The sequence below is a fragment of the Perca fluviatilis genome, chromosome 19, assembly GCF_010015445.1.
Source record: "Perca fluviatilis chromosome 19, GENO_Pfluv_1.0, whole genome shotgun sequence".
Taxonomy (NCBI): Eukaryota; Metazoa; Chordata; class Actinopteri; order Perciformes; family Percidae; genus Perca; species Perca fluviatilis.
Window position 1 is genome coordinate 22,977,054 of NC_053130.1, and position 269,183 is coordinate 23,246,236.

Consider the following 269,183-nt stretch of genomic DNA (forward strand, 5'->3'; position numbering starts at 1 on the left):
TGATCAATTTAGTAGATGGGGTTTGATTATTCAATTAAAATCTGTTCCAGAAAGTTTACATGTTTGTCATTATTGTGGACATTGCTGAGTCAGACAACTCATTAGATATACCACTCCCCACTTATAGGCAAAACTTCATGGACCAAAAGCCTTTAAACAAACTAAGGCCACATTTAATGACCCATATGTACCCCAATGAGATATCGAATTGCTCAAAACCAAATACATACAACAAAATACAATTTTCAATCATTATGTCCATCAAATTATTTAATAAAAAGAAAGAAAGTGGGAACAATGCAACATTGCGGATACTCAGAAGAAGTACACCTGAATCAGAGACTTAGATTGTCTGTATTTACAGCAGAAGTAGTTGCTATTAGAAGTATTAGAAGTTAAACTATTAGAATAACTATTAGAGGTAGAAGTAGTTGATATAGCTTAAATATACAGGGTTAGATAATAACATATAGTTATTAGTTATTAGTTAGCAGTGGTGGCCTAAAGGTTAGAGACGCATGCTTGTGACCGGGAGGTTGTCGGTTCAATCCCCAGAGTGACAGGATAAAATCTGGGTGGGGAAAGTGAAAGAGCAGCGCTTGTCCCTCCCCTCATTACCCCCCCCTTGAGCAAGGCCCTTAACCTCCAACTGCTCCAGTGAAGCTGCTCAGTGGCCATAGTGTATATATCTATGCTCAGTGGCCAGCAGATCAGACTGTGGTTGTACTGGGCAGCTTCCAGGTATGAATGTGTGCAACTGTGTGAATGTGATCAGGGTGTTCCTGCAATAGAGAGGCTTCCTCTCAGTGAACCTTCCCTGAATAAATAAAGGTTAAAAAAATATTATATATATATATCATGTCATGCATTACTTAATCTGTTTTTGGGTTAACATTCTGTATATTCATTATTATGGCTTTATGTATGTATATGTGTGTTATGTTATGTTTTAAATTAATAAAAAATAAAATAACATATAATTTGTTTGTTTTTTAATTAATCTAAGAATGTAACCTGAAGTGTATGAAGCCTGTGTTACACCCTCCGGTACAGGAGGTGGCGATATGCACCTTAACACGTTGGTTTGCGACCCGCCATGAATCAGAGAAGAAGAAGTAGAACAAGAAGTACAAATAGAGTATAGCGGAAGCTAGCTGTAGAGATGTTTGTGTATTGATCTAATATGTCACATATACGGCAAAAAGATTGTTCAATAAACCAAAGACTTCGGATTGACCCAGTTATAAATGCGATTTGAAAGCTCCATTTGACCGTGTCCTCTTTCAAAAGTGGCTAACTCTGAGTTACAACTGAGAACAAGGAGACAGAGTAACGTGGAATTAGAGTCGGCCAAAAATAATGGCAAGTAAAAGCAAAGACAGCGGTGAAGTTATTAAAAACTACCATAAACAGGCGTTCGAGTATGTATCGAAGGCGTTACGGATCGACGAAGATGATACAGGTTTGTTTCTTGTGTTTATGAGTTATTAGCTTAGCTATGTGTTGTGGTGGCGTGAGGCAGCTTGTAATAAACACCCCCTCCTCCCTGTGGTGACAGGAGATAAAGAGGAGGCTGTGCAGTGGTACAAGAAGGGTATTTCTGTGCTCGAAAGGGGTATTGAAGTAGAGATCACGGGGCAAGGTAAATATGTAAACAAACATCCGGATGTACACAGTGTGCAGTGTTGACATGCTTTAGCCTTATACCCTGTGCTTTGTTAGCAGGAGAGCAATATGACAGATCAAAGAGACTTCAAGATAAAATGGTCACCAATCTCACCATGGCAAAAGATCGGCTCGCTCTGTTAGGTAAGTGTGTCATCGGTTGTTTGCAATAACCGAAATAATATTGGCATCTGAGCTGAAGAAGGATGCTGAAGATGAATACTGTTCTTGTTTCACAGAGGCAGCAATGGCAAATAAAAGGAGGAGTGATCCCCAGAAGACCTCAAATCATGCTCTTACACAACCAAAGCCTGTGCCTAAAAGCCAGCCTGCAGTGCGAGGTGTGTCCACTAACATCAGGACCTCCACTGTTAGAACCCCACCCAGACCCAGTGATCAAAAGGTGATTCTTAAATTACATTTTGTTGTCTGGTTGAATGTTATTTCAAGATGTCTGATTCTGATGAACCGTGTACTGATTTGTGGATATTTTTGCTCCTGCTAAGTTGACGCCACGGGTCGCAAAAACTCAAAATGGAAAACCTGCAGCTGTGAAACTGCTCCCAAAGAGAGATATGAAAAACTTCAAGAATGTGGACAGCAAATTGGCCAATTTGATTATGAATGAAATTGTTGACAGGTATTTTGAAGCAATGCTATCATATTACAACACCTGTACATGTTGCTGTCTATGGAATGAAAATGCAAAAAAAACAACAACGTTTGCTGGAGTTAAAGTAGCATTCTGTGTTCTTTGCAGTGGAGCGTCTGTATTCTTTAAAGACATTGCGGGACAGGACCTGGCCAAGCAAGCACTCCAAGAGATTGTCATCCTCCCTGCCTTAAGACCAGAGGTGATCACTTATGAACATTTTCTCTGTGCTGCTTACTATATTTCTACTTTTTCTGATTTACATGTAACACTTGTAAATCTTCACATATTTTGTCATTTAGCTCTTTACTGGCCTGAGAACTCCAGCACGTGGTTTACTTTTATTTGGCCCACCTGGAAATGGGAAAACCATGCTGGTAAGTTAAGTGTTCTTTCCAACACAGCAGACACATTCATTCGGATCAAACTGTGCTTTTATGATTTGCATGTACCTGTTGATAGTCTTGCTTCAGTATTATCAATTGAGACTCCACTGCTTCCTCTTGCAAGGCCAAAGCAGTCGCAGCGGAATCAAAAGCCACATTCTTTAACATCAGCGCTGCCAGTTTGACCTCTAAATATGTAAGAAAACACTTTTAGTGCTCTTTTTTTGGTCTGGAGTAGGTCTCTACACTACACTGAATTTAGTTAAGGTTTTAACCTTTCCTGTCATCACCATTGCAGGTGGGAGAGGGCGAGAAGCTTGTGCGAGCACTGTTTGCAGTTGCCAGAGAATTGCAGCCCTCTGTGATCTTTATCGGTTTGTATTACTCTTAATTATAGACTAAATGTGCCCCGAACAGTAATTTTGTACCCTAAATTGCAGCTCATAAACCTCTTATTTAGTTTTTTTTTAATGTATTTCATTCAGATGAAGTTGACAGCTTGCTCTGTGAAAGAAGGGAGGGAGAACACGAGGCCTCTCGTCGATTAAAAACCGAGTTCCTCATTGAGTTTGATGGGGTAAGGGCAGCCTCTGAAATTTGATCATGAACTGGCTTCGGAGTGCTTATCTCACAGTTATCTCAGAGAGCACCGGTGTTATTTTCACAACAGTGCTTCGTGGTTTCAGGTGCAGTCAGGAGGGGATGACAGGGTGCTCGTAATGGGAGCGACCAACAGGCCTCAGGAGCTTGATGAAGCTGTACTAAGGTACGTGATGCAACTCAACATGCTGCACAATTATTATGCATTTCTTTTGTTACAAGCTCACAACAATTTTCTCCTTGTGTTAATCTTCCAGGCGTTTTGCAAAAAGGATTTATGTGGCATTGCCGGATGGGGAGGTATTTACATTGGAACCATTATAACAGTTCATTACTATGATCAGTGTCTTTGTCAGCTGTGAAATGTGAATGGTGCAGCAGTTGTTAAGTTCACTGAGTTATAGGATGTAACTCTCGTCCCTTCAGACAAGAGTTACGCTGCTGAAAAACCTTTTGGGAAAGCATGGCAATCCACTGAGCAAAAATGAGCTTTCCCTTCTCGCAAAGTGAGTTTCACATTTACATGCCATACTGCTTTTTCTGTGATTATTTCTGCGTGTATATGAATTAATTCCTGGATATGTAACTTGATAGAAAGAGTGAAGGATATTCAGGAAGTGATCTCACGTCATTAGCCAAAGATGCTGCGCTCGGGCCTATCAGAGGTAAGATGTCTTCCTCATGTTAGCATATTGTTCTTGTATATTTCAGCCTCCATGACCAGCTTACTCTGCTTCTTTTTCTTGTGAAAATACTCTCTTGCACAGAGTTGGGACCAGATCAAGTCCGAAGTATGGCTGCTAGTGAGGTAATGTTAAAGTATCACAATACTACCTACTTGACGTAGGTACTGGCATTACAACTGGAGTTGGTCCCTGGGCACCGGACTATGGCTGCCCATTGCTCCTCGTTAGTTAGTATGGGTTAAATGCTGAGGATACATTTCTCATGTGTTTTAATATTTACTTGACAAATAAAGGATATATATTATATACTTAAAGGTGCTCTAAGCGATGTTGGGTGACGGCACTTCTTGTTGACGTTCAAAGTATTTTCAAACAAAACCGAGGCTAGCTCGCCCCTCCCTCCTCCTCATCCCGTCCCCTCTCCCTTCCTTCCGTGCTAACTTCCCCCCCCCCCCAAAATCCTTCTTGTCGGTTATTGGCTGGAACGCTGGAAGACAGTTTGTTATGTTTAGTGGTGCAGGTTGGCACAGTTTGTTTTTGTTGCCGTTTGTGGAGCCTGGGCTGTCTACAGAGACTGCGTTTTTTACATTGTGTTCAGGGGACAGGCAGCTCACGGATAGTGAGGAGATGTTTGCTATATGTGACAAAAAATGTTGTAGCCTAAAGAACGCGTGACATCGCTTAGAGCACCTTTAAGTATCATTATGTAACAGTATTTATTTATCTTTATAGTAATGCTCTTTTGTCTGTATTCACAGGTGCGTAACATCAAGATGAAAGACTTTGAGGATTCCCTGAAGCGCATTAAGCCCAGTGTTAGCCCAGCAACTCTTCATATGTATACCAAATGGAACAAAGATTTTGGGGACACAACAGCTATTTGAATTTTGAACTTTTCACTTGTTAAAAAAACAAAAACAAAAAAACTGTTAATTCCTCTGTTTTCATCTACTGGTACAAGACGTCATTAACATAAATGAACTTAAAAGCCTGGAACAAACCCTTTGTAGGGTGGTAAAGCTATAATGTATAAATATTATGAAATTAGAAAACATTTCCTGTTATATGGGAAGGCTTTGCTAGTAAGAGTTTCTTTACTGTGTTTTTACACTCCTTAAACACTGTCTTGCTATTTGAAATTACATTATTTATTCTTAAGAATGTCCTGTAAAATTACTATTGATCTTTCTCTTACCTCGAGGGCAGCAAGTTTCTGTAAATCCTGACAACCTCACTGATTTTGATCATTTTACACATCCATTATTTTCCTGATGCATTGACATGTTTATGGTATTGATCACCAAATGCTCTCTGTACTTGTACATATGCAAGAGTGATAATAATTGGGAGAATATCTGCCAAATTGGGTGAATTTGTATTGCATTTGTTTGTTTTTTCATTTGCACTTATAGTTTGTAGATACAAATACTTTTATTGTAGTTGAAAGTAGGAGACCTAATGAATTGTTGTGATGGCCAAGAAGAGTTATGATTTAATTGAGCAGAACTGTACTGGCATCCTACTTTCTTCATGCATCAATAAATACATTTATTGAAGTTTCTCCAGCTTTATTTTTTGCTTTTCTTTTAAATCTAACTGCTGTATCATACACAGACGAGTGACAAAGAGCAAACATGTCACTCCCTTTTAAATAAAAGAACATAACATGTTTTCAACACATCCTCTCATCTGTAGGTAGATGGTGCTGCTGTTCTGTTGTTGCACAACTCCTTGTGGCTCAAACTGCATCCAGAATCAGCCAATATTGTTTTGCCTGCAACCACATATGTGTGGAATGCAGTAAATTGTTAATAATGAAAATAAAGGCCATGTTCGGCTGTGTTGACTGTCAGGTTGAGTGATACGTCGGATTGAGTTTGCTGTTTTGGGTATGTTGGATAGTTACACTTGTAAGAGCCTCAGCCTGTTCATGTACCTGCAGGTAAGTGCTTCAGAAAAAAGGTCACGGTGTTTATAAGTGAAGTTACATTGTGCAGCTCTGAGGTGAACAATACCCCATAACAAGCCACCACGTAATAACAAGGCTGCAGACTCGGTTGGATGAGACACCAGCTGTCGGGGAATGGAAATGGCTTAGTAAATGCCTGTGGTCAAACATAGAGCTTTATTTCAGTGCACACCAAACTCTTCCAATGTAAAAGCTTAACTTCAATCCCACCTCTCTCCCAAAGGCCCTTCCTATGGTCAGCTGGTGGTGTCGCCTGTGGTTTATGTGGCCCGTGGCAGCTGCATCATCTCTTCCTGCAGATGTTTGCAAATGCAAATATTTTCTGTAATTAATAAAGGTTTTTCTCTCAGTTTTATTTCCACACCGCTTGACATTAACCATGAGAAGAAATTCAAAAAAATAATGCAAACCACTCGCCCCCAGAGCTGCAACCACACCTAGGACGACTCTCTTTTCCTCAGGGGAGAGTTGTTAGATGGAGTGTGTTTTTTAACCTGTCATGACTAAAGAACTTCTTTCATGATGCCAGACAGGAATGGAGAGTGTTAGGGATCAGGGTTTAGTCATCACCTTTTCGTTTGCCCTTCCCTGAGAGCATCCTGCACAGTAAACAAATGGTCTTTATGACAGACTAGTTGCAAGACCATTTAGTCCTGTTATTTTCACACTTTCCATTTACATGTCGGAATATAAAATAGATGCCTGCAGGTGGTAAAGTGAGCTAATCACCTAATTTTAGCATTCTTACAAGTAATTACTAAAATAACCTGTAATTACAGTAGAGAGCAATTATCATAGTACACGTTGGGTTTTACATTTTCAAGCTGACAGGACAGAGCATTATTGAGGTGGTTTAAGCCTCGGAGATGATTGACAGCTTCCCTTTTTTTGTTGCGTGTCAGAGGCCTGTGCCTCCACAGTGGCTCATTGATGCTTCGACCACTACACCCACTCAAGGGAAAACAGAATAGGTGATCATTTGATACCTCCAGTGAAATAGCCCACCCTGTAGAGAGTAGAATAATAGTCAACACAGTGAGGACCTCTGACTGACTGAGCAAACAGTGTGAGTGTTTCTTCAAGTGGCCCATTATGAAAACAGTATGTGGATGGGAGGGTTTTGTTATAGTTAAGGCACGTGTCTCACTTCAAGGCTGCTGAGATTATTTTTGAGTTTGTGGCGGTATTAAATATAAACCTGACATACATTTTTTTCTGCCTTAGAGTAGAACATTAGATGCTAAAAGACTGACTGTATGCAGCACTGTGTTGGAAAGTGGCTGTGAGCTATTTTAAAGAAAAGCCTGATTGTAAATTATTGAGCTGGTAGAAAGGGATTTCCTCCAAAATTTGGGATATGGCCCTTCTATCACCCTTAGTTTCAATATGTAGTTCAGGTCTTAGGCCTACACAGTGGAAAGCCTTCAGAGCTGTGTGTGTCCACTCTGCTACACCCAATACCAAGTTCACTTACCATGGAAGGGTTATCTTTCTCTGTCAGGGGAGGCTACAAGCCAAGTCTAATCTTGTATCCAATGGCAACATCTGTCTTTTATGAGCACATTTGTTTTTCTTGCTCGTTGTTTATTTATGGTGGGTGTATCGCTGGGTGTTTGAGAGAGGAAAAATGTAGTGTTGGTATATATATTTATATATGTACGTACAGTATATGTGAACATGGGCTTATTTATACCTGGTCAGCTTTAGCTCGGCACAATAAGGAAATCTGTGTTATCTAGAAAATGTGAAGTTTACACTTAAAAAATGTTTAAAGGAATATTTCAACTTTAAAGAAGAAGAAGAAGAAGAAGAAGAAGAAGAAGAATTGGTTTTAACCAGGTGATTTGACTGAGCTACATGCTACATCATTTTAAATCTAGATGATGGTCGATGACATAACACCCTGGAGCATTGGGAATAGCTTCAATAAGATAATATAAATAACAAGTGTGTCATTCACTCTCAGTTCCAGACATGAAACTAAAATGAGAGCTACCCAGAGATGTTTTTTTTTGCTGCCTGATTTGTATTTGTGGAAAGAGTTTACAATCACCGTCTGTCTGTTCAATTTTCACTGTTGCAGAGTGATAGGTCTGTGGTAAGGTCAGTAATAGCTGGTCTTACAACCTCACCTTCTAATTTGAGACGCCAGCACCTTTTTACAAGGTGTAGAAGGAAAACAGCTTGTGGAAAAGCAACATTAAAAAGAAAGTGTTTTAGCATGTAAAGTATAAAGATAATTGATCAGTAGAGGGAGGGGATTATTTTAAGCCACTGGTGATTTTAAATAAGTGTTTTGGAAAAACAAAGAAAAACTCTTGGAGCGAATTCATCAATGTCTGCATACCTTGGAGTGAACCCATGTAAGCTTATGTATTATCTCTCACACTGCAGCCTGCAGCCACAAAGCTGTGAAAGACTGAGGTGGACAGAGGAGAGCCAACACTGTCATGCCTGCACATGACCTGCAAAGCTATTAATCTCAGTCACCAGATCAAGAGCCAAACCCTTGCTTTTCATTTCATAGAAACTATGCAGATGAATGAGATTTGAGTAAGTGCAACTTGTCAACACAAAACTCCAAAAGGTCTGTTGTCAGACTCACATCCGGATGGCCCTTTAGACAAAAAGGTTGTGTTTAATGGACAAGAATAGTGATGTCCTTAGCATGGACATATATTCTCCCCAGATGATGCTCAGGAAACACATTGGCCTTGGACAGAGGTGGACATGTTGAGACGTAGGTTTGACACAGGGATGGGTGGGGAGACGATGTTGAGGGAGACGATGGTGAGCTGCAGGCTGCCCCGCGGTGCATTCCTTCAGCTCGTGTGCAGCCAAAACACTTGATGAAAAGTGAAAGTGCAGTGAGGGCTGAGCATTTTCACAAGAATAATGCTCTGTCTGTCTGTCATACCGCTTTTCCCGCTCCCCTTGTCCTCCTTTTTTTCCATATCTTTGTTGCCCTTCCCTCGGGTCATTCATGTGAGGACAGGAGGGATGATTCGGCTCCACCTCTGACCCCGGTCAGGTTCACTGTGCAGCAATTAGACAACCAGCCCATTCTCATCTCACACTACTTGGTTAGTATGAACCCTGCCCTTAGAGTTTTAGAGATTAAAAACAACTAATATTTAAAAAAGGTGATCTTATGATGACGACCATATTATATATCATGTTATATTTAAGGTTAATATATAGTTACGTGGCAAATAATCAACAGTGATGGTGAACTTAAGCTGCACTTTTGGTGAACTCACACATGACATTGTTAAGAGTCCTTAATCAGGTCAGGTCAATCATAGCCTTGTCCAAATTTCACTCCCTATTTTCTATTAGTCCACCACATTTATGGTCCCTCATTTTGAGTGTGTAAATGTATCCACTAAATAATGCCCTCAAAAGCCCCACAATGCACTGAAAAGTAGTAGAAAGTAGTAGTTTCTGCTTAGACCCTTACGATGCAATGTGCTGCACCTTTAATGTGCGAAAATATCCATTGACTCTACAGCTAATGATGCATAATGATGATAAGTAGCCTACTGCTCAATAGGGTAAACTGTTTAGTGCCCACTATGTAGGGAGTAATACATTAGTGAACAAGGGGGTGATTATGGTGCCACAGCCATAAACTACACCTACTCTACAGTCATGCTAGCAGCTCTGTCAGGCTGTACTTTAGCACAGTGGTGCCTTAAGCTAAATGCTAACATAAGCATGCTAACATGCTCACAATGGCAATGCCAACACGCTTAGCATGCATGCTTAGCAGGTATAATATTTACCATCTTCACCATCTTAGTTTAGCTTGTCAGCATGCTAACATTTGCTAATTAGCACAAAACACACAAGTATAGCTGAGGCTGATGTGAATGATGTTATTTTTGACTATTGGAAAAAAGGGGACTGAGTATACAAAGATACTATAATAAATAGCTGTGTATGCCGTAAGGGGTCCATAGAGAATGCCTATGTACAGGGTCCAGAATTTTTAGCAAAGATGAAAGCAATTAAATGTAGGCCTTTTGAATATGATTTGCTCTGGCAGGTATTGAGAGAGTTAAGCAAAACACACATTCCTGAATTGGCATTAGCAATAGAACAGGACTGAAGCAATTTGCAGAGTAACAGATTTGCAGTTCCGAACATGTTGGCATTTATACTGTAAGCCTCCTTCAGTGATCTAAAATAAAACATAGAAAGCAAGGTTATTTATAAATATGAAATGTGACGTGTAATACGACTTCAGTCCACGTCAACAAAACCAAAGAGCAAAAGAAATGTCTCTTTAGAAGCTCAAACTTTTCACATTGTACATTCCCTCATCATGCGCGTCATGTAATCACCGGTAGATGATCATGTTTGCCTTTTCATCATGATTCATTCAACATACTGTATTTTTAAGCATTTGATCACACATTAGTGTCCATTTGTGCTGGACATCAAAATCTATCAAAGACGTCCTGGTGAAAGAGCCCACGGAGAGGTTCAGTTTCATCAGGATGATTCTGATTAAAGCAGACTGTCTTGGCCACACGCCCAGGAACAGGCCTGAAGCTCTTTCATCTCTCTGTGTCCGACAGCATCACACAGCGTCTCACAGCACAGCAGGCATTTTGTGGTATTGTGTCACTTTGGCCCTGTTCACACCTGGCATTAACATGCGTCTTGGGTGATCTGACCATCACAAGTGGACAGCTCTAGGTACAAGACGCATTGAGCATGCATTGAGATCTGACCGCTCAGACCACAATCGGAGGTGATCTGGGTCGCATATGGCCCCACATTCTTTTAGCAGTGTGTACGCAAATGTGTCCTGGGCCACATTAAAGGACCGCCGACTCAACTGACGTCCCCTAAGCATGAGTACGTACTCATTCACATGCCACCAAATGCGTCATATTAAAGTGTGACAACTGGCCAAACAACAAGCAAAATGGATTCTGGTGGATGGAGTACACACATAACCTTATGTCTACTTCCATTTGGGCCGAAGAGTCAGTATGACGAGTCAACGATAAGTGGAAGATTTTTATCGCAACCGGGACATTGAAATCTGCCCCTGAATACACCAAGGAATAGACCCAGTCTGTATTGTTCTGATTTCTTCTTTTTCTTCTTTTAATTTCCAGCAGACTAGGCACTGGAAGTGCTTTGCTGCCTCCCGCCGGTTAAAAACAACAATGCCTTTGGTCTTGGTCGGAAATAATGTATGTGTTTATTTGCATATAGAGCAGGGAGGTGAGGTCCAATCACAAGTCGTCACTCATGTGCAAGTGTGAGCAGTGTGGGGTAACGTGATTTGAATAAGAATATTTCCCATTTTCATGCAAACATATTTATATTTGTTTTGTGGAATGAACTCTTCAGTTTGTATTACCAGGAATAGCTGACATGATAGAAAATATCACTGCACGATCAGGCTCTGTGCTTGAGCCGGCTGTGGGCGGCTGTGGCTCAGTGGTAGAGCGGTTGCCTGCCAATCGGAAGGTTGCTGGTTCGATCCCTGGCCCTGCAGTCCCATGTCGAAGTGTCCTTGGGCAAGACACTGAACCCTGAGTTTCCCCCGATGCTGCGCATCGGAGTGTAAATGTGTGTGAATGATTATCTGATGAGCACCTTGTACGGCAGCCTCGGCCACAGTGTATGAATGTGAATGGTGAATGGTTCTTGTACTATGTAAAAGCGCTTTGAGTAGTCGTCAAGACAAAAAAAAAAGTGCTTTATAAAAAAAACAGTCCAGCTGTAAAACAGAGGCCTCCTTATCCACAGCATCTGACCATGATGTGTATGCTGGGGGATGGGGTCCCTCTGAGATGTTGTTTTGAAAATCTATCACATCATCTTTCGCAGTGATTCAGGATTTAACTTTGGGGCACAGTAAACATAGACTGAGTTAAAAAGCAAACTCAACTCTACACATACAGTATAGTATGTCATTGAGGATAAATATATAAGGGCTGAATCACAGATAAAGCTGGATCTGGAAACTACTTTTTAACTGATGCTATTTTGACTACCTCATGTGGTACTGGAAGAAAACATCAGCTAGTAAGTGACTGCAGTGGTTATCAGGTGTCTAAGTTGGGGGTTTTGATATATCATAGGGTAGCGCAGCACCAAGGGTTATAAAGTTTAATGTGCACTATTGCAGCAACCTGTGTAAATTACTGTATAATTAAAGTAAAGTGTGAATTAACCTCTGCAATGTGCCCAGTGGCACTACTGATAACTGGCATCATATTGCATAGTCACTCAAGCCTGGCAGTCATAGAGCTTGTTACCACAGTGAGAGGTGTATTTAAAAATCTTGAAAGAGCATTAATAAGCATTAAGGAAGAGCACTTGTGTCACACATGGCAGTTTTCTGTGATTATGAGGATATTCAGAGCATTGAACAACAATTTGACTATGGGTCACTCGTAGTGGTGAACCTACAGAGAATCATCCCCTGAATCTGCAGCTCCACTCTGAGCTTTATAATGAGTTTTAGCTCATTGTTTAGCTGTCCGGTCCGTAACTTACTGTTTTGGTTCACTCTAACTGCTCTCATAGTGTTGGGCTGCAGCAGGCAGTTTTTTTATAGAGAAAAAGCACTAAAAACACACTGTACACTACCTGCTCAGCATCAAAGGGCACACAGACCCAGTTAGCAACTAGCTGGTGAACATATGGCGCTTTTCCATTACATGGTACCTGCTCGACTCGCCTCGACTCTACTCGCCTTTTTTGGTTTTCCATTACGAAAAAAAGTACCTGGTACCTGCTAACAGATACTTTTTTTAGTACCACCTCAGTCGAGGTTCCAAGCGAGCTGAGGCGAGCCGAAACGGTGACGTGAAAACCTGCAGGCTGCTGACTGGTCGGAAAGAATCGTCACTGATCACTGCATTGCTAGCGAGAGACAGCATTTTTAAATAGTTTAGCCAGCGGTGGTTTTTTGCTGCCGGAGGCTCCACGCAGAGCTTTCTCCGTAGCATACAAGTGGCCTGATGTTTATACTTGTGCGCTGGTGTGTGCATTTGTGATGTGTGTGTGTGGGGAGCTGGTGAGCAGGGAGAAGTGAGAGAGTGACAGCGATTATCTCCGCAGCGAGTAGCGACTCTAGAGTCATATATATGTGAGAGAAACAAAGTGTCTGCCCTGTTCTTTCTGACCACGGTGGGAAATCTGGAGCAGTAAACGTTAACTATCTCTTTGATATCATGTTGTTTACGGAGACGGAGAACCAGGAAATGAGTCGGGGAAAAGCCAACGCTACTAAGCCACGCCCACGGCAGTCGCTATGACGACCAGCCACGCTGAGGCGGTACTAAAATCTGCAATGGAAAACGGACACACAGCGCATCGAGGCAAGTAGAGTCGAGTAGAGTCGAGGCGAGTCGAGCAGGTACCATGTAATGGAAAAACGCCATTAGTTAGCAATAATTAGCCTGTGCTTATGTTATCTCCTTACATATACCTACGCTCTCCGTCTCTGTAAGATTGGGAATGATTGAGATTTCTCTTGGCACAGCTACCAGAAGACTTACAACTTTCAGACACGTTGCTCACGTCACATTTACGTTGTCTCTCTCAGTTGGAGGCTGCGCAGTAAAGCAAGAGATCACCGGAAAAGTGCTTCTAATAGCCTTCACTGGTCTCCGTCCAGAGCAACGGGGTCTATTGGTCCATTATATATATGTCAATGGGAAAAGCCATTAAAGCAACGCTACTAAGCCACGCCCACGGCAGTCGCTATGACGACCAGCCACGCTGAGGCGGTACTAAAATCTGCAATGGAAAACGGACGCACAGCGAGTAGAGTAGAGTAGCGTCGAGGCGAGTCGAGCAGGTACCATGTAATGGAAAAGCGCCAATAGTGAAACATCTAGCAGCTAAAGAGCCAGATATTTCTCTAGGAGTTGGTAGAGACCAAAAACAGAGCTGAAAAAGGGTGAATATTGGACTTCCATTAACCAGGTGGCTAGAAACACGACGAAATGATAACGTTTCTAAGTGACTGCTTGATGTGTGAATAAGCAACCGTTTACTTACAAGTTTGCCATATCAACTTAAACTTTTTGTTTTACTTTTATGAACATATTGTTGACATTGCATATAATATTTTGTTTTCACAAATTTCTGATCTAAATGTGAGGAAAGTGAGCTAAGTAATTAAAATATATCAGCTATAAAATTGTATCTGATTTTTACATTTACAGTTACTAACTGTGATAAGATTAATAACTAGGCTGATGTAATACCAGGAGGCATTATTTATGGGACATATGCCACTGGAATCCTGAAAGGATGAGGTAATTGATTCTATCCTTCCTCCTTCTCCTTTCATCACTCAGATTTATGACGGCTCAGATTTTTATGTGGTGTTACTTTCCCGATTAATGAGACAGGTAAATCTGGACTGGGATTCAAACCAGATTGTGGGAACTGGTTAGACAGATTTTAATTGAGACAAGGGAGATTAGTCAGAGTATTTGATCTGTTGGCTCATCAGTTCTATCAGCATCAGACACTGTTAACATACAATACCATGTGGCTGGTATTTTGAGTGGAAGCCCAGATCTTGCCAGGTGTTCTACAGCTGGGCGTTGAATGAAGTGAGTCACTATACAAACCATCTGGTATGTTGTCCAGGTGGTCATGGAAGCACTTCCTTTCAAGTAAGACCAGGCTCCGGAAGATTTTCCTTCACATATGGAAATGAACTATGAAAAAGGCTGAAAAGACGAACTTGTTTCCCTACATTCACCATGTGCATGTGCATCTATCCATCTTTGTACCACATGCATGCACATTTATTACCTGTTCCCTGTGCACCTCACCTGTACATATTTATCATGTATATGTACATCATGTGTATATGCTGTGTATGATAGATCATTTTGAATTTAGGCTTACCTTTGGTTGTGATTGTTTTTGCATTGTTGTCACTGCTTTGTATTTTTCTAGTGTCTATTGCTGTCACTGTAATGACCTATTTTCTCCACAGGGATCAGTGGACCTTTGTGTGATCAATAAACAGAAATCAAAATGTATTCTGTTTTCCATGACGACATATGTTCTCATTTGCTTCAAGACATGTAAGTCGGGTAGACTTAACATTTTAAAAGAATAGTTTTTATACTTGCTGAGAGTTAGATGAAGCCAATCTTCTCATCTAACTCTTGAGAGTGAATGAGCATATTTCCCAAAATATTAAACTATTCCCTAAATTACATTTAGTTATGTGTTTGAATAATAACTGTCTATTCAAAGCCTGCTGGCAAAACTCCAGTCCTCTGTGACCCTAATTGTGAATAAGCACAATGTGTAAATGAACAGACTTTCTAAAAGCATGAATAGGGTGATTCAGTTGGTTTGGTGCATTCACATTTCTATAATGTTCTTTTGATAACCAGAGGCTTTAAAGGGGCCTTGAAGGGGCCACATTCACCCAGCAGTCAGCAGGTCAGTTTGAAAATGGTTGTGTTCCTTCTTAATTAGGCTCAAACAGGCATGTGTCACGGGTCATCTGAGTGTCATCTTTAGAGATAACAAGTTTTTGCTGAGGGAGAGGATAATGGTGCAACCCACTCACCTCCTATCACACCGAGGTCAACTCAGCGACCCTGATGGGGCGTCTGAACTGCTGAGAACGTCCAAGCTGTTAACAGGGTCACGCTTTTTTAAGGAGATTTGAAATGCTTGTGTGATGTGACTTTGATCTTGACTGACAGTTTCAAGACTGCCATTGACAGAGGCGCTCATGTGTTGCAACGCATCAGGCTGGGGGACAGGTGGGCTCCATAGAGATCTGCAGTGTAATAGCTCAGTGTGTCAGGCTCCTGCATCTGCAGCTCCTCAGTGCAGCTATAGGTCACTAGTCTCGCATTGCCAGACCTATACCTTCAAAGAGCTGGGTAGGAGATCTGGCTAGTCCACACAGCATTCTGGGATGGGAGAAAAACATGCTCTGGTTTATTGGCATTTCTTTAAACCAATTACAATCGCCTTAGCACCGGACGCAATAACAGTGCATCTGCAAAATAGCCTCGTTGTTTTGGTGGAACATGGACAGATAGTCTAGCTAGCTGTCTGGATTTACCATGCAGAGATCTGAGAAGCAGTTAACCATAGTCCTCATAAATCGACCGAAGTTTAGAATGCCAACACAAATAATGCAGAAGGTAATGGACATCTGGCTGAAAATGAGGCAGCGGATCTTCGGGCGGCACCGGATCAATCCCCTAAATGAATCAGACCATAATTGCGGCTCGTTCGGAATACGATCTCTTATTTTACAAAAATAGTTAACCGAAACATGTTTCTGAAAACATTTTAACTGAGAAATAGCCCATGCAGTTGCTGAATCTGTCTTTATTTCAAATCGACAAAGGTCAGTTTATAAGATTTTCCTTAGCTTTTTAGAGTCGTTGAGCTGAGCCGCTCCTCATTTGCATAAAATTGGCTGGATTAAACTTTATGCAAATAAAACTCGACGCCCCGCTTCTCCAAAGTCCCCACGACGCTACCAGAATGCATGACAATGGACACACACACCATGAGAAGGTCAGAGGAGAGTCCAGTGTCTGAGCACAAACCTTTTACTCACACCAAGGAAGCTGATACAAAGAGCTCTCTCCAGGGTGCAAAGCAGTCTGTCTGTCTGTCTGTCTGTCTGTCTGTCTGTCTGTCTGTCTGTCTGTCTGTCTGTCTGTCTGTCAGACATCAAAACAGTTGGCCAGGCAGAAAGGGTGTCAATTAAAGATCCTTCTTTCTATCTATGAAGGTATGAGTGTGTGCTTTAGTTTTCCTTTGGAAAAGACCTTCTGTATCAAATTGTTTCCATATCCTAACAGGAAGTAGAGTTTCGTCTGCGGATTTACATTTCCGCATTCATATTTTGGCAAAATATCCCTTCGTGTCAAAACTGATGTGCAGACCCCTTCGGGAATGGCGTGTATTCAGCCCTCAATAAGACCTACTTACATAACTTACCTGCTTAAACAAACAGACTCTGGAGGAGAAATTGCAAAGTGGATGCAGTGCCCAAATAAATGTTTGCATGTGGTTTGGAGCCAAAGATCTTGAGCCACAAAACCAATCCACATCGCTCATTGGGCTCGACACAGAGCCTGTGTTCACTAATTTGCTTTTAAATGCATACTAAACCATTAATCTATTCTTTTCCTATTGGGTTTATTATGGGGTATTATGCAAAAAGCATGTGAGATAACATGCAGCCACTTTCTCCTGAATTTAATAGTTGCAGATAAAACCAATAATACAAAGTGTTCTTTTCCTGTGTTAAAGTTGTAGACAGCAAAACAAAAGCTTTTGCAACACCATGCACTTGTTTTCAAGTAATTATATTTTAAGCAGTAACCTCTGCTGCTGCAGGCTTGCCTTGTCAGGGCAGAGACCTGTTTTGGTGCAGGGGGTAAAAGGAAACACAGTCCAGTCTTTGTACTTGTGGTAAAGTCACTGCATGAACTGTGCGCTTCACTGAGGGATTTCACAAACTTTTGACTTACGAGTAGCATTTCAAGAATCTCAGAGCTGTACCATGAATCTCCGGAGTGGGTTTATCACACTGTCCAGATCTTACCTTACATATAAAGTCTGACTTAATAATTCAAAGGAATGTAGACTTTCCTGTGGACTTTATATGCGCAACATCATGCATGTGTTGTAATAATGTATCATCAAGCTTATACATTAACATGACGGGTTGTAAAATAACAACAATTGGGCCCACTTCTGAGAACCAATGTTACTCCGAAGAGATTCAAACCCTTTGAGAAGAAGGTGTGAACATGCTGTGGGCAGGCAGAAGTGGTTTATAGGATTTTGTTACTGGACCTATGCCATCTCCACCTGTGAGCCAGCTGGATGTTGCTTTAAATTAGTCATCCTGTTTCTGAAAATAAGGTACTTTTTATTCATTTTTGTATTTTTATTTTTACATCAAAACTCATCTAGAGCAGATTTGAGATCCTTATGTTAAGAAGTAACAAGTCCACAAGCCTCTATAGAGGCAACAAAAAAAGGCCAGATTTGGACAGACTTTCTCTTGACAACTGGAGGCCATGTTGGCCAAAACTGTGAACTAAAAGGAAGTAAAAAGTAAAAATCCATCTCCAACCGACGTGAGAGGACGCTGGCGCTGGTTATTCGCCGCTTCTCCGTCTGCTATTCATCTGCTATTCGTCTGCTATTCTCTTGTGTTTGTGTTCGCTGTACCCCCTACCTCTGGACAGCCTCTGTACCTCTGGACAGTCTCTCTGCTGGTTCCCGAAGCCGCCTGGGGCTCCTTGACCGGACTCTTGCCTCGTCGGTTAGCCGCTAGCTAGCTGCCCCCGTTCACCAAACGCGTGGCGGCAAATCCTAGCTGCTTCGGCGGCTAACCCGATTGCTGACCTCCTCCTCATAGGCAACCTCCACCAGATGCGAGCCGCGACCAAGACTAGACATTCCTCTCCTTCGGTCATGCTGTGGATCATTTTGGCAATCACCTCATTCATCCATCTCCACCTCCACCTCTGTGCTCCTAGCCCGACGGCTAACCACTATCACGGAGCTCTCCGTCCCTCCGCCGGCATCATGATCAAATATTCAACTCTGCAACTGGTCCATCGTCCAACTACTCCATTCCATCCTGCATCCCAGTCTTATCAAACAGCTTGACTGTCTACGCCCGCGTTACATCCACAGAAGCTTCGCCCGCCAAGTTTGTTTTCTTCCACCACGGACAATCCATTCCATCCATCTGGTCACCTGCACGCTCTGTTGCACCTGTCCCACGTCATCTGAATGCTTTACCCACTGGTTCACATAGGGCTGAACGCATCATCAGGCTACACAGAAAACCGGGACCGGACTACAGTGCTTTCCCCACTTCACATACACTCAATCATACTCTCCAATCATTTGCTAATCGGCTCACTGTCCCCCCTCAACTGCAATAACCCCACACCCCAACGACCACACGCACTGCTAACCGGGACAACCTCAGATCTCTCCAGCCTGCCCCCATCCCACCACCCTCTCACCATGCCAACTTTGCCCTCCTCAACACCCGGGACACAACAATAAAGCCCCTGTCCTCCATGAACTAATCCGCGACAACACCCTTGACTTCCTTCTGCTCAACGAAACCTGGCAACAACCCAACGACTTCTTCTCCCTCAACCAAGCATCCCCTGCGGCTACAACTACATCTGCAAACCCCCGCCCTCCCACCGTGGAGGTGGCCTCCTATTTTCAATCAGAACTTCCGGATCACAGAACTCACCCTCCCCTCAGTATCATCGTTTGAATATCTCGCTTCAAAACTCTTTCCTCCATGACAGTCATCCTCATTTTACGCGCCACCTAAACCAAATCCCTCCTTCCTCTCTGATTTTACTGAACTCCTCACACTAGCCTCATCTCTCTCCACGTCTGCTGCTACTCGGTGACTTAAACATCCACATGGACTCCCCCACATGCAAGCTCTCATCAGAATTCAAAATTTTACTGGATAACTTCTCTCTCACCCAACATGTCACATTCCCCACCCATGAAAAGGTCACATCCTCGACCTGGTCTGCTCCACCAACCAACCAGTGCTCGACCTCCATCCATGCCTCTTTCCCCTCTCTGATCACAAACTGATACGGTTCACCATCCCTTCTCCAACCCGCCACCGCCTCCTCAGAGAAATCACCTTCCGCAACCTCAAATCTATCAATCCCCACACATCTCTGACCTGCTCTCCACCACTCTCCACCTGGACTCAACCCTCACCTCACCCGATGACCTCACAGACCACCTCAACTCCACCTTGTCTACCTCCCTCAACACCCTGGCCCCCTCAAAACAAAACTCGTCCACTTTTAACACCTCTTCACCCTGGTACACACCTGCACTCCGAAAAATGAAACAAACTGGCCGCCAACTTGAACGTCTGACAAAGAAATCATCCCTCACAGTCCATCATGAAGCCTATAAATCCCATCTCATCGCCTACAAAGATGCCCTCATTGCCGCCAAATCTGCCTACCTCTCCACCATCCTCACCGACCCCTGCCAAAACCCCAGAACCTCTCTTCTCCACATTGAACAACCTCATACAGCCTCGGACCAACAGCCTCCTTACCTCTACTCCGGATCTCTGCAACTCATTCCTCCACTTTTTCACTGACAAAATCAATCTCATTTACAAATCCCTATCCCCTGTATCTGACCTTCCAGGATCTACTCCAGCACCTACCTTGGACCCTCCTCTCTCCATCCCTCCAGACCTCCCGACCCCTCCCTCCACACTTCCTCCTCTCCCAGTTTAACCCAGTCACTCCTCCTGAAATCTCCAAACTCATCAGCTCTTCCAAACCCACTACCTGCTCCCTTGACCCCTCCCTACTCCACTTCTGAAGTCCTGCCTCCCGGTCCTATGCCCCTACCTCACTAACCTCTTCAACTCCTCACTGTCCCTTGGAACTGTCCCTCTGCTTTCAAAACTGCCGCTGTCACCCCAAATCCTTAAAAACCTGGTCTGGATCCCTCCTCTCTCAACAACTACCGCCCAATATCCAACCTCCCCTTTCTGTCTAAAACCCTGGAACGCATAGCGCCTCACAACTACAAACCCATCTTCTTGCCAATAACCTATTCGAACCTCTCCAATCTGGTTTTCCCCCCTACACAGCACAGAAACCGCTCTCCTCAAAGTCCTCAACGACCTCCTCACCTTTGCTGACACCGGTTCCCTCAACATCCTCATCCTCCTCGACCTGAGTGCAGCCTTCGATACGTGAGCCATAACATCCTGCTCACCAGACTCAAAGACCTCGGTATCGACGGTACTGCACTCAGCTGGCTCCACTCCTACCTTTCCAACAGATCCCATTTCATCTCTCTCCACAACCACACCTCTGCCACAGCCACAGTCACTCAAGGTGTTCCCCAAGGCTCCTACTTGGCCCCTCCTCTTCATCATCTACATCCTCCCTCTTGGTCAGATACTCCGCCACTTCAACCTGGACTTCCACTGCTATGCTGGACGACACCCAGATCTACCTCAGCACCAAATCCCCCCACAATCCTCCCCTCTCCCACATCAACTCCTGTCTGTCAGCTATTAAAACCTGGATGCAACACAACTTCCCCAAACTCAACAGCGACAAAACAGAATTCCTTCTGATCGGCTCCAAATCCACACTCAGCAAAACCAATAACCCCACTCTCACCATCGACGGCACCATTGTCTCCCCATCTCCCCAGGCCCGCAACCCCGTGCGTATCTTTGATTCCACCCTCTCCCTTGAGCCTCACATCCGTCAAGTCATTAAAACCTCCTTCTTTCACCTCCGCAACATCGCCAAAATCAGACCCTCTCTCACACCCCCCCGCTGCTGAAAGACTCATTCACGCCTTCATCTCCTCCCCGACTGGACTACTGCAACTCACTTCTCGGCATCAGCTCTACCAACATCAACCGACTCCAACTGGTCCAGAACTCAGCCGCCCCCCTCATTACCTGCTCCAAATCCTGGCACCACATCACTCCAGTCCTAAAACAACTCCACTGGCTTCCCATTTCCCACCGGATCACCTACAAAATCCTGGTCCTCACCTATAAAGCCCTCCACCATCTGGCCCCTCATACCTCACTGACCTCCTCTCCCCTTACCAACCCTCCACGGTCCCTCAGATCCACCTCAGCCGGCTCCCTCTCCATCCAAAAGTCCAACCTCCGCTTGTTTTGGGGACAGAGCCTTCTCCAGAGCAGCTCCCAGGCTCTGGAACTCCCTCCCTCCCAAGAGATCCGCACCTCTGAGTCCCTCACCATCTTCCAGTCCCGCCTCAAGACCCATCTCTTCACCTCAGCCTACCCATAGTCCACCTGCCCCCTCCCTTTTTCATCTGTATCTTGTTTTGTTCTACTTGTTTTGTTTGCTCGTTTTGTTTTGTTATGTTTTTATAATCTACCCTGCCCTGTAAAGCGACTTTGAGTCCATGAAAAGCGCTATATAAATTCAATTTATTATTATTATTATTATTAAGTATAGAAATGTTTTACTGCTGTAAAGGACATACTTTACCAATATCATGCACAGATTGACCCAAAAAATGACAGGCAAGCCATTTACTTCCATACTGTGTGGAGCCTTCATACAAGCAGTCCCTGTGTGTCTCGTTCAGTGACAGGGAGAGAGCAAGTGTGTGGACCTTTTTAAGCAGATCCTGTATTGGTCTCTTGACCTGGTGTAGCCTGTGTCCTCTGTGAAGAGAGGCTTTGTTGCCCTCAGACAGCTCGTAGCCTTTAACACACACCTTCATAATAGTATCTGTGTCTGTGATTTTCCATTTGGAAACGTATGAGCTTTTAACCTCACATCCCAGGCTTCGCTCCACACACAGAGGGAAAGAGAGAGAGTAATCATTATAAGCCTAATGATACAGTGGCCCTCTGTGGCTGCACTGTAATCACCAAGCTTCATACACACACACACACACACACACACACACACACACACACACACACACACACACACACACACACACGCCACATCAGTTAAGCAAATCTTGATGTCTTCCCGTAACATGCTAACACCTGAGCATTGTACAGTGTACAGTACGTGTCACTGCTTTGTGCTTAGCTTTGCAAACCTGAAATGTAAAATGTTTAAAGATGGATGTTCGCCAAAAAACAGAGCATACATGTCTGGACTACTATGGACTGATTGCTAGATCCTGCCTTAACACACTTGTCTTATGTTTGCTGTTGAAGGTCACAGATTTCTTGCTGCTGAGTGCAGGTTCCTCTTTGGCCTTTGACCTGTTAGCTTAGCAACAGTGTAATCTCAGTAGCAGCTGTCTTCAATACTGACAGCACGAGAAGCACTGCACGCTTGCTGCCAGACTAATCTAATCTCCTCACTTTCCCTGTAAGAGGATGGCATTCTAAACAACTGTAGGTGTGAAGATCGTTCTTCAATTACGTTAACATACTTTACTTGCAGTAAAGTCTAGCACCTCAACATCTGGCACTGTGAGTAGTGCCATGAGGTTTATGCACGATGCCTCCCACAACCATTATCACATTATCCACTTTAACCAGAAGACTCATACCACAGAGGCATCAGAAACCCCCCCTCTCTCAGGGCTGCATACACAGGGATCACTGCAGAGCTGAAGCTTGTGTCGTGTGGCGTCTCTGGGTGCTCTGGGTGATGGTGGGGGTGAGCGATGACTGGATTCAGTGTTTGCTGCTGGACGGGTGACAGTTGGGGTCAGAGGTTCACTTTCCCCTCAGCTCCATCACTCTCTCTGGACTGGCTTTCAGAGGCTCAAAGAAAAGGTTTGATGAGGCTGACTCGGAAGCATCAAGGCATCTGGCAGCAGCAGCAGCAGCAGCAGCGGCTGCCCTTCCCTCCACATCCTGAGGGCCAGCAGAGCTGCTCTGTGGCGGCCAGAGGAGGCAAACAAGGTCCACACTGTGATCTTAACACAGACCGAGGGGAGCGGTTCAGGTTACCCACTTCGGTAGGTGTGTTGCCACAGAGAAGCTCACTGTGAAGAGGAGAAGACTGGAGGAGGGGATATGTGGTGCAATTGTAAGTTTACACACAACAAAAGGTTTTTAATCAATAAAACCTGACCAGCATTTGTTAGTGAAATCCACAAACTCTCTTCTAATAGATTCTTGTTTCTGACTGTAATACTGTAAATCATATGGATGGCTTTCAGATGCTCTCACACTGACATCAGAGCACAGTGAATATGTCAGCACGCACAGTTCACACTGACTTCATTATACTTCAAATGATACTTCTGTCCTCAGTTTACATTTAGATGAATGTGCTCTATATTTTAGCTAAATGCAGTCACACTGGCATGTCTAAAGTTATCACCTGCATGACTCTTTTCTAAATGGAAGTGATTAGTGAAAACTAGAACATGTCTCTGGAGAGGAGGTGCCGGCTTGTAATCACTGGTGCAAGACTCTTTCGCAAAGTATAAAGGGATTTTTTTGAATGGTTAGGATGACGTAAATTGTTGCCAGACTGAACAGCTTGTTCACCAACGCTGTTACACACTGCCTCCAGACAATATAAAGTGACAAGATGTTTCCCCAGGCTGGTCTGTAGGGCCTTTGAACATACAATTTATGAATATTTCTTAAATTAAATTGTTAAGAATATTTGTGAGATTTGGAATAGACATTTTGGGATACACACTTTTAGGATTTCTTGCAAAGTTAGCTGAGAAGATCGATATGTGTACTGTAACTATGAAGCTGTTTCCAGTCTTTGTGCTAAGCTAAGCTAACTGGCTGCTGGCTTTAGCTTCATATTAACATATCTATTAAAGTATTTTTTTAGAAGCCCTAATATTTCAAAACTTAACAATAATTATAATAAGCTCAGATAAAACAAATTTGGACATTTCATAAACTTCTCATTGGGCACTTAGAAGTAAAAGATTTAGTTCGAAAGACAATGTTTTTTGTTTATTTAACATCCTGAGAATGTTACAAATGGATTTGGCGGAAAGTTGGACATACTGTATAACTTTAATCCTTATTCTGTATTGATGTCTTGACGTAAAAGTTCAACATCCAACTTCCGAGTTGACTATTCAACACAATTGCATTCACATAAAATATTCTTGGAAAACAGCAGCATGAAAATAAACGATTAACAAATATCAGCATTTGCAAAGGGGGCAGTTTGTAATTTATTAAAAAAGTTCAGCAATGGTAGATTTGGACTCTGCTGAGGACCTTAAGGAGTCTTTGTGTGAGATGATTCTCTAAGGACTTTAATTAATTTAAGCTAAATGAAGTCCCACCAGAGATAATTTCCATTAGTGGTCCATAGCTGACTAGTCATTTCCCGGTTGGCTTGGATTTCCACCCAAAATCTTTATCTGCTTAGTTTCTAAGGAATAGATAGGATTACAGGTGCAATCATTTGGACAGTGAGTGGTGAGGTATTAGTGACTGCATCTAAGCTGGATTTAAAACGACTGACTGGTCATTCCTTCGGGTGAAACACAGTTGAAAGCAAGGGAGAGCAGAGCTACTGTACAGGACAGCAAGGATTCATGCCTTGGCATCAAAACTCAGGCCATGGAAATAGCATTGAAGGGTTTTCCTGTGAAGGTCGTAAATATTCCATGGAGGAATAATAACCTCAGTACTCTGCATACAGACCCCCCTCTGTCCGAACAAGGAGAGACCATCATTGGAGTCTATCTGATAGTGTTGGGTAAGTCAACCATTATACTGGAATATAATATAGCTTGAAATGTAAGGTTGCAGTGTTTGATGTCCATGCAAAAAATATTAATCATTGTACATTATACTACTGAAACGTACCCTAGATTAATGTATATGAAAGGGCATATATATACTACTGACAAAATGCTTAAAATATTTTCTTTTAGTTTCAAACTTGTTTTGACTTCCATAACTATGCAGCACTAACTGTAGCACAAAACCCTCTCAAAATAGTTTTGTCCTTTAAATCCATTAGGACGAACACTAGCAAGAAAGACATTACACATTATTAAGGAGTCAATGACTGTTGTTCCTCATAGTTCCAAAGGCCAGTGCACCACTGACAGACAGTTTGGTCCAGTTGGTCCACGTCAACTAATGCAGCCGAGAGATTTGTGTAAGACAAGGGATTCTCTTGGATTTTCGCCGCTGCAGTTTAACCCCAGAGAAGTTCCGCTATTCCGGTCTCTATTCTATAGGTTTATTATTACATTTTATTTAGTAGTTTAGCAGCTAACACAATGATAGATGTCAGGAACTAGGAACGATGCAATACAACATAATATAACACTCTACTCTACTTAACTCTACTCTACTATGCCCCACTCTATTGCCTCTACTTTACTGTATCATTCACTCTATTATATTCTAATCTACCCTGTACTCTATGGCAGTATCCTATACTAAACAACATTATACTACACTGCAATCTACACCACTATAGCATACAACACTACTATACTACATATACTACACTATACTATACAACTCTATACGACACTGTAATATACTATACTGTACTATACTATACTATACAGAATGAATAAATGCATGAAATTTGATTGTGTCATGCATACTGTATAACTATGTTGTGCTGGTCCTGGTACCCTGCCAATGCCTCCATGAATTGACAGAATGGGAGCAAATCTATGAACCTGCAGCAAACATGCTTTTCGCTTCTTCTGCTCCACTATCCTAAACTTTAAAAAGACATGGTTACAATTCCAGGTGCTACAATCTACTGTATTACTATTACTATTTTGCATTATACTATACTATGCTATAATATATGATAACACTTTTCTAAGCTATTGTACTAAACTTCAGATAAATCAGATTAGTGATCTTATATATACTATACAAATATATTACTATACTATACAATTCTCTACTCTGTTGTATTTTACTATACTATACAATACTCAACCAATACTCAATACCAAATCTGCTACTATACTGTACTCTACACTCTATAATTTGTTCTACTCTTCTCTACTCTATTTTATTTTACTATACTATAAAATGATGTGATCCACATTTGTATACTGTACTTTGCAATACAATACAATTATCTACATAAATCTACTACTCAACTTTACTATACTACACTATACTTTACTAATACTATACTATACCTTGTTCTACTCTACTATACTCTACTAAACCATACCATATTATACTACACTATACCTTACTATACTATACAATACTATACCATACTAGAGATACCATTCCATACTATACTCTACTATACCATACCATACTACACTATACTATACTATGTTCTACTCTACTATACCATACTATACTATACCTTACTATACTATACAATACCATACCATACTAAACTAAACTAAACTATACTATACCATGTTCTACTCTACCATACTCTACTCTACTACACCACACCATACTATACTACACTATACTATGTTCTACTCTACTATACTCTACTCTACTATACCATACCATACTATACTATACTATACCTTACTATACTATACAATACCATACCATACGATACTAAACTACACTATACTATACCATTTTCTACTCTACATACTCTACTATACCATTCCATACTATATTATACCATACCATACTATATTATACTATACTATACCAGACCTTATTATACTATACAATACCATACCATACCATACTATACTAGAGTATACCATTCCATACTATACTCTACTATACTATTCTATACTATACCATACCACACCATACCATACCATACTAAAACATACCGAACCATACCATACCATACCATACCATACTATACATACTATACTATACTTTACCACACCATACCATACCATTCCATACTAAAACATACCAAACCATACCATACCATACCATACCATACCATACTAAAACCTACCAAACCATACCATACCATACCATACCATACCATACCATACCATACTATACTATACTATACATACTATACTATACTTTACCATAACATACCATACTATACTATACTTTACCCTACTAAACTATACTATACTATACCAAACAGTATGTGGGTGACTAAATATTCCCTAAATATGCTGTGTGTTTGTCTCTTTGTAGGATGGCTGTCCTGGTTTGGAAACAGTTTAGTGATGTTTGTCCTGTACAAACAACGGGCCTCGCTTCAGTCAACTGATTTCCTCACTTTAAATCTTGCCATCTCTGATGCCAGCATCTCCATATTCGGCTACTCCAGAGGGATCCTAGAAATATTCAATATCTTCAAGGATGATGGGTATTTGATCACTTCCATCTGGACATGCCAGGTAAAAGCCACACCAAGAAAATGCTTGATTTAAAAGAGTTAAATTTAAAAGAGTCACTTATTACGTTATTATGTAATACTGTAATATTCTATATGTATTTTCCACCAAATCTTACTGTATATTGTGGTGCATTTTGCAGCATTAACAATTAGTCAAATCCCTGGAACGTTGGTTTGAAATGGTCTAAAAGTGATGACTGTGCAGAGTTGCAAGAAACTTCTGCTCTCTTGGGCCAATCCCAATTAATGAAGCACATTAAAGGAATCTGTGTGTGTGTGTGTGTGTGTGTGTGTGTGTGTGTGTGTGTGTGTGTGTGTGTGTGTATGTGTGTGTGTGTGTGTGTGTGTGTGTGTATGTGTGTGTGTGTGTGTGTGTGTGTGTGTGTGTGTGTGTGTGTGTGTGTGTGTGTGTGTGTGTGTGTGTGTGTGCGTGCGTGCGTGTGCAAGGGATTATGCTAGTAGCCATGTGGGCTGGAGGTTAAATCTGTAATAAGATTACCACTGTGGAGGCCTTTAAATGGAGGAAACTCTTCAACCAGCGTGGCACCTGTCAACAACCAAACGGGAAGCAAAAAAGCGACATGATTGCATGATTTAATCATATGTTCTTATGTTGCTGAATTTTGAAATGTAATCTGTATTAAATAAACAGATGAGATGTGTGTTATTTCTAAGACTTTATGTTTTCCTTCTCCCACAGCCTCATCTTGAAATGAAATGGTTGTCATACTTTAGCTTGGAATTCATCCAGGGTATTTCTTGCTCAAGGCAAGCTGTGGTGGAAACCGTGATATCCGCAAGTGAACGAAAACAAGCTGGTGTAACTAGAACATTTTCAGTCTCAGAACTGTAAACCCCAAAATCTGAGTGAGAAAGATATTTTAAATTGCAGACTGCTGCTCTTAAGCTTCAGTACAGCCACTGAGATGATCGCTCAAGCGTCCAATCTCAGGTTTTCAGTTGAAGAAGAAATATTGGGATAGCAGCAGTACGCCCCTCTCATTTCACCTTCCCCTGGGAGAGGTGGGCCTAATATAGGGATTTTCAGAAGTAAATGAGGGGCAAGTAAGAGGTGACAGATATAGAGGAGGGAAGGAACAGGAAGGTGAAGGAGACAGGCATGTGAGAAGCATTAGCAGATTACTGCATGGAGCATGATGGGACATGACCAGTTGCAAGCTCAGCCAGATCCCTGTGTTTTAAACCCTATGGGACAGGACATATGATAGAGTCTGGGACCCTTTGATGTTGCAAAGGGGAATACAGGGAAAGGATTGACAAAGCAGTGTACAAGGTGTATAAAAAGTACTCTGATTTTAAGTCATTACTTTTATGATACTTGTTGTGTGATCCAAATTTCACATATTTTCTCTTGAACCCAGATAGAGTCAGAGGTAAAACACTGAACTGTGAGATGATCTGGGATGATTAAATCACATCATTTCAAGAAGCCATCGTCCTAATGTCCTTGTCCTAAATTCTTACAAAAAAAAAATAAAGAGAAAATGTCCTGAATGAAAATCATTCTGGTCCCGACGTTCAGTCCAGTAATCTGTCGAATGCGAGGGTGTAAAAACGTGATGACTGACAGTAATGGGATTAGTACTAAGGAAGATCAGAGCCCTTAACTGATCTGTGTCACCTGGACATGGCACAGTAGGGAGCTGGGTTTTGCACAGTTGGAGCCAGACTGAAACACAGTCGCATAATACCTTTTAAGGAGAGCTGTGATTAAAAGATCATCTTCCCAAACAATGGACGTAATGCTAAAAAAGCTACATGGTTTAATGCATTGAACTTTTTCTCCACCAGATTTTTGTGGACATCAAGAAAAATGTAATAACAGCTATAATATAAAATAAAATAAAAATGTCCCAATGCTGATCGTGCAAGTTAAAAAGCTTGCAGTTCATATCAGAGGAAATGCTCTGGGTCTGAAGCATATTGCCCAAAAGGCAGGAAGTGAGATAAAGTCCAAAGCAAAACAAACTCAGCAGACAAAGGTCTGGAACCATTAGGCTGGCAATGGATCAATGCCAGAGGCTTCAATCTCCACTCAAAGACATTATAAAGATGTGAGGTCATGATTCACCAACCACTCTCTCTCTCTTTTCTTCCAGGTAGATGGCTTCCTCACCTTGCTCTTTGGCCTTGCAAGCATCAACACCTTGACTGTCATCAGCATCACCAGATACATCAAGGGATGCCACCCAAACAAAGGTCAGATCAAACCTCCCTGAAATTCAAATTAGAGGACATAAAGAAAGCTTCAGACCAGCGTCTCTGCCCGCCTCACATTCCAGCAGTTCTTATCTGACAGTGGAGTGTGTTTTTCAGTGCTAAAGAAACCTTATTACCGACTTTAGCAGTGGAAATTACTACCACTTCTCTCCAGCAATTTCATTTACATTTTGCCAACATGTCATTAAGTTAACTTGAGGTGATCTATTTTCGGGTGCAACTGATGCCGAAGAATGTCTTAATTATATGGAAATTAGGTTGAGCAACTGTTGTCAGCATGGCATACAAGCTTTTACTGTTTGTGGCTGTAAAACACAAGCTATAGAAACTGTGTGTGGTTTTCTTTTTACATTGGTGGTTGTGCTATGAACATTGGTGAGATATCAAATTTATTATGTGCCAGAGTACAGCTGCATCTACTGCAGCGGCAACACATATTGATGTAAATCATACAATCATACAAATGCAAGAGGATTTTTATGTCCAAATAAAAAGAATTTAGGCCAGGTAAACTTGAGTAGGTATCCATGCAACAACATAAAGTAATTCAGCCTAACAAAGCTAAGTAACCCATAGCAACAAAGGCGCTGTATGTTACCAATCCTTTTTCATAAACTGTACTGCTTTTCTCGGGTTTATTGACACAAGATACATGAGCGTTGCTCAGAAGTTGATTTTCTTTCTCCCCCTGAATACAAAACAATGTGTACTTTGTCAACAGAGGTTCTTTTCAGTCGCAGATGTTTGCAAAGGCCGTTCTTATAAGAAAAGGCATCATTGTTCAATAAATGTCACAATCTTGACATTCATAACAAGTCAAGAATGCTGCATCTTTAAGTGCCTCTCACTTTTTCTGTCGTGCGTTCGCCAAGGTCATAACATTTAACCTTTTCAAACTACTACCACTACTAATACTAAAAACTATCACACAATCTGTTCCATAACTTGGGAATATTATGTTGCAATCCTTCTGTGTGTTTCTGCAGCTTACTGTATCAGCATTAACACCATTGCTGTATCGCTCATCTGCATTTGGACCGGAGCGATGTTTTGGTCTGTTGCTCCACTGCTGGGCTGGGGCAGCTACACAGGTCTGTTCTCACACACTGATCTAACAAAAGAAAGGCGTATACGACTTTTACATTCAAAGCCTTGATCTGACCTCTGTGTCTTCTGTTCCTTAGATCGAGGTTATGGCACCTGTGAGGTGGACTGGTCCAAAGCCAATTACTCCACCATCCACAAGTCCTACATCATCTCCATCCTCATCTTCTGCTTTTTCATCCCTGTGATGATCATGCTCTTCGCCTACGTCTCCATTATCAACACAGTGAAAAGCACTAACGGCATGTCAGCTGATGGTTTCATCACCACCCGTCAAAAGAGGGTGGAGAGAGACGTCACAAGGGTAGGGAAAAAAAAATTCAAGTTTATTTCTGAGGTTTTTATTAGAGAGACTTGATTGGAAAAGTAAAATGAGACTCTTTAAAGCTCTGCTTAAAAGTGTCCTGTCTGCAATAAATCTCCTCTAACTATACTCACGTCCTGACAATTGTTCCCTCATGTTTCTCTCTAGATTTCCATTCTAATCTGCACTGCTTTCATCATGGCCTGGTCCCCATATGCAGTGGTGTCAATGTGGTCAGCCTGGGGCTTCCATGTGCCAAGCACAACCAGCATCATGACCGGTCTCTTTGCCAAGTCTGCCAGCTTCTACAACCCGCTCATCTACTTTGGCATGAGCTCCAAGTTTCGCAAGGACGTCTCTGTGCTGCTGCCGTGCACACGAGAGCGCAGGGACGTGGTGCGTCTGCAATACTTTCAAAACATCAAACCCAAAGCTGGGGGCACGCCCCCACCTGGATCAATTCCTGTCCAGAAGCTGGAGGCAAAATATGCAGCATCCAATGCTGAAAGCGACTCAGGGGTCAACAGCCCATCTCAGACTCCTCCATTTAACCCACAGGGGGTCTTCCACATTGACCTGCCCTCACACATTGAAACATCACAGTACTGGTGTGACAGGCTCTGAAGACATTTGACTTGATTACAAGGGGAGATTAAGAGTATTTTTATATTTTTTGGTCTTACCCGTGTTAATAAATAATGTATGTGTAACGAATGTTAATAAATTATTTCGCACTTGTTGAAATAAGAGTTTTAATTTCCAGGTCTCACAATGACCATTTTTTTATTAGGGCCTCAGCACCGACAGCGGCGAAAAGGCCGATTTGATCTGATCCACTTCAAATTTGGTCTGTGCCATCTTAAGACCTTAGAGATGAAAAGTTAGTAAAAGAAAAAAATTTCGTCATAGGGCATGGTCGTGGCAGGGCGGCCATTTAGTGCGTTTCGCCAACGAAACAGGAAGTGGGTGTAACGCAAGTGTATATTGCCCAATCAGCTCAAAACCTTTCAGGATTCATAAGAGTCCAACCCTGACGACATCTACAGGCCAATATTGACTCAAAGTAATAGCGCCCCCTAGTGGCAACAGGAAGTAGACCTAAAAGTCAAGGTACTATACTTTAACGAACTCCTCCTAGAGATTTCATCAGATCCACTTCAAATTTGGTGTTTGAGACCTCAACGATGAAAAGTTATTAAAATCAAGACTTTTTGTCAAACAGTGTAGGCGTGGCGGCCATTTTGATTGTTTAGTGATGAACAAGAAAGTTGTTGTAACTCGATTTCACATTTTCCAATCTGGACGAAATTTGTCGTGATTGACAAGAGTCCAGGCCTGAGGACATCTATAGGCCAAAGTTGACTTTTGGTCATAGCGCCCCTGCTGGCAACAGGAAATCAGCCTTAAATGACAAACATCATCCGATTGACATGAAACTTAGAATGTGTGGTCTACATGTGATACTGAGCCGCCCCCTATACTCTAGCCATGCCCATGTACTCAGGCCACGCCCCCTTTCATAACTTGTGAACAGTTTAAAGTAGGCTATTGTGTGAGATATCATTGAACTCAGCAAAGAGTTCCTTTTTAATTGGTGACGGTTTGCCCCTCCCCATATGATTAAGCCACGCCGCCTTTAATAACTAATGACCAGTTTCTTGTACACTATTGTGTGAGGTATTATTGCTATTATTTTCATTGGTCATGGTTTAGCCCGCCCCCTAATCTTATGCCACGCCCCCTTTCACAGCTAATGAACCGTATGACGTAGAGTCTTATGTGAGGTATCGTTGAACTCAGCAGTGAGTTCCCTTTCCATTGGTGACGATTTGCAGTGTCTGAGTGTCGCGCAAATGCACGGTCGCAAGGAGCGGCGTCCGCCAGTAACCCCGTAATTCTGCCTTTGAGGGGACCCATGCCATTAGAGCTACCATACATCCATCATCCCCTGATAAATGCCGGACTAAACTTAACTAAGTACAACCTATAGAAATATGTCATTTTTTACATCTCCATTCACTAAAGCATCATGTCAGGTGATGCAGCATGGCTCTATTTTTAGCAGAAAACTGTAAAACTCCTCCACTGTTCCATGGGTGTGGTGATTTAGGACAACCTTTTTTCAGCTGAAAAGCTTTCAAACTTGGCACTGTTGAAAGAGAAATTATCAACCATGAAACAAAACCTTTCTAGCAACATCAATGGGCAATTATCTACTTGAGCCATGAAGGTTTAATGTTTAATAAAAAGTTCCCAAGGTGGATTCTGCGTTTGTGCAAATACCATAATAACATGCACAATGAGCTCTTTAACAGCAGCCCTTAAGACCTTTAAATCAAAATGGCAATCAGCTTCAGCTTAACCATCCATATAGTGCATAATAACAGCAGCATGTGTGCCAATCTGCATAAACTAACAGGCTCTCCCTGTTAGAGTAGTTGAGGTTGACATATGAATGTGTGTTACGGGGTGGGGGGGTTGTTGTTGAAGTGCACATGTACTGTAGACCACAGCAGCAGACAAAAGCCACAAACCCCAAAGTGACAGTGGATGTGACTTAAAGTGTCTGTTTCTCAAACAGGTGTTGATTGGTTTATTTAGTGGAGGAGGGGTGATTACTCTGGCGAGAGTTGACACACTGCTCTTAGTTGATTTATTTCTCAGTCAGATGATGGGGTGAGTGAGTTGCAGAACACATAGCTGGGGTTTCCTCCCTTACATAACAGAAAATATGCAGCTTAAAGTGCCAATATAAAGCATAACCATTCCCTGGGCATGCTAAAACTATGAATATACTATATGTGTTGGCTGCTTCTGTCCTAAAAAAAAAAACCATGTCAAACAAACAAAAGGATGCTTGCACGCACTGCAATGCTAGTGCCAGTTCTGCATCCTCCCATGATGGCCCCGGGTTACTGATCTACTCCTGCCTGGGTGAAGAGAGCTGGGTGGTTGAAGTGGGACGGGCAAAGAGGGGAAACTCTGGCCCCGTCCCGTCCTCCACTTTTAATGAGCGCTCCGATCATACAGGAGTAAAAGTCCAGGTGGAACAGTTCAGCGCCTGCACACACGCCCGCTGGTCCAAAATTATTTTTCAATGAAAGAGTAAGGATTCGGGGGGGGGGAAGACTGCGCAAGGAATTACTTTTGTTTTAACTCCTGTAGAACTATTTTACCTTCTCAGGTAAGTTTACCTTCACTGCTCTACGGAGATGAGGATTTTGAACAGAGAGCTACAATTCAGCATATGAAGTTTACTGCTGCGTGGCGTGAATACATTTTTAAATGGTGCGTAATTGCGCGTAATTGATTGCGTCCAAGCGAAAAACCTTCGATAATCAGCTCTGTAAGGAGTTTTTAACCAACACTACACGAGATTTTAGAGTTTTTGTTTTTTATTAACTAATGTCTTTTGCAATATATGACTCATGATTCATTTCAGCCGAGCTTGTGAGGTTTGACAGGCGGCCCAAATAAGCATAAATCTGCGTAAGTTCAGTGTTTACTTTGTAAATGTTTGTTAGTCTTTCGCTCTTTTTTTAAGTAAACACCCCCTTGCTTTTTCCTAAAGTGAGGTTTTTATCTGAATAAATTCAGACATTTCATGAACATTCATACTGTAGCCTACAAACTCTCAATACTGATTATAAAACCGATCTGTGGGAAATGATACGTCTTTATTTATATTTCTATCCAGCTAGCCCAAGCCTTTATTTTGAAATGACTCATTTTGCCACTGAAATAATAAGCAAACCCGAGAAGTGAATTTTTCAGCTTTTATTTTTATGTCTTGCACATTATGTTTGACATTTCTCTGTGTATTATTTCTGACATTTCTGTATGGTTTGAATGAGCCTGATTAGCCACAGGTGGTCTCTATATATTATGTCCAGCAGCAGACGACAGGCTCTGGCTTGCACTTAAGATGGTGCCAAGAATGAAAGTAATTCACCCTGTTATGTGCTTGATAAACAAATACTGTCCCAGCAACAGACCAAAAGGCTACAGAAATGACCTTGTAGAGACATGTTGGCTTTCCTGTGTGTCTGATCTCTTCTATGGTTGTTTAGTTGGCTTGTTGCTACAGCACTTGGCACAGCTTCCATGCTTACAGTACTTTTTTGACACCTGTGAATGCTGGGTTTTAACAGTCTCTGGCACTGGGTGTCTGTAAATACTATCTTACTGTAGGCATGCCATCACTTAGGAACACTGTGAAAAGTTCTAGTCAGGTCACAGCACTCAAAAAAAACCTCAGTCCCCATTTGGTGCTTACACTTGTTGCATTTACACTGGCCACCCCAGCCAAGGAATGCGGGTGCTGCTGAAATGGAGGAAGATTAAAAAACATGAAGCTGCATAGCCCTAAAGACCTTCATAACTGATGGAAAAGCTGGAGATAATGACATTTTCAGTGCATTATCATCAGTGCTTATCAACAACTAAGCACCAGTCACAGGTGTGTGGTCTGCCCATGCTTTGAGAACACATTATGTGCTGGTATTTGGAATAGGCACAGGTAGCTACTGTGCATCCTGTTTGCATTATAGCCACTGATAGCCTATCTGGGACACTCCTGCAAGGTGTGATTTTCATCCTGCATTATTATTTGCCTGCAGGAGCTGAAACAGTAGACCAACAGTCTTTGCACAAATCTGCTGGGCCTTGTAATCCCAGTTAAGGTTATTTTGTGCATGTAATCCACATTGTAGTAAGAATGTTATCCGAATTGAATTGCGCTTTAATTCCTCAAACTATGTGACTGCCTGAGCTGCTGGGTTTGAAAGTAACTGAGCCCCCTGCTGCACAGAACCTTTCGTCTTTCATCTTCAGTGGCTTTTTTTGCAAAGTTTGTCATAGTTATTACTGTAACAGTTTGTTTGATTTGTGTCCCCACCCATTTGAAATGAGATGCCGAATATGCGCAACGTGGGGAAAAATAAAGCATTCTGGCAATGCAGAGGCCAGGTAAAGCAGTGCATGCCTTATCTAAAGTTTAGCACAGGTGTATGTAGGATATAAAACACCTACAGTATGCAACCTACCCTGATTGTGATGTATGGTGGTGGAATCTGAATGCCCTCACATACAGTGGCCGTCTCCAAAGCTATCTGAGCATGTGAAAAGTTATCCCAGATCTCGGTCTATGTTTGATTATTTTATCGTGTGTGTGTGTGTGTGTGTGTGTGTGTGTGTGTGTGTGTGTGTGTGTGTGTGTGTGTGTGTGTGCGCGCGCGCGCGCAAGTCTCCCCAGGATTATTATCTAGTGTACAGGAAACTCCCTACAGTGTTTGTCAAAGGATATCATTTGCCCCACGTTTCACTGCTCGGAGAAGGAGGCATTTAGAGGCTCACACTGAGAACACAAATTAAGAGGTCTGAAATTATTGTCATTTTTTTTGCACATTTCATTTTGTCCAACAATGATGTCATGCCTCTTTTAGAGGACTCCCTGAACAAAGGCTTCTTTTGGAGTGTTTGTGCGCTAGAAGTAGCTCAATGTCGGAGAAGTTGGGGTTCACGGTTCAGATTTCCTCGCAGGTGTATTACAGATCAGTTTTGTAATTTTCATTATCCAGTGAAGTGCGCTGACTCACCTCACATATGCTGCAGGTCTGTCTCCTGTACTGTAGATGTACATATCTGTCCAAGCTTGTTCCCAGCCTCCGCTTTCTTCCCCCGCAAGGACAAATTGTAGTCCTGACTGTGCAGCAGTGAGCCATCTGCCTGTCAAAGCACAACACTGTGGAAAAATCATGTCAGTGCTCATGAATGTCAGATAAAAATGTAGAGCTGCATTAGGGAAAGTCCTGTTACTGCCAACTGCAGTTATATTCATTTTACCTTAACATGATGTGTTATGTTTGCAGTGTGTATTGACTCAAAAATGCCATCATTAGATGAGAAATCATGCACTTCAGTACACAACAAGCACCTTATGCACACGTTATGTAGAAGCTGCAATAGAGACCTATGCATGGAAATGTCTGATTGAGGTAACCTTTCATTACACTGCACACTCATGTTTAGGAGCCTGACAGGACTGTGATGCAATCTGATAAAGATCCATCACAGGATGCTATTGTTTAGGAGACATTTGTTGATTCATTCTTAAATTTTAAAGGGATGGTTCAATATTTTGTTGAATGCACCTATTCACGTACTTAGATGCTGTGTCCAAATGTTATAAAATCCAATGGTTGATACAGTTTAGATTTTTTTTTAAATCAGGACACAAACCAAAGTGTAAAAACAACACATTGTGATTTTATTGGGGGTTATTTGCCAGACTATTTCATACAGTGGCATTTCTTGGTTAGGCACAGTGAATTCCTGGGGTCCTGCTGTCACCTTAACATTGCCAAGTAACTTGCAAAGATTGCAGTAAGTTACTGCGCCCGTCCAAGTGATAACCTCCCTTAAAACCACAGCTTGCGGTTTTACACTTCTGTTTTTGTATAAATTAAAACAAACTAAATATAACGTTAATTTGTGAGCTTTAGAGGAGCTGGTAAGCAGATTTCGAGCCAGGCTAGATGTTTTCCAGTCTTTCTAAGCTAGGCTAACCGGTTGCTAGCTCTGGCTTCATAATTAGCGTACAGACAGTGTTTGAAAAAAAAATAGATTTTTGGAAATTGTGAAATGTTTCTGTCACTGCCAATTCTGTGCTTTATGAGTGATTGACTAACTTAATTTGATCAATAAAATATAGGTATTGTATGTATACCTCTGCACTCCAGTTACAATTATCAAGGATAAAAACCAAGCAACAGCCTCTGGTGCTGTCAAATGAAGCCATTGCGGAGTGCCAAAAACTTCAGTTCATTGAGTTGCCACTCCAAAAGGGAGTCAATTCCCATAGACCCCCATGTTAAAATGCTTAACTTAGCTTATATATATATATATATATATATAAATGAGTGACAAGCTTTGAGTGACAAGTGTTCTGCCATCACAGGAGGCGAGCGTAGGCTGTAACCTCAGCTCCATCCACACTCCACCCATTTGCCCATTTTTGGATTAGCCGATGTCATTCACTGCCAAGATGGTGACTACATCCATATTTTATACAGTCTATGATAAAACCCCAATAAAGCCTATGATTTATAACTTACAGTTATTCACACTAACTGGAGCAGTTGGAAGTTAAAGGCCTTGCTCAAAGGCACCTCACTAGTTGTTTTAAGGTAGAGACTCTCCTCACATAAATGTATCCTCCTGGGATCCAATTGGAGATCTTCTAGTCACAGATCGAATAAGACAGGTGTATTTTTACATTGTATTTTCAATAGTACTACTTCATATTGCTAACATGCACAGTCTGAACTGCATCTGACCATGCCTCAGAGGTCGCTGTATCACATGTTCCAACTTGATCAGATTGAACCTGCTGGTGTGTAGTGGCAGTGACAGACGAGATGCCGCCCTGGAGGGAGGTACAGCAGTCCCCTTTTAACAGGGAGGCCTCAGTCATCACCTCCCGGCTAAGGAGCTCCATCCCATCGCCTCGACAGGGAATGGGGTAGCTCTCATATTTAGCTCATTTTCCAGCTAGTGTAAGACTTTCTCTGGCTGTCTGTCTTAGTTCAGACGTTGCTGTTGTAGGGCTACACTATCATTACTACAACAGACCTGCAGTGTCTGGAATGAGGTCTTGGCGACCCACTGCTGTTCTTGTTATCACAGGCTTCCACTTTAATGTATGTCTTCACATGGGTAAATCTTTTGAATCAGAATTACAGGACATAATTAAATGTTTTGTGTACTGTAAACAGACTGTATTTCAAACTGGGATCCAGCTTGTTGTGGTTGTCGGTGTCAAACAAAGAAGCCATCTGATTGAACACATTCCCCCATTCCTTACACATTAAATTGTGTCTGTGTACTCTTTAATTGAGTCTGACTCCACAGATAGAGGGAGGGCTCTTACATACTGTTTTGTCTCAGCCCAGATGTTTGCTGTGGAGCTTCTGATTGGCAAATACTTCCAGCCTTGTGTGAACCAAATAATTGGAACAAGACACATTGAGCTATGCCAAAATACAATCGGTATTTGATCTGACTGATCTTAGAAGTAGGCCAGACAATGTGAGTTACGATGAATGTTTAATTGTCCGCATTTGGCCTTATGGACGCTGGATGAGTCATTCAGCTCTGTGTATAGTTACAGTGCACAGTCTGTCTGCTATTTATCCAAAAATCTCTGGAAAGTGTATCTCAGTGGCACAAGTTTACTCTGTCTTGTTTCTAACTGACACTCAAAAAAGTGTCCAAAATTACTTTCAGTGAGTAAGCAGTCAGGAAGCAGGAAATGAGTTTCAGAGGATACATTCTGCTGCTTCTCTTCTCTCTAAGGTTGGGAGGTTAGACAAGGACATCTGGCTGACCCACTGAAGCAGCACACCACCCATCATGAGCAGAGCATCACTCACTGCCATCTGCCTCGGTGAGCAACCCGTCTGTCTCTCTGCAGGAGTACGCTGGTTTTAAATATATCATCCTCCACAACAGTGTTTCATATTTCCAAAATACTCCTTCAGACTCAGTTTTCTGTACATTCATCAAACAGCAGCATCCTCTGTATAGGTCTTGTGTGTACAGTAAACACACCGATGATTATGTTACTTTGTCTGCTATTATGTGAAACTCCCTCTGTCTCACACACAGTGCTCCTCCTCTCCTGTGCTTGCTGGGCCAGGCCTGACAGATCAAAGAACAAGAAACCAAAGCTAGGTAGACATCATCAACAAGCAAGCCTGTAATCTCTGTTATCCCCAGTGTTATTGTCTCCACTGCAGTCTCTTTTAATTCACTTATTCAAAAAGTCACTTCAAAATGTAAAAACTTCCAATCTTTATTTATAGGCTGGAAACATTACAAGGCTGGAAACAGTTAGCATTGATTTGATACATGCTGAAGTGTAGTCATTGGAATTTGGGCTATAACTAAAAATTGTTGTCATTATCGATTATCGAGTTTTTTTGTTACGATTATTTTCTTGATCAATCAATACATCATTTGGTCCATAAAATGCAAGTAAATGTGAAAAATGCCCACCATGATTTCCAAAGTAATTTCATCAAATTGCTTGTTTTATCCGACCAACTCTCCAAAACTTAGTTATTCAGTAAACTATCCCATAATAAAAAGAAAATCGGAACTTATGCAAATAGTTATTTGCAAAATAACTGAAAGAATCATTTGTTTATCAAAATGGTTGCAGATATTATTTATGTAAACTGACTCATTGATTGACTAATTGTTTAAGCTCTAATTGCACTGCTGTCGAAACAATGGTAATACGTAACTTCAACATCTAAAAAATACATCTTGACCTGTGTAATATTCTGTCTTCAACCATCTTGCTCTACTTCTTCTTCTTCTTCCCTCCACAGTTGTTCCAGCCATAGAGTGTGATATCAGAGCAGGAAAGATCAATCTCCCAGAGTTCATAGTCAAATGTCCCGCACATTGTAAGGAGACAAAGCAGCAAGTCTATGGGACAGGCGTGTTCGCCTCCATATCCAGCATCTGCAACGCAGCCATACACAGGTTAACAGTAGTTGTGATGAATGTGAGACGTTGGCAGTCAAAATAGTCTTTTTATCAGTAATATATCTGATAATACATTCTGTATCCACAGTGGCGTCATCCCCAACACAGGAGGGAAGGTGATAGTGAGGAAGATGGCCGGGCAGAACTTCTACAAAGGCAGTAATGCCAATGGAGTGCGCTCTCTGTCTCTACCTAAGTGGAGGGAGTCGTTCGTTGTCTCAGGTATTAATGATGAAATTAACAATGTTAAACACAGTTCTTTAGAGTTAGACCTCCAACCAGATGGTTTTATTTTGTTTCAGTGGGGAAGCCCAAGAAAGGAGTGATCTACCCATCTACTCTGGACTACGTCCCCTCAAGACCAACCTACGTGAAAACTAGTGAGAGGAGGGTTATTTTTTACACAAGCATCATGCATCTTTTACGTGAATATGAATTTTGGTGCATTAAAATCAGTTTGTCATTGAGTGGATTGACAGATCCCTGGTGTTTCACAATGATAGGACATCTAATTAGGACCCAGTAAGCACTGATTTGGTGATTTGTAATTCAAAAAACTCTCTAGACATGTTGGTTCAAACTGAGAGAAATTTGGTTAAAACATGAAAGGTTTTTAGATGTCTAGACAACATATAATCATTATTTCCACAGCATTTTCATTCACTATATTTTATCTTATAGTTAAGACATTTTCACATTAAAATCTAGCTATTGAAAAGCTGTTGAAACAAAGGTTAATTGAAACGTGGACATCTAAAAACTTTTACTTTCCAAGCAATTTTTGCCCATTTTTTACCCAGACATCTTGACGTCTTTTGGTTTACAAATCACCAGATAAGTGTGTTCTGGGGACAAAGTTACTACAGAGACATCCCCCCCCCACTTGAGTCTGGCATGTTGAACTTCGCTCAGGTTGAATGAGGAGTCAGAGTACTGTAGTCCGGTGAAGAATGTCAAGAATGCTTAAAACACAGCAGTTACTGTAGACGCTCTTCCTCCCCATCTATCTGTCTTATACAAGACCGCCTTAATTTATCATCTCCTTTCAGGTCAAAAGGAGGCCACCACAGCGCTGCCTACGACAACAACACCTGAACCCACCACAACTACAACACCTGAACCCACCACCACCACACTGGCTACCACAACAACCACCACCACTACACCTCCACCACCACCGACTACTACCAAGCCTCGTGCTGCTGTGCATAAAGTCAGGGATGCAGGTGATTTAAACAACCACCCACATCATTTCTGCATCTAAACGTACAAAATGTACAAAAAGCTAATTCTTTCCTCTAAATCAATGGATCCACGTATGTTATGTGCAGGATTGCGTATTTACTTGGATGCAGGATGCTGTTAACGATCCAGTAATACCAATCCACACAGAAGATCCACTGCAGCAAGTGTGTCGCCTAGCGGACGTCTTACTAACATTAGCAGCTTGTAACTAGAAATGCGTGTTTGCCAGAACGAGCTTTCATTTGTGTGAAACTGAGTGATGAAGACGAGTGATTGCAGCTGGTAATTTCAAGGCGCAACTGCAATTATGACAAATTACAGCTGGTCTGTGACGAAGTTAGCACGATGCTGCTCAGCAGCTTGACTGACTTTACCGTACACTTGATCACCAGACCTTTCATCACTCTTATTAAATGAAAACATTATCAGACGGTAATCACTGTGAGTCATCTGCACTATTTTTGGATAGAAATGCAGCAACAGTGCGTAGACAATGCAGCAATATCTTAAGGTATGTGTGTAAATGAGATGGGCTCTCTGCCAGACAACCTCCCACCCGTCTCTTTCTCCTTCATTTTCTGTAACATTATCTCTCTCCTCTCCATACTGGCACCCCATTTGTCTTTCTTTTATCTAGGCAGCAGTCACCCATACCTTGCCTCTGTGGCAGGCGCAAGTTCAAGTAAGTGAAGCAAAGCAAAGGAAAGAGTTTTTTTTTTTTTTTTTTGGTGGCATGAGAGGGTGTTGCTTTAGACTGGGATGTATGCAGGAATACGTGTTTACATCAAGCATGTGGTGTTGGCATTACATCAGTCCTCTGGGAATAGTGTACATCAGGATTAATCAAGTATTCTGTATTAAAGGTATCGGTTGTCCTGCTTTGAAAGCAAGTTTGTCATTATGAATGGCACAACTTGTGTATTTAATAATGGAAATCCTTTCAGTTCACTTGTTTTAAGCCAAAAACTTATAACAGTAAGGCCATGCCCTGGGTTATTGGTTCATACTAAATCCAAAACGTTGTTGTATTTGCTACATTTGCATCTAATTTACATGAAAAAAACATTTTGTCTAAATTTGCCCACACTGTTATTCTCAACACTGGGATAGGACAGTCACAGAATGGTCAAGGAAAGAGTCCCAGCCAAGGTATGTCTATACTCTCACTGATTCTGCAGCTCTTGAAAAGTCCTTTACACCACATATAACAATTTAACTAAACCATGGCATTTCTTCAAAGTACTCAGAGGAAGTGCCTATCCGAATAGATTCCCACAACGTGCCAGTGCAGGTAAACCAAGCTTTAATCTTGTGTCATTTTTGTTTTCTACCTTAACCAGAGATTGCCTCAACATTTGATCTTTGCTCTATCGTTCTTTTGTACTGATATACGTGAACTCTGCATGACCGTATGTGCACAGCTGCTTCAAAAGACTTGGACTAGTTTTCTAACACACGGCCAGACCAGATTGTTCTGGAGAAGCCCAACTTCTGTTCTGTTGTCTTTCAAGGTCAATTTGTAACCCAATGTTTTGTTCCAGATAAAAAAGAGGAGTGTTATTTTCATGTTGTCTCGTTATACGTTTGTCTTTCAATCTTGGTCCCAGGCATGCGCAGACCAGAGGCAGGGGCAACCATCAGGAGACAGCCATCCTCTCCAGTTGGTCCAGGTAAGCCTCATCACTAACACACACACACACACACACACACACACACACACACACACACACACACACACATATATATATATATATATATATATATATATATATATATATATATATATATATATATATATATATTCAGAGTAACAAATAGGTAGACATGGTGGGACTGACAGGGAATGTGGGCCAGGGGCAGCACAGGGGACAGATGTCTTTGTTGGAACAAGAATCCAGGAGACATAGACCTCTGTAAGTCTGACCCTCGTATCCACACCCATAAGCCCTGTGATCTTCACCCCAGGGTCACCACTAACCCCCTCCATCAAGCAGCTCAGCTAACATTCCTTTCACGATAGTCACTGTTCTCTGTCATCAGGCACATCCTCTTATTCATGTTTTCATTTTCCGAGATGAAAAGAGGCAAATAAGGCCGAGTTAAGGCATGTAAATACGCCCAGCATATATCCCTTTGTTTTTGATATCATGCTGCGGAGAAAATGCCTTCAAGTTCACTCAAAGCAAAACAGCTGGGCTGCATTTGTGGATGGAGCCCCCGATCTGAAGCTCACTTCTGTCCCCCTTGTCCCTCCTTTTCCTCTCTTATTTCTATCTGCCTGTTTCTCATTGCAACAAACAGCTTTTAACAGGGTTCAGCCGGCTCCGCCCGAGCGGACTCCAACCATGAGCCAGTCAAACCCCGGTAAGTATCTCCAGACCCTGAAACTGCACTAGCAGACGCAATCACTGACGTAGAGAAGTCGTCAGGTTGGATCAAACAGGGGAACAACTAGGGCCATTAAACCCTGGTTGAAATGTTTTATAAAGCAGCACTAATGTTTACCCTCTGTGGGATACTGTGGTTCAATGCGTGGCCAGTCCTCGACGAGCAGGAATACAATTACATACTTTCACTCAACCCAACGTGAAAAAATGAGCAGTGAGTATGTTGATACGCCTCAGAGATGGGCGACAATGTGATATCATGGTCCTGAATTTCATCTTGTGCCGTATCTCCACTATTCTGAGACAGCAGCAAACTCTCAACTCTCTCTTCTAGATAAGACCACGATGAGAAACACGCTCTGTCAGTACTGTAATAACATCTTATGACAGATCCCATCTGGTCTGGCCTCTTCCCCTCCCTTGTAAATGCTTGCAGAGAGGGAGACAGAGATGAAAGCAGCAGCACCAAGTGGCCCGGTGCCGCTCCCAGAGAGACGTATGACCCGATCCACAGCGCTGCAGGATCTGGGTCCACTCTCCAGCCTGTCAAGAATAGAAAGCTCTCACCATTTAAACCAGGATAGGTTTGGGTTGCTGGAGAATGTGCTTTTGTTTTTGCTTCTGTGGAATGCAAAACCATAGATCCCTAAAATTAGACAGAGTTTTATCCATTTAAATGATGGTTGATTGTATGATATGTCTAAAATGCAGTCTCAGCTGAGCTGTTTTAAGCTAGTGCATCATTTATCTGACTAACGTGTTTCTGCTGAGAGTTTGTAAAGTTTCTGATCAGTGCAGAGAACAGTTATTCAGATGAGTAGCTTGTGGATAATAGAGTGATACTTTATTGAACCCTTAGGGAAATTCTTTAGGCTTGAGGTCAGAGGTCAGAGGTGAGGATCAGCTACACAGCAGCGCCCCTGGAGCCGCCACGGATTCAGTGTCTTTCTCAAGGACACTACAGCAAGGTGGATGCTTGCCGACTTTGGAGTTTATGAGTTGAAGGGTTTTCTCCCCGGACGCTTTGCCACCCTGCTGCCCCAAACAGATGTTGGAAAATTATTGCTCAGCTTTCTGGAAATGTTACGATGCAGTTTAGCCTTGCATTTGCAATGAGATATGCCCACTTGACAACCACAAAGGTTCATGAAAAACCTGTAAAACATGTTACAATTCTGTTCGTTGGTGTTGAAATGCAATCAAATTTGCTTTATGACTTTCAGAGAAATTGCATACATTACCAACGCCCCTGCAAACTTATTGTAGACTGAGCTACAACCCAAGGTGAGGATCAGTATCCCCAATCCTGCTCTGACCTTCTGGCCGCAGTGACCACTGAAGTGGCTATGATCAGGAGAGTTAAACTCAATCCTTTTAAAGCACCTGTTTCATCAGAAAAAATAACAACACTGTCTGCTGTGTAGTGCTGGGCCTTTGACCAGCAGCAGATTAGGCTAATCTCTGCGTCCTACTATCTACACTGTCCCTAGTTTGACACCAACTTTAGAATAATACTCCCACGCTTCACTGGGCCGCTGGCTGGGCTCTCCCAGCCCGTCCCGGTCAACAAAGGCCCTACGCACTAGCTGCCACTGGATGGGAACCAGGCTGTGTGTTTGTGTAAGCTACCCATCTACCTCAGGGAGGGGTTAACTGAAGTGTGTTGTCATGGTTTAGTCAGTGAAGACAAATACAATGCACTGTTATGGTTTTGCTCAGCTATTTGGGCTTATAGTGGTCAATCACATTTCAATTTACCTCGAGCCATACAAGAGTCTGGCCAATTAAACTTGTCTGATGTTTTTGCCACGTTACAAGTCAAAAACTTTGAGTCTTTGCGAACAAATTGTGATCCAAGAGCAGCAGGTAGAAAACAGAAAAAATGAGAAACACATTTTCTCAGAGAGTTGGGCTTCCTCTGTGTCTCTATACTGAAAAAGTTAGGCTGAAATTCACTAAAACAACCCCTACAGTTGCTTAGTCCCTGTCTGTCTGTCTGTCTCTCTGTCTGTCTGACTACTGTATTAGTGTCTAGACTCGAGGCTGAACATCTTGTGCATACCCCACTAATAACGTGGCAGGTTTAGTGGTGGTCACAAGTATGCTCCCCCTTGATGCTTAACCCAGCTTTCTAATCTTCCCCTGCACAGCTTTTCCCAGAAGGGATTGGGCACCTCCCTCCTTTCCTCGTCCTGATTGGTTCCCTGGAGCTCGACGACCAGCAGGTACCAAATACAAAATAGATCATCCTCCTTCAACAATTCATAAGCTTTTTCTAATACAAATGTAAATATTTTGTATATTGCTCAAACTGACTAAGGTAAGACTGGTATGGGTGCAATTATTAAGATAAATCTAAGCTTTTGATTTATTAATCCAATGCCTAATTAAATAGCCTAATGAATATATTAGAATTAGAATTCTCACTTGTAGTCAGAAACAATTTTGTAAGTTTGTCTCATCTCGCAGCCTAATCTATGGTGATCAATGCAATTGAACCGTAGAGGAGCTACTTTGAAAGTCAGTTTTGCAATGAAGCATGTCATGTTGCAAATAAATGACTGAATAAGACAAGTTATGGTCCCAAACACACGTTGCATCATACCATTAGAATAAGGTGTCTTTGATTGTATTAACCTCTACTTTAATGTCTGTCAAAACAAGATAAGATAAAAGAGTCTACAGCTGTACTTTAACCCAGTGGTGCTTCCAGCTAAATGCTAACGACAGCACGCTAACATTTCTTTTACAACGTGGATGTATTAAGAGCAATTCCTCTTCCTGTAATACATTCATCTCTACATTCATGCAGGTAGAATGTTTACCATGTTCATCATCTTTTTCAGTTTCCTATGCTAACATTTGCTAATTAGCACTGAATACAAAGTGCAGCAGAGGCTGATGGGTGTGTCATTAAGCACCCTTAATGTAACCCTTGTAGTTGCTGATGCCTCCACCTTCTCTGCTGTACATTCAGACGTTAGTTATGCAGCTCCAGACTCAGGATACACATGGAGTGAGACGGACACACCTGAGATTACGGGTAAGTCAGTCAGGCAGCACAACATGACAGTTTGGTGTGCACTGCCCCCCTTCATAGCGACCGGTTACTACACCTTGTATCCACTGATGTTGCATGTGCAAACATGGCATGCTTATGTGTGACTGATACAGTGAGGTATCTGCTGAACATGTATGTTTTTAATTGGCTCCATCTGTAAGTACATGCAAATTGTCTCTCAGGACAAGGGCGTAGGTTTTGTTTCAGCATTGGGGGGCGGGGGGGGCACATTATGTCTGGGGGTCCTACCCCATGAAATGTTGTGCGTCACAAACTATTTCCTCCATTCTGGCGGATTTTTGTGCCTTTTTCTGCATCAAAACTTTCTGCATATTCAAAACCTCATCACATGTTTCTGGATATTTTTTTAGGAATCATGTACATTTCAACAACAAATCTGTTAGAGAACGAGACCCCCCCCCAAAACAAATAAAAGATAATCTACGCCTATGTCTCAGGACATCGTCTTTACATGCCATCTGCCTGCCATATGAGAGAAAGTGTGGAAGAGAAGAGCATAGGGCAGGTTTATAGTGTTTGCATGTGAGAGAGAGAGACACTGTGAGTGATAATTCTGCACAAAGCTGTTGTTTTCACTGGTATGGGATTGGTTGGGGGAAATATGTGACCAATCACAACCATGGAAATGTGTGCTTTTCCCTCTGAAATTCATTGTGGGAATACTAACAGGTTTCACAACATCCTCCTCTAGCACGGGATCCTAGGCCTGATATCTCAGAGTATGAGCGCTGGTTTTATAACTTTGGACCGTACCGTAAGTGTTTTTCTATTCTATTTACTGGGAACTAACAGGCCTTGGGGTTCAGGTCTTATATTGTAATGTGTATGGGTTGTGATTCTGCAGATGTAAAACCTGTTTTCTGCACACAGAAAAACACACCCTCACACACAAGATGACTAAGGTTTTTAATTTCTTTTCTAATTTTCATGGCATTGTATGGCATTCCATCATTACCTCCGGAAAAATAAAGTGATATTTCCCAAAATGCTGAACTACATGTAGCACATTTGATTTGTTTTTTTTGTCACAGTCTTAACACTAGAAAATACAAACCACTTACAATATGGCCCATTGACAAGACACAAAAGAGCATGCAAAAAACCTTTACCTCCAGATTATAGGCCATGGTTCCATCTGTTTGATGGCACGGCCGAGCCTGGTTTGGAAAACTGAGTGGCCAAGCCATTTCCAGAGTGCACCACAACAATACCACCACACATCCGACCAAATGACATGGAGCGGCTGGGAGCAAGCTTTAACACCATGGTGCGTTTACATTTGTTTCATGTGTGTCACAGTCTGTCGTCACTGAAAATGTCTTTACTTTTAGTGCCTCGCTCCACTGACTCAGATGGCAACCGTAAAGTGCCATTGGATACAACCCATACTAGAGGTAAGCAGTCGTTACCATGGCTACAAACAGATTGGGCACATCATATAGCATCTATAAAGCAATCCAACTTTTTCATCGTCATTTGCTCTGCTATTCAGTAAGTTGTGAGCTTTCCCTAACTGCTGCTGCTTTCTTATTATGAGTAGAGCTTACAAAAAAAGATATTAACCTTTTGAGTGTTGTTAGTGCTTTTTGTGGTAGAAATGTGCTAATGCTGAGCTTGTATGATATCATCTATGCAGTGGAGCCAGTGGATGCCTGGAAGCCAGATGCAAACCTTTATGAATCAGGTGAGATTGCTTGAACTACTGCACTACTACTTTTCTGCCTCCCTAAAAGAGTCCCTTTACCAGTAAGTCATCAGTTCGGACTGTACAAACAAAACCAAGGCTATCCAAGGAAAAGCATCTGGTTTTGTACTCAGCCTGTAATTGAAGGGATTTGGAGTCAAAGTCAAATGGCATGGTTGCTTGAGGATAAAATCTGTTCCTGTTTGGCATCATTTTTGCCACAACAAATACTGGCTAGGATCATGATCTCTGGAAAGTGGACAGCTGCAAATGTGCCATGTTTAATGGATATTTTTACCAAACAAACTTTCAGGTTGATAGACCTTTTGTCTTGCTTTGTAGTGAGAGAGTAGGACATTTAGGAATACATAATTCCAACACATGATTAAATTGCCTTACAGGTTGATAAGGTTATGACTGTCAATTATAATTTTCTTTGCACCATCCTTTTTAAATGCCACGTGATTTTAATGATTATTAAAGGACACAATACGCCCAGTGAAATGCATGAAAAGTCTTAATTATCGTATAAAGCCTTAAAAAGCAGATTTCAGCAGAATTCAAAACTTTGCTTGTTGCTGTTTGTGTCTTGATTTTCAGGCTTCAACGTGAGGGAGCAGGAACCTGTACCCAGAGCACCTGAGCCTGTGTCACAGGGAGACCCAAGTATGTCCCTCATCCCCCTTTAAAGCCACTTATGTTTGATTATTGCATCTCCTAAATTATAAATTATTGCCTACAATTTTGACAATCCTGGTAAAAACTGGGCCAGAGCATTCATTTCAGTGTCCCTGTGTCAAAACCTGTGGCGTGAATTAAAGGTACTGATAACATTTTGTCATGAACAAACAGTCATGTTTACATTCAGTGTTTCTCACCAAAACACATTGTATGTATCTCTGATGCTTAAAGTGTTTTTTTTCCCCCTCATAATACATTTTCACACATTTTTTGAAATTTGCTACCAGTGGTCAAAAACTCCACAGGGTGGGTGCTTGGGTAGCTCACCTGGTAGAGCGCGCACCCATACGCAGTGGCAGCGGGTTCGGTTCTGACCTGCGGCCCTTTGCTGCACGTCATTCCCCATCTTGTCTTTCATGTCTTCAGCTGTCCTATCCAATAAAGGCCTAAAATGCCACAAAAAAATCTTTTAAAATGCCCTTTAAGTCTGTCACATTGACTTTTCTGCTACTAATGCTGCAGGGCGTCAAAGTCGAACATTTTCAATTTGCTGTAACCCTGTGGTGTGTCCTGTTTTTGCAGATTGTAAGGTGGACCTGGCCTTCCTGATGGATGGGAGCTGGAGCATTGGGAAGAGGCGCTTTAAGATCCAGAAAGACTTCCTGTCTGAGGTGGCTCAGACCATCAACGTGGGTGTGGCTGGACCCATGATGGGTCTCATCCAATACGGGTAACCTCACAATTCCTGTTGTGTCACTCACTATGTACCATTTTTAGATAAGAAAACATAATGTGATCGCTTGTTGTTTTGTCTGAAGGGATGACCCTGTGACAGAGATCAGTCTGAAGTCTTACTCCAGCTCCAGAGAGGTGAAGTCAGCCATAGAAAAGATTGCCCAGAAGGGAGGCCTCTCCAATGTAGGTGAGTGACCTGCTGTGAGCTGCCAGCTACTGTAAATGCCTACACACACAAGTGTGAAAGTGAAAGGGATGCAATTATCGCATGGTTTACTAGCCAGGCACATTTTCACATGCAAGGATAGAATTAAATCTAAATCTGCTGCGAGACACTGTTAGCTAAATTATAGTCCTGCTTCTGAAAGCCGTATTTTTCCCTCTGCTCTGACCAAAAAACGTTTGGTTTTACCAGCCCATGGGGGTCAGCTTTCAGAGGGCAAGTACTGTTTTTCTGCTTTGGTTGGTGCGTCAGCATCATGCATCCCACTGCCACATGTGTCTTTATGACTTGCTAAATTTTGCATTCACGTACAAATAGTGTTGTTTGTGTTCGCCCAGAAGTGCTCTCTAATCATACAACAGCATGAGTGGTTGTAAAAGCCTCTATAGTCCCCAACAGAGGCTCTCCTCTTCAGCCATCGTTCAGACCATCAATAAGACTATGGCAGGGATATGGGATATCACTATTTTTGTGATGATATACAGTTAAAGCAATGCTCAGAGACATGTATATTTGCACACAGGCGTTTTTTTTTTTTAGAAGGTTGCTTCCGCACATACTGGTTAGGAAATAAATACATCTCCCAAAAAAATCTCAGTCCACTGAATGTACATAATGAGCACTTTCAAAGTATATATATTTTTTCAATTGTCCTTTTTTTTCATTTCACACTCTACGGTCTATGTGTATTTTGATTTATTTGTACTTTGTGAACAACAGACTGGTTCTTCTCTCGAATGCATTCCTGCCTTTCAACCACAGACTTGTATAGAAAGTGGATGTAGCATCATTTTAACCGTCTCCCTGCTGCCCCCTGGTGCACTAATAGGAAAGGCCCTCTCCTACATCAACAAGCACTACTTCAGTGATGTCAATGGAAACCGAGGCGGTGCTCCTAACGTGGCCGTGGTTCTGGTGGACGGCTGGCCCACAGACAAGGTGGAGGAGGCGTCTCGGCTCGCTCGGGAGTCTGGCATCAACATATTCTTCGTCACCATCGAGGGCGCTGATGACAACGAGAAACAAAACCTGGTTGAGACCAACTTTGTTGACAAGGTGGGGGTATTGTCACAGAGGTGTGTCAGTTTGAAGTGGGTCCTTCATTAGGGGTGTTGAAATGAATCAATGCATCGATGCGAACCTGGACGATTCTGCATCGATGCAGTGACAGACCATAATCGATTACTGCCTGAGGATTTTACCCGTTCATTTTCCGGTCGCTGCTTTTTTTTGTTTTTGTCTTGCTGAGTTCAGACTCCGTTGCATTCAGGAAATGTCTTTTTTTAAGATCAGATACTAAAAAGGGTAGTTCATACATATCTGACTGCTTGAATTTGCTGTTGAAAACCATGTGTAGCAATATGTAATAAATTTGAGGAGGTGGCGCACCGCGATGCATCGTGATATCGAATCGATTCAAATCGTTGACAGGATAATCGCAATTGAATCGAATCGTGACACCAGTGAAGATTCACACCCCTATCCTTCATCCCACAGGCTGTGTGTCGGACAAACGGCTTCTTCTCCCTGCCCGTGGCCAGCTGGTTTGCTCTGAGGAAGGCCGTGCAGCCCCTGGTGAAGAGAGTGTGTGACACAGACCGCCTGGTGTGCAGCAAAACCTGCCTCAATGCCAACGACATCGCCTTCGTCATCGACGGCTCCAGCAGCGTCGGAACTGGCAACTTCCGCACGGTGCTGCAGTTTGTGGCCAACATCACGCGGGAGTTTGAGATTTCTGACACCGACACACGGGTCGGAGCTGTGCAGTACACCTACGAGCAGAGGCTGGAGTTTGGCTTCGGCCAGTACAACAACAAGGCCGAGCTGTTGAACGCCATCAAACGCATCAACTACTGGAGCGGCGGGACCAGCACTGGTGCTGCCATCACCTACGCCGCAGAGCAGCTTTTCAGCAAATCCAAACCCAACAAACGCAAGATCATGATTGTCATTACAGACGGGCGCTCCTACGATGATGTCAGGGCGCCTGCACTGGCCGTCCATCGCCAAGGTTAGAGATCAAGATTTTAAAGATAATTTTTTGGGGGGCATTTTAGGCCTTTATTTGACAGGACAGCTGAAGACAAGAAAGGGGAGAGAGAAGGGGAATGACATGCAGCAAAGGGCCGCAGGTCGGAGTCGAACCTGCAGCCTGCCGCGTCGAGGAGTAAACCTCTATATATGGGCGCCAACTGAGCTATCTAGGCACCCAACATTTGAGACATTTTAGGCAGATACGGTCAAGTCAAGCAGTGATTATCTCCTAAACATTTTCAAAACTCATTGAATAAAATAAAGAAATGCATAATCCCCTAATCTAAAACTAGATTTTTTTAAAAATTCTTTTTGGAGGAAAAAAGGCCAGAATCAACAATATAATTGTACAAAAAGTAGTTTCCTCCTGTGTGTGTCAGTCCACAGTGAGGTGCCATGCAGTTTGTGTTTGATGTGACAAACACATGTGAGGTCTCTGTGTGTAATCTGCCGTCCCTTCCTGTGATCTAGGTGTGATCGCCTACTCCATCGGCATTGCCTGGGCCGCCCAGGATGAGCTGGAGTACATCGCCACGGACCCAGACAAGGAGCACTCCTTCTTCGTTGATGAGTTCGACAATCTCTACAAATTTGTACCCAAGATCATCCACAACATCTGCCAGGAGTTCAACTCCCAGCCCAGAAACTGAAGACAGGACGGGTGGAGGGGAGGTGTAGAGAGGGACATCTTGATCTTGGGCTGTTTTTAACAGAACGCTGATGGTAAATTTACTCACTCTGTTGCCCAGATGGCCGCGCTGGATTGGCTGCAGCGCCCCATATTTGAACAGGGAGGGGTTTTGAATTTAGGTGAGGATTGTGGGTTTGGAAAAAAACGAAATCTTAAAGTGAATCAGCATTCGGTCCCAAATATGCAGATGGTGCTAACGGTAAAGGGTGTGCATTCAGATCATTCATCTCATGTATACTGTACTGTGGTGCCAGTTGTTCTCTGTTGGTGCCATAAAGAGAACAGAGTATTCCTAATCCTTTAATTATCGTACTAATAAGTCACCCTTTATAAAGTGTTTATAAGTTGTAACAAAGGGTTTTATTAATGCTAATACATAATTTCCTAATCAGTTAGATTCAATAAATCACAACAACATCTGGGTTGTGAAATATCGCCCTACAGTAGATCCTTCTCTGGCAATAAAGCTCATTTAGCTTTTCAGTTCATCTTGCAAACCTCTCCAATGTGCAGTTTTACCTCTGTCCTTCTGGAAAAGATCATCCGGACCAAAATTCATTCATTATCAACTTTTCAGAGTTTACTAACTGCACATTTGATGGATTGAATTTTTAACTACAATCTTGTAAAAGCACACGACATGCTGGAGGAGCAAAAGGGATTTATGGCAACCCTAAAGTTAAAGTACAACTCACAGCACCTTTACAAAGGGTTCCTTATTAGGAAGTGGTGCCAAACATAAAGCTAACTTACTGCGATATGGTGCTTGCAGAGAAATGTAGATTTAAAGCATGCCTAGCACTTCCTCTTATGGCTTAACATACTTCATTAACTTAATAATATGGTGCTTTTTATACAATTCTCTGTAAAGAGGATATACCTTCTTAGAATTGGTGCATTTTAATCTTCCTCATAGGAGATTTTTGATAGTAGGGACATTGTTAAAGTTCCTCTCAAAGACTATGGTGCTGATATTGCTGTTGGTATGAGTTGTAGTTGAACTGAGGCTTATGTGAAAGGCAAATCAACAACACGGAACAAAGAAGTGGACTTGTGTGTGAAAAGTGAGGAAAGAGGAGCTTGTATATCTTTGTACAGAGTGATGGCAGATCATAAATGTGCTTCCACGCAATTCATCTCTTCACTCGTTTTCTAACAGCGTGGTTGCTTCTGACATTGCAGGCATTTCTCAGTTTTGTTGAAAGAGTATTTATGATGTTCTTCCTGTTATATCCTGTTTGTACATATGCATATTAAAAGCCTTTCGCTAATAATGTTCATAATTGATCAATTTGTTTGCAATTTATAATAAAAGACAAGAAAATGAAGACAACTTAAAAGTGGCTGTTTTCTCCTGAATCTTTGTTGATCCAATTTGTGTCAAAAGCGCACCCCCTCTCGGAGTCTTAACTCAATCAAATCTGAACATGAAGACATTATACTGTACGCATATTTTTAGATTCAGTGACTTACACTTTTCATGGACATATTATCTCTCATGTCCATTAGCAAATGATTGTCCATAAATCCACTTAGAAATCAGAGGAAAAAAGTCACTCCTTATAACTCTAGAACTTGCCTGAGAATCATGTTTTTGTCAAATGACCAACATCAGCGACCAGTTAACATTTTACAGCAGTTTTTATTTTTAACATACTTTCATATACAAACCAGTGACTGAGAAAATGGCTCATTTGAAGCTGTACTCTACATGTACAACATCTTGATTGATTTGTGTGTTTTTTTTTTTTATTTATAGTTTTGTCCTCACAGTTTACAGGAAACTGGAATTTGCAGGAGATTTCTCTTCCCTCAGTGGTGGATGGTGAACTCATTATTTCCAAGTAGTCCCACAGTACTGCACTCAATTCCTGCTAAACACTGGACTACTGTACATATCTGGACATGATACATCACATTGTAGTCAAGCATGTCTGCACAATTGGGGAAAACTACATACAGTACAAGCCATTCAATTCACACAAGAGCAAACTGGCCAAAATCAATTAGTTACTCCTAAAATGGACATCTAGAAGTTTGAATTGTAATTATATAACCAAGATGGTTTACTTTGGACACATATGCTTGTAATCTTACTTCTGAAGTGTACAGTTACTTGAATCTAACAAACAGGCATTATATTTAATGGTCTGCATCACTCCACCAGTTTTGCCTTGAAATGCACAAAATTGATTCCCCAACCACACTTATCAAAAAGGAGCACTCAAACTCACGCTGCACAGTAAATTTTAAGACTGAATATATATATTTTGTTTATTATAGCATTTTTAATTTTACATCCAATGTTAAAAATCGACAACATTGTGACAGCCAGCTCCATTTCTCCGCCATCCCCTCCCTCCCAGTTTCCCATAACAAGCTTGTTAAAATAACATTTTTAAGACCTTTTTAAAGCAAAGGCACATTTTTCAATACGTGTTTTTAAAAAGGAAAATAAAGGCAGGCCAGCAAGTAGAGTCAGTCTGGGAAGCAGAGAAGAAGAAGTGAGAGGCTTCCTAGGACAGCTCCAGCGAGCCTTCAGTACTCCACATTTCTGGAACACAACACAAAACCTGACTTAGAGTAAAGGGCCCAGACCTGGTTTGTCTGAGAGGGAAGGTCGAGGGCCAGAGGAATTTGGGATGAGCGTAAAGTCACAGGGGCAGAAGACCTCATTTCTCCACTCCACACTCTTTAACACTTGTCCTGAGCCTCCTAGCGACGGAGGTTAAGTATAAGTCTGTCTGAGAGGGGTGTGCTGTGGCGGGGTACACCCAGGCCTGCCTGGATGGTAGATGGGGGACGAGAGATCAGTTCTCCTCCCGACTGTCCTCCCTGCCGACCCTCTTTATGGAGAGTCCTGGCCTGTTGGAGGCTAGCGGCTACATAGTCTACCAGTCCGACAGGAAACCAGTGGGCTGAGAGAGGTGGGACTGGACCTATGCCTGAAGGTCCTCCTCCTCTTGTGTCTCTATTGGTCCCTGATCATGGGAGGCTGAGTCAGAGAGCCGGGCTGCAGGGAGAGACGCAGCTCCGTGTCATACGAACACTTTGGCGAGAGCATCTGCCCCGGCGCTGGCAATGTAGCACTTAGATGGATGAAACGCCACATCGTGGATCGACTCCTCAAACTTCTTTCTGTGAGCCGTGAACTCCTGAATGCAGGTTTTACTGTCAAGGTTCCACAGACGGATTGAGCAGTCATGACCTACAGAGGACATAACAGGTTATATGTTTAGCAGTAGGGGAACAGCAATTCAAAAATGATTGGGATATCCAAAGGAAGTGCAATAAGCAACTCTGAACATTAACCAGTTTCTCCCAAAACTAAGAAGATAAGACTTGCATTTGTGGCACATATGTGGTGTGTGGGAAAAGCTTATTTACCTAAAAAAAAATGAATGTCATAGAATGGCTTTACTTCAACATGTGTATATATAAATAAAAAAAAATGGTAGTTTGTAGTAACAGTGTTCAGGAGAATAATGCACAAGTGAATCTAAAAGTGGCTTTGGAACATTAAGTTGAGGACATCAGCCTTCATTTTGGCTATGGATGAGTGTAGTTATTGCTTACAGATCAGACTGTACCAGTGCATGTCATAAAATGACTATAATTATCAGTGACTTTGTCCTTACACAGCAATTGTTGAGCAGAGACTTTTACATATCCACCTACACATTACACTCAGTCACTGCTGGGTTGGGTGTGAGGCAGCCAATCTATTAATGAACTAATGTACGAAGGGAAAACAGTTATGTTAGCTAAAGCAAAAGGTGACACTGCTTAAGAGGTACTTACTGCCTGACATGAGATAAAGTCCATTAGGGTCTACAGCTAAGCTTGTGACAGCATCCAGGTGAGCCACCATGGAGTGAATCAGCTTCCCGCTGTTGTTGTCGAAGAACTTAATGTGTCTGTCCTCCTGCGCAGTGATGGTGATGGGAAGAGTCGGGTGGCTGAGGACCTTATTGATCTGACAGGAAGTGCCTGGTTAAAAACAGACAAGCGCATCAGACACCACGCAGGAGCAGGAGTGATCAACATTCCATCTGGGTGAAATCTTTAGCAACTAAAAATCTGATCTGTGGAGATATTGTGCTGTATGTGTGGATGTTAGGCATGTTAACTTTAGCTTAACGCCAACTTAAATGTAACTTTTTTTAAAGCAGTGTGGTAAGACCTCGAGTCAGTCTGTACATGATGCAGACATGAGTACTTGCTGGTAAACAACTTAGTAACACTAGAAAAATATACGTAACATTGTTATTATATGCACAGTTAAGTCTAATGACTATCAGTGACATAACTGGCAGTGAACTTGAAATTTGTAAATCAAACCAAATAAAGTAATGAACAGAAAACATCATACCTGCAAACTCAATATAAAAACCTCTTCGGATCTACACGATTCACGTGGATGACATTTTCCCATTCAAAATGGCGATTTCTGCCGAAAAGTGACTAGTTTGCAGGTATGAAACAATGTGTGCTAATGATTTCCTTTCCTACAGCTGCCACTAGATGTTCCTTAAGTCTATATTTTTGGACTCTACATCAACATTATGATTGAATTCAACAAGTGTTAGTTATACAGTTATTTAGTGCGTTTTATTATTCTTAACTAAACAGGGGGAAGCAGCGTTCAGTTATTATGCTCCACATATCTGGAACAAACTCCCAGAAAACTGCAGGTCCGCTTCAACTCTCAGTTCTTTTAAATCAAGGCTGAAGACCTATCTTTTTGATCTTGCCTTTCTTTAAATAACCTATTTTATCTGCTTTTAAAAGTTTAACTGTTTTAATGTTTTACCTAACAGTACCTTAAATTCTTATACTGCACTGTAAATTTTATTCTTGACTTTGAATGTTTTTAAATTGTTTTTAATTGTTTTCTGAATGCTCTTTCATGTTTTATGTAAAGCACTTTGAATTGCCCTGTTGCTGAAATGTGCTATATAAATAAAGCTGCCTTGCCTTGCCTTATCATTCTTGAAATCAATGGAGAATTTTACTGATCGGAGGTCTAAATGCCGTAACTGGCAAACCTACCCGGCTCCAAATTGGACTCAAGATTGAGGACCAGCTGGCGGGTCTCCATGTTGAAGAGGCCAATCTCCCCGTTTGTGAAGGATGTGACCAGGTGGGCTGGTTCACTGCACACCAAGTCTACTGAGGAGGGAATTCCTAGCTCTTGTACACAGAAAAACAGGTACATTTATGTTATTCAATTAAAGCAAAGATTGAGAAAGAAAGAAAAAAAGTCAGGATACAAGCATTAAGGCCTACGTTTGTCTTCGTTGAATACTGCGAGGGCGGGGGAGGTGGTGTTGGCGTCCCACAGTCTCACTGTCCCGTCTGCTGAGCAGGAGAGGAGGCGCTGGTGTGCGCTGCTGTACACCAAACCCCAAACTGAGTCGGTGTGTCCACACAACGCTCCACGCAGCATCAATGGGTCTGTCACAGAAAGCACAACAAACCATCAAAGTCAGTCGCTGTGATCTAATTGGAGAATTCTCTGATTCAGACAAAACTGGTGGCGCTGTTACCGTAGGAGTCATAGGGGTCAATGTTGGGATTGGGGGTGTTCCAGCACTGTATAGTCCCGTCAACACCTCCGCTGAAACACTGCTCCCCTGTACTGCTCATCACCACACTCAGTACAGCCCCCCTGTGGTTTAAATAATAATGAATTAGCTAAACATCTTGTCTAACGCTAAAACGGAAACATGTTTTTTTTAATTTATGTGCAGTGTTTTTACCTGTGGGCCCTGAAGGTGTAGATTGGTTCCACATCTAGAGAATTTGCACTAATGCTCGAAAAACATTTTCATCATTAATAAAAAAAAAAAAAAAAAAAAATAAAAAAAAAAAAAAAATTATACCCAAAAAAAAAAAAATTTAAAAATAAAACCCCACCCCTAAAAAAAAAAAAAAAACATCCACACATTGACTGTGTGTGGGCTGCAGAGTTGTGACTTGACATAACGAGTCTTGTGTCAGTTCTTTGTCACATGGGGACAGTTTCATGCAGCCGAATCATGTGACAGTTCAACATCAAAGACGAGCTATGCTACTTATGGGACTGTAATCAACAACAATAATGTTCACTCTGCTGCTACAGGTACACAGAGACTGAACCAAACACACTGCTGTCTGAGTATTCGTGTCTTTAACAGAGCTGATGAGGAAGGAATGGACAACTAATCAATACAACAGTAAATTTAAAGCTGTTAATTTTCCTCCTTTTAGCTGAGAGAAATGAAACCACCAGTAGGAATTGATGAGAAATTGGTCTGGATTGTGCTGGAATAGTGTTTGCAGGTATTTAACTTGCGTGAATACATTCTTACTTTTTGGCAGGAGCGGTCTTTTGCAGGTTCCACATCTTGAGCGTGTGGTCCTCTGAAGCTGTGACCAGGACGGGCTCCACAGGGTGAAAGGCCAGAGCTCGAATCCCATCAAAATGGCTCCGCAGAGTGAATTTGGGGTTCCATGTTTTTCTCATGGCATCCTTATTGTTGCCAATCTGAGGAGGAGACATCTAATCAGAAACTCAACATCCAAATATCAGTATTGTTACCTATAATCAGTAGTCTTAAAATGAGCTGCAGCTCCTTTAGTACTTAGAGAGTTTTGTATTTATTTGCACAAATAACAAACCAGTAAAACACAATACATTCATGGATCGAAAATGGAGAAAAGTGAGATTAAATAACACAAAAGGTAGTGTAATATGTTTCTGTAACATTAGGGTGCATTGAGATACTGTAAATAACTTGTTTGGTGATTTAAAAAAAGCCTGCTTATCACACTAAAATCTGCCTTAAGTTTTTATAGCCATGTGACTTTGACATTACTATTGTAAATGTGATCTCAAAAATAACTTCCAATATTACACTTTCAAAGCAGCTTCCCTGACACTGCCTGTAAAAATAGCTGTTTGACACACATTTTCAGCATATGTGATGTGACTTGGTTTAGAGGAGGAAGGTGGGATGGCTGCTTTTTAAAAAGGCTCCAATGATAACATGATCCGAAATAGTTTCCCCCAGAGAAATGGTCCCATCGCTCTTAAAATCCATTCTGCCTCCTTCTACTCACATCGTATGCCAGACTGTCAGCCTCGTTTGCCACGGTGAGTCCAGCGAGCTCCCCCAGGCCCAGCTCGCTCTCCATGGCCTCGTCTGTGCCCATAATGAACGGCTTTCCTGAGCTGGGCGGGAAGGTCATCGCCTCAACTGGGGAAAGAACAAATAAATAAATAAATATACAACCACTGACTATATGTTTTTATATGCTACCTTTTGTTGAATTATTTTAGGGAACTCAACATGCCAAGCCCCTTGAGGGTTTTCTGGGTTTCCTTTGTTTTTGTCATGTCTTTTTTACTTTGAGATGAACAGAATTTAAGCCAGTCTAACATTGTTGCCCAGGGACTACAGGTGGAAAATAGCACTTGGTGCTAAAGCCTAAAAATCTCTCCCTGCTCTTATACAAGGTTAATGTTTAATTGTACACTGTCTATGTTTAAATAAAGAAAATTACACTTAATCGCTACAATCTACTGCTGTTTTTGCTCATGCACCTTCGTCTGGTCGGTTCCCTTCATGCTCGTTGAACCTGACCGCGCTGGGCCGGGATTGGGGGGTGGATGGTGGAGGCTGCATGTGGGACAAGTCCTCTGCATCTCTCAAGTTAGCCAGCATGTCCTGCAGCTTGGACCGGTTTGGCCCTGTTTAACAAGTCAGGTGAACAGTGTTACTGAACTGACACACAGTGATGGAGAGCTGAGAGAAAAAAATAAATAAATAAAAAAAGAGGCAGAAAATACCAAACAATACAATATTTTATTTAACAGCTTTGAGTACAAGCTGAAAAAGAGAACGCAGAATGAATATAGAGGAAAGGCAGCACTGAAAGAGAAGAACATAAATTAATAAATTAAAGTATGTAAAAGAAGAGAAAATGGGAAGGGAAGTCAGCACCAGAGTCCTTGTTAGATGAATTGAAGAGGTACAAAAAGGGTTGAGATACTGTAGATTTATCTCCAAGTGTGGGCTATGTGGAGAAAGTAATATAACAAAAGATGGATTTTGTGATGTCTCAGCCCAGGCAGAATCATTTAGTGAACCAAGTATGGGTGTTTATTTTATGATCACAAGCATTTTAACACATGTGGGGCCTTGGAATCTAACCCTGGTGCAAATACCAACTGTACAATTGCCCAACAAATGATGATCTTCTCCACATACCCACAAAAGTGATAAAAATACAGACACCGTATGAAGATCAAAAATAGATTTCTGTTTAAACCAGAGCCAAGTGTATAAAATGTGGTGTTGCAATCAAATAAAAAAAAGAAAGTGATATGAACTGAGTTGTTGAACTCATGATTCAATAACAGTTGAAAAAAAAGAAAAAAAAAATCAAAAACAGCAGCAGCAGCAGCAGCAATGCAGAGCTTGGGCCTTGCAAATGTGAAATCTAAGAGCTCTCTGCCACTGAATGAGGCTGCATCTGAAGTGGGCTGTTACTCTGAGAGCAGTAGTTTTCAGCTCAAAGAGGCACTTCACGGAGTCACTGAAAAAAGCTGAAAAACAGCAGCAAAATGACTGTAGTATCAACATGGCTGACAGATGATGATGTTGAAGATGGTGGTAATTATGTTATGACTGGCGCTAGCCCAGACGGGACAGAGATGGATGTGTCATCACATCAATGATATTTGACAGTGTGGACAAGATGATGACGTGAATGTGATTTAAAATGTTTAAACGGGACAGAAATACATGCATCAAGCATTACAGTTTTCTTTGGGGTAGGAAAATAAAAGTGGCAGATTTTGTATGTACAGTACACATTCAAAAGAAGACAGAAGAGACATTCAGTATGAAATGATAGACAAATGGACAGAGCAATGTCAGGTAGAAGGCATAATAACGAGCAGCTGAAAAAGGAGATGAGAAAAAAAACAGCCAAGATGTTTTGTTTCTGAATTGAGGTGTTTTGGCTGAACTCAAGAAAGTCAGGCTTTAAAGAGAGAGGAGCAGGAGGGAGGCAGCAACGCCTGACAGGACTTACTCTTCACCCCCTTTTTCCCCTTGCGCTCCTTTCTGTACTGCTCCTTGAGTTTGGTTATCAGGCCCGGGTCCACGTCCCAGGCCTCAGAAATGGGACCTTGCTCGTCCTTCTCTACACAGGGGGAACAAAACCACGCCGAGAGAGTGTTGAGTAAACTGCTCTGGTCGAGGCCCGAGTGGCCTGGCAGGGTGGACAAGTTGCAGAGACCTCTCTCAGATTCTCCTGGAGGTTCTTAAGCCTCCAGAAGAGTAGTAAGCCTTTGAGACCTGAGATGAGCATCTTTTCTAGTACTAATACCACCTCAATAATCTACTATCTTGTCTAATCTTTTTAGGATTTCTCTTCTATTGAAAGACGTGTGTGATGGGAGGAAAGTTAATGCCATGTGGGGAATTCTTTCATTTGAACATTTCTGAGTCATGACAAATATAATCATAAATTCCTCACTGTGTAATCTTTGTGATAATTAGGGTTGGGTACCAAAACCTGGTGCCAATACGGCACTGGTGACTAAATGACTGGTATCTACCGGACCGAATTGCAACGCGGATTTCGGTGCCTCATTTCGGTGCCACTTAAATGCCTTCAGCGCTGCTCTTTGATGCTCTGAAACAGATGTTAGAGGCAAAAGGAGCATCGCTGCACAGGACACTAGTTAACACTACACCTGACAGCAGGTAACGTTAGCCTACAGTTAGCTAGCAGCTGGATTAAACATGGTTAAAATGCTGACAGCTAAACGGTGTAAAGGGTTTCTGTATTTCACTGGAGAGGATTCCAACAGCGGGACGTTATGCAGCGTGCAGCTGAACAGACGTTGTGCGTTCACTTGAAACTAGTAAGCCTTGTGGTGCATTCAAAGTTATTGTAAAATACCCTATTACCCTATTTTTTTTAAGTAGCGGTTCAGGCACTGCCACCGTTTTAAAAGTATTGTTTTTAGCACCGGTATCGGAAAAAACCCAAACGATACCCAACCCTAGTTATAATCAAAATGTTGTATAGACATGACTCAAATACTGAAATCCTCGTTCAAATACAAAGAAACACCTCAGCATGACATTAAGCCCATTTTTTATTAAGGACCGGGGAGACTCAAAGGGAATCAGGTTGATTTGACGACACACAGGAGTGGAAGAGACATTGTGGTCACAGGCTGGCTATGGGAACACACAGTGGAAGAGATCACAAACTATGGGTTAAACACAATAACATCCAAATATCATGATTTATGACCACAGCGTGATATATGAATGACGAGTACTCCATGAACAATAACCAAACTATGACAAAAAGTCAAATTCAGAGAAGCAGGCACATTATAAGATTACAGCATTAAATAATTATTAGTGATATTTCCAGTGCTTCTGAAACAAGTGTATTCAATTTGTAGCAAGCCCATCATTGTGCAAGAGAAAATAAATAAAAATGTTGATATTACAGACACTAGAACAGTTTCTGTGGTGTCGAGATAGTGACTGATCCATGACTTACCCCAGTCTGTGCCGTCCCCGTTGCCTCTGGACTCCGGCGAGGTGTCCATCTCGTCAGGGCTGGACAGGAAGTCAAAGCCCTTCAGTGCCTCTTCTGTGTCAGGATCCTCACTGGTGTCCATACTGGCCGGTGTCGTTGACGACGGGGGCTTCTTCCTCAGGATCTGGGGAAAATATTGAGGGCCGTTATTATATTAAACCACAGTGACAACTTCTACTTAACTTTGTGTGATTGCAGAAGATGATGGCAGACTGTTTTCGTACCGTCCTGGATTCCACATTAGTCCTGTCCCTCCCGTCGCTATCCTCTTCATCATCTTCATCGCTGAAATCAGCTGCTGCATTCTCAATGAACTTGAAGGCCTCCAGTACAGCGCTAGTGTCAGAGAGCTCAGCTTTCCTGTCGAGGAAGAAAGATGCACATCAGAATATTATGCAACAGTATCAATAAAAAGTAGTAGTATCTGTACCGATTCACTCTTAAGTGCAACCCATATGCAGCAAACTGGTGTGCGTTGCCATTTAAGGCCATTTTGGGCTGTCCCAGACAAAAGTTCAATCGAGACAAAAAATGTGGGCGTCAATCAAAAATGGACTTTCAGAAAAGAGCACTGATGGTTGATTAAGAGCTTCAGTAACCAAAGACTTAATATTCTCCTCCGAGATTTTTTGATTCATAGAAGTGCAAGAGCTACAACCAAAGCTTGTTTTTTTAGAGCGGCGCAGATTGCCCTAGTTGATGACACGTCTCAGCTTGCACCAGTCTTTTTTGATTGTACCGCAATGATTCACTAGACATTTAATCGGATATGCCTAAAAAAAAAATATATATATATAACGTTTTTTTATTTAGACCTGTGCCACACAGCGTTAAATGCAATGAACTTGTAATATTGTCACTCAGTCTATAGATAGCTTTACAGTTGAGGAGAATACTTACCCTCTGGTGCCCATGCCCTTTGCTGATGTGTCCGTCCCATTGACCAAAGGCTCAGTACTGGTTCGTTCCCCTGTCCTCCCGCCTCCATCCCCGGCTAGTCCTAGCAGCGCTCGGACCCGCTGGGACTTTACATCTAAGATGGTGTCTGTGTAGCCCACCTCCTGCAGGTACCTGGAACGAGTTTAATTAACTTAAACCTGGTTGCAAATGGTCGAACCCAATTTAAAAGTATTGTTTATTGCGAAAGGAATACAAACATATGTATGTGTAGTGTTATATGGAGGAAGTTTGGATGAGAAGATGCTGAAAGAGACATTCATAATGCTGCAAAGGCCAATTAAATGAACTCTTATTTACACTACAGTTCATTTACTACAAACACTTCAACATGATCAGATATGAGGAAGAGTTGAGTACTTTTTGTTACTGTCAAAAGTGCCATGTCCTCTGGCAGTTGTCTAGTCGATGGTATCAGCTCTGCTGAGGCAAGATGAGCTACTCATCAAATATTACACCTAACCAGTAGATATGCAGGAGAAGCTCTAGCAATTTGAGCGAGCGACTGACTGAAAGGGAGGGGTGTTTTAGCACATTATTAATCTGTCCCTTGACACAGAGTCAAGAATAAATTGGCTGCCAGATGATGTGTGACGCTACCCGATGGTGTCTGGGATAAAGGCTGAAGTCTGGTTTAATTTACACAGACTGACTGTAGAGTGGGATGACATGATAACCAAACTTCCCTGAGCCTGAAGGCTACACCAGAGAAAAGAAAACACCGAGCAGGTAATGACTGCTGCTGCCCATGCGAGGGAGCTCTTCCCCACAAATGTTTTGGGCCATGGCGCTTAAGGCACAGTATTATTAGTTTTCTGGGTTATAGAATGTCACAGAAGGATTAAAGCATGTGCACTTACTGTCTGAGGAGCTGACGGCCCTGTTTCCAGGACAGCTGATTGTTGAGCGATCCAGAAGACTCGTTCTCGTTGGCCTCATCTGCAAGAGAAGAGGAAGACACAAATCAGGGCTCCACAAACAGCACAGCCTCTGACATTATTTCCACTCTGTAAACACGACCAGAACATTCCTGCATCACAGCATCCTGGCAACTACACACATTCGGTGCTTAGTTGCTTTCAGCAAGTCCACAGTGGATTAGAGTTAAATGAAAAAGGGTATTGCTTCTCTTTAAATTGTGCGAGTGAAAAGAAAATAACCAAACATTCTTTCAGCCGTGGCCGAGAGTGTAATTAGTATTTACGCTCTCCAACCCATTCACCTTTTTGTTCATGGTTGAATTTGGACCAAGTTATCATTAGTCAACATGTGTAACTTTAATAGCTAGCCTCTATTCAAATATTTACATCCCAGTAGGTAATTATTCATCTATGAAAAGTGTGTACACAACAGCACTAGCAGTTAAAACAGAAAGAGATTTAAAACTCATTAGCAATGGCTTGTTCTCGATGCTACAACAACACAAACATTTGATATTTAATGATGCATTCTGACACCTTCAAAATGGCTGGCTCCAACTACGTCCCATGACATACTGGAAAGAGCACTGAAGTGTGTCTGTGCCTGCAGCATCCAGAACAACACCCACTCTTTATGACTGTCTACGGCTCTGACAAAACAAGAGACGATGGGATTCAAAGCTCACTTTGATATTCAACGTCAGCACTCCGCTCGCGAGTCAGATGGGAATTTTACATGGGACAGAGAGACGTGTTAATAAGGTAGGTGTGTGTGTGTGTGTGTGTGTGTGTGTGTGTGTGTGTGTGTGTGTGTGTGTGTGTGTGTGTGTGTGTGTGTGTGTGTGTGTGTGTGTGTGTGTGAGAGGTTGATTTGGCAGGGCAAGATGAGAGTGCCTCAAAAAGTGGGTCATACCTAATTCAGGCGGGTGAGGAGCGGGCAGGTGCACTGCCATATGAACACCTCCCACTCCTTGTCTCCCCCTCTTCCACCTACAGTAACACCTCTCCCCTTCACCCCCCCCTCCCCATTCATCAACACTTCAAGGGCTCGGGTGCTTTGAACAGCCCTCATGAATAGAGATGAGGAGAGAGGAGAGGAAATGTCGCAATCTAACTTAATGATGGCAGAGGACTTGAACATGAGAGGTCATTTAAAGAACAATAATAATATAACAGTAGTGCACTGATTCCAGAGTGATACTGAGGTAAAACTAGGTACTTTACTGTAAAGGGTGAACACTTAAAAGTGCAAAAAACATTTTAGATGTTTAAGATTTGAAGGGATAAAGAAGTTTGAGCTTTATGTAGGCTGTGTGCATTTTTCTCACTTGCGTCTGGTGGTATTAAACCAGGCAGGGTTTTGCATTTCTATTTTTGAGTTTTTAAGATATCTGTTGAAAAGCATTGTGCTCGCTCAACTGACAAAACAATCTCACCACGATGTCCAATATGTAGCTCTCCTGGAGCCTTTTAAATAGTTTGTTGTCATTGAATGGTAGATGTTCAAATTTCCAATATTTCTAAGCTCTTAAGGATTTCTCATTTGTGATGATGATACCTTTTTTTTGCACTGGGAGCTTTTATTGTTCTTATCATTCAGATATCGAGTAAATAGTCAAAAAAGGGCTTTCAGCATTTCCTACAGAGCAAGATAATGTCCTTAAATTAGCAAAAAATCCAAAGAGATTCAGTTTACTGACTATGAGAAAAAGAGGGCAGTGAATTCTCTTTTCTGCAGCAAATAGAAAAGCTGAAAATAGATCATGTTTTCTGTTGATTGACATTCATTATTCAACTAATTGTTTTAGCTCTATTTACATAAATAAAAAAAATAAAAAAATATTATCTTTCTCCAGAAATGATGTCAATTTATTTTAGGATAATCCACAGAACATACTTTTTTGCAGCTTTAATAACTATTGACAGCTCTGTGGATTATGTAGAATAACAGGGACACTGTTTCTGGAAAAGATTGCTGTTGAAGTTTTTTAAATGCTAATTTTCAATGTTCGGAGCAACACATATTTGGCTGGAGATAGAAATATCCAAGGAGGAAATACCCAAACCTGGGCAAATAAAACCAGAACTAGTTGCATGGCTGCGTGACTAGATACCCCTAAAAGGCAAATGAAAAAAAGTTAATTGGGTGAACCAACACAGAATTTATGTCTTTGTCACATATTAAAGTGAAGAATGATATTTCAAAATGTTTCTGTCTTACATGTACCAACAACATTCAAGATTATTTTTATTGTCATTCCAAAAAACACTTCAGGAAGTGCAGTGTAGAATGAAATTACGTTGCATAGGACCACCATAAAAACAGACATTAAAAAACCCATCAGCAGATAGAAGAATGCAATTGTAAATAAATATGGTGTAGTAAAAATATGATCTATAAATAAGATAGCTTTCAATCTATAATATTTTTAAAGCAACTTGATCACATATGTTGTACATTGCCTCTTTAAGCATCTTAATATTGGTTCAGTACATCCGTAACAACAATGGCACTCTGCATTCAGGAAAGGACACCAAAAGAAAAGCTATTGAGGTAAACAACATTCTACATGAATGCGGCCTTTGCATGCGTAGCAGTCCTGTCACTTGAGGTATGTGACTTCAACAATCACAGTGATTTAGTATGAAGAGTGGAGATGGCTGTTTGAGCCACCATAGACTTACCAGAGTCGTAGCTCGGAGGCTTCATGTCACCTTGATTTAAATCTGTCCCATATTTAAACTTGTGGTACTTTGCTCTGGAAAAAAAGAAAAAGTGGAGGCAGACAAATAAGCAAACAGGTCTGATCAAAAAGGTCTGAGAAGAAGCTATTTAAAAAATGTATTATGCATGGCATCTGCATAAGCTTTGAAAGTCATCCCAACACCAACTAGCTCTACTTTTCACAAACACGTTCACTTGTTGGACAGTTTCACATTTTTACAAGATAGCATTATGTATCATGATACAGGGCTTCAAGTTGACATATTCAAATTGCCATTTCTGTCAGAATTTTTTTTTAAGACATTACATTTACTACCATAGGAAAAAAAAAAATTATATATCTCACATTGCATTTTGGGCTTTTTTCCACAAAAAAACAGTTAATTTTCTATTAATTAAATTACTAATTGTTTCAACCGTCTTTGCAATTGTAAGCAAAATCACATATGATAATCAACAGTTATCAGACTCTTCACACATGTAAAACAAAAACTTAACTCACTACATACTAATAATACAAAATACACATATAATCACAATATGATTCCATGGAAAAGTGATTCACAAAAACAAGAAAAATCACCGGCATTTAGAAACAGATATAAAATGGCATACAACATATAGAAAAAAACAACACCTGGTGTTCAACAGTTTCGGGCCTTTGCAATACTGAGATTTCCTCCAATTATGGCATACATCCACATCAGTGGGAAAGAGTCAATAAAAGGAGAGCTCCCTGTGATCCAGAGGAAGCAACCCCCATGATCAAATTAATTTTAAATTGGGTACATCCCACTTTCAGAAAGCCATTTCTGATATAGCTTTCAGATACCCTCGGAGACATGACTTGTTGCTTAGCAACCAGGGAAAGTGGTAGTAATTCTGGGTTAAGCGTTGCTCCTGAGGCAGAGTCTGCGATGATCTCACCAGAGAAAAGTAGATAAATATACACTACAAATAGCCAGAGGACAATTCCATACTTCACAAATCAAATGATGTTCCTCAGAGCACAGATTGGTAAAATGGAACTAACCTCTGAGCTGACTGGAGGAACAAAGTTGGACAAAGATGTCAGTCTGTAACCTGTGATGAATGTTGATGACACACAGTTTGGGTAATAATTTTACCGTTTGCCTTCTGCTTCTGCTCTGAATGAATGTGGTTAATCTAATAAAATTACATATAAAACCTGTCTAATTGTCTGACTGCTCGTGTTTCTTAACCTGTTTGACTTTTTTCTCAGCAATTACCTTGGCGATTTTGTGTTATCATCGATGGCAATGATGGCCAAAACTACAAAATTATGAGCCAGCTTGTAAAAAACTGGAATTATCCTTTAAATTGACTGAGTTGACCCTGGGCTTTATTGCTGGAAACACTGGACTAAATGCTTTACACACACGATTTTGTACAAGTCTACTTCTTCAGTCTGTTTGAATGACATACTCAATGGTTAAAGTCACATTAATAGAGACGTGTAACGTGTTGAAATCACCAATAGAGCATCGCAATCAGAATTTCAGGTTACATACATCAGTTCAGGAGAAAGGAAATCACAAAGACGTTTCTTTATTACTTAATGCTGCGTAATGACATGCGAATAAGAACAATGTAATTCTTCTGGTTTACTGGAGAAAGAAAGCTGCGACGGCAACCTTGTCTTGGGTGGTGAAAGAATTCCTCTCTCCTCCTTTCCTGTCTTGTCCTCCTACTAAAGACGCTGCAGAGTCATCAGCATCTGACAGCAAATAAAGCCTTCATGCCAACACATGCTCACGTCCAGAGACATCACACCAGCTGGACTCGGGAATCTCTCTGACACTCTCGCGCCAACACTGCCTCTGCTGACAACAGCTGAGACATCAGACTGGTACGCTTTTACACATTATCAAAAAATGTGCAGAGAGCTGCACTCTGGAGTGTACTAGCTCTGTGCAGGTACAGCAGATGTTGACCAGTGAAAATCTAACAATGCCATGTTCTCCTTTCCCATATTTCTCAGAAGCAGGAATTTATTCTTAGGACCATGCAAAACATGGAAACACGGCAGTTGTTGCCGACCAGCTGAGATGTTTGTGTGTATTGTGGGTGGGCTGAGGCAGCAGTGGGTGGTAAGGAACTCACCTCTCTTGCTTCAGTGCATACTCCAGCATTTTGATCCTCCTCACAAGGTCTTTCTTCAAGTTCTCCTGGCCTTTCCTCTCCCCCTGCAGGAAGGCGATTTGGGCCTGAAAACGCATAAATAGGATTGTCAGGTCACATTTTAAAGTAGTAAAAGTTGTTTTTATAAATAGAATGAATAATTCCAATGTTTTGGCATCTCAGATATGAGCTAGCTAGAAACAAAGACTCAACTTCAAAGACAACCTTCATGAGGCAGCATCTGAGAACAACTACTTCTGTCAAGACAGAAATAGGAAGATGTCAAATCAATATGCGTGGCATGATGGGGGAAAAAAAGCCAATCTGTACTATTCTATTTTAATCTAACCTACTCACTCTCCCACACACCAACCATCCCCCCTCCCTTCTCTAAAATCCCTTCCCTCTGCACATCACTGTCTCTTTTCAGTAACGGGCAGCAGCTGTTGACACACTCAGTCTGAGTCAGCATTACATTACATTGAATAGCTGGGTACCAAACAAACATGCATGTCTGTGTGCACACACTTGTAATGAGAGTAGTAGAGGTGAACAGAGCATAACACACATTGGGCAAACCTGTATCCATCTGACAGCAGAACCAAACATTTGTACCATTGTAATCATCACAATATATTCAGCCTTTCAAATGGGAAAAAAGATAAAGATAAAATCTCACTGCGATAGTCTAAAGGGTATCTAAGCTAAGCTAGGTAGCTTTAGGCAGGACTGCTTTATTTGGTGTTACTATTAGGGGTTGGAATCATTGGCAATCTCACAATTCAATTTGATTCAGAATCAATTTCAGATTAAAAACAATTCTTGAATCAATAAAAAGGCATTATTATTTAGGCTTTTATTACAGTGCACTGTGTACCAAACCATTTGATCGTTAAATTACAGGAGTCTTTCTCAGTTGTTGAAAATCATCAGCAAGACAACAACCACTCTGTAGTTAGGAGAAAATAACAGAATCATTTGAGTGCAATGTTTATTTTGGATTAACACAAAATGGAAAACAATGCCTGAAACAAAGAGCGGCAGCACAATGGTAGATCTATTGCAAACAAGGATGGAAAAGGTAGCCTTCAACTGTCTAACTTCAATAAGAAAATACAAGTCTTCCCTTGGGAATGATTACAATTCTAAAACCACACATTTAACCTCGTATCGGAATGAATATTAACTTGATTTTGTTGTTACTCTGAACCAGAGGATGGTGTGAGCTTGAGTGGGTTGGATCACAGTTTCACACGGATAGCAAGTAGCGCTGCTGCTGCCTGCAATAATGAGTCATGAGAGCACTTCAATCTGCCTCGTATTAATAACAGTGTTTCTTACCATCCACAGTTCCCCATAGAGGAACTCATAGAAAACCTGCCTGTTACAGTGCACTGAGGATTTAGGGTACTGGTTCTCAGTTTGACGGTGTAAAGCACCATGTTTAGTTGGCACCAGTCACATGCTAGCAGTCTGCATAGATGTCAACAATTGATGCTCTTGAAAGGTGTGTCAGCACAGCACATACATCACTCTACAGATTACTTCTACACAGTCTCCAATTTCTTAATCAATCACTCTTTTTTATGTTCATCTACCCTCAGCTGGATCTATACATGCATTCAGGATTGTTAACAATGTTTAGAATGCATCCGACTTTTGGCATCCTTAAAACAGAAAGCCAAAACTAGAAAGGAAGGTGGCTCTGTATGAAGTTACAACTCCATGAAAATGCCTCTGGTGCATTTATAAGCTCAGTTACAGAAACATGGAGCAGAAATAGAAAAAATACTAGTAAAGTCTGAGTAGTCATAGAAGAGTGAGTAAGCCATTCATTTTTAACTAATAAAAAATATTGATTTGTAGGCGGATTAAAAACAAAGGTTTTTGGATATTCCTCGCCACTGTTGCAACAGCCACTGCTAATGCTTGCTCTTGGGGGAATTACTGGAATTGTTGGGGCTTTGTAAATTATAGAGTGTGGTCTAGACCTACTCTATCTGTAAAGTGTCTCAAGATAACTCTTGTTATGATTTGATACTATAAATAAAATTGAATTGAATTGACAGGAGTAAAAAAAGATGAACTTGCTTATATTCAATAAAGCAGTGCTGTTTTTGGAGGATGGAAGAGGAGGCACATAAAAGGGGCAAAAATAAGGCATACAGAATGGAAACTTTTCAGTTTGGATTGGGCCAGACTGTATGGATCCCAAAATAACTAACTCTGGCCAAAGTGGCTCCGATCCAAATATCAGTGTGGACCACTGCCTCGGGGCATTAACACTGCATCACATGCAACTGGGCTGCAAAAGCTACAAATCTTCATTAGGCTAATTGCAGAGCTTTTTTTCCATTAAAAGGTCTCTTGATGTCCAGCTGAACACAGTGAGTCTGTACGGCTCAAATGCTGAGCAGAAAGGCAAAGAACAATAAAATACCAACAGAAAAGTGCCATCATTATTTCGAAACACCTCACTTGTTTCACCAATGACCACACATTAAAGTCCTCAAGAATGTCAGATGACAAAGTGTAAGAACAGCTTAATAGGTTGTTAATTTGGACGCACTTAAAAATTGTAGCCGGTGATTCTAATCCAATAGACTTTTTGTCAAATTCAGCTGTCCGTTGTTTGTGTGCTGAAAAAAAGACAAATCTGGAGTTCAAACTAGGGCTGCACGATATGACCTAAAATCAAAATCACGATTAATTGCACATTTTACCTCGATAACGATAAATGAACGAAAATTTAATTTTTTTTGTGATTTGTTTTTTTTGTTTGTACTGTAAATAGGCTCAAATATTGACAGTGATATAGATTTTGCTTAATTTTGTGATTTTAAAATAATTGAAGGAAACACACAAAGCGGGAACTATTATAGAATAATTATAGATAACTATTATTAAATAAAAATTATCGACATTATCGCCATGGGAAAAATACATTGATAACAGCTTCAGAATTTCGATGTCGATACATTTTTGATTAATCTTCCAGCCCTAGTTTAAACACAGCCCTGGCTCTGTAAATGGGAAACAAAGTTTCTCGGACCGAGCCATACAACACTATTCCTTTCATGCTCGTGCAAAGTACAAGGGATAGGCCGTGGATGTATAAACAGAAAGGCAGTGAGAGGGACGGTAAATCTGGCACATGCTAATGTTCTGAAGGAGCATTGATGGGAGGGGTGTATTTGTTTGGGTGTTGAGTTCAAATATCAACAATCTTTCTCCTGAATTTCAGACTCCACCTTTAATAAATAACCTCACAAGTCAAAAATGGAGATTGCACATTGACTCATGTTTCACCGTGGATAAACTGTACATCTGCGTTGATTGATATAGCGAATGACCATTCACTTCCTCATCCACAAGAAGCGCTGGCCCAGGGACTCCTGGCGTCCTGCGGTGCCAGAGATAGAGAAGAGTGCAGCTCTGTGAATCTCTGGCTCGCCATCTCTCCTCCATCAAACATTAACCTTGGGAGAAATGCAATGAGTCAACTAGGGCCATAAAGAGACACAGGAAGCATTTAATTCCCGGCCTCACAGTGCCTGCATTATTGGGCTGCTAGATAAGGGCTCCTTAGTCTGTCTGAGTAAGAGACATGAAGAACTGAGCATCCACCTAGAGCGCAGGCCTTTTCAGAGACAGGAAAAGGAGGCAGAAGAGATAGGCTAATAGCTAGGGGGAAAAATAAACACCACCCACTGCCTAAATTCTGTTAAACTAAGCCACGAAAGTTGGTCACAATACCTTCTCCTTTGGCATAAAGTCAATCCTAGTTTGGATGTAAATTTTCTACTCTTTATTAATTAATTAATTAATTAATTAAATCAGTAAAACAAGGAAAAATGGACTGACAGCAGCTTCCAGTCCTACTTGAGACACATTTGAAGACAGCACATATACGCATAAAACTGCAAAAACAAAGTTAACATGTAGATCATTTAATCTCACATTGTTTGCAGTGGATTACACAGACAGTAACAAGAGGAAAACAATTCCACCCAATTTTTCATCTTCTTTTCAACTTCATTTGCAGTCAATGAATGTATGATGACTCCATTTATAAATAGAAAAGACCATGAAGTCTGAGATTTGTGAATTCCAGACATGTTTTCTTCCATACTTGTTCAGTAAGTCAATGCCAAAGACATTCATTCCACAATGAGGCCATTTAATCTAGACAGAGTGAACACTGTGAAAAATCCAGTACATCTCAAGCAGCGGCAAGACTGAGCTCACTCCATTTGTAAAAGAAATGCAGTGGATACTCATACAACCTCAGGGCTGACACACAAACAAAATGGTCACACATGCTAGCCCCGTGGCCGCTGTGAGAGCTGAAGAAGGGAGAGGGACTGGAGTAAATCCCATATTTACAATGCAAACAATCTTTCTTTCAGTGAACACCGGAGTTACGCTCACAGTTACCGCAAACCAATGAGCACCATGATGGCCGACCTGATGGCTAGCCAAGTGCATTCCACACATGCCATTACACTAGTAGCAAGATAAAAAAAACTGAAGCAAGACAGAGGTGCTGGGGACTTGTTATAGGTCTGACAGTGTTGACTGAAACAAAAAAAGAGCTGCCTGCATGTACGATCAACGGCCAAAACAATCCCACTTTTGGCTTGTAGGTACAACAGCTATAAACCTAAACCCTGCAATCAAATACAAAAAAATATTTCACAACTAATGTTACACAACCTATTGCAGGAATAGTCCCATTACAGACTTCTGTAAATTTTAAAACCTTTAAAAAGGTATTTTTTTTAGAGGAACATGAATGCAATGCTTTAATAGACCTGCAGATACCCTGGATATAGATAGTTTTTTAGCAAATCCAGCAAATAAATACCTGACAAGTCAAAGTTCATGATGTGCATGAACTTTGATGATCACAATGGTCTAAATAAATAAAATAAATATGAGGTAGGGCAATTTAGGGTAATATTTCTGATGACAGATATATCTATATTGTCTGACCGTATACATGATCATTCTACCCACCCTCATTTGCAATGACCTGATGTCTGACTATAATGATGGTTTCTAAAATGAAGGTCAAGATCAGGTGGATTATCCTTTTACATTCCTAAAGCAGCTTCAGTAACTACTAACTACAGTTTCACTTCCAGCTGTCTCTTCACCTCCTTCTCTGCTCAAGATGGAGAGAGTCATTTCAGTCTCTGCACTTAAACTGGTCGTCTTCCCAAAACCCCATTCTGTCTCGGAGACCACCTGTAAAAAGGCTACATACTGACTGTATGTACGTATTACACAACCATCTGACTGACTGTTGGGTGTGGGAATCAAACAAACTGCTTAGCTTAATCCACTGCTCCAGTTTACTCCTCGTGTGCCACAGAAGCAGTGAGTTACATTGTAAAATACCGAGGACCTGTAGTTGTGGCTGGAGCTCACCCACCCCTTCACAATGCAGACACTGCACATCGATCCAACCTGCTCATGGCCCCGGCACAGATTCAGGATTGCTCTGAGGGTCAGGGTGAGACAGTGAGCTGCTCAAACTGGGATTTAATACATATTTCTGCTCAGTTATCTTGACTGAGCCAAACTGCGCCTTTCACCTCTTATATAATTAAACAAAAGAGAATCCTTACATTGCCAGAGATTGCTCACCGTCAAAAGTTCATCTTCTCTCTTTTACTAAACCTTCACAGAGACACAGATTTGAGGTTTTAATCTCATCACGAGTTTCCACTTGAGCTTCATTTTACACTTTGCTGTCACACAGCTTGCGTCAAGTTGACACTGCAGTGCTACTTTACACAGGCTGCAAACAAAGACAGTATGTTAGGCTTCTTGAGGACAAGGGTGTCGCATCCCAAGTTGCTGCATTAATATTACATAAAGGTGCTTGGCGCACATTTACATGCTCACATGCTGTGTGCAGGCAAAGAGCTATGTTTTTCCAACATCAGCATTTTCTCTGACAAATAGGTTGTGTGACTGTAAGGTGTGGTCCTGACACAACCACGTTGAAAACAACATTTACAACAGCTTTCGCAATCTAGAGTAAAGATGCACTGCCGAGCGAAGATTTAAAATGGGGTAAAAATTATTCAACAAAGAAGACATACTTTATTGATCCCCCAAGGGGAAAGTACTCTGGTGTCTTGTCACTAACCAGCATCAGAAACCTTGAGCATTTATATAGTTTATCAAGAGAGAGAACATATACTGATGTGGGCAAGTATCTCAGACAGAAGTAGAAAAGTGCTCTGCTAAAGTGAGAGAAATAGGACATGCGCAGACAAAGACAACTTTTTCCCCAATAAAAGCCGGCCAAAGTTGAACTTGAGACATTGTGCTTTATGATTGGCACCTTAACCCCAATTTTAAGGAAGTTTGCATAATTGTGATGAAAAAAAAAAAGGTGCAGAATAAAATTATTTAACTTGTTAACACGTGTTACAGGTTAACATATATCCAGGTCAATGTAAAAAAAAAAAATCCAGTAATTTGTGCAAAGAACAAAGTTGCACGATATACTTAAAATCTACATAGAGCCGTAGATGTACAGTATATACTGTATAGTATACATAGCCAAGCAGGAAAACACTGTTGTGCCATCAAAATGTGTGAAAACAACAATATCATCATCACCACATCACATTCAGACAACAGCAATTTAGTCTGGTGGTGAGTACACCAATTTACAACTCTGACAGACTGGCGACCTCAGAGTGACTGTAAAACTGGGGGACCAGGCAGCTGTCCCACACACCCACATAGACAGATGAAGGCTGTTAAGTGTGAATAGAGCAAGGAGAGGCAAATTAACAGGCAGCTCTACAGCACAGAGAAAGGCTCTACCAGTGTGAGTACAACAGGGACAGAAGAGCATAGCTCAGAGGACCAGGCTTTAGTTAATAAACAAGGGTCCCTTCAGGCTCTCTCTGGGAAAAACACAAACGCTTTTAAATCACTCTCTATTATCTATGCAGTGAATATTTCACATACACTGCAATGACTCTTTGTGGTGCTTCTGGTGAATATTACTGCGGTCTGTCTTAAACCCTATGGCTGAGGATGGAGATGTTTCTTTGTGGTCTACAGCCTGGTTACGTGAGAAAGAGGTGAGCAGTGGTGTAGCATTAGCTTCTATGTGAACTGCTATACTCTGGATGAGGAAACATGTACTTTTTTTGTACTTTCCTACTCCGAGACGCACACTGGGAGGGCAAACAAAAATAACTGCAGCTTGGGGGTTGAGGTAGAGTCGACTGAGGAATGACGGTGACACCCATTTCTGAATTTCTCAATGCCACGGTACGTGCATGTGTATGTTTGTGCATTCTTATTGCCACACCATTGAGCTAAATATGCCTCAGGCTTTGTCATTAGCAAAAGTAAACATGAGATCACAGTAATAAGTCATCTAACAGAGGCAGGCTAATTCTAGGCTGCTCCACAGTTAGCTGCAGTCATCTCCGTCATGAAGATAAGTAACTGAATAACATTATCCACAAAACAATCTTGCTCAAGTTAAAAGCCTTTTCTTTAGAAATACAAGAGACACTTCTATCCAGAGAAAATAAGCGGGTCCAAGTTTCAGTCTGCACCCGCAAAGAGCCACCTTACACCCTGAGTCACCTTCAACCTTTTCCTGGTGTCAAATTATGGCTGCTAACAGATACTTCTGGCAAAGAGATACCCTATGGAGCAGGGATTTCCCCATAACTGGAGGGCTGATGAAGCACACTGGAGCATTGCCTGGCCTGAACAGGGCGTAACTCGACTCAACTCAGTCATCCGGCATGGGAAAGATCTGCGCTAATCAGTGTGACAGCGTGATATCAATTAAATCTATATCTATATATATCTATATCTATATCTATATATATATATATATACACACCACAAGTAGGGCTGTGTTATATAAAAAATATAATCACGATTATTTCAGTCAATATTGAAATCACAATAATTTAACACGATTACACGTTAACTTCTGGAAAGATGTAATTATTGAACTTAAACAGTGGAAAAAGTTAAATAAATCAATAGTAAAAACAAAAAAAACACAACTGTGAAATTTGCCTCAATACTTCGTCCTATTTAAACTTGATTTTTTCATTCAGAAAAGAGAAAATAAGAGTTTACTTGCAAAACGTAATGAGCTACATAATTGTTTTTCTCGATTATTCTGTTTTTGTGATCATTGGGAGCCAAAATCATAATCACGATTAAATTTCGATTAATTGCACAGCCCTAAACACAAGACTATTTTTCTGACAGATATACGTTACAATATGGCACAATCACTTGTAATACAATCACAGTATAGTTAAATACAACAAACCTGCTTTTACTGGAACAGTATGTAGCAAATTGTATATCTTTGCAGACATGTAAAGCAAAAATGCATTTAGTGCTTTCATTACAATTAGCTTGAAATCATTTGGACAACAGAATATTGTAAAACAACAACATTAACACAATGCAATTTCAATGATAATTGCTACATGATTATAACTATCACCCTGCCCATCTAAACAATGCTTTAAAGTCAGTGCCAGCATGCTGTGTATAGTGCGGTTTAAATAAAAAATAAACCTACACAAATGGGGATACGTTAGGTTGGGTAAGGTTACTAAATGCTCAAACGATTAGGCAAATAACTGTTCAGGCAGGAAATCAATCAACAACCATTTCGACAACGAATTGTGGATCGACAAAATTAATCAACGACTGTAAAAAAAATTAAGTTATCATTTAAGCTTTTTTTCCAAGCAAAACTGATGGACATTCTCTGGTTTCAGCTTCTAAAATGTAAATATTTGCTGGTTTTCTCCATTTTATTTTATTGTAGACTGTTGGTCAGACAATACCAGACATTTCAAGATGTCACATTGGAAATTGTGATGGTCTGATGGACATTTTTTGACCATTTTATAGATTAAACAGTCAGACAAAACAAGCAATGTGAAGATGTGTAAAGGCCATTTTTTCACTTTTTTTTGACAATTTAAAGAATTAATTGATTAACTGATAATGAATTAGGCTACTTATTAGTTGCATCCCTTGTCACTTTGATTACCAAGATAACATACTAAAAACTGACTAAAGCTGTAACCTATCACTAGCTAAGCAAATCAGCTTGATTGAGCCAATCAATTGATTATCAATGAACACTCAACTAGAGTCTAATCATGAATGACAGCAGCCTATGCATTACACAGACACGGCTCAGCAGCAGGACAAGTCGGGCATGTACAGTATGGTTTCTGTGCTGCTCCGGTAGAAAGGAGTGGCTCTGAGCATGACCTAACAGGCTGGCTGGACGACATTCCTCCAAGCCCTCGGGTTCGCCTTCCTCCCAAACAGCGACATAAGACACAGTTTCAACAGTCTTTCATTCAATGTCTATACAGCCAACAAGGAAAAGAAAAACCTGGGAGAGGAGTATTCCCTGGGCTGGGATGATTTCTTTATGTACAGTCTTAATGGTCTCTTATCTGAACTCTTGTATGTAACCTAAAACATGCAAGATAGTAGGGCTGGGAAAATATGTATATGCGATTTTCTTTTCCTTCTTTAACAAAAACAAAAGTTGAATAATAAACTTCTAGAGACAATGTATCATGAGTAGGGCTGTAACGATATGCGACATGAAACCAAAATCGCAACACTCAGATCCACGAACCTGTGTCGCGGTGTGAGAAGGCAGAATCGCGACACACCCCTTCCAACTCCCAGAGTTATCCATCCTGTCCAGATCCAATGCTACCACATCTTTAAATTACTATTAGTAACTATAAGATTAGAGGTTTGTATGGAATCGTGGGACAAAAATCGTGATACGATCCGAATCGTGGGTTTGGTGTATCGTTACAGCTCTAATCCTGAGACGTTTTCTAAAAAGAATGCACATCGCATGAAAGTCAGTCAGACATTTATTTAATTTGTAAAGTAGTAACGGTATTTTCTGCATTTTCTGCTTTCGCTCAGTTTAGCCGGAAACGGATTTGGTGTAGACGCCATCGGCGGTAGCGTATAAACTGAAAAATAATTAGGTGAATCATTGGTTAAAAAAAATTATTAAAAAAATACTGATTCTTGGGAAAATAATTGATTTTAATAATTGTCGCAACAAAAAAAAAATCACGTAACATACGATTTTCGTTTTTTCCCCACCCTTACAAGAAGCACGTCAGTTTTGATTCTAAAACATAAGTGTGTGGACATGATGAGCAGCATGTTCAGAAGGATGAAGTGGACCAAAAAGAACATACGGCTCAGTAGATGCTGCAGGGTACCTTCCATTAAGGCTCTAGTATGCCCATCAGAACTTTTCATTATTCATACATGTCTATTTAGGTTCATCTAAATGACTTTCTATTTTTTTCCCTCACTGTGGTCCCTTAACTGAAGGTTAATCCACCAATATCTTCTATGGGTAAAAGTACTGTATATGTTTGCAATATGTACACATCCCTCAAGGACAAAACAAGGTAACATCCTATGTAGATTTTCAAAGCGTTTCTATACTTGATTTGTCATTAATGCTCCAGATGGGTGAGACCACCATTATGGTCGCAGCTGACAAAATAGAGAATTCATCCTTTCAAACATCTATTCAGATAGGTAATGTGCTACAGTGATTAGAGTACAATTGTAAGTAAGCCAGTCATTTTAATGGGTACTGTATAACGCAGGTTAAAATCATGTTCAAAACCTTAACTAGCCTCATATTTGGGGTTAGGTGCAACAAAAACAAGAACTCAAATTGAGCGCGCACTGTTTTGCCGCCACAAACAAACCACCAAATAAGCCATTTAGGAACCTCACTGTGCTATGCTGCAGTTGCTGCTGCTTCGCTGATAAGCTTGCTTAATGCCAGCAGACAGGAAGCTTAATACACGGGCCAGATGAGTCAAAACCCTACTACACTGAACAGGGTATACGTCACCAATCTAAAAACAATGCAGTGTCTCCCTCTCGTCTCTTTGTTAGATGAGGTCAGTCTGTCAATGGATCTGCCTGCTGCCAGACTCAAAAAAGTCAGTGTGGCTCATGTCTGTGATCCAACAATTATAGCCCCACAACTAGGTCAAAATTATGGAAACAAATAGCATTTTCTTCCAAACAGTAGACTCAAGTAAAACAGTAATAAGCTGGAACAATTCCTACTCAAATGCTGAATAAGAATGGTCTGGCACAAACACGTGTCCAAAGTCATTTATATACTTAAAGTATGAAAAGTCGATCATGTAGGATGATGATGATAGTTTCTAGGGTCAGTTAAAGAAAATATTATAAACATTACTCCTGTCAGCCAATTCACCTGCAAGATGACTGGTATAGCACTTTGTGCTCCAAACAGTGCAATCAAACATGGAAAAAGAAGACATTAGAAGTCTAGTTGGTATGGAAAACAACAAAACGAAGATTTAAGAGTAAACCTGGGTATTTGCAAGACATTAACTTCTAGTTCAAGCACACTACAAATCAAGTGTCCGGGTTTGTGTCAAGTTTCCCTTTGGAAATGTCTGGTTCACAACAGGAAAACCTACTGCCTTCTTATATCTTATGAATAGCTGAATATTTGAGTTGTTTGGCCATAAAGTAAGGGTCAAATATACTATTAAAGAGTGGACCAATTAAAAGCACTGTGGCATTTTTTTATTTTGTCTCCAGTAGTGGCAGTATCCTGGCAACTAGCTCATAATAAGATTCATAAACAAGACATAGCCTACTGATTCCACAGTATCTTACGTGTTACGTGTAAGCTGTCTGCACTGACAGCTGCTCTCAAGATATCAAAGCAATTAAGAAGAAGTGTAGCTACTACCTTTCCTACACGTCTTTTTTGTGGGTTTAGAGGTAAAATGCAATACAAATCAAGGCGGGGTGCTAACGTTATACGTTTAGCTAGCTGTAAGTAGGCAGGTAGCCGTTGTGTGTTTCTACACAACGTTTTAGCACTACTTTGCTAATAAATGTAGCTTCCAGTAGGTTGTTTAATTACACTTATTTTTTACTATAACGCCTGTTCTGCAACTCCTAAAGGCAACAAGCAAGTTCAGTGATTTCAGACACAGTAAAGAGGTCGCAAACAGTCGTCGTGCAGTCGGGTCAGGGGGCGCTGCAGCTCCTTTAGCTTCTGAGCTAAAGCTAACAAGCTAGCCTAGTAACCAGAACAATCAAACACAGAAACTCAACGCAAGTTACTAGAAAGGAGCAGCGCAATGCCCAGGTAGTGCCACGAATAATACATCCGTGTATACATAAAATGTAGTGGTTTTCACCTGTAATTCAGCCCGCTCCACCTCCCATTGTGCTCGCTCTACTTCGAAACGGGCCCATTCGTGCTGCAGGAAGTGCAAGATCCCCGGGATACTATACTGCGCCCTAGCCGCCTCTCCAGCGTCGCCATCAGGCAGCGGTCCTTTCCCACCGCCGGGTAAAACAGAGTTGTTATTGTTGTTGAAGAACACGCCGGGCCCCGCCTGTTCGTCCATGGCCGGGCTCGGTGAGAAGCTCTGTCCGTTGTCTCGCTGATTCGTAGTGCTAGATATCAACGGAAGAGCACAAATCTATCGACTGCACTCGGTTTCCTCGGCTCGGGGCTCGAGGGAATGAACTCACTTTCTGACAGCTAGCTGTCATTGAATGACGTCAGTAACAACGGCCACGCCCACAACATGTTGGCTGGGGGCGCTCGATTCTCTTACCCAGGCTCCCCGAAGGAACACTCTCGCTTGTTTATTTTCATGGTTTATTTTTTCCAAAGGTTAACATCTCATAATTCTGTTACAGATCCTGCTTCAGTATTTATTTCAAAACTGTGTAACCAAATACAGACATCAGCACAATGAGGTCTAAGCAACTTTATTTACATTTCGAAGAAATAAGGGTGGAATGTAACAGGATCATTTCAACAACAAATGCTGATGCTCACCCATTCATGTAGCTATTATACATAGACAGACAGATATGGAGCAAAAATCAAGTTATAAGCAATACAACAGTCTGCATGATATGCAGCACATTATATTATGTAGTATGCCCCCTGTATGCCCCCCATTTATCAGCAGACCAATTAACTGTCTCTGTAATAATTACAATTTCTGCTCAAAAACAATTTGAAAGTGTGATGCATTTGACATTTAAAAGGGCTGTAATAAAATCTCTTTCTGGACTTAAAATTATGATCAAAAGTAATTGCTTAGGTAGGTTTAAAAACATGTAGCAGGAATGTTTAGAACATAAAGAGAAAAACCCATCTTCAAACAAAGACACAAAAGATTTTAAAAACATCTATTGGTAACAATCAGCAGGCTCTAAGGTCATATACTAAACCAGCTCCATTAAACAAACATGCATGATTGGAATCAACAGGGGGGTGGGGGGGTGAGCTGCCATGCTCATGGTGATGCAAAGTATGGCACAGTAAACTTTTGGATAGTGAGGGCTGATGACCACACAAAAAGAACAATATCAAGAAAAAACTATATTAAACAAAATGTAAATGGTGTCCCTTTATAAATGTGCATCGGGTCCAGAAATGATACATTCACAGAATCAAAACTGCCTACAGATTTTAAAGTGAGCTTTTTTTAAAGTGAACATTCAAATGCCTTTTAATGATATTTACATAATTTCCTTCTTCACTTCAATAAGAGTTCTCACCCATCAAAAACAAATATGAATGTATATGTAGAATAAATAAATACACTTAAGAAACTGTAGGTGATACAGACATGACAGGTGGTACTTTTCTTCTTCTTCTTCTGTGGTACTTGATGACAGACAACAAAACTAAACTAAAAAGACAACATTTATTTAGGCTGTGAGAGTGTACAGGTTATTTTGGAGAGTTCAGAAGAAGCTCGTCTTGAGTTTGATGGTTGGTGCAGCTTGCACAGTCGGCTGAGCTTGCCTGGCTGCAGCTTTGGCTCTGTTGCTGGCCTGGTTGGCCAGTATAGCAGATTCCAAACGGATTTTGAGCTCAGGTGCTGCACCAATCACTATCTTGAAGGCAGCTGGATAGAGGGGGCCAATCCGCATTAAGTTCTGAAGGGCAAAATCATGCAGGCCTTTGGAGACTTGGGGCGCAGAGGAGATGGCATTTTCATCCAAAAGGTAGGAGACGAGAGTTGGTACAAGAAGAGCCAGCAACTGCACCCCTATTAAACACATACAAACAAGACATTAAAAAAAAGATAATCACTAAAAGAAAAAGTAATTAGTTCAACAGAAAAAGGCAGGGAGAGTTCAACTGCAATGAACACAAATGGAAGTGAGGCCACACATTTCAACTCAATACTCCTGGACCAGATATATGAGGCACCACTCAAGTGAGTGGTGAGACAGTGGTTACCAAAAGGTCCTAGTGGAATAATTCACCACACTGTGAAATGTATTAAAAAAAAAAGACCGTAACAACAAAGCAACCCAGATAAAGTATAGTATCTCTAAAATATCTGCGGAATTATACATATCAAGTTCAATGAGTGCGATGAAAATGCAATGTATATTTGTGTTTCCTGACATTTCTGAGGGCCAAGAGATTTATAGATTAATCAAGAAAACAATCTGCAGATCAATTTGTAATTAAAAAATAATCTGTAGTTGGGGCCCTAAATATGTTATGCATAGCTCTAGCTGTATCTTAAATAGAAACAGTTTGAACCCCAAACATGGAATAAACTACAATACACAACAGCTTAACACAAATGTGAAATCAATCAACTTTTTTTAATTGGATTTTATTTAAGTATGCTGTGCATTTTGCTTCACTAGGGAAATAAAAACAAGAGCAAGCAGGAATAAGATAATCGGAGACACAAAATACAAAATGTATTATTTGAATAAATGATATATAATATAGTGTAATGTTAAAATCAATAGTAAATATGACAGTAAACCAGTGCAGGGATTCTAAATTTAGCATTTAATGCTCTATTGCTCTGAACGTTGACAGCCCACATCCAAAGGCACTGAGCTAAATACTTAAGAGACCTACTTTAATGGAGCTAAACACTTTAATGGAACAAATACGGTACTTTAGTGGTCCATTAGGCGGAGGCATACTTACGGTTCTGCTCTTCACCCATGCCGACCAGATTCTCTAGGACCCTGATGCCCTCCTGCACAGCCTGCAGCTCGGCAGCGGTCCCAGGCCGACTGCGCTCCACTGCTTTCAGCTTCTCCACCATGAGTGGAGCCAGAGCGTGGATGTACGGCGTAGACAGGGCACGGCTCGAGTGCTGAAACACTGACAACAGCAGCTGGTAACACCGTGCCTGAACCTGTGGCAAAAAGAACGAAATCCCTCACTTAACTTGGCCACACACAGCTGGAATACACCTTTTGATCGGGCATTCAAAATGTGTCTAGGTTGAGATTCTCATACTTCAGCTGGGTTTGTATATACACAGGTGCTTACCCAGGGATCACTAGAGTTGAGGGCATTTCGGAAACGGTCCATGCAGCCCTTCTGCAGGACGGTTACTCCTACAAGTTCATTGCTGGCAGACAGCAGGAAGAGTGTAATTGCTGTTAACATACTGACCTCATCCATGTCAGGTCTGGACTCATCTACAGGAAAAACACAAACAAGCATACAGTACATATTGTCTATGAGTAATGATGTCATACTTTTTTTCTTGCCTCCTCCACAGAAAGGTCAGCGTCAGCGGTTACAGTTAAACAAGTGTGTATTTGCTTACCTGGTTGTGAGTGCTCAAGTACTGACGCCAGGCTGCTCCTCACAAGGCCAGTCCACTGTGTCTGCATGCTCTCCACCCGGGCCAGTGGGGAGGTGATTATGGTCTTGATGCCCTGCAGCGCAGCTGACACAGTCACAGGCACCGAGTTGTCAGCAGTCTTAACTGCAGTTTCCCTCAGCACCCCCGTGATTAGGAAGAGCACAGTGGGTAGGATGGTCATGCTTCCTGTAGAGGCGGGGAAAAAAACAGTGAGATTTCATAGTGAACACCACATTGTTATGCTAATAATATCCATACTTACTAGTAATCTCACACAAATGCATATAGCAGTTTCTAATAACATATGATCATTGAAAGGCACAAAGAAAGTACAGCAGCAACAGCGTTGTCAGTGTGAGTTTAATTTATCATTAGTATACACAAACCTGAACAACTCTGGCCAAGCTTATAATTCTAAATAAAACTTCTAAGTTGGAACAAAGACTTGCTATCAAAATGTGTCTTTTTCATATTTTGCATGGTTTGTGTGTTGTTGTTGCACTGTGCTCCAGGCCTCACCAGCAGGAGAGCAGAGCGAGGGCAGTTCTGCCAGGATGGAGACTGTGTTTGCCACCAGGCGGGCACTTTCTTCAGGTAGTCGCTGAGGCCTGTGTGGCACATGGCTGGGTGACTCCTTCACACGTGCATTGAGCTGTGGTAAGTGGCGGACCAGGACGAACACGAGCAGTTCCATGGCTGCAAACACCAGAGACTTGCCCGGGACAAGCTCCCCTGTGTCTCCTCCTTCCCCTACGCTGGGCTGAGAGTCTTTCTCGCCTTCTTCCTCTTTGCCTGAGCAAAATAACATAGTGACCTAGATCACTCAAACAGCCGCATGACTGAAACAACTTTACTATGAATATAAAACATACAACATATTAACACTCTTTTGATCAGTCATCTTTCAGATGAAGCAAATAAGAATGCTGAGTTTTGTGTTTTCAGAATATACTCTTAACAGTTTTTAGGTGTAATGTAGAATGTGTTAGCTCCTGACCCTTGTTGGCCTTTTGTCGCTGCAGATGGTTCTGTGCAGCCCTGATGGTCTCCTGTACGACAGCAGTGACCTGGAGCTGTACAGCAGGAGGATCCCGGGTCAACAGCAGCCTGTGGAGCACGTTCAGGAGCTCCACTGCCAACAGCTACAACAGAAATAACATTTACAGTAATGCCTCTGTGGAAAAACTGGGAATGTGAACATTGATATTCATAATGCCCGACACATCATACTCCTCTGTTCTGGCTCATTGCCAACAGGCAAGCAGTTGTTTTGTCAGAGTAGTAAATGGTTTTATACAGTTTCTCAGAATTAAGTTTCAATCCCAATAAAAACATCTTTAGATAATGTTCATACTGTATGTTAACAGAAATTCATATTCATTATTTTCTATACAAAAGAACAGAAAATCATCAATGTATAAAATAGGCTAAAAGTGAGATTTATCTAACCCTTTCCACACACACCAACAAAGTATGTGGTTCTACTGTAGTCTGACAGGAGATTGTAAGGGCTGTGTGGCAGCAGCAGCAGAGACAAATGCTGTGTCCCAATTTATGGTCTGGATCCTCTGAAGTCCACACTCTGAGGCCAAATACGTCATAGGGCCAACTAAGACCTGTCCCGTTTTAAATGCTCCACCAAATGCAACCGAGAAATACAGACTGCTTTTTTTTTTTATTTGTAGGACACAATCTCTGTATCCTTTGAAGCCCTCAGTATCCTATTAACCACTATGTGGCAGTCAGTTGTTTAATGGAGCAACGGAGCGAGCATTGTCACCCTTGTAAAGTCAGTAAACATCACACACAGACTCTGCGGTATTCACCAGATATTTGCACCAAGGTGGTGATCAGTCACTGCTAAATATATCACTTCAACTAGACCAATGAAATAACTGCTGCAAGGTGTAAATAAAAGGGCCCATGCTTACATCATGTCATGCTTAAATCATCATCAGCTGTTTCCTATTTGTTACTTTAATAAAGAACATCTGCAATCAACAAAGCCAATCACAGAAACTCGCGCTCGGTCATTTCAATTTGTAATTTTGGTTTATGCAGTGCTTGAATTTCTGTTAAGATATGACAGTAATGCTGTTGTTTAATTGCAAGTTAAAAGAGTTAAAAAAAAAACAGCTTCTTAAATACAAATAAGAAAGTTTCTTAAAATGCAGATACAAATTGCAGCACAGAGTTTTTATATTTATATATAGTAGATTTGGTTTTAAACATCATACTGAATGTGTCATTCAGATTACATTTTTAAACAAAATTAAAATTCTAGGAAAGTTACACACGTAATTTCTGCACTCCGACTTGTGTCTTTACCTGGTCCTCTGCAATATGGATCTTAAAACATGGAGATTCCAGCAGAGTGAATAGGGCGAGCAGGCATGACATCACATGTTCAATGGGCTCCTCGGGCCGGGGGAAGCAGAGAAACTCTATACTGACACCTGAGAGACAGAACACAGAAATGCACTTAGGGTGTGTTCATGCTATTCTCTTTTTCTATCCACCACCATCCCTTCCACTGTCGGCAGATGGGAGGTGGACCCATGGCTGTAGCTAAACAAAAAGCGGTTATGAATAAGTTTTAGAAGAATACCTGTAGAAGGGGGTATTGAGTCTTTACGACAACCACCTCAATAAGAGCCAAACCGTTTGAAACAAAAAACACAGTAACATGAATACTACATAAAACAAATGATGTGTGTCTCTTTACCCAACATTAGATGCATCCTGTCTTTGACCGACTCCTCAAAGGTTTTTGTGGTGGAGGAGGCTGCTTGAGGGATGGCAGGAGCCAGCTCCTCTTCACCAGCTCCGAACCCAGTGCTGCTCAGCCACAGCGCCACAGCATGCAGGACGGGGGCCCACGAACTGCGATAGTGGAGCCTTGCTGTGTCTATAGTCTCTGGAGTATAAAACGCTCCACCTAAACACAGACAATAATGGGAAAGACCATTATGTTTTGACCATATTACTTTGAAATGTAATGTGAACTGTTTACAATAATTACAGTAGACACATAAACATATATGCTCCTTACTTGTATATTTATGTTTACTTTAAATATTCATTACATTTCTTCCATTGCTATTCAAATGACAAATTCTAATTTAAAGGTCCCATGGCATGAAAATTTCACTTTATGAGGTTTTTTAACATTAATATGAGTTCCCCCAGCCTGCCTATGGTCCCCCAGTGGCTAGAAATGGTGATAGGTGTAAACCGAGCCCTGGGTATCCTGCTCTGCCTTTGAGAAAATGAAAGCTCAGATGAGCCGTTTTGGAATCTGCTTGTTATGAGGTCATAACAAGCGAGGTTACCTCCCCTTTCTCTGCTTTGCCCGCCCAGAGAATTTGGCCAACCCATGAGAGAGAGACATCATGGCTTTCAAACAAGAAAAGTGGCAGTTGGTCAAGGCCACACCCCCACCATCCACCTTGCCACTCCCACTCTCCTCCTCAATAGCTTCAGACACAGAAATGGCACATACTAAGGAAAGCTCATTGTAGGACTGGCTCTAGTGGCTGTAGTTCTGCACCAAAGCTGAATTTCGGGAAAGAGACTTCAGATACAGTATTAGGGGACCACTAAGGTATATATAAAAGCATCCAAAGAGCACCATGTCATGGGAACTTTAAGAACAAGTGCCCCAAGACAGCTCCAACAATGTGCTGGAACATCTTATTCAACCAAAAAGGGCTATTTGACAGTACGATAGTAAACTGTTTTTATCAAAAAACTGTGCAAATCACATTGAAGGTTTTTTTGGTTGCTGTCAGGAGAATAAAACCACAAATTTGGGACCAAAACTAGAGCAAAGAACTTATAGTCCATGTACTACTAGAAAGACTGCATTCGGTAGGCAAGAATCTGTCTTGTACCGTCAGGGGGCAGCTGACTGGAAAACTCGGCAGGCAGAGTGAGCAGAGCGTAGTCTCGCAGCATGGCCAGCCACAGGCGGCTCAGTGAGGGCAGCTCCGGCTGCACTAGAGTGATGAGGCTGTCGGGTGGAAGCACGTTGGCGCCCAGATCCTCATCCTCCTCATCCTCGTCTGCAGTTCGGACTGGTTTGGAAGGCTTAGACTGGGCCTCTTTCTTGATCTTCATCGCTACCACATATACCTGAGAAAGAAAGCCAGTGCGTATAGTCAGCTTTATTTTGCGTACATCATTTGCAGTATAACAAATATGAGACAGTGGTCTGTTCAGGCTCTTCAGTCTCACCTCAGCCCACGCCTTTAGCACGGCCAGTTTCTCCATCGTGGTGGCACTCTCACTGTACAGCTGACTGGATGAGCCTTTCCCAGCCTGCACCTTGTCCAGCGACGACACAAGCAGGGTGTGGACCCGCCGCAGGTCATTGAGGTCACTGACTACGCCACTACCAATCCACGTACTACACACCTGTAGTCACAGGGAGGGGTCAAGGTAATAAATAGTGAAACAAATTGACCATTTACAGAACTCAAGGCCTTTTAACTGCTACTTCTCTTACAACTAATGAGAAAAATGAAAAGCCGCCTACATTACATAACAGAGTGTTCAAGGTTGATTAGCCATTATACATGCCAGTAAAGGGGATGGGGGTGTCAAAGAACAGTTATTTATAAATAGGGCTGTACAAGTGGAGTAGAGACTTATATAAGATGATATACTTCTGAGGAGAACTGCTATTAAAGTGTCAGTCGGCCCAAGGGCAGGAGAAGGAGAGATACAAATGAGTCATGTTGCAAATGTACTCGGCGAGCCACCTTGTTACCTGTGTAACTATAGTCACATTCATCCGTAGGTCATGTTATGTGAGCCTGAATTTCCACAGGTATGTATTAAATGCTCTTTTAATTATGTATATGTTTTACCACGTAGAGGATACAAGGTATCATGGATATTTCCTTTGTGTTCTATGTTCTTCAACGTTACTAATTCTATTTAGAAAAGAGAAACCCTGAGATCAGAGAACAGAGATAGTCTCAGTAGGCACAAACCCTAAGCCAGTGAAACAGAGGGGAATGTCAAAGAGAGAACGCTTTCTTCCGATAATACTGCTGACAGGCCTGTTGGTTATTTTCCACGGTCACTCATTCTTCACGTAAGTAAAATAAGTCAAGCATTAAGGCAGAAAACTTAAGACACTGCTGGGTTCTAAGGGGATGATGAGTCACTATGCAGAGGAGTAGAATTGCTTCAAAGGCCTCTAGCATCATCAAAATATATTAATATACTGTATATAGGGGCTGTTGATTAGAATGAATGTTACAGTACAAACAGACTGGTTAGGTGCTTCTCTTCATTTCGGCGGTGCACACCTCAAACAGGGCTATGAAGTGCAATGGTGTATAACAATTTCAGCTGCTAAAATGTTTCTTCCAAATTTTCGTCAACAAAGCAGGGTGTCTTACCTGGCATGCCTTAGCTGTGATGTCAGATGGTGTATCAGGTGAAAATGCAGGTCTGAGGGCAGCTCCGACCTAAATGCAAACATGATTGGTGAATGTTCACTTCTTTGACTTTGTTTAACATTTGCTTTGTTACTATTAATGTGGGACTTTTGCAGCATAATGCAATCTGACTTACATTGGCCTGGTATTGCTCCAGGATAACATGTCCTGGGAACTCAGGTTCTGGTACGGATGCAAACTTTTTAATGATGTCCTCTAGGGCCTGCAGGCCGGCCATCCTCAGCTGGTGACTGTGGTCCGTGGCAGCCATGAAGGCCATGCGGATGAGGTCAGACAAATGGAGCACCAACTGATCTCCTTGATGAACAGAGATGGAAAGAAAAACAAGGATTGTGTGAGGAATAGAAATGCATTCACAATCATTGCAAGGAATGTGGCCTTAGTGAGCAGCCACATTAATCAATCAAAAATAGAATTTAAAGATTTCTGGTCATTTCAACATTTGCTAGTCATTGCTGTTGTTCACATTGTTTTTTTGTGCGCTTTTGTAATCCTTTGATATAGGATAGCACGTCAGCAAGAAGGTACAATGGTTTGCCTCCTTCAAGGTCTCTGTGTTTGCTTTTTTAACATTTTCCTTTCCTGAGAATTAATTGAAGATTAAATACAGAAGGACACAACAAACCAGTTTTTAGGGTTTCAGTTAGAGGTGCACGATTCAGAAAATGTCACGATTCGATTTGATATCGATTTTCAGGCTCAAGATTCGATTCAAAATCGATTTTCGATTCAAAAACGATTCTCGATTCAAAAAACAATTCACAGTATGTAAATGTAGTTACTTTTCCCATTGATTGCAGTAGACATACAATTTAAAAAAAAATTTAATCTGTAGAGCTTGAATCGTGAATCGATTTTTTTGCACACCCCTAGTTTCAGTGCATGCTTGCAGTGAGTCGAAAAAGAAACCAGATATTGACCTTGAAGCTGAGATTTAATTGAGTTTCAGCTGAGCACCTTTGAAGGGATTGGTTGGACACACCAACACACAAACCAACCATCCACTTAATCCCAGTCACTAAATTTGGCTTAGCTGCTTCCAGAGATGCAAAATCACCACACTGTGCCATTAATGTCTGGTCTGCAGAATGCTGCCTTATTTCGGAGGAGCTTATATAAGTACCGGCTCCTCTATCGGTCACAGTGGGAGAAACAAAATCCCTCCCACTTGAGCTTACTCATCTCTTGCTTTGTTCCATCTTTACATAAAAGCACATGAATGAGCTTTATTTAGCAGCTGACACTTGAACTGCTTGAAGGTCGCAAACAGATATTCAAATCAAATACCAAACCAAACAGCAGTCTGTACTAAACAAACAGTTGTTGTTTGACTATTGGATAGTAGAAAATCAGTTCCTAACGCTCTGAGTGTCTATGACAAAGCGCTATATAAATGTAATGAATTATTATTATTATTATTATTATTATTATTATTATTATGTAGGCAAGGTATATGACTTTAGAAAATTTATTTGAAGCACAGACACAGATCACAGGTGGAATAAATCAATCCCAAATCCTTGAAGTGAACCCTGAGCTACTCTATTCTGGTAGCATGCTGATGAATGGTACCTTTGGGGTTTTTGGCTTGTGCAGAGCGGGCAGCTGCTAGGTCAAAGTGTGCTTTGTCATTCTCACACAGCAGGATGATGCGGCACAAGCAGTCCGCGGCAAATACCCGCGTCACCCAGCGCGGCGCCACAGAGGGCTTGGACTTGTCATCATCGCCCAGGCCTGTGAACATGGTGTCATCGTCCATCTCGTCTTTTTTCTCAGAGTCTTCCTCATCCTTTTCCACCTCGAATACGACGACTGCTGCTACATCTGAAAGAGGAGATGGACACATTCATGATACAAGGATTTAAAAGAAAAGATTTTGTCACAAAACATTTAAACTGACATTGGACTGTAGAATAAACTTGACTGCTGTGTGATACTTATTTTGTCTTCTGTGTCAGCATTAATTTCCTTGGAGACAAAAAATTGTTATGAGTCATATTTTGTTGTTTTGAAGGTTTACCTGTAGTTGCTGCCAGGACATCCTTGCAGAGTTTCAGCCAATGGGAAAGCTTTTCCACAGCAAGAGATGACAGCATGTGGCCCAGTGTATCATGGATATCAGAACACAGCTTCCGGTCTGTCTCCCGATCCAGCATGCCAAACAGAACGCCCTCCAGACCGGTCTCCGTGATGTTTAGATCTAAACCAGGCACAAAGTCAACACAGTCCCAATGTCTCACTGAGGTATATCAACTAAACAGAATCCTCTTGTCAGGTTCACAATTTGTACTCACTGATTGTATTGTTGTCTCCTGCTCTCTTCGCCAGGCTCATTGCATACTCACAGACCTCTGCAGCCTCTCTCTGAGCGAGCTGTCTCAGGCAGGCCACGGCAGCTCGGCGCAGCAGCAGGTGAGAGCTGCATAGGTGCACCTGCATGGATCCCATAGTGCAGTAGGAAATTATGATTAAGATTAAGAAACTATAACTACTATAGTATGAAACTCATTAGGTCTCATTATGTCTTACACATAGACAGGGCACCAGGCTGGACAGGTTGACATGACGTGGCGCAAACATGTGCAGCTGCTGCAAACATGAGATGGCAGCTGCCTGCACAAGGGAATCAGAGTGGTCCTGCATTATGGCACAACCAACCAGGCAGGACGAGCGGATAGTGGAGATAGTGGCTCCATTTCCTAGCAAACCCAATGACACAGATTAGGAAGAGAGACAAAGAGGAACAGCATTTTTAGCAGTTAGAGTAGCTACTTCAGTGGCCTGTAGTGTGATTACACTGCCACCTGTTGGTCTACATGGCTTTTAAAGAAATGTGAGTCAAATGAGAGAGTCACAGTCATACAAGCAGGTTTGTGATTTTATTTCTGCCACAGTTACCCTGCAATTCTGGTCCCACAGTGGTGATGAGAGCTCCCAGGCAGCGGCCCAAACACTGGTGCACCTCTGTGTGAGACGGTGGCACAGTGAGGAGCAGGGTGAGTACCAGGGACAGCGTAGGCTCCACGTAGCCTCTGTACATGGGACCACTGGAATCCACAATCAAAGCCAGAGAGTGCAGAGCCCATGTCTGATACAAAATAAATGGAGAATATCTGAATAAGTTATGTGCAACGCAGAAATTCTGATGTTTTTGAATTAAAACTCTTTTAAATTAAATACAATAGAAAAAAAAACATGTCGTTCATACAAGTGAAGCAAACTATATTTCAGTTTAGATGGAAAAAAAACATATCTCTCCTATTCTCCATCAACTGTGATTGAATTTAAATATCCATTCACTGTACCTGGACCTCATGAGAGGACCCATCCTGTGCCAGAGCTAATAAGATGCTGACACTGGTCTTTAAGTGTTGGCCTGAGCCAATTCCTCCAACATATCGATGCAGACAGCCGAGAGCCAGGGAATGGCCCGTCCTCGATACTACATCACGAGCCGACTTCAGTCTGGAAATAGAGGAGGAGGAGAGATATGGATACATGATTAAAGCCAAGGATAGAGAGGTAAGACTGATTCAGATCAAGATAGATTATGAGGACAATCAAAAACTGAAACTTGTATCTTGCTGAAACAATAAAATGTAGGCCAATTGCTTTTTTATGTGTAACTGATTCTATATGGTGTGCTGACCAAGTCTGTCTTGATTTGAACAGGAGAAATAAAAGAATATAGAAAACAAAATCCACCGATAATGTATGAAATGCGTACTTATCAAAGCTGGTCTGTGCCATTCTGGCAATGAAGGTAGCCTCTCCCACCACCTGAGCCATCCTGCCCAGGGCCTCTCCAGCAGCACAGCGGAGGATGGGGTTGGGATTGTCCAACGCTCCCATCACCAGAGCCAGGGCCGACTTACGCACCTCCTCAGGACCCAAAGTACTCTTGTTCTCAGCCAAACCCTTTATTCAGGAAGAGAAAATTGTTTTTCTCATTACATGAAACATTATATTCCTATCTTATGAGGATATGAGGCAAGTCTTCTCACCTTGAGGGCACTGAGCACTGCAGTAAAGATGTTCAGTTGGACGGCCTGCTGTCGAACTCCCTTAGCCTGCTTTATGCACTCTGCAAAGTGATCCAGCATCTGCAGCCTGAATCATATACAAAGATGGGTAAACAAGCATGCCACAAAGAGCTTTAAAACAGGTCAACAGTGAAAAAAAAATTATAAATATATATATAGAGATATATAGATAGATAGATATAATAAAAAAAGAAAAAGATAAGATGCAAAATGTTAACATGTTGCAAATATGTCTGTATGTCTGCAGCAATAACTAAACTTCTCACCTGTGTTTGAAGGAGACATGGGGAAAAACCACACCGAACAGAGCCACCGAAGCGTCGATGACAGACACACCCAATGGGAGAGGTCCTGGGATGGCCTCGCCTACTGGAACACGCAGGTAGATTGAGGAGGGATCGTGTTCCAGAGCTCCACTACCAGACGCACTGTTGGGCTGCAGCTGTGTAGCAACGATCACACAGTAGTATCAACAGTGACCAAGACATCAGATAATAATGGATTATCTTTAGTACAGATAGTGACAGTTACATTTATTCTTAGAATATGTACTAGTATTATACTTTGGATTCATCATGCCATTGATGATTTTACTCACTTGATCCTCTATGCACTTGTGGTCAGTCTCCTGTAGCCAGGAACCCATGAGAACACTGTCGTCATAGTGACAGAGAGAGCGCAGCAAGGAGGTGGTAGTGTTGGCCGAGTTGTCAGTCAAAGTGAACTCTGCAACCAGCTCCCTCAGGAGGGCGTTGAAGCTGCCTACATGAGAAGAATGTTTAAAAAAAAAAAACACCTTCCATAAATGTTCTTAGGTTCTAAAGAAGTGACTATGTTACCTTCATAGGTCTTGGGAGGCAATAGAGCCAGGATGTCGTACAACCGGAGCCTCACCATCGCTGCACTTGCTTTCAGGTGAGCACCATGGACCTTAATGATGGCAGGGACTCTGATAAAACATTACAATCATTAGATATTTAATCTGAACACAATGAAAAAATCCAGGAAATAGTTATCCAAGAAAAATCCCAACAACAACAAAGACAAAATACCTCTTTGTCTTTAAGTCGTCAACAAACAATCATACTTGAAAGCATCACACTCACTGAGACATCATGGTCATGGCACATTCAATGGGAGTCATCAGTCTACGGATCACATCTTCTGTAAGCAGCTCAGGACAGTGGGCCACAAAGCTACGCATGGCTTCAGAAGAAAATAACAGGCGTGTGGGTCAGAATTGTGTCTGCTAACATTACAGAGGATGTGCAGGTATACAGGTCGGTAGGTTTCTTTACCACACAGTGCTCCAGCTCGGCCCTCCAGGGTGACCTGCCAAGTGAAGGAGTCTCCTCTGGCCTTTTCTGCCTCAAGCTCCTTCTGGGAGCGAGGAAACACGTTTCTCCAGAGCAGAAGCATCTTGGGAAGGTGATAGCGCACTAGGGAGGGACCTGGGCACAAACACAATGTGGTGGCAATGTTATAAGCGAGAGGGAGAGGGAGACAGAATTGCTGACAAATCAAAAACAAGAGATAAGAGAGAGATGCTTGGCAGGCTCACCGAGAGTCATGAGGGCTCCCAGCAGCAGCCATCCAGCTTGTGTGCGCTGCAGGGACAGTCGACTATTCTGAGCAGCGGTCCTCAGGAGGTCTTCAGCTATACTCACCACCAACTACAAGTACACAGACAATCTTTAAATCTATACAGGGCAAGCAAAGAGGCTGATACAGAAGTTTGATCAGGGCTTAAATAAGTAGAAAGACCCAAATGACAGTTATGCAAGAGAAGGAACCCATAAGATTACTGTACATTCTGAGGCTACACACCTTGCCCTTGGAGTGGGGGATACCCAGTGGACATTGGTGTACGCCTCCCAGCAGAGCAGCCATCGCAAAGCTGTAGCCGCTCACCGCCTCCGGTGAACTCTTCAGGTTGTTGATTCTCTCCGCACAGCGGTCCAGCAGTGGGGTCAACTGATAGGGCAGCGCCACGGCAACACAGCGCAAGCACCATGCAGCAGCTAAACGAGCTGCCATGCTTGGGTGCAGCAGCACTGAGGTCACAGTTTCAAGGAGTCCTGGAGAAGAGGGCATGGTATTTTTGAGTTGTGACTGAATCCAGTTTAAATAAAAAAAATGTTATCTGACTGTAGATTTCAACATATGAAAATGTTTCAAAAATATGAAACAATTGCATATACAGTGGGAACTTATGTATTTTAGTCAGTAAAAATAGTCAATAATTTAGATGAACATAGCTGTTAGCAGCTAATATTCTGTTTAATGGATAGTGAAAATGTTAAAACACAAAATTTGAGAAGATGCCGGCCAATGTCATACATTTTCACGCCAGGTGGGAGTATTTTTTTATCCATATAATCACAGTTTATAGAAACTTAAGAGCACTGAAACAAATGTCCGACTGAATATTTTGTGTGTCTCACCTATAGAAGGCTCCTGGATAAGTGGTGAAGCTGTGGCACTCAAGCTCTGAACAAGGCTGCCCAGCTCTTTTAGGGCACACACCATGACATGCTGACTGGCAGAGACATCCGCTGCCCCTGCCTTGTTCTCTCCACTGATGTCATTCACAACTGCCTCTGGAAAAACATGCGTCAGAGAAAGAGAAATGAACAAGAAGGGTTTGTCAGTATAAAATGCAAAAATTGTTCTAAGTTGAACAAGATCACAAATCTTTAAAAATATGATAATAATACTAACACAGTACAATGCATTAAACAATGGTTATAGTTGTATTAAAGGATAAAGGATGTGGCAAGAGAATAACAGTAAAACTAAATCTGAATTCAAGTAAATCGCTGATAAGCCATCTGATGGTCATTTACGAAGATCTTAAACCCTCAGAGCTCTAAATGGGCAGCAGTCAAGACAGATCTTCTTAAAGGTGCCCTGCCACACAAAACCGTTTTACTTGTATTTTTTGAAATATGTTAGGTCCATATGTGTTTGTGTTATGTCGTGAATGTGAAAATGAACTGCTATCTCCTCTGTCAGCTCTAGCCACTGAAAAATAAGCAGAGAAATCAGGCCAATTACAAAAGCTGGTCAGTCTGACGTGGTGTTACCTGAGCTCATTACTATTCATGAGCTCGCCCAGTTGGGCTGGGTAAAGGATGCTGATAGTCAGGCTCTCATTGGCTAGCTGTTAGCCAATCAGAGTCAAGCAGCTTAGCTCGTTGAATATGAATGAGAACTGGCACAAATCGAGCTCAGTCTTCCTGCAGGCATTCTATACCAAGCTAGAATGGCTTAAATCAAGGTAACCAAGGCATTTCTTCCACAAAAATTGTTACAGAGTCCATGGTAGAACTTCAGACATTACCACAAAGTAATGAAATATGTGTGGCAGGGCACCTTTAAACTGTCAGTCATGTTGTTCCAAACAAACCAACATGAGGAGGCCTCACTACCATCAGGTCTCCAGGAAACATTTTTAAAGTTACTTCTAGCATAGATATTTCCCCAAAGTCTCATTTCAACAAGTCTCACAGATCCAGCTGGTTGGAAAATATAGTAAAGTATAGTGAAGAGACCAGGACCTTGTCTCAAGAGAAACCGACATTCAACATCTTTTTCAAATTCTGTTTTAGCATCAATGTGGACAAGAGCATGTATGTTTGACATAGTGTAAAGGTAGCAAAGCACATCAGAGTAAGAATCATCCTTTTTTATGAGATAAAGGTGATTATAAAAATGATTGATGTGTTATTTTACAGGGGAAGAAATGAAATTTGGAGGAACTGAAACCAATTAAACTAAATGATGACAAACTTGCAAATGTCATGTCTTGTTGCTGTGGGGGGAAATGGCTTGTTCCAACTATGTGTCTGTGAATTTTAGTGGCACATGCAGTTTTTCTGCTGGTGTAAGCCAGATGTCAACAGTCAGAAAGAGTTTGTCATGCTCCGTAGGGATTATAATACGATAACAGAATGGCAAACAGCCATGGAGGCTATGCAATAATGCAAGTATGAGTAACTCAAATGCTGAGCTGGCAATGGATAATGTTACTGACTGATGATGCTGCTTGTGGTTAAAAAGAAAGGAAAAAAAGAGAGTGCTCTGAAAGAAGCAAAGGCAGAAAGCAAGAAGGAAAGCAGAAATAGGGAAAGCCATCTCCGCACGCAACAAAAGACAGAAAAGAAAAGCCATCTCTGTATACAACACAAGCCCAAACCATGCAAGAATTGTAGAAACTGAATGAAGGGTGAATTCAAAGTAATAATAATGGATGAGTACTTACTCTGTAATGCTCTGAACCGTGATATTTCCCCCCCATCCTCCTTACCCACAGCCCTCATTTGCTTGCTGATGGCTTGGCAGATTTCTTTGCCGGCTGCAATTTGTGCTTTCTCTCCAAGTAAGCCCCCCAGGGTGGCACGTAGCATGAAAGAGACACAGCGGCGTGAGTACACAGCCTCAACATGTGTTTGCGTGGCTCGTGGGTGAGACACTAGGTCCAGAACGTGGGACAGGAACGTCGCAAAGTTGCGCTCCAGCCACTGACCACCAAGTGTAGTCACAAACACAACATAGGCCTGAGGAAAATGGGGGAAAAAAATCCCATGTGAAGTGGTTGACTCAGATAACGCAGGCTCAGATTCTCATGTTTGACAATTCACCTCACCTGTGTTACGCCCACTCGCACCTCCCTGCTGACAGAGCCTCCCCCCTTCAACATTTCCCCTCCGCTCTTCAGGAAGCCAGATCCTCCACGCAGAAAGCCTGTGGCCATTAGCTCCAGCACCTCCTCCAGAGTGGCTCGCTTTACGTTCTGACGCATCACTGAGGAAAAATGTATTGAGATCATGAAGAACAAAAGTGGGGAGCCTAGTCTACTTAACAGGAAAGTAGCCAAACATAAACCACAAAAATCAACTCTTTAACCTACCAGCTGCTTGTTTGGGCATCAGGGCGGTGGCCATGACTGTCCCAAGCAGTTTGGCCACTGCTACCCGAACACCATAGTTAGATCCTTCCAAGGCTTTGAAACACAAAGTGGCCACGTTCTCCAGTTCTGTGGTCCACATGAATACTGCCTCATTCTGCAGCTCCAACAGGCACTGATCAGGCAAGAAAAATAAAGATGGAGTCCAGGAAACATCTGATTTATTATAGACATATGGATGATGCATGCAAACAATCCAGATGCTAAATTTATACTTATCTTTGCAATGTACTGGCCACACAATTTGCTCAATATGCAGTACAACTGTCATGTTTTACTTCACAACAGTGAGGAGATTTGCGTAACACATTTGAGATTGGGCAACATAAATGACATAGCAAAAATGTGTGTAATTTGGTTTACAGCTCCATTAGACAACAAGACCAACCTTTGCTACCGCACAGCGTACAGCCATGGACCTGTCTGTGAGTAGAGAGCGGGCATTCTTGTAGATATCTCTGTGACATGAAGCTGCAGCTCCTCCAAGTCCACAGAGCACCTTCTGCAGGCTGAGAAGGATCTCTCCTCTGCCTTGAGACTACATCAACAAGGGAAAGGTGAAAACAGAAGGATAAAAATAAACGTCACATCGGTTTCTGAATAATTCATCTTTTTAGTTATCCACTTCTGTTTCTATATTCTAATATACAATTTGACCTAATACATACAGTACTTGCCATAAGAAAATGGAAAACGCGTACTCTTAAAAGTCATACCTCTGCACTCTTTACCGCCTTCAAAAGATTATTAATGGTGTCTGGAAAAGAGCTGCCCAGCATCCTGCCCATCTTGTCATAAAAAGCTCCAACACATGCCACTGCAGCACTGCAAGAAAAGTTACTGTATGCATTAAAATGAAAGCGCACATTATAGTTCACTTGAAATTATTTGATAAACAATGCAATGCAATAATCAGATGATAACTCAGTATCATTTTGATGAACATATAAAATGAATTATCTGTTGAAATTGAACTGCCATAACTGTGGATTTTATGTTCGCACATGCATAACGGAAACCTACTCTTGAGAACATTGAGACTGGCTTTTATTGTACTGATAATTGATGTTAACAACATAATACCCTGTGCCATGAGTTAGATTTAACCTCAGATCTCAAAACACATTATTATCAATACTAAAACACAGCAGGAGTAGAACAGTGGCACACGCAGGTATGAAAGAATTATGGATAAAACCCTGCAGGACAACACTGATGTAGCTTTAACCACTGTTAGATTCCATTACCAGCAAGAAACACAGCATAATATCTACTCATCTACACTTAAGCCCCCCTTTTAAGTATGAAATGTCATTCTGCAGATTAACATTTGGCTTCACAGCTAATACCCTTGAGGGTGGGCCTACAGCATATGCATGCAACAGGGAAACCAGTGCTGGATGGATTAAATCTTAATGCAAATGTGTATAATATCAAGTAGAATATGTAAAAACACAATGACTGTATTAAAAAAATAGCCAATGGAAATACACAGAGCAGCAATTATATCTTACAGTTTTGTTGGCAAGTACGCAGGTGTGTCATCCTTGCTTTTGATGATCTCATTGCATTTATCCAGAGTCTGGAAAACAGTGAAGGTGTCGCCGATGCTGTAGAGCGTAGCAAGGTTTTTGGCCAGCAGTTTTCTTGTCGGTGGTCCAGGGGCACTGCTGATCAGTCCTGTCAGCTGTTCCACCAGCTTCTTTTGCTTCTCCTTCACATCCACCTGTCATTCAAACCCAAAACAAAATCACAGTGAAACACATTAAAAATTAAACTCACTCAGAAAAAACAATGCCATAAACTGAATAGTCACCTTATTTGCTGCCACAAGCACTTTATCCAAGAAGCGGAGCCATTCGAAGATGAAGACAGGCCTCTTTGCTTCAGTGATCTGGGCCAAGGCATCTTCATTGAGCAGTAGACTGTGAGCCAGCTCCATGGCGAAGACCTTGTAACACAGTCCTGTACACCTTCGCCACTGCAATGTTTATGCAAGGGACTAAGTAATTACAAAGTTATAAAAAGCTGTCACTACTTTAGACGTTTTTGCTTATTTGTCGTATTGTGTAGCAAACTAAACTGTCAAAGCTGGGTAGCGTTAACACTTTGCTGTACTGGATTGACAGCTGCCTGACTCCAGCTGTTGATAGGCGAGCTGGTTAGCAACACAAGCTAAATAGTTCCTACGAGGAAAAAGCTAAACTCCGGCTACACACTCTCACCCAAACTGAGCGTTAGCTATCTATCATAATCCATTACAACATCCAGCTGTTCAAAAACTGCTCAATAACAACACATGTATGAAATATGTGCTATATTTAGCAAATTGTTCCCTCTACCTGTTTTCGATAACCAAGGATGAATGACGACGAGTATCAGCGGTGTCGCATTAAAAAGTACCCGATGTGAAACCAAGGAAATAATGTGCAGAATATACTGCTGTGTCCTAATTTTTTTTTTTTTTAAGTTTTATCTATGTGTATTATTTTTCTCTAGTTGTCTCTGTGCATTTAATATAAATACCTTCTTCTAAAATATTTGTCAAAACCGCCGGAACTGTATAATTGTTGCGTACCTTGTAGCTACTCGGAATGTATCTTTGAACGAACCAAACATCGGGTGAAGCCATTACAAATGCACAACCGGATTATTAATTCAGCGCTGTAGCTGTTCTTTTCTACATTATTTCTCTTTTGCGCGGCCATAATGTCTGATGAGGAAGAGGACTATATGTCTGATGCATTTCTCAGTAAAATGTAAGCATGTTGTGTGTCCGCAGTTTATATTAATACATAAAATAAGGGTGTCGAGATTGTTAACTTAGCTAACGTTAACTGTTACATTACATGCACTGTTACATGTGTATCGTATTGCCCTGTGGTGTCAGTCCTATAAAATTAATGTTAATTCTGGGATTTTCAAAGTAGTGGGAGTTTACAGTCATGTTGGCATAATGGCTACCAGTGTTGTGTTATCCCAATAACTGTTTCTGTGTTCTTCTGTGTGTCAGACAAGATGTGAAGCCAGGTGTCAGCATGGTGAGGCGAGTAAAAGAAGCCTTGAAGAAGGAGACACAGCAAAAGGAGACGAACATCAAAAACCGTCAAAAGACCTTTAAGGAGCAGGAGAAGGAAAGCAGAGAGGCAGCTTTACAAAACTCCATTTGCAATGCGAACAAGGGATTTGCACTTCTGCAGAAAATGGGTTACAAAGCTGGCCAAGGCCTCGGGAAGGCGGGCAAGTTTCTTCTTTACTGAGTTATCTTATTTAAATCTGTTTTCCATTTGTTGCTTGTGTAATACTGTTAATCTATGTTATCTCCTTTACAGGTGCAGGAAGGGTTGATCCAATTCCTCTTAATATTAAAACCGGTAGGTGATACATTTTTATATTAATATATAGTGTATTTGGAAACAACATGTGCAATCCAACTGATGGCTTACATGTATTATTCTTGTTATGCTAAATCAGACAGAGGTGGCATTGGAATGGAAGAGGTGAAAAAAAGAAAAGCAGAGGAGGAACTTGAACATTATCGTCAGAAAGTACGAGCCAGACAACAGAATGAGACCAAGTCTCTGGAAGATTTTAGGTGAAGTTTGCAGCTGTCTATGAGATGCACCATGTCTCCAAACATGGCCACCCTCCTATAATACACATGTGTCATAGACTGTGTGTAATGATGTACTTTTTCATTTCAGGTCAAGAGTAAGGACAGAGAGAGAGGAGCGAAAGATTGAAGGAGATCTCAGAAGGAGTCAGCGAGCCTGTGAGCAGCTTGACAGTCAGAAGGTTGGAAGAATTATGGCTGTAGCACAGGCTCATCAGTACATCACAGAGCAAATGCTGTTTTTGCAGATCTCTACTCAGTCTTTCTGCACTGAGAATAAATACAAACGTGCCAAGAAAATTGCCATGCCTTAATCCAGAGAAAGAATTCTGTATATTCTGACAATTCACTCTACATCATTATAAAAACAACACTTGGAGTTTTCATTGTGAATTATTTGGCTGAATTGTCTTTTCAGGGCATCACTGTGCCTAGGGAAGACTGGTACTGGCCTAAAGCAGAGACAGATGACGATGAAGACGGTCTTAAGGAGGAGGAGGAGGAGGAGGAGGAGGAGGAGGGGACGACAAGGAGGAGGAGGAAGAGGAGATTGTGGAATTAACCGTTAGTATTTAGTTTACCTTGTTTATTCAGTGATATAATGTGTAATCCTAATATATGATCCCAAATCCATTTTGTTGTCACATAAATGTATGGTAATATGTCATCATTTTGGTGCATAGACTTTTTGATGGTAATGAAAATAGGATGCACTGGCACATTCTGCCGTTGTATTGTACACAGTTATAAAATTGGCAAATGACAATTTTATTTATATAACACCTTTCATTACACAGAAACCCAAAGTGCTTAAATAACAGCATAAACATTACAAGCATAAACAGAAGAAATAATACAGCAAAAACAACAACACAACAAGAATATAAACACACACACATATACACACACACACACACACACACACACACACACACACACACACACACACACACACACACACACACACACACACACACACTGTGCAAATGCCCACTGCCTGAGAAAATAAGAAGGTTTTGAATTAACTTTTGAATGTGGACACAGTTGTGATGGATCTCAGCTTGTTCCAGAGAGCAGGACCACAGTAATTTAAGGCCCCCTAATCGGACCTGGATCTAACTCTGGGTATAACCATAGACCATAGATAGTCTATAGGTATAACTAGAAGACCTCTGCATTATGACCAAAGAGGTCTGATGGGGGTGTGATCAGTGATCATACGGTACGATAAATGCATCTAGTTGAATTCTATGCTGTGACATCCAAAGTAAAATGAAAGTGTATGTGATATGTGCCTCTCTGTTACAGTCGTTTGACAAACTGCAAATTTTGACATCCTATTTGAGAGGAATCCATTTTTACTGCATATGGTGTGGGACAACATATAATGGTAAGAGTGATGACCACATGGCTGTAATTTTATTGTTTGTTTTTTATTGCCTTTGCTGATATACTGTATATATTTTTACAGATGAAGAGGACTTGTGCTCCAACTGTCCCGGGGATACAGCAGCAGACCATGAATGAACTTAATAAAAATATGTGCAGTAGTTCCCAGTGGAAAAAGCAGTTACAAATGTTTGACCCTGGAAGCATTATATTTGATATGCAGTTGAGGCAATTAGGTGATCAGAAGTGGAGTTTTTTTTATTTATCATCCCCATTTTAATCTGTTTTCCATCTCTGGAAGGACATCACTGTTTATAGAAACTAACCCTGTTTGAGGGTGGTGGTCTTGAAATTTTCTTTACATTTAGAAATCCTGTAGGAAATTGACAATACCTTCTTAATGTTTATATTTTTGAAAAGATGCACTTTGCAAGATGCTGATTTTATTTTTTTTTTAGAAATGTTTTAAGAGCAATTGCATACCTGTGTTTTCATTAAAATGTTTTAAGAATCTTACCTTGTGATCTTGTTTTAAGTTAGCTACTAATACAATCAATTACTTTGCTTGATGAAAGATGAAGATGAAGATGTACTCCTAACACTCTTTTCTAATCCTGATATTGCCATAATAGCGTATGTGCTCAATTGTGAGTTTATATGTGTCTTTGCTTCAATATCCTGTCTGGTGTCCCCGTTGGATTTCGATACCATTTTTCCCACCACGATATTGGATAGTCTGTATAAGCGTACCAGTAAATACACTATGGTTTCCTTTTTGCTTGTTTGAAAGGTCCAAGTTACCTCAGACTGTGAGTTTGTTTCTGAAGCGCTGAAACATGAGAAAAAGGTTTTGTATAATACATATAATAAATGGACGTCTACTACTTGACATTTATTTATATATATATATATATATATATAGATATATAGATAATGTCGACCATTATCTACATATGTGTCTAAAACTTTGGAAAAGCTATAGCAGATAATAAATAACACTCAAAAAGCTTAAAGAAAAAACTTGCCATCTAAGATCTGAAAAGGCTTTTAGTTAGTTTGATGATTTTTCAACGTTTTTGGCGCTTCTTTGCAGCATTTCACATTCATTCAGCTAAGGTGCTGACAAAAACGGATCGGGTGCTGCATCTAAGACCTAAGACCCTGATATATGCTAGACAGTAAGCTTCCTCAACGATTTTTTATTTTTTTTAATTGGCATTAACAACTCCAACTCCCATGAGTATTAGCTGTAGGCGCGGTGGTAAAGCTTCTTGGGAACTGTAGTTGTCGATTGCTAACAAAATAAACGCTGTCCTGTTTTATACAGTCTATGGTTTTGTCCCCCCAAAAAAACTTTCATTGAAGCTAAAACATTTCAAGAAGACCAAAACAAAAATCAAGCAGACGTAAGTTAACAATAACGTAACGTAACGTAAAATAATTAACAGTAGCATACTTAACATTAACGGCTGCTAGCCCAAAGAAACTCAGCACTTTAGTTCTCTTAATACATCCATGCTTTCACTATACTAACTTCCCCCCTGTTAAAACGTATCCACGGTGATAGCTTCCACTTGGTTCATAACCTTCATAACCAATTTTGATATTTCTGACATCATTTGAAGGAGCCATGTTGTGTGACGTTGCCGGAGAAAACGAAACTTACTGTGGGTAAGGCTGAATTCAAACAGCCCAGACGTACGAAGGACAAGACGTGGAAGTAGAGATGAGATGAAAAAGAAAAATATATAGTATTCTTGCACTTTGTGCTCGTAATTTAACTGACATTCCGACTAGTCATTTATAATGAACGTAGCTAAACTGAACGAGTATGCACAGAGACAACGCTTGGAGCTGAAATATGAGGACGTTGGATCCGTTGGCCCTGATCACATTAAAACGTGAGTTGCATACATTCTCTGGTGGGCTTTACGACCTGCATGCATGTCCTGTAGGCTATGTATGATTTAAAAAGATCTGGGACTTCAATGGGACATACTCATACTCTTATTGAATGGAAGGATAGTATTTTCCCATGGCGTTGGTTAGGGTGTATTCTATGTTGCTTTTAGGCCAATCATTGTCCCAGCTGTTGTCACTTTTTCCTTACCACATTTAAACCACGCAGGCAATAGATGTAACATAAGTTAACAGTGTATACCTTGAGTTCAGATATTATGAATTGTTTACTACATTATATTGTAAAAAACAAACGTGGAAAATAGCTGTAAGAAAATGTTGATGAATGGCATGGTATGAGTGTAAGGCTAGATGCAAATATGTTGAACCTTAATAGTCTTTAAGTGTTGTTTCTACTGTTACTGTGGCATTGAGTTAGATATTGAAAAATAATTATTCTGGATTCGATAATCAACTCATGTATCATACTGACACAAGTAGTAAAAAATAAATGTATTATAATACATTTATTTGAGGTAATTAGCTCTAGTGCTTGCGTAGCAATTAATACATACACATTTCACAGTATTTTTCACATGTAATAAAATTAATGACTTTACATTAGTCCCATTAGTCCCACACAGTTTTCTAATGAGGGCCTAAGGGGGTCCAACATATGATAATAACTTCACCTGTGGGAATGTTAATTAAGTGTGCAAATTCATGTCTGTACTCCTTTATTATCTTGTCTATTTAACAACGTTTATATTTTATCTCAGATTTACCGTAAGAGCAGTCCTGGATGGTAAGGCGTATCCTGATGGCGTGGGGAAGAACAAGAAGGAAGCCAAACAGAACGCTGCAAGAAATGCCCTGAGGGGCTTGTTGGAGGAACCAATCGACCCTGTAAGATTATTATACCTATTTATTGACCTACTGTTTGTGTAAAACTACAGAGGTAAGTAGTAATACACACTAGTTTCTCCTAGCTTAATTAAAGTCCCAGGAAAGTGCAGCGGGAAGTAATGAATTGAGATGCATGTTATTAGCTGAAATATTGTCATGAATGTAGTATTTTGTAGTTTCAAATAAGCGGCACTCTGACCACTTAATATAAAATCATACTTGTTGTTTTCAAGACTGGAGAAGAGAAATACAGTGGCACGCCAAGCAAACCAAAGGAGGAATTGAATCAAAATGTGTTGGACATCTGGTGAGCACAAACAGTGGAGACACATTTGTTTCTGTTTAAATATTTTAATTGGGTTTGATTATTAAAGGTTTTAATTCAATACTGATTTGTCTCGGTGTTACAGTGAAAAGACAAAGAGCTTGAGTGTGAGAACTACAGGCGACGTTTTTACAGACACAAATTACATAGGAATGATCAACAGCTACTGTCAGAGAAAAAAGCTCTCCCATGACTACATCTTAGAGAAAAGATGCGGTCCACCTCATAACCCTCAGTGAGTATGATTGAACCTCTAAACTGAATAGACTCTACATGCACTATATGAAAACCCTTGATAGATATGAGAGATGCATCTTAACAAGATTATCTAAATATTTCCTCTCTGCCTCCACAGGTTTTTCTACAAACTAGTGATCAACAATAAGGAGTACCCTGTGGGTGAGGGTAAGAATGCCAAGGAAGCCAAACAGAAAGCAGCTCAGCTGGCCTTGTCTGCTCTTCAAGAACAGACAGATTGGGACAGCAAGGTATTTCATATTTTCTGTTGTTTTTCTGCACCATGAAACCATAGCTGGCACAGCTTCCTTTGAAATTCATCACTATATACTGTAATATGCAAGCCCAGTCTTCTTCTTTTCTTTTTTGTGGCCACCATGTAAAATAAAAAATGTCAACATTATTATTTAAATTTAAATCTGGTGAAGGTACAACACTTCAAGCTTTACAGCAGGTTTTAAACATCCTCATATTATTTACACCATTTATTCAGAAGTTTGAACCAAGATCAGCATTACAGTTACTACCCATGCTGTCCATTGTAAATGTAGTTTTGTGTTCAATTGTCATCATTGCTGTGTGTGCAAACGAATATACAAAGCAGTGATTGATCATAATGACATTAAGGGTGTATTCTAGGGTTAAAGTAGCCTCGCTTTGCCAGTTCTTCCTTTACAACACCGCGGAGGAGGGTCTGGCTAGTCCACACAGCATTCTAGGATGGAAAAAAACGTGCTCTGGTTTATTGGCATTTCTTTAAACCAATCACAATCGTCTTGGGCGATGCTAAGCATGTGGAAAAGCTGCGGTGCCGCTGCAAAATAGCCTCAGGAAGGAATTTGTTTTGGTGCAACATGTGTACGTTCAAAAGTTGCTTTAGTCGTGCGAGAGAAAACTCAGATTGGACAGATAGTCTAGCTAGCTGTCTGGATTTGCCCTGCAGAGATCTGAGGAGCAGTTAACCGTAGTCCTCATAAATCGACAGGAGTTTAAAATGCCAACACAAAGGAAGCCCAAGACAACGGATATCCGGCTTAAATGAGTGAAATCCGGCGGAATTTCCGTCGGCAATGGAACGTCGAGGATATAGACTAGGGTTAAAGAGACTTGGTTGCACCTGCCATTCTGTTGTAAAACTGTATGTAGCCGTGTTGCTGGGTTGCTATCTCCATACCAGTGATTCCCAAAGTTGGAGCATCATTTACTATAAAACATGGTACCATGTAACAGCCGAACACTTCCTTTATGCTTTCAGGTATCTGTTTGGCCAGCTGTGTCTGAAGACAGTGCGCCAGCCAAGCTGTCCACCCCACCGAGCACACCGTAAGGCACTGAAAGAGCAGTACAACGGATGGTAAAGTTTATATGTTGGACATAATCTATTCAAGTGTCTCAATGTATTCTCCAAGGGACTCCCATGATGCAAAATCAAAAAGCGTGCCAGTGACAACTACAAGTGACTCAGCTGTTTTCACCAATTCATTGAATCCTCCCAAGGATCAGGTCTGTTATTTCCTATGTGATCCTGTTAATGCTATCATGGTTCATGTCAATGTTTTGTAATGCTCAGTCTATTTGAGATAATATGAGTTGCTTTAACTTACCTATTAGGTTAGGAACGGGCCTGCGTTATTCCAGTGGCAGTTAATACATGTAATGCATTACTAGGGTGATTTTTAGGGTTACACATGTATTTGGTGACAGCACACAATAGTAAACAATAATAGTATTGCAAGACAAATAGTTTGTTCTCAGCACACCAAATCCCCTTTTTCCATTAGACTATGAGCTCTTTAGATTACCGAGAAGTAAAGAAGGACTTTGTGCCTCTTCACCTGGAATTTGAATATGTGTATGCTTAAATACAATTGACTATAGTTTTTCTCCTTCCCATTACAAAGATTCAAAGTCCTGATGTGAAGCCCAAAATAAAGTAAGCCATCTTTAGAGACTCACTGTAAAGCTACAGTACATCATATTTCACCAGTTTTTGCTGATAATACTTGTTCTTGTCTTGATAGAATTGCAGCAAAGTTCCCAAATGCCTGCAAAAACCATAAAGAGGTAAAGTAAGAAGATATATTCCATTGTAGTTCATCTTGTTTTGTTTTTTTAACATTTAAATCTCTATATCATGACTTTATTGATTTATTTAGGATATAATGGTCAATTTCAATGTCAAGAATACAGATAATAGTCAGAGTGAGAAAACAACAAACCAGTCAGCGATCTCAAGGTATGGAAAATGAAAACATTGAATTACAATATTGATACAATTATTGAATGATTTCTAGCACTGCTGTGTTTATACGTATTTCATGATTATTCAAAAATATATATCACCTTTTTTACTTGTGGTTCATCTCAACAGGTTTACATCAGATTTTGACTCCATAGTGTGCCTTGGCAAAGGAGCCTTTGGTCAAGTTTTTAAAGCTCAACAAAAACTGATAAAGAAGTATTATGCCATAAAAATTGTCCGCTGCAAAGAGTAAGTCAAGTATGACAGATGTTTTCATTTTGTTTTCATCAAATGAGCTCTGTATAGTGTTTATTTATTTTTTGTAAATGCAAAATAGGTTGAAAGTTTCATTAAAGCTGCAGGAGGTAACCTTTAAAAAAAAAAAGCCAGAATTTCGAATTAGTGTGACCTCCTGCAGCTCTTCCCTAACCCAAGCCCCTCCCGTCAGGCGAGTGGGCATGCACCTGCTGCATACAGTAACATTTACGAGTACTAATCCTTCATTTCATCCAGATGGCATGCTGTTAAATAACGGCAATTCTAAATGACCATTCCTTTTTCTTTGTAAACCCCTGAAATGATATACTGTGATGCAAGGCTCTTGTAAGCTATGTAAACATTAGCTTGAATAAGCCACAGCTTTGAGCTAGGGTTAGCAGAAGGCTAAACTACCACATTTATGTTTCCTGTGGTGTGTGAGAAGAGACATAAACACAGCAAAGGAACGTGTTTGTGCTAGGCTAAAGGCTAACCCCAACAAACCATCTCTCCTGACGGTTTTCAGCAACTGGACTACTTTTTTAAACAATTGTGTTCCTATATGTACTGTATATAGATGGATGACAATAAAGTCTCCTATTTAATGGTTTAGCCTTGAATTAACTGCAGCTGAGCCTTTGGCTACGCTAAACAGAACTTCTACCGAAGGAACATGCATCTGCATTGGCAGAACAGCCAATAGTAACGCTCTCTCTCTCTGAAATGATCTGTGATTGGTCAAGGACAGCTAGATTTACGAAACCTGCATACAGAGCCAAGGATGGAGTGCAGAAGTCTAGTTTTCTCTCAGACCACTTAAATTAAAATATTCTGCTAGATTATTATGGAATTTTTGCCTAACAATGCCAAAAAGTAAACTACCTCCCCCAGCTTTAATAACCAAGTCATGTTCTTCTTGTTCTCCTTAGAATAAAAAAAGCTCTACGAGAGGTTATGGCATTATCAGACCTCCATCATGGCAACATTGTTCGATACTACACATGTTGGTTGGAGGATTCAGGATACCAATGGGACAAGGCAGATGACAGTGGTAGCACTTCACAGTAAGTCACATCCATTTATTAAAACCCTTACTGAACTGTACTTATTTTACTGAACGTGAAGGTATGTCATGTCACAGTTTTTCTGTTTCCACTTTTCTAGGTCGACTGGTAATTCATCGGTAAAGTACCTTTATATTCAGATGGAGTTGTGTGACACCAGAACCCTTAGAGTGTGGATTGACGAGAAGAATATTCAGAATGTGAAGAAATCTCTGCGAGACTCCAAAAGAAGAGATGAGAGTCTAACTATTGCTCAGCAAATGGTCAGTGCAGTCGAGTACATTCACTCTAAGATGCTCATCCACAGAGACCTGAAGGTGAGACAAAGTGAATAAAATCATCATTTATTGCATCACATCAGTCATGGAGCTACATATTCATTTGTTTATTTCTCTCCCATGGTTAGCCTGCCAACATCATGTTTGGGCAAGATGGAGAAGTGAAGATCGGAGACTTTGGTCTGGTCACTGATGAGAATGATGATGATGCTGAGAACCTTTTGGAGAGAACTGTGTACAAAGGAACCCCATCTTACATGGCTCCTGAGCAGGTGACTTTAGATTCATTTGTATTATTAATTATTTGTTGTCAAAGGCAAACCTGTGGGGATTTTAACCACTACTCTGTGCTGTAGAGCTAGAGTGCCTTTTGTTAATATTGTGTTCTTGTTTTATGACAGAAGAGAAAGAGCACTTATGACCGAAAAGTGGACATATTTGCTTTGGGTTTGATATATTTTGAGCTCCTTTGGAACCTCTCTGTCGGCAACGAAAGGAAAGTGGTGAGTTAATTAGGGACCAAAATCCTGCTATATGTCGATAATAACTGTTAATTAATAAATGCTTTTTGCTTTGAGTTTGTTTCAAAGATAAACAATTTACCAGATACTTGATTGATTTTCAAATTTTCTACAGAACACCATAGGTGTTTCTCACAGCATTTTAACTTGTCATAGTAGGAAAATCACAGGTGTTACTTATAACATTAACAATGGTTCCATTATATTCAAGTGTATCAGTATGTCATAACATTGTGACAGCAATTTAGCATGCACAATACTAGGACACTGAAACTGAAGCAGATAAATAGAATTCAGCCAACATTAGAAACTTTAAAAAATTTAACTTTTATTGGTCACATACAATTTACAGTACAATGAAATGAAATTCAATTACTGCATTTAACCCATTTGAGTATTACGAGCAGTGGACAGCTATAAATACAGCATCCGGGGAGCAACCCGAGGATCAGTGTCTTGCTCAGGGACAGTTTGAGATTTAGCCGCAGGAGCATAGGATCGAAACGCCAATCTTGTGGTTGAGGGGCAATTTTCTGAAAGATTATTGCCATTGCGCCATCTACTGACAATAGGAAGCCAACCGTATATGACAAAGATCATCCGATTTACATGAAATTTACATGGTGTGGTCAACCTATGATATACAGCTGCATGACATATAATTAATACTTTAATGATAATTTTAATAAAACATGTATCTCAAATCAAGCAATCTGATTGGTTCATAGCTGTGATGTAATACCACATATAATGGCTGTGATAGGAATTTCTTTGAATTTCATTATCACTCCACCTCTGATAAAAAAACAAAAACGTGAGACTAACGAACTGATAGCTGATACCATAGAGGTAAGCCATTCATCTGCACACACCCTGCTAGAACACATAGCTAGTTTAAAATCTGCAATGTATCCCTCTAAGTCTATGCTATATTTGAAATATTTTCACCGCTTTACCTTGCGGTCACACAGCTCTTTTCGACGGGGACCTGAAGCTGTTATCTAGGCTCTCTTCAAAGCCACCAGACTCCATTGATAAAAACAGCTATTTTACCTTGCAGAAAACAGGAGTTGCTCTACCGCTGCTTCAAATGGTTAGTTGCTTCTCTACAGCTGTCTTCATCGTTTAGTTTGTTTGTTATTGTGTGCCTTTAAGTATTAAGCAAAATAAATTCTGTACTAAAAGTCTGCGCTAGCTGCTAGTGAAGGCTAACATTACCTGCACTGCATTCCATAGCAATCGCCTTGGTATGTGTTGGCAGCCAGCCTAGGAAGGCCTATTTTATTGTGAACATGATTATTTATAAATAAAATCTATTTAAATTGGAATGTGACTATAACTTAAACATTGCGATACTTGATGACAGTTTTATAAAAGCCATAGCTCCATTCAGTCTGTGATATGTTGTAATTATATCACAGATAAGCGAGTTGTAGCTGTAATATAATCACAACATACCACGGCCTGTCCTGAGCTATTGCTTAAGTGTCGTCTAACGCCACATAGTGGATAGAGGAAGTGGTACAAAATTTGCAACAGGTCATTTTTAGCATCACACACTCCATGCAGGAAATGTCTAACCTGCCACAGTCACAGAAATGCTATCAACCGACGTCCCGGCAGAACCCCACACGTGCAACAAGGTGCGAGGGCCAATTCAATGCTTAATATACAGTATTATTTACATATGTGCTTTTCCTACTGTGACATGTCAAAATGCTGTCTGTGGAAAAGGCCTATTGGAGAGTTCATAAATTTGTATCATGCCAATTATTTTTTTCTTCCTTTTCTCACTGCATAAACTCCAGATTTGGGATGATGCCAGAAATCAAAAATTTCCTCAAGGATTTCCACAAAATTTTCCCCAGGAGGTAGACCGGCATTCTTTTTTTCACTTGACAGATAAAACAGTATTTTCCTCAGGGTGGCCATCATTTGTGATGGTCTCCAACAGGGCAGTAGTAAGGCTGAGGTATAGGGGTTTACAACAGTTCATTTGTGAAGCCTCAATAGATAAGGAGCCAAAACAGGACTGTTGGTACGTGTATGTATACAGTAATTTAATAAAAACATTAAATATCAGCAGGACAGTTGACTGTATTAAGAAAAGATTTACTTTATGTTGCCAAGGTAAAGTCAGCTTGAAGGTAATACAGTTAAGTGGAGCCTCAAAGACACAGACTCAAGGCAGCATTTATTGATATTGTGGAGATCACAATAGCTGTTCCTTTTGTTGCAGACCAAAATCATTAAGTCAATGCTGTGTGCGAAGCCAGAAGACCGACCTGAAGCAAGTAAACTAAAGATGGACTTGGAAGAGTGCACTCGTACACTTACAATGTTTAAAGATATGCGTCGTGACAATAGGACTGTCTGATTATTACAAGGAAATACTCAATCAGCAAAAGTATCAGTCATCACAAGCAAGACTATTTATTCAGCAAGTACAGTAATTGCATAATACTTTTTCTTGCAAGTGTTTGATTGCTACAGGGGGATGCCTCTTTGAAAACTGTTTTCATGAACTGATGTGATGAAATGTATCATAATTATGTAGTATTGATGAGAGAAGGCACAGAACCTTGTGCATTTTATAATCAGGGAATTGTGTCATTCCGTGTCAAATCAGGTATAGGTTTTGTTTACATTTTTGATTTAGTTCAAACTTTATGTATATGCATTTGAGACCATATATTTTGAGAAATGCATAGAGCATTGCATTATTTTCGCACTCTTATATATAGATAACTGCATCATTTTCCCAACCTAACAAAACATCTCTCAGGCAGGAAGCCATTTTTAGGGTTCAGTATCTTCAGAAATATAACTCCTAGACTTGAGGACCTATAGCCATGATATTTGGTGGGGGCATAAACAAAACAGCATACACCAGATCCAAATGATTGAAAGGCACAAGCAGATGTCATATTTGTAATTGCTGGCCCTTGAAAATGGAAAAAAGTTCAGAACAGTTAGTTTTGCGGCCCCAGGCAGTACCCTAAAGTATATACACATGGACCTTTCCATACTTCCGGCGGGAAACAATATTTGATTGATGTACCAAATTGCAGGGGCTTTAACATAAACTGAATCTTACATAAAGCAATTATCACAAGCCAAGGCTGCAAATCTGTGTGATTTCCTTCTAAGTTTCAATTAATATGATATCAGGGGTACTAACCAAACCGACTACCCAGCATAGACCTGTATTATGCAATGAAGACAAACTGAGACACATACCCCTTTTCACACAAATTTTCATGGTCCTAATTTTCAATTCAATTTTATTTATAGTGTCAAATAACAGACATCTTATGACACTTTACACATAGAGTAGGTCTAGACCACACTCTATAATTTATAGGGACCCAACAATTCCCCCAAGAATAATTGCACACAGTGATAAGGAACTACTTCCTTTTAACAGGCAGAAACCTTGGACAGAACCTGGCTCTCTGAAACCAAAATAATAATAGTAGTAGCACAGTCCACATCGCCATTCTTGATGACATAACAAAATGGAAAAAAGTGCAAAATAGGTGGTTTGGGGCCCCCAGGCAGTCTCCCAAAGTATATACATATGGACATTTCCATATTTCCTATAAATACAGTATTTTATTATTTTGCCAAATTTCAAGGGCTCTAACATCATCAGAATCTGAGTTATGGCAAGAATGGCGATGTGGACTGTGCTGCTATTGCTATTATTTTTGCTCTCTCAGAGAGCCAAGTTATTTCTGAGGTTTCTGCCTGTGAAAATGAAGACCTACTATATTTGTTAAGTGCCCTGAGATAATGTCTGTTATGATTTGACACTATAAATAAAATTGAATTGAATAAAAAATTAGGACCATGAAAATTGTCTTCATTGCTCAATACAGATCTATGCATGGGTGGTCGGTTTGGATAGTACGCCTCATATGTTAATTTAGACATTAAAGGAAATCACACACATTTGCAACCTTGGCTTGTCATACTTGTCTTATAATGGATTCTGTTTATGTTAAAGCCCCTGAAATTTGGTACATCGATTAAATATTGTATTTCTAGCCGGAAGTATGGAAAGGTCCATATGTATATACTTTGGGGGACAGCCTGGGGCCCCTAAACCACCAATTTTGTGATTTTTTTTTTTTCATTTTCAAGGGCCAGTCATGAAAATATGACATCTGCTTGTGCTGTCTACACCACTCTGTCAGTTTTCATGGCTGTAGGAGTTACATGTCTAAATGATTTTAGGGGGCGAAAATTACAACATTCCAAGGGGCAAAAAACTATGCAATAGAGCTCAACAGTCAGCGGGTTCCGGAAGTAAAAATACAATGCAATTTCTCCATTGACAATTGGAGTATAAGCCATAAAATCGTAACCGTCAATGGTAGACTTAAAACCAGCTACGACATGACTAGCGATTGTATATGCTCATATAGATGCCAAAAGTTCATGGGGCACCAACCTTGTTTTGAGATAAATGTCTTTTATTCGCGATATCTTGGATAAGTACTCCATTACCCACAATCCTGAACAATCCCAGGACTGCTGAGTTTAGTGCCCTATATAGAGCTCAACAGTCCCGCCCCTCCTCTGAGAGACCTTGTGTTCCGGAAGTAAATTTCCCATTCATTTCTCCCATTGATGTCTGGAAAAATCCGTACATAAAGAGTTTTAGACCATGCCTTAGGCTAACCAGATGGTACGTGACTCATAACCATACAACGTACCATTTAAAGTGAAAAAACGAACAGAAAATCCGAAAAAAGTCAAAGGTACAAGACTGTGTACATATCGTCGTTTCAGAGCGAAGGAACTACTCATCCCATAAACCACCACGCACCACTGAATAAAGGAAGCTACGTTAGTTTAGCTAACAGCTAATTCGGCTAACCGCTAGGCTAGCTGAGACAGCATGTAATAACTTTAAAAGACCCTGAAAATAAAACCTGAAACTGCTTTCCCCAGTGTTTAGTTTGATTTAACGTTATTTTAGACTGAATCAAGCTGTCAGCTAGCGGTTAGCCGAATTAGCTGTTAGCTAAACTAACGTTAGCTTCCCGGCGGAGGCTAACGGCAGAGGCGTGGAACAGATCGTGATTCGTGCAGTGTCGTAAATCCTCGTGACAGATCGTGCAGGCAGCTCCCCCTCCTCCCCGTCCTCACCATTGAAATATATATAAGGTCCTCACCAACATGAGTTCCACCAAAGAACTTCTAATATATCAAGAAGTTCCACTCCCTCGTTACTTCCGGCTTCTGAACTGGTTGCAGTTCCACCAGAGTTCCATATAGGGGGCGCTCACAGGCCAGTGCAGAATGAATGGGGTTCTATGGAGCTATACCCCTCAAAATCCACTTTTCTCAGGATATAATTTTTTGTCTAGTAATTTGAATGTTGCATTCGAAAGGGGATGCTAAGAAAATACACTTTTTTTTTAAAGTCGCTTTTTTGTTCTAAAAAGCCTTTTAAAATGTTAACGACGTCATATACATATCCGGCCGGAGATACTGCTTTACGGCAAGCTCTGAGTCGCTTCCTTTTTTCTCTCAAGGCATCGACAACACAGCTGACAGGTTCGGCTCTCCCTGTTAATACACGTGCTAGAAAGAGGTTTGCTGATGTTTTAAAGACCTTGCCGAAATATTTACTCTGACATTCAGGCTCTGCTTCGGATGCCGCACGCCGGGCTCTCCGACGTAATCAGACCTTCACTGACCAATCAGCATTCATTAGCAGAATGCTAGCGCGTGCGTTGGGCAACAACGACTCCCCTGTAAGAAATCAAAAGGACATAAGTACTCGTTCATTCAACTTTCGACCTATAACCCATGTTGAACTTGCAAAAACTACAATCAAATCTGAGGTTTCTCAACGACAACGGGTGAAAGAGACACATTTAGCCGTCTAGCTCCATAGAGTCCCATTCATTTTGCACTGGACCGCGATCACCCCCAGTTGAACTATGGTGGAACTGCAACCAAATTCGGTACAATGGGGCTGAATAGGGAGTGGAACGGCTTTCCGTAGACCGGCTTTGGTTCCACCCATAGACAGTCACCCATGGGATACCACCAATCAGAGGCATCACTGTGGGATTGTGGGATTGTTCAGGATTGTGGGTAATGAAGTACTTATCCAAGACATCGCGAATAAAAGACTTTTATCTCAACAAGGTTGGTGCCCCATGATTTTTGGCGTCAATATGAGCATATAGAATCGCTTAGTCACGTTGGCATGCTGGTTTTAACTCTACCGTTGACGGTTACCATTTTATGGCTTATACTCCAATTTGTCGAATTGCATTGTATTTTTACTTCCGGAACCCGCTGTGGGCGGGACTGTTGAGCTCTATATAGGGCACTAGTTGAGCTCTATTTGCTAAGCCACGCCCGAAAACCACCACAGGCCAATCGTGGCTTAGCAACCGTAACTAGGCGCAGGAGGTCTGTCAAGCTTTCGAGTGAGGGAAAACACGCCGAAGCGTATCCGATACCCGGTATCCTAAAAGTTTGGACAAGGTGGTGGAATTTGTTCCCTTCCCGAAAACCTAAAACCCAAGGGGAGAAATGCCGGGCGTGGATCAAGCAGTGTGGGAGGCCCCATTCACAACTAAATGTCGACAAGATTAAAAAAAACACCAAGCTAGATACATTTGCTCCAAGGCAAGAACACGCTAACGTTAGCTAGCTAGCTAACTCAGCACAGCATTGCTTGGAAATAATGATGGTTCTTTGTTCATAATGCATATATATTTGAACGTAAAATAAAGGACAATTCTGGCGCAAAACGAACATGGAGAATAATAACAGATGTGTACCCACTCGATCGTTGGGACATGTTTTCATGCTAATCGAATGTGTTCGTAGCTTGAAACAAGCTAGCGCGGACCGCTGATTAGTTTACAACGCTTGTATTCGGGGCACAGGGAAAGTAAAAACAAAAAGCTATTTATACCACTAAAAAGGCTCAAAATATCAGCACACTTCAACGGTAGTATAATGAGGGTCCCTAAATGTTAACTGAAGCATTGAGAAAAAGATTGAAGAAAGATATAAAGACAGTCGCGTTCTCGTATACAGGTGGCCACCGTCTTGGGAGCTAGCTACTGTCTTTCTAAATAATCTTTTTAATAAGCTGTCTGTACACTTACAATGTTCTCAATGCTTCGGTTAACATTTAGAGACCCTCATTATACTACCGTTGAAGTGTGGTGATATTTGAGCCTTTTTTAGTGGTATAAATCGCGATTTGTTTTTACTTTCCCTGGGCACCGACTACTAGCATTGTAAGCTAATCAGCAGTCCGCACTAGCTTCAAGCTACAAACACATTCGATTAACATGAAAACATGTCCCAGAGAGCGATCGAGTGGGTACACATCTGTTATAATGGTTTGTTTTGCGCCGGAATTGTCCTTAAGATGATTAAAGGCAAGACGGAGGCTCACTGACATACTTCAAAATATATTTCAGCATTTTGTTAATAGCTAAAAATATATACACAGGAGAATGTTATCATTGCAAAGTGTTCAGGCTAATGTATTGTGTTTATTCCACAAGACTTATGAATAAGCTGTTTGATTTATAATTATTAGATTATTTTCAAATTTCACTTACCCTGCTGTGCATGAACATAGCTGTTCCTCAATTTGTGTTTCCCATTTGAATGATCAGCGTATGAGGCGGCTCAGATTATGGCATGACCTATAGGCTTTAGCTTCAATTTTGATGAAATTATTCTCTAATGGGTTGGATATTATGTCGTGGATATATCCCTCGAATGCATACTGCAGTCCCTTTTGTCTTGCTCTCTCGGATATTTCACCTGTTTGCCAAAAATTACTAATTATCTCCTTGGAAATGTGTGACACCAGTGCATACATACTGTAATAGACGTGCCAGGCACGGAAGCTAGTCAGGCGTAGCAACAGTAACTAAAGTTACAAAAATATTTACTGAAATTATTTTTGATACATACATGTGCATACATGCAAGCATGCATAAGGTTTGAACAACATCTAAAATGAAAATGAAAACCTCTATCTGACGGAGTGAGCCGAATGTACCATTATTCACTTAACAAATAATCATGTCCTGGATAGTTACTTTGACAACTGGTATTGAAATAATGAATTCTATGTTGGAAATGGTTACATTTGGTGCAAGCAATGTCACACACACCTTTGTACTGAATAGACTGAATAGAGAAATAAAACATTGGCAACTAGATTTGTCATCATCTGTAAAGTATGTAGGCTACTGTTTCATTTTGCACAATTTGTGAATTTAGTGGGTGCTGGATGGTGTGAATTGGAGTCGTCTAATAATGATCTGCCTTGTTTTTACATTCAAACGAGCCTGTATATACAGGCTTGTTTGAATGTAAAAACAAGGCAGCTCTTATGGAGTGCCAAATTACCTTCATGTACCATACTTGTACAATAATTGATTCCCAAAACTGGTAAGTGCTAACTGTGTTCAGATATTAAGATTCAGCATTTCTGACATACACTTAATAGCCGATAGAGTATATTTTGTTACGATCAAGTAAGGACTAGGAAGAAATATTCAGTTGGCAGATACCGTGGCAAGAGCAAAGCAACACTGAGTTTACTGAACTCTAATCTATACTTTTGAAAAGGTCCCCACCCTGAGACAGATTTATTAAATTCTTAAGCCGAACTACACATTTCTGGAGTTTTGCCAGCAGTCGTTTACTGATGTACAGTAACTGGTTAATGGTGGCAGAGCTTTATAGTTTCGATTGACGGATAAAGTCAAACCACGTCACGTTACGTGAATATGACGTTAATAAAAGGAAATCGAAACTTAAGGCATTGGTACAAAGTTGATCTAAAATCAACTTAATCGAAGCAGATTGCGGATAGGCTATGGAGGACTATGAGGAATAGTTAAGATATGAAATGAAAACGTTACACTTTATTCTCACAGCTTTTGATTAGAACAGGAATTCCGACAGCTTCGTCATTTATGATGGAAACTGGAAACTATGTTGCTAAACTACACGAGTACGCACAGAAAACAAGATCTGCGCTGCTTTTTGAGGACCGCTCTGTTGGCCCTGTCCATGATATAACGTGAGTAGAATAAAATGTGGCTGTGTTGCACTTGGGTTATACCTTTGCGCATTATTCTGCCGTAGTTGTCGTGATGCTTTTGGATGATAGCCTCTTCCTTGCAGGGACGGGTGGCATGATTGAATGACTGGCGCTGCTATAATAAGGGTGGTGGTGACCACGCTGAAGTTGGCTTCCGATTCACAGCGTCTGATTCAGCAGGGAAACATAATTTACATTGCTGAGCGACGTGATCCTCCGTTTTTTTAACCTCTTACTGTATTGAAAGCGTGTTAGTCATTTAGGTAAATTATTAATTATGTCTAAAGTACACTTTTAGATTTGTGAAAGCTTTATTGTCTTTATGAGAACGCAATAAGGGAGAGTTCCCTGTTCTTTTTCATATGTAGACCACATTAGACCAGGTCCAGATCCAAAACCACTACACCTACTTGTCAAATCTGAACTAAATTATCCCAGAGAGGCTAAAGATTATTAAAAACACAGTTTCAGATTTGTGAAAGCTTTATTATATTTGTGAAAATGCAATTAAGGGCGATTTCACTTTTTTTTTCAGTACTGTGATACAATTCCAGCATACAGATGTAATCACAATTGAACAAGGTTTTAGTTTGGGAAATGATTACCTTACTTCCTACAGGCTGGTGGTTTGATTCATGTTAATTAATGCACCACCAACCAACCCCACCATCATCATTTACTGTAAAGTCAACTTGCCTGTGTAACAGAAATGTGACGATTCCATGACAGATTCACCCAGTATTTTATGTTAATAACTTCACCCATGAGGATGTAAATCAAGTGTGCAAATTCATGTAGTACTGCAACCTCCATTGCACCACATTCTTTCATCGTCTTTTATATTTTCTTCTCAGATTTATCGTAAGAGCAGTTCTGGATGGTAAGGCGTATCCTGATGGAGTGGGGAAGAACAAGAAGGAAGCCAGACAGAATGCAGCTAAAAATGCCCTAAAATGCTTGTTGGAGACTGAACATCAGGACTCAGTTAAAACCGTAAGATTATTGCTCCTCCTTGCTTTTAGCCACTAGTATCAAGACCAATCATAGGTCTAAAAATATATTGTGTTTTTGTCAGGTGTCACATACTCAACATGGCACAGTCCACTGTGTGTGAAACCACTGAAAATTGTCCTTTATTTTTTATTTTTAAGACTGCAGATGATAACTGTTCATCAGCTCAACTAAAAGAGGAACTTAATCATAATGTTTCTGATATCTGGTGAGTAAATCTCAGCGGCAGTGCATTTTTATTTTTAAGATAATATAAGTTAAACATTTATTGATACCCAGCAGGGAGATTCAGAAGAGCATTTTAGTAATAAGAAATACAAGTTAAAGTTACAGAGGTGAGTAAACCAGACCAGACTAATATATGATTAAGTAATGGTACTTAGTGTCTGTGTTAAAAGAGATTAATAATGATGCAACAATCAGTGTAATATATTATAGTATAACATGGTAGATTATGATTTTGTATGCAATATGAGATATAGTATAAGGTGAAAGTAGTAATATAGGTTTTCAGTGCTGTTGTACAGTCTGATGACAGCAGGTGCAAAGGAGTTCATCAGTGTGAAATAATGTCACTTGTTTATTACAGTAATAAGATAAGACGCCTCAATCTGAACTCACAGCCTTACGGAAACAAACAGAGACAAAGGGAGAAAAATACAGAGACAAATTTCATAGGATTCGTCAATCACTACTGTCAGAAAAAACGCCTATGCCATTCTTACATTGAGGAAAGGAGAGACGGCCCACCTCATAACCCTGTGTGAGTATAAATCTGGACCTCTGTAACCTGAATAGACACTACAGACACTATTGCTAACTCTTTATCGATGTTCAGTTGTAAACAGTATTGAAATGTTAACAATGATCTAAACTATTTTCTCCTTTTCCAAACACTACATAGATTTTTCTACAAAGTACTGATAAACGGTAAGGAGTACCCTTTAGGTGAGGGTAAGATTGTAAAGGAAGCCAAACAAAAAGCAGCTCAGCTGGCCTGGTCTGCTCTTCAAGAACAGTCAGACTGGGACAGCAAGGTATTTCATATTTCGTACTCCTTTAAATCAACGTACTGTACACTCAGTTGCCAGTGTATTAGGTACAGCAGCGTAATACAACAGTCTTGCCACAAATCTACCTTCATGAAGGTCATAATGTTTTTTATTGAAACTGTTTTAGAGAGTTGTTGATTTATCATTGGAGGATGCAGTTTGCAGTACTACTGTTGAACTCAAACTTTCTTTCTTTTTTATGTTTATGCATGTAGAGAAAAGATAACACCAGGCTGTAGTTAGTCATGCTTCCTAATACCAAGTGACTGCAGATCTGAACCGCAGCTACTTTTGTTTACTTTTCAATAAAATGTTTCTACTGAGGCACAGTTTTACATTAAGAAATAATTATGTCTAACATTCTATACACTTTAGGTGTCCGTCAGGTCAACAGTGTCCGAAGATGCTACACTACCTATGTTCTCAGCGCAATCAACTACCCTGTAAGGCACTTATTGTATTGTTATTACTAAAAGAGCAGCACATTGAGTTAAATACTGAGAAAGTTGTACTCATGTCTCTCATTGTATTCCCCTAGGGAGTCCCATGAATCATCATCACAAAGCACATCAATGAGCACAAGTGGATCAATAATATTCACTGATTCATCAAACCCTCCCAAGGCTCAGGTGTGTTCTCTCAGAATTGTAAAAAAAATCTCCAGGAGGTAAAGCAAAAATCTGCTTTTATGATATTTACAGAATATAGCAGACGAGTACTGTAGCTGCATAATTAGAGCAAGAAAGTTTAGTTTGGGTCCATATTGGTGGTTTAACAAGATTTTCAACAGGGCTACAGGACAGTACATTATATTATGTGGAACATGCTATATTGTAACAATGTTTTGTGAATCATAGATTCCCATAAGGTCAACTGCGTCTGAAGATGATGCACCAAGCGAGTTGTCAACTTCACTGTAAGCCACTGTATTGACCCAAGTATTAAAACAGATTGTGGAGCTTAATGCTGAAAAGGCTGTACTCGTGCATCTTATTATGTTCTCCTAGGGAGTCTCTTTCATCGTCACAAAGTATGTCAACGGGTACAAGTGGCTCAGGAATATTCACGGATTCATCCAACTCTTCCGAGGATCAGGTCTGCACTTTCTTTTATATAAAATACATATTCTTTTTTAATATTCTGTTTACTCTGTATGTGGGGAGGGCAACAGACAGTTGCACATTTCTGTAAATACAATACCAGTGACTACTTGTGATCTTACCCCACCTATGGAGGAAGTCACTCCAAATGACAATATAATACTTGGCTGTTGTCGACATGTTGCATGTCCTAGTCCTTAAAGAGTAGAACTAGGACTACTAAAAAGAAACGTAATAATCAGATCAGGGTTCAAAATGATAAATCTAGTAGCCGGGTTGGCTCAGTGGGTAGAGCAGGTGCACATATACTTAGACGTAGAGGTCCAGGGTTTGAATCAGACTGTGACGATTTCCTGCAGGTCTTCCCCCTCTCTCTCCCCTTTCTCACCTAGCTGTCCTGTCAAATAAAGGCGGAAAAGCCCAAAAAAGAAGATACATTTATTTTATTCCTTTATTCTCTTAGCATGTTGTCAAAGACAAGAATATGGGAAAAAGTCAGAATGAGACATCCATCCAGTCAAGGTATGAAAAAAAACATTAATTTGCATTTTTGCATGTGTGTTTTATACTGATATGGTCTTAAACATCTCTCCTGATAACTGATGTACAATCAAGAAGATATCTCTGTTTGTTTACCCCTTTTTGCCTAAACAATAGTGTTAATCTTGACAGGTTTACTTCAGAATTTGATTCCATAGAGAGTCTCGGCAGTGGAGGTTTTGGTCGTGTTTACAAAGCAAGAGATAAACTCCTGAAGAAGTATTATGCTGTAAAGATTGTCTGCTGTGAAGAGTAAGTATGCAGTAGTTAGGTTTCAGTCTGTGCTATGTAGCATGTGCAGTACTTGTCCAAGTACTTTGTTTGGTCTTTTTTGCAAAGCTGCTGTAACAGTGACATTTTCCGCTGGGATTAATAAAGTATCTATCTATCTATCTATCTATCTATCTATCTATCTATCTATCTATCTATCTATCTATCTATCTATCTGTCTGTCTGTCTGTCTATCTGTTTTTTTACTGATTCATTTCGGATTAGGAAAGCTCTTCGAGAGGTGGGGACATTATCAGACCTCCTCCACCGTAATATCGTCAGATACTACACATTTTGGATGGAGGCTTCAAGATACCAAGGGGAGCTTTCAGCAGGCAGTAACAGCTCTGCCCAGTAAGTAATGTACACATTTTAAATCTTAACTTTTCATTTTAAGTTAAAGGTGAGTAATTTAATCTTTTTTCTCCAGGTCTTTAGACAATTCATCGGCAAAGTACCTCTATATTCAGATGGAGTTATGTGACACCAAAACCCTTAAAGACTGGATTGATGAGAAGAACAGTCAGTCTCCCCAAGACTCCAAGAGAAGAGAACAAAGTCTCAGCATTGCTCAGCAAATAGTTAGTGGAGTGGAATATATTCACTCCATGATACACATCCACAGGGACCTTAAGGTGAGAGCAGACTCTGCAGTGTGTGGCTGGGGCAAAGCTGATATAGAAGGGAAGATGGGAACTCCAGAGGGAAGGGGAGACTAGGAGTGGGGGCAAATCAGATTTGAGGCAGACAGAACGACAATGACGGCTTCATTGCAAGATGGCTCCCATGGACCAGCCAATATGTTGATTGTACTGCCTGAGCCAGGGATAACCCAGAATAACAGATAGATGAGGTGCTTTAATTAGGTGGAATGTAAGTGTTTTGTGATGGTTACCTGACATGCCCAGCCTGACTGGAACAGTTCTTGTGGTGACTTAGCATAGGAGCTGGTCTTTGGAAACCCTGGCATTCATGGTTTTAAAAGGGGTCACGATCAATGCCCAGGGGTCTGATTTATAAACGTGGCATTTAAACGAGGCTGAAAATGTGCGTACGCCACTTCCCACGCAAATGTTGTGATGTATAATAAACAAACTTGACGGGAGAATGTGCGGTCCTCCACGCAAACTCTGACCCATGCGTACGCACATTTTGGAGACAAAATAGGAATTGGCGACCATAGATATTGTTCTATATCTATGTTGGCGACGCAGATGGTGATGTGGTGAACTGAAGTCAGACTGCAGAGAGTAAATGGGAATAACGATTACTCGTAATATTTTCAAATATTGATGCCTCACGCAAATTTTTTCACTCCATATCATCCACATTACCATGAAGATGAAATCCAGCAGTGTTATTTTCGCTTGTACTGAGTGATAACTGTTCCATAAACACCTCCAACTCAAATCTTAAATAAAAATGTGTTCTTAATATTTAATTGCCGCTGTCTCACCATCACAGAGTCCGCTACAGAAGCGCAGGAGGAGGGGATGGCCCGACTCCATGGAATACAGGATAGCATCAAATACCCTACCATTAGATAACTGCAGAACACAGTGTAAATAACTAAATATCGGTCTTTAAAACTGTGCATATATCATCAAATGTCAAAGTCTGAAAATATAGCCGTTAAGCTCTCGTGCAATCGTTACCCTTTATGTCCTCGTTATCAGTCCGAACTTTAATACTGTTTGTGACAAAACCTGCTTGAAGAAAAGTGTGTTTACCTATTACACTTTATTTCATCTTCAAATTGTATCTCTGGGTGGGGGATACCACTAGTTGATGCTGTGATTTTGGCAAGGTGTTAACAATCACAAATTGTTGTAAACATATAAATACTGCGGTGACCCTGTGCGTAATGCTGCATGATGGCACTGCTGGCCCTGCAGGAGGACTAACCCCAATGGAAGAATCAGGAGAAAAAGAGACTTCAGGGACCATGACGATGACTGGATAACATGCCGATTTAGATTCTCTAAAGCTCAGCGCTTGGATTTATGTACTGAATTGGGTCCAGTAGAGAGGGGCAACGCACAGGAACCGTGCCATCCCGGTCCAAATAGGCTACAGGTCTTCGCCACTCTGGGGGAAACCGTCTGTTTCCAGAGGGAAATATCAGACAGCTAATTGTTTAAAAAAAAATATTATATTATATATAATCTTCAACTTTATCACTAAGGCTTGTTTGGATATAATATATAGTTTTGTTAAATCTTATTATATACGTCTGGTATATCGATGCTGTCCCCGAGTGCTGTAATGCCTGCCGTTTTGGACGTATTATTAATACATGTAGTTATAGATCAGGGTTCCAGACACTGCAAGAAAAGGCCGAAATTATAATTAAATTTGCAGCAATTCCTAAACGTCTGACAAGTTTTTTTTTTGCTTTTTCTCTGCACTGCCAGTGTCATTCATATACTGATCAGCATTCAAGAGGTGCTTTGCATTGACTATTTATGGTTAAAAATGGGCGTGTACAGAACGCAAAAAAAGAAGGAAAAAAGTTTACGGAATATTTTGAGCTGGCTGGAGTTGTGACAACATTTTTCTGCTTTGTAAATGTTTGTTTACATAAACTCATGGTGTGTAGTTTCTATTAATTTTTTCTCGACTTATGTCAAATTCTGGTCATTTTCTAAGGCCAGTATTACATAAATCCCACCAGAATATTAATCTTGGTAGGATGTAGGAAGCTTTTGACATTTTTAGACCATCAGGTTAAGACACCCTAGAACATACTACTACCTGTACATTAATGACATTTACATTAGATTTAACTTAATAATAGTAATAATAATAAAATAAACAATGCCATATTAGAAAAATTTAACATCATTTGATTATTTTGTGATTAACTAGATAAAGACAAGGCAATTACTGTAATTCATCAAGACCAATTTCTAAAACCCAATGAAAGCCACAAGCTGAAAGATGAAATTAGATGAAATGCTGGTTTCAAACATAGACCTTTTTATAAATCATTTCCAGCCGTTACTTCACTAGTTCATGTGTTACTGCTCATCACGTGAGTAGCTATATGTTTATTTGTTTACATTTTTTTCTGTTCAATGTTAAGCCTGAAAACATCCTGTTTGGGCTGGATGGAGTAGTGAAGATTGGGGACTTTGGTCTGGTCACCAGAGATGATGTTGATGACTCTGCATTGATGGACAGAACAGAGAACGAAGGAACCACATCTTACATGGCTCCTGAACAAGTGAGATGGTCTTTACTGACAATACATTTAAATTATTCTGTATTATTGTGTTAACAAATATGTTCTTCTAATGGGCTTAATCTGGTAGGCTACCTGTATGCCCTTTCACACTTTATTCTCACCTATCGTTACTGTTGGCAGTGAGAGCTGTAAAATCAAAGTTACGACTTTTGTGCCAGTAGAACAAATATTCAACTGAAAGCTGATGTTTCATTTACCTCATGAGCATAACTAGTTAATATTTCATGATGATTAATGAAAGGATTACTGTATGCTGCTGAAATGTCTTTTGTCAATACTGTGTTTTTATTCTGTCCCAAAAGAGGGAGAAGAACTATGACCGAAGAGTGGATATATTTGCTCTGGGCTTGATTTACTTTGAACTCCTTTGGAAACTCTCTACTGGCCATGAAAGAGGAGTGGTGAGTCATTCATAAACAGAACATAACATTGAGTGTTATTATTGAAATTTAACAAATGACTTGCCACAACAATGTTACCATATTATGTAGGCTTATTATAAACGAATAAGAAACCAGCTGGGTATAGACCATTAGTTGATTATTCACAATATGGTATGTAGCAAAAGCAATTTACTGTAGATAGCAGGTAAGATGAATCTTTAATCTGTATTGTTTTTTTTTTTCTTTTATTACTTTGTAACGCTCAACAGCATAATTTGAATTATTAGTAAATTTGAGGCTAACTGTTATTTTATTTCATGAATACAAGGTTTGGAATGATGCCAGAAGTCAGAAGCTCCCTGAAGATTTTTTACAGACTTTTCCCCAAGAGGTAGATTACCATATTCTTATTATCCTAACCGATTCACTTCCACAGGGTGCTAGTACGTATTGATGGTCACCAACAGACCATGGTGGAATGTACCTAAGTATATTTACGCAAGTACTGTACTTAAGAACAAATGTGAGGTACTACTATATTTGAGTATTTTCTTCTCATGCCACTTTATACTTCACAGGGAAATATTTTACTTTTTACTTTACTACAGTTGGTTGACAGCTTTAGCTACTAGTTATTTTATGAATATGATTTTTGCACACAAAACAATAAAATGTAATAGTATAGCTAAAACTAGTAGTAGATGAATCGATTGACAAAAACGTAATTGGTAACTTTTTAAAACTTCATAGTTGCAGCTTCTCAAATGTGAGGATTTGATCATACATTTCTTTTAATATTTTAAATGTATTTTTAAATAATTGTTAAATAAAAAATAATTAAATGTGGCCTAATGGTTGGACAAAACGAATGTTGTGATGGTCTCACTTTGGAATTTTGGTATTTGTGAACATTTATTATTTTTGGGGTTTTTACAAACCACACAATCAGTCGATTAATGCTGACAATAATCAGCAGATTCATCTATAATGAAAATAATCACTAGTTGCATGCCTATACAAATAGTTAATAATTAGCTCCACCTCAAACAACAACAGTAAAATCCTACATTTACATTAATGCATGAATAATACTGATCTAATGATATAAAATATAATAGTTTTACAGTCACAGGGGCCATGTATATGAATTGAGTACTTTTACTTGTTAACTTTAAGTAAATCTCATTGATAATACTTACATACTTTTGCTTAAAGGTGCTGTACATTAAATACAAAACAAAATTCAGTCTGGACTGTGATTGCCTCAAAACAGCTCTCATCAGAGTTTGATTGACATTCAGAATCTGGGTCGGGATTGGCTGTGCACCTCTGACATCACAAGCAAACACAGAGGGTGCATAGGTAAAATAGCGGCGGCTAGGACTGTGAGTCGCTAGCTAAAAACCCCACTCATTAGCTAGCTAATCGCCGCGGCTCTGCACTGCACACTACCTGGGCCGGGTTCCCGTGGGAGAGCAGTGCTCACACAGCGGTTACAGCTGATCAGCAGATCTTAAAGGCTCGAAGGGTGAAAGAAAAACGGTGCTGCTATATTAATGTTCTGAATGTCATTTACAGCACCTTTAAGTAAGACAACAGTTCTCCATCTCTAAAGCCTGGAGAAACAAGACTGCTGCTGTCTGTATGTGAACAATGTCAAATATCAAGCAGCACAGATAACACTATTTTGAGAAGATATCAATCTCAGTTTCCAAAGTGCATAATAGTGTGGAGTGGAGCTTCATCAATATCGTATGATAGTATTTCTCAGTAGAAGTTGTTTTTGTTGTTTTTTGCAGAATCAAATCATCAAGTGGATGCTGTGTGAGAAGCCAGAAGACCGACCCGATGCCAGTATACTGAAGGCAGAGCTGGAGAAGTGGGCTAAGACATTCAACGTGCAAAATTTGTGTCAGGAAAATGCAACTGTCTGATTATCAAAAGCATTAGTGACAAGTCACAAGCGGGTATGGAAATCTGGCTCTTCTGATGCCTGTGATTTAATCAAATTATCTGATATACTGGTGTTAATATGATGTTAGTAATATTGTATGAAACTGGTTTAAAATGGTTAACGTACTGCACTTTTATAGTGCTTTACCTGGGACTTTAACTCACACTCCTATGGCAATGGACGACAGTTTGGGGTTTTGCTCAAAAGCACTTCAAGATGCAGACAGGAAGACAAATCATTAACCATGCAATTGATGAACTACCTAAGAAGAGGGCATAACATTATGGGTTTTGTATTCAGGAAACGAAACATGAAATCAAATTTTATCATGATTTTAAAAAGTAACTGACATGAAATCACATCTGTCCAGCTTTTGTCCGAAATAATCATGTGCCGGCAATTTCTGCGTCCACAGTTTACAGTTTATTCTATGCTGAAACTCGTTAAATGTATTGTTTAAACTTGTTTTTCTCATTAATTTACTATTAAAAACTATAATGGAGCAAATATTGTTGCGATGAATTCAGGGATACTGTGATGAATGAGTGCCTTAGTTCCCATTTACTTTTCAGTGATCCATTCAGTGATGTTGATCACAGTGCATTGTCCCAGAAAAAAAGCAATTAATGTTAAACTTAGAGTACTTCACAGCATTCATTATGTTATTATGCAAATTGATGTGGGTGATATCACAAAATGGGAGTCTTATCTGATACCAGTATAACACGGTCAGAATCACCAATATTGATACCAATACTTTAATATTAAAACTGTCTGCAGTACCATTATGTTTTTTTTTTCTTCATTAAAAGGCTTTTGTATAATGTTTCTTTTAACTCTCCTTTGTTAATGATTTAATCACATGCATGTTGACAAGACAGTGTTGATGGTCAATGCAGATTTTGTGAACTAATGAAGTGATGGCTGCACACAACAGCAGCAAAGAAGCAGAGAGAGCATGCATTAAGTATTTATGTGCACACAATGTGAAACTGATATTCAAATCAAGACTAAGTAACACTAGTATTGATACTAGTTATCAGCTAAATTGATTCCAACATTGGTTATCCCAAAGGTCAATCTATACTTGCAGTCAATGCCTTATATCCTTTCTGGATATAAACAACAAAAGGCAACTCATGAAAAGGGTTAGAGAGGCAGGAAGTTAAATGGGGCGGATTTAGTCTAGTCAAGTGCGCACTGATGCAGATATGCACTTACCACACTGGCTGTCTGCGGTGTAACAGATTAGTTTGAAAATGGCCTGGTCTGGAATGAAATTGATCATGGGAATCCATTTTTAGGGTTCAATATCGTCTAAAATATAACTCCTAGACTCAAGGACAAAACAATGTACAATGGATCCAAATGATTGAATGGCACAATAATATGTTATACTTTTGATTGCTGGCCCTTGAAAATGGAGAAAGTGCAAAATTGTTGGTTTTGGGGCCCCAGACAGTCCCAAAACCACCTACATCTGTCTTAATGGGACGTTTGAGTGCTTCGGTTTTGTCACCTTTAACTTCCAGTCTGGAAGAAAAGCTGAGCCATAACTGTAGCCAAACCCTTCTTCTATCATATAGACAGATCTGTTACCAACCTACTGTACACCGTCGTAGTTCAGGAATAGCTTCACCACAGCGCTCACCCAACTCGACCTTATCAGCTGACACTGGCATGTAGGTCTGTTAGTGGTGCAAAAAACAATCACAGCAACAGCAATGCCCTTATCTATAGCTACAGCCATAGTGTTATCCCAACTACAACAACAACCAGTCACAATCACAGTGTCAGCAGCAACCATTCATAATAACTCAAGTTATAATAAAGTTACTGCACCACTAGGAGGATCTCAGCCTTGCTGGAGAACATTAGCGGCAATGATAAAGACTTGCTATGGAGTTGCCATCCTTGACCATGATATACGTTATTTTCAACTGCCATCTCACACAGCACTGTGACTAACAATTCCAATTTATGGGGCAAACAGATTAGCCAACTTTAAATACTGTAACAAAACTTATATTACTATTTCTGCATTTATCTAGATAACTGCAGGGCATAAACATAAAATACATTTGTCATTAGGCTGGCATGATTAGTGTCACAAAACATTTACAGGTTACCTGTGCCCATTCCCAGTCAGGTACAACCAACTGGCACTGGGTGTGCCCACTAGCTCTATGGTCACAGCCACTGGGTATGACTATAGTCAGAGCTAAGCCCTACTGATGTGACATTAGACCAAGAATTTTGCCCCCACCCTGAGACATTGTGTGCACACCACTGGACAGATGAACTCAAGTATGCACAAACTATAACAAAATAACTGCAGTTATTGATAACTAATGCCAAACGACCATCTGCGTAATTTGGTGTAGGGATGGTGGGGATATGTCCCTACCACTTCTGATTACCTAATATTGTCCCCACCATTAATTTGATATTAAATGCATAGATATGTGCCTCCAGTTATCAGTTATTTCGACGTGTAAAACGTTTGGACTGCAGTGTGGGGTGTTACTTTCCTCTGACTTGTAGCTCTGTGTTGCTGCATGTGCATGAGCAGAGCTGTTGCTCAAACAACAATTAGGGGTTTATAAATTAATTAACAATGAATCAGTTAATTGACTCGAACAGGTGCCACATGCATGCACATTAAAAAGTGTATCCCCAAAGCAATACAGAATGCCCCCAATAATGTTAAAATGAAACCAGCGAACAACAACTTACTGCAATTTTGCCAGCGGTCGTCGTTTACCGGTATATGCTGGGTTTAATTGGTGCCAAGTATTTAGTTTCGATTTTCAAGCTACGGCACGTTACGTGAATGACGTTCATACCAGGAAATCGAAACTTACAGGTTTGTCATGAGTCCATAGTTATTCGAAACAGAGGAGCACGGATATACGCAGGACGAGGAGCAGTATTGTGAGCTTTGTACTTTATGTCATTTGAGCTGAAAGTCCGACAGCTTCGTCATTAACGATGGAAACTGGAAACTATGTTGCTAGACTAAACGAGTACGTACAGAAAACAAGCTCTAAGATGCAATATGAAGACGTCGGCTCTGTTGGCCCCGCTCATCTTAAAATGTGAGTTGAACACAATTTCTGTTAACCGTGGATTTTACACACCTTTGCTGGCTTTGCACATATTTTGTCGCAGTCGTGCTAGACTTCAATGGGTGTAATTTTGGGCGAGAGTCTTCCTGGCATGGATGACGATGGCGCTGCTGAGGGTGGTGGTGCAATACCCAGTACAGAAAAAAAGCTAACGTCACTCATTAATAGATTTAGGAGAACATCTGGTAAATCAGAGAACTCCAAAATTACCATTAAAGCTGTTGGTTAGAACCAACTAAATACAGTATAAATGTATCAAACGGCACTGCAGGATTTAACAGAGGCTAGCTCAATACATAATTGCCCAAGGACTGTCAACTTTTTACTTACAGCCCAATGTGATAATTCTCAAGATATTTTTTGGGGGGTAAAGTGAATGGATGGCCATACTGTAATAATAAAGCCCTTTAATTGCAGCAGATAACATGGGTGTAATGACCTGCTACCTATAGCTCTGGATCAGCTAGCCTATGCCTTGTGACCTGTACAATCTTTATTTGTGAAGTAATTGTGGTAAGGTAAATATAATAGAGAAGAGCAGTAAAATTGCATTAAAACAAAATACTTTAAGAAGGCTGGCTACATCGAGCATAGGTAGGCTTACCTGAAATTTGTTCTTACGTAGGCCTACATTCTTTGAATAATAATCATACTGTTACAATACTGTGTTACAATTTCAGCCTATGAATGTAATCACATTTGACCTAGGCTTTGGCGTGTGAATATCCTGGTGGAGTCCTTCTACAGGCTGAATATGGTGGTTTGCAGAGTCATGTCATTTAATGCACCCCAACCCCACCAACATAATTTCAAGTCAACTTGCCAAAAAAACAGATATGTGACAATTCCTCTACAGATTCACCCAGAGGGTAGTCCTAAATGGAAAGGTCTATCCAGATGGTGTGGGAAAGAACAAGAAGGAAGCCAAACATAATGCGGCTAAAAATGCCCTGAAATGCTTGTTCAACATCGAACATCAGGACTCAGTTGACACAGTAAGATTATTGCTCCTCTTTGCTTAAAGGTCCCATATTATGCTAATTTTTAGTTTCATATTAGGACATGTTTACATGTATTAGTATTCAAAAAACGCATTATTATACATACCGTCTGTCTGAATATACCTGTATTCACGCCTGTCTCTTTAAGCTTTGTCTGCTCTGATTTGTCAGCGTTTCCGTGTCTTCCACATCTGTGCTCTTGGTGTCTCTGAACTGTCATTGTAACCAGGGAATGACTTTTTTATATATATATATATATATATATATATATAAGTATAGTTGTGACATCACAACCGTACGGAATTCCTGACGGCTCGTTTAAAGGCAATGTTTCTGAATACGGGCTAGGTGCATTTCTCTGTGGATTGAGCGTTTTTGATACGTTCACAGTATCTATATAGCACCTCAACCTTCTTCATAATAAAAAAATACATGGAAATTTCACTTTACAATATGGGACCTTTAACTAAAGCAAGTTTCATTGTAGGTATTGGAATATAAAAGACCAAATCATGGTAAATGTCGTATATTTGTTGTTGTATATTTGTTATTATGTTGACAGACAGAAAATGCAGCTGAAGCTCCTTCTGAACCAGCTCATCCGAGTAATATCAGTAACATCAACTATATATGTTGGCTCAATGAATATGGTCAGAGGAACAGGTTGACCATAAGAGCTGTGGAGACAACAAGACTGGGACCAAATAATGCTACTCCGTAAGCCTCTTGACTGCATCCAAATGTGTAGCTATTTTGTCAAGATTAAAAAGTGCTTTAAATCAAGTTTTTTTAATATTAGAAGCTGTAGCTTCGTGGTTGGTGATAATGAGTATCCAGCTGCCATTGGAGGAACAAAGAGGGAAGCTAAGGAGGAAGCAGCCAAGCTTGTATATGATGTGATATGTGGCAGTAAAACTACAGAGGTAAGTAGTATTACACACCAGTATCTCCTGGCTTATCCAATTCTAGGCTTTTGGATGTTGTAGGGTGTCACATACTCAGCAGACTAAAATTGTATTTTCTTTTTCTTTTTCAAGACTGCAGATGAGAATCACAACCCCACATCAGCTCAACGAAAGGAGGAAACAAATCAACATGTTTTTGATATCTGGTGAGTAAATCATAGCAGCAGTTCATTTTTAATCATATCCAAATAATAATCATCAGTGTGAAATGTTACTTTTTATTACAGTAATACGACAGGACGCCTCAGTATGAACTCTAAGGACAGCAGTATTACAGAGGCAAATTACATAGGAATTGTCAACCACTACTGTCAGAAAAAAAACATCCACCATACATTTATTGAGGAACGGAGATGCGGTCCATCTCATGACCTTCAGTGAGTATGAACCTGAACCTCTGTAACCTGAATAGACACTACAGACACTCTATTGCTAACTCTTTATTGATGTTCAGTTATAAACAACATTAACATGTTAGCGTACGTATAATGATGTTAACTATTTGCTCCTTTTCTAAACACTACACAGATTTTTCTACAAACTAGTGATCAACGATAAGGAGTACCATGTGGGTGAGGGTAAGAGTGTAAAGGAAGCCAAACAAAAAGCAGCTCAGCTGGCCTGGTCTGCTCTTCAAGAACAGACAGACTGGGACAGCAAGGTATTATTTATTTATATTTTCTACTCACTTTATATAATCACACTAAGTTGCCAGTTTATTAGGTACTGTACACTTAGCATTGCTAAAACGAATGCTGTCTAATACAACAGCGATGCAATAAAGCCTTCCTTCATGAAGTTCTAAAACAACAACATTGAACATTACTGTATAACCTTCATGAAGCTAGGATTTACTGCAGGACTGTTGTACTAGACTGCATTAGTTTCAGCTAGGTGTGTCTAATAAACTGGCAGCTAAGTGTATTTTCATCACAGATTCTTCCTGATGCTTTTAATCAGCCTCTAAATGTCCTGCTCACATGGGCCACATTCACCACGGCATATTTGCTTTTATTTTGAAAGACCTTTCAATAAACATTCAAGCAAAGCATTTTCTTTTTTTTATTCCAGGGATAGAATTTTTCTTTCTTTCTAGACTGTCACATTCTGGGCCCTATTTTAATGATCTGAAACGCAAGTATGAAACGCAAAACGCAAGTGGCTTTGTGGGCAGATCTCGGGCGCTGTTGCTATTATACCGGCAGGATAAATGAGTCTTGCGCCCGACGCAAATCTACAATGGGTTGGTCTGAAGTAGCTAGGTGTGGTTTGGGCGTAACGTGCAATAAACCAATCAGAGCGTCATCTCACATTCCCTTTAAGAGCAGGCGCGCTTGTTCCATGACGGATTGCTATTATGACGGCGGATTTGCCTGGCGCACGAGATGCGGCAAAGTAATAAATGCCCGTCTTGACCGGGTGGCGATGTTGCTGCGGCCCCTCGGGCGCATCTCCACAGTCTGGAGAGGATTGCTGCCATGGAGCGTGGGCCTCCAAACGCACCACCTGCTCCTGTTGTGCCCCTTCCTCCTCCTCCCCCCACTCCATCTCCGTCCACCCGCTCCATCAGGAGCGCATCGCGTATTGCCACTCCCGGACCAGATCCCGCCGGAGTGTCCAATCCTGCCGTAGTTCAACATCACGTTTCCTTAAGTCCTCTAATATTTCCTCATTTATGTCATCAACACATCCATGATTCATGGAAATGTTGTGTAAATCACAACAAGCCACAAAGAATGCTGCGACTTTTTGAGGACTGTACTGTAAAGTGCCTCCTGACCTATCCAAACACCTAAAGCGCATTTTCAGTAATATTTTCCTTTGTAATTATGTATGGTTTGCAAAAATGGGAACTGCTGCGTCCGTTTAGATGAGAGAAGTGTATGCGCGTTGTGCACACGCTACATTATGGCCAAGCATGCGCCCCTAAAATAGCATCTGAATAACGCGCCACTGACTTTAGACCAGGTTTTTCCTGGTCAGTGGCGGAATTGTTTTCTGAAATTGCAAAATAGCACCAAGTAACGTTTGCGCCTGAACACACCTCCTCTTTTCGTTGAACCACCCCTGGGAGCACAAATACATTCCCTATTTTACCGACGTGCGTCTGTGGAGGGAAAAGTCCGCTGTGCGTCGGGTGCAAAATAGGAATGATACATGCGTCGGTGTACAAAGGCAATTGCGCTGGGTGTAGGATAGGGCCCTCTGTCTTACTTTCTTTCTTTCTTTTTTTTAAAGATTTGTTTTGGGCATTTCAGCCTTTAATGGAAAGGACAGATAGATGTGAAAGGGGAGAGAGAGGGGAAAGACATGCAGGAATTCGTCCAGGTTGGACTTGAACCCTGGACCTTCTGCATCGAGGCATACACCTCTATATATGTGCGCCTGCTTAGGCCTGTCGCGATATGCAATAAATCAATTAAAAATGAGCTCGATAATTTTTCCGGCTGACTTATCAGCCGCACGGTCTCTGTGTGGGGAGGTGGGACTCCTGGCGTAGCCTACCACAGAGTGCAGCAAAAGAGCAGCTGTCTTACTTTTTAATGGTGTTGTGTGCCATTAAAGATTACACCATAGTGATATTTCCTAATACTTACAGCAGATCTCAACCCTAGCTACTTTTGATTACTTTAGAATAAAATGGTTCCACTGAGGTAAAATATCACATAAAATATATATGTCTAACATTCTTTGCACTTTAGGTGTCCGTCCGGTCAACAGTGTCCGAAGATGGTGCACCACCTATGTTCTCACCGCAATCAACTACCCTGTAAGGCACTTATTGTTAAAAGAGCAGAACATTGAGTTAAATACTGAGAAAGCTGTACTGATGTCTCTCATTGTATTCCCCTAGGGAGTCCCATGAATCATCATCACAAAGCACATCAATGAGCACAAGTGGATCAATAATATTCGCTGATTCATCAAACCTTCCCAAGGCTCAGGTGTGTTCTCTCATAATAAAAAATCTAAAGTGAAACATCACTACAACATCACTGAACATGCTACATTAATCAACCACTTTTTTTCTGAATTGTAGATTCCCATAAGGTCAACTGCATCTGAAGATGATGCCAGATTGTCAACATCACTGTAAGCTACTTATGGACCCAATTGTTAAAACCAATTGTAGAGCTTAATGCTGAAAATGCATCATGCATCTTATTATTGTATGTTCTCTTAGGGAGTCACTTTCATCGTCACAAAGTATGTCAACGGGTACAAGTGGCTCAGGAATATTCACTGATTCATCCAACTCTTCCAAGGATCAGGTCTGCACTTTCTGTCACAATCTCATAAAAACAATGTTATAATCTGCTTACTCAGTATGTGGAGAGGGAAACCGAATAATAGTGAGTAAAAAGTTTAGTTTGTCCAGTCAAGGAAAATAGAGAGTTGCACATTTTGAGATAGTATATTGTCCAAAAGACAATATACTACTTGGCTGTTTTATATGTCGTACTTCATATAGCATGTAAAACTTAATAATCAGAGTAGGGATCAAAATTATAAATACATTTTATTCTTTCATTCTCTAAGCATGTTGCCAAAGACAAGAATATGGGGATAAGTCAGAATGAGACATCCACCCAGTTAAGGTATGAAAAAAAATGCATAATAGCATTTATAGCGTTTTATACTGACGTGAACTTGAATCTCACTTAATAAGTGCTGTACAACCAAAAATAAATTTCTATGTTTTTTACCTTTTTGCAAACAATAGTGTTAATCTTGACAGGTTTACTTCAGACTTTGAGCCCATGGAGTGTCTTGGCAGTGGAGGTTTTGGTCATGTTTACAAAGCAAGAGAGAAACTGCTGGAGAAGGATTATGCTGTCAAAATCGTCTACTATGATGAGTAAGTATGCAGTAGAGATGTTCCACTGTGCATGTGCAGCATTTGTGTTTTGTTCATTAATTGTCCTTGTTTACTTTCGGATCAGAAAAGCTCTAAGAGAGGTGAAGACATTATCAGACCTGCTCCACCGTAATATCGTCAGATACTATACAGTTTGGACGGAGGATTCAGGATACAAATGGGACAGTTCCACTGGCAGGAACAGATCTTCCCAGTGAGTCCCAGGCACTTACCTTATGTCTGAACTTTCTTATTTTAAGTTATAGGTGAAATTAATTTTTTTTCTCATTTTCAATAATTTTCCTACTCTTCTAGAAAGTACCTCTATATTCAGATGGAGTTATGTGACACCAAAACCCTTATAGACTGGATTGATGAGAAGAACAATCAGTCTCCCCAAGACTCAAAGAGAAGAGAACAAAGTCTCAGCATTACTCAGCAAATAGTTAGTGGAGTGGAATATATTCACTCCAAGAATCACATCCACAGGGACCTTAAGGTGAGAGCAGACTCTGCATTGTGTGGCTGAGGCAAAGCTGATATACTGTACATATAAGCTACCTGTATGTAACTTCAGGTGTATGAGCATTTGTAATGTCCTTGGGTTTACCCTGCCGAAGCTCCACCTGTACCTTCCTAAATCAACCAGTAGTGAAGTCCGTCTGAGGGCAGAGTACCTAGAACCAGTATATTGTTCTGGTGCTCATATGTTGAGAGAGTAAGCAAAGCTGACATACATATAAGCTACCTGTATGCAGTGTTGGGAGTAACGTGTTACAAAAGTAATGCAATTACAGTAATGTATTCTTTTTTGCTGTAACACAGTAATATAACGTATTACTAATTAAATTGCGGTAATATTACACCCGTTACAATCTCAGTAACGCGAGTTACAACAGCAGTGTGCCCGAGCTGCTGACAGATATAAACTAGGGTGACCAGACGTACCCGGTTTCAGTTACCTGTCCCCGGAAATGTCTCCGGTTTTCACTGTGAATGACAGACCTGAAATTGGAATGAAAGAAAGAAAACATTGACCAAACATATAGTTGCGCTAACTCGCGCACCCTACACGCGCAAATTACTGTTTATTTACATGAAGTCTGGTGGGTTTAGCATGAAGCAATAAAGCAAAAGCTGTCAGATAAATGTAGTGCAGTAAACATTACAACATTTCCCTCTGAGGTGTAGTGGAGTAAAAGTATGAAGTAGCAGCAGGGGCGATTCTAGGATCAGACCTTTAGGGGGGCTCAGCCCCTAATGAGAATGTGACACGGATATAGTGCATGCAAAAGTGTTAATCTGCGCCATGAAATTAACAACTTCTTCACAACCGCACTCCTGTTCTCCCTCTGACAGATAGAGACTCAGCCAAATCCGTTAGTCTGGCACAACCACCTCAACTAGAATCTAAGCTTTCGAATGATATTAGCGCCAGTTGCTGAGACAAATCGTTTGCGAGAAAATTAACATTGAATTTACATGAAATGTTATCATATTTGCATTCGGCATAAATCTCTGCACACCCATTACTCTCTCTGAAATATCTCACAAACTCTTCACTCAACACATGCATCGGTACAACAAGCGGTTCCCGGGTAATCCGGTTTTGAAATTGCAACAAAATTTCTACATGGTATCCAACTTTGGGCCAAAATTCTAATGTATTCTCATGTAAACTATTTATGTCAGCACAGACATTTTTGTAAATTGCTTAGCCAGTGTATCCTACCATAATGGTTATTATATTGCCAGATTCCAGACAATCCCACTTACTTATATACAGTATATCCCACTTACAAATATGAATATATTTATACTGGTATGCTTCCTAGTGACATTAATGCAAAAATATGAAGAAAAAACTATTCCACATGTGTGTGCATGGTTAAAATTCTGAAGTGCAAAATAATTCAGGCTACATCACAAATATTTACATCAATAGATAAGAATAATCAAGTCTAACTTTTTTCTAATTTCTTTTCAAAGTGCACCATATTGCTGCATTTAAATGTTAAAATGGACAACATTTTCTTACAGGGGAACATGCACATGGACCCCCCCTAGGGGGACTTGTGCCCCAGTGCAGCTCTAGGTCTAGTGGCCCCTGGGGCAGTGTCCCCGTTTTAAGTTTTACAAAGATAAAAACATTACCTGTTTTGGAGGTATTTACGCTTCTGAGCTGAAAATGTCCCCGGATTTTGTCTCAGAAATCTGGTCACCTTAATATAAATGTGTCGGCAATTAATGTTGAGACTTGCTACGCGTAAATACCACTGCATTTTATCAGCCGTGGAAAGTAACCATTGTACTGTAAGGTACTTTTAATTTTAAAAGAGTATTTTCATTTTCTCCTACTTGCCTATTGTACGTTTTACTTCTCTATTTTTATAGCTTTAGTTACTTTGCATATTCATATTAATTATACAAAATATTATGAATAATCTATGATGTATTAAAGTGGATAAAGATGAGACTTTATTGATCCGGTGGTGAAATTCACAAGCTACCTGCCAAGTCAAACTTCCGCTGTTATTTTGGTGAAAGTAACTCAAAAGTAGTGTAAAGCATTACAATTCAGAGACAGTAATATTGTAATATAACTAATTACTCTCAAATGACAGTAACTAGTAATCTATAATGTATTACATTTTGGAAGTAACTAGTCCAACACTGCCTATATGTAACTTCAGGTGTATGAGCGTTTGTAATGTCCTCAGGTTTACCCTGCCGAAGCTCCGCCAGTACCTTAAGACAGATCCTAAATCAACCAGTAGTGAAGCCTGCCTGAGGGCAGAGTACCTAGAACCAGTATACAGTGCCTTGCGAAAGTATTCGGCCCCCTTGAACGTTTCGACCTTTTGCCACATTTCAGGCCTCAAACATAAAGATATAAAACTGTAATTTTTTGTGAAGAATCAACAACAAGTGGGTCCCAATTATGAAGTGGAACGAAATTCATTGGCTATTTCAAAATTTTTTAACAAATAAAAAACTGAAAAAGTGGGCGTGCAAAATTATTCAGCCCCTTTACTTTCAGTGCAGCAAACTCTCTCCAGAAGTTCAGTGAGGATCTCTGAATGATCCAATGTTGACCTAAATGACTAATGATGATAAATAGAATCCAGCTGTGTGTAATCAAGTCTCCGTATAAATACACCTGCTCTGTGATAGTCTCAGAGGTCCGTGTAAAGCGCCAGAGAGCATCATGAAAACGGAACACACGGGCAACCAGAGTCCGAGATACTGTTGTGGAGAAGTTTAAAGCCGGATTTGGATACAAAAAGATTTCCCAAGCTTTAAACATCCCAAGGAGCACTGTGCAAGCGATAATATTGAAATGGAAGGAGTATCAGACCACTACAAATCTCGAAGACCCGGCCCGTCCCTCTAAACTTTCAGCTCATACAATGAGAAGACTGATCAGAGATGCAGCCAAGAGGCCCATGATCACTCTGGAAGAACTGCAGAGATCTACAGCTGAGGTGGGAGACTCTGTCCATAGGACAACAATCAGTCGTATACTGCACAAATCTGGCCTTTATGGAAGAGTGGCAAGAAGAAAGCCATTTCTTAAAGATATCCATAAAAAGTGTCGTTTAAAGTTTGCCAAAAGCCACCTGGGAGACACACCAAACATGTGGAAGAAGGTGCTGTGGTCAGATGAAACCAAAATCGAACTTTTTGGCAACAATGCAAAACGTTATGTTTGGCGTAAAAGCAACACAGCTCATCACCCTGAACACACCATCCCCACTGTCAAACATGGTGGTGGCAGCATCCTGGTTTGGGCCTGCTTTTCTTCAGCAGGGACAGGGAAGATGGTTAAAATTGATGGGAAGATGGATGGAGCCAAATACAGGACCATTCTGAAGAAAACCTGATGGAGTCTGCAAAAGACCTGAGACTGGACGGAGATTTGTCTTCCAACAAGACAATGATCCAAAACATAAAGCAAAATCTACAATGGAATGGTTCACAAATAAACATATCCAGGTGTTAGAATGGCCAAGTCAAAGTCCAGACCTGAATCCAATCGAGAATTTGTGGAAAGAACTGAAAACTGCTGTTCACAAACGCTCTCCATCCAACCTCACTGAGCTCGAGCTGTTTTGCAAGGAGGAATGGGCAAAAATGTCAGTCTCTCGATGTGCAAAACTGATAGAGACATACCCCAAGCGACTTACAGCTGTAATCGCAGCAAAAGGTGGCGCTACAAAGTATTAACTTAAGGGGGCTGAATAATTTTGCACGCCCAATATTTCAGTTTTTTATTTGTTTAAAAGGTTTGAAATATCCAATAAATTTCGTTCCACTTCATGATTGTGTCCCACTTGTTGTTGATTCTTCACAAAAAATTACGGTTTTATATCTTTCTGTTTGAGGCCTGAAATGTGGCAAAAGGTCGAAAAGTTCAAGGGGGCCGAATACTTTCGCAAGGCACTGTATATACTGGTGCTCACTGGTAGAGAGTAGCAGCACCACATACTAGACTTTTGCCCCTCGCTAGTGTTAGGCCAGATCCTGCCCCTGGTGGAAAGGTGCTGCTACTGCAAGCTCCAAGTTCACTAGTTCAAGTGCTCATATTATGCTTTTTGGCTTTTTCCCTTTCCTTTATTGCGTTATATATCTCTTTTGTGCACATTATAGGTTTAAAAAGTGAAAAAGCCCAAAGTCCACCCCAAAGGGACTTACCATCTCCAACAGAAAACACTGACCCAGACTTTACTTCTGTGACAAACGTGCGTCACTTTGTAACACAGGTTATAATACTCGCCTAGCTGCTAGCATGGCACGCCCTCATACTCTGCTTTTGACTTGGTAGTAGTCCTTACCTAGCTACTGTGCATGTACGACTCCCAACAAAGAAGAAGTGAGTGAAAAGAGGAGCTGCAGCAATGTGCATTACAACAAAAATAATGGTGTTTTTTGAAAATTAAACCATGTAAACTATTCTGATATAACCTCTAAATCCTGAAAACCTGAAAATGAGCATAATATGAGCACTTTAATACTTATTGTGTGGGGAGATAGATGTTTATTTGTTTCAATTTCTGTTTTTTCTTTTTGTTGTTAAGCCTGCAAACATCCTGTTTGGACTGGATGGAGAAGTGAAGATTGGGGACTTTGGTCTGGTCACCAGAGATGATGATGCTTTGATGGACAGAACAGAGAACACAGGAACCCGGTCTTACATGGCTCCTGAACAAGTGAGATGGTCTTTACTGACAATTACTTTTAATTTGTCTGTATTATTGTGTCAACAAATATGTTTTTCTATTAGTTAGGCTACCTATATGCCCTTTCACACTTAAGTCTCAACTGTCTTTACCTTTGGCAGTGAGACCTTTACAAATCAAAAGTTTTACATCAAACACGTTAGAGATTTTATATCAATATACATAAAAAAAATTTAAAACTGAATTGCAAATTTAATCCCTAAAATCTGAGCTAAAAGCTGAAGTTTCAATTACCTCATGAGCATACAGTAACTAGTTAATCTTAATGATGATTAATGAAATATAACTTTTTGCTGCTAAAGTACCTTGTGTCAATACTGTATTTTTATTCTGTCCCAAAAGAGGAAGAAGAACTATGACCGAAAAGTGGATATATTTGCTCTGGGCTTGATATATTTGGAACTTCTTTGGAAAGTCTCTACTGGCCACGAAAGACGAGTGGTGAGTCTTGCATAAATAGAACGTAACATTGTGTTGTTATTAAAGGTTGATTAAATGACTTACCACAAAAATGTAACTACATGACTAAAGCTAGGAGATGAGATGGAACTTTTTTGTTCCTCTTGTTATCTTGCTTAACCTTTTTTTTGAGAGCATATTTTGAATTATTGGTAAATTCCAGGCTAGTCTCGCTTTGCCAGACCCTCCTCCAAAGCGTGCTGAAGGAGAATCTGGCTACGCCACACAGCATTCAGGGATGGGAGGAAAATGTGCTCTGGTTTATTGGCATATCTTTAAACCAATCAGAATCGACATGGGAGGTGCTAAACTCTGCACAAAGCCGCTGTAAAATAGTCGTGCAAGATAAAACTCAGATTGGACAGATAGTCTAGCTACCATGCAGAGATCTGAGGAGCAGTCAACAATAGTCCTCATAAATCCACCGGATTAAAAATTCCAACACAAAGAAAGCGGAAGGAAACGGAAAATACATGCATCCGGTGGAATTTCCTGCAGCACCGGAGCAATCCCGGAAGTGGAACGCGAAGGATATAGACTAATTTCAGGCTAACATATTCTTTAATCCTTTTATTACCTCATGAATACCAGGTTTTGGATGACGCAAGATATCAGAATCTTCCCAAAGACTTTTCAAAGGCTTTTCCCCAAGAGGTAGGTTACAATATCCTTATTATCATTACTGATTCCCTTGCCACATGAAGTAGTATTTCCCATAGGGTGTCAGTTTAGTCATGATGGTCACCATGTAACAGGGAGGCTGACATGCAGGGCTTTGCACTGTTTTTTGTTGTTTTTTTGCAGAACAATGTCATCAAGTTAATGCTGCGTGAGAAGCCAGAAGACCGACCTGATGCCAGTAAACTGAAGGCAGAGCTGGAGAAGTGGGCTCAGACATTCAGCACAAAAAATGTGCGTCAGGAAAATGCAACTGTCTGATTATCACAAGCAATTGTGAGAAGCTACATTAGCATATAGAAACGTGGCTCTTCTGATGTCTGTGACTTAAATCAAATGATCTGATATACTGTTATAAATATGTTGTTATTAACATTTTTATGAAAATGTTTAATGTACTGCACTTGTATAGCGCTTTATCCTGAACTTTAAATTACGCTCCTATGGCAGTGGGTGGTAATTTGGGGTTCTATGTTTTGCTCAAGGACACTTCAACATGCAAACAGGAGCTGGAATTATTAACCCTGCAAATGATGAATAACCTAAGAAGGGGACCTAATATTATGTGTTTTAAAGGACAGGGAAAGAAAAATGAAATCAAGTTTTATCATGATACTTTTACATGAATTCACATCCGTCCAGCTTTTATTCTAAATAATGTCTGTAATTTCTGTGTTCACAGTTGACATTTTATTCTATGCTGGAAATGGTTAAATGTATTTAAAGTGGTGTCACATTACAGCCTTTGTTTTGTACTGAATACCGGTATGTTAAGTTTTAAAAATTAAATAATGGTTATTTGGAGCATAATGGTCATGCATCTACAGTCCCGACTGCGACATCAGTGGCACCGCACTCTCCTGGGTTCCGTTCCTATCTCACCAAGAGACAACAGTTCACACACATCAACAACTGCAACATGCAGCATCCTCTATGGTTCACCTGCAAAAGCCTTAAATAAACTCCAATACATCCAAAACTCTGCTGCCTGTCTCCTCACCCACACCCGTTCCAGTGATCACATCACTCCCGTCCTTCAGAACCTCCACTGGCCGGTTTCCCAACGCATCCAGTTTAAAGTCTTCCTCCTCACCCACAAAGCCCTCCATAACCAGGCTCCTTCCTACCTCACAGACCTCCTCCACCACCACAATTCCCCCCCGTAACCTCCGCTGCTCTGACGCGAACCTCCTCTCCCCCACCCAGGGGCGCCGTATAGGGGGGAAAAGTTAGGACAATTCCAAGGGCCCATGACTGACAGGGGCCCCAAAAAATAGGTAAAACTAATATAAAATTATTAAATCATTCAAGTATATATATATTTCCAATATAATAATAAAATTAATGATCTATTTGTTTTACTTGTTTTTGGCAGTAAAAGTTAAATATCCCCATTGACCAAAAAGTAAACATCCATATTGACCGACCACCCCCCTGTATCTGCATGAAATGGTTTGGTCCTGCCTTAGCGCACTCAGCGACGGTGTTTAGTTGCAGTCAGTAGATGCGCCAGAACTACAGTGACCACAATGTTGCCAAGTAACGTTATATCAAAATCTAGTTTTCAAAAAAGTAAAAAGAGAAAAGAGAGGAAAAACAAAGGAAAGGGTGTCAAACTGTAACCCAGTTTTTCATTAAGAAAGGTGGGTATCCTCTAGTCTGTGAGTGGTATATTAACCTGTTGGCTTAATGTCCATAGTGGAATAAGCTAGCTAGCTACAGACTAGTGTTAGCCTACATTTAATCAGTGCAGGGAAACGTTTAGCAAGATATTCATATTAAATCATTGTCCCTGCCCCTTTTAGCAGACTTAACAAAAGATGAGTCAGCAGCAGCCCAGTCTCCCCCTAACTGAGCCCCTCCCTGTCCCAGTGAAGAAGGTGAGCAACATTGTGTTCAATGACATTAGCCAGTTAGCATCATTGCAGGGAGTCTGTGGGGATTTCTCTGTCTCTCTTGCTCTTTCTACCATTACAAAAAAAGAAAACGAAATATTTGTTAATGACAAAAATTCTAACACATTAATAACATTTATTTGATCAGATATATGATACGTTCATTTAGATTGAATTATGGAATGACATCTATAGATACAGACTTTATTATTCCCATCATGAAGTACAATTTATTTGAGAAGCTTGCATAAAATCTATCGTAACTAATGCATGTAATCAAGTGGTGGTGATACAGAAATAGGTAATTTGGGTCAATGTTCTGTAGTGTTAGAGGTATTTATTAGTATATGGCAATCTTGCATCAAATAGTGAACTACATACTAGACTTGCATGCAGGGGTTAAATTGGGCAGGGGCTCTCTGGGGCTCAGCCCCAGCACGTAAGCCTACTCGTGTCCAGCTGTTTATGTGGCACATTATGTTTGGCACATTGTATGGGTCATTTCTGATATCATAACAAGGTAATACAATGTGTAATCAAGTGATGACTGATTAACAGTAATATAAATGCTAAATGCCCTAATACCTGTTGATACTACAACAATGCAAAGTATAGGCTCTTAACCTTGCAGTTTTGCACATATCATGTAAGACTCGATTTATCCATTTCTTTGCACAAAACTCTCCAGAAAGTGCCATTTAACGGTTTATTTTTCAATTTTTTTTCCCGGGGGTGCCCCCGGACCCCCCTAGGGAGAGCCCCCTCACATAACTAATTCCAATTTAACCCCTGCTTGCATGCATGTACAAATCACCAGCAGCAAATATTGTGCGAGTACTACTATTAAACTACAGGCAGCAAGACAGTTGCAAGCCTTTAATTAGAGTTCTGTAAAGCTTTTGATGGGACAGTTAGGTCCTAGAGATGTGGTGACAACAGCTGCGCAGAGGGGGCCCAATTAGATTTTTTGTCATGGGGCCCAAAATTCCTGGCAGCGCCCCTGCCCCCACCACTCAGAACCAAGCACTGTACCTGGGGTGACAGAGCTTTCACCATTGCAGCCCCCTCCCTCTGGAACTCCCTACCCATACACATCGGTGACTGTACGGACCTGGACACCTCTTCAGATTAGCTTTCTACATACAATAGTCTTACATTTTTCAAATGATAGTTACTGGTTTTATTGTTTTTGATTGCTTTTAATATGTTTATTTTATGTGTTGGTTTTATTGCTTATCTGTTTTTAATGTGCTATATGAGCTGGGGTTTACTGTAAAGTGTCTTTGAGTACCATGTAAAGCGCTATATAAATAAAATGTATTATTATTATTACAGTACACTAAATGTACACACACACACACACACATACAATTCATGTAGACAGTATGGTAGCCAGATAAAAATGCTTGGATGGCCATGGTCTCCTAAGGCTGGACCCTCATTTTGTGTGTGTTTTTTGTTCATACAATAATCATTCAAAACAATAATGGAAATACTGTCAATATTTCTATTTTGTTTCAACAATGTTATTGAACAGAATTCAGAGGTTGATTATTTAATTAGTTGATTTAATTCCAATGCCAAGTATCACCGATGTTAATATCAGTATTTTCTTTAATATTAAAAAACATTACCATCATATCTAACTACTTCATTAAAAGGCTTTTGTAAATATAATTCCTCTTTACTATTTGTCAATGATTTACTCACGTTCATGTCTTAACACAAGATAGAGTTTGATGGGAAATAAATATTTTGTGGGTGAATTTTGTGAACGAATAAAGTGATGGCTTCACACAACAGCAGTAAAGAAGCAGACATAGTATGCCGTGTTCATTTAAACATCTACAGCATGTAACGTGAGAGTGTGTAAGAAAAGTTGTTCAATTAGTGCATTTGTTTTCATAGAGTGCAGAAGACTGCATTTCCAGTCAACTGTTTAGATGAGCTCAAACTTGGAGCGGAGATAATAATTGTAAGCTATGAACCGTACCGAAATACAGTACAGGCCAAAAGTTTGGACACACCTTCTCATTCAGTGCGTTTCCTTTTTATTTTCATGACTATTTACATTGTAGGTTCTCAATGAAGGCATCAAAACTATGAATGAACACATATGGAATTATGTACTTAACAAAAAAGTGTGAAATAACTGAAAACATGTCTTATATTTTAGATTCTTCAAAGTAGCCACCCTTTGCTTTTTTTATTAATAAGGGGAAAAAATTCCACTAATTAACCCTGACAAAGCACACCTGTGAAGTGAAAACCATTTCAGGTGACTACCTCATGAAGCTCATTGAGAGAACACCAAGGGTTGGCAGAGTTATCAAAATAACTGGCCTATTCCACCCTTTTTGTTTAATCAAATCAAAAGCACTTTATTTTTTTTAGACGTTACACTATCAATTTGTGCATCATTGCCCTTACATATATAAAGGGTGATATCAGCTAAATTGGGCCACTTTTTGGTAAATCGTTTGGGACAATAATACAATACCATATATGCCTTTTCCATGTGTTTTTATGATTAATAATGACTGTTTTTGATAATTTTGTGTTGAAATTATTTAATAAAATATAATTATTTAGGCCCTACAGTTCTTGAAACATCAGCTCTGCCAACATTTTTTGCATGAGCAGTTTCAGGTAAAATGGGCCAGCAGTTTCAGGTAAAATGGGCCAGTCAAACTGCAAAGGGAATTAAAGCTGCGAGCAGCGATGGACGGGCCCTCGCGCCTCGGTGCGCGTCGGGGTTACCGGCGGACGCTGCACCTTGCGACTCAGACTCCACTCAGACGCCGCAAATCGTCACCAATGAAAAGGGAACTCCCCGCCGAGTTCGACGATACCTCACACAAGACTCTACGTCATACGGTTCATTAGCTGTGAAAAGGGGCGTGGCTATCTCTTCACCTCAGCCTACCCATAGTCCACCTGCCCCCCTCCCTTTTTCATCTGTATCTTGTTTTGTTCTACTTGTTTTGTTTGCTCGTTTTGTTTTGTTATGTTTTTATAATCTACCCTGCCCTGTAAAGCGACTTTGAGTCCATGAAAAGCGCTATATAAATTCAATTTATTATTATTATTATTAAAGCATAGGGTCAAACCATCACCAATTAAAAAGTAAGTCTCTGCTGAGATGAATGATACCTCACACAAGACTCTACCTTAAATGGGTCAGCATGTATGAAAAGGGGCGTGGCTTGAACATCGGGGACGGGCCAAACAATTACCAATGAAGAAGGAAGTCTCTGCTGAGTTCAATGATACCTCACACAAGGGTCTACATTAAACGGGTCATTAGTTATAAAAGGGGGCGTGGCCTAAACATAGGGGGCGGGCCAAACCATCACCAATGAAGAAGGAAGTCTTTGCTGAGTTCAATGATACCTCACACCAGGGTATACCTTAAACGGTTGAAACATTATGAAAGGGGGCGGGGCTTAAGCATAGGGGGCGGGTCAAACCATCACCAATTAAAAATGAAGTCTCTGCTGAGTTCAATGACACCTCACACAAGACTCTACCTTAAACGGTTCAAATGTTATGAAAGGGGGCGTGGCCTGAGTAAGTGGGCGTGGTCATATTATAGGGGCTGGCTCAGTATCACATGTAGACCACACATTCTAAGTTTCATGTAAATCGGATGATGTTTGTCATATAAGGCAGATTTCCTGTGGCCAGGGGGGGGGGCGCTATGACCAAAAGTCAATTTTGGCCTGTAGGTGTCCTCAGGCCTGGATACGACAGATACGACAACGTACACTCAAGTTACAACAACTTCTTTGTTCATCGCTAAACACTCAAAATGGCCGCCACGCCACGCCCACACCGTCTGACGAAAAGTTTTTCTTTTAATAACTTTTCATCGTTAAGGTGTTGGGATGGTACAGACCAAGTTTGAAGTCCATCGGATGAAATCTCTAGGAGGAGTTCGTTAAAGTATAGCACCTTGACTTTTAGGCCTACTTCCTGTTGTCACTAGGGGGCGCTATGACTTTAAGTAAATATCGGCCTTTATTTGTCCTCAGGGTTGGACTCTTATGAATCCTGAAAAGTTTCGAGGTAATCGGACAACGCTTCGAAGTTACACCCACTTCCTGTTTCGCGCGGGCGCGACAAAAATGGCCCCCCGCCACGCCCTACCGCCCTATGACGAAAGTTTTTCTTTTAACAACTTTTCATCTTTAACATCTTAAGATGGCACAGACCGAGTTTGTAGTTGATCGGATGAAATCTCTAGGAGGAGTTCGTTAAAGTACGACATGTGGAAATGGCCAAAATCGCACTAATTTCGAACTTTGAAATCAAAATGGCGGACTTCCTGTTGGGTTTAGGGTATGGCTCTACATCTTGACATGATACATATGTGTACCAAGTTTCGTGAGTCTACGTTAAACGCACTGCAGGGGCTCAATTTTCTTAACTTTCTAGGGGGCGCTAGCAAGCCATTTTTGTGCGCCTATTCCCGAAACCCTTAAAATACGTCAATTTTCACCAGACTTGATGCGACCGCCAAATTTGGTGAGTTTTTGAATATGTTAAGGCCCTCAAAAAGCCAATTCATTTGACGGGAAAAAGAATAATAATAGAAAGAAAGAAAGAATAATTCCTTCAGTTTCAATAGGGCCTTCGCCGCTGTCGGCGCTTGGGCCCTAAATAGTCATTTATCAGGATATGCGTTAAAAAGCGATATCGTAACGGCCAGCAGGACGTCGTCGTGCGCTATGACTGTTCTGCACAGGAGCAGTGCAAAGGCTCATGGGACATTGTTTTGATCTGTTCCTGTCCAAGGCCTACTATAACTCACTTTCTCTTTATGGACATCTTATTCCAGTTACAAATGTATTTGGACTATGGTTAACCTCTTCTCAGATCTCTGCAAAGTAAATGGTAAATCCAGACAGCTAGCTAGACGATTGTGATTGGTTTAAAGAAATGCCAGTAAACCAGAGCACGTCCTCCCATCCCCAAAATAAGAGGAGCATCTCGCTGCAGGCTGCGGGAAGGCGGGGCTTGACATCAAGCCCACATCCAAGTCAGTCATTTTTTTTTCCTACGTCACTCCCCATACGCTCAAACGGACCAAGACGGTAGCAAAGCTGATATATAGCCTCTTGTTTCACATTAGATGACAGAAACCGATACAAGCGACATTTCATGCAACAACAGTGAACTATAAATGAGCCTGTGTACTTTTTCGTTCATTTGATTTCCGATTTTGAAACGAAAAGAGTGGTTCGGACGTAAGACTGCTCCGGTGAAAGCCTTGTTTTCATGAGCTTCTGGGGCTAGCTGCTAACCAGTGGCGGCGCCAGAGATTTTCTTTTGCTGGTGCTTTGGGGTTGCTGGACGTTTCAATGAGGGTGATCTGAAATTTTGAATTTCCCTTGAGACAAATAGGCTAACGTTACACACACTCGCGCAGATGCCCCCCCACCTCCGCCGCGGTTTACTAAGCGAGCGAACGAGAGAGATTGACTTAAAGTTGTCGATACAACAGCACCGTAGAACTCTGATTAGCCCACCAAACATATTTCAAATACCAGCCAACAAGCCGGGTTCAAACAATCATTACTGCAGCTCTCATACAGTGGCTCAGAAGAGTAATGCAGCAGGCCATACACCACACACAGCCAAGCACACACATAAACACACACGCGCATGTATCCTCACACAGTTTTCACATTTGCACGTATGGTCAAAATACTGTAGTCATATCTTAATATATCTAAATAAGCCACGGAGGGCGAAAACGTTTTCTGGACTAAAAATAAACCGATGTCCAGTGCGCTGTATAACTTTAGATTCGGTGATCCATTTATTCACATTTTTGTAAAACACGTTTATAACTGTAATGCTCTTCTACGAGACAGAGATAAGAGTGAAGTTCTTATATGGACCCCTATCCGCTGACTCACCCACTGTGGCCTGGCTGTGCGGTCCCCTGGTCTAATGTCATGTACAGCAGGGTGACGTTAAGCATCCTCAGTAGCAATCACGGCCGCTTTTCTTCGTCCTGGTTGGTGACAGGTTCACCATATCTCTCAGTCTCATTTAGAGGTTGTGATAGAGTGTCCACACCTTGACGTTAAGGGAGTAAAAAACTATCCATTGCTAGCGTTAAAATCACTTCTCTAATCCTAACGGCTCCAAATATTGAACTCTTCTTCTTCTGTGGGAATACGTTACTGCGGAAGTAAGGTCAAAAGTTCAATGTGTGCTGCGGTGCTGCACCCTTTGGCCGAATACGATCACCTGTGTTTTTTTAGCCTAAAAAAAATGTGTTTGTTTTATTAATGTATTTATTCATTTTCCAAATCTAAATTATACTATTTACACATTAGCGATTTTTAATTTATTTATAAATAAACCACAGCAATTTCTTGGGGGTGCTAAGGGGGTGCTATGGCAATCCAAGGGGTAGCTAAAGCACACCCTAGCCCCTCCCTGGCGCCGCCTCTGCTGCTAACTAGCTCGGAAGGTAACATCTAATGGCAGGCAGGTTGCTAATAAGCCAATGCTAAAAAGTATGGAAGTACTAGTTTCCCCTGCTTTCTATCAATATTCCTCGGTATTTGTCTTTTGGTGTAGTTTGTTAACATGCTCGTTTGCGTGCTAGCTATATCAAATGTCAACACCTTTTATATTGTAACGTGAAAGCTCAGGCTGCGTTAGCTTCAGCTAAACCACAGCAGCAACTTGCGCTGCCCCGTTAAAATGCAACTTCAACCCTCGGATATAACGGTAATCACGTAGCGATTTTACTGTATCTAGACATCTGTATGTGTGATCGACCTTTTGAAATACTTAAATTAGGTGTGTTAGTGTGCAGGTAATATCCGAGGAGCATCTGGTATGATTGTGAATTCTAATGAACCAGACTGAGAGACCATTTAAAGGCTCAGAAACCCTTTGCACGTGTTTTGGATTAATTAGCTGATTAGAGTGTGACACTTTGAGCCTAAAATATTGAACCTTTTCACAATATTCAAATTTTCTGAGGGTTTTCATAAACTGTAAGCCATAGTCATCAAAATTATAACAAATACAAGCTATCTCGCTTTGCATGTAACAAGTCTATATAATTATTTTTACCTTTAAGTTGAATTACTGAAAAAAAATTAACTTTTGCACGATATTCATTTTCGAGTTTCACCTGCATGCTTCTGGTTTACCTGTTAATTGTTAAAGCAAAATCGCCCCTTTGTACATTTGGTTGTAATGACTAGATTCTTTTGTTAATATGAAAGTCCATAATGAAACAACACACCATTCTACTTTTGAGGGCTAAATTAAATGAAATATATATATTATATATTAAAAAGGTTTAAAATGAGCCATTTTTCAAATTTGGATATCATTTCAAAAGCAGAAATCAGTAGTAACTACATGAAAACTTCACTGTTGCAAGAAATGTCATTTGTGTTTAGCCTACATCATCAGTTTCTATCTAATGTGAATCAAGAGGCTATATCAGCTTCGCTACCAGGGCGTCTTTTTTTTTTTCTTCAAAAAGCTTTATTATTCAAGTACAGATCCATAAACACATTGAAAACATTAAATGCATACATACATACACAAAAAGGGGCACATAAAATTTAAATTAAAGAGGTTGTAAGGCATTGTAAATGTTCAGAGAAGACTTTCTTATTTGTCAGTCCTTTTTTAAGGTTTCAAAATATAATTTCATGTCATTTTTAAATTGGTGAATATTCGGTTTTCTTTCAGATCATTTACATTTATAGATATAATATTTTCAAATAAAATTAAAAGTTTCAAAATTAAACCTGGCATTTATCCAAATAATTTCCTTCATAGTAAAAAATGCTACCAGGCTGTCTTGGTCCGTTCGAGCGTATGGGGAGTGACGTAAGCAAAGAAAAATGGCTGACTTGGATGTGGGTGGGGCTTGATGTCAAGCCCTGCCTTCCCGCAGCCTGCAGCGAGATACACTTGCAAAATAATGGAGTAGCCGACTCTCCTCCAGTGCGCTTTGGGTCTGGCAAACGTGTGACGATGACCGAGAAAACGAAACTTACCGTGCGTTAATGGGCATTGGAAAAACATTTTTCCCAGTGAAAACGTCATCATTCACGTCACTTCATGTGGGAATCAGAAGTGGGAAACTGGGGCTAGATTTTGCAAACAGAGTTTCCCAGTTGGTGACGTGTTTACAACTGACGTTTGATGTCGGCGACTCTGGTTCACTGAACATATTTCAATGACAAACTGTTGTGGACAACACCTGGTGATGTGCTGTTTGTATGTTCGCATAAGAAAACTGCAGCAAATCTTTTGTTATTGTGGCCTCCATGTTTTCACACACCTGGGGCCTGTTACACAAAACCAAGATAAGGGATTAAGCCGGGATTTCCTGGTTATCCTGGATGAATTTAGCCTTGACTCGGTTTCACGAAAGCAGAGGCACATAAATCACCATGGAGATTTATTATGTGCAGCTAGCCTGGTCCTGACCAGGCTAACAGCCAGGATTTATTTAATCTTGGAACCTTTTCTGTTCACTCAGCAGTGGTTTTACCCTTTTGTTATCAGCCTGGATTAAAATACAACAGGTGCATATTGCTGTTCATTTAAGTACTGTTATTATTTAAAGTTGTGACCATTATTTTTTTTTATAATTATAAATTTGTCATTGTTACTGTTATATTGCTGTATGAAGACTACTGTTCATATTGTTGTAAGAAGTTTGATGAATATATTATGGCAGTTGTTGAGATAATTAGAAAAGGCTGATCAAATTTCAAATGTGTTTTAAATGAAGTCTGTTACTAAGGGCAATAAATACAATGCTGTACATTTCTATAGTTCCCCAATGCACCTTAAATTATTGTAGTTTATAATTTATTTTTTTATTCTTTAACAATAAGGATCATGTTTGTTCTGCTTCCATGTGCATTGTATTTGGCATTCTTAGCACACAATTTGTGTTGTCCAGTAAACTGGGACTATAATTTGGGAGGATTGTACAATTTTAAGAACATATCCTAACTGTACAATCCTCCCAAATTATAGACTTAGTTCACTGGATCAGTAACTATCTAGTGATGTAGGCTACTGTACATTCATGTAACAACAGGGAGAGGACACCTCAATGGTTTTTGACCTTATATTTTGCCTGGTGGGAAATAACTGATGAATATACACTGTTCCATTCATGTTTATAGTGTGCATGGAATTTATCATTTTATTATCTTTATAGTTTCTAGATTTTACAGTCCAATTACTTCAGTGTCTTTATTTTCTATGTCCATATATACCAGGGAGCAAGGCATATAATATGTAGAGAAGGAAACTCGTCCTCTATAAAAAATAAAAAAAAAACGCGAGAAAAAGGCTCTAAGGCTACGCCCAACAGTTGGTGGCAGTCATGCAACAAGTTGTTATGCCAAACGCCAATTGCCACGCCAAGACCCGCCCTTCAATAGCATTCACACACTACTATTGGCCAGGCGTCCATGCTTACATGTACAGATCCTATCCCATGACCAATCCCCTAACCCTAACCTTAACCACTCGAGGTGAAATGCCGAACCCCAACCAATTGAGCTGCTTCATAGGGCGGGTCTGGGCGTGGCCATAGTGGGATTCGTAATTTTTCTCCCGACCATGTGAACGCCAATGTATATGTCAATGACGGGGGCGGTCCCTGATATTCCCAGGTGGCATGAACGCAGCATTACTGGGGGTAAAGGGCAAGGCTTGCGCCCAGACGTAGCAAATTTATGGAAGCAGAGTTTAGATGAAAACAGAAATTGGTAGTCTGAGATTAGCACTTTATTTTCTTCATTCTAACATTCCGACTGTTGAGTAATGGACGTTACTAAACTGTACGAGTATGCACTGGACTGAAGATTGGAGCTGAAATATGAGGACGTCGGATCTGTTGGCCTTGCTCACAGTAAAACGTAAGAACATAAATTCTCTGTAGGCTACTGGTGGATATGACCTGGACAGTCATTAATGTAGGATTTTAAGAAAACTGGTAGGCTACTTTAGGACATGCTCTAGTATAGTATTTGGTGTTTGTTATTGAGAAGAAATAGAAAATGGTTGTATTCTATGATGTGGTCCTGATGGCATCATCGGCCTGTGACCTTCAGCACTCACTGGATCGGTTTGCAGCCGAGTGTGAAGCGGTTGGGATGAGGATCAGCACCTCTAAATCTGAGGCCATGGTTCTCAGCAGGAAACCGATGGAATGCCTTCTCCGGGTAGAGAATGAGTCCTTACCCCAAGTGAAGGAGTTCAAGTACCTTGGGGTTTTGTTCGCGAGTGAGGGGACAATGGAGCGGGAGATTGGTCGGAGAATCTGCGCAGCGGGTGTGGTATTACATTCCATCTATCGCACCGTTGTGACGAAAAGAGAGCTGAGCCAGAAGGCAAAGCTCTCGATCTACCGGTCAGTTTTCGTTCCTACCCTCACCTATGGTCATGAAGGCTGGGTCATGACCGAAAGAACGAGATCCAGGGTACAAGCGGCCGAAATGGGTTTCCTCAGGAGGGTGGCTGGCGTCTCCCTTAGAGATAGGGTGAGACGCACAATCATCCATGAGGAGCTCGGAGTAGAGCCGCTGCTCCTTTGCGTCGAAAGGAGCCAGTTGAGGTGGTTCGGGCATCTGGTAAGGATGCCCCCTGGGCGCCTCCCTAGGGAGGTGTTCCAGGCACGTCCAGCTGGGAGGAGGCCTCGGGGAAGACCCAGGACTAGGTGGAGGGATTATATCTCCAACCTGGCCTGGGAACGCCTCGGGATCCCCCAGTCGGAGCTGGTTAATGTTGCTCGGGAAAGGGAAGTTTGGGGTCCCCTGCTGGAGCTGCTCCCCCCGCGACCCGACACCGGATAAGCGGACGAAGATGGATGGATGGATGGATGGATGGATGGTATTCTAGGCCTATATGTTGCTTTTGGACAATCAGTGACTTCCTGAGTTAGGTAGGTTTGTCCTACACGTTGTCAGCTGTTGCCACATTGAAATCACACATGAACTAAATGTAACTTTAGGTTAACATACGTGGAGATGGTATTTATTGTTTTCTGCATATTGACAACCCCTGTTGAAAAAATTAATATAGCCAAAATGTTTGGTGTAACTTCAAAAAAGACTAATTCAACAGTGTTCTTTTAATATTCTTTGAGTAGGCGGTCTGTGGCATTGATTATACTGAAAAATAATTATTTTGGATCCGATACCCAACTTGGGTATCGTAGCCTTGACACCAGTGGTGAAACATTACAAATCATATACCTGCTCTATTGGCTTATTGCGCTGAATTAATTTGATAGTAGTCTAATACAAATTGCAGCATTATTTTATAAAATAAATTGGGTCTACTTAGCTTCACCTGTGGGGATGTTAATCAATGAATGTCTTTACTGCAACCCCCATCACACCACATTATTTCATCATCTTGTCTGTTTAACAACATTTATATTTCTTTCTCAGATTTACCGTAAGAGCAGTCCTGGATGGTAAGGTGTATCCTGATGGCGTGGGGAAGAACAAGAAGGAAGCCAAACAGAACGCAGCTAAAAATGCCCTGAGGGGCTTGTTGGAGGAACCAATTCATCCTGTAAGAGTATTATAGCCTACCTCTTTATTGAATTGTGTGAATATTTGTATTCCAAAGTACAGAAGACCAATTCACTGCACAGGTCTCCTTGATGTTTATTTGTTATTATGTTGACAGACAGAAAATGCAGCAGAAGCTCCTTCTGCATCAGCTCATCTGACAAGTGGGAAATCAAGGAAAGAAGCTAAGGAGGAAGCAGCCAAGCTTGTACATCATGAGATATTTGGCAGTATAACTACAGAGGTAAGTAGAAATACACACCAGTTTCTCCTGGCTTAATGTAAGTTCTAGAAAAGAGCAGAGGTAAGAAAGAAATTGACTCGCTTGCCATTGACTATTTTTTGGTTGTGACATTTTGCACAAATCTCTAATAGAATATATGACATTCTTTATATTGGTTAGATCCCCTGTGCTGCAGGGTTGAAGAGGTGTGTGTGTGTGTGTGTGTGTGTGTGTGTGTGTGTGTGTGTGTGTGTGTGTGTGTGTGTGTGTGTGTGTGTGTGTGTGTGTGTGTGTGTGTGTGTGTGTGCGTGTGTGTGGGCGCGTGTGTGTGTGTGGGCGCGTGTGTGTGTGTGGGCGCGTGCGTGGCGTCCATGTTTCCCTGGAAAAATAAACTTAATACCTTTTTTAATTAGTCATTAACAACAAAGTCTTCACTATATATATTATATTATGTGAGTCTGGACAGACATGGAAGTAAAGTGCAACTTGACTGGTTGGCGGAGGCATACAACCACAAGGCGGTAATTCCAGTTTTGTTTTCAAGCCTGGAGAGGAGAAATACAGATGTGCATCAAGTCAACCAGAGGAGGAATTGGATCAAAATGAGTCGGACATCTGGTGAGCACAAACAGTGGAGACACATTGTTTCTGTTTGATTATGAAAGGTTTTAATAATCTGAATTACTTGTTATTACAGTGAAAAGACAAAGAGCTTGAGCGTGATAACCAAAGACGAAGGTTTTACAGAGGCAAATTTCATAGGACTCGTCGACCAGTACTGTGCCAAAACAAACCTCATCCGTAACTACATCTTAGAAAACAAGTGTGGTTCACCTCATAACCTTCAGTGAGTATGAACCTGGACCTCTGTAACCTGAATAGACACTACAGACACTCTATGAAAACTCTTGATAGATATGAGAAAGATATCTTAACACAATAATCTAAATATTTCCTCTCTGCCTCTGCCAGGAGTACCCTGTGGGTGAGGGTAAGAGTGCCAAGGAAGCCAAACAAAATGCAGCCAAGCTGGCCTGGTCTGCTCTTCAAGAACAGACAGACTGGGACAGCAAGGTATTTCATATTTTCGCTCCTTTTAAATAATCAGATCTACTCTCAGTTACCAGTTTATTAGGTACAGCTAGCTAAAAGTAATTTAGTCTTATAGGACAGTCCTGCAGTAGATCCTACCTTCATGAAGGTTAAAACAGTTAGTTTTTGTTGAAACGGTTTAGAGAGGTGTTGATTCAACTGTAGGAGCATTTTAAAGGCTGTAGTTTGTGGTTCTTGTGTTGTGCAGACAGGTGTTTTTAATATTTTGTCCACCACATTTATAGCATGAGGGTAGGCTACATTACAGAAACACCTCTCTGTGTATAACCATACAATTCAACAGTACCGCAAACTGCATCACCCAAAATGATCATTAAGTCAGATCAACAGCTCTCTAAAATGGTTTTGACAAATATTGAACATTATACTTTATCCTTTATGAAGGTAGGATTTACTGCAGGAGTGTTGTACTTATTGTATTGGTTTTATCTAGGTGTACCTAATAAACTGGCAGCTAGCAGTAAGAGTAGCTTGATAGAAAGAAGTTTCATTGCCGATTCTTCCTGATGCTTTTATTTGTCCTCTACATGTACTGATCACAGGGGCCATATTCACCACAGCCTTTTTGCTTTTATTAATGCCTCCACGCCGGCAATAGCCATGACTGGAGGCATTATGTTTTTGGGTTGTCCGTCAACGCCATAACTCAGGAACAGGATAGATTTTGATCATGTTTCACATTCTGTCGGATACTGAATTGGTGACACTAATCTTGGGTGCCCACCTTGAAACTGTGGTGATTGTTTAGAATTTCTGTTCTTCTGGGTTGAAGATGTGTGTAAAGCATTCACGTTTTGCCAAAAAATACACGAAATACCTTTTTTTTTATAAAATTCCTTCAAAGTTTTCACTACATATATTATGTGAGTCTGGACAGACATGATGTAATAGCCGAGACACACACACCAGACGGCCGACCGTCGACAGAAAAGCCAGTCGAAATGATCAGTCGGGTCCCCGAGGTCCAAAAAACTGCCTCGGAACACACTGAGGCGACACCGACTTGAGAAACGTTATAAGTCTCCATAGCAGCAGGCGGCGCTACTCTGTATTGTTGCCCAAGAAATGAAAACCGGCAGCTGAATGGATGAACGCGTCACATGGGTTTGTTTTCTCCGGGAAATTCAAAGCCAGACTGTCATGGCGGCTCGTTCAGAATACGATCTCAGATTGTACTAAAATAGTTCACTGAAACATGTTTCTGAAAACATTTTAAGCGAGAAATAGGCCATGCAGTTGCTGAATCCGTCTTCATTTCAGCTCAACAAAGGTCAGTTTAAAAGATTTTCGTCAGATTTTGAGAGACTCTAGTCACGCTCATTCCGCTTGCCATTTCCGGGTGAGTCCCGACTGCCCTACCTCCGACTGAACATGTCAGGTCGGCCAAAATGAACGCCAACAGCCCCTCCCAGACTGACGACGGCACGGGACACACCAAACCGACTCGAGTCACTGACATACATACATGTAAGCTACCTGTATGTAACTTCAGGTGTATGAGCATTTGTAATGTCCTTGGGTTTACCCTGCCAAAGCTCCACCAGTATCCTAAGACAGATCCTAAATCAACCCGTAGTGAAGCCCATCTGAGGGCAGAGTACCTAGAACCAGTATATTGTTATGGTGCTCACTGGTAGAGAGAAGCAGCACCACATACTAGACTTTTGCCTCTCACCAGTATTACGCTGCCCCAAGAGGTGGTGGAAATGTGCTGCTGCTCTCCTGCTGTTTGAAGTTCAGCACAGCTTAATTAGATTCAACTTACAATAGTACTTCTGTTAGAATGGAGGAAGCCTTCCACAGTATTTAGACCATCAGGTTTTGAAACTCTAGATATACTCTACATATAATTCACTCTATATGGATGGCATTTACATTAGATTTAACAGAATAATAAGAAAATGAACAAATGCCACATAAATAAACCTTTTAACCGTTAACAGGGAGGACTCATTACAGAAAATGCAACTCTAAATAAATAAAAACATTTAAAAGAGGGTAATGTGACATTCATCACATTTGTTTAAGATCAATTAGATACCTATTAGTTGATCATTTATCTAATCAAATTGAATAAAAACCAATAAAAGCCACATGCTGACTGTTTAGATTTATTGCTGGTTTTCAAAAGCAGACATTTAAAAAAAATTAAATTCAAGCTCTTACTTCACTAGTTAATGTGTTACTGTTCATCGTTTGAGGAGCTGGATTTATTTTAATTAGGTATATTACGCCTCCGCGCCAGCAACCGCTGTGGACGGAGGATTGTCCGTCTGTCCGTCCCATGCTTATGCTAATTATGACAACATTTCACACAAATGTCTAATAGGATAAAATTATGAAGTGATGACATTTAATATCCAAAAGGTACAAGGTCAACTTCACTGTGACATCATAATATAGATTTAATATTTAACACCATAACTCAGGAACAGAAGAGGAAATTGTGACTATATTTCACTTTCTGTCGGAGACTGAATTGGTGACACTAACCTTGAAACTGTGGTGATTGTATAGATTTTTTTTTAGTGATTGTTGTGCTGCCGGGTTAAAGATGTGTGCGAAGCACCCATGTTTGGCCAAAAAACAAATACACAAAAATATAGTTTGTTTCAATTTGTGTTTTTGCTCTGCAATGTTTAGCCTGAAAACATACTGTTTGGACTGGATGGAGAAGTGAAGATTGGGGACTTTGGTCTGGTCACCAGAGATGATGAGGATGACTCTGCTTTGATGGACAGAACAGAGAACAGAGGAACCCCATCTTACATGGCTCCTGAACAAGTGAGATGGTCTTTACTGACAATTACTTTTAATTTGTCTGTATTATTGTGTCAACAAATATGTTCTTCTAATGAGCTTAATTGGGTAGGCTACCTATATGCCCTTTCACAATTAACAATGCTCCCAGATTTCCTGAAGCACATTACAACTTTTATATCAACATACCATTATTTAAAAACTGAATTGCAAATTTAAGCAGTACAATCAGCTGAAAGCTGAAGTTTCAATTACCTCATGAGCATACAGTAACTAGTTAATCTTAATGATGATTAATAAAAGTATAACGTTATGCTGCTGAAGTACCTTGTGTCAATACTGTGTTTTTATTCTGTCCCAAAAGAGGAAGAAGAACTATGACCGAAAAGTGGATATATTTGCTCTGGGCTTAATATATTTGGAACTTCTTTGGAAAGTCTATACTGGCCACGAAAGACGAGTGGTGAGTCTTGCATAAATAGGATGTAACATTGTGTTGTTATTAAAGATTGATTAAATGACTTACCACAAAAATTTAACTACATTACTGAAGATAGGAGATGAGATAGAACTTTATTGTTCCTCTTGTAATCGGTCTTGCTTAACCTTTTTCTCAGAGCAGATTTTGAATTATTAGTTAATTTCAGGCTAGTCTCCCTTTGCCAGACCCTCCTCCAAAGCGCGCTGGATTAGGGTCTGGCTACTCCACACAGCATTCGGGGATGGGAGGAAAACATGCTCTGGTTTATTGGCATTTCTTTAAACCAATCATAATCGTCATGGGAGGTGCTAAACTCCGCACAGAGCCACTGTAAAATAGATGTGCGAGAGAAAACTCGGATTGGACAGATAGTCTAGCTAGCTGTCTCAATTTACCCTGGGGAGATCTGAGGAGCAGTCAACAATAGTCCTTATAATCCACCGGATTAAAAATTCCAACACAAAGAAAGCGGAAGGAAACAGAAAATACATGCATCTGGTGGAATTTCCTGCAGCACCGGAGCAATCCCGGAAGTGGAACGTGAAGGATATAGACTAATTTCAGGCTAACATATTCTTTCATCCTTTTATTACCTCATGAATACCAGGTTTTGGATGACGCTAGATGTCAGAAGCTTCCCAAAGACTTTTCCCCAAGAGGTAGGTTACAATATTCTTATTATCATTACTGATTCCCTTGTGCCATGAAGTAGTATTTCCCATGGGGTGTCAGTTTAGTCATGATGGTCACCATGTAGCAGGGAGGCTGACATAAAGGGCTTTGCACTGTTAAAACAATAGTTTTTTTGCAGAATAATATCATCGAGTTAATGCTGCGTATGAAGCCAGAAGACCGACCTGATGCCAGTAAACTGAAGGCAGAGCTGGAGAAGTGGGCTCAGACATTCAGCACAAAAAATGTGCATCAGGAAAATGCAACTGTCTGATTATCACAAGCAATTGTGACAAGTCTTAAGAGCATAAGGAAATATGTATTTTCTGATGTCTGTGTTTTAATCAAATGATTTGATACGCTGTGTTAATATCATGTTAAATATATTTGTAGAAAAATGGTTAATGTACTGCACTTATATAGCGCTTTACTCAGGAATTTAACTCACACTCCTATGGCAATGGGTGGCAACTTGGGGTTCTAGGTTTTGCTCAAAGACACTTCAACATGCAGACAGGAGGACAAATCATTAACCATGCAAATGATGAACAGGATTTGAAGAAGAGGGCATAACATTATGGGTTTTATAATCAGGGAATGAAACAGGATATCAAATTTGATCATGATTTTAAAAAGTAACTTTTACATTAATTCACATCTGTCCAGCTGTACTTTGAAATAATCATAATACTGTATTCATGATATAATAATCACGTGCCAGTAATTTCTGTGTCCAACGTTGACATTTTATTCTATGCTGGAAATGGTTAAATGTATTAAAGTGGTGTCACAATAGCCTTTGTTTTGTACCATTTGAAAAAATAAAAATAATGCATGGTTGCACGGCAAAATGTTCATATGTTATAAGACAAGATTAGATATAGGCCTACTTTAATGTCTCCACAGGAAATTTGTTCTGGATTTCATCCTGCAGTTCCACAGAAGATAAAATCAAATGTACTGCATAGTTAAACATCTCAACAAACAGCTCCCATACAACTGTTTGCACATAAGCCTTGCCTGCATACACACCTTCTGACAATTTGTTTAAGTGTAATTTGCTCCAGCGCACTAATGTGTTGTGCAGGCCATGGCTGGCCACAGGCTAAGTTCATGATGGTGACCACAGGTGTTGCTGATTGGAAGGCAGCAAACAGTTTTTTTTTTCTGTGCTCGGACAACATCGTGGCTGTATTTGTTTTCTTTTTGTGCTGAATCTTATTGGACATTATTGAATATGGACACTGGTGAGAAAATCAACACATTATGATGTAAAGACTGGATATTGGTTTCTGACTACACATCTAAAACTTCTTACTTCAATTAGCAGCCAGCAGCTAAAGTATTAGCACTTGTCACTACAGTGTGTATGTGCAAACTGTTACTATTTACAGTTTGATTGTTTTTAAAGAAAAAGGTTACATGAAGCTGCTTGTTAATGTGTAGTTTATGCGTGTATATCATCAGATAAGTTATGTTGCTTCATCCATTTTTATTTATAGTTTTTGGTCTAACTTGCAATGCAATGTCATTGCTCTTTCAATAAAGTTGGAGTAGAAAAACAAAACAATTGAGGCATCTTCATCCATCAGACTGGAGTCCAGATGGGTTGTAATCAATCAAAATAAAAATTTATTGATTTGATGTAAATCAATAAAATTTTATATTTTTATATATATATAAAGTGTAAAATCACTATTAAAATGGTTTCAGTGCACTTTACAATTAAAGGAACACAGAAAAATCAGACAGTAACAGCAGAATTAAACAGCATTAAAGTAGTAATATACGACTGAACAATACAAAACCAGCAACATTAGACAATAAGTGAAAGGTTTGTTTATGAGGGATGCAGAAAGGATGGTGTGTTATGGTTGGCTGTAGTTTAATTAAAAATGTCAACTGAGTGAGCTTCTTTAACATGTAGTGGGATGCCATTCCAAAGATCAGGGGCATGTTAAGAGAATGCTCTATAATGACACTAACTTCAACGATTTTCAGGCCAAGGACCCCTCAGCTGAACAAGAGATGAAGCAGGGACCCCCTATATAATGGTCCTATAATAAAGTGTAGGGCTACCTGAAGTCTTTACACATACCTTTTTTAATGGTGCATACAATACTAAGCTACTAAAAATAATTGTTGACATATTCATGTATTTATACATCATGTTTTTGTGTTAAAATGTAGCACAGTGAATCCTTAAGCTTAATTGTATCAGTGGATGGCTACCTTATAGGCCAGTAAGCCTATCATCAATGCTGTGTGCATTAAAAAAAAAGATGTATCTTTACAAATGTTGGATTCGTGTTAATGTATATTTTCAGACATATTTAAATTTTATATTTTTTAAACTATCAAACAATACAGTAATTTGGTGACCCACCTGCAGCAACTCTGAGGACCCCCTAGGGATCCAGACGCCCTGTTCTGCTGCTCTATAACCAGAGATGGCAAAAGTACTCACTTCCCGTACTTAAGTAGAAGTACAGATACTTGTGTTAAAAAATACTCTGGTAAAAGTAGAAGTACTGATTTAACTTATTTACTTAAGTAAAAGTAACAAAGTACAGGCTTTGAAATGTACTTAAAGTATAAAAGTAAAAGTAGCCTTGCGAATGACAACCACTTTTTATGCAAAGCTACCTGGACCACACACGTTACTGGAGTGCAAGATGAGAAACTTCAGTGGACATAAAAACCAGGCTCTTTATATGCCATTGTCTACATTTTAAATGGATGTCTGCCAAACATCACATATATGATTATTGTGACAGAGACTGGGACTCCAGCTTAATAAGATTCTGACTGAGTAGCAAGATATGAATTCAATTGTGATTCTGTGAGAATTCACAGATCCAGTTTCTCTTTTTTAATCGTCCACTTAACATTTAAAGGAATCTACATGTATGTGTGTGTGCTCAAATATAGAAAGAAAATAAAGGATACAATATGAATTACTAAACATAGATTAATTAAGAAGTTCCCCATACTTTTAGAGTTACACAGCACATTGGCCAGGAGTCATACTTGAACATCTCTCTCAGATAAGGCCAGATGGGATGATTGGGAATGTCTTGCTGCTTGTCTGCCTAATCTCTGGGATCTCTGTTTTCTTCATTTTCAATCATGTCGCCGTCCATACTACTAGTGCTAACGTTACCACCATCAAGCTGCAATTATTTGCCGCAAATGAATGCAGAATGCGGCCGAATCTGTCGAGTCGTCTTGTAGTGGTGCGTTACATGCAACGTAGCCTACAGTATATTCCCATCCAATTAGATTGAATTCGGTATTGATCACGTGAAAAATAATAACGGTAACTCCAGTGAAATTATTTGAAACTTGCTAGTGAGGACTAGATTAGGACCGTATTTATAGCTGATGCTGGTTTCAAACTTCGCGCCCCCATGGGGGCTGTAAAACACGGACAGAGACAACTTCTTTCTTTTGATGCTTTACAAGCAACGTGAAACCTAGCTAACAGGTGAAGAACACAAACAACTAAATCACTAGCTAACCTACTTTAACTGTGCAGGAACTATAGACCAATACAACAACAGGCTTAAATGAACTGACAACATAAGTTATACGACTTACAGTTCTCAAGGACGCACACACACCATCTCAACTGATTATCCTCCGGACAGCAGTCTCTTTTTCTCACATTTTTTTGCGTCCGCGCCTATTCTCCGACATTACGACCTCTTGTACAAAACTAAAGTAACGAGCCAATTTTTTAAATGTAAGGAGTAGAAAGTACCGATATTCGTGTTAAAATGTAAGGAGTAGTAAAGTAAAAAGTCGCCACAAAAAAAAATAGTAAAGTAAAGTAGAAATATCCGAAAAATCTACTTAAGTACAGTAACGAAGTATTTGTACTTCGTTACTTCCCATCTCTGTCTATAACTGATTTTTTTTTTTACTCGAGGAATGACTCAGCATCAAGGGATTGGAGAGAGTGCGTGCCGGTGTAAAAGGTGTAATAAGCTCAGATAAATAAGGTGGTGCAAGTCCATGCAAGGCTTTGTATGTTAGAACCTTAAAATCAGCTCTAGCTTGCACGTGAAGAGAGGCGTGAGAACGGGTGTTGTGTGATCCTATTTTCTTTGTGTCAGGATTCTGGCTGCAGTGTTCTGATTGAGTTGAAGGACTTTAGTGGCACAATTTGGAACACCAGAAAAAAAAGGTCAGTAATTAAGTCGAGAAGACACGAATAGATTTCATTACAGTTTCAGCATCACCAAAAGATGTATCCTACCGATGAGTTACTGTCAAGTTGAGTCCAACAATAGTTATATTGCAGACTAGCTCCATTAGCTTGCATTTAACGCCACTGACGGATTTGAAATTGCTGAATTTGGGAGAACTTTTTTTTAGCGAGTAGGATTGTCGAGCCACACTTCGTACCAGAGGATGGCGGTAGTGCCCCGCCTTGTTGTTTGCCAACAACCAAAAAAAAAAAGAAAAACAAGAGGAGGAAGCACGTCATCATTGGACAGAGGAAAAAAAAAAGTTTGCGGAATTTAAATCTACGCCGAAGTGCTACCTGGTGCTAGAAGTCATTGATTTGTGCTCTTACGGTATGGAAAATCGGGATGGGAAAGAAGAACAAATCCGTAGCTGAACTAAATAAGTGTGCACGGAGAGCACACTGGGATCTGAAATATGAAGACTTGGAGTCTGAGGGACCTGGCCACAGGTTAGTTAAAACCTAAACCGAACCCTTTTGCAAAGCTATTTGCTGGAAAGCTTCAATGCTTCATCTCGCCATCACTAGTGTTCGCTTACTTTATTGGAAGTGAAGTAAACCAGACATGCACTTGCCAAACCAACTACTAAGTCTTTATATTTAAAGTATTTCGTTCTTTCTTGTAAAACCAAAACCACTTACTGCTTTTTGCGGATGTCCAAGTTTTGTGTCCAAGTGTAGACTACTGCTTCTAGAATGTTCTTGTTGCTGCCACTTTTTTTCACGGCAGACATTTTGATTAATTTTAAGATACTTTTATTTGTTTTTAAAGCACTACATGGCACTGCTCCGACATATATAGCCGATCTAATCCAGGTGAATAAACCAAAGAGAGCACTTCGCTCCGAATCATTAAATCTCTTGGTAGTCCCGCGGACGTACAGGAAAATGAGAGGGGATCGCTCTTTTGCGGCCGTTGCTCCCAGGCTGTGGAATAGCTTACCTCCTTTATATTAGGGAATGTTCCTCTCTTATAGAGTTTAAACGACATTTGAAAGCTTACTTTTTCACTCTGGCTTTTGATCATCTATGAGTGCTGTGTTAGTGATGTGATAGGATTTTAGTAATATTTACTAGTGGCAAGGTCCGGAATTTAAATGTCTTGAATATTGTTTTATTTTATTTTTTGTACAGCACTGTGGTAAACGTTTGTTGTATTAATATGTGCTTTATAAATAAATTGAACATTGAACATTGATCGGTCATACTAAAGGCTTGTTTCACTCATGGACAGTAGCAGTATCGTGGCAAGTTCGTGAGAAGTTTAGTACCAAATTATAATTCTAGATTAAAAATAAGCAAACCAGTTTGTGTATAATCATTTACAGACCAAAATAAATACAAAATGTTCAGAGAGGTTTCGTCACGGTTCTCTTGGATAAAATAATTGAACTTAGGCTAACCGTGACAACAAACGGGTATGGGTATAGTCAATGATACTAAGGAGATACAATTATGTGCAAACAATAAAATGTATAGACGTTAAAGAAAAGTACAAGCTACAATTAAAACATTTATGTTAAAGCATAATACCAAACACTGCTATTGCAATGTTACATAATAAAGGGCATGACTGCTCTGTCAGTTACACTATTTTTAAAAGCAGTAGTGGGGAAAAAATAAGGAGAACTTTGCAAATGGAACACTTAATAAGTAAAGAAATGGCAGGCTTATATAGGATTGATCCCATAATAAAGTAACAACATGACAGTTAAGTTGTCAGTGGTGCTTTGTAGTATCTATATATTTTATAATCAGAATTGGAACATAGCCATCTATTACCCTCTGAAAATGGCATCAGTATGTGATTGTTGAATATCTTCATCCAAAATCGTGGGGATTGATATACATTCAGACATGCGCTTATGTGATGCTTATAAATTAATTGTTAACGGATATTTTTCATTGCACACTGTCTGAAGTCATCTTGGCTATAACTATAGGTTTTACAATGCTTCATTAGATTCCGCAAGAGGGCTGTTGTCAATGGTCAAGTCTTTCCCCCTGGTGTGGGGGACAGCGCAAAGAAAGCCAAGCAGAATGCAGCTAAAAATGCCCTGAGACATTTGGACATGAAGGAGAATCTGAGACCAAGGGTGAGATTCTTCTTTGGGAAATGGTGCATGTTGTATTGTGTACTCCAATTTGAAAGTCATATAGGCGTCGCCTTGATTGATTTGATTATCCAAATGGAGTAGTAGTTTTTAAAAAGTGTATCCTTTTTTTCTTTCTTTCAGACAGAAAATGCTGCAAATAATCCTTCTGCACCAGTTCATCAGAAATGTGTCACTAAAGTCAACCTTGGAACTTTGCTCAATAACTATAGCAGAATGAATATCGGACCAGAACCAAAAGTTACTACTCTGTAAGTCTCCACACTGCATCCATATTCATTCATAGTTGTTTAATCACCATTTTAAAATGCAATAAATAATGTTTGTGCAATGTTAGATGCTGTAGCGCCATGGTTGGTGATAAGGAGTATCCAGCTGTCACTGGGAAAACAAAGATGAATTTTAAGCAGAAAGCAGCCAATCTTGTCTCTGCTGATGAATGTGGCAGTAAAACTACAGAGGTAAGTAGTAATAAACACTAGTTTCTCCTTCTCCCCTTCTGAGCCAAACAAAATGCAGCTCAGCTGGCCTGGTTGGCTCGGGACAGCAAGGTATATATATTTACCATTCTTTTCATGTATTTCATATATTCTTGATTATATGACAAAATACTGGATGAGCTAGAGGTTGCCCGAGTTAGGACAATGTTGATTGCCTGCCTATTCTTGAAAACTCCAGCTTAAATTATTATAAAAGATGATAAAATGCAATAGTGAAAGACTTTGTGTTCCAGATGCCCTCCTGGTCAGCTCTATCTGACGATGTTGCAAAAACAAAAAGCGAGACTCCCAGTGACTTCGTTGATTTCACCTATTCATCAAATCCTCCCAAGGATCAGGTTGGTCGTTGACTTTCTAAACCCCAATCTGTATAACAATGATACATTTTTGATGTACCTTCATCACAGGTCAAATAATTTGATATGTCTCTGAAAATGTGACTGGCACCATTTTCTATATTTCTTTAATATATTAAGGGACTCAATGTTGCTGCTGTGAAATCCAAAAGACGGTTAATCACCTTGAGACCCACTGTAAAGCTACAGTAAATTATATTTCACAGAATATTATATCTCAAAATGTCACAAAATTATGATATTGCTGCCAGTCTTCTTAGACTGGCAACAGATTTTCAAGATTCCTCTCGAAGCAGCCATGAGGTATAGTGAGCTTGTTGAAGATTAGTTTTTTTTTCTACACTGTTAGCTCTATATCATGATTTCCTTTTGTTCATTAAGGTGGTTCCTAAAAAAGGGAACACAGGAAACCGTCCCAGCAAGAAGACATCAATCCAATCAGAAATTTCGAGGTATGGTAAATAAAAAACAAACCTTAAATTGCAATCTTTCTTTGCATGTTCTAACAACTGATATACAATAAGAAAGACACACATTTTGTCTTTCCACAGGTTTAAATTAGAATTTGACTGCAAAGACCTCCTTGGCAAAGGAGCCTTTGGTGAAGTTCACAAGGCAAAACATAAACTGACAAAGAAGGATTATGCTGTAAAGATTGTCCCCTTTAAAGAGTAAGTGAAATACAAAATTATATTTTTCGATCCTAGTTTCATAGTATGATTTATAAATTACAGATGTAATGCAAAACAATTCAAAATTTGAGCTGAACTATTTTCTAATGCTTAGGGACAAAAAAGCTCTACGAGAGGTGATCGCATTATCAGACCTCGATCACTGCAACATTGTTCGTTACCATACATGTTGGTTGGAGGATTCTGGATACCAAGGGGACAATGCCGATGACAGTGACAGCTCTTCAGAGTAAGTCACATCCTATTACTAAAGTATTTACTTACTGGAAGTACATCATTTCTTTATTTGTCTTTTCTTACTTTTCTAGGTCTTCCATGGATTATTCATTCAGGTACCTTTATATTCAGATGGAGTTGTGTGACACCAGAACCCTTAGAGTGTGGATAGACGAGAGGAATACTCTGTGCGGAAATCTCTGCGATGCTCCAAGAGAAGAGATGAAGCTATTCTTCAGATGTTATTGCAAATGGCCAGTGCAGTCGAGTACATTCATTTCAAGATGCTCATCCACAGAGATCTGAAGGTGAGACAAAGTGAATCTCTACTACATCAGTCAGTCATCATCAGTCATGGAGCTAAATATTTGTTAATTTTCTGCCCACGGTTAGCCTGCCAACATCATGTTTGGGAAACATGGAGAAGTAAAGATCGGAGACCTTGGTCTGGTCACTGCTGAGAACGATGACGATGCTGAGAACCTGTTGGAGAGAACCGTGTACAAAGGAACCCCATCTTACATGGCTCCTGAGCAGGTGAGATGGTTTATACTGACATTACGTTTTATTATTTTGTATTGTTCGATATTGTTTGGCGTACATTACAGATACCATGTGGAGATTTTAACCAGTAGTGAAAATTCATTTGTGGTGCTCACAGCATTAAAAGATGGGACACCTCAGAATGCGGTATCATGCTTCATAGCTACTTCACCTTAGAGAAAAATAACCAATTTTTACTTATTGTCAGTTTTCGTTTTTAGGTCAGATTAAATAATGTCTATTTTTACAAACAAATCTGAATGGCTTCATTATCTATTGAATACGTTACATAAAGTGATTTCATGAGCATCCCTGGTTATGTTTAATAAAAAAAAAAAATATATATATATATATATATATATATGACATAACCTTAATTGTGATTTAAGAAAAGACATTAGGTTGCCTCATGTCTTGTAGTGCTGATTTTAATCCACCTCTGTGTCGTCTTAGTGTGCGCAGATAAAAATGTGGAGCAGAGCAGCGGATGTCTGCCAAGATCTCCACAGACTTCTGCTGCTCCACTCCACAGAGGGCAGCACCACAAAGGGAAGCCACACACCCTTCATCTGGACACACTGCCCACACAAAGATGACACAGAGCTGGACTTAAATCAGCAAAATATCTCTTTTAATATTGTGTTCTTGTTTTACAACAGAAGAGCCAGAAGACTTATGACCGAAAAGTTGATATGTTTGCTCTGGGGTTGATATGCTTCGAAGTCCTTTGGAAAATTCCCACTGGTCATGAAAGGGTAGTGGTGAGTTGTTTAGTCACAATCCAAAATTGTACTTTCACACCTGAAAGTCCGAACCAAGGTCCGGACCAAGGTTCATGTTTTTGCATATGATCCGGTACGTTTTGGTTTCACACTGCAGTTATGCAAGCGCACTAAAGATCTATATGTGACAAAACTACGTCCTGCCGTCATCACATACGTGAGCTGCGTCTCCAGATACTTAGAATTGATTAGTTTGTAGACGCTTCCCCGTCCTCTCGTATCCTCTCTCTGTGTCAGAGTTTTCGAAAGTCCGGACCAAACGAGGTAGGTGTGAAAGCCCCTTAATGTTATCAGCAGTTAATAGCCTGCTATGTTTCATGTTTTTGTAAACGTGCCAGACATTTTTATCAGAAATCCTAATAATATTTCAGTTCAACAGAGAATGTGCCAAGCCAGTTACATGTTATTTTTCCTTTCTATCATTGCATGACTTCCAGGTTTGGCCTGATATCAGAAAACAGAAATTTCCCCAAGGATTTCGACACAGTTTTCCCGATGAGGTACATCATTTTGTAAATTTGGTCAATGTACTTGCAATATGGATCAGCCAGTATGTTTACAGGCACTTAAATAACCAGGTTACCTCAAGAAACTGGGTTACACAGGTAGAACAAGTTTCCGTCCACTGTCATAAATAGGTGCATGTAAATCCACTGGGTATGTTCTACAGGATGCCGGTTTACTGGTGATGTTCACCAACCGGGCAGGTGGGAGGTGGACATACCGTTGTTTTAACTTCTATTACATTGTCTCTCTGTTAAATCTCAATGGTGCCAAACAAGGGCAGTTACAAGACAAATATCTGGCAGAATAAAGCAATCTGCCTTTTTAAAATACTTATCTTTGTTGGTTGCCCAGTGATGTCCACTTGTTGAAAATGCTGCAGAGTGCAGTAATACTGCAGTTTGATAGAATTTCTTAATGCAACATATCAGTAACTGTTCTTTCTGTGTTACAGTATTCCATAATAAGGTCAATGCTGTGTGTGAAGCCAGAAGAGCGACCCTGAAGCAAGTGAGCTTAAGACGGACTTGGAAAGACTCAACACTGAAGAAATCATGCGTAGAAGCATGAGGAGTGTCTGATCATCAGAAGAAGAAAAAATTATTGCTATCGGTTTTATATCCTAACCCATACCTGTTAAAAAAGATGGATCTGTTTTTAATATCGGAAAAGGAGCTCCAGGGTATGTTAAATATTCATCAAGCTGAGTTGTAAAGCAAATTGCTGACTTTGAACATCTTTTAGTGGGAACCCAGCTTTAAATCCAGGATTTTGAATTGTGAATTTCTGCAATTTTAAGGTTAAACCTGGAAGTAATGTTAGACAAAAAGGATGAGCAAAAAAAAAAAGCATAGTTTCGATGACAATGTTTCTATTTGAAAACATTGTTACTGAAAAAATCATGAGTGTATGCAATGAAATAAATTGTATATCCCACTGTGAATTTTTATCTTGATCTTAGCTTGTTTTTAAAATGTAAGCCAGACATTGCTGTCTGAACCCAGTAAATGTTCACAGACAGTCTTTTTTACTGGCATATATGCGGTATGTCTAGTTTAATACTTTATGTATGGACACTGCCATTTGCTTTGTTTTAGTTTTTTTATTTGTTTGTTTTTTATCTTGCCTTAATGCAGTGAAAGTAATACGTGGTAAGACTATGTGTGCTGGGCACCTTTGGGTGATGAAATAAAAGCATGCATGCAGATTTACATCTGTTAAATCCGAACATGTGCAAGTCTTTCCATACAATCCTCTATTTCCCGACACTGCTGTTTGATTTTGTGTTTTTGATGAATGTCATCCCAAAGTAATGTGCATAATGGCTCAGTTTGGGGTGATTTAGAACGAGTTTGCACATTGACCTTTTGTTGTTGTCTTTTGTAGAGTGACCTGTAGGGGGAGCTGTGGCTCTGTGTATCTCAGGCTGTTCAGAGTGTGGCTGCAGAGGTTTATTCACAGTGAGAGGGCCAAAAACCGAGGGAGCTGTGTGACATTTAATCATGCCTCTGGCACATGCTTGATGATTAGCATCTCTGTGGAAAACAACAGTAACAAGTGCCAAATGTAGGATCCCACACAATCACCTGGCTGTAGCGCACACAGTCCCGTAGGCCCCGGTAATCAGCACAAATCAGCTCCTGCGGCTCACTATGTTCACTCAACAATCACCACACTGCAGAGCTAAAAATTGCTTAGTGCCTGTGGATGGAAGCATAGGCAGATCAACTACCTTCATGTAGGTTGAATTACCTAGTATTTTAAACCTTGCTCACTGAAGTTTTGCAAAGATCTGCGGGCAGTCCCTCTGAATTAAGATTTAATTGGCAGCTTTCCTTGTTGATCTAAAAATTGCAAAATAATTTAAAACCTGCATTAATATAGATTTTTGGCTACTTGAGGGCAGCACAACCAACCGAAAACAACAGTAACATATTGCCACCATACCAAGTTCATTATGGCTAACGTGTTGCTGTCACTTATTTACACATCAAGCAGCAATGTATTAACATTTGCATTTATCTGGAGTTGTGTTATTGTCTATCTGAATAACATAGGTCCAATATTCACAAACTCATATGGGAAATATCTGGCTCTTTAGCTGCTAAATGATTCGCTATATGTTCACCAGCTTGTTGCTGGGCAGCTAGTGTCCAGTCAGTTTATCACAGCTTTTGGTTGAAAGGAGCTGCAGTTGAAAATGAAACTATGGAAGCCATAAAAGTTAATCAAAACCGTAAAGTTGTGTTCTGTATAACTAAACAAAAGTCAAATTATTTTATTTAGTTTTAGCCAGCATGTAGATACTGGTGTTTCATTTAATGCCTGTAACGTGTACCAAGTTTTGTTGCTATTTGTGATAGTCAGAACTCTATTATGATTACATGTTATTTTACTTCCTTAATAACTATTAAGCTGAATTTGTATTTTTCATTTGAAAAAAAGTCAGGTAGATATATTAACTGTAATCTCTTGACATTTACACCAAAACCATGTAGGCTTCTCCCATTTTAGCTGTGTTTAAGATATGAAACCTGATATGTTTCCAATCTTCCCCAGCTGTCGCGCTTGTGCGAACAGGGTTATTGGATGTATTGAGGTCACTTCCTCTGAAAGCATTGTGGGCACTGAAGCAGTTCTCTAGTCAGTGGCCTGGACCATGCAGCCTGGGGTAAAATGGACTCACCACCAGTCAGGACCACAGCAGCAGAGTGTCTCACCAAAGTCCCAGGGGTCGGAGCAAACGATTACTCTGTGCGCAGCCTCTTTGCAGAAGCAACAACCAGAGTTTGTTCTGCTCTGTGTGTTTAAAGAATCAGTCTTGCTGCAAAGACAAAACTATCGCCCACCAGCAGACATCAAAATCCAAATAACAGTTGTGGATACATGCGAGTAGTTGGATAATGTTGTCATCTTCCCTGTATGTACATATATTTCAGAAGTTTCTGTTATTAAGTTACAGCCCACTTGACCTCTGGTGAACTCCAGTTAACTGGAGCATGACTGCATGCTGTGCCACGCCCGAGGTACCACTTGGCTTTTACTCTGGACTTTCCACCTCTCCAGAACCACATTCTGCCACTGTCCACTCCATTTAAGCAGCACTGCCTGTGGTGTTTAAAGGGCCATACCAGTGATTTAGCATGTTTTGACCTATTTACTACAACTTATGGAAACTTTACTACTGGCATTTAAGAGTTTAAGATCACGTTTCAGCTCACTGTTTTGGTTTACGGCCCACAACGTTACTATTTTCAATCTAACTGCTCATTTTTATACTCATCAGGCAGCTGTACTCTACAGTGAGATACCCTTTATTCTTAGAGCATTAGACTTAAAATTTTTGGGAATGGATTTATATAGTAAATTGGTTAAAACATACAAAGTCCCTGCCGTGGTTCCTTGACAGTTACAATCAATTTAAATATATGTCAAACAGGGACATAGCTACCATTTGGAGCACTGAGGTCATGTCCTCTACACTATTTCTAGGATTTTTTATTTTTTTTTGAAGGATTTGGGAATACAATTCTTTTTTTAATACAGTGTACTTTATATCTGATGTCTGAGGGAGGCGGTGTGTTGTGGGACATAGACTTTATACATTTGCATTCACCCTAGATATTTATAATATAAAAAAGAAGTTAAAATCTACACAAAAATCTACATTATGACGAAAGTCTGCAGAAATTGTTTGTTATTTCACACTGTTCTCTTCACAGACTACCTCAGGTTTAACTACAGGAGAATGTTTCCTGTTTTTCTCCGCAGCCCCTAGAGATTATGTTAAATATAGGACAAAAAGATCTGCTGTCGCTTTTCCTTTCAAGCCATTACAATTAAGTTGGAGCTGTGTATCTGAGCTCACATTTTAAAGAAAAACACCTTGTGTTCTTTCACATGCGCCTGATTCAGCTCCAGTCAGCAGAGGAGATCAGATCCACTTCACACCTACAGTGCATCCTCCCCCAAGTTCTTGTGCTCTAGTTACATAAAACTCATTTCATGTGAGAACTCCCAACTGATCTACATTATGCACTGTAAATCAGAGACAACACACTTGGCAAACTTTGCTCAACATCAGCCAAATATTCCTCCGCATATTACAATTTTCATTCTCACTTATTGTATTTACTCCTCAAAAATACCACCCCACCGTCTCCTGAGAGTAGGCCTCTCGGAGAGAAGAAATAACACTTTCACATCACAGGATTTCTTTGGTTTCCTGTTGTTGTTTATCACTGCTGGATAGACTGTGGTAGCGGCTGCCTCTCTGCCTTTTCTTCTCACAATCCCGTCCGGTTTGTCTTGTAAATCCAACTGATGTAAACAAATTTCTCTCTACTCTAAGGTCTGTTTTCTCTGATATATCTAAAACTCATCTCTAATGTAATTTTCATGAAGATGCAGCATTTGATGCAAGAAAAATTTGACTTGCTTCGAGAAATAACATGAAACATTCCAACCCCAAAAGCAGTTTTTCACTTGACTTAAGAAAAATATTACATGTCAGCTTATGCTAACTTTTGACTGAATTTAGCAAATACATTATTAGTTTGAATTAAAAGGTCCCCAGCCTTTATTCCATAAAGAAATATTCGGTTGAATTTCACCTGAAGTGTACATTATTTCCTTTAAAGAAAATAGGATTTTTTTTTATTGTCTTTTATCAAGATTTCTGATGTTTATGTAAAATGGATCTTACCGTGGTGGTGTGTGTGTTTTGTTTAGTTGGCACATGTGGGTAAAAGTGTGGTACGTGTCTGAGTGTGTGTGCAGTTGTCTTGGCAGATGTGTGCTCTGCGTGGCAGCTGAAGGAGCTGTCAGAACGACTTGACTTACGCTGCCTTGTGTCACTTTGTGTGGGCTGGTAATTTACTACAAATGATATTGCATTCTCTCTGTTGACAGCCTGCCAGCGCTGTCAACTGGCAAAGCCAGAAAAGTCGTTTGTCAACTTCCTGCCCCCTCTAATCCCCAAACCGCTCAGCGTCTTTGTGCAGTCGCTGCCATACCTTGCAGCCTCAAAGGTCAAGGGCACGACGGCAGCCTCACCTGCTAAATCTTTAATAAGTCAAAGATAGAGTCAGCCCCATCAGGAGTTCAGCAGTTCATAGCAGAGCAGCAGAGGAGGCGGCAGTGTGTCAGGAAGATCCTCTGAAAGCTTCTGCAGCCAGTTATTCCCCTGTTTTCTTTTGCAATAATGACACCTTCTGACAGCCCAGCTGTTGTGTTGATTTTCTTGCCCACAGAAAAGACATGTGTGAGGTGATGCAATCATGATGTAAGTGTGGATTTCTCAGGAGGAATATGTTGCACTTGAACGGGTACCACGTTGCTCTCTGAAGAAATATAAAATGCACACTTTGGTGTCAGTGTTTGTGTCTTTATCTGTGACGAGTGTGAGAGCTAAAGGTTACAATATGAATCCACTGCAACCACCAACGCTAATGTTGTTTACTGCTAGACGGAGCCTTCCAAATCAAGGACAGAGACATCTGAACATCCTCCTCATTGCTGTCATAAAAATATCATAACCCTGGTAAACACTAGGCAACAGGAAGTCCTCTAAAAGACTGTGATGTCACAATTTTATTTTGTTTTTTAAATAATTCAGAATGAGGCGTCTACTCCTGCACCTGCAGACTGAAGCTATGAGATAGGATTCATGCTCCATGTGCTATTAAAGGCTTTAAAGTGTTTATATTCAGCACTGGCAGTATTAAGCAAGGTAACTTCATTGCATAATTTAAATGCTACGTGACAGTAAATTCAGATAGTATGATTGAAGTGGTGATTAACTGGGTCCAAAGCACTCTGCTTTTCTTTCTTTTTAAACAAGGTGGCAGAGAAATAAGACAAGCTCATCAAACTGGCAGATGAATTGAATGATAGAGTGAACCGACAGGACAAATTACTTTTGTAATGTTTGTGGATTCACATTTGCCTCTTACTCTTTGTGTCGGTAGTAATTACGCAGGCACCTATGGGAGAGGCAGGGAGGGAGATGAAAGAGTCGTGAAACCAGGACACGAACAAAGCCAGAAACAGAAAGAGGGGGCCAACGCTTGAAAACCACGCCATGACAGACAGCCTTGGGGCTGTTTTATTCAGCTGCCAGGAGCTTTTTAGGATTCGTTTTATCTGCTCTGCCTTCCCACCCACCCACACACCCACCCCTCTGGATGGTGCTCCAGATGATTTGTGTCCAGTTTGGCTTCACTCGAGCAAACACAGCCTCTAAAAGCAGACACACTCTGCCTCCTTCTCTGCAATCAGCCCGCCTGTCTTGTGTTGGAGAGCTGTTAAACCTCTTTTCTGCCCGAGCGGGTTTGTTCGCATTTAAGTGAAAGGTCACTTCAGGTTGTACAATATGTAAAATATGTGTTTGCAATTTGATCTTTTTATCTGGATTCACATTTTCTTGGAGGGGGGTCTCATATGAAAACATGCTGTGACTGGTGAGAGCAGCAAATCATGCCTTGCCTTGCTAAATGGCATCCTCAGATGTAGTATTTAGTCATAAACCAAAGTATTGGGTGAAAATTGACCTGATGATGGCAGGGAAAAGTGACCTAAGTGATTACAGGTTATCCTGAGGGGGGCATGAATGTGTGACCCAAATCAAGTTGTCAGTAATTTCACTCAAACCGATAAATGTCAACCTGGCTGGTGGTGCTAAAGTCATCAGGAGTCCAACTCTGGGGACCACAAATGTCTGTACAACATTTCATGGTAATTCATGTCCTAGTTGTTGAGATATTTTAGTCTGGACCAAAGAGATGGACCGACAGACCAACCTTGCCATCCATAAAGCCATGCCTCTAGTATGACTAAAAACTATAATATAATGTATCCATTTTGAGGGATGGGGAGTTGGGGGGGATCACAGCTCCATTCTTGAAAGATGCTGTCCTAGACATCTGTATTGATCCTAATTGGACAGAAGCCTATTCTGTCCTGGTACCTCCAAAAAATCAATAGCTGTCAAAGTCAGTGAATCCTTTTGTGAGGTGAAATGAAGTGTGTCAGCAGCTAACAAACGGGCAGGTACTAGGGCCTGATTAAAAACTGGACTGCACGTTCTCATTCAATGGTGGAATATATTTTTAGTAAACGTAGCTATATCACAGTGTAGAAATACTCTGTTACAAGTAAAAATCATGCTTTCAAACATTTACTTTTACTCAATGTACTTGTAATGCACACTCTCTCACTTTCTCACGTTCTCTAATATGTGAAATACCTACGTTTTTTCACAGCCACATGCACTAACATGCACGTGCGGCTGGACCGGCTACCAAAATGAAGAACAGAGACGCTCGGATTAAACAAATAGGGAGTGTGACTTCATTCTCTTCTCAGGACGCCATTACCCCACTATATCCTTACATATCACTTTAATTTTGTGGCTGGTTAAAGTGGAGCTTATTTGAGTTACATCATATACTGCTCAGTAGCTAATCTATTTATTGGGTGTATTTTGTATTAATAATCTGAATCTGTGAAATAACTTCTAACTAAATACTGTATGTCAAACAAATGTGGAGTAAAAAGTATATTTGTCTGTGGCTGGATAGCTCAGTTGGTAGACTGGGCGCACATATGCAGAGGTTTATTCCTCCAGGGGTCCAGGGTTTGAATCCAACCTGTGACAGTTTTCCTGCATGTCTTCTCCCCATTCATATCTCAGCTTTCCTAACCAATAAAGGCAGAAATGCCCACCCAAAAAAAGTATATTTGTCTTGTAGTGGAGTAGAAGTATAAAATATGAGAAAATGGAAATACAGAAGGTACCTTTAAATTGTAATTAAGTACAGTACTTGAGTTAATGTCCTCAGTTACTTTCCACCACTGTTCTTAATATGTGTCAGTGTGTGATTCAATATTTGGGAATTTTTATAGCTTGTATTCATGCTGCTGATGCACCGACACAGTACAATCACTCCAAACATTTCTGTTGTATATAAAACTCTCTATATGCGGTATATAACCTGATAAGACATCCTTTTAAAGCCCCTGCAGGGATAAACACAGTTCAATCAAATTCAATGCACGGCACATCTGGGCTCTCAAAAATCCTTTTAGGGATGGATAAAAGTCCCCATCGCTGGCACTCGTCTCCTGTTTTCTTCATCAGGCCCAAATTAGTGGCATTACACTCAGAGAGCCATCTTATAAATGGATTTCTTGTTGTGTATGAAGCCTCACAAGGGGAATCTGTGCACCATGTGGCCATCTGTCTTCATACTTCCAGCCTCCTGAGCCACTTTCCCAGAAATCAACACCCTGTGGTCTGAATCACCTTAGCCATCCTGTTGTCGGCATTAATCCCCCGCCGCCCATTGAGATCTGTAAGCACTATCAACTGTTTTCCACTATGAGCGCATGCTGTGCTCTGTCATTACATTCTGCAAAGAACATTACAGATAATGCAGTCCCTTAAAGCTTTTCCCATGCTGTACATTATCTCAACTAAAGGACATATAGCAACATGAGTGGGAGATGCATGCACTTTCTTTCATGGCTGGGAGATGTGATCAGTGGTAGCCTACAGATTACTGAAATCACATCCATTTGTTTATAATATTTTAAGGACCAGTGCATCTGTACCATCTTTTAGCTCCGTCTTGGCTCAGCATCCTTTTTTATGACAGCTCCGTGCATTATAAAGTCTCAAGGCTGGAGATGTGGGTGGCAGATGTAGAGTAGGTGGCTGAGGCTGTGGAAAGCTGATGCTTCTCTCCTTTCAAGAGTTCGGCACTGAAGCCTTTCACTCATTTCTATTGTTGAAACCGTTTTATTTCATCAATCAATCTAACCAATTCATAAGCCTAAATTAATGCAAAAAAAGTAGAGCCCAACTAATAAGTGATTGGTAAAGGAGTAGTTAGATATTTTAGGAAATACACTTTCTTGCTGAGAGGTAGATGAGAATATACCACTAAATATGTAGCCAGCAGCCAGTTAGCTTAGCATAACAACTGGAAACAGGAAAAAAGCTAGCTTGGCTCTGTCCGTATTAAACAAATCAATCTACCAGCACCTCTAAAGCTTACTAATTAGGTATAAATCTCTAAACTACACCATTCCTTTCATATTCATATTTATAAATATTTATTCAGTGATACAGTTCTAAAGACAAAATACATTCTGTGACAAAATATGAGCTAGCAGAGTCCACTGCACCGCACTAGTGATGAAGCTGGACTTCATTAGATGTTTTAATTTTCAATCATGAATATTTATTAATACTGATATTATGATATTATCACTCTCAGCACCTGGGCACATTTCTCTCCCATCTGCTGGCTGCCTGGGAGGACAATGACTGGGCTCACGTGCCAGTGAAGTCACCGGCCAAATTGGCCCACTCCATTTGGAGCCACAGACCAAGTTGGCCTCCCTGTGGAGTGGCACTTGGATATTTAGTGTGCCCACTATTCTGCTGCTAATTGTGTGGCAGCAAAGGCCGCCCTGGCAAATGAGTCCCTCCATCACTCCATTGTGTTTTCCTGTTTTGTTAGTGACAGCGCCAGCTTGGTGAGACATGGCTGGGTCATGCAAAAGCATATTTGGGCTGCATGGCTTTTCCTGCTCTTTGTTGTTGTTTTTGCTTTGGTTATATGTCACTTTGACACATTTAACATTCAGTGCAGCATCTGGTAATTAGAAAAATGTTCAATTTAGTGCACCATGGTAATTACATTACATTAACATTATATTTTGAATAATTTTCAGTTTGTAAAAAACACCTGGATCTGCCCCTGGACACTTTGACTAACTATTGTGTGTCCTCTAGGGGGCACTGTTGTATCAGGCTACATCCCACTGTAAGAGCTGAAGGAGGAGGGAAGTGGCAGGGCTGTCTAACACCCTATCCATGTTTGTGTTCTCACTTTGTAAGACAATGGCACTATATTTTTATCCAATCTAACCTCTACCTGAAGAAAGAGACGGATTGCATGGCTCTTTCCCTCCTGCAGCATATTAAAACTGAATCCCATTATAGAAAAACAGATAACAGATAACACTAACCACAATTTAATACCACCATTGACCATAACAGGAAATATGGTACATGTTGACTGCAGGATATATATAATTTTAGAGTGGAATAAGAGTCCATTAATCGATACCATGCGTGATTCTGAATGATAGCCGCTCTGCTAATACAGCTGACAAGCTTGTTTGAATTACAGTTGAATTATGAAATGTTGATCCCGGCGAGAACAATAGGTCTGATCCCAGTCCAGGAAACATAGCAGTTTTATGAGGATATGTAATTAGTTGGAGGTTACATATGATGTCTATGATTTTGGGACAGAGAATAGAAACATTCAGATAATGCATAATGTGCTGCATAATTTCCTTGACCTTGCCCTGATTTTATTGCATCGCTCCCCCTTAAAAATCTTTGCTTGGCCTGACCCTCACATATCACCTCCATTCTCTTTACTACCAGTTAAACCCACTCACTCCTCAGGTATTTGAATATGGATGCCATCTTTCACTGTGTCATTGGCCTCCTTCTCCCCTCCCGTCCTTCATTACAAATGATCTCTCAGCACTAATGAGTACATGTCTAAAAATACCCTCCTCGTCCAGAGAGCTGGATGTGTTGTGGTGCGCATTGGGCTTTAACAGATGTTAATGGTTATGGAACATCAGAGTGGTGTAATGAATGGAGGCACAGCTACTCCGACTTCATTTTGAGAGAATATTTTAATATTCAACATGCATCCGCACCCACCCACTGAAATTCTGCAGCCATGGATTCAGTTTAGGCGCCCCCTACACCCCTTCTGGCTACCTTTTTAACATACCGGTGGTGTTCTCTGTTGCCATGGTAACACCGCATGACCTTTTCTGGGAGGTCGAGCTCATGTCAGTGTGTTGTTCAGAAGATTTCATTCCAGCTCTCCACCCATTGATGGTCTTTGCAGTTGGAAATGTTCTCCGGTTTGACAGATGAGGGAAATGTTCCAACTGGACTTGTCTCAGAGTGAAAGAAAATGTAAGGTGATGGATGGAGCCATGACCAACCTCATCTAATTAACTGACAGCGTCCCCTCATTGCCCGCATGAAGTTCCAATGACTCAATTCATAGACAAATGTGTGGTAATGGCCATTTTTGTTTTTGCTGACCTTCTCAACAAGGGGAATGAAGACGCATACTTGAATAAAGTTTATATTCACTTGAGATATAGATTGTCAGTTAATGTGGCAGAGATGACCACCCAATTTCAATAGCAAACCAATACTGGTGGCTAGTATTTATTCAGTAGGTTAAAGGGATGGTTCGGAGTAATTTCACCGTAGGGTCCTTTGCACCGTGACCTCGAGCCAAACACCCACCCCCCCAGAAGCTTTTTTCCCTTGGTCTAACATTGGTCGAGTTAGCGCTATCAGCCGAATGGCTTAGTGCAGGCGCTAATGGATCCAAAGGTGTATCTCGTAAATTACCCTACTAATAATGCCCGCAATGGTACCAAACTTCTACAGTAGTACAAATAGGTTATGTACTCATAAAAAATGAGGCCACTCTACGAGCAGCCGGTGGAGAGACATCAATAAGACGAGTGCTTAGGGACCGTCTACAAACTACAACCCTGAAAAGAGATACAACAAAAATATGTATTAATTTAATGATTAAATAAGGTAGTGTCTCCAAACTTACTTCAATTATAACTTGTCTCCTGCTAATTGTACTGCAGCACATACCTTTACAAAATAAGTTAAATTAATAAATATTTTTGTTTGGGTTGGCTCGAGGTCATGGTGCAAAGGATCCTAGGGTGAAATTACTCCGAACCATCCCTTTAAGTTGTGGATGTTGCGTTTAACTTATAACAAATGTTAGAATCTCAACTTCAAATGCTTATCAATTCAAGAAATAGTTAAACATTCTAGGAAATATTCTTCTTGTGTCAAAGTGTTACTGTCATTCTGCATAGTTTGCAAACTACTTAGCTACATCCATGAAAAACAGCAACAAAAAATTAGCCACAAAACTGGTGAAGAGTGGATGAGACATAGCTGTGTTGTAAGCCGACTTACAGAAACATGCATTCTTAAACTCCAACATTTTAACTGCTGCTAGCAACAGTTACAAGAACTTCCATGGTGACTGTCAATGACATTGTTAGGATGGATATGTCACGCTACTGAGTGGTTAGGGCAAAACAAAACCAGAGAAAAAAAAAAAGGGCTAACATGAACACACGTCGGGCTGAGTACGTGAAATTAAACAAAATAGCAATTCATTCTAATTATCAGGCTAACTAATTTTGTATATTATGCACAGACATGAGAGTGATCAAAATAGATTGCCCTTTTCCGCCAAAGAGAAAAGGAAAATGAAAAATATTGGAGCCATCAACAAAAACTGATTTTGAAACTAGTTTGTCTGAGTCAGGCTCAGTTGATGAGTGTCTCGACTTTCCTCAGACAGACAGCAATAATGACACTTTACAAGTTGTGGACATTATGCACGATGACTGTGTGGCGGCGTGGGGAGAATTGCTCTGGATGATTTCATAGGCCTATGAGTTCATTATGATCAGATCACAAGTGCCAACCCAGCAAAATGTTTGCAGCATGAGAGTCAGCTGTAAGCGGGACCCCACACCCTTTCTTCCCTTCGTGAGAAACCGAGAGGAGACGTGGAGAGCAGACCTCCCCCTGTTCCTGCCCAAGGGTTCGAGTCTAATTCAGACAAGATGTTGGATGTTCACCAGCCTCCTTTTCTCATTTGTGGTGCAGATCTAGATGAAAAGGTGGCGAGTGGCAGAAGCAGACTTCTCTGGAGGGGTTTCGTTAGATATTACAATCTAAGCTTCCTCCAAGGCCAGGTTCAAAGATGGCTCCTATTTGCACCTTATTTTGTAGCCAGGAAGGTCATTGTCCCATGCAGAGGCCATCTGGTTCACATGGAGGTCTTGTTTAGGAATGGCCTTTGTAGCACACAATGCAACACAGCTCGCGCAGCCCCTTAAACGAGGCAAAGAGGGACTGTGAGAAAGGAAGCAAAGGAAAGATTTTTTTCTCTTATAGAAAATAACATCAACGTTAGCGTTGTAACCAGATGAAATCACAGCTTGATTTCTCTCCGCTTAGTGAGTTCAGGTTTGCAGACTGCAACATGTGACGATCTCATGAGTTTCCAGTTCCCGGCTATCAGTGAGTGTGTTGTCTTTGTACAGTCTTGCTGAGCTTGATAATGCCAGCGTAACCTCCCCTTCTGTCCTCATGGTCTGCTTTGTGTCCTTCACAGTCGGTAATCAGATACAGTGGACTGATTGTGGAACAAACGACCCGGGGCAGTCCAGCTGCACAGGAGTACAGTTTCAACCCCAAAATGATGATGTCACCGCTCCCATGTGACAGGGCTCAGTTTCACTGCCAGATCAATTATTCACAGCATTTAATTGGATCAGCTGAATCCAGATCGCTCCGGGGATCCATTTCCAGTAACAGCAGCTGCAAATATACCCTGAGCCAGCACACAAGACAGAAGGCTCCAGATCAATATTCACAGACTACAGCACACCTCACTGACTTTATAAAAACTACCCAAGTGACATGCAAGTTTTGCTTCAATGGAAAAAAATAATCCATGTGTGAAAGGATACGTTTCCTTTTAAGATTATTCTTGGCTGCTCCACACTGTAACATACTGTAAGAGCAGGAGTGGAGGTGATGACCTCAGAGCATTGGGCGAAGGCCAGTCTGTGATGATGCTGCGTTCATTAATCACACAGTTGTGTACAGTGGCGTTCACAGCCTCTTAGTCATCAGATATTCCCCTGGCCTCTGCTCAGCTCTCGCCTCCAACTCATTGCGGGCCTCCCAGTCAAAGGTGGCCTTTGTGCGGGTGGGGGGGCGACCAAGACAGTCCTACACCCCCCCATTAGTAGTGGGTTTCAGGATACAGAGTATAGTGTAGCCTTCCATTCATGAGGCGGGGATCAAAACACAAGGCCTATATCTCTGAGGAAAAGGAGAAAGAGCAGCCCATTCATCTTTGGTCTGAGGATGGTATAGTCTCACATGGGAAGGTCTCAGGAAAGTTGCTTTTCCAATTAAACACAGTCATCCCTGTTTTCACATGAAACCCACAGTGCTTATATTGTCCTTTAACCCACCTTCCAAACCATTTATTCAACATTTGTTCCATTTATTCTATACCTGACTCAATCTTATCAATACGTATACGCTAATGGAGGCAGAAAGCTGTTACGTAATCCAATATACACACCACTGAATGGTCATGTTAGTAATTGACAGCATATAAGTTGCTAATTGAAGAGATTTATAAGGCCCCAGGTAGCCTAACCATGATCATGAAATTACCCTGAAGGCATGAATACGTCTCATTCATTCCCTCCATGTATGCACTCTTATGCCACCTATAGAGGCAGAACTCACAAAGTCCTAAGTGTCTTTTGACAGGTTTTCAGACATGTTCTTGAGTAAAAAGGTAAGAAATATTAGCCTAGCTGTGACTCCATTCATGTCATGACCTTTGACCTGAGAACATTGCCTTCATTGACGGTCATAGACTCGTCATCAGCTCGCACCTCACTGCTTAGCCTCAGGCGTCCACAGAAATAGTTTCACGAAGGCTTTTTGCACTCATTGACCTTTCCAACACTAGCAGCAAATGTTTGTAGAAGCTTGTTGTAAACATCTTTTCAGGTACACATCTTTATATCTACAAATCTAGGGGGGTTGAGAGGTTCCTTGAAACATTAGCATTGTTCCAAAAGGGAGCTAAACATGATTAGAAATCAATTAGATTTCTGCATGGATCAGAACAAGCACAGAGTGCGTTAATCAATTTTTCCCAGAGTCTAATTCTATTAATCACATGTGCTGAGAGGCTTCCTCGGTATGTACGACCAGCAGCTCCATAGGACACAGTGACCCTGTGACTGGTGACCTTTTTTGTGTTTCTCTTCAACCTGAGGGGACATGCTGTGGAGACTCAGCTAATCGGCTTTGTTCACAACTCAACTGCAGCTCTAATAAGCCTATTGATCTGGATACGCATTGATCCAGTGTTCAGGCTGGAGCCGGGCTGGAGGTTGTGTGGGTAAATGGTGAGGGGAGACGGGTTTGGATTTGCCATTTAACAATCAGGCCTTTCCTTTTTCTTCGGGTTGGTATTTAGGTTATTTCTATGAGGATTAGCTTAGCTTTAGTCTTACGAGAAAACATGGGCTCAATAGGCCATACAATTCTTAACATTGCCTTTATATATTAGGCCTTGTATCCGTGTCATTGTGCCTGTCTCTCTGTATGCAAGTGAGGACATCCCAGTGATAAATTGTGCATGGCTTTCACATTATGGAAGATGCTGAGGATGGCAGGTGTGGGACAGTTTACATATTTAATATATGTATATGATGAAACGGGCATTATATTAGGTCAGCAGCGACAACCCTGTGGTGTTTACTGGCTGGCTCCGCAATAATAAAGTGACGTGTGATGCTGTGTTCTTCGGAAGCTGCTGTTCATTCATGTTATGAATTATGTGATTCAATTTTGCGCTTGACTTGCCACAGTATGCAGTATAATGTTTAGTAAGTCATATGGGACACCATGTATGAAATGGTGGGCTCGTGCTGGTGTTTCAAAATTGCTGGTTTCATGGCCTACGCTAGTAGTGTGGCTCTAGTGATGGAAATCTTCGTTAGATAGTCGGTTGCTGTCCACCACTTTGGTCCAGAGTGGAATTTCTCAAAAACTATTGGATGGGTTGCCATGAAATTTGGAACAGACATTTATGGTCCCCAGAGGATGAATCCTACTGATTTTGGTAAACCACATTTGTGGTTTTGTGTGAAATGTCTGGATGGATTGCCATGAAATGTGGTCCAGAAATTCATGTCCCTGTCAGGAGGAATTGTAATAACTTTGAGGCTCATTTAACTTTCCATATAGTGTCATCATCAGGTCAAAAGTGTTAGGTACTAAACTATACTTTTTTTTCATTTGCTAATTAGCTAATGTTAGCATGCTTACTTGCTCAACTAAAACAGTCAACATGGTAAACATTACACCTGCTTAACATCAGCATGTTAGCATTGCCACTAGTCGTGTTTCCATTCAATTGCAAAGCAATTTTTAAGCAAACTTTTAAAATGTTGCTAAAAGAAATGTGAAGTATGTGTGTTTACATCAACTGCCATGCATAGGCAGCTTTTGTCAGTCCTCATGTGAGCCAGTTTCGTTGTAGCGCTTGATGGTTTTTGCGACTGCACTTGGGGACACATTCAAAGTTTTCGCAATTTTCTGGACTGACTGACCTTCATTTGTTAAAGTAATGATGGCCACTCGTTTCTCTTTACTTAGCTGATTGGTTCTTGCCATAATATGAATTCTAACAGTTGTCCAATAGGGCTGTCGGCTGTGTATCAACCTGACTTATGCATAACACAACTGATGGTCCCAACCATCTGATGTCCCAACCCCAAAAAATTCCACTAATTAACCCTGACAAGGCATACATGTGAAGTGAAAACCATTTCAGGTGACTACCTCATGAAGCTCATTGAGAGAACACCAAGGGTTTGCAGCGCTATCAAAAAAGCAAAGGGTGGCTACTTTGAGGAATCTAAAATATAAGACATGTTTTCAGTTATTTCACACTTTTTTGTTAAGTACATAATTCCATGTGTTCATTCATAGTTTTGATGCCTTCAGTGAGAATCTAAGAATGAAAATAAAGGAAACTGATTGAATGAGAAGGTGTGTCCAAACTTTTGGCCTGTACTGTAATAGCATTGGCTGTAGACTCTTAGACTTATTGTTCACAAAACAAAAAATAGAGACAACATGGTCCCTTGATGTGTGTGCTTAGAGAGTTGGTGAAAACATGACAAAATGTGCTGCCTATTTTAGACCACTTACATTAACATTCTCTGCTGTGCCCTGAGCCCTGACAAGTCTATTTCAAAGCATTCTGCCAGAAAGGGCTCTGGGACTGGGCTGCTGTCAGTGGTGCACACACATATTCTGGGAGAATCCTCAAAAACAGAATGACTCAGAGGCTGATTGGTCAGGGAAATGAATTTCCTCTGAAAATCACTTCAACAGAACCACACCTTGTTTACTCATGGCAGCACTCCCCTCTGCTGAGTGGCATTCAGAGGGAAAATGATTGCTGCCTCACATACAGTAACTCAGTCATCATCATAGCTCTGATGTTAACAGCACTTCCCCAGACAAAAAAAAAAGCACTCAACTCTTTCGTAACAAACGTGACCTGACAGGAGTAGCGGCTGAGATAAGAGAGCGAGGGTAGTCAGAGCTGACATTGGGTTAAATACATTTGAGTTGCAGAAGTGAATTAGGGCAAAAAGGGAGCTCAAATGGAACAGACAAGCCTCGGTTCCTCCAGGGCGATTATTAAACTAGCCTTTACAGTGAAATGATTCTCCATTCTGATGTTTTCATGAAACATTTCTATTTCTGGACTATCCTCCCCTCACCCTCGCTAACCAAGCACACAAACATCAGAACATACACAGCACATTGGACATCACTCCGAGGGTTATTGTGGATGGCAGATGTAGTCAGCCAAACATGCAAATAGTGCAGTGTGTTCCTCTGGTAAGGGGGCATGCACTTTCACATATGAACATGCATGCATGCACAAAGTGCAAGTACAAAAGAGTAGAGGCACTTTCTGAATCAGTGAGGTCGAGAGAAGCACATTTTTTTGTGCAAAAGCAAATGCTTTTGACATTTAGTGTATTCCTGGTACACGTACACGCCCTGGCATACAGTACAATATTTTCCATGGAGTTTACATAAAAGACTGTAATCAGGGTTGAGTAACATTTGCATTGCGTAATTCTTCTTTGTTTTCTCCAGGACTTGTGTGGAAACTACTAAACAAAAAGTCATACAACAGCTATGTCTAATTCCCACTCTCATCTCCCACAAAATACAACAAATCCCACCCCCTCATGCTGATGCACACACTCTTTTGGCCCTGTGGCAACAAATACTTCATGTTCGCCTTACAGAGTGAGCTCACCAGTCTGTGTGTGTATGTGTTGCAAATATTCTCAGCTCCCCCAGCCAAGTCTGCCCTGCCCCCGTCAGACGGCAAAGCGCTTGCATGTGTAATTTTGGCCCGGAGGGTTGACGAACGAAAAGTAACAGTTGGTGTGCATGTGTGCGTCATCTACTTGTGCCAACATGTTTTCTGCTTCTCTTATTTGTGGATGTGTGTGAGCCTGGAATGCTTTGTGTTTCTGGATGGCGTGTCTCCGAGTGCTCTCTAGCTGCCGCCTCTGAGCAGGGTCAGAGGTCACAGCGCATATTGTCCCAATATGGAAACCCGGTCTTCCAGCTCTGCAGCACAAAGGATGGCCACACTGAGCTCTTTGTCATGGCTGCCAAAGACCCAAGTCAGGTCAACAACATTGCCTCGAACCAATTAACAAAGGATTTTTCTTTTGTTTCCCAAATACACACATTAATCGCATGCATTTTTAAACACGTAAAAACATATAAAAAATCCTCTGAATGTTTTAGTCTTTTGTCTGTCTGTAATCTTTAAAATATCATCAGAACCATCTGGCTCAGCTCCATCTGTTATGAGTGGATAGAGAGGAAGAGATGGAGTTGCTAGGAAGAAGGGGGTGGGGGGGGGTTCTGCTGCTTAAAATAATGGAAATGGAGGGAGAGCCACATAGGAGGAGGGGGATCTGCTGTAAAATCCTGTTACGCAACCCCTTTTCTGTAGCTAACGTATTGCATCTGTTAAAAATGGAGGAGGAAAACAGCTTTGCAATTAGCGCTCGGTGTCCTGAGGGTCCTGGTCTCCCCCAATCACATCGCTCTGTCCTGCTCTCCCCAGCGTGCGTGTTGCTAAGCAGATGATGTGACTCAGGAACACACACTGCTATTCTTATAGTGTCAGGGTGGAGCAGACACAGTGATAGCAATGCTCTGACTCTGCCTGCATACACGGTGATGTTTACTGGAACAGACCAGTCTTGCAAATTAAACCAAGCTGGGTTGTTGTTTTCTCTGCCTCGGCTGCTCCCATAAGGGCTGGGAGAGTCAGAGATTTGGACGAAGCTTTAAGCATCTTTTTTCTTATATTTTGGGCACATTCAAGGTTTACAGCAACTTAGGGTGTGGTCTCCATACACGGGTGCTTCCTCTGTGGTTAGTAGGGTGTTTATGGGTCTGGCCCTGTTTCCTGGCTGTTTCAGATAAGGACCACCCACCAAGGCCTCATCACTCCAAATCCGTCAGCAGTTAATAATCCCTGGGGAGACTCCAACATTCTTATAGTGGAGCAGTGATGTAATTACTCAGCATTTATCAAAGCCTCCAGTTACATGATCGCCAAGAGAACCATAAACAGTAATATATAATAGCAGAGAAGTGTTTCCTTTTGCTGGATGCCTTGTTAACATGCCATCTTATTTACTATTTTCATAAATACAACTTGGAAGTATGCGTCCCCTTAGGACATGCAGTTAGGAGGGGCAAAAATATGTCAGATTCAGACAACCTAGCTCAGGCAAAGCCTTTCATCTTCATTGTTCCACTAATTGTTATAGAGTTCTTTTCAGAGGTTAATCCGAGCTGAAACTAGGCGGGTGTGTAATCAGAGCCTAAAAAGATTGGATGTTGAGGTTGTTAAATTAGGTCAGGCAGCACTAAAATGATGCCTCGCAGAAGCACTCAAGAGAAGGAAAATGCTCAATCTGCTGGTTGTATAAAAAGAAAGAGGACGCAGAGGCTGTATTTCATTGTTCCACATGGCCACGGCTAATGGTTTCCATCCCTAGTGTGAATGGAAGGTTTTTGTGCGAGAGTGTGATGCATTATTTAAGAGTAAACACGGTGGAGACAGAGAGGCCCAGTGGTGGTGGGGTAGTATTGATTGTGACAGGCCAGAAGAGACATGCACACCTCTCTTAAGTGTCTGGGGCTTCTCACAATGCCCCCACAAATCAACTTTTATTGCTCCGACTTTGGAGTCTCCACAGTCAGCAGCCTATCAGGCAAAGCAGCTTAGCAGAGATAGCCTGCGGCAGTCCCACATTGGGCCTTAACGCTATCAATCGATCATTCATCACTAGTCCCTAAGAAACAAAAACAAGCAGCCAAAAGACAACCAGGGGAGGGAGGCGGCTGAACTGGACTGTGTCACACAGCTCTTGGCTGGGTGGAAAAACCCTGTCAAGTTTTATTTGGGAACAGTCCACGTCCTGTTCTGTGCAGCACAAATTGAAACATTTGAGGAGGAGAGGGAGAAGAAAAGTAATGAGAAAAACTTTCTGAAAGAGGTCGAATGAAATGTGGCCCCCCGGTGCCCCCCTCTCCTCCCTCCTCCCTCCTCCAGCCCTCCTGCACATTCCTCTCCCCTCAGCAGATCTGGCATGCCCCACAGGAGGCGGCGGCAGCGGCAGCAGCACAGTAATCTTTTCAAAAGGGCGGATTTGAGCGGCCGCCAGGGCAGCCGGCCAACTATTTCTCATTTAGAGCTGGCCTGGAGATGACCCTCCTGTCGGAGCCCCACTCTCAGGAAAAACAAAAACGCCAGCACCGAGTAAGGGAGCACCTTGGCAACGCTGGAGAGCCGGGAACAGACCAGCAAAAGGAAAACAGGGAAACCGCAGGACTGCTCTCAGGAACATCTGCACTGCCTTCCTGTGTAAAAAGAAAAAAATGAAACTTAATACTGTCTGCATGAGCCCAAGGGACTTTACTAAAACATGGGAGGGCTGTGTTTCATTCTTTTTTTTCCTTGGAACTCTGTCTACATGTTTTTTTTTTCCTTTGTCCATTTCCCTCTCTGTCTAACAATTTCCCGAGCCCAAGAACCCGCCCCCCCCATCCTCTCTTCCCTCTCCCCAGCCCTCCACTGAGCCCTGGCCTCTTGCACTTTCAGTGGAAGCCCACCCTTGGCTTGGGAGGAGCTGGTCTGCGTCCCTGTTATGCTTGCTCAATGATGGATGGACAGGAAAACTAAGAATCCAAATCCAGCATTCCTGCTTTTACAGTGGGGTGAGAGGGTGGAGGGAAAGGTGTGTGTGTGTGTGTGTGGGGGGGGATTCCTGAACGTCTTTGTAATCACTATATGTTTGACAGCAACTGCAGTGACCTTCATCCAAACTTGCGGTCAACCACCAGACAAGAGTGCCCAGTAATTATCTGGGTGTTTCTTGCAAAAGCAACTTAGCTTCCAGAAAAAGGGAAACAGAGAAAACGAAGGAAAGGACATATGGAAATGTTTGGAGGCTTATTGGCTTTGTGAGTCAGACCTAAGACATCAAATTCCACATGCTGGGTTCAGATATCGTGTCTGTATGCAATGTTTACTGCCACACTCAGCCCTTACATGGCTACTGGGCCAATAAGACGCCCCTGTGGCCAGCTTTAGGGAGGGTGAAGGGGACGACAACAAAGAAAGCCCTTATGTTTTCCCTCTAAAACCCGTCTCTCACCCCACCCCATGCACACATACACACCACTCCAAAAAAAAGAAGAAGAAAAAAACAACTTCAGTAAAAACTCATCACACATCTGCCAGATCCGCTGAGGCCTGCCTCCAATTATCCGCCCACCACGCTGGAATCCCAGGAAGGCTCTGTCCGGCAGAGCGTTTGATGTTGCCACGCAACATTTGACAGAGAACAGGGCGGCTTTGAAAATCAGAGTGTAAACTTGCCTGCCAAGTTTGACGTGAAGAAAGAGGGGTTGGTGGTGGTGGTGGTGGAGGAGGGGGGTGGGGGCTGGCTAGGGGGGTAGACAAGGAAAATGCCACTGGATGGAAAGCAGCTGCTGACGGCTGGGAAACATTGCTTTAAATGGGCCCAAATGTGGCGAAGCCCCACCAAACCTCTGCCAAGTGGTCAGCATTTACCCTTATGGGGCCTTTTGCTGACGTGTGCAGAGGAGAACTGAAGTTGCGAAAGCACTAGTGCATATTTGAATTTGTATTCTGGGCTCCAGCTATTAATTCTATGTGTCATGTTAATGAATGCAGCAACTGAAAATGCAGGAAATCAGTGTAAAAGTGCTGTTGATCCAAACAGGATTACCAACTTTATGTGCTAAGTTGTTTCTTGTTTGGCACAGTGCAATAATCTACATCATTAACATTTTTTTTCTAATAAGGTTATAGCAATAAGATCATAATAATTTCTATTACTGAGAGACAAGCAGAGGTGTATAGTCCAGGTGCCAGAAAGTAAAAATCCTGCCATGTTTTTGGATCTGCCTCTACATCTAGAACAGGTGTTTTCACTAACGAGCTCATCTACCTGGTAGAGGAGCTGGTTTAGTGATGGTTGGGACAGCTGCTGGACAGGATTTCTACTTTCTGGCACCTGGACTATACACCTCTGGAGACAAGCTGGACGAGCTCCATCTGAATCATCTTTCACACTAATGATGGTTTCAGAGCACAATGATGAATGTAACGTGAACCCACGGCTGAACGCTGTGAACCTCCCAAATGAGGTAATTCCAGTTTGTTTAGAGTCTTTCCCCACAGTTACAGTATCAACACGGAAAGGTGAAACGTGGGAGGCATCATTGTCATGAGAAGCGGTGACAAAGCTTCACATTATGACCCGGCCCCACCTCCGACACAAAAAAAAACAAGTACAGTAGAGGAGCTGCATTCTTTCCCACGATGACTGGTAGAGCGAGGTAAGGCGAGCCGGATTAGTTGCAGTGTAAACAAAAGCCATCATGCACACACAAACCCCCAGCTCAACCTTTCACTGCAGGTTAATGTGTCTTTAAAATTTCACCTTCAGGCCATGAAGTGATCAAACGTTTTGTGGTGATGTTTGAATTTTTAGATATTAAATAATTTGTTAGACCGTTTCATGAAACTTGTATGAAGTTAACTGTCATATCAAACTATAGTTAAAGAATACTTTAGTGACACACAGACACACCTGTTTCCCAGGCTGTTTGAAGAGTAAACAGAGATGACGGCAGGTAATGTTTGTCTCAGCTTCCCTGACCTGAGTTGCGCCAGCTGTAAGCAAATGAGGATTACTAAAGTCAACTGCCCAACATTCAAACTTTGTTTAGTATAACTAGCTAATGTGAAACCAAGTTGTGTGGCTGCACAGCGTCATTCTTATCTTGGTTGTAGCATGATATTCTCTTATAATAAGGCGGGGTCAGATCAGATGGTGTAAGAATATCATTCATGACTGGCACAAAACAGCAACTGGAGACTGAGCGATGACACACACCCACTGTTGTCTCCTGCAGGATAGTGGCAGTGGTGATACATGACGATCCCCGGACTCTTTGTCTCGCTCCATTTAATCTGCAGATAGTGTTACAAACTCTCTTCCGGAACAGAAAAGATCCCATTGTCCTCCTTGACGTGCTGGGCCGCATTATCTGTTCAAACAGGTCCAATTCGCCGATGCTCACACACAGACGGCCGCCTGTCCAGAGACGACACGTATAACATGCAACATGTGACACTCTGAATACATTAACATGGAGTGTAACACAAGGAAGTGGGCTCAAAAAACAGAGGGCCTCTTCAATTTAATTTAATCTTTTTATTGATCCCCATTTGATAAATTACAATTTACACTCTTTTTGGTTGAAATCACTACACACAGGCCTGAAATACACACACACACTCAGGACCTATTCATGCACAAATGGAGAATGGCCTTGCTCAAGAGCACCTTGGCAGTGCCCAGGAGGTGAACTGGCATCTCTCCAGCTACCAATCCACACTCCGTACAAGGACTCGAACCAGCGACCCTCCTGTTCCCAAACCAACTCCCTACGGACTGAGATACTGCCACCCCCTCTTTTACCAGACGCGAGAAGAGTAGTGATGTAGGGCTGCAACTTATGATTATTTTCATTATCAATTGAATGTTTTGTCTCTAAAATATTAGAAAATTATGAAAATAACCCAAGGTGACATCTTCAAATGTGTTGTTTTGTATGACCAACAGGTCAACCCCCCAAAGATATTCAATTTACATTGATATGATAAAGAGACAAACAGAAAATCGTCACATTTAAGAAGCTGGGACCAGCAAATGTTTGACAGATTAATTTCTTATAAAAATAGTTGCTGATCCTGACAGCCCTATAGTGATGCATCATATTTTTGAGGTTCAGAATTTTACATTTTGATGTATGATTTGTTTAGGTAAAATAGTAGCTATAGGTTTCCACCTACGTCTTCTCACTGGATACAAAATGGAGGCGATCTGTGCGTCGTGTGGGTCTTTCTCTTGGCTGAAAGAGAAATAAATAAATAAAGAAGTAAGCAAATCATGTTTGAAAGGATTTACCCAAAGGGCATCAGCTGACTGTCTACAGCTGCTTTTGGCCCTTCGAGTAGTATCCATGGCAACAGTCCTTCCAAATCTGGCCACTGCCAGCCTCGCTCCATCATAACAACAACTCCCATTGATGTGTCTGTGGAATGCGTTGGCCTGCTTCTCGGGGAAACCTGAGGCCATTTGTGCAGCTGCTCAGCTCTGAGTGAATGTACAGTTTTAGTGTTGACTTTACCTCACTCTGCTGAAAGTAAACCACATGGAAAACACAAGATGAGCCTCTGACAGCCTCACTGGCATATGTAAAAAAAAAAACTCAGAAAGTTGTCTCTTTAAAGATTTGCCACTGTCTGCTGCCCTACAGTCTTGAGGTTTTAAATATTGCTCTTCAATCATATATATCATCCTTGTAAAAATGCATAACTCACTGAGCACAGACTTCAGTGCCCCCACATAAATCACACCCTACAAGATTATGTTTGAAGTTGAAAATGTGTATTTAAGCCTGCTCATGTTGTCGCTATTGGCTTTTCTAAGGGCTTAAAAGCTATTAAGCATCAATCCAGCTGCATCTCAATCATTTGACATTAAGCGTTTCACTCATTAAGATGTAATTGCTGTTGTCAAGCAACTGGCACATCATTGGTCAAAAATTAATTACTTCTCTGTGTAAAGCAGCCACTCAATAATAAGTCTGTGTGTAAATAAAGAATGAAGGCCCTTGAAGTCAGACTAGTCAGGGCGAGGTACATGCTGCCGAGCCACAAAAGGGTGAGTGACAGATTAGTGAACCTAATGAGAGAAAACGTAGGTTTTTACAGCAATTCAAAGATGGGTTGGGTGATGGCCGTGACACCTAGTCATTTCTGTGCGTTGCAATTAATGAAAACTGCACATTCAACTATGTTGCTCCCTTTCAGTGTTAGCTATGTGATTGCAGCATGAGGCTAAGGTAAACATGTGTCACTAAGATCCCCGTTGGGAGCGATGAAGTCAATCCTATGTCTAGCAGTTAATTCATGGTGTGTGCAGAGCTTGCCAATGATTCTGTCTGCTTACATGAGGGATGGACAGAGGGCCTGATATGGCTGCTCTAAAAGCATCTCTGGAAACTGAAGTCGTAATATTGAGTTACTCTAATCAACTACTTCATGCCATTGATCTTGTTTCCCTCACTGGCTGCTCGAGCAGCAGTGAATGGATGTGCAGAGAACAGTATGGTCTTTGTGTGAAGTCCCCTCTTCCCCCTCACTCGACCTCGCTCCCTCCATCCGCCGTTGCTAGTAACCCAAGCTTCGAAGTCACGAGTTTCCCTCCTTCCCCCTCTAAGCAGGTAACAAGACCAGCTGTCGCTATGGTTACAAGCCACATCCAGTCTCAAGACGGGGGAAGAGAGGAGAGGGGGGGAGGCTGGGTTCCAATCACAAGGACGACTCAATCACATCCAGCATCAGCTCGGCTGCACACAGGCAATCTCTTTCTCTGTGCAACATTTCTGCAACACAGGATTTAATCATTTCACTGCCATTCTGCTAAACGCCGTATATCAGGGGAAAGGGAGAAACGCCTGACCGCCGCTCAGAATAGCATGATTAACAGCCTGCAGTGAAGAGCAAAGCCTCCGCTACCAGTTACTGTGAGTCAGCTGTAGATGCACACAGGCCATCTGGCTGCTAATACACTAGCAATACTATTAGCCAAAAAGAGAAATATGTACAGGGCGTCATGACGTCATGAGTGTGCAGCAGTTTCTCAAGACATTGCTTCACCAATTATTATGTTTTTTTTTCTAAGTTTAATCTTTTTTCCCCCCAATTGCCTCAGCACCTTTATATGTGTTATATAATTCAACTAAAACATGAGAAAAATACTGCAAAAAAAATCAATACACTTAACCATTTATAAGCAATATAAAATCAATTAATACATTTTCATAATGCAAATCCAGAAAGATGTAAAAGAAATATTCTAAGCTTAAAAATGTCCATTTGTTTACAACTACATTAAATTGTGTTATTTACCGTTTATTAAATGTGTACCATTTATAAAATGTGCTTATAAATGTTTAATAAGGGCGGGGGATACATAACATCTGCAGTATGGATCAATGATCCCTGCATTAGTCTGTCCGTCCAACCATCCATCCATTCATCTAACCCCAACTCTGTTAGACTGTTGCCATAGCAACTGGGAGATTGAGCCAGCTTTGAAATGTGATTCCTCCATAAAATTACAATGAATCCTATTCATATGGATCCCTCATCGCCACCACAGCGTGTGACGAGAATATAAATCCGTCTGTATAGCTGATCTATATTGAAGGTGTAATATAAGAGATGGGCATGTATGAATTCCTATCAGCTAATTATCCAGATGTATCCAGATGTAAATTTTACTCAGTCATAGTTGGAGCATCTTACATCCACCTGCAGGCAGCAGTCCTCCCGCAGAAGTTATGATCTCCTTAACATTTAAAAAATAAATCATAAAACAGAAATAAATGAGGCATTATGGAGAATTAATGAACTCTAAGAAGCCGCCCTTTTGATTAGAATTTATTAAACCACACAATTAACATTGATTAATTAGCATTGGTAACATACCTCCATCAATCCTAATAACAACAATACAGCGGATTCGCTTTGAAATGCAAAACCACTGGAAATGCTTTGTCCTGAACATGAAAGACATTTAGACAGCAAAATAATAAAAATCCCCACAATGCCTGTCTCATCAGTATTATCATTATTCTTGTGAATAAGGAGCTCGAGCAGTCTCTTGCCGACGTGTATGAGGGATGGATCACTTCCACTTCCAACCCACGCTTCCTCATGCATAAATTCTCATTTGTTCCTGCATTAGGGTCATTCCGAAGTAATTGTTTGTTTTACTTCTGATGATTGAATAACAACCTTGCGGCGGTGCCATGCTGTGTTTACCACATGTTGCTATGGTTCATGGGCTCCTTTAATTGGATTTTGTTGTTTCCTGGGAAACAAGGTAACCCACTTTATTGCTCAGCAACCTTACCAATTTACCCTGTGTGTGTTAAGATGCACGTGAATGGGTTTGTATTTCAGATTTGTCTAGCTGATCCTAAATATAACTAAATGAGGCACTGGAGTGCAGAACATCAAAATTCAGGGAAAGGGAAATGGAGCCCAGTATTTGTGACACTGAGCTGCATGTACAAGGCCGTGTGTCCATGCATTTAAATGGAGCTGTGTGCAGCGGGTGAATTCATGCAAGAGCATGGGGTGAGGGTTTGTGTGCAGGGAGACAGGAGAGTGCTGTGTCCATGTGAACTGATGGGTGAATCATTACGAAGATAACACACAAGCTGTTAGCTTTTTGCTGGCGATGGTCAGGGCAGGGAGAGAGAAAACGCTGTGACGAGTGGCATGTAATTACCATGGCTCACTGCCTCGACTCGGCCCCCAGGAGCTGGACACTCTCACGCAGCCCTCCACATAAACAATTGCAACAAGCAGCAACAACAACAACACTAAAACGTCCTTGAGTTTGTCACTCGGGCTGCGAGCGGTCCTCTATCAGAAGCTTCCAGACTCTTGGTCCACTCGATGCCTGAGTGACTAATCGCTTTAGAGAAGCGAGGACCAGCAAAGCCCAGGGGCACGGGGTAAAACTACTGCTTCGATGCAATTCTCGAGTTTGGTTGGGGTTGGGGGGGCAAGGGTAGTGTGGAGCGTGAGTGACAGAGAGGCTATGAGGAATGAAGGGTTGGCAGGAGGACGGGGAGATGAGTGGGATGAAAGGAGGGACTGTTGGGGGTGCCAGCAGCATGTCAACACCCACCTGACTGCGGGAGGTGATATCTTTTCCAATAGTGTGCCTCGATTTGATATTTGGTGAATTCTTTTAAGGAAACAACAAGAGTCTGTGCACGTTGTGAATCATGCAGGATGAAAGCCATGCAAAATTGATGCCGCTGCCTAAAAACTCCTCAATTATATAAGTTTGCCTGCATGTATGAATTTATTAATGTGTCTGCAGTGCTCTGTTTACAGCGCTATGTGCATGTGTGGATGTCTCACGGCTCTGCACAGCTGGTGTTTTGAGAGATGAAGAGGAGTCTGTCTCTCCCCTTTATCTGATATAGGAGATGATTGGAATATTAATGGGCCACGTAGAGCAGAGTACAAGCAATGCCCAGGCAGATTTATTCAGCAATCAAGAGGATGTTATGAAGCAAACAGCGAATGTGAATGAAGTCAAACAGTGTTGTCAGTGATGTTCAAACGAGTAAAGTTGGGTTTGGTGTTTTTATTTGAGCATCTTTCCCAGAGTTTATTACTTTAAGTTTGGTAAGAAATGTTAGAGGTGAAGGACCAAATGAGAAATCCCACTTATTCCTCAGGGCTCTATACCCATTTGAAAATGGATTTTGGCCTCAGTGGAAACAAAAGCAAAAAAGTAAATAATGAACCCTTGAGGTAGGAACAGAAATAGTTTCCCTTCAAAGGCCTTGTTTCATCACCTATTCGTTTATCATAAGCCACCTCTATCATCTTGAGGCGCCGCATGCTCAGTGCTCCACGCTGTACCAGAGCCGCCGGCCCGCCGGTATCAATCACCCACCCTCCCACACTTCTCCCTGTGAACCCACCCTACATGGAAACACAGGGACAGGAGCGTTGCTGTCATGACGGGCGAGATTAAATGAAGGGGGATGAAAGAGTAAAACCTTCAAAAGAATAGATGCGGACAAGCCGGACGAATAAAACTACTGACGTGGAGGCGAAAAGTACTGCCGCGCTGACAGGATTTCATTTGTTAACTCAAAGTCAAACAACATGGTGTGATGCTGGTGATAGTTGTCGTCTGTTTCTAATAGTTTTCTTTCATGTGCTGATTCACAATCTACTCGATAAGATGTTCACATACTGGTGGTGGATGCATGGCCATACATGCAGTCAGTCAATGTGATTGTGTTTATTATGCTCACTGATGTGTATCTGCGTGGGCCTGAATCCTCTTGTTCTCTGCGTTGCCTTAAAGAAATGATTTGTTTGTCTTTTTGTTTATATTTGCACATCTTTTATTGTTCCTAACAAGAAAATTAATCAAGGCACAATTATGTCACAGGTCTTGCACACAAAAGATTCTTACTCCTGTGAGTGTGTTCACCATGGCAACTGTCTTCTCATCCTGCTGCATCACTGCCGGCGAGTGATCTCTAACAACAAGAGCTGAGAAAACAAACCAGAGAACGTATTCAGGCAAATTCGATTGGGGATTTGGGGCAAAAATATTTTATACACACGTGAGCCCTCAGCCTGTTTTATATTCATAATGCAGACTTTATCAAGTTAACATTTAAAGTGCACTTGTCCAATTTCATCGCAGCAATCAGCAATGAAGCAATCAGCTCATATTACTTGACAAGTTCAGCTTCACATTTGACATCAATTAGTGAGCTCTTGTCAGGGGTATTTTTAGCAATGACAGACAGTGACCGCTTCGGAACATTAACAGCTGTGAAATGATACTGAATGGCGGCATTTAACCATAACACAGTATTAAGCTGCAGACACACGGCAGAGTGTAGGTTGCTGTGTGTGTGTGTGTGTGTGTGTGTGTGTGTGTGTGTGTGTGTGTGTGTGTGTGTGTGTGTGTGTGTGTGTGTGTGTGTGTGTGTGTGTGGTGAGAGTGAGCTAGCTTCAGGGATGCTAGCCACTGCACTGGTCTTTGCTGGAGCCGGGCCAACGTCATTTCACAGCGCTAAGCCTTGTAAGATAAGATGGGGGACATCAGACCCTGACCAGCTCAAATGAATGGGATGTCACTTCTGCTTAGAACCACAAGCCTTGTCCTCTACACCGGTTAGCATGTGTGTGTGTGTGTGTGTGTGTGTCTAGACTCTAAACAGAGAGGACATATCCAATCCTAAGGAAAGGGTTCTACTGTCCGTACCCCGCCTGCTGAGATGTAATAAGATTCCCCACCATGGCCCTGTGCAGGGAAAAAGAGCCAGGACATCTGCTCAATGATAGTTGATTTTTAATCTGGCCTGGGTAATTGCCCTGAAACAATAGTGCTGCCTTGGTCCTGCAGGATTTCTGTGTTGCCTCGGGCGTTTGAGGGAACAGGTGAGTATGCTCTTTTACCTTCAGAAATGGAGCCATTCTAATTCTAATTTTCCACAAACAACAAAGATATTTACACATAAAATAGGTACAATGTGAACCTGGCAGAGGAGTAATTAGTCATGTCGGTGGTGCCAGCTCAACCTCAGCCTGGCCACAGATCATCTAAAGGTTACCCTCCTCAGATGAGGTTGAAAGGTTGTTTATTTCAGACTGTGGGCCTGTGGTGTTGCCATGGAAACTTTTCATGGGTCTGGCACTGGCGGGCACTAGGGCGGAGCTTGGCGTCGGCCTGGGAGGCAGCAGGCACACAGGTGCCCCGGCCAGAGCAGCTGCCTCCCCTGTAAGATAAAGAGCGGTTTGTTGTTTTCTCCCTTTCCCCCCCCCAACACGCACGTCAATCTCCTTCGCCCTTTTCACTTCTCTGTCTCCTCTCTCTTCTCTTCCCCTTTTTTCTCCTTGGCCTTTGATCAGGGATTGGATTTGCTGGTAGAATGACAGAGGCAGGAAGTGCTCCGAGGCACAGGAGGGGCTGGGGGGCCCCAGGGCCGGGGCCAGGGCTGTCCACAGGGCTCTCTGTTTCCCTGGACCTGCGTCATCCTTGGCCTGGCCTGGCCTTGCAGTCACAGAGCCTGGCTTTCAGCCTTGACTCTCATCATGGTCTATCTGTCAGACTGGCCTAGTCACAACAGCCCAGGCCCACTGATCACAGAGGGGGAGGAACGGCTGCAGATTGAAGTCCTGCCTGGATACAACCCAGCGCACAATACCATCATGTATTTATCTACAAATCACAAAGAGGACCTTCTCTGTGTCCTTAGGCTGGATCATGACCTCGGACCCCTTCCATTCTATCCAGTAGGATCACAGGATTTCACTTCTCAAGCCTCTTGTTCAATACTCTCGACTAACTAAAATTCTGTATCTGGCATTTCAAAACAACAATAAGGAGATCCAAATTAGACTCTGACAGTGACTAGACTTGACTGTAACAACCAGTGGTTAAATTCAAGATACTCACCAACAATTTCAAAGATCTGACTCAGGCTTAGAGCAAAATACACTGTAATTAGCTTAACTGGAGCTCACATCTCATATCCTCTCTGATAGTCCCTCTAAAATATGTGTACTGGGGTAAACAGCAATCTGAAAAAGAGCAGCTAATCATGCTATGGTACTATTTTAAGCTAACAAAAGAGAGCCAGACTAAACTGCCTACAATTGTGGAGAAATACTAGCATCTACAGTATACTGTAACTGTTCTGTACTGTTGTAACCCATACACAAACAGAAAATGTAAAAACAACTATTTGTGGTTTCTTAGCGTGGAGAGAACTTGGCCACTAGCTGTTAGTGCTAAGCTAAGCTAAGAGCCCCTGTCTGTAGCTCGACTTCATTTCAGACATGAAAGTGAATAACCACTGACAGCAGGGTGGCTGACCTACACAAACCTTCTACCTCAATGGTGTGGGTGGAGCTGGAGCAGCACCTGAGACACCTGAGATCTCCTGCGACGCCCTGCCCTCCTTCCACTGTTTACTGGCCAGCTTATCCTGTTTATTTGATTCAATTACAAAACACACTCTGTGACGGATCTGTTTAACGTGGCTCGCCGCCAGGGAAAATAGTCATGTTCCCAGCGATTCCAAGAAACCTGGCATAGTGGTAATGGAGGCCGTGATGATGACATGTCAGCGCGAGGCTAACACAGCACGGCCCTTATAGCCACAACTCAGCACAAACCGTAGCCTTGACAGTTTGCACAGGCTGTACTCACATGTGCTTTCGCTAATTCAAGTCAATAAGAGAGAATTGGCAGCAACATAACTGGTGTTTTAAGATGAAACACGTGAAGAAATTAGATGGTAATGTTTGACCGTACAGCCTCACTTTGTCTAATTCTAAATTCATTTGAGCCTCACAGATTCTGGAAGCAACAGTCTCTGTTTCTCTTCCTTGCCTCTGAGAGAGGGTAAAGTTCAGCTGAATCTCTCCAAATATCTTTGGCGCCACTTCAAAATAAGCATAAAGAATTCCTGTTCCAACATTGTAAAAATCCAAGGCAGCTGTTTTTTGCTTCTAAGGTTTATCTTTTCCATGTAAAGACATCTCCTTGCAAACACAATAGCCAGCTGTGGCCAAGTTGAGATAAAAAAAAGAAAACGACCATTTAAGCTCTCGTAATTACTTTTCTGTCCCCTGCAAGACTCTCTCCGACAGAGTGAGGCGAGAACACTTTAGTTTATACGAACGTAACACCATAACTGCGCAGTAATTTCTTTGGCAGCAGCCTGAACTGGCGTGTTTCTGAGAGCCATCTAGCTGCTGAGGGATTACAAGCTGTTCAAAGCCTCAGTAGGTATGTGGGTTTGGACGGCTGATGTTTTTCCACAGCAGTAAATGGTATTGCAGTTAATTCTGTATTTTGGCACCGATCTGCTGCTGGAAAACAACTTCTCAGTGCCAGAAGCTGTTTATTATTGCAGAGTGCTTTTACCCAAAATGGCCATTCAGCTACTGTGGTGTCCATGTTGTTCTGACCTGGTTGCATAGTAACCAAGCAAGAACGTGGCAGACCATGAGGATAAACCTGAGCATGAGCACAAGCTCAATATGCGTGCACTCGCACGCACACAAACACATTATAACAGTGTACAAGCACAGCAGGTCATATATATTTGAGAAAGTGTGAATCTTTACAAACAATGGGAGATTAATTTTAATTCTAGCTTCATCTGACACAGCATATTTCCCTGTGAAGTCATACATGCATAAATATTCCAAGCTACACATTAAGTAGACCACGGCTATTATCTTCGACTGTGGTGCAGCTCTGTCACCGTATCTTATTTGGAGCAGCTGAGATTTGTATGTATTTTTAGCTCTTTTCCTGTGTGCAGGTTATTTTTTCCACATACCATACTAGAAAAGAACTAACGTGGTTTTTGCCTCCTAATATAGATACGAATCAGCCTCAAAGCATGGAAACAGCGAGGTGAAAAAACAGCAGGAATGCACACAATAGTGGAGCAAAGTCCCAGGAATGGGTTAACAGTGGGCTCAGAGCTTTCATTTCCTCTTCTGTTCCATCTGAACAAACAAGGCGGGTGACCTGACAGAGCACAGAGGGGCGGGGTGGGTATAGGGTGGAGGAAGAGAGGGCTGGGGGTGGGGGTGCCGTGACTTGAATATAACCAAAGAGAGGGGGGAGGAAGGGGTGAGAGAGGACAAGCAGACCACGTGATAGTGAAAAGCCTTCAGGCTGCTGTGCTGGGAAAGGCAGACAGAGACATTCCCCCATATTGACGCTGCCGTTTCACCACAACAACAGTTCTGGGAAATGGCCGCCGTCTGTACTGTAGCTACTGTTTACATGGGACTGATTCAGTCAGCTTATCGCTTTCATCATCTGCTACGGTGGCTGGTCTGACTCTCGTGCTTCACTCCTCTCATTGATCCCCTCTTTCTCTTTTTTTCACGCGCTCTGTCGAGGCTTACAAGGCTTTATCTTGCATGAATGCAAGCACAGGCAGAGAAATGCAGAGCAAATAATAATGAAAAGAAGGAAGCTGAGATAAACACAAAGCAAGTTACAGGGCAAAAATAGGCAGCGGTGTTCAGGGATGATGAAGGAGAGAGAGAGAGAGTGCAGTCTGGACAAGAAGCACTGGAGACATGAGTCATGGCGAGCAATCTCCCAGGGGGCTCGTTGGTGCAGTCTATAAATGGAAATAGCAGAAAAACAGCGGCTTCCCTCGCCCACCCAGGACTAGGTTATGCCTTATTAGAACTTGATGGCTTATGACAGCGGCTGCTTTGTTTAGCCCCTGCCTGAACTTCACTCTCTTCTGCTTTCTTGACCTGGCAAATGCAATGGAAAAGTGAATGTAAATGCATATATATATATACACTAAGCTGCTTAGTGTCAGAAACATCATTCCGGGATGCAAGAATGTGTTACTAAAAACAGGCCATGAAGCCTTTTTAACTAAAAACTGGAAGTAGCTGCCTTATAAAGTAAAGTAAATGCAACCTATATCTGTTCAAATAAGTTGATGAGTGACATGAACCAGTTAACTTGGCTCCTTGGTTTCCCCTTGGCTACCCTGCTGTGGAGCTGGCCTAGATCAAACATTGCCGGATATCTGGGACAACCTTCGCGGGGAAAAAAAATGTCTCGTGAAGTGACCAAGAGGGAAGCACTGGCTTGAAAAATATAGTATATGTTCTTATATCTGTAAAAATGTCGGAGGGAAACATTTTACTTTTAACTCCTCTACACTTTTTTAACACTTTTGTTAGTTTTAACATTAAGATAAAACATCGGATAAGTTTATAAAATACAACACAAGTGTTTCCCAACCATTTTGGCTTGTATCTAGTTGGGGCTCCTTTTAAATGTATTATGTTTTTTTATTTATTCATTCATTTTCCTTGGGTTTTTAGTAGTTTGACCATAGAGACATTTCTCTTCTAAAGAATTTAGATAATTGTTTGAGTCCCACAAAAATGTTCCAATGTTTCCCCCCAAAAGTGAAAGTTTATTCCAAAGTAGAAAAAAAACTATTAAAATATGTGAAGCAGAACACTGTAACTTTGTAATGAAAAGTGCTAAATAAATAAAGTTTATTATATTGTTATTAATCACGTCACCACCCCTCAGATTTATCTAGTCGACCCCAAGGTTGGGACCCACTGGACTAAACTACCTAACTGTGTATGAAACAACAGAAAAATTCTCCTTTTGCAATAATGCATTTTAATATAAAGTCATATATAATAATATCACAGGGGCATATTTTCTGCAAAATATGTTCTTTCACTTTTGATACATTAAGTACATTTTCGCTGATAAGACTTCTGTACTTTTATTTAGGTAACACTTTTACTTGTGGAGTATTTTAACAGTGTGGTATTGGTACTTAAGTAAAGAATACTTCTTCCACCACTGATAAATATTAAAGCAAAGGGTACACATGGCTACACAAATATCACATGTGTTTCTGAGAAAGACCCACAAGAAAAAGGCACTCGCCCTGTAACACAGAAGGGCAGATGGTTATATTCAGAGGAGATCTAAAAGGACGTATTTGGACAATGTCAGCCCTCTACATTCACATGGCAGGCCTTTGTCTCTCCTGTTGAAAAGGTGACTGGCTACACTACATGTCTGTGTGATTTTGTCAGTGGCGTTGTCATGTCAACCTGGCGCTCCATGGCTGCCGGGGCCGAGCCAGGGGCACTACACCACCTGCTCTAACTCCCCCCTCCACCTCTGAGTGCAGTCTGCTCACCTGCTCCCATGGTAAGCCGACACACCCTGCCCAGCGTTCCTCCCTCCTAGCCCTTAGCTAAAGTGGAGCTAGTCTGCACAGGAGCACAGACGCAGACAGAGCTCCTCCATACCAGAGGAGGGAGGGATCTACGTTGCTGTGGGCCTTTTGTTTAGCTGCTACCACTAAAAACTCCCCGCCAAGTCTTGTTTGCTCTTCTTTTTTTTCCACCTGTCATCGCACTGCTCTCTTTTATCTGTAGGGTTCATCCTAGAGATCATCCCCCGAGGCAGTGAAGACATTATCTCAGTGGAGTAAAAGCGAGAGGTAAAGTGACAGAGGTAGTTGTAGGTGCCTAGCTGAAAACACCACCGAAGCCCTTTGGCTGTGTTTTAGTGAGGCACATTAAAGTTTTCAGGTGGACTAAGATGAACAGAAGGGGGATGCAGGTGAGGGGCCGTGGCTCCTCGCTGAAGGCTACTCCAGTGTTTGTTGTTGGGGTTGTTGTTTTAGTCATAATACTGTGTGTTTATCTGGAGATGATGCTGATGTTCCCCTGGTGACTGATATTAGACAGCTCTGCTGTTTCGTCACTGGCTGTGTTAACGTTTTGGGAAAAATAATAAATGTTTGTGACAATTCCGTCTCTGTGTGTATTTTTTCATCCTGAATTTATTTCATAAAAACATTTAAAAGCGAAACCATCTTTACTCATGTACATACACATCTCTCATGGCACTGATATTGGGCTTTTAGTCTTAAATATTTGTACGACCTACTAATTAAAAACAGATTGTAAAGTTCATTCAGCATCACTGCAAAAGAATATTTAAACAGTTATTTAGTCCAAATTTATTTATTTTAGAAAATGTCTAAATGGACTAGGGAAGTGCCAATGGAGTAACTTATTTCTATAAAATTACTGAAGCACACCGAACAGCAAACGTTAAATTATCTCACTTTTCAAAAGTGAATATGAGATAAAACGAGTTGTTAAAATCTTTTTTCAAAGGTTTGTGATGAAATTGTGACAGAATGTTGCACTAAACACAAAAATAACAAACTCAGATATGAACAGCACATGCCAAAACATCTCCTATGGTTTCAATAAAGGCTTTAACACAAAGAAAACTCCAATAAATGTGCACATTCAATAAAAGGCCTCCATTTTGCAGCATATTTTCTTCTGTCAGATTGCAAACACACTTAATACAAAATGGCATGTAGTTTGTATATGATGCAACTGACAGCAACTAGTAATAGTACAGCAGTCTGCGGTAATGATGTGTTTTTAGTTTCAGTTTATAAGCTTTATTTGTTTTTCCTCCGGCGAGATGAGAGTAATGCTGGTTCAGCACAGCGTAAACAGCCCACAGGGGCTCATTCTTAAACATAGTCCTCCTCCATGTACTGATCTCACCACAGGGCTTTGGCTTTCCATCCCAGCAGCCCTCTGGCCCACATGCCAACAGGAGGCCTGTTTTTCCCCGCAACATAGCAACACCGCCCTGAGCTAACTCTGACCCATGACAGTCAAAACATATTACTGGCCCAGATGACAGGATCTGTACACTAAGCATTATAAATACTCCAGGGGTAGGATGCTGTAGGTGTTCACACCAGCTGATGAACTAACGTGATGTCATTGGGGCAGATTTGAATATACAGGTCGAGTAGATACCACATATTTGCTTTGTTAAATAGCAATTTTCCAAAGAGGAATTGTAAACAAAAGAGCTCAGAGCTGTGAGCTCAGGGCCATGGGGAGAGCAGCAGAACCAGACGTTTGAGTCTCATATTTCAAAGCCCGAGACAATTCAGGCCTCAGCTGGGTCACATATACTGTAAGTCTGATACATCTTGACATCTCTGCAAGGTTAAAGTCTCGGGAAAACAAATCTACAGCCCCTTACACACGAGCGTTATCCAGCCAATCTATAGCCGCGGGGAAGATGGACTTTTTCATTATCGCCACAGGGGTTTGAGTCATCGTGGAAGACTTCTGGCCCACTGTGGAGCCGCTGCACCAGCATAAGTCAAACAGAAAGACAGAAAAGAATAGGTAATTCACCATCATGTCCTTACACCTCTTTCAACAAAGTCTGTTGTTTGTCCTCAAAGACAATGTGCTTGTGTTTATATGCCCTCATACATATCAATTACTTTACGACTCGGGCAGTGTCATCCTCAAGGTGCTTGAAAATTAGGTTTCAATGTCAGCTGAGAGGCACATTCCAGACAGAAATAACGGAGCTTTCACCTCTAGGCTGTTCAGCTTGCCCGTCAGCAAGCAGTGACTGAAACCGAAACCCTCCCATCTAAATAACACTGAAATCCGGGCTTACACAAGTGTATTGCTCTTGCATCAGCAAGTGAACTTCTTTCCACATAACAGTTCAGCTGTCAGCAACTATGGTGAGTGTTTATGAGGAAAAAGAGAGAAGGGAAGTGAAACTTCTCTGTCTCTTTGTTTTTCGAGCAGAAAACTCGGACAGCAAAAATGGCGTCACCCTCGCTCTAGAGACTGTGTGCCCTGGATGAACTTCCTGTTTCAGTCTGCCTCAGATATAGGGTTTCTCCAGCCAGGCCACACACAGGAAGTGAGTCACACAGTTATTCACCAGTCGTAGTCTGAAGGCTGCTGACTCTTCGAGCCCCAGAGTGACAGGCCGTAGAGGGGGCCAAATTAGCTTCTGAAACTTTAATCTCCTGCAACTCAATTATTTAATATCTGAGCCACCCACTTCAAAGGAATACCTCAGCTCCCTCCTCCCTGGCTGCCTTGACGGAGGCTTTCATTCCCGTCTCCTAAAGGACTCACCCATTTTATATCTCTGCCCTGCGGTTTGAATGGCGCTCTGTGAAATCTTACAGTGCTTCCAGAAATCAGAGGTATACTGTGCTAATAAACCGCAGTGCATTAAAAGCTGTGGGAGCTGAAGGTGAAATTATAGTATGAAACTTCAATTTTTGTCACTATGTATTCACACATCCTAATTTTGGATTCCCCATCCAATTGTAAAACAATCATTTGCAGCTGCAGAACGTAATCTCTTCAGAGTCTAAGAGACTCAAAGAGGCAAGAGGAGGAAGCAATTACTGTGATTTGGAATGGAGTGTGAATACAAAGACCTAATGGAAATATGCAAAACACGCTTATGTAATAAATAGGAGATGAATTTTAATGCTAGCAACAGTGAGAAACTTAGAAATGTATTGGACAACTGTATTTGTGAGGCAAAGTCACGTTTTCTGTACAATAAGAAATGTCCTCTGAATGTAAATGATGTCCTTGTTTACGACAAGATTGATAATGGAGATGAGGTCATTGAAATGAATAGGCAGCAAATGTAAAGAACAAAAATAACCTTGAGACGAGGGTCATACATTATTTTGGAATTGGCCTTGATTTCTGTCTCAGCCAGCCAAATAACACATTTCCAGACCTGCATAGCTATTGGCTCTGTGGAAAAGTGGATCAGAGAAGTGGAAAGTTAATCCCCAAGACCTTCCCAGCCAGAGACGAGAAGAAGGGGGGGCTGCTGGCAACTGCAAATAGGCATGGGGGCTATGTGTCTCTGTGGATTCGCACGCGCACACGCACAGCACACGCACACGCACACACACACACACTCACACACACACACACACACACACACACACACACACACACACACACAGCCACCAAAAGACAGCCATACAGATGACACACAGACTTACGAAACACCTCCTGATACGCCGACCAAACTCAATTTAACATTTAAATCTCATTTAGCAGTTTTGTGAAAATACAGACTATTATAAGCCACACATAGACGATGCCCTAAAATCTAATGTATCATGCATAGGGCTTTGTGTATACAATATTTATAGTCGATAACTACAAAATTTGCATATTTTTAAGCAGAGTAAGCCAAGCTGGAGCCAGCAGCTAGCTAGCTCAACTTAGCATTGGATTTTATGTTTGTGGCAGTGGAGAGGTGTTTGTGGTCACTAATTTGAAGTAATGGGCACACCTCCACCCCTCAAAAGATGTCTTAAGCGGTGGCTCTGCTATTTTTGTTTCAATCATCTTTTGAAAGGGTAAACAGGATCAACTATGGCTGCCAGCATCACATCATATCTGGCACCATCCGCCTGGAACAGATGGCTTACCAGGCACACTATATTAAATGTACCTAATGAGTCAGAGAACGCATGATCTCATGCTAGCCTACTTCCATTCTTAATCTATATCATGTGCAGTAAGCAAGTGGTCTCGCCAGTATGTGTGCACTAATTCGCCGACTGCATGCATATAAATGCAGATGTGTGCAGGCGTAGGATGCAGGATATTCTCCGCTCTCTTAAAATCCTTTTCTAAATGGAATGACTCTATCAAGGGAACAATGGGTATTCTGAGCCCGGCAATGTGACAAAGGTTCACACTGACACGCTTTTCTAAATTAGGCTGTTCATGCACTGGAGGGAAGTGAGCCCTGCTTCTATTCTTCTCCTCTACTCGGAGGTCATTGTGTAGACAGGAAAGGCTACACAGACATATGACTTGACATGCTCTCTAAAGTAGGTTAAGGGCGCTCTACTTGCAATATTTAAAAATGCAGAGGAACTCTATTTAAACTCTGTGGCATGTTCAAACTAAATGATTCCTTTATTGCCATGGAGGACATCGATCCCTGAGGGGTTTGAATAAATTGGGCTTAATTGTTACAGAGGGATATATTGTCACAGTCAGATTCTAACAATTGCACTGACACTTATTTAGTGATAAGCTAATAATTCCCAGGTCCCCAACAATGCAATGTGTCTCGGCTGTGTTTGGATCACCAAAACACATTTTAACACCATGTGTAAACAGGGTCTCTGAGGCACAGGACATCTATCTCTGACAGCTGGAGAAAGAAACCATCCCATCTCCACTTCACCTTTTCACCTCCAAACACGCAGCAACCTTCAGCATGTGAAAAGCAAGACCTTAACTGATGTCATTATGAGATAACCTGCATTACGTTTCTTTTTTCCAAGCATGTTTTCCCCCTTATATAAACACACGGTGCTCGTGAAGACGTTGCAACATTGCGGCTGGGAGCTGCAGATGTGAACAGAGAGGCCTTTGAAGGAGCAGAGTTGGGCCTGCTCGAGTCTACTGCCTTCCCTTCACGGCCCGAACTCCCACCGCACGTCTGCTTCCAGGAAACCAGCTGTTGGACTGGGGAGAAGGGAGGAGGTGATATTCTATATCAGGGCTGTGAATCACAGTTCCATGCTCTGTATTTTTCCTATGGTGGTTTGGCTGCCCGGCTGGCTGGCCGAGCGGCTGGCAGGGTGCGTGAGGAGGAATGTGTTGTGGAGCGGGCCTCAGCGCTTAGGGACTGACTGGAAGACTGGGAAAGGGGGTTGCTGGGTTATTACGTGGCCCCGGGGGTGCTTATTTAAACCAAAGTCCTGTCTGGACTATTGCACTCAAACACTGTTATTGTGCTGCAGCTGCATGAGACATGAAGATAAAGAGTTGGAAATAGGGAGGAGGAAAAAGAGAGGGAGTCAGAAAGGGAAAGAGAGAGTCATGGGTGGGAGAAGCGGAAAGAGAGAAGGGAGAGAGATCTGGACAATGTCATTCCTCCTTCCCAGGAAACGGCCCAAACAATAAGTAAAGATGAGAGAGCCCAGTGGAGCAGAAGAGGGGACAGCACAGGGAAAATACATAATTAGGCATTGGGTGACGAAAGATCTCATGTTGTATGGAGTTATATTTGGAACTAGAAAAAAAAAAAAACACATTGTAAATGTATCTGCGAACTGTAGGTGCAGGATGTTGGATGATAAAACAAACACTGCAGGGCTGACTAAGTATGCATATGTAGGTATGACACACATTTTCAATAGCATCCGGTTTGGAAAGATTTATCATTCAGAGATAGAACAAAGGGCAACAGCTCAGCAATCATTTTAATGGAAGGAGACGGATTTGTTTACGGATGGAAAGTTGTACGTCATGCAAGACTGGGAGCTGCGAGCAACGGCGGGGATCTGAGCCTCGAGTTCGTGCAAAGTGAGAGGAAAACTCAGAGTCTGGCCCACGCTGTGGAATGGCGGAAATCCTGGTCTGATTGCGCGGCAGCATTTGCTTGTGTTCAGACAGCTCCTAGGAAAGGAATGTGTGGCCTACATTCCCTCTTGAGCCCCCGCCTCTGCTTTTTCAAACACCAACCCTCAGTGTCAGCACGGCAAAGTTTATTAAGAGGCTGCAAACCAAAAACAACAAAGGAGAGAAACATTTGAAGCACATGGTTCTGATTTAATGGCATTTTCGGGGGGGGGGGGCATTTTATGAAAAAAAAACATCCGGCCATGAGACACTGTTTGCTCTGCAGGTTTGAGAGCACTGCTATGCAGTCATTTAAGTCTGACACAGGAGGCAGGAATGGGTTAAGTCTTCTGCAGAGAGAGAAAGGGGAGAGCAGCGGTATGGGGAGACAGAAGGGGTAGGAGTGGGGGGGGTGGGGAAAGAGTGTGTGTGTGTGTGGGGGGGGGGTCAGCGCTACATTCAGATGAAATTAAATGGAGGCTAAAGTGCTGACTCATTGCGTTTAGGCCCTTTATTACCTGCTCCGTCACCCAGGCTTTTTATGGGGTGGGCTGCCAGAAGAAGGCTGGGGGGATGCAGAGGCAGGCAGGCAGCCCTCATTTACAGGAACCCTTTTGGAGACAATAACACTGCAGTCAGCCAGCCAGCCCCATGGCTCACCTGCACTCTGCAAAAGTATCCTTTAGGACAACACCCCCCAAACACGCACATACACGCACATCCCCCCACCTCTCTCTCACAGAAGGAAGCCTGCTTTTGCTGCTAATGAGACATCAAGGGGTGCAGGGGAATCTGGGCTTGGTTTGTACAGGCTGATCTGGTAGGCTGGTCTGTCATGATGTGTATGTACGTGTGTGTGTGAGTAAAAATCTTTTGTGTGCTTTTCTGTACTTCCTTGTGATACAGTAGTACTGTGGTTTACACCACAAGCAACATGACAAATAGCACGCTGGAAGTGCATTTATGTTGTACATCTAGAAAAATGTTTAAGTAAAGAAGTTGGCTGTAGCCGAACTCGTGTGCGTCATTGCCCTCAGCATCCGATCACGTTCTTACACTCAGATGTGTAAGCTATCACGCCAGCATCATTTGCATTGCTGCTAGCGCACACATAGCAAGGTGGTAGAGTCGTTGGCTGTGTGAAGAGGTGGGATGGTGACACAAAACACATTTTCGGAAACAATTATTCCCCCCCCCCTTGATTAAATATCTTTCAATAGACAAGCGGAAAGCATGCTCAATGTTGTTATATGCCTGCAAAAACTTTAGTATCTTTACTGCTGCTTTTTCTTTTGGAATTTGATATTTGTTGGTCAAGATTATCACGTTTGAAAGTCTACATGTGCCTGCTTGCAGTCACAATGAATCACTGATGTTGATACTAGATAAACAGACATACTATAAGTGGTTATACAATGTGCATGATGTATGGCTGTGGTCTGCCTTGAGCACTCACTGGCTGTGGAAAGTGCTTATTGCTGCTGATCAGACGAAATGGACTCCAGCACTGTGTCAGGCTCCAGTTTGTCTCAAATGGTCTGGGCAATCAGAGCATACAGCCAATAAATGGATGCATTCTCTCTGTCCTGGCTCTGCTTCTCCATCTCCCTCATTACTCCCATTACTCTGCAGCTTGTGGGTTATCTAATGCTCTCCCCATGGCTTACGGTTTGGCTGGGGATTAGACTCATTTTTCCAAGGGCATTTTATAAACAACCCTGTGTGCCTCCCGTTCCCGTCGGCTGGGCTGATGTAGCAGCAGAATTTATGACCTCGGAGGCATTGTGGCCTCACTCCCATTGCAATACATTATTCAAATTCATTCTCTCTCTCACACACAGAGCGGAGGGCAATTATTTGAATATCCGCAGGAGTGCAGCTGGAGTGCCGCGGCTCATCTTCAACAGCAAAGACGGCGAAATTGCCTCACTCTGGCGGATGAAGGTTGTAGGCAATGAAACACTATAATTTATGACACAGTTTGATATTTTAGTGAAGTCATTGATTCCCTCGTATCAGACCTTGGCAAGGACAGCTCCAGAATTCACAGAATTTAATTCCAATTTTGCCTAGATGAGAATGATTTTTTTTCAGCACTAATTGGACACTTGGCTGGCTGCACATGCTGTAAAATGAATTTTCCACTGAATCAACAGAAACAGCCCTCAGAAATTTAACATAATGTCCTTGCCCTGCAAGATATTTTTAAGGCTTCTGTAAGGAGTGTTGCAAACATAAAGTCTGTGCTCAAAACTAAATGTATGTACTGCCTGAGGGGTGAAAAACTGACTGATATCATGTATGCAGCATGTTATTGAAGCTGCCCCACTTTCAGCAGTGAACAGATGTAGTATCCTCATTTCCTGTATAGCTTCTTTGTCACACACCTACACCATGATGTAAGTGTTGTTCACACCACAACAACACATGCATTTGTACCATTCACAAATCCCATTACAGCACCTGCACAGAGATAGACTATAAATCACACTGGATTACACACCCCCTCCTGCATTAAGACTTACTAATACTGTACTCTGATTATGAACAAAGAGGAAGGAGCTGCTTTTCTTTTTAAAATGTTGGCCTCACCCTCACCCTCCCAATCCTAATTTCCAGTTTCCTTTCATAGCTTCAGTCAGTTTGATAAAGCTCTGCTCATTAATAATCAACAGTTTCAAACTGTGTATATTCCTCTTTTTACCCCCTTACCTCTATGTTTTCCAATATTAGTTTTATTTAGAATTTTTTTTTCTCCATATTCAACATCCTTTTTGCAGTTCCTGCATTAATTGTTTAATTGATAACATTGACATATTATCACCTCATGAAGTTTTTTGGCAAATGTGTGGCATATTCACACATACACATCCAGCAGACCAAGTCCAATATTTTTTTTAGCTCAGTTTTGGTGTCTTTTTTTGTGGCTAAATACTCTACTACGTTAAGCAGCTAGCCGCCAACTTTGTCTGTCTGCCGTCTGGTGCTGGTTAGGTAGTGTAAGTGGATTTAACAGAGCTTTTTCTCCAAAATTAGCTGCCTGTTGTGGCCAAAGACAACGATGCACACAGTGAACGAATACAGTAAATGAAAGATGCTAAAATGCTTCTTAGAGCTGAGGGGAACTGCAGAGTCAGGCGATAATTGTCTGTTGGTTCATCACTTCACGCAACACCTTTCACATCACATAGCCATTTGAGTAGTTGTTTTTTGAAAAACATTAATTAGTGTGGCTTTAAAAACAGATATGTAGCTTAACGTAAAGTAGGTGATAAACAGATTCTGGAATAGACCAGAACTTGTAATCTTTTATCTCACTTGTGCATGGAAATGTGTTCATGTATAAGAAATCTAATGAAAACGGATTTGTCACTGACACAGTGTCTAACTGCTTCTTTGTTCTGTTCTTTTCGGACCACACCTGTCAGAAGTATCAATACACATTTGGTTCAAAGGTCAAGTTTAGCACAGGAAGTGATGCACTGTCCTGCTATTTTGTCTTTTTTTCATTGAGCTCTTACATTCCTTTGTTTGTGTGTGTGTGTTTGTGTGTTTGTATGTGTTGGAGGCAGGGATAAAGTATCCAGTAGCACATCTGCCTCGTGGTTGTATCCAGTTCCCGTCACTGATACCATGAAAGCAATCGCAGAGATAACAAAAACCTTGTTCAAATGCTAAAAGCAGGACAAGGACAGGTAAGAGCCTGCTCACCATCTTTCCCACAAGTGCAGTTTTTAAAAGCCCTTTGGGTGCGCCTTTGGTGTAAACTGATGAAAACCACTGTGATGCAACTGTGTCTTTATTCATGACAGTACACGGTGGGAGGGTTTAGCTGCAAATGCCTGCGGATTCGTAAATAAATCATCTAAACTTGCTGAAGAGAAAAGCTCCGACAATAAAAGATTTTTCTTTCCCGACGGGTGAGTCACCATTCAAAGGGAAAAGAGGCCCAGATTCTCTGCCGTCAAGCATTCAGGCGTCAATTTCACCAGGGTGAAAAGCCAGCTGACAATAGAGCTAATTGATGAGGATTATCCAGCAGAAAAGGAGGAAGCCTCGTGACGTGACTCATTGCGGCCATCTGTGCGAGTGTACTGTATTTTCACAACCATGCCTTCTAGAGCAGAATAACTTCCTCTTTGGCACAAAGCCCCAAACGAACATCAGCCTATATTCCGACTGGCTTTGCCTTTGCCTGGATAATACTTTCACTTGCACCTGTGCTTTAAACTGCTCGCAATGTCTGACTAGTTGCTACTGAGGGAAGCCAAGTACACCCACTGAGTGCGATATATTGAGGGAAATGTGAGTCATACCGAATATCAAAACACTTCCCTCAAAATGCTGAGACCTAAAGTCACACACACACACACTGTGAAATTGCCAGTGAGTCGAGTAGCTAATGACATTTCTCCGTTACCAGTTAATCCAGACAAAAAACCACGACAGAGAGCTCTCAGGAACCTTTTTTAATTGAGTGAATGATGATTCAGCAGCATTCCCAGTATTGTTATCCGATTCTTTATTCTTCAATTTTTTTTGGTCGCCTCTGACTTCTGCATACGTTCAGCTACAAAAAACATTCACATTGCGTGTCTTAGACTTTTTGTGTGGAGTTTGGATGTTCTTCCAGACTTTCTTTAAAATACAATATTATGACTTTTTTTTATAACTTTCTTTGACATACTATTTAAGAAGTTATACTATGACTTTTTTATCCCTTTTTTCTACATACTATACTCTCACTCTTTTTTCGAATATACTTTGTTATGTTTTCAACAGACATGCACTTTGGATCAGTGGTTACCACTGCTCCAACAATCACCAGTAAGTAGGCTCTGCAGACTCTGACACTTGGTCTGAACCCCATGGTCCTTTTTATGTAGAGTTTGAATGTATTTCCAGACCTTTTTTGACAAACTATACTATGACTTTTTCCGATATACTATACTATGACTATAATATGACTTTTTTCTTCATACTATACTATGACTTTTTCATGACTTTTTCTTTATCATGCTTGCTATGACTTTTTTATGACTTTTTCAATAGACTATGCTAATACTATTTTTGACATACTATGACTTTTTTATCCCTTTTTTCTACATACGCTACTATGACTTTTTTATCCCTTTTTTCTACATACTATACTATGACTTTTTTCGATATACAATACTATGACTTTTTTTATGACTTTTTTCGACATACTATACTATGCTTTTTTAAACCTGTGTGTTAGGTCAGATAGCTCAGGGTGATATGAGAATGTTTGGAAATCCGAAGTTTGTTTGTTAATATTCATGACTTTTTTTATTCATGACTTTTTTTTATACTAGAATGTTTTTCCCGACATATTCGACATACTTTACTATGACCTTTTAATCACTTTTTTTTGAAATACTATACTATGACTTTTTTATCACTTTTTTCAACATACCATACTAAGACTTTTTTCAACTTTTTCAACATACTATACTATGACTTTTAATGACATTTTTTATGAATGACTATACTAAATATCACAGAGTCTTAAGTGAAGAAGTGAAATAGGAAATATGTGTCAGATCAGATAGATCAGGGTGATAAGAGAATGCTTAGAAGACTGAAGATTGTGTGTTCAAACACTGTGTTACAGTGAGTTCTGAGGTCCAATATGAAAGTGAAAAAGATAAATATGCCCAAAACATCAACCTGTGTGTAAGGTCAGATAGCTCAGGGTGATATGAGAATGTTTGGAAAACCCAGGCTTGTTTGTTAATATTCATGGTGTTTTCCGACATATTATACTAAGACTTTTTATGACTTTTTTTCAACATATTATACTATAATTTTTTTCCGACATTTTAGACAACCTATGACCTTTTTATTACTTATTTTGACATGCAATACTATGACTTTTTTATCACTTTTTTTCAACATAATTTACTGACTTTTTACCACTTGTTTTCTACATATGACTTCTTTTGACATACTATTCTATGACTTTTGTATCAATGTTTTTCAACATACTATACTATCACTTTTTATTACTTTTTTCTTCATACTATGACTTTTATGACTTTTCGACATACTATACCATGTCCTTTTTATCACTTTTATACAATACTATACTATGAGTTTTTAGTATTCTTTCGACTTACTATACGATGACTTTTTCCTCACTTTTTTAAAACATACTATGCTATGAATTTTCTTTCTGACATACTATACTATGACTTTTTTCAATATGCTATACTATGACCTTTTTCAACATACTGTACCATGACTTTTTTATCACTTTTTTTCAACATACTATGCTAAGACTTTTTTTGACATGCCATACTATGACTTTTTTATAATTTTTTTCTACATAATATACTGACTTTATTATCACTTTTTTCTACATACTATACTATGACTTCTTTTGGCATACTATTCTATGACTTTGTATCCCTTTTTTGGACATACTATACTATGACTTTTTTTTCGACATACTATACTATCACTTTTTTATGATTTTTTTTCAATATACTAACTATGACTCTTTTCTGCATACTACATTATGACTTCTTTCTACATATTATACTATGACTTTTTTATATACTGTACTATGACTTTTTCCGACATACTATACTATGACTTTTTTCTTCATACTATACTATGATTTTTTTATCACTTTTTTAACATACTATACTATGACTTTTAATGAAATTTTTTATGAATTACTGAGTTGAATGCGTTCTATTTAAAAGTCGGATTTTCATTGTTTTCATTAGCTCTAGCCCGGTTAGCTATTGTTAGCAATAACAGCGATAACAACGCATTACGCAGTTTTTTGTGCATGCAAACAGCGTAACATCATGTCCACAGATAGAAGTTGGACATGCCTGTGTGAACGACTGATTTAGTGACACAAATAAGACAGAAGTGCTTATAACTTTATGTTACTGCAGCTTTCACAACTGTTGATACAGGGGGCAGCCATGTTGGATTTTGAAATCGGGCTACTGGGAGGTTGTCCGAGTTCCGAGCTCGTAAATCCGAGGTCAGGGGGCGTGTTTCCGACTTTGACCTCGTTAAAACCGAGTTCCGAGGTAAATAGAATGCCGCATTAAGCTAGCAATCCAGTTTAGCTTTAGCAATTTAGCTTTTTAGCATTCACTCGCATTTTCTGCAGGAAATGCATTTTCTTTTCTTTTTTGAGTTTAAAAGTCAATCACATCTTTGTCTCTGTGTGTTAATGCTCTTGTTCCTACGTGTTTTTTTTCTTCTTTTTTTCCTTTCGTTCTTTCTCGGGGCTTTACATTCGATCCCCCTCATGACGCATTACCACAAACTGGTAGCGTCTCTGTCACTGCGGTATAGATTATTTGGCTTGTGAGAGTGATGCTTCTCAGTTTCAGAATCATAAGATCATCAGGCCATTAGATTTGTGTCTGTAACCAGCATGCAGCTGCCTAATATGCCCTGGCTCAGAGTGAGACATGTAGTCACACAGCTGGCGCGCCTCAAGAGGGGAAAGTACAGTGATTTTCGGATTCAAGTCAAAGCGAAAATGCCCTTTAACTTCAAAGTTACCTTTCAGGAAGATGAAACTGAAACACTGGAGGAGGACAAGTCTTATAAACAAAAATACACACGCACACTTGAATCTAATGTGTCTATGTGAAGAAGGGAGAGTAATGAAATAAGACCCCTCCCCACAGCTGGTTCCCTTCTGACTCATGGGGAGATTACTTGTCTGATCACTTTGATCTGCTTGCTGGTGCCAAAGCTATTTTCTCCACCCAACAAGCAGTGTGCAAGCTGCCTTAGCCCACAGGCAGGAGACACACACTCAGGTTAGAGTTTCATTTGCCCACTGACACCCAGAGTGCACCTATTAAAACAAACCGTGCACAGCTAACAGGAGGCAGAGGCGATTCAGAGCCAATTTCAGTTAGGATGGCCAAAAACGGTATCTGGTTAAACGAGGATGTTGCACAACAGTGATGAATAACAGTCACTTCTAACCACAAACAGTTTACTCCTGATGCAACAGGATCTCCCACACACGATAAGTGCTCTGATGTAAAAGGAAGGTCAGAAAGCTGACAGAGAGAGTCGCAGTGGAAAATTTGGGTTGCATTGCCACTGCTAAATGATTGTAGAGCAAAGTGGCATGAATGCAAAGGAGAGGAGGAAAGTATTCTTTGACATTCTTTGTTTAAAGAAGTAAATAAAAGAGCACAACAGACGGTGGTGCAGGAACCTCTCTTGAAACATTTCTCTTACTGTGTCGCACAGAAATTTAATGACACTTTTTTTTCGTGACACATGAAGCAACATGAGGCATGTGAATCATGCCGGCCCTGATGTGGCTGATAGCTGTCTCTGCTACACCTCATCTGGTTCACGGTGTTCCTGATGCTGCCTGCTTTGGTGCCAGGTAAACCACTCCAGCTGGGATTGAGAGGCAAGCTGTGCTGTGGTTACATGACTCAGTTTATGGGAGAAATAATGTCGCTTTCTCTTTCTCCATAATTTCTCTCTGCTAACCCGCCACCGCCACCGCCACCCACCCGCCCATCCATCCATCCTCCCTCTCGGAGACTCAGAGGAGCCAGGGTTATCAGCGGGTGTCATTTCATGAGAGCCATCATCAAAGGCAGCTGCCTGGTTTCCATGGAAACAGCCCACTTCAGGGGAGGTAGATCGGAGGAGGCATGTGTTAGAATGCTGCAGGTTACTATGGAGACTGGAGCGACAGCTTACATAAGTATTCACTGTGTGCGTCTGTTGCACCAAGGCACATTCCACCATATAATTAATGCCCAGAGTGTTTGCTCGCTGCTGTCGAAAATTACAACAATGTCATTTCAAGTGGCAGGCAGCGGCGCTCGTCGGCCGCGCCGCCGCAGTCAAGGTCAGGCTAATTTCCCCGCCAATTAAGCCCAGCTTGTGCATGGAACAGCTGTCAACTGCCATCTCCAAGGTGACACATCAAATTACTGTTTTTTATCATCCAAAAGCCACTCATAAACACTTTACCCATAGTCCCCCAGATGTGTTTCATGTTTGCTTTAAAGACTACCAAAAACTCCACAGAAGTCACCCACCAAGTATTCGTGCTGAATGCGGAAATAAGCTGTGCTTCCTGAAATGTAATGGGAGAGCATGAACCATGAATGGACTCGGACAGGAAGGGAAATAGTCTGCAAAGGTTGAAGGCAATGTGTTTTATTGGCCCCTAACTATTCCGCCAATAATTAATGGATCCCCTCTGAAGAGAAACACTGCAGTAAAGCCTTGAGTGCCTGGACTCCAAATGGAAGTAGACAAATGATGTCCATCTTATCTGAAATGTTCATAATGCATTTTCTCTATCGCTGATTTATGTGCTCATCACATCATATTTTCCACCATCACCACCGAGCTGCAGCCTTTTAAGTCCTGATTGCAATTAGGTTCTGTATATGCTTCACTTTCATCTCTGGTGTATATAGCTAACCAATGTTCTGCTGCAGCTGTCGTGACAGAGCAACAAAACAGGATCACAACATAAATAAAATGGCTCCTTGTCCTCATTCTGAAAACTGAAACTAAGCCTTCATTGGTCTCAAGCAAACTAATATTTATTCTGTAAATTTGAAATGTAATGATGTAGAGTTCCGGTAACTTGCGTAGAATTAAAGAGCACATATTTAGATTAGTTTCAGTTTCAGTTAGCTGGTATCATCATGACATACTGTACTCGGAGAATAATGAAGAGTGGTAATTAAAGCTCTTTGCACTAAATCTCACCTTTTACCCACTTCCTCTGACTCACATAACTGTGGTCACATGAGCAGACACATCACCAAACACAACCGAGCATTTGCAAATACAGTACATGGAAACACCATCCGTGCAAGATTGGTATAAAAGCTGCAGGGTTTTCATACCGTTCACCCTGCTTATGCTTATGATTTAGCCTTAAAGAAGCTGCATATACTGCCTCTCCAAAAACTAGGCTACAGTCTGTTTGTAACTGAAACCATGTGCTGTGCGCAGCATACCATGTGGTGCCTTCAACTGCTTCTGAGACTGTTGGAAAATGGGGGGAGGATAGGAAACCGCAACATGACAAATGTTGTACTAATAACACTGTCACACCAGCCAGTGCCAGGCGGGGAAGACTCAGTTAGTGAGGGGTAGTTGTTTGACACCTAAACTACTATATAAGGACTTCCTCTTTGTGCTCTAAATGGAGACTATGATAAGTAGCCTGGGTTACTATTAGCTTAATGTTAATAACAAGACATTAACCTTTATGTGACTGTTCTCATGCAGATTGTTATGAGGTTGGTGGTTGGAGACCATCAAGTGTTGGAGCTTGTTTGTGTGTCTTCTTATGACTTCCAGGTGTTATTTTTCATCATAACCATATTCAGGATGTTCAGTGGATCGCTGGAAGATATTGTGGCAATGTCCAGAACCTTCCTCTTAACTAATAATCTGGTCATACACATTCAGTATTAACCCTTGTGTTGTCTTCACCACGACCATGCAACTTTTGTTTTTCTGTGTCAAAATTTAAAATTAAAACTTTTTTTTCAACGTTTTGGTCGCTTTTCCTGACATTTTTGAAGGTTCTTTAAAAATAATAACCCAAATTCAATGAAAGTAGTGAACTGATCAATTATTTTACTTGTGAAGAGCGTTGTAGGGAACCATCCACGTTGTTTTCTTTGATAAACTGGTTGAAAGAAAACCACATTTCTGATAAAGAAACTTTTTCAAAATTGGTTAAATTTGACCCAAGGGCAAAAAAAGATAAAAAGATAGCTGTTGTTTATGTGGCATTAGCATAACACAGTAAGGCATGTAGTTACCACAGAGTAAAGATTGAACCTAGGTGACTTGAATAACTCTTGCATGTGACTGTAATACCAGGGACATATAACAGGAGGGGAATACCATCTAACTACGGCAACCCGGAGTGTGACAGGGACATGCTCTACTAGGTGAGAAGAATGCGTTGTGACACTCCTCCAGGGCACCTTGTGAACAGCGTGACAGTGGCATGAAAGCGTCAACATGCCAGTTTTCACAGTGCACCCCTCTCTGTGCAGGCCTGCCAAGACTACCGACACTTCAGTTCAACTTCCACACCACGGAAGAGACTTGTACTGATGGCGCTGGAAGTGTCGCTGCGACATTTTACCATCAGGACGTGGCTTTGTCTTGAAAAAATATGCTTCTGTTCTGTGAGCAGTGGGATGGTAGATAAGCTCATGAGTTGCCTGAGGTTGTTGTTGTCACTGAGGTCTGTAAATGGTTTTTATAATTCAATCAAGTCCACCTTGGCTGCACAGTGAGTCAACTCTCCGCCCCTCCACAAACCATGTCAGAGCAGCTGTTGCACCAGATCATATTCTGATGTTACGCAAAGACCGCAGCAACAACGTGACTAGCATACAATGGCATTTTAATGTTGTGCACCAACAAAACAAAGATGACTGTGTTGGTTTGGCCCAAATCCACCCCACTAGCACAATTCCACGAAGTGTTCTCAATCACTGGTAGCTTTCCAAGCCCAGCCCTCTGGAGTTCAAGGCTGCTTGTTTTGGCAGAGAGACAGTATTTTGGCAGACACTGACAAACCTTCTCACCTGTAATTAAACCAGAGAGGCCAACACCCTTCTTTCATGTATCAGAATAGTATCTATCTCTCTATGTCTGTTAGTTACACAAGTAGATGAATATGCGAACAATTTCGAGTTTTACCCAATAATCAGTCCTGCACCGCCTATTTTAAGTGGGAAAACCAAATGACCATCAGTGTAATTCACAAAATAATGGGACTAGTAATTTCATTGTCATTCCTTTCAGGGGAGTGGCTCATAAAATAAGCTGCATTCTCTCCTGATGAATTATCCAACCCGGACTCACGCCCATTCATTCAGATGCCCTGCAGGTGGCTTTCACATCATAGAGGCCCATATTTTTCAGCAACAAACATATTAGAGTTTGAACCTCTGTCATGCCTACTCTGCAACCTTACTGATACGTAAGCACCTCCAGTCATAATCCAAATGTCAGACTGGTGCAGGGAGGGTGAATAATTAATGCTGTTTCTTTTGGGTTTGCTTATTTCACTAAGCAAAAAATAAGTTTCTTGCTCTCATTGCCTGCAGCCTGAATACTTAGCTTGCCTGGCACTATGTTCAGCTTCTAAAGGGATGATGCCTTGCTCAGAGAGCCTTTTTTTTGCCAAACCATAACATAAAATTCGACACAGGAAAAACAAACTTGCGCATGAATAAAACTCCGGATGAACTCCTATAGCACTGCAAACGGGAGAGATTCATCAAAGCAATTTTACGTCACGCAAAAACACTAATAACTGCAAGGATGAATCATGTCATCAGCATGAGAGCTGACATTTTACAAACAGTTTAGTAGGTGGAGGTGGCTGTGGTTGCTGAAGGGTGTTGGCAGAGTCCTCCATGCTGTGACACATGTTTATGCAGCCCACCAGACAGCGGCTCAGAGCTGAGAAGATCGGGGGTGCCCTGTTGTTTCCATGCTGCCAGGAAACACTTGAGTGTCCTGTGGTCCGTCCCTGTCACGATATCCTGCAGTCTATCTATTCCACTTTGGAAAAAAAAACACTATTCACACACACCATCTTAGTGTGACATGATAAGAAGGGACGTTATCCATGACCTCAACCTCCGTGATGGTGGAAATGTACCAATTGACTTTTCGCTAAGCCCTGTCACCCTTAGTTACTGTTGCTATGTCAAGCTTTCTGTTTGCACACTGAACAAATGCCGTTTACAATGACAACAGTGGCAGATACACAACACACAACATTTTTTTTTCAAACAATCAATGTATGGAAGCTTCTCGTTTCTATCTAGCATGATCTTTGTTTTGCCGCTAAAATGACAACTGTTATCAGATTTAATCAGATGTAGCTAGTCAGTTTATTAAGCTAATATGAGCTCCATGAGTTAGTTCAAAATTGTGTCCCTAGCTCTAACGCTTACAGCTCATTCGTTTAAAATGATCTTATAAATCTTGTAAAACTGGTCTTAAATGTACACTTAATGGCTTCTTACATGATATTGTGCTAAAGCTACATGCATCCAGGCAAAAAGTTAGCATCCTCACCAGCTAATAATTAATGGGTTACATGCTGCCAGTCCGACATGCCGCCATGCTTCTATTCCGACATGCCGCTATTCCGACACGCCGCTATTCTGACATGCTGCTATTCCCTAACTCTAACCCTAACCCTAATGGAAACAAAAATTGTTGGAGTGGTGGGACGTTTGAAAACAATGGAAGTGCCGCCACTCCGACAATTAGACGTTAATGTCGGAGTGGGGGTATGTCGGAATGGATGGCGGAACCCTAATTAATGTTGCTCTTATTGGCCTTTGAAGTAAAGCTGGGTTACTACTGTTGGTGGTAAGCCAGTAGGTGGATATGCTAACAATTACAGCCTATGACAGAGCAGGTGGACACACTGAAATCAGTTCTTTGCACGTCTGCTTTTGGTTTCGCAAAGGCACCAGCCTTTTAACTCTAGAAGAAAAGGGTATCTCTTTTATAACAGCACTATGCACACCGCTTCCACTTGTGGGGAAATCCAAAGCTTGACAGGCCTGCTGAGACAAGTTGCTAAGCTGTGATTGGACAATTACTGTTTGAGGTCGGGGGGGCTTTAGCAAGTCTAAAGCTGACATATATCCAGAGAGGAAATGTTTTGGAAGTCACCTCCATCTCTGCAGCCAATGTTTCAGAGCAACAGCAATCACAGCTCCTTTTTCATGTCAGAAGTTACAGTTAGCCTCTATAGCCTTATCTACAAAGAGCACCACACCTGACTGTCTTTAGCTAGCCCTATCTCCCTCTCTACATGATCCACAGCACCTGCTGCCTGTCACAGATAGTCCTTAATAAATCCAGTCGTGCTGTCCACGTTAACGCAAACACACCGCAAAGTTCAGCAGCATTATATGCTGTGGCAGGCAAATCGATGATAAATCTCAGTTTTCATAATGAAAAATGTTCAGGGAAGTACTTACTGCAGAGCAATAATACTGAGGATGCGTTATTGTATTTTCTCTATTGATCCTGCAGATTTATGCAGCCACACTTGGATTTGTTGTCTGTTGCTGAAAACAAATAAGATGTGTCTGGCATATCGAGTGAGATATATTTACACAAAGCCTCTTTAGTTCTCAGTGGCTTTTATATTAGCTCTTAAAAAGAAACATACATTTACACACATCATCATACTGTCACTGTCCATCAGAGAGAGAGCGATCCATGTGTTTATCTGTGTTTGCCTCACAGTCGCTAGTCAACATGAAAACACGCCTCAGCATTTGTCAGCTTGTCTGGATGGGTCTTAGAATGGTGTCATTATCACAGCAGGCACAAATCCCCTCCCAGATTCCCTGAGGTTGCAGGCCACCCAGCGACTTCCAAAGCCATAAAGTTATTACAAACATTCAACAGGTTCAGACTGCTGCATCCGCACATCAGTCAGAGCTGTTGCTTGTGCTGACCAGGAATCTGTAACTGTTTGTGTGAAGGTCAACAACTAACTTCCCACTCGGTCAAAGGCCCAGTCACACACAGCTTAGCTGCAGTCGTATCATCTGGAGTAGTTGATGCTTTAACATACATGCTAAATAATCAGAATTAAGTCAACAATTAACTGGAGGGAAGCTGATTTGGAATTTTTGAAGTTGCTATAGTGAAATGTTTTGTGGTATCTCTGTTGATTTGGTTACTGAGATAAGAAAATACTGCTTAGCTGTATCCTCCACCAGCAACAGAGAATGTACGGCAGTCCAAGATTTTATACTAGGGACGACTGTGTGATCAGAAGTTAAACAAACTGTGCTTCATTCTGTAATTTTCTCCAATTACATAACCAGCTATGGTGGAGTTAGTTTGGCGTCGCATGACATCTGTCGGAGATGACGCCTGCCGCAACAGAAAATTAGTCATCGGGCAAAGCATTCACGCCGAAAACAAGCCCTTAACTCTGAGTTTGGTTTCCTATTCTTATGACTTAGGTAAATTATAAATTAGTTTCCAGCAAAAAATAAATTAGGAGAGTCTAGGAGAGTTTATGCTGGATGACCTAGATATTTATGACAGCCATTATCAACAATATAGTTAAATGTTATTTTAACTAAATAATTCAAAAAGAGCCACAAAAACATGATAACCTGATTTAATAAAAAAATATGTTGACATAAATCTATGCGGCTGCAGTTGATGCATACTAAAACAATATAAGTTGGGAAGTAAAATTGGTTTAAAATATGTATTTGCAAGACAGCTTCATATTATTTTAATATGAATTTCAAAATAAAGTTCACTTTTCAGAGCCACTGCTTTTGCATTTTGAAAGTATGCTTTTGTAAAATTCCCCGGCACAGCATACACCTCATGTGTGCTTTTGACTCATCTTCACCAAAGCCTGCATGCATTTCTGGAGGGCACTGTGTGGTTCAAGACAAGGGTAGGGTGGGTTTTGTGTGTGTGTGTGTGTGTGTGTGTGTGTGTGTGTGTGTGTGTGTGTGTGTGTGTGTGTGTGTGTGTGTGTGTGTGTGTGTGTGTGTGTGTGTGTGTGTGTGTGTGTGTGTGTGCGTGGGTGGCTGGTTTTGTGTATGAATGAAACAGCATGGGAGAAGAACGGGGGGGGAATGAATAACGTGTCAGGCTTTTTAGTTGAGAGACTTCTTGTGTTGATGAATAATTGAGCTGTAGTCAGGCGGAGAGCTGTTTCATGAGCCCCTCTGTCTCCAAGTTAAAATTAGACCCTTCTCTCTATGCAGACAGTCTCTTTGAACACTCAGCTCTCTCTACAGCCCACTTGGGCCTTTCAGAGCAATATGCCTCAGTAGATATGAGGAGAGACATAAACATGCTTGGCGGACAAGGGGAAAATCTGCGTTATACAAGCCAGGGAACAGCACTATCGACATGATAGTTGTTGTATCTGAATTTCTTTTTAATAAAATGTATCAGAATAAAAATATGAAAGCACAAACATTTTTCTTGTGTTGATTGGGGACACTAATTTGATATTCAAAGCTCCTCTCTGCAGCAGTTATAATGAAGTTCTGTCTCCCCTCTGTCTACCTGTCATACCAAGATCCCCCAGGCTTTCCTGTCTTCGCCTGCCCTCTGAGTACCAGCAGCCCATCTCAATCTGTCACTACTGTCAGGCCCACAACGCCACCAAATAACCCAGAAAGTAGGACACCGAGAACTCATCGCACACACACTGAAAGGCAAGCTTTGTGAAATGTAGTGAAAAAATACACATTTTGCGGCAGATGCCTCGGAGTCCGTCGATGTAATATCTGCTGTTATCTATGGGCAGCCGGCTTTAAATGGGGCATTCAGTGACTCTTCAAAGCCCCTATTTCTTCAGGGCAACTCGGGCTGCATTGTTACTGTTTTAATTAGAACTGCTTCTCGCCTGCTCTGTGAGATCCACCCAGCCTCAACATCAAAGTGCTGCTCTGAATAATGATGTACCCCTCCATGCCTCAGGTACAGCCTGAATCTCAGAACCCCCTCCTCCTTTTCACCTCCCTCCTACCCTCCCTCCACACCTCTTTGTACCTCTCTGCTTCCCAATTTAATGCTATTTCTCTGCACGCTGACATAACACTATTTTGTCGTGTTCAGGGCAGCAAGTTGATGGTAAGCTCTCTGTGTTTGTGCTCGATGTGGCTCCACCAGCCCGGTGGTTAGAACAGCCTCAAAGGACTCTTTTCATTTGTCCTGTATGTATGTCCTGTGGTCTATGATCACAAATCAGTTTAACTTTTTAGATTTAAATATCACAACACTCTGCTTTCCATGTGCCATGGTAACACCTTTGAAAGACAAAGGCTAATAGGGTTAAAATTGAAGTACCAGCTGATACAGACTACTGCTTTTATTGATCACTGTTCTTTTATTCATTCATTCATCCCATTTCAACCAAACAGTATTAACATAAAATATATATATATATATATATATATATATATATATATATATATATATATATATATATATATTGGTATATAAAATATTTTCACTTTTTTTTCAGCTACACAATTGCAGACTTCCTATGTTTAGAGTATAGGCGTGACATAAAGCTTGTTAATAGATGTTAATGATAGAAAAAGCCCATAATATCATAGTAGGCCCTTTATATCACAATAAATAGGTGTGGGAGTATAATGCAATGGTTTTAAGGATTAAGGCACTCATAAGAAGAAAAATTAATATGTTGTTATGTATGTAAATTAGAAAAGAAAGAGGCCTAATTCATTACTTTTTCTCACAATTGAAGTAAAATATAAATAACAGATCAACAGATCCGCCTCCATGGCAACTGCGCAAACTGATGCAAAGCCCATGCATTATGGATGAAAGCTTGGGGGAAAAGCTAGTAAGTGGACCTTGAGTTGGGATTGTTTTGTCAAAAACAACTGGTTTGAAGTAACTGGGCAAATTTGATACAATGACATAATTCCCAGTTGGAGAGATCTAACAGTCCTTTGTGCTTAAAAGTTATGAAATAGTTATGCAGGAAAGCAGAGGGCCACGTCAGCTTCATGTGTAGCTCTTGGTTTCAACTGCCCAGTAATAACAGAACTGGAGTTTATCCTCCACAGCTGATGACCACTGCTGCTCTTACATGTTTTCCGGTTTTGATTTAATTATTTTGAGTTTATTTATACATAATAAAGGCCCTCAGACTGCTTGTGGGAGATATTATCAGGCTCTCTTTGTATGAAAGCTGTTATTTCTTACCTGTTTACAATTAATAAAAAGCACACATGGTCAAATTCTGCAAATCAACACAGCTACCTTCATAACAAAGCAACATAATAGGAGCCAACAGGCCAACTGACTTGAGTTACCCATCAGGAATTTATCAGAACATACTGAACTGTTGACTCTTTCTTTCAAACCTCACCTTATAATCCGACCATGGCCAAATACTGACTTTCATTGCCGTTCCTCTGTGCTGACTCACAGCTGCATTCCTCATACACTCCTTCTGTAAACACACACACAAGAATGAGGCAACATTAAAAGTCTCATGAAATATAGTGGTTATGCAATCTTGACTCATGGTGTACTCAGCTGATTATACACTAGATGTGGCACCCATTACTGAAAATCACATTTTAATGAGATCAAAACACAGCATGATTCCAGGAAACAATGCACAAATTATGTATTTCCTAACCTCCTTGCATTGCATTGTGGATTGTATTTAAAGAAGGTCATGGACCGTCCTCCAGTAAGACAGCAGCTCATTGTGGGAGCTAATTTAAAAATCTGATTTACATAAAACTGGAAGGGTTACTTAATATTGCACAGCCTACTTCAATAGATGTGACTTTTCAAAGTCATGCAATCCTCTTGGCTGGAATAAAGATTTGTGTCAGATGCAGCTTCCACGGTCTTCCATGGAGGTCTAGCTCTTTGGCCACTATTGATGGTGAGCTAAGCTTGCTAGCTAACTAGCTAGTGTTGTTGTGCTCAAGACTTCTTTGGCAAATACTTGACTAAGAAATACATTGCTTTTTTTTGCCCAAAGTTGATGAGGAGATGAAAACTACTCACATATCTGTACATTAAAAATGATGTTGCCAGTAGAAGGTTATCTTAGCTCAGCATAAAGACTGAAAGCAGTGGGAAACAGACTACAGACAGGCTCAGACTAGAATTTAAAAAATCCAACCTCCCTGCTCTCGGCCAAGAAATATGCCTACACATAACCTCCTGTAAAACTGCAACTTGTCATTTGTCAAACCAGATACAACATGTTAATTAGTGAACTTCCGAGCTGCTAGTAGGCAGATTTTTTACCTTTAGACAGAGCCAGGCTACCAATTTCCCCCTGCTTTTAGTCTTTATGTTACGCTGAGCTAAATTAAGCTAAGCTAATCATCTCCGGACTGTAGCCTTATATTTTACATACAGACATTGAAAGTGTATCAATCTTCTCATCTAACTCTGGGAAAGAGAGTGAATACACACATTTTCCAGGATGTTCAACTAATCCTTCAAGTAAAGAAATGTCATTTTTATCCTGTAAATGTTACAACCATCTTTCAGGTAGTTTAAGCCTTGAGTGTTATGTAAATTAAAACTGACTAGCATGGTAATAGGGTCAACTAAAAACAACAACCTAGTTTCCAGTATAAATCACATTAACAAGCATCGCAGACGAAAGTGAAATACATAATTTTTCAAACGTTTACATCCCACCTCTTCTTTTGTTACAGCAAGCTTAGCAAAGTAATCCCACTTTGATCACACTGCATTTGAATTTTTAATCTCAGGTAAAGGCAGTGTGCAACCTATGATAACTGCAGAGCTGCAGCCAAATTAACATCTGGCCCCCGACATAGTAATCACGCAGTAAAGTGCCTGGTTTGTTTATTGTTTGGATAAAGGCCTGTCAACTTGTTACAAGGCCAAGATTAATTGCATCAGTTTAGGGGATCCAGAGCGTTGCTGGGTGGTGTATTGATGGGGGCTGCTTTGGCCCGTTTAGCCTGATAGGCCTTCAGGGAGAAGAACCTCCAGAGCAGCCCAAGGCCAAAGCCTGATGCATCTATCACAAGGATTACATCACTTACACCATCAAAGGTCGGCTGCATCAGGAGTTCACAGTTTCCTGTGTGAACGAGTTGTTGAAGTTAACTGTAAAACGTCAAAGAGCTTTCTTGCAACATAATATGATTTATGTCTCTTAGCCTCTCTTATGCCTCAGATAATGATGCTGCTCAGACAGTATAGCACAGATCATAGCGTTTAGTGCAGCTCCAGAAAGCAGAGTAGCACAGCTTCCCATGTGGGGAAAAAAGACCCGATTCAGAGAACAGTGAACTCACTGATCTATTTTCGTGATATTAGATGAATACATGCATGTTTGCGTTTGTGCGAGGATGCGTGGGCATGACAATAAAACAAAATCAATGCTCTAATTGGCGTGCACCTCCTGATGGGGCTATTCGAGAATCATCAGCCCAGAGGTCACAGAGAGGGTGAACCATGGCGATGACATCACAGCCCAGAGTGCAACAACAAATGGTGTCTTGTTTTAGTGAAAACAAAGGGTGTTTGTTTTCGGCCCTTTTTTCACATTCAAGATTTGTTCTGTGAGTTAAAAATGTGACGACACAGTACACTGACCTTTGTTTCTCTGGAAACAGACCCTCTCTGTGTCCGTGCGGCAAAGGGGGGGAGGGGGTGAGGCTGAGAGTGGCCCTTTGGTGTTGAGTGCTGATCACATGAGCGGCTAAAATAACAAAGCAGTCTGATTCGGGCCTTTGTCTGCATACAATCACGTGATTCAGATCTCCAAAGAACGGAACCAATGTTGACACATAATATAATAAGCAATATTGTAACCAGAGAACTGGCATTGAAAGCTTTGTCATCTGATTGAGGGCAAAAATTAGGCTGTATCTCCCAGTGAGGTCCGCTGAAATCACAATGCATAATGCGCTTTATGCACACACACACACACACACACAAATATGTCATATTCTACTACTAAAAAGGGAGAAATTGTTTTTTTTCTCTCAAAGCTACAATAAAATAATTTCGCAAGACTCATTTATGTATTTTATTGGTGAATTATCAATACATCCTTTATAATGTCAATTGACTCTTTGGGATTTAGTCAGATTTTTGCAGCATGACATATCTGTCTCTTTAGTGTCCCAGATGTCGAGGATAACAACATCAATGAATCAGCACATCCATCCTTCTGAAGTTATTGTCAAACTCCTCTGAGGATAACATGACAATGAAGCTGTTGCCTTCACAAGTCTTCTGCCTCCTGCTTCTTCACAGAGGTGTACTCTGTTATGAGGGGAACAAGATGCAAATTGCAATTGTTAGACCAAGCATGAAAATGTGATGAAAATGATTTATGGAGCAATCTGCGAATATCCCCCTTAATTAATATAGTGTCATATTGTACACGGACGAGGCTTCTCTGATGAAGTACAGAACAAGAAGACACTGGAAATCCTGGATGGTTTTCAGTAAGGGGCAACCAAATAAATCAAGTAGTTTTCAAGGTGTGAGCCGTGGGGGACGTGTAATTAAGTAAATGACATGGCATCTTTCTGTCACGCGCCGAGCCAAACAGGCTGTAATATTACTACCACGTGTGAGTTGAATGGAAATGGGAGCGTTATGTCTGTGTAAAGATCTATGATCACATTTACAGCCAGCAGAGAGAGTTAATGCTAGTATGATGTCTGACATTAACATTTCAGGCATGTAGCAGCTGGTGTTATGCAGCAGGGCTTCTAGCAGATGCGGAGTGAGTTAGATTAAGTAGAGGGAGTTAAAATTCATCTATCACCAAAATTGGAAGCCAATAAAACAGACTGTAACAACAACACCTCAGTAATAGACTGAATAAAAGTATTCCTGTGTATTTCTATATCTCATATTTCATGGTATTGTTTGCATTTATATGCAATGCAAACAGTAAGACTCTTTAAACAATATGAAGCTGACAAAACAATCTCACCTCAAGGTCCATCAGATACCTGTTCAACCCTGTCTGGAGCTTTCGAACCCATTGCATGATTTTCATCAGACATCATGGTGGTCACGGAAATGTAGATCTTCAAATTTTCCATCTTTTCTGAGCACTTTGAGGGCTTTTCCTCCATGCTGGCTTAAAAGTTCAGTTTCAAAGTTCAAACATCAGGTGATGAAGATTATGTGCTAAATAGACTGCCTTGAGGCAAATTTGTGATTTGTTATATTGGGCGTGATATATAAATAAAATTGACTTGACTACTAAATGGACTTTGAGGTGAGTTAGTTTTGTTTTCAATGTCAATGATGGCTTTGAAACACAAGATACAGTGTAGTTTGGATCAAACAATATGTAAAACTTAGAGCATGACAGGCCATCATGAGCACCTCCCTTCAAGTACAAAAGATGGCCAGAAATACCACCGATCATCAGAGACATCAATCTTTGTGCTCATGTCTGTGCCCATCGCTCAGCCTGGTACTGTCAGCAATTCCACACCCCCTCAGGATTCCCACTGCGCCATGTGGCAATGAGGGTCACATTGCATTCTGGGATAAACTCTCAGCTAAGATCCCCTCTGGGCACGACCCCACCCCCACACCTCCTCAACAATCTTGCCCAGTCTCTTCCAAAAATTCCTTGGTCTCCAGGGCACCACACAACCCAAAATAACAGGACACATCAGCACTTTCATCTGCATCCCCAAGCAAGCTCAGACACTGCAGCAGCAGCTGTTAGACCACTCACAGGCACAGATAGAGTTCTGAAAAGTACTAAGGCGCTATAGTTGGCACACCCCCTTTTCCCCTCCAGTGATACGAGCACAGACGGAGCCAGACTTGGATAAGAGTGCCAGGCTAGGTGTGGCTGACAGTGGGGTCCTTTAGTTGTCCTTCACAGAATTATATACCCAAATGAAAAAGTTATACGTACATATGAAGATAATTTGCCTTCGTTGTGTTGTAATTGGACTATCATCTGGTTATGTAAAGTAAGCAGTGGCATTTAAGGGCTTATGTTCAAACATATTTACATTTTACAACATATCACAAGATACATAGTTTAATTCATTTTGTATTTATTCATTTATTTGTAGTTCATGGCCTATTCATAAAAAGGAAAAAAACATAGGAACAAGCAGAGAGATAAAGAGTAACGATTTCTTGCTGAGGTCACTTTAGACAGCTTCTTTTACAAAGTATATTCTTTAAACAGAGCAAAATACAATACATGCTGTTCCAGAGTGACAGAATGTATCACAGCACAAAGGAAACATTGAGATTTATATTTTTACTTTATCACTATTAAATGAGAAAAAGCATTGTAGTGTTCACAAAAAGATAGAGGAGGTAGCTCTGAACAAGGTCACAGCTTGAGACAGACTGATTAGGTTGCTGTGGCACTTTGTGGCTCAACAGACTCAAACACATGACTTGTGTTGCAAGTTGTGACTTTGCAACAGAGCCACCGCTCTGGCTGATGTATCTGAGGTCATTCTTTCACAATGCCTGATGGAGGTGTATACCGCTGCTAGTAATAACTCACAGCCAAGCTGTTTGCTGCAGGGTACAATCACTGACCTGATAACATGTGCAGTGAGGACACGGAAATTCACACCCTGCAGAGCCCATGAAGGACATATTTTGATCATAAAAATACTTATTTATTCTCTCAAAGACAGATATTATTATTCTTTTTAAAGAAAAGTATATACAGTAAGACCACCAAGAATAACATTGTGCCCACTCTGCTTAATAGGTTAATGTGAACTTTGTGTCCATCAGACATTCCTTGTGCAGCTCCTCGTTGGACAGGAGAGCAAACAATTTCATTGAGCATTAAAATTTAAGAGGAAAAGGAAAAAAAGTCACAATGAGGTTTCGTATCGACTGTGTTGCTGTGTGTGCGCTCCTTGTTTCCCTGGCAACGGACATATTGACATGCTGCAGTGCTGCTGCTGGAAGTTGGCAGGCAGCCAGGAAGCACCCTGCCTGCACACAATCTTACATTCTCTCTGTTGCCAGCACTTTCACTCCAGCTTCACACAATTCCCATCTCACTTTTTTGTTCTCCATCTTGGTGGGTTTCTGAGACCAGATGAATGCCAAACTGAAGACTAATGACTTGGGTGGATAGTGTAGTGTGTGCATGAGATAAAGAACAAGAGGTGGGGAGGAAGAGCTAGTAAGAGCCAGAGAAAAACATGGACGAGGGAGGGGCGAAAGCTGTGCCATGCAGTGCTCGCATGTTAAGATGAATAGAGGGAAAGGCGAGCCTCGTGTTATGTTACAAGAACATAGTAGTGGCTGGGGGGTTGGGCTCTACATCAACAGATGGATAAACCCGGGAGAAGAATGCGTGCCAAGCGCCAAATGTATTACCGGCTTGCTGGGGCATGAAAATGTCAGGTGTCAGCGGCGAGCCACGCGGTCGCTGCTATTCATACAATCCACCATGTGCTGGATGTACACATAAGGCCTTGTTAACGAGGATGACGGGGGTTAAGGGTAAGAGTACTGCCAGGGAGCGGAGGAGGAGAGCAGGATAGATGAGCAGGTGACTCACCTCTTTATCAGCCATGGATACAGACAGCCAGAGAGGAGCCTCCATGGCCTTATGTGTTCAGACAGGTTGGGCAGGGAAATGTCAACACCAGGGAGGGTTGCGCATGGCTAACAACCTCATAGACGCATAAGGGCTAGCATTATCTCATTTGCAGAGCAACACTCACACACACTGCTGGTAAGGCTGTATTTAGACTGGGGACAAGTGTTGACTTGTCATGTTAGAAACACAGCAACGCATGCCAGCTAGTATGTGCCTTTGTTTGGCTGCTTCATAGAAATGACACATGCTGCTTGGAAAAGGAAATTTGCAAAAGCTTCATGCTGACTGAAAGCAATTTAGTGAGCTTCTTACTCTCCAATTTGTGACCGGCTGGTGAACAAGTAACCCCATCAAAACACATCAGTTGGCATTTTGTTACACAGCCTTTTCCAAAGCCCTTAGTGTCTGTGTCAACTGCGTCCTTGTCCAGACAAAGCCTTCTAAACCCGGGATTTCATTTCCACATTGTGCCCCGGTGTCCCCCTCATTGTTGATTTTTCCACTATATGCAAGGCCAGGGCATTTGTACCAGTCTGTTAGGCCCACGTCAAAAGAAAAAGTATCCGCTGTTGACGGCTAGGCCATTCTTGTTATTCATGTCATGCCTGGTGGTTTAGTAGGGCAGGGTGCAGAATTTTCCAGAAGCAGCTGTGTGCTAGTGAAGCTGACAGCGCGCCAGCCCAAAAGGGTTTCTATCTCTCTCCTTTCTCTCTCCAAAACCCTCCCGCCCCTCCCTTCCCCTCCATCGGCATGCTTGGCTTGGTGCCCGGACTTACTCAAACTCACACTCAACCAGAAATATCTGCTCTCTCCCCCTCCCTCCCCTAAACATTTCCCTCTGGCTCAACAGAGAAGCTTCCATCACTCCGGATGACATTGGATCATTTTTCTCCCCCAGCACATTCCAGCCAAAGAGGAGGACAAGGGAGGGGTTGTTTCTGCTCTGTGATTATATCATTACAGAGCAGCAGACATGTATACAGTATATTGAGCACAACCTGTCATTAGCATACTTTATTTGATGATGGCTAAATACAAGTGTGCTTTTGTTGGATCCGACCAACTAGATCGCCTTTGTGCCAGTGCTGCAGAATTACATTGGGGAATGCTTTCTCAAAGTGCTCCAAATTTGAGATCAACCTTGAGCTATAAAAAACCCTTCTCTTATTTACTTTACCATTATCCCCCCTGACACCTGTTGTGACATGCTCTTCCCGAGTTATCAGATACTCCGAAGGCTCTGCTAGCGGTCCAAATAAACCTGTCTAAGCGACACGGTTGTGTAATACACTCGAAGTCACCGGCTCCAATAATAGCACCCACCTGTCAAACACAGGCCCTGCTTGTTCTCTCTGTTGACCTGACCTCCTCTCGCTTCTTAACTCCAACTAAAATGTTCCATGGCTGGGAGACAACGTAAACACTTCTAGAGAAAATTATTTCCAACACACGCAGACACAAAAGGAGGGAAGAACAAGAGGTAAAGGTAAAAGCAAGAGAATGGAACATTTTGACTGGCAAGGGAGGGTGAACAAAGGCGATAAAAGCTTTATTCTGCCTCTGCAGAGATTGTGCAGTGGCTGCCACTATAAAGCCTTGATTGACAACATTAGCACTCAGAGGAGAAATTGCTCCCACTCACAGTTATGTAACATACAAAGAAACTACAGCTAGGTTGTGGATGGGTCTTAGTGTGCAAGTCCTTATTTGTGTGTGGGCATGTACACACATTGTATTCCCAGATAAAAACACAATTGACAGAATATCTAAAAGTGTTGTTCTTATCTTCTGACAACTGTATGCCTTCAAGGAGATGAAAGGCAATGTACAACACACTGAGGATCTCTCAGGAATCCTGGTTTTATGCAGCACATAAAAGTTGTCTCAGACATTTTTTGTGGCGCTTTGTTGTTTGGCAATGGTGAAAGTTTAATTGTGCGGTTGTTGTGGTGGAGGCAGCTGATTTTGTTGTTGATTTTGCATGCAGACACTGAGCGCTGTGTCCCAGCTTGAACTGACAATAATTGTCCGCGGCTGAGGCCCTACGGAGGAGCGAGCGAAGAACAGACAGGGACGGGAGGAAATGAGCATCGCATCATACATCACTACAGATCTGCTGACACACCCCAGAAGCCGAGCCATTCATCAGCCCACCAGCCTGTCCCCTCGCCAGGCCCTTCACAGACCAGCAAAGGAAAGACAGTTTGCCTTCAGATGGTCAGCTTAACCGTTTCACTACATCATATCAATGTAGCTGTTGTGTTTCCCTTTCATCTTAACATGGATCTCTGTACCAGCCCAATGTTTGAAATGATCTGCTTAACCTCCGTATCTTCAGGCATGTTCTGCATTTCCCTACATGGGCTTTGTGTCGTTATTCAGCTTAAAAGGCTGTTCACAGATGGCACTCACGAACCATCACATCCATTTGAATCCAGGCTCTCAGCTGACTAAACAAGCACCTCGGGGGTGCAGAGGGACAGACAGTCACCTGCTATATGCCCCCCCCCCCCCTTTGTCTTTACAGACACACGCCACAACCACCACAAAGCTGACAGCTCAGCCAAAAACTGGCCATACAAACACAGCAGCAGACAATCAATCACTATGATTGCATCAGTGTTTTTGTAACTCACTGTCTTTCCTTCTAGAGTAAAGCTGTGCTAGCTGCTGTTTACTGTTAGCGCGGCTCATATTGACTGCTAAATCTAACTTTAGCTCGGAATGTCAGAGGTGGCAATAAGCATCTTACTACTGTGACTGGCATGCCCCTCCCAGAGGCCCAAAATATATGTCTGGAAGCTAAAGTTCAGTCAGAGAAAAAGGGAAGTCATGACTTTTGTTTTACATCGGTATTGGATTTCTATAGTTGTTCAAATATGCAGGAGTATTTTTACATTACAAATTTCACAAATGTAATCAATTTAGAGACACTCCTGGGCTATATTCTACAGCCATATTGTTTTGTACCGAATATTCTCGATTGCAGGAGATAACACTCTACTCTCTTGCCTCCTATTTTTTCATTTGTAGTAGCAGAAAGCCATCTTATCAGCTGATCCTGAGCCAGAAGCTAGGAGTAGTTGCTCAGCAGAAAAAGGAGTGATTGTGCTGGGCTCGGCTATAATATGAGAAAAAGCCCAAATGCTCTTGGATCAGTCCAATGCTTTGTCCTCATCTCTCACGTTGCCTCTTTCCCTTGTTCATTTTTCATCCTCTCTCCTTTCATCTTTTTGTCCTACGCCCCTCTCCTTCCTCTGCATTCTGCTCACTCTCTTCCTCCACCTCTCTCTCTCTCTCTCTCTTTCTCTCTCTCTCTGTTCCACTTATAAGATTTGGCAGCACTCCAAGATCTGAGAAAAACATTGGAGGCATAGCCTCGTTTTGATGTCTGGAAAGAGAGGGAGGCTGAGAGTGAGATGGAGAGAGCGAGAGAGTCCTCATTTCCATTTCACAGACTTGATTCACAGCAACACCACGGCAGAAAGGAGGAATACAGGAGCATTGAGAGTGTGAGCGTAACCGCCAGTCAGAAATAAAAAAAAGGAAGGATGGAGAAGGAAAAAAACTGATCTTAGGTCGCTCTAAAAAATGGAAAATTAGGTTTAAAAAGGATAATGACGGTGTGTATAAAGAAATGCAGAGGCAAACATGAAGGACAATGTGAGGGGTAAGGGAAAGGTGTGTCACTAAAATATCTTAAAAGTTTAGTGAAACGTGTTTTTTTGTTTCGAGCCGATACTCACATAGAAAATAGCAGCTATACAAAAAGTTTCAAACTCAATGAACTCCAGCACAGAAAGAAAAAAACAGAATGATTCGTAGGCCTTTTACAGTAATTGGGTTTTATACCAGTCTGAGAGAAAACAAATTTGGCACTCAGCATTGTAATCATCTTAACTTTGCAGGCCTTCATGGTAACCAGGACAGACCAGTTAGATGTAAAAACCCCCCTCTGTGGACCAAGCCAAGAAACAGAAGGGGAATTTTACACATCCTGCGGATTCAGCCATGCTCCTCCTAATTGCTGGTTAGAGCTCCAGCTTCTCCCCCGGTGCTGAGACGAGAAACCTTCATTACTAGTCTCGCAGGAGCCCGAGCCCAACTCCAAAGGGAAACTTTGATTGATGCAAAGAAAAAGAGGCAGATCCGAGCGTGTCCTCGATACAACATTTGCTGTGACCTTGTTTTCCCTGACAGGTCTAAAATTAACCAAGCGGATCAGTTATACTGGGAGGGGAGAAATGTGGACCAGATTCTCCTTTTGGCGCGTCCCTGTCTCCGATTGCTTTCACGGGGATTACAGCAGCATAAGCATGCCTTTTGATTTATTGTGCTAAACATAGATTCATTAGTGAAACAGCTGGCTACATCGACGTGTTTCATTGTCTCCCACGCAGACCTTCCCTCCATCCATCCACCCACCCACTAGACCACATTCAACGTTTTTTGTCAAATAAATGCCTAAGGATTATAATTTATAATGCTCTTCAATGTAGATGTTGTCAGCTTTAGTGTTTTCTTAATAAATGAACGTGTATAAATGTAGACTGTACTGTATGTTGTGTAATTTTTAAGTATTTCAATATTATCAATATTATCAATATCAAGGCAACACAATTGAACCAAATACATCAAACACATTCTTATCTGAGCAGGCTAAGAAAAGAAACGCACCGCATGCTTCACAGACAACAAATATGTACTCTGACCAACCCAGTAATGCCTTTACTATCACATCAACATCTTTGTGTAACACTGCATACCAAGCTACACTTTAGTTAACCATTTAAAGGAGAGGCGGAGAGTCAATAGACTCTCTGCGTCACCTACATTATCTGTTATGGCCTTTCACTTAGCTTGATTAACAAGACTGTGTCAAGTAAATCAATCAACGGTCAGTGATGGATTTTATGACCATTGATTAGGCAATGTGTTGCAGCAGCTTGATAAAGAATATCTGGGTTGGAGAGATATTTATCACTTGGATCTAATCCTGCAAGCTACATGACCGTCAGCCAAACCGTCAAGCAGCTTCAGACAAAAGCTACTATAATAAAGCAAGGGAAGGAGGAAGAATAGAAATTAATCTTTGCCCGAGGTTTCACCTGAACCTCACCTGGCTCAGTCTTTTCATAAAATGGTTCCTGGGTAAGAGCACATCAAAGTCAAACAATGTTTGTCTCATAAGCAGGAGCTTAAACATTAAACATCCCTGGAGGTTCTTATAGGTAAACAAAATGAAAGCCTGTGAGTCATTAACCACAAATGGCCCCTGCATGATTATACTGAAAACAGAGATGTTTCACTTAAGTAGTAGTACAAACAAAAAATATATATAATCATAAAAATGTAAGCTGAACTTCATGCCATCAACTCTGTGCGACCTTGTCTTCACATGCCGGTTGTTTACTGAAATATATATCGACAGGCTGCAGCGGAGCATCTGCTGTGCACCGATTTTTTTCTGGTAACTATGCAACACCAGAGCATTGTGTTATTACAGAGCCACTTCCAGGGACATGTTACCATTGTATTAGATACGGTGCAGGCTATTTTAGTCAGCACTGAACAAACAGGTATCGGCTCAGCTGTGATAAATCTTTACGGGAAGAGAGAAAAATGTTCTCTTGTGCCTCGTTGCATCATACTTCATGACAGGTTACAAAAACCTGCCTTTCATCTCTGATATTCTTGGATGTGGCAATTCCAATTTAGCTCCCAGTAGACTGTCATAAGGAACAAGTAGGTCAAAGTGCCGACTAATAAAAAAAAACTCTGAGAACAGCATGTAAGATGGAATATGGAGTGGGTGTGTTGTTGGTGAGCATAGTGAAGTGTTAACCTTTATCAAACTGGGCTGCGTTTAAAGTCCAACTGATAAGATAGGTCTCCAAAGAACGGAAAAGGACTATGAACCAACAGCTGTCTTTGAAATGTGCAGTTGTGAAAAACAGGTTTCTGTCGGTCAAAGGCTTTTCAGCCTCAAATGTCATTGTAAAAGCTGTTGTTTGCTCAAAATGTTTGAAAGTTCATTTTGTCAATTAGGGGGACAAGAATTATCCATGCCCTTCTTAGTTGGATAAACAGTGGGGTACAAAAGCTTTGTTTTCATTCATCATTAGGAATCAATCAGTTAATCAGGACACCATACAGCTTATTACAGAGTGGGTAATCCCTGTTAAGACTTTAAGGTGCCTACCAAAATCCATTTAAAACACGTCTTTCAGTGCAGTGAGATCAATGAATCCCCAATTGAGGAACAGCATCTTGGGCACCAACTGAACTAGAGCACAATAAAGGAACAACGTAAGAGCCGTCTGTGGGCATTTAATTCCAAAAATAAATAAATATGCGGGCTCTTGCTGAATTTTAGGCGCTACACTGACAGCCTGATAAAACACGAGCAGGAAGCAGATTATGTCTCTATAATAATTATGCAACTGCCTACTACACCATGTCCCCCTCTGTGCTAGATATGAATCTCCATGTCAGTGCCCGCTTGGTGCAGTGTCAGCTACATGGGAGTGAGATCTCTTTGTCTAAGGGAGCAAAAACAGTCTCAAGATTGCTTCTCTTTTGCATACACAGTCACTGCAGTTTGTCACATAAAGACCCCATAAGGTGCTCATTGCTTGTACAGATGAGTCTGGCTGCCTACTTGCCATTGCGGAGACAGAATTGCTGTTTTATGGCTGTGCTGCCATGAATCTACAGCAATTAAATTTGCATCTGAAGAGATACTGACTGAGGTTGGTATGTAAGGCAGCAACAGCGTTATTGTTTACTCTGAGAGAGAGCACACATTTGCTCTTAGCATGTGGAGTATCAGTGATAGTAAAAGGGTGTTGCTGCAGTGCTAATGTACCTAATTCATGCTTGGAGATAGTTTGAAATGCTGATTTTATTCATAATTTGTGGTTTGTCAAATGCTCAGTGAATTATTTGAAAATAACAGGCTTGTCTGAAATAAAAACCTAAACACCTTCATAAAGTCAAACACAAGTTGCATACAAGCTTGAAAATATGTGGCACCAGTTTAAAAGCTAAAAATGTTATTCAAAGTGGTAAATTTCAGCTAAACTTCCAATTTGTGGTTACACAACGTGGTTACACTCTTGTATCATATTGACAATCATGCACTTTCTCACATTACTGACTCAACAGTTTCCAGCTGACTGAACATGACTTGGCACCTATTTCTGTACGCAGCAATCAGTTACAGTGATGCACAAACTGGAGCAAATTTGGGACAATGTGTCTTGTGTTTTTTTCCGCCCATGCTTTTCCATGAATCATGAAAAGGCATGTGTGCCGAAAAGGCTGCCGTCATGCAAACAGTAGCCTACTTCATGTTGTGCAGCGTAAATCAAGTCTCCTGAGCCGTCACAACAAGCCTGTATCAGAGCAGAAAGCCCCTATCTCATCATCTGTCTACAGGTCCTGTGTAACTTAATCACTCAAATGAAGCAAGCTCAGACAATAAGTTCATACAAGATCAGAAATTGTATTTGGCAATTTTTAAACAAGTGCATACAAGTACAGCTAAAAGCATTTCAGTTTTGCCAAGTGCTCGTAGAGTAGCATTAGTCACATTCTACGTTAAACAGGAACTGCCACCAGACCTAGAAGTACATCAAGAATTTTGTTAAACATCAACAAAGAGGAACGTAGTCCATTATAATGAGTACATACCTTTATCTTCAAAAATATAGAAACACAATGTATTCAAAAATCAAAAATTATACAACCATGTTTACGAAGTATACTCTTCCCTTGGGTCCAATATGTACAAGTCCGTTAGTTTGTTTGAATGGTATGTATGTGATATTTATATATTTATACTCATATTTTTGCTTCCCCTCCCCAAAGAAATGTTCAAACAAAATCAAGGGTCCCTCTCCTTTTTTACTTTGACATCTCCTGCAAGGATGGTGGCGATTTCGCCTTGCATGAAAGCCCACGGTACGTTTGAGCCAACCAGGGGACATTTCTCTCCACTTGGACAGTACACTTCACCCGTGGCACCTTGCTGCTTTATGCTTTCCCTCGAGCATGGGAAGCAGAACTTGTGAGAGGGCACAGACGGGCACTGAACAAAGTGTGTGTCCTCCAAACGCTCGTGGCACAGCGTGCAGCACAGGGGTATGCTGCCGGGTACTGAGGAGTCCGGAATGCTTTGGGGGTGCACTTGGTCCATGCCTGGCACGTGGGGTGTACCTGCACCAGATGCATCTCTCTGCGCCAGCCTCCTTTGATTCATGGAGGATGGTGACAGGGGACTGCTGCTGTTCCTCCGGGTGGTGGAGTGGACTTGGTTGGCGTCCTTGGGAGAGCTGTTCCCACCTGCATTGTCTGCGGCCATGATGAGCGCCGCCATGGGGGACTGGCCGTTCTGGGCCGCCTCAGGTGGAGTGGTGCGGGAGTGGGGGGATATTGTGGAGGGGGGAGAGGCGAAGCTTGGCGGGGGAACTGGAGGCATTTTCAGTCCGTCAGTAGGTGGTGGTAACCACTGCTGTCCTTCTCCATTGAGCTTGGCAGCTGTCCCCTCTCCCTCTGGTTCAGGCGAGGCTTTTCTCTTCATGCTCCGGGGATGTTTTCCTCTGTCTGGAGGTGGGAAAGGGTTAAACAAAATAGTTGAGTTGCACAGCTCAGCCAAATATCAACATTTACACTGGAAGGTGACATGCATCGTTTGTGTTTCCTGCTGCACCACATGGTACAAAACATAACAGATAAAAAATAAAAAATTATTATATTTATACACCTTGAATTTTGCAGACATGATAGTAGTTACTATCATTTGTACATTACCAACCCATTTCTGGGCTCGAAGTGGGTTAATAAACAGAATATAAAAATGAAAATTGCACAAATAACCTACATATTCTTGAATTTAAACACTACTGGATGCTTACCTGACTTGGAAGCCGTGGCGCTGGCTTCATAGCCCATAACCCTTTGTTGCATGGCCGCATGGTCCTTCTTGAACCTGTTGTCGAAAGTGTGCAGAGCCATCAGGTCCCTCACCGTTTTGCTTTTGCCCATCCAGTCCGACTCTGCCCTGTTTTTGTGGCTCTCGGAGAGCTCCGGCGTGAGACTGTCCGGTCTGTGCTTCTCCTTCACCTCTCTGTCGTGCTCGGTGCTGGAGACCGAGGCGGGTCTCTTGCCCATGTCGGCGGGACTACCGCCCGCCAGTGCGGAGGGAAGCCCCATCTGGCCGGGTCTACCGTTGACTGCGTGCACCGGGGGCATGTTCCCGTTTACCAAAGGCACTAGATTTGGGGGGACCGTGCTATTCCTGCGCGGGTTAGGGCTCTGGCGGTTCAGCTCTGGCGGCTCGTCAGGCTTAGGAAATCCATTGGGGACGGGAATGCCGTTCGCCTGCCTGCCAGACTGATACTCTGGACCCAGCCTGGGCGGGCGGTCGGAGGAGAGCGGGTAGCGGTCCAGCGGCTGCGGCGGCCGCGAGCCGGGGTCTCCCGCCGCAGCGTGGTTGATCGCCTGGATCTCTTTCGCGGAGAGCTGCGATTTCCCCGGCCCGGGAGACCTGCCCTCTTGAAACCCGTGAGCCCTCTTGAGCTGCCTGGCCGTTTCGATGACAAACTCAATGCGGTCTGCTCCTTCGTAGTTGACACATCCCCTGCAGACGGGCTCGGTAAAATCCCAGATCATGGCCCACGGCATGCGGGGCAAGTCGCATAAATAACACGACTGCCTCCTGGAAGAAGCAGCGACAGCCGCGGACGACATAGCGCTCGTCGTCGACCCCCGAAAAGAAACCCAAAATTTGTCTTATTTTCCTGCTTTTCTCCGAGCTCCCTTTAAAAGCCAATAAAGAGCAAGTTCCGGTTGTAGAAAAAATACAAACTCGTCTTCTCCCGACTTTTAGAGCAACAACGTTGAAGTTTTAGAGGGAGAAGTTCATGTCGGTGTGTACTTTACTACGGCGCTCCTCTATCTATCTCCACTGACTCTCTACTACTGGCTCAATGTGGAGCAGTGACGTCACCACGGAGCTCTAAACGCCTGCTTCCACTTCAGTTTCTATTGACTTGATTTCTTCGACAGACCCCCCCTCCTTTCTCTCCCCCCAGTTTACTGCAGCCTCTGTCACTCAATGCTTTTTTTTTTATTTTAATATTAATCACTTGAACCTCTGCCAAAACTGCACCCAGTTCAGCCTCGCCACCGCCTCCGAGTGAAGGGAATAACCCACGTACAGCTCGTGTTATTATTATCAAACCTGCAAAAATATGACTCCGGATCCGTGGATACCAGCCTGTCTGCAGCGAGAAGGAGGTATTTTATAAAAAAAATAAATAAATAAAAAGACGTGGCTGTAGGTTAGCAGTAGACCGCCAGGGGATTAAAAAGAGAGAGAGAGAGAGAGAGTCGCCAGCTCCTTCAGTTGACTTCTGCTTTGTCCTAAATTCAGAGCGTTATCTGGTTCAGGCTGACAAACGCTCGCTGCAGCTTGTTTTTCTCAATGCACAGCGCCTCGACGCCATGAGCTGCTACTACTGCTGTGCAATGAATGAGGTGGGTCGACCCTTGGAAAAAAACAACGATGCTACTGTAATCCAATGGCAATATAGATTTACATAGAAGTTCAAATATATTGTGCAGCTACATATTTTTTGTTTGTTATAGCAGCAAATAGGCTACAATTTCTAGGGGCTATTTTAGGATTATTAGAGGGAGTTTATACTGCCCACTTTTTTTTCTGTCAGTTTACCAGCATGAATTCAACATCTACTGACTTGGGTTTTTAGCAGCGGTAAGATCATATTTTCCTCCTGCCCTGTTAATACAAAAAGAAAGAAAAAGGCGCCTCCGTTAGTCAGTAACCAGGAAGCTCTGTCATGAGGTGGGGATTTCCAGCCAGTGTGTTGTAAGCTTGAATGGATCGGGGTTACAGCATGAATATAGCTCTGCCCACATTTTATTCTAATGCACTGAACAGTCAGTCATCCAAATCTGCCACCACTAAATGAAATTACAGTGGGATGAATCAGCCATTCAGACTCCTTTTTTTTATTATTAAAACGTATTAGTCTGAGAGGTGTAGCAAGACTGACCACTATTATGTTAATGTTTTACATGATGTAAAAAAAAAAAAAAGGTCAATATGCCAAAAATCCCCTGAAGTAAAAGTGTAGGTTTGAACTGGAGGATTGTCCCAGTAGCTCAGATTCCCCCCTCCCCTCGCACTGGGCTCATTCCAACTCATTGCAGCTAACCCTCAGGCTTTGGGTGAGGCAATGCGTCTGTAACCTGCAGACACAGAGCAGGATATGTTTGTGCAAGTCCGTGTGACGATGGAAAGAGGAAGCAAGAAGTTTAGTCACGTACCCTCATCCGCCTCACCCATCTACAGGACATTAGGCTATGATCACGCACTGTGGCATGAGGCTTTTGTTCAAAGGGTTTCCAGAAACAAAATAAGGCAGCCATGTTGCTACCACTTGTAGTGCAGTTGCTTTATGATTTTACATGATTGTTATACAACACAATAATATTCCCTTTAGATCATCACACACACATCACATGTGTATTAACACACAAACATCAGTCCTTGTTGGGTGAACAACACTAGGAAGTGTTGTTAGGCTTTATGACAGTGAGGAAATGACCGTTGTGAGGGGCAAAATAAACAAACTCTTTCCTTGAGATTGGTGGGAAACAGTTGCCTAATGCTTTGATTCTTTTGAGTCCACTTAGTTGATTTTGGTGCAAGTAAATTGTTGCACACTATTATGCAAGACGGAGGCATGCTGTGATTCAATTAAATCCTAAATGACTATTCTATAATAGGAAGATCCGTTTATTTAAATTAAAAGCTGCAGTGACTGCAAAGCAAAGGCAGAGTTGTACTGAGTTGTACATGCACAGATGGCTCTGATTGGCAATATGAGGCAACATGTATAAAGTAAAATCATTACAGTGTGACCCAGCTCACGGCCATTTCATTTGAGTCTAGCCACTAAACCAGATGGAGTAGCTGTATAATGCTGTTTTGAACGCCTTTTTTCGAGCTGTATGTAAATTGAGACATGAAGTAGCTAAATAAAGAGTGAGAGGTAGGTGACGGCTAGGGGAATACCCAGCATGCGACAGCATCGCAGGCCTGATGAGATGACGTTATTTTTGTTCTATCGCTTCTTGAGCCTGTTAAATTTTATATTGGCCATCTTTTATTCATGAAGCAAATCCTTACAAATTCTCTCTGAAGTTTTCTGCACAGCACTGGATGTTTTCTCAGTCTTTCTCTCCTCCATGAGAACAACATTCATGTTATATAACCTTTTTCAGCACAACAGCTGAGGTGAGCACCAAACTAAACTGTAACATGTTGCACAGACATAAAAGGAGGTTATAACAGGACAGCGTAAGGACATGTTACTGAAGTTAAGCAGCTGTTTTAGTGACCTACCTTGCAGATAAATAGCTACACAGAGTGGCAGAGGGTGGGAAATGTCATGAGGGTGAATGTAAGGACTAATGTGCACAAAGCTCCTGTATATGAAATGGGCTGAGGTAACCATGGAGATTATCACTGTACCCCAACTACCATATATATCCTGTTTACGGTTCTATTTTTAGCCACAGATTTGCACAGCATGGATTAGAGTGCAGATACAATTTGGGGAGCTCTAAAAGAGAATGCCAAAGCATCCATCTGTCAAATTAGCTACTTCCTGGTTTTTAATGTTACTTTGAAGATGTTTTATTGATTTTTCTGAATGGATTAATTCCGGATCCTGTTGCATTATGCAGAGAGACGATGTGCAGCATATGCACCAAAACAAAAACAAAGCAGGCATTTTAAGGACTCTGCTTTGATTTAGGTATAAAATGGTGGAATTCAAATAAAATGGAGGGTCGATGGCGAAAGGGAAAAATGTGCTGGGCGGCTGAAATCTGGGGGCTGGAGGCTGCAGAGGTGATGTCATTGGGCCAGAGCAAGAGGCGAGTGAAAAACAAGTCTCTCTCTTTATTCTGATCCTCTTTGCAGTCCCAGTGGGGGAGGGGGTGGGGGCCTGGCAGTCGGCCAAGGCAAGGGCTGCTGGGAAATGGCAAAGGATGCCAAGCAGGCCCCACCGCCAACATTAGAAGCTCACATCTTTGTTCTCAGAAACCTGGTGTGCTGCCAAAGGCCTCATTTCGGCTCCATGGCATGATTACACTGGATGTAGGCCAACTACTGAGAGCTTGCTCGCTCTCCCTGCCTCCCTCCATCCCTCTCTCACTCTCCCTTTATGCTCCCTCCCTAGGCTCTCTCTCTCTTTTTCCACTGCCTTCAAAAGCTTTCTGCCAAACATGCAGCAGTTGCCATGGCTGCAGAGAATGGAACATAAAAAAAGTGAGTAATGAGTCAGGCTTGGACCCAGATGTGCCACATGTGTATCCATTTAGAAAAAAAACAAGATGGTAACATATCCTCTTAATCTGCCGGGCTCGTCAGGGGACAGACCACTCAGTAAATAGCGGAGGGTAGAAAGTGGAGGAAATAATCCCTGCAGAAAAACGTAAATGAACATTGTTTTCACATCCATTTTTAAACCGAAGGTAGTTTCAGTAGATTGCCATGCAGAGTCTATTTTGGCAACCAGGAACAGAAAGCTTTGCTTCTGTAATGCTTCAATAAGCTTGCATGCATTGTGAGTTGACATCATAATTTCCCGTCCAGTGGAAACCCCCATATATTTTCAGTTACAACCAGACATTGATGTAAACAAAGTTTCCCTGGCCTCTTGTAGCAAAATCAACAGTAGTTTGAACTTGCTGAACCAGTACTTGAGGTTAGGTGGTCCAATTCATAAGCTACTATTAGAATGAGTAACATTACCTGCACATATAAATGGCTTCTTACTTAATGCCCTTAAAAGGCTGTTTCACCCCTGACTCATAGTTGTTATGTTTAGCTTACTGAACTGAGCTGTGCAGTCATTCCAGCTTTGTGACCGACTCAAAATGTTCAAAATGTCATTCTGTTGCGCAAACACACACACACACACACACACACACACACACACACACACACACACACACAACACACACAATAATAATTAATAAAATACAGGCTGGTTTGTTCTTACACCTTGATTTATCCTCATTCATTAATTATAAGGATCTTAGTACATACAGCAGTATGAATATGTATGCACAGTCGGTGCCTGAATGTGTGTATATGTGTTTATATTTGGACACATAGCATTTTTCCTCTTGACAAAGGTTACATATCTTTCTTTTTTTTTCTCGAGAGGGAGTATTTCATGTGTTATGTAACCTCTTCCACTGAGCCAAAATAAAACTTTCCCAAACTAGGCTTATTTATTACCAGAGCTCCTGTCTATTTTTGAGCAGCCTCGCTAGAAAATGGACTCTGACATCTCTGGCACATCAGTGAACAATACACAGCACTTGGATGTTGTATATTCAAGTGCAGGCATCATTTTCACATTGCTGCTGTCCTTTTCTGTCATTAGATAGAACGCCCATGTGATTTATATCTACTCCTTTGCATGTATTAATTCAGCCAAGCAGTTGGATAAAACCCTGGTGAATAATACATAAAAATATGTGGGAACATGCATATTTATAACTCCTTTTATTTATAAGATATTTCAGGGTTGCTACTGGAAAAAAGATCAAAGATTCTCCTTTTCTAGTAACATTTGCCTTGAAAGCAGAAGGGTATACAGAGTAATCTCCGTGATGTACAGAATACAAAATCACATGACTAGCAAATACTGACCTAATTAGAAAACCTCGATAATTTTGTGTGGCTTTTTCAGATCAGGAAAGTAGGAAAGATCATGCAGAAATGCAACTGTAATGCATTGTTTACAGATGTTGTGGTTACATTTGGAAAGTGATCTCTCAACAGTTTTCCCTCAATTATTCTCTAAACACATTTACTTGGAAACAGCCCTTTTTTGGTAGGGGTCATAAATCAGCCAGGATTCCTGTCACAGATTCCACAGATGCTTCCCTGCCCTCCCTTTGATTGTCTGGTTTATGGAGGATGTTTCATCATATGCTGCGAGCGTCAGTGCCAGAGATGTCCTTCTTCCCCTTTCCATAAAAGTGCAAGTTGTCACGATGGTGTGGCATTCATTATCTGCCTGTGGTTTTGCAGGCCTGGCCCCTGAGCAGCTGGGGAGCATTGGTTGTCACATTCAGCCTCCCGCCGTGGTGAAAGATGGGAGGGCAGGAGGTGAGTGCTGTCCTCCTGCCTGTGTGATAAAGCCCCCTCAACCACAGTGTCTGGGCATCTGGGCACACAACGCCTCACCTCCCTCATCCACTTCAAAGCCTTCTCTCAGAAAACGGCTCGCTGTGAGGAGCCGGGATAGAAAGTAGAGCTGGAATGACGATTACAATCGTGTCGGTATGAATCCACGGAGGATAATCACAGTTTATTACAACTTGGGTTTTCATAGCTTTGGCCATTAATTCAATCTGATGTGACAATATTGTACTCACAAAAGTAATTGTTAAATCTGGAAAATGGCGATATTAGAAGAAAGCAGTCAGACAGGTTGTAAACAAGTCAAAAACTATCTACACAACTTTATTTTTTCCGTAAAATCGAAAACACAAGAGTACTGGTAATGTTGGTAATGATCTCTTAAAGCCATCACACAAGAACACTTGTATGCAAGTTTGGCAAGAATGATAGGTCAAAGCTGAACCAAGAACTCTCTGTAAACTGTGATGGATGTTTACCAGCGACAATCTGGGTAATCATTTTCCCTTTTGCCTTTTATTTCTTCTGTAATTAAGTTACACAAGTTAATAAAACTACAGGGGCTGTCACAATTTTTTTTCCAATCAAAAATTCAAACTACTTGTCAAATGTATATAAACAAATAATCTGTAATAACCTGTTCAAATTCTAAATTCTCAGAGTAGAAGTGCATTTCAGGCCGTTGTTAAATTTGCTAACGCAAAATGGAGAAAACTAGTGAGCCGTACTGAACGTACAGTTTAATCATGTCAACAAACCATCTGAGAAGTAATGTAAAGCAACTTAGATTCAACACTAGATGGACCAATTATGGATCGAGGTAAGGCTGTTTGCTGACTTTGTAAAATGTTATATCTTACAGTAATGCCAGCTTGTCACTCAAGTAAGACCAGTGTTGGGGGGTAACGTGTTAGAGTACTCACATTACTTTTTTGTAACAAGTAATGTAACATGTTAGTTATGCAATTCAAATAACCAGTTATTTAGTTGTTTTCAAGTAAGCAATCCGTATTTCCGGTTTCTTGCAACAAAAACAAAATACCCAAAAATACTATACCGAGTTACTTTCCTCAGTAGGTAACGCTGTAACGTAACAAGTTACTTTTTTAATGGCAGTTATCTTGTAATGTAACAAGTTAATTAAAAGTAATGCTACAACACTAGGCGAGGTTGCATTTAAATGAATTACGTGTTAGTTAACCTTGTTTAAACTTTTTTTTAAATGAGAGCCCTTGTGAGTAAAATGTTATCATTACTGATAGGCTTAATGGCAAAAACTACAGAAATAAGACCCAAGGTGATTTAAACTGGAATGATGCTTTAAGACAAATTACAATAATATTTATCCTATGTGTTAGAGCTCTGATTTTTTTATGGAAATGAAAGTGATGAAAGCCTGTACTTGGGAACTTAAGATGATCACACTCTTCATCTATGACAAACTAGTTTTGCAACAAATAATTTATGACAGATGTTGTCAAACATGCAGTCATTGTTCCTAACAGGCACATAGTGGATAGTTTAGTCATATCCACCACAACAAGCTCAGCTGAAATGGTACAGTAATACTGTGGGTTGCATGGGATGAATAGCAGAGCCTTGACGCAACAGTAAAGTCCCAAGGGGAAACAAAAGTACAGAGCGAAGGGAGCTCTGTGGGAAAGTTCAGTGCCCTTGAAGGAGCCTGATAAGCCCGAGGTGATTTGAACCCGCATGTTTGTATTGTGCAAATTTGTAACGACTACTAGCTGGCTGCTGATAGAGAGCTGCCTTACGCCATATGTTTGCAGAAAACCTGCCTGTCCAAAGGCCACGTCAAGCTGGGTGTGGTGATCTTATCTGTGGGATTTCAGTTTGTGAATGTAACACTGGGTGTATATTGGGATTTTACACAGTTGACATACAGGTTTGGGCAGAAGCTGTTTTCAAACAGTTTTAACATATGAAAGGTTGTGATTACTTGTCCTCCTCCTTGTGTTAAGTGATGGGATCCACATTGTTCAGCCGGCTCACAGATGTGTAATCTGACCTTGCTCTATGGAAATCACTTGAAAGCTCTCTCTCTCAACAAAGAGGGATAAAGTTCACCTACAGCACGTTGCCACACAATGGCAGGGAGGAGCCAGACGGCCTTGAAGTGGAAATGGTTTCACGTTGACTGACAAGTCTGGTTACAAAACACCCTCTCCTTTTCCACACATTTTCACATGTACCTATCTACTTTGCTCATCAAGTAACATGTTTGCAGAGAGCTAATTTCTGCTATACCTTCCTGAGGCTGTGTGACGCGCTCTGCTCTCTCTTCAATCGCACTCATCAAAAATGCTGTTGCCGTAACAACAAGACGAGCAAAGTTCACCTCCAGTGTAACTGCAGCTCTCACATGATCCTTGCCAAGTTAACAATTTACAGCGAGGAGGAAGAGGAGAGGCTTATTCTGGGTAAACAGGTTGCTGCTGTGTTTGCTGTTTGAACTAGTTAACCCAGCTTATTCACTACCTCACCTCTCTGCTCATTAACACACAACATGCAGGAACACGAAACTCGTCATCCTACACCGAGACAAAGCTCCTTCCTCCTGCCACAAAACAATGCATGCAGGGCGGTCAGAGCAGTGCTCCCATTATGAAACCGCTCTGTCACAAGACCAGCGCCTCACAGGAATGCTGTTGTGACACATGCGCTCTGTTGACACAAGGGTTAAACATTGAACCGCTTACACACACATGCATGCACGCACACGCGCTCGCGCGCGCACACGCACACACACACACACAGCTGCCAGAAGGGCGGGAGCTTTAACCGCTCCAGCACCGGTTGGTCGGCAGTTTGTGTTTATCTTTCCACTTTTGGCTGGCTGCGTCCTCTGCCACCTCCCAACAGTCGTCAGGTTTATCAAAGGACTAAAAGGAGAAAAGTCCTCTCTCTCTAACTGCAACCAGGTGCAGTAAAGTGTAATGATTCACACAGCAGACACAATACTCCACAGCAGATTGCCTCGTATGTTTGGAGCTTAGCAGAGGTCACAGCGTGCATGAGTGTGCATGTGTGTGTGTGTTGTGTGTGTATGTGTGTGTGCGTGTATGTGTGTGTGTGTTCTTGTTTAACTATATTCGTGGGGTCCAAAAAACGGGAATACAGTATAATTGTGGGGTCCGGACAGCTTTGTGGGGCCAAAATGCTGGACCCCACAACTTTAAAGGGCTGTTTGAGGGTTAATACTTGGTTGTAGGATTAGGGTTAGAATTAGGTTATGTTTAGGGTAAGGGTTAAGGTTAGGCATTTAGTTGTGATGGTTAAGGTTAGGGTAAGGGGCTAGGGAATGCATTATGTCAATGACGGGTCCCCACAAAGATAGTGAAACGCACTATGTGTGTGTGTGTGTCTGTGTGTGTGTGTGTGTGCGTGAGTTTGAATGCCATGTGCTGATCCCTGGCTCGGTGCTGGTACAGAGGGTTCAGCATGAGTTCATTGATGGCACCGGGGAGCCTCTTCTCTCTGAAAAGGTCCAAGTGCTTGAATGTTCTTCCACTCTCTTTCACTCAGTTGTATTTTTTTTTTTATATATTTTTCCATAACAGAATTCGAGAAAAGGGTTTATGTATTTATGCAGTCACTGAGACTGGATTTTAAAAGGTGTTTAGTGTTTGTTTACGTTGCCATGTGGGATAAGCACAGGAAACGTATCGGTGTAATTCTTTACAGAAGGGGTAGTCTTCAGTTTAATGTGTAATGGCAAAGCTTTGAAAAGTCCCTGCTTAACAATTCTAGGAAAGCCAAGCCACCTGGAAATCTCATGACTTCCTGAATCTAATTCCAGGCGGAGCTATCAGACTGTCTGACTAGCAGCTTTCATATAGGGGTGTAAACACTGAATGTCAGGCATGTTTGCCAGAGCCAGTGTTGAATCAGGCTTTAGCACTGTAATGCCTGCAGTGAACTCAAATGCACCGGCAAAGCCCTGATTATATTTTCTCCTTGTCTAACAGATTTATAGTACACTGTGAACTCCAAAAGGAAAGCTGGCAATGGATGGACTCATGAACAGGCCTCTGCACACTCTACATACTCTATTCTTGATGTTTTCAAATGCAGTCTACACTTTCCTCCAACCAGATAATAACAGACGTTAGCTAAGGCTTGCAGTTTTGATAACCTGCAATTGTGATCTGAAAAGCGCACAGAGCAAACAAGGCAACAGAAAAACAAAGGTATGACACCACCAAGGGAGAATCCAGAACAAAATCCCCTCTCATGTCACTGCGTGCTGTGTTGGCGGACCGTGACCTCATCCAAAGTTTACATGCAGCCGCCTCATGCTGCTTTGTTATCTTCAAAACTTGCAAACCAGCACATTCCATCCCCCAGTGTAAAAAAAAAAAATGTCAGCGTGCAGATCCTGCTGCGCTGTGAGAAACACGATAAGCAAATAAATGAATACTTCTCCAAGAGAGCAGCAGCACATTTCAGAAAGTAAAAAATAAATAAGCTGAAGGGCAAAGAATGTATATAGGTCAGTTGTGGACTCTGATTGTAGCTTTGCGTGTCTGCTTACTCAGCAGCCCTCATTGAGCTTAGCTCGCTTTCAGTCTTTTTTTAAACAGACCACAGGGTAGTAAATAGCTACGAGGAGGATCACAGCCTTCACAGCTGATTGGCTTGATGCTCGCCTGACATAAACAGGAAGCCGGCCGTGCGAGTCAGAGAGGGGAGCGAACAAAGACGGAAGAACCAGAGACAAGTAGAATGTGGTGGCAAGACAAAGAGAGAATGTGTAAAGTCTTTGTTTGTGCCATGTGACTCATGTGATTCAGTTCTCTGCATTGTCAGCAGACAGTGTGCAATGATAATAGTGATGAGGTGTGTTGATAACAGTAGGGCAGGAGACTACAAAATGATGCCACTCTGCAATCATACACACACATTTAAATATAATTTGGTAAAACATACAAGATTTATTTTAATCTTTGTATCCAGTGTGTTAAACTGTAATAGTGTGAATGAGATCATGGAGCAACTTGAAACATCAGACTGCTGCTGTAAATTTAGAAACCAAGCTCCTGTGTTTATTTACACCTTTTCAGAAAAAGGATTGCACTTCTAATTACACTTCTATTTCAATCGCGAGATGTGAGACTTCAATGTGATATCAATTCATTTTTATTTTTTATCAGTATGCACAACTTTTGTAGTGAAGCATACAGTCTACATACAAACTAAAATGATTTCCCTTCCCTTTGGGATAAACACACACACAAGTTCCCTTTTTACATTTATATCTGCTTATAAATGTGTGTATTTTCAGATTATGTCAAAAAGATATACATTTTTACGAGAGTCCTTATTAGCTGTAATGAAGCAGCCAGGAGTTAATAGTATAATCTAATAATGATAGATTGTGTTAAATTCGGTTATCTCGTCTGATAGCTAACCACCGTGAAGCCTCTGCTAGCCCTGTGTGCACAGCACTGGCTTGTTGAATGCTTCTCAGAGGGCTGTGACAGGGCAAAAGCACAGAGTGGAAATAATGAGTGACATATCAGCCCTGCTACCCAAAGAGCTTTTAGAAAAACACTCCCTCCTCCTCCCTTCCTCCCCTGTCAACCTACTGTCCCCACGCCTGGCTTTGAAGGTCAGATGAGAAAAGAGAGAGAACACCGCCGCCACCTCCGACTGACTGGTTCAAACAGGCCCTGGGAGGAAGGGGGTGGTGGTGTGTGGGGCGTGGCCTACTGAGCATGCCCAGTGAGGAGGAATGCCATGTGATGGCAACACAGTGAGCTCTCCCATCTGCTGATGCAGTGTGCACTTCTCGCCCCGGGCCCTTTTCCATCCAGTCTAGTGAGCAGCCAGATCAATTCACTGTGGAATGAACACAAAGTCAGTGGCTGACACACGCATATTCACACATTCTTTATATACGGCAGCAGCAGCGACGCAGAGCCCTGCACTGCAGCAGGCGGCCGCACAGGCAGGCAAGCATAGGAATTTACTCATGCATGCAAGAAAAATAGTAAGACGGGGGTTGAATCAAAGGGCTGATATATTATTCAAGGAAATTCCCTCTCTGCTCCAGCTAAAGTTTACAATGTTTTAACCTCGCTGTACGCAACGTTAAAAATCAGGAGCGTCGATATTCTGGCTACTTTCCTTCATCCAAATTCCTGGAACATACTGCTGACTCATCTGATCCACACAGGCAGAGGTGCCTTCATTTATCATCGCGGTGGATGGTGATGGCTGTTGATGGCATTTTTAGGATGAATGGCACGGAATGACATTTTCATTGTTGAGCTGTATGCTATTTCATCACCCCTGTTTCGCTAAAATGCCAGAACAAGAAGCATTATTTGTGGGGAATGCTATCATCTGTCTCCAGACACTCCCTCTCTCACTCACACACACACACACACACACACACACACACACACACACACACACACACACACACACACACACACACACACACACACACACACACACACACACACAAGACCACATGTGTGCGTTTTCCCTCTTATAAACAATTGAGAAGCCCTGCCTTGTGCAGTTGAGCAGGCGCTGACTAGGCACCCAGGGTGGCACTCTTAACTACTGTGAAAAAATGGTGTAGCGTGAAAAGTGACATTTAAAGCATATTGACGCAAAGGCGTATTGTCAGTCTACTTAATCGCCTGTGTGCAAAGCAGGCGGACACACACACGCACACACACACACACACCGTCGGGCTCGAGTAAAACTTGAAAATGCAAGCTGCTGGTGTGTTCGAGTAAGCTGGAGAAATGTAAATTTCCTCAGCTGAATGCAAATCAAGGTGTGATTCGGTTCTATCTGTTCCTTTTTACATTATTATGAATAATTGAAACATATTGTGTGTGTGTGTGTGGGGGGGTCTAATGTGTTCTTTTATTTGCAGAGTCACGCCTGTGCTTTCTGATATGCTAATGAGTCTCCCCTTGAGTAATTGAGCTGTGCTTTAAAAAAAAAAAAATCAGCCCAGGCCTAATGGTGCATTGTCTGGAGGATGATCAAAAAGCGGCCGAGACGAGGATGAGATGTTCTCTGATGATCCACAGATGACACCGATAATGAGGCACTTGAAGGAGTTTTCAGGCGTGACGGACACCGCGGCCGTTTCAGTCACAAACCCGCCCAGGAAAGCAATCGAATTTCATCTGCAGATTCGTCTCTTAAACCCCCAATCCGATTTCTTTTGTGTGAGTGAAATGTCCTTCGCAGCAATGTCCTTCATCTCTCTCCCCCTCTTTGACCCTCAACCCCAAACCATTACAGCCCACTCCAGACTGAACGCTGCAGCCGCTTTGCCACCCCACCCCTCTCTTCCTCTTGCTTGAGGCTTTTCTAAATCGGGAACATCTGACGTACTCGCCACTTACTCGTATGTCTCTCTGCAACTCGCCATGACCCCGATCCACCCTCTTACATTGGAATATCGTGCACACTGATCTTCCTATAATACTTTATAGCAGCTCCATGTTCAAACACAACCCGTGACCACATGTACATGCAAATAATGCCAACAAGAGACAGACAGCTGCAGTTCAAAGCTTAGCAACAGCTGTGTTCCATTGTCTAACCGGGAGCTGGCTGACATTTGAAGCCGGCGATGGCTGCCTTTAAACGCTTCTATTCTTTCTCTCGCCTTCCCTCTTATTTGCTCCCTCCATTCCATCCGTCCCTCTTTGTCCTCCACCGCCAAACACTTCTCATTCCTGTGATGTTTTTGGTAACGCTGAGGTCTGCCTAGACACCGCAGTGTCTCGGATTCTCACTGTAACCAGGGAAGCGCAGAATATGCTCCTTATTTGTCTCCCACAGGAGGCAGACACTCAATCCAACCTCTTCACTGTCAAAAAGGCATTGGAGATATACTTGGCAAGCTGTGTTTTTGCGTCCCCCCCCCCTCCTTTCTTTACTCTCAGTGTGTGTATGTATGTATCAAGCCCTTCATTTCCGAGAAAGAAGCCCAGGATTTATGAGTGCATGAGCCGCCGCGAGCGACATCTCCAGAGAAGGATGAGTGTTTCCTGCAAACAGTTGGGAGGGGAGGGAGGCGCTGCTGTGTGTGGGGTTGGACAGCTCCCATAGAAACACTATCCAGTAAGAGCGTCATCAAGGGGAGGTGTGCTGTGTGTGTGTTGTTTGAGTGTGCATGGAGGGGGCGTCTTTCTGAGAAAAAGCCCATGAGGCCTGCAGACCTGTGATTGACAGTTACCTCTGCTGATTACTGCCCCCAGGGACAGACTCTCAACGACAGCTGCTGCTTCAAACTCACTCTGAACTGTTGCTAACTTCAGGTTCAATAAATATGTCCAAAACTAAGTTGTCAGCTTAAGTATAGTATCCAAATCCTTCTCTCTTTCTTTGTTTCTCGGATCACTTTGCAAAAAAGAGGACTGCACATTGCCCAACAATCCTGCTGAACTGACATGTATTTGCAAAGTAACCAAGCCCTTCATCATCACTCTCTCTTTATCCTCCGCCTTCGGGTGCGGACGTGAGAAGTAACAGTGACCTCATGGTGAGTTGTGTAATAGTGTTGGGAGAGGCTTGAAAAGCGAGCCATGTGAGACAAATGAAAGTGCTGAAGTGCCGAAAAGAGAGCCAGTGTTCCTGGAGGCATGCAGATACAAAAAACCACGGCAGAAGTCAGAGAGGACAGACAGGGCCAGGCTCATCGGGGTTGTGTGGACAGTGCGTGGTAAAGGGCCAGATTTGGAGGGGGGATTGGGATGGGGGTGTAAGGTTTAGAGGGAGGATCTATTCCAGTAGAGAGAAAGGTCACAGTGTAAGCTGATAAAGGCAGGAGGCAGAGCTTGGGGCTTCTTCCAGGCCAGCTAGTCAGCTGATGCCTGCAGCTGTGTTTGGAACATCAATATGAGCCTTGTTCAGACCCCCCTCCTTCTCTCTAAAACTCTCTTTCTCCCTCCCTCTCCTGCTCACTCGGCATCCCCTCTCACCACTCTCTCCCCCTCCTTCTCTCCCTTCACGCTGTTTCCTTTTTTTCCAGCTCTGATTTATGAAAGTAGGGCATGTGCCCATAACTGCTGCATCAAGGCACATGGCTGAGCCTCCAGAGGCACTGAGGCTCTGTTTACATCAGCCCAGACAACTGCACCGCATTGCACAATTGCCATAGGCAAGCTCTGTTATATAAAGATGGGGCCACGTTGGCTTCATTGTTTTTGTTTTTTTCTGGTTCGCCCTGTCTCCACCTGTAATTCCTGAATTGCATAAGTCTGGACGGACACGCTGTCCTCTGATCTTTGATGTCACTTAACGCAGCCTTTAGCCGAGGACCGAATGGGTCAGCTTGAGCGTCAGATTTCACATTTCTCAGGCTGAAAATTCATCAAGCATATTTGGTGCTTGGGAACGGCTCCAGGGACTTCAATAGCTGTTTTGTTTTGTGGAGTTTGTTTTCAGCTATTTCACTCACTCTTTTGCGCAGGATTTCGGGGGCTTTGTGTCAGAGGTTTATTGTTGAGAAGTACTGGAGCATGAGAACATTATAACAAAGAGAGCGACAAATGCTGTGATTTCAGCGGCGAGTGAGAGTCTAAGAGCATGCGTGTTTGTTTGGGGATGACAATTACTGTAGTCCTAAATGAAGCACCAAGGCACTGCACGATCAGTTTCCATGGCAACAAATCAGACTGCTCAGCCAGTGGAAGACAGAAAAATGTGTTCCTAATGAAAAAAAGCATTTGAGCCAGAAGCCCGAGACAATACTGATATGACAGTAAAACTGCATAATCATGTTGTGAGTATGAGGAAGGAGTTGGAGGCAGATTTAAGGTTGGGTCAACATGATTCATGACAGTATCTGTGTGAGTGAGCAGCTCAGAGGAGTGGGTGGTTACTAAAGAACATATCGTCCTCCTTTGTTTTTAACCATCTCACACACAAGGTGAGGTTTTGTGGGTGTAACCTAAATTTGAAAGAATCCTAATGACCAGCTATTATTAACTAATTCTAACTTCATGGAATACAGTCCGCATTTTCACAGTGCATCCATGAAACTGAGTTCAGGAGTAACCTTTCCTGTCCATACGCTAAAGCAGTGCTGCATTCGCTGCAGCTCCATGCCTGAGCCTCCTGAACCACAAGGACACGCGATCATTTACAGTACAGCTGAGGGCTTTGGAGCCGGACTGTTTCCGATACTTCTGCCTACTTGTGAGTCATTACAGGCTGCATGCCCTCTGTGTAGTCATGTCCGAGGCAGAGTCAGTGCAGCCGGGCCTCTGCACACACAGCACTACACTCATTACTCCAATTTTCTGTTCTTAAAAGCAATTATTATCAGAGCTGCTGCTGTTTAGTATGGAGCACATCACTTCCATTGCTGGCATGGCTTATTTTGTTTGTGTGCCTTTTTCGGATACAAGAGCTGCTTTGTTATGCACCCAAGTATTAATATTCTCTGGCAGGAAGGCAGAGAGAGATGAAAAACATCTTGCTTTTCAATCCGGAGCGTTAACCTAAATAAACGTTTTTTTTTTTTTATTATATTTACCCTAAGAGATATTCCACCCCCCCTCCCTCATGCTTCCAGTCTTTGTTGCTTGCAGTCTTTGTAGAAGTCCTCGTATCCTTGGATCTCCCTCCACCCACTCCCCCTCCCAATGCCTAGCTCCCGTCCTCCACTCTCTCATAACTCAGCTGTTACTTGGCAACATGGTCCCAGCTGGACCCAGCATCAGCCGCGTTGCCACGGCAACGGAACGCACACACGCAGACACGTAAACATGTTCGCTTTTTGGAAGCCAGCGCTAACATGCACAACAAAACCCACATTTGTATTCAGCTCTGACTCTCTGCTATAACATCCATCAAAGGAGCAACGTACAGATTAATCAATGTGGGAATGATTGCCAATATAATCTCATGCACCTGCAGCATCTTTACACCGGCGTTCAGGGTAATAAAAAATAGAGAAAAATAAATGAGGAATTGTACACCATGATGTGATGGATTGCTGATTTTCCACAGTGATTCCTCATTGGAGAATATCCATCTGGCCCCTCAATCCACCTCTTAATGCTTTCTGTTTTCCCCTCCTCCTCCTCCTCCTCCTCCATACATTTACAGCCAAGCTCCACTCACAGCCTTGAGTGTATGGATCTGGGAAACCAACCTCTTCTCCACGCTCTGGGTAACACTGCATCTGTCGTCATAGCAA

The 269,183-nt window shown here is 41.3% G+C and overlaps 10 protein-coding genes across 27 annotated transcripts; 7 read left to right on the forward strand and 3 right to left on the reverse strand.

Annotated features, from left to right (window-relative positions):
- Window positions 1-1,098: 1,098 nt before the first annotated feature.
- Window positions 1,099-5,550, forward strand: spast (spastin). Of its 2 annotated transcripts, none has more exons than XM_039784616.1 (16): window positions 1,099-1,462; window positions 1,559-1,642; window positions 1,723-1,809; window positions 1,905-2,068; window positions 2,172-2,305; window positions 2,426-2,519; window positions 2,620-2,694; window positions 2,828-2,899; window positions 3,002-3,077; window positions 3,189-3,280; window positions 3,390-3,469; window positions 3,561-3,603; window positions 3,730-3,809; window positions 3,898-3,968; window positions 4,071-4,111; window positions 4,748-5,550. In XM_039784616.1, the coding sequence occupies exons 1-16, from the start codon at window positions 1,360-1,362 to the stop codon at window positions 4,871-4,873; spliced, it is 1,422 nt and encodes a 473-aa protein (XP_039640550.1). In that variant the 5' UTR covers window positions 1,099-1,359; the 3' UTR covers window positions 4,874-5,550. The 2 variants fall into 2 exon arrangements, with proteins under 2 accessions (XP_039640550.1, XP_039640551.1); XM_039784617.1 differs by having other exon boundaries at window positions 1,726-1,809.
- A 19,400-nt stretch (window positions 5,551-24,950) lies between these two features.
- LOC120547567 (opsin-5-like) lies at window positions 24,951-32,166 on the forward strand. Its single transcript, XM_039783038.1, has 6 exons — window positions 24,951-25,196; window positions 27,569-27,774; window positions 29,894-29,993; window positions 31,001-31,105; window positions 31,199-31,422; window positions 31,591-32,166. The coding sequence occupies exons 1-6, from the start codon at window positions 25,058-25,060 to the stop codon at window positions 32,044-32,046; spliced, it is 1,230 nt and encodes a 409-aa protein (XP_039638972.1). The 5' UTR covers window positions 24,951-25,057; the 3' UTR covers window positions 32,047-32,166.
- Window positions 32,167-34,335: 2,169 nt separating this feature from the next.
- On the forward strand, window positions 34,336-55,079 carry vit (vitrin). Of its 11 annotated transcripts, none has more exons than XM_039783362.1 (23): window positions 34,337-34,606; window positions 39,778-39,868; window positions 40,090-40,155; window positions 40,818-40,974; window positions 41,066-41,199; window positions 41,280-41,357; window positions 42,027-42,203; window positions 42,860-42,904; window positions 43,333-43,371; window positions 43,463-43,513; window positions 43,830-43,892; window positions 44,524-44,586; window positions 46,760-46,834; window positions 47,551-47,652; window positions 48,383-48,445; window positions 49,023-49,085; window positions 49,328-49,375; window positions 49,976-50,041; window positions 50,639-50,786; window positions 50,875-50,978; window positions 51,844-52,070; window positions 52,512-53,025; window positions 53,520-55,079. In XM_039783362.1, exons 2-23 carry the CDS (start codon window positions 39,835-39,837, stop codon window positions 53,696-53,698), a joined length of 2,496 nt encoding a protein of 831 aa, XP_039639296.1. In that variant the 5' UTR covers window positions 34,337-34,606; window positions 39,778-39,834; the 3' UTR covers window positions 53,699-55,079. The 11 variants fall into 11 exon arrangements, with proteins under 11 accessions (XP_039639301.1, XP_039639300.1, XP_039639296.1 ...); XM_039783365.1 differs by having other exon boundaries at window positions 47,587-47,652; window positions 53,520-53,698; XM_039783363.1 differs by lacking the exon at window positions 34,337-34,606 and adding an exon at window positions 34,875-34,911 and having other exon boundaries at window positions 53,520-53,698.
- A 282-nt stretch (window positions 55,080-55,361) lies between these two features.
- On the reverse strand, window positions 55,362-83,745 carry strn (striatin, calmodulin binding protein). The gene is made up of 17 exons (XM_039783374.1): window positions 83,388-83,745; window positions 71,083-71,186; window positions 68,919-68,992; window positions 66,174-66,252; window positions 65,257-65,427; window positions 64,581-64,716; window positions 64,318-64,480; window positions 62,824-62,934; window positions 61,328-61,474; window positions 60,844-60,980; window positions 60,093-60,268; window positions 59,502-59,549; window positions 59,289-59,410; window positions 59,029-59,196; window positions 58,792-58,932; window positions 57,541-57,729; window positions 55,362-56,947 (listed from the first exon to the last, which is right to left on the reverse strand). The coding sequence occupies exons 1-17, from the start codon at window positions 83,598-83,600 to the stop codon at window positions 56,778-56,780; spliced, it is 2,349 nt and encodes a 782-aa protein (XP_039639308.1). The 5' UTR covers window positions 83,601-83,745; the 3' UTR covers window positions 55,362-56,777.
- Window positions 83,746-84,960: 1,215 nt separating this feature from the next.
- Window positions 84,961-103,722, reverse strand: heatr5b (HEAT repeat containing 5B). 2 transcript variants are annotated; one of them, XM_039783759.1, is made up of 36 exons: window positions 103,678-103,722; window positions 103,152-103,316; window positions 102,850-103,061; window positions 102,052-102,160; window positions 101,724-101,873; window positions 101,279-101,450; window positions 101,015-101,172; window positions 100,676-100,925; window positions 98,811-98,966; window positions 98,194-98,444; window positions 97,928-98,039; window positions 97,665-97,817; window positions 97,473-97,572; window positions 97,206-97,315; window positions 96,965-97,128; window positions 96,633-96,808; window positions 96,328-96,433; window positions 96,051-96,241; window positions 95,629-95,788; window positions 95,222-95,411; window positions 94,853-95,022; window positions 94,618-94,756; window positions 94,344-94,523; window positions 93,896-94,147; window positions 92,439-92,620; window positions 92,264-92,332; window positions 91,089-91,268; window positions 90,746-90,986; window positions 89,578-89,790; window positions 89,181-89,308; window positions 87,850-87,994; window positions 87,372-87,644; window positions 86,814-87,038; window positions 86,531-86,682; window positions 86,180-86,393; window positions 84,961-85,268 (listed from the first exon to the last, which is right to left on the reverse strand). In XM_039783759.1, exons 2-36 carry the CDS (start codon window positions 103,275-103,277, stop codon window positions 84,961-84,963), a joined length of 6,117 nt encoding a protein of 2,038 aa, XP_039639693.1. In that variant the 5' UTR covers window positions 103,278-103,316; window positions 103,678-103,722. The 2 variants fall into 2 exon arrangements, with proteins under 2 accessions (XP_039639693.1, XP_039639692.1); XM_039783758.1 differs by having other exon boundaries at window positions 100,631-100,925.
- Window positions 103,723-103,925: 203 nt separating this feature from the next.
- Window positions 103,926-106,853, forward strand: gpatch11 (G patch domain containing 11). The gene is given in 9 exon segments (XM_039783760.1): window positions 103,926-104,094; window positions 104,349-104,575; window positions 104,668-104,709; window positions 104,810-104,930; window positions 105,040-105,130; window positions 105,367-105,462; window positions 105,465-105,512; window positions 106,257-106,338; window positions 106,420-106,853. Coding segments are annotated over 9 exon segments (813 nt in total). The 5' UTR covers window positions 103,926-104,044; the 3' UTR covers window positions 106,476-106,853.
- Window positions 106,854-107,878: 1,025 nt separating this feature from the next.
- LOC120547580 (interferon-induced, double-stranded RNA-activated protein kinase-like) lies at window positions 107,879-117,187 on the forward strand. 4 transcript variants are annotated; one of them, XM_039783058.1, is made up of 17 exons: window positions 107,881-108,238; window positions 109,016-109,142; window positions 109,376-109,449; window positions 109,553-109,702; window positions 109,823-109,955; window positions 110,960-111,027; window positions 111,114-111,207; window positions 111,606-111,637; window positions 111,726-111,768; window positions 111,861-111,940; window positions 112,076-112,195; window positions 113,134-113,268; window positions 113,369-113,585; window positions 113,675-113,818; window positions 113,948-114,049; window positions 115,876-115,938; window positions 116,307-117,187. In XM_039783058.1, exons 1-17 carry the CDS (start codon window positions 108,144-108,146, stop codon window positions 116,442-116,444), a joined length of 1,815 nt encoding a protein of 604 aa, XP_039638992.1. In that variant the 5' UTR covers window positions 107,881-108,143; the 3' UTR covers window positions 116,445-117,187. The 4 variants fall into 4 exon arrangements, with proteins under 4 accessions (XP_039638994.1, XP_039638995.1, XP_039638992.1 ...); XM_039783059.1 differs by having other exon boundaries at window positions 111,888-111,940; XM_039783060.1 differs by lacking the exon at window positions 115,876-115,938 and having other exon boundaries at window positions 107,879-108,238.
- Window positions 117,188-122,861: 5,674 nt separating this feature from the next.
- On the forward strand, window positions 122,862-133,518 carry LOC120547579 (interferon-induced, double-stranded RNA-activated protein kinase-like). 2 transcript variants are annotated; one of them, XM_039783055.1, is made up of 17 exons: window positions 122,868-123,158; window positions 124,034-124,172; window positions 124,331-124,398; window positions 124,780-124,953; window positions 125,095-125,227; window positions 125,618-125,685; window positions 125,781-125,871; window positions 126,100-126,158; window positions 126,250-126,337; window positions 126,806-126,864; window positions 127,015-127,134; window positions 127,378-127,506; window positions 127,583-127,787; window positions 130,238-130,378; window positions 130,702-130,800; window positions 131,111-131,173; window positions 132,582-133,518. In XM_039783055.1, exons 1-17 carry the CDS (start codon window positions 123,052-123,054, stop codon window positions 132,714-132,716), a joined length of 1,878 nt encoding a protein of 625 aa, XP_039638989.1. In that variant the 5' UTR covers window positions 122,868-123,051; the 3' UTR covers window positions 132,717-133,518. The 2 variants fall into 2 exon arrangements, with proteins under 2 accessions (XP_039638990.1, XP_039638989.1); XM_039783056.1 differs by lacking the exons at window positions 130,238-130,378; window positions 130,702-130,800; window positions 131,111-131,173; window positions 132,582-133,518 and adding an exon at window positions 128,617-128,736 and having other exon boundaries at window positions 122,862-123,158.
- Window positions 133,519-135,605: 2,087 nt separating this feature from the next.
- Window positions 135,606-149,045, forward strand: LOC120547578 (interferon-induced, double-stranded RNA-activated protein kinase-like). 2 transcript variants are annotated; one of them, XM_039783053.1, is made up of 19 exons: window positions 135,606-135,834; window positions 136,721-136,859; window positions 137,428-137,582; window positions 137,665-137,788; window positions 137,903-137,976; window positions 138,058-138,207; window positions 138,359-138,491; window positions 140,533-140,600; window positions 140,685-140,775; window positions 140,871-140,923; window positions 141,015-141,102; window positions 141,371-141,429; window positions 141,555-141,689; window positions 141,775-141,903; window positions 142,005-142,188; window positions 146,768-146,899; window positions 147,272-147,370; window positions 147,980-148,042; window positions 148,193-149,045. In XM_039783053.1, exons 1-19 carry the CDS (start codon window positions 135,728-135,730, stop codon window positions 148,325-148,327), a joined length of 2,118 nt encoding a protein of 705 aa, XP_039638987.1. In that variant the 5' UTR covers window positions 135,606-135,727; the 3' UTR covers window positions 148,328-149,045. The 2 variants fall into 2 exon arrangements, with proteins under 2 accessions (XP_039638987.1, XP_039638988.1); XM_039783054.1 differs by having other exon boundaries at window positions 141,570-141,689.
- Window positions 149,046-250,208: 101,163 nt separating this feature from the next.
- On the reverse strand, window positions 250,209-253,142 carry irf2bp2a (interferon regulatory factor 2 binding protein 2a). The gene is made up of 2 exons (XM_039783806.1): window positions 251,640-253,142; window positions 250,209-251,328 (listed from the first exon to the last, which is right to left on the reverse strand). Exons 1-2 carry the CDS (start codon window positions 252,472-252,474, stop codon window positions 250,610-250,612), a joined length of 1,554 nt encoding a protein of 517 aa, XP_039639740.1. The 5' UTR covers window positions 252,475-253,142; the 3' UTR covers window positions 250,209-250,609.
- Window positions 253,143-269,183: the final 16,041 nt, after the last annotated feature.

Bases quoted from the DNA above. Each gene is read 5' to 3' on its own strand.
- LOC120547578 (XM_039783053.1), top strand. From the start codon at position 135,728: ATGGAAACTGGAAACTATGTTGCTAGACTAAACGAGTACGTACAGAAA. The intron at 137,789-137,902 runs GTAAGTAGTATT...TTCTTTTTCAAG, and splicing joins GTGGCAGTAAAACTACAGAG to ACTGCAGATGAGAATCACAA. The intron at 138,492-140,532 runs GTATTATTTATT...TTTGCACTTTAG, and splicing joins AGACAGACTGGGACAGCAAG to GTGTCCGTCCGGTCAACAGT.
- strn (XM_039783374.1), bottom strand. From the start codon at position 83,600: ATGGACGAACAGGCGGGGCCCGGCGTGTTCTTCAACAACAATAACAAC. The intron at 64,717-65,256 runs GTAAGTATTCTC...CTTCCTCGACAG, and splicing joins AAGGGCATGGGCACCAGAGG to GAAAGCTGAGCTCTCTGACA. The intron at 62,935-64,317 runs GTAAGTCATGGA...CCCCCTGTGTAG, and splicing joins CGGGGACGGCACAGACTGGG to AGAAGGACGAGCAAGGTCCC.
- LOC120547580 (XM_039783058.1), top strand. From the start codon at position 108,144: ATGAACGTAGCTAAACTGAACGAGTATGCACAGAGACAACGCTTGGAG. The intron at 109,450-109,552 runs GTGAGCACAAAC...TCGGTGTTACAG, and splicing joins CAAAATGTGTTGGACATCTG to TGAAAAGACAAAGAGCTTGA. The intron at 113,586-113,674 runs GTGAGACAAAGT...TCCCATGGTTAG, and splicing joins TCATCCACAGAGACCTGAAG to CCTGCCAACATCATGTTTGG.
- vit (XM_039783362.1), top strand. From the start codon at position 39,835: ATGAGCAGAGCATCACTCACTGCCATCTGCCTCG. The intron at 41,358-42,026 runs GTGAGAGGAGGG...ATCTCCTTTCAG, and splicing joins ACCAACCTACGTGAAAACTA to GTCAAAAGGAGGCCACCACA. The intron at 43,893-44,523 runs GTAAGCCTCATC...TGCAACAAACAG, and splicing joins ATCCTCTCCAGTTGGTCCAG to CTTTTAACAGGGTTCAGCCG.
- heatr5b (XM_039783758.1), bottom strand. From the start codon at position 103,277: ATGGAGCTGGCTCACAGTCTACTGCTCAATGAAGATGCCTTGGCCCAG. The intron at 96,242-96,327 runs GTGAGAAGACTT...TCCTGAATAAAG, and splicing joins CAGTGCTCAGTGCCCTCAAG to GGTTTGGCTGAGAACAAGAG. The intron at 95,023-95,221 runs GTAACTGTGGCA...TGGGTTTGCTAG, and splicing joins TGTGGGACCAGAATTGCAGG to GAAATGGAGCCACTATCTCC.
- LOC120547579 (XM_039783055.1), top strand. From the start codon at position 123,052: ATGATGGAAACTGGAAACTATGTTGCTAAACTACACGAGTACGCACAG. The intron at 126,159-126,249 runs GTAAGCCACTGT...ATGTTCTCCTAG, and splicing joins AGCGAGTTGTCAACTTCACT to GGAGTCTCTTTCATCGTCAC. The intron at 127,507-127,582 runs GTAAGTAATGTA...TTTTTTCTCCAG, and splicing joins GGCAGTAACAGCTCTGCCCA to GTCTTTAGACAATTCATCGG.
- LOC120547567 (XM_039783038.1), top strand. From the start codon at position 25,058: ATGGAAATAGCATTGAAGGGTTTTCCTGTGAAGGTCGTAAATATTCCA. The intron at 27,775-29,893 runs GTAAAAGCCACA...CTTTTCTTCCAG, and splicing joins CTTCCATCTGGACATGCCAG to GTAGATGGCTTCCTCACCTT. The intron at 29,994-31,000 runs GTCAGATCAAAC...GTGTTTCTGCAG, and splicing joins GGGATGCCACCCAAACAAAG to CTTACTGTATCAGCATTAAC.
- spast (XM_039784616.1), top strand. From the start codon at position 1,360: ATGGCAAGTAAAAGCAAAGACAGCGGTGAAGTTATTAAAAACTACCAT. The intron at 3,810-3,897 runs GTGAGTTTCACA...GTAACTTGATAG, and splicing joins GAGCTTTCCCTTCTCGCAAA to AAAGAGTGAAGGATATTCAG. The intron at 4,112-4,747 runs GTAATGTTAAAG...CTGTATTCACAG, and splicing joins GAAGTATGGCTGCTAGTGAG to GTGCGTAACATCAAGATGAA.
- irf2bp2a (XM_039783806.1), bottom strand. From the start codon at position 252,474: ATGTCGTCCGCGGCTGTCGCTGCTTCTTCCAGGAGGCAGTCGTGTTAT. The intron at 251,329-251,639 runs GTAAGCATCCAG...TCCCACCTCCAG, and splicing joins CGCCACGGCTTCCAAGTCAG to ACAGAGGAAAACATCCCCGG.